The sequence below is a fragment of the Tyto alba genome, unplaced genomic scaffold (assembly GCF_018691265.1).
Source record: "Tyto alba isolate M040663 unplaced genomic scaffold, T.alba_DEE_v4.0 Super-Scaffold_6, whole genome shotgun sequence".
Classification (NCBI taxonomy): domain Eukaryota; kingdom Metazoa; phylum Chordata; class Aves; order Strigiformes; family Tytonidae; genus Tyto; species Tyto alba.
Window position 1 is genome coordinate 8,254,874 of NW_024881327.1, and position 288,358 is coordinate 8,543,231.

Consider the following 288,358-nt stretch of genomic DNA (forward strand, 5'->3'; position numbering starts at 1 on the left):
CCCCCGAGCTGGCCCCAGCACTGCAGGGGGGTCTCCTGAGAGCAGAGCAGAGGGGGAGAACCCCCTCCCTGGCCCTGCTGCCCACGCTGCTCTTGATGCAGCCCAGGACACGGGTGGGTTCTGGGCTGCGAGCGCACATTGCTGGCTCACAGTCAGTTTTCCATCCACCGACACCCCCAAGTCCCTTCTCCTTGGGGCTGCTCTCCAGCCACCCCTCTCCCAGCCTGGATTTGTGCTTGGGATTGCCCCCACCCCCGGGCAGGACCTCGCCCTTGGCCTTGTTGAACTCCATGAGGTTCGCACAGCCCCCCCTCTCCAGCCTGTCCCGGCCCCTCTGGATGCCATCCCTGCCCTCCCGCCTGTCGGCCGCACCGCACAGCTCGGGCTCGTCGGCAAACTGGCTGAGGGAGCGCTCCGTCCCGCTGTCTGTGTCACTGATGTTAAACAACGCTGCATGTTCAACTCAGATAAGCCCCTTACAAAGATGCATTTGATGTGTCAGCTTTTTAAAATCATTTTTAGTGCTTTCAGATTTCCTTAGGCTGCTGTAATTTCCCCCCGGGTGCAGAGGCTGATTAGGATGCTGGTGCAGCAGAGAGAAATTCTGCTTTCTTCCCTCGTGGGCACATCATGTCCTCTCCCATTCTCAGCCTGCCCCTTCCAGGGGGGTGGGAGGTCAAGGCCAGTACCCCAGCCACAACCCTCTTCTCCCAGCCCAGAGCTCTGTCCCTTCCTCCGGTCCTGCCCAAAGCCTGTTTGTCTCCTGTTTGTTCATGAGCAGAAAAAAGGATAATCTGTTGTTTCTCTCCTGCGTACCAGAAACCATCAGGGAGGCGTGAGTATTATAGGGAAAGAAAGAACGTGGGGTGTTTTTTTGTTCTTTTGGTGCTTAGAGTGAGAAAGGGATCACCTGCTGGAAACATTGGAGCTGTGTTTATAGGGTCATACATTCTAAAAATCACTGTGGAGTTTCTAGAAACAGGAACTTTAAAAGCACTCTGCTGACAACTTTGTTGTTTCTCCTCTCTGAAAGCATTGCAACAGTAAAAAATAATGTTTGTGATGTGTCATTTGCCAAAACGAGCATTGAGTGTGGAGTTGGTATTTTGATATGCTTTCCTCCAAGGACTTTGATGTAGCTTTTTGCCTTTGAAATGGGACTGGGCAGCATTGCTGATTCACTCCATTGGGTTTATAAATTTTGTTTGGTGAGATCAAACCAGTTCAGGGAAAAGAAACTCTACAGCTGAGTATAAAACGTACCTGGCTTTGCTCACTGCCTCCCTGCAGCAATCATTGTCCCTCGCAAACACACAGCCTGAGCAGTAACTAAGCATAGCGCCATGGGATCCTGCTCCTACAGCTGTGACTATAGGACTGCATGACTGCAGCTATCTGCAAAGCTTGTTCCTTCCAAACTGCATTATCTCTGGTTGTTGCTGGGATGGTTTTGTATCTAGGCTGCTGGTCCAGGATGCTAGTGTTGAAATATTGCTGCTGTTGAAAAATTTTTTTCCCATAGGGCTGAGTGTGGTCTAATGCTACCAGCCCTGCGGGCGGTGTTCCAGTTTGGAGGTTTCTTCAGAGGTACAGGGGTAGATCCTGCCTGTGTTGCTCCATACGTGTCCCACCTCTTGTCTTGCTTTCCTAGGGAGAAGTGGCAGCAATGCAGCTTTGGCAGTGCAGTGCGGTGTCAACTATTTGAAAATATGCTGAGCTGTTTGCTGCCTGATCACCCATTCCTTCTCCCCTCTGGGAAAGGGGGTACCCGGTCAAATGAAACACACGCCAGATCCAGTCAGGCCTCCGCTTTGGCCTGTGCTGCCAAACTTGGTTGGGGATCAGAGGTCCACCAGACACCCAGGAGTGACAGTCTGTGGCTACCAAATTCCCAGAGTGCTGCTGATGGGCACCATGTCAAACTTGAACTGCTTCTTCTGGAGCAGCGCATCTTCCGGACTCCAGGACTAAAATCCTGGAGCCTTTCAGTTCTCACAAGGCCAGTTCTGGCTCCAGTGAAACCCCAAGACACAACTGGCCGCAGCTGATGTCTGTAATAGCAGAGCTTCCACTCAAAAAGCCCAGCCCAATCTCCCTTTTCATTAAAAATGTGAGATCTTTACACCAAACGCTCCACAATTTAACCAACTACTTTGCACGATGGACATTGAGCTAGAAAAATAAAGCATGTGCACATTCCTGAGGAAATAAATTTGGAGAGGTTAAGTTTGCGGTTCCTATTTCACATTCTTTTTTTCTCATTTTAAATGAAGCATCAGGACAGCACTGCTGTGAGTTGCAGTGTGTGTGTGGCAATCCTTGCTGCTGCACCCCATAATGGGAGAGGGAGAGGAAGTGTTGCTTGTATATGTTCTGCTCTGAAGTCTTCTTTGCCTTGCCAAAATCTCTTCGCTGGCATTTTCTCCATATCTGGCTCATTGGAGCCATGCATTTGTTTTCCATTAGTTGCCTCAGTTAATATGATGAGTTTCTTATTATTCTTAAATACTGCATTTTAAATGAAAAAATAACACACTCCTTCAATGTTCGGACAAACTGTTGGAAGATGATTTGCTCGCTCTGCCTCATGCTCTTCTTTTCACTCGTTTTCCTTCTGTTTTTCTTTGTTTCATTCCCTTTCTTTGAGCCAGTCTTTCTCACCTGCACACCAAGTTTAGTGGGTTTTCACGTGTGCTGTGCTGCACACAAACCGTGAGAAAGAGTTTTGCTGTTTTCTCCCTGTTTAAGCCCGAGTCTGCCATGTACTCTCTCAGGGAGAGCCCAGCCTGACCTGTGTGCTGGGAACAGGGCACTGGAGGTACCACGGGCAAGAGGTTGATAGGTAAGAACAGCAAGGAGTTTTTAAGAAGCAGCGTTATCATCTTTTAAATACCTGTCTCGACTGGTTGGTTGCCTGACTCACTTCACATTTCCCTTTATATTTCCCACATCTGTACTGCGATTTTGCTCCTTTTGCAGAAAGAAGTAAAACAAACCAAAACAAAACAAGATCAGAATGCACAAGAGAAGGAGTATTGAGAAATAACACTGAAGTGAGATTTTTCATGCGCTTTTTGTGTCCTATAAACCCACCACAGAAGTAGGACCATAGGATCTAGCCTTCCAAATTTCATACTATAAATCTTCCTCTATCAAGCCCTTCATTCTTCCTCTTTTCCCTTTTGCAAAGATTTAAGCCAACAGATAAGTCTTGCCTCATAGCCCGAAGGTCAATAAATCCACACGACATACACCTGTGGGGAAATTAAAAAGTTACATTGTCCTCATGGCCGCATTTTCTAAAATGTCTTTTGTCTGCCAGTACTTTTGGTCATAAGCCCTTAGCAGCAAATTCTGCAGTCATATTTGTGTCTTGAAGCTGTACGAGTAATAGCAGGGGAGTTGATTTCTACCATACTGAGAGGTTTCATTTTCCAAAGTATATTCAGTTACAATCAGTTAATATTAATTGAGGTGAGGCAGACAGTGAGGGTAAGCTAGGCATGCTGGGGTGGGACATTTTCGTTCCTTTTAAAATGTTCTAACACCATTAATGTGCTGCTTCTTTCTTGCATGTCCTTCCCCAGCTCAGAAAGCGAAGAACCAAGGGATCAATATTCGTTCTGTCTAAACACCTGTTTAAAACTCTAGTTTGAACCATTTTTCGAATTTTGTGCCCTTGCCTTTCCTCTGCGTTTCTTCAAAGAGGGAAAAATCCCCAGCCTGAGATATTAGCCCAAGTGTTTTGTCTTTCTAACAGAGAGGTCAAATAACGTGAAGTGGCTTCTGAACTTAGGCACACAAAAGCTCCCCGTATCGAACGGCTGCTTTAGCTCTAGGTTCTGAAGAGGGAATTGCACCTCCCAGCGCTCTGGTGAGGCTTTTTGGTACCTGAATTAATGTGCAGGGCAAAGCCAGGCACGAGTTCACAGAGGAGTAATTTAGTAGGAAATCAAAGTCTCCCAGGAGAGAATCGTAACGCTCTTTCTCCTTCCCCAGAAGATACTTCTTTTCCCAGTGATCTCTCCCTCTTGGGGCATTTCTCACCCGTTATCTGCAGCAGTCTGATGTCCTCGGATATCCCACATGGCTGCCCGTGGCTTGGGTGCAGGGGAGAACGCGTTGCCGCCCCTGGGTCATCACCCCTGTACCTGCCCGGCCGCAGTTCCCTGGCCAGAGGCAACTGTTGGCAAGAGCCTGCCTATGTCCCAGCCCATTGCAACTCACCACCCGGTCCTTAACCTTTTCACTTTACAGTTTATTCCTTGTTTCACAATTGACTGTGTTTGAAATTGGACACAGAGACATGTACAAGTGGAAAACCAAAGGACAGGTCCCAAACTGTGCTGTTACACCCTATTAAGAGCAGGGCTAGCTGCCAGCGAGTTCACTTGGTTATGTCAAACCCCGATTAGACAGTACAGACCCTGACAATTTGGTATTATTTCTGAAGAAACTATTCCAAGCCTATTTTCTAGTGGAGAGAGAAGACAGTGTTCTGGGGGAAAGGAGTAACTTTCTTCAGCAGTTGAGCAAATACAGAGCATCTGCCTAATATGCGCTATTCATATCCAAGGAAATGTAGGCAAAAAAGGTTTATTTTGGAACTTGGTGGATGAAATCCTGTCCCGTTAGAGTAAATGGGAGATTTGCCATTGACTTTAGTCAGGCCAGCGTTTCACCCAATACTTTTTACATATGTTCTTATATGTTATGATAATTCATGAATGAACTAAAATAATCCCTGTAGAGAATATAGGAGGATTGTTCTTCTCTACCTTGGGGGGAGCAATCTTCATTTCTTGCTCTACCATACTGTGGTCCTTGGAAAGAAACAGGGATGGGAGAGTCTTTACTACGTTAACGATACATACTTTATCTTGTATCTCTCCTTTGTATAATCCATCAACGGCAGCATTACACAGAGGTTCGCTGAGAAAGGAGTATAGATGGGAAGAAAATGTCTGAAACCGGATCTGAAGGGGGCTGAGGTGATGTTGTCTGGATGGGGGTTGTAGCTCGAGGAGAAAGCAAAGAGAGTATCCTGCCCTTTGAGCCTGTCTGTCTTAGGTTGTTCCAAGTCTATGATCCAAAGGTCTGGTTGGGTTTCCAGTCTCATTCTGGCTGGATTGCTAAATGCTCAGGACAGCATTAGTAGCCAGGTCAACCTTCTCTTTATTATTTTATTTTGTTTGTTTCTGTTTGTTGCCTGGCCAGGAGAGATTTTGATGAATCCTTCTGGAGACAGACCTTGTCATTTCATCCAGCCTTTGCCTCCCAACAGCAGGTTTGTTCAACATGTTCCTTACAAAGATACATCTTCCCTCTGATTAGAAACTGATACCTGTGGAGATTATGCGCTGGTTTTATCCCCCTGAGAGTACGTAGTGCCTGTGCCGCGCAGTCTGCTTTGGCCACCTCTTGCCTTGATTTGAGCAAGTTAGTTTTGGCCTGGGAAACTCCAGCAATCTGAGGGGAGCTTGTCCTTTGCTGGCCCAGCCACCAGTTAGTGCTGGCCCTCAGCCTGGAAGGCTGCTAATGTGAGAGAGAAAAGGGGTACCTGGAGAGCCATTTTCTGTTCAAGATCTTTGACTTGGAAACTCGTTTTCTCTTCTTGGTCAGAACATCTTGAGTGGGGTGAATAAGTGGTTTGGAGCTTTAGGGAAGGAGAGAAAGAGGATGAAGCTAATGTCATGCTATTTTCTGTTGCAGGACTGTTGTTAGCAGGCAGTTGGGGGAATCCTCCATTATTGTAACTGCAATCAATTTAAATATTCAGTGAACTGAAGCGAGAGCTGGCCACCCATAAATAAAACCATAGCTAATATAAAGCCTATGTAAATCAGAGTGTGAGAAGATATTGTGAACAACTGGTAGGAGAAAAATGTTGGTGATGCTGTTGCGTGCAGAAAGTCTCAAGCCTTTGCTGACAAATGTGCATTGCTCAGTTCTGGTGTGGAAGCACTAGAGCTGTTCGGGTGGAATTGTGTGCAAATAAATAAGCTTGTTTTTTCAGAGCAACTTGGGTGTCCTCCATACCTGTGATACAACTAATTCCTAGCCATGATAATTTACTTGCATATAATTGAGAGTTGTCTATGTTTCCAAATGGGTCGTACAGTTATGACTACATGGCTGTTATTTACGCAGTTAAAAAGGTGCATTTTAAATTAATAAGAAGATTTAATTGTTCATTGCAAAAGACTTGCATCTGCTTAACAGTCCAACAGTGCGCAATTCTGAGTGGTCCAGATTTTTAATTTCCCTGGTACGCTATTGAGTCCTGACTTCTAGTTGGTAGTTCTGTTATAGCTCTGCCAGGCAATTAATCTGGGCAATAACGGCATGAAATTGTTGCAGTAAATAAATTGTTGCAGTAAATAAAGCATTTCAGATAAGTACTTTAGTGCCTAAGCAAAGAAGCCCATGGGGATATTTCAACTCATTCTGATTTCCTTTAAAGATTACCTTGGCCACAAAGTACTATTATTTGTGCTTGCAATATGAATTTTTGCTGGAAAGCTTTAACACAAGTTCTCTTATATCATATTGTCTTATAATAAGTTATCATGCTCTGGCTGATGTTCTGGTTTAAATCTACTCTAAAACAGAAGGAAGGAAAGTAGCCTAAAATAGCATTTAGAAGAGAGATTTGAGGGTCATGAATTATTTTCTATTTCTGTCACTAGTTAAGGTGTCAGTTCAGAACACCTTGAAGTGGCAGGAAATCTTTTATTGATTTCAGTAGATTTTGGATCAGGTGCATTCAGTCTGACCTTGGATAGGTCAGGTGCCTTTTGTGCTTGGAAATGAAATGTGCATGCTCTGCTCACCCCTCCGACAGGATTGTTACGAAGCGCCATTCATTTACATGTGTACAGAGGTTTAGGACTCACAAATGAATGCCACTTTTTAAAGTACAAACTGTTATTTCAGTGTAAATTAATTCATTTTACCTTCCCCCTGGTTGCCAACAATCTGTTTAGTGCAATGAGATCCTGACAGCTTGTGTCAACAATTGAAAGCAGCTCTTTCATGATAGAGAGAAAAAAGAGCAAATGCAGACCTAAACTCTTCCCCTTACAGAGAATGTATTTGTGTATGAAAATAAAAGTTGTGTCTATCATTTCAAAAGCTCCTCTCATAAAAGAAATGTATGTTAAATTAAAACCACTGTTATTTTTTTCATTCCATCGCAATACAGACCCCTCCTGGTTCTTGATGAAGAGTGAGGTGAAATATCGCACGACTGAGCTACAGAGAAAATATCAGGCTGTTCCAAGCGTGTAAGCCAAAATGAGCGTTTAGAGAGAGATCACTGTGTCATGAGCTCATGCTGGCAATATGTTTTTTTTCTATGGGTGTAAACTGAGATTTGAGCCTGAGAGAGACCCTATATTGAGCCTCGCAGGAGCACTTTCATGCGTGTTGTTTTCTTCAGCATCAGTAAGGAAGTTACGAACTGCTCCCAGACCTAGAAAAATACCTACAGCCCCTAGCGAGTCACGCTGCCCGATGCTCTCCTCCCCTTCCCTCCCTCCCCACCATGCAGCAACAAACTGAAGATGGAGTGAGAGATAAAACATCCAGATTTTACTTGGGGGGTGCAATGTCATTTTGCCCTGTGGAACTCTTTGGGTCTGTGTGGTGGTCTGAGAGTCTTGCTCGTTTTCATTTGAGGCGCGGTGGGCAGATGTGGCGATGTGGTGGGCAGGGGCAGGGCCGGGAAGCCGAGAGGCAGAGCGAGGCCCCGTGCGAGGCGGGCAGGGTGCTCAGCGCGGTGTCCCTGGCCCTGGGCGGCAGCGGGGGAGCCCGCGTGTGTCGTCCCAGCAGCAGCTCCTCCCGTGCAGAGTGGGGGCCCCGGGGTGGCTGTGGCATCCCTGAGGGAGGTCCCCTCCTAGGGACCAGCCCGGAGGCTAGCTGCAGAAACGGTCTTTCTCTGGTTCATGTGAAGGGAAAGCGATGCCCTGGGCACAGCCCAAAGCCAGCAGAATGCCCAGTTTTGCTGTACTCTGAATTTTCAGTCAAGGAAGTACTGTGCTGCACAGAAGGATGACGTACGAATTCACTAGGGTATTTTACGCCCTCCTCAGTGCCAGTTTGTTGCTGCTACATGTGGGCAACACTAGGATTGCTGGTATAACCACGTTCCTCCCCTCCCAGGTAGTCACATCTCCCTGCGCCCGAGGTCTGCTTCCAGCAGAGTGTAATCCATCGCTCATCCATTTCTACACCAAAACACTTTACAGTTCCTTTAAGAGTGTCATATCTTTCTTATTGGCAAAGTCTGAAAAGCATAGCGGCAATTCTTTTCCTTGGTGTACTAAAAAAGGCTAGTAATTCTTGTTAGGAAAAATGTATTTTAAAATGGATGCACTCTTCTAATCCCCACAGTGCTGGCACCCAGTTTTAGAGTATGACCGAGGCGTTGGGAGGGGCCATCCCCGGCTGTGCTGGCCCTCAGACACCTACTCTGACGAGTGAGTTTAGGAATCTGGTTTCATTTGCCCAACGGCATTGTTGGGCACAGTTCAGCAAAGGGATGCATTTCATGTTATTTTGAAAGAAGCAGCCGTAAAGCTCTTGATGCAGGAATTCAGGAGCAATGTGGTCAAGTCAGACATGAACACGTGGCAAGTGCAGTTGAAATAGCGAGCTAACCCTACAGACGGTTCTTGCCTAAAATTAGCTGTATGAGTTTAGCCCTTCCTATGACATTTTCTTGTTCCTGTAGCCACATTCTAGGGCATGTATGTACATGGGTGTAGAAGTACTGCTTTCCTTTTACAGATGCCTAGCAGTCTTCCTTTTTCCTCTAAATATATTACAGAATATATATCTTAAGCCTTACTTAAAGGCTTGAAAGGCTTCTCCTTCCTATCCTTTTTGACTGAGTTCATTCTGAAACACACTGATTTCTGTATGTACTGCTGAATGATACATGAAAGCGTTACAACCCACAGACAGTTAAAGGCAACACGGTCAAAGAGGTGAATACTCAGAAATATGACTAGGAGTGATTAAAAGACATTTTAAAAGAGATTTCTATTCTGACAATTCAATGTTGGGGAACAATCTGCTTTGGGTAACAGTGCAATCTCCATGTTTGAAACTTTAAAGCCACTGCTGTGATGCTGGGATCTCACGCATCTCATACTTAAGGTTCCAGCTATCAGAGCAGAAGATACATAGCCGAAATTGGTAAAAGCCTGCGTTATTTTGTTCTTGAATGCACCAGGAAAAAAAAAAAAAAAGATCAGTGGTCAAATACAGCTAGAACAGGCTGGGAAAAGAACAAGCCCGAAGGCACTGCCTTGGGATGGAGGAGGTGTAGGCTGCATTGCAGACTCCCTGTGTGACTGTGGGCACACCCAGCTTGTGTGCAGGACGGAGCTTTTCACCCCAATGCATTCATTGTGCAAAGACACTAGTTTGGTCCTAGAAACTCTGACAGTGAGAAAATTGGGGCTTATCCAGCATATAACCCACCCCTTGGGTCTGTTATTTCAGGCTGGGGCCCCTGAGGGTGCTGCTATGGCTTGTCCAACTGAAGAGCAGGGTCAGCGTTACCTAAGGCCTCTCAATCCGCTGGAAGAGGCAAATGTGCCCTATGGACACGTAATTTAACATCTGCGTGTGGTCTTCTGTGGAATGGTGATAATGAACCTTCTCAGCCCCATAAAGATTCTGTGAAGATAAACTCTGTAAAAAAAGGATGAGGACCTTGGATAATTTGGTGAGAGCATCGTAAAAATAAGATTTCCTCCTTTAGACGTGGAGTGGCTGGAGGAAGCTGGCAAAACTGATTCCAGACAGAGTTTGTATGTCCTAAATGAAAATAGGCAATCGACTTCTGTCTCTAACACTCAGTTTGGCTTATTTTCAAGCAAATAGGATCCATTAATTAGGATTTGCACAAACGTGTTTTCACACATAGTAAAAATGGGTGCCTACACAAAATCTGCTAGGTACTTCACTACCACTGACTGCAACAAAATGAGCAGAATTAACCAGCAGCAGTTTACTGCCAGCTGCCAACAAAAACAAACCTGCTACAGGAGGTAACGCAAACATCCGCTCCCTTATGGCTTCTGGGGGGTTTCACCCCATCCAGCCGCACCTCCAGCTGTCCCATCCCCAAAGAAATGAGTAGTACTGCATAATACTGTGCGTCCTGAAAATCAGCAGGTCAGGGCACTTGCATACTTGGACAAGGAGTATTGCTTTGTTCTTGTGTATTTATAGCCTTGTCTTAATAGGCTCTTTAAGAAAACAGGCGAACCTTTTAGGATCGTAATTGTGGTAGTGTCAGCTGGAGCACAGCAGCCAAGACTCAGGCATCCAAACTCATTATGAAATTATCATCTGGAAAAGGAGTGCAAAGGCTCAAAAACTGCTGGTGAATTAATTGCTTTTAGTGTTTGTGTGCCTGTGAGAGAGACAAAATGGCCAGGGGCCTTAATTCACACATGGATTACAGTATACTTTACTTTTAAAAGCAAAGGCCTTTTCTGATTTACAGCTATTTTAAATAATTACTTAGCTCAAACCAGCAAGGGAATCAGCTGGCATAGTAGCTTAGCATATTAAGATACAGCTTTATGTGTCGACCCTCTCTCCTCTCAGTGCCACAAGCTTGAGTCCTCAGCAGGGACTTCAGCTGATTAAGTGATAGCAGTAGGTTTCCAGATCTCAAGCACACTGTGTGGGCTGCTTTTCTGCATTGAGGGCAACTGCCCTGGGAAACTGGATTTTCATGAATGTGAAAGCCAGAAAGGAACAGTCTAATCATTTAGCTTGACTTCATTTCAGTCGGTAATTCCTGCCTAAAGCCCCGCCGTTTGTGGCCGAAATAGAACATGTCTGTTAGCTGCCTAACCTTGATTTAAAGACTGCGTGTGACAGAAAATGCATCCTAACCCGTGGCATGCCGTTGCAATCGTCCTTGCTATTTGTGTCTTGCTTGCAGTTTGAACTCTATTAACAGACTTTTCACTTCCAATTACTGTATTTTGGCTTGCTGGCACCAGTGGTGCTGTGCACAGTGTCACCGAACGCTAACATCAGCTACCTGGCATCCCTGAAGGGAAATCTGGGAAGAGCTAGTTCAGAGAAATCCTCTACTTGATGACTTCTTGTATCTTCAGATACGGTTGTAATGGTTTTGTTTTGCTTGCTCTCAGCCAAATCTTGCTTCTCAAAGTTTAGTGAGAGAGAGGATTTGGAAGTGTAGGAAATGCCGGGATAGTGTATCCTGTAGATCTGGAATGACTTCTCTAATGCTGCATTTGCATTCCCAAGTTAAGAGGCTGCTTCTGGATGAAGATTATCTGTGGATTTAGAGCTCGTGTGACTACTTTTGGTCATTGCGTACTTTTGCTATCACCTGCAGGTTCAGAGACACCCATCAGGTAACAGGATTTAGTTCCACTTTGTTTCTCACGCCTGTGCCTTTGTTTCTTCTGTTCTTCTACACACGTAGAATTTGACTACTGGATCTGATTACAGGTTGTGGTCTATGAATGTGTAAGAAAAGTTGATAATCCAGATAATGTCATACATTTTATGTGAAAATTTAACACAGTAGCCAAGGGAGGTATTATATCAACAGAGCATTAAATGTGACCTGGGAATATATTTTATCAAACTTTCTGGAACTCACCTCCAAGTTTTAGAGAGACCACAAAGTTCTGGATTCAGTGGTGGCAAGCAGATGGTGAAAGACAGCTTTATGTGAAATGCAACCCGTGTAGTGGGAAGTTCTTGTGTGTTTATTCCTGGCCCAAAAGGGTGAACCCTTTGCCATCTTAAAGGGATTGCCTCAAATCTGCATCAGTTTATTGGAATAACAGACAGCAAAAGAAAGAAGCCTTCTTTCTGTTTTAAAGTCAACTTTATAATACGTTAATCGTGACATAGATTGCAAACCACAGGAAGAAGTGAACAGCAATCAAAAATAGGGTCTTTTACTTTTGCATAAATCCCATTTCTAGAGTAATAAAATCTGTGTCTAAGTTTATAAACTAACTGTCGATATATATATATTTATTTTTTTATATATTAAAGATAGAGGTTTATTAATATTATTATTAATATGATGTATTATTGATACATATTTATTTTGATATATATTAAATATATATATTTATATGTAAATGGTTAGGATGTCAAGATCTGACTGAACATCTATCTAGCAGAATCTCATTTAATTCTGTTAATGTTTATTTTCATATTTTATTGCATTTCATATTTTCTAGAAACTCCATTCATAAAAAAGGATCAGTTATGCATTATGCATAATGAGAAATGTCTTCATCCTGCAGAGTACAGTGGGATTAATATAAAGTGAGTAGAAGAACACGTTCAGATTTTCCAGGCAGATCCAAGTATATTTTGGCAATCATCTTGATGAGTGATGTGACACTTGGGTTTGCAGTTGGGAAGGTGTGGAGTAGAAACAGAACGGATTGACAGCAAAGAGACTAATGAAGATCCGTAAGATGGAAACACAGCACTGGGACAGTTGATTACACCTGGATGATAGCATATGAGATAAGTGAACTAGAAATAAAATTAATGTGAAAATATTGATCTGGGTAATCCGACATAGATGGTTATATCTGAGCTGACAAATTCTGAAATAATTGCCCACAGAAGGCGGCAGCAACATCCACTCCGTAGATGGAGCTAAGGCATCACAGTACATCTGGAATGAAAGGAAAAAAAACCCGTTACTATTATTCATACCATAGCCTCATAACTCTCAAACCAGCATGAAAGTCTTTCCTACCTTTGAAGACAGACTCAGGCACATTATTTCCAATCAGATTCTGGCACCACAATGATTCTTCATCAGTGAAGGTGAAGCATCTGTTCCACAGCAAAATGAATTCTGCAAATTAGTTTGTGATCAAGAGTGAGGGGATGGCTACCAATAAAAAAAAAAAAAAAAAAAATCACTCTTAACTACATATAAGGAAACCAGTCTTATACATAGCTTTCTATTGTAATAACTGTGACCAGCCTTCATTTGGTGACCAGCAAATCTTTCCTGCAGCTGACACTCCTTCAAAGAGGTGTTGCTGAAATCAATATACGTGTGCCTGGGGAACTATAAATAATGAAACACCTGATGCTCTGCAAAGTTAACGCTTTCTCCATACATCACATGTTCCAGGCTGAATACCCATAGTGACCCCAGCCAGTAAGGCTGTAGACACACATCCTTTCTTAGATCCAGCTGCAATAGTTGAAGATATTAGTGCTTCCTCACCCCACAGTTTTGCCAGAGAGCTGATTTATATGGGATCTCTGTAAGTCAGAGTAGGAAAAAAACCATTGGGGTTAATGGAAATCATTGTTTCAGCATTGCTTAAACTAATCTTTGTCCTCAAAAGTAAACCCAACAAGGGTCAGGGAACACCACCACGTAGGCAGAAATGGAAGCGTAATGCCTGCTGACTGAAAGGCAGTAACAAGCAGCTGAGACCATACTGCCTTCAAACAGCACAGGAAATAACTTCACGGAAAGATTTATTTATTTTTTATTTTATTTGCTTCAGCTCTGTCTGCAGCAGTTCAGCCACTCTGCCCTCAGCTGGCTGCCACCGCCCATCCGATGAGTGCTGGATTGGATTCCGCAGCGCTCCCACCCTGGTTCAGTCCCCAGTCAGCTGGTTTGGCTTAAACTGCCGCTGCTGGTGCTGAAGATGCTTTGCAATAAGCCAGCCAGCTGCAGAAAGCAAAGTAGTCATGCTGCTTTGCCACCCCAGCCGTCTGTATCTTCAACGTGGGAGGGTCACATCTTAAGCTGCCACAGCTGGTGCACGGGCAAGGCAACACTTGTAGGTCGAACCAACTCTAATAACAATTGACCTTCGAGGCTGTAACAACACTATCTCTGTTCCAGTGATCTTTTGTTCTCTAGTATCGTACCACAGCTTTAGTCTGTTACAGTTTAATTCTCCTTGAAGGAAACAGAATTTCCAATTAATCAGAAGTGAATTAAGATACAGCAAATTTTGATTTACAAATATGGGCCGATTGAATTTGAGCAGCTGATAGAGTCATCACCTTCCAGTTTCCTCCCTTGCTCCTTTCCTGGAGGTTGGGTCCCCGCCACAAGGACAGCTGGACTGGCGTACGGAGCTGTGCTGGCAGCACCAGAGCTCACTGCCTTGCATGGTGGAGCAGAGTGATGCCCTCGGCAGGGCTTCCTGAGGAGGCAGGGCTGGAAACTTCCGCGGTTTGGAAGTGGATCCACATGCTGTTCACCTGCCTATGGAGTCAGAGGTGGCCACCTCCAGGAAAGGGACTGGAGGACAGCTGGAGAAGTAATGGTTACTGCTACCTGACTGAGCATGTTGGCTCACAGACGATCCCTTCTAAACAGGAATGCCCAGGCATTTAGCATGCTCTAACTGACATCTCTTGCCTTCCAACAAGGCTCTGCTCCTGTCCTCTTTTTACACTAGAAGACTTGGTACATCTGAGGAGCTGGCAAGCATCTTCCCTACGAGAGTGACCTGTTGAGGATGCAGGAGGTAGCTAGTGCGCCAACACTCAGCACCCTCGCTTCCTTTGGGATACTGTCCTTGGGGCAGCTTCCCTCCATGTCTTATGTGATGCCACTTCCTTTTTTCTTGTAGGTCAGCATGTCACTGAGAAGACGGGGCACAGCAGGGGTAGCTAAATATATCCAGGAGACGGCAAACATCTCCTCAAGATTTAGAAACTTCTGTTTGTGATTTGTGGGAGAAAAGGAATGAGGTTGTGAACACGGCAAAAGAGAGGGAGAGAAAAAGCTCAAGAAGGGAGTGGAGGAAGGAAGAAAAGGCTCAGAGAAGGCAGAAAGACAAAGAAGGTGGAGGAACATTTTACAAGGTAAGGCTCACGCTCACAGTTGACAGAAAATCTGTAGTGTCCCAAAGATGTAGTATTTCTGGAAACATGCTGTAGTTGGGCAGTGCTTTTATATGACTTTGCTTGTTGTAACGCTGTTGAAGTGCCCTGGTCTCACAAAAATACACGAACACTGCCAGAACCACAGATAACTACGTCCATCTAAATTTTTTCACCACTGTCTTCATGCATGCCGTACCCGAATACAAAACTTTGCTCTTTAGTGACTGCCTGACCTTGGCAGCAGTAGGTTTTGTTTAGTTTTTCAGTGAATGTGCCTGAATGAACATGATTCACATGTTTTCTTAGTGACTGCATGGGCTGCATGGGACATGGCTGTTTTTCCAAACTTGCTGTGATTCAATGGAATTCAGGCATTTTCATATTGAACATCTGTGACTTGGGGAGGATCCATGTGTTTTCTCAATGAATACGAATGAAACTGGCAAGGGCCTCAGCGTTTCCTTCTTGTTTCTATGCTTGTAATTATCACAGTATATAAATATACAGAGACTTTCTCAGAATGTGCCCAAGAAGATCTGACAAAATCTAGCTTTTGCTCAGCCCTGTCTCTCTACATAAGGAGGCAAGTCTGATACAGTGGATACGGTCTCGTGTGTCTCCCCTCCCGTCCACGCAGACACACACGTGCACCAAGACTTCTAAACTTTCTTTAGAACCTAATTCTCCCTCTTACCTGGATATGTGGAATTGTTAGGTCCTAACAGTGTTGGAAAAAATACTTCTCTTTCCCCGTTCCTCCGCAGTGTGGATACATCAAGGGCTGTTACAGCAGCTTTGGCAGCAGTACTCGGGTAGTTCTTCCGCGACTCGGAAAAGTGGCAAATAGCAAAACATCTGCCCTCCCAAGTGCCCTTTTGTAAGAGAGGACCAAGCTTCAGTATCTCCTTCTGCTACTTTACTGTCTTTGCCTCGATTTTACTTGTCTGTCCTAGGATGAATTTGCTTTTCTCTGACCGACTGCCAGACTCTTGCCAGAAAGGGGAAATTAAGTTTGGTAAAGGACCAGTGGGAACAGCAAGAGACTGGTAACAGCTGAAGTACTGTACTTAGCTTTCACTGAAGGATGGGTGGTTGGTGCTTAGCATTTATATGATGCAGTATGTTCTCAGTGTCACTGAAGAAACAGTAATTCATCCTTAGACCATTCCCAGTTAGATACGGGAGTCAGGAACAGTGAAAAAGGAAGGAAATTCTGGTCCTACTGAAACTGATAGAAGTTTCTACTTAGAGCTTATTTCTGGTAAACGCTTCCCTGCCGTGCTGAGCACTATTTACCGTCCTAACGCTAGGATAACGAGCAGGCCTTTTCATGGAAAAGGGGGACCAGAACATTAAGGCGAGAAAAAAATCCTTGCTGGCCGGAGCAAACCCGTTCATCCTCGCAGATTGCTGTCTCGTTTAGATTCTCCTCCTCCAGGACACATGCCCCTCCGTCCGCAGGGGCAGCCGGTGCGCTGGTCACCGCTTCCCGCCCCCCCCCCCCCCCCGCCGCCAGCGGCTGCTCCAGCTGACGCCCCGAGGATTCAATACCGGCGAAGACCCCTGCGGCTTCGGGGCGGCCCTGGAGCGGCGCCCCGCCGTCCGAGCCCTGCGCGACGCGTCCGCGCGTGTGAGGGGACGCGGGGGGGCGTGGGGGTGGGCGGGCGGGCGGCGGCTCGGCGGATCCCGGCGGGGCGGGGGCTGCGGGCGGCGGGGCGGTGGCGGTGGCGCGGAGCCGCCCTCCCCGCCCCCTCGGCCAGGCTCGTCCTTCCCGGCACTCGGCGGCGGAGCGGAGGGTTCCCTCCCGCGGCGGCGGGGCGAAGGCACCTGCCCGGCGGCGGCGGCGGCGGGGAGCGGCGGCGGGTCGCGGTGCGGGCTGCCCGCCCGCGATGCCGGTTTAGCGGCGGAGCATGGCGCGGCGGCGGCGGCGGCGGGGCGGCAGGTGCCGGGGCGGGCGAGGCGTTGGTCCCCCGACGGGGCGGGCGCTGGCGCTGGCGGTGCCGCTGTGGCTGCTGTGCGCGGCGGCGGCGGCGGCGGCGGGGGGCGGCGGGGGCGCGGCGGCGGTGTACAACCTCAGCTTGGCGGTGGGCGAGGGGCTGCCGGCCGAGACGCTGGTGGGGGACATCCGTGCGGGGCTGCCGGCGGGAGCGGGGCCGCCGGGGGGCTTCCTGCTGTCGGAGGGGAGCGGCGAGTCGGCGTTGCTGGCGGACTTCCACGTCCAGGCGGAGACGGGCATCATCCGCACGGCGCGGCGGCTGGACCGGGAGCGGCGGGCGCGCTACAGCTTCGCGGCGGCCACGCTGCGCGGCGAGGTGGTGCAGGTGGAGATCGCGGTCACCGACGTGAACGACCACCCGCCGCGCTTCCCGCGGGACTGCCTGCAGCTTAACATCTCCGAGCTCAGCCCGCCCGGCACCGCCTTCCGCCTCCCGGCCGCCCGCGACCCCGACGCCGGCCGCTTCGGCACGCAGGGCTACGCGCTGCTGGAGGCGGAGGGCGGCGCGGCGGGGGAGCCGCCGTTCTTCCAGCTGCGCTACGGGCGGCCGGAGGCGCCGGAGCTGGTGCTGCTGCGGCGGCTGGACCGGGAGCGGGCGGAGTCGCACCGGCTGGTGGTGGAGGCGTGGGACGGCGGCAGCCCGCGGCGCCGCGGCCGGCTGCGGGTGCGGGTGCGGGTGTTGGACGAGAACGACAACGCGCCCGCCTTCAGCCGCGGGGAGTACCGGGCGCGGCTGCGGGAGGACGCGCCGCCGGGCACCGCCGTCTGCCGCCTCCGGGCCACCGACCCCGACCTGGGCGCCAACGGGGAGGTGCGCTACGCCATCAACCGCCGGCAGAGCGACCCCGACGGCTACTTCGCGGTGGAGGAGCGCAGCGGCGTGCTGCGGCTCCGCCGCCCGCTGGACCGCGAGGCGCGGGCCCGGCACCGCCTGGTCGTGGAGGCGCGGGACGGCGGCGCCCAGCCGGAGGTCTCCAGCGCCCTGGTCTCCGTGGCCGTGCTGGACGTGAACGACAACCGCCCCGCCATCCGCCTGCTCTACCTCACCGAGAGCGGCGGCCCGCGGGTCTCCGAGGGGGCGCGGCCGGGCGACTACGTGGCCCGCGTCTCGGTCTCGGACGCCGACGAGGGCGGCGGGGAGGAGGAGGAGGACGGCGGCGGCGGCGGCGGCGGCGGCGGGGGGGGGGTCGCGCTGGCGCTGCTGGGCGGCGACGGCGCCTTCGCCCTGCGGCCGGCCGGCGCCGGCATCTTCTTCCTCTGCGTGGCGGGGCCGCTGGACCGCGAGAGGCGCGACCTCTACGAGCTGCGGCTGGTGGCCACGGACGGCGGCGCGCCGCCGCTCTCCGCCGAGGAGCCGCTGCTGCTCCGCGTCGCCGACCTCAACGACGAGGCGCCCGCTTTCCCGCAGGCGCACTACCGCGCCGCCGTCTCGGAGGCCGCCTCCCCCGGCACCGCCGTGCTCCGCCTCAGCGCCGCCGACGCCGACGAGCCGGGCTCGCCCAACGCCGAGGTGCGGTACGCGCTGGAGGGCGACCCGGCCGCCCTGGCCCTGCTGCGCATCGACGCGCGCAGCGGCGCCGTCAGCACCCGCGCGCCCCTGGACCGGGAGCGGCAGGCGGCGCTGGAGCTGCGCGTGGTGGCGCGCGACGGCGGGCGCCCGCCGCGAGCCGCCGCCTGCCGCCTCAGCGTCCGCGTGGAGGACGCCAACGACAACGAGCCCCGCTTCGAGCGGCAGCTCTACCGCGGCCGCCTGCCCGAGCACGCCGCGCCCGGCCGGTGCCCCCTCCAGGTGAGACCCTCGCCCCGCCGGGGCCCCGCCGCTCCCCGCCCCGCGCGTCCCGCCGCGGCTGCGGGGCGGCCGCCCGCCGGGACGGCGCTGAAGCGGCGCGGCCGGGGCGCGAGCGGCGGGCCTCGGTTGATCCCCGCCTGCGCGGGAGCGTAACCCCCAAGCGGCGAGGGCGCTTGGAGACGCGGCCCCTTTTCCCGTGGGAGCTGCGGCACGGGTGACGGGCGCGGAACCGAGCGTCGGCTCGCCTTGAGCCGCAGAGGGGGTCGAAGCGCCTGTGGTGGTTTTGAGGACTTGCGACGGTCCTCGGGGTAAAACCGGTGAGACCCGGCTCTGAGGGTAAGTGTGGCCCACACTGAGGCAGGGAGACGGCCGCGCGGAGGGAGCCGAAGTTAGCAAGCGCTTCTGGAGCTTTCTGGTATTTCCAGGGCGCCTTGCCGATGAAGGGAAGTGGTTCACTCTGCCTTCACAGAAGCTGATGGGTGCTCGTGGGGGAAATGTCCTACTTGTCCATCGTAAACCCCTTTCGGTTTTGCCAGAGAGGTTGAATGGAAGCTTTGCAGGGCCGGGAGCTGCCAGATAGCCTTTTTGCTATTAGTTTGGAAGGACATTTCAGAATTTATACCTTTGAACTGAGCAGTCTTTTCCACCAGTAGGAATTTCACGACAGTTGATCCTAGGTACAAATGTTGTAGAGTTTGTGCAGAAACTTAGATGAATTTGGTGGAAAACCGTGCTTAAAGAGGAGACTTAGAGTTTCAGTGTGTTTCCTCAGAACATTTGAAGAAACATAATTCTGTCTTTATCTCCGGGTGGCCTAGTCAATTACTTTTTTTAAGATCAAGAATCATCGATGATGTTTTGGATCTGACAGTAATTCATTTCAACAAAAAGAATGCATTTTCCTCTTTTTTTTTTTTTTTTTTTTTAATTGCCCTCTGAGAACAAAAAGTACACAATTTACACAGCTTCAATAAAAATCAACCTATAAAACGTTTGGAAGGGTTGAGCTCATGGAGCTTTTTGTTTTGTATCCCAAACCAAAAAGAAAATCTCATCACTGCCCTTTTTTGTTCCCCCACCCCGGGGGGAAAAAAGGGAATTCCTGCACCGGTGGCGTCAGGAAAGCCCAGGAGAAAGTTAATAACATAATTTTAAAAGTTCACCCACAACCTCCCGGGGAGGAGCGAGGAGCCTTACAGCAGCCCCGGCCGTGGGGCGTGGGCGCGGCCGTGGGCGCGGACGCGCCGCCGGCGTCCGTGGTGCTGAAAGGCAGCGGGAGAGAAGCTGCCGGGCAGCGCTGCCACAGCCTGCTACCGCCGCTGGCGTTGATGAATAGCGATTTTTTTGCTCCTCATTTAATCGGATAGAAGCACCCTGAGACGTTTTAAAGAAAATAACCTACGATTGTGGTTTTTATTTATTTTTTTTTTTTCTTACAGGTTTTCCTATACCAATTGTGCAGGTTTTCTGTCAGGTCAAAGGTGTCACGTACTGTGGATACCATCCATGGTGCACTGGATTTTGAAAGTGTCACCGTTCTGCCATGATCCTGTTTAGAGAGTAGAAAGAAATAGGTCCTGGTGGCTGAATGATCAAACCTGGGATATTAAAGCCAAAGCTGAACAAGAGTCAGGCATGAGAGATGTGTGTAGGAGGAATGGCAGATGAGCATCCTGTGGACTGCCAGGGAAGGAAGCTGGTGTTTCTACTTGCAGGTTAATCCTGGATCAGCATAGAGATGTCCAGGTTTCATACTGCATTGTATAGTCAGCTTAAACTTTAAACATACCCACCTTTTAGACTTCAAACATACCCATCTTTGAAGCATTAAATATACATACCTTATAAAATTGTATTCATACTTTTTTCCCCCATTTCCCTTCTACTCAACCACTGTGAGGAGGAAAAGCTACCATGAAGCAGCCGGTTTTATTTATGTTGCTCCAGGAGTTGCAGCTAGTGGTAAGAATGAAGAAAATAGTTTTTGGTTTGGCCGAGCCGTTTTTCAGGGTCTGTGGCATGAGTCCTGCCTCTCACTGGGCTCTTCAACTTCAAAGCTAGCGTGAAAAGGAGGTAACCATGGCCTGTGTTACGGCTGCTCCTGGAGAACTGGGAATGAACCAAGACACTGAAGGAGGCTACTCATGTTGCTTAGCTTCCTCTGCTCCACTGCCCAGGGGCAGCAGAAGAGGACTGTGGTTGTTTTATCACACATTTGTGATCAACATTTGTGCTTTGTTTCATGTTTAGATCACAATCATCTTAGCTGGCAGTCTTCTAAACCTTCCAGTCTTTCCCCTCTGCAAACAGGGGAGCTCTTGCAGTAATGCATCACTGAGGTCTTGTTCATTAGTAACCTTTGCTTGGGGACCGACTGGTGATGAACCATTGCTTTGTAGATCGTGTGTCTAGAGCTGTCTGCCTCAGTGCTTTGCTGCAGCTCTGCTCAGCCACTAAATACTGGGCAAGTTATTCCCTTGTGCTCTTAACTGCATGTTGATAATAAGAGGTTTCTTTCCTTCCAGGAAATCTTCTAATCCTGAGATTATTGTTTAGGTTATCTTCATTCCCTCCCTACTCTCCACAAATCTAGCACATAATGTGGGCTAGATTTATGAAGTGGATCAACTTGCACATAGGTTTGTCTTCTACCGGTTTCTTCTACTCTGTTGGAATTCACTGCTTAGAAGAATTAACTGTGCACTTAGAAGACGTAGTTTTCAGCCACTTCTGGAAACATTGCTTTATTCCAGGTGTATGTATGGGCTTTTCCATGTTGACAAAAGGCTCTCCCTCCGGGTGCAGATTGACCAGTGAGGGAGAATCCACATCCTGAAAAATAAGTGGAATTTGTTTGCATCAGCTAATAAAAGAAAGAAATGTGGCAATGTAATAATTGCCTCCCTGGGGAAACAACACAGGTGGAGATCAGAAATCTGAGCAGACAGGTGGGAGGAGGTCTAAATGAAGAAAAGGGAAAATCAATTGGAAAGTAATGGGTTATCAGACATTAGAAAGTAGAGCAAAGGCATGCAGTGGAACACAAAAGTAGATTTTTGAAGACGTTAACATTTTTATGTTTTTTTTTTTTTTTAATTTTTAGCGCATTTTTGTCCATTTTTGGATACAGAACCTCTGGTTTATTACCTTTGTTAAAATTTAAGCTTTACTGGTGGATGATTAAAAAGAAGCAAAACAAAAAAGGATACAGGCACAGGGAGGAAAAGGTGAACACAGTTGGAGGGAAGGTGTAGACCAGGGTAATTTGCAGTAACAAAAGTGGAAGCTGCAGAAACTCTCTTCGTGTGTTGTGATGTCAGCAAATGTTTTAGTAACGCTTTGATTTTTGCAGATATGTCAACATCCCCCATTCTTCATGTAGAGGTACTGTATGTTATTTTTGAGTAGTCACTGGCCTCACAGATGGCATTTCTTATTAAATGATTATGAAGAAGTTTCAGTATAATATGAATCTGTTTTCTGAAAATCTTCAGCATGATTTAGAAAGGGGATAAGATGGAGGAATGAGTGAGAGCACCTTGGGTTTTCTCCTGTTTTTCTTATTATACCTTTCATCCCATTCCCAAGGACAAATAGGATTATGAATGCCTTATGTGGACTGCTGAGTGATGGTGGTGATTATGTCCGATTTCTGCACTCCTTGGTGTCAGCTTGGCAATTTTAGGTGGATTTAGCATCTGATGATGTATACTTCTGTGACGATTGCACCTCTGTGGACTAAGAGTGAGGAGTGTGACAAAGTGTCTCTCTTCTGATCCATTCTCTTAATCCTGTGAATGAATTCAGGAATAAAGCTTTGCCATAGACCTGCCTTGCTAATGTAGGCTTAATTCTCATTACAAATTTTATTTTCAAGCTTTTTTAGGTGATTGCAGTGCTTCTCAATACTCGCTGTTAATGGTTCTCTTTAGGACAATATGTCTACAAATTATCGTACTGAGTTGCCAGGTTTGTCAGGATTTTCAGTCTTCTAGCTGAAGCAGCAATATATTCTATGTCTCTTTCTCATGGAGCAGGCTAAAACTTGATCTAAAGGGAAATCATTCAGCACATTGGGTTGGCAGCAGTTTTCCTTGTGTTGTGTACCTTTTTGCCTTGATGGAGTGGAAACACCCTGTTCTGTTTTGTATTCTCCAGGGACTCCTGCATAAAAGAGGATTTCTGCCTTATTGGGCTGTGCAGAGTTTATAGTTAGAAAGAGATTTGGTCACTGTGACAGCTCTCAGTTGAACTCGTATTTTGAACTTAATGAATGTGTTTATTACACGGTATAGTGCATTCTGTGTATGTTTGGACCTTGTAGGTTAAACTTGCTTCCACTGCTGGGGTGTGCTGTAGCTTGTAAGGCACTCTGGCATAAATGTTGTTCAGTTTATACTGCACATGCATTCTTATGAAAAGTATAATTAGTTATTTACATGTAATTGCATCTTGAAGAGAACATTAATTGCCATGAATTAATGACATTCATGTCAGTGTTTTTTTACTATTTTTTTTTCTTTTATGGTTTATTAGAAAATACATGTTTATTGGCTTTAGAGTAATCTCTGACAGAGCAGAGGAAGAGAAAAAAAATATTATCTGTCAGATGATAAAGACCCATATACATTCCACTGTTATGACAACTTGCACTTTTCTGGTCCATTAAGGAAGCTGTTTTAATTCACTGGTTAATGCTCCTCAGGTTTTTTTGTTTATTTAAAAATAACAGATTTTCTGATTCTGAGATTGGGGGAGAAGGTTGTAAATGCAATGGCAGCAAAGAAAGATTTTGTTTAAAGCTCTTAAAACTAACCTAGGTATACCAGGAATTACGGAATAATACACATGGAGGTTTTTAGAAAACAATATTTAAAGTTACAATATCTGTAAGAAGGATGCATGGGTTTTGAGGATTTTTGTTAACTACTTAGCATATTTAAGAGAAGTTGTTCATTCTTACCTGAAATACACATTTCCAAGAGGTACTTGCAGAATGAGAGAGTCCTAAAAAGACACTTTAACATGCATTTTTTTTCTAACTCTTCCCTGCCTTCTGCAAAAGAAAAAAAGAAAACTAAGAGGACAAAAAGGAATAGAGGATACATCCCTGCTGTGAGGAGTGTTCAGTCTGTCATTGAGCTGCTGATCAGGTAGCAGCATTGACTGCAGACTCATTTTTTTTTTCCATTTCTTTCCCTGAATGTTGAAGCAAGGAGCTAAAAGGGCAGTCCTTTCTCTGATGGTTTTGGTTCTGGATCATTTAATTCACACTGCAATCACTGAAATCAGAAATGAAGCCAGCAAACTAGGTTCACATAAGTTATAAAGAGCTATAAAATCCAACTCATGCTAGTTAGAGGTAAGACAGAAAGAAACTAGAAGAGATCAGGCCATGCATTGGCTTCTTGAGATTTCCAGGTCTAATTTTCACTGCATCCAATTTAAAGAAGTCAGCTGCAGAAAAGACAGATTTTGTTTGTTGACTTAGAATGCTCCTGTGTTTTAAAACTAGTACAATTGACAACAGGAAGACCAAACCCCAGACTGAACTACAGTTAAAGCAAAAAAAATTATCCTATAGTTATAATACAAAACTATTTATTTGTTCATCCAATTTGTGTTGTTATTTTACTGAGTTTGAAAGCAGTTAACTTGCCATCATTTATCTGTTAGGTATATGATTTTGTAGCAGTTATTTCTTTCTAAATTCACAACAAGTATCTCTTTGCACTCCAGAAGCCATTCGGTAGATTCTCACTAGTTTATAATAGCTTCATGGCTATAAAATCACTTTTTATGGCTATGCACAACTTGTTGTAATCTATTAATATGTAGCTTTAGAAGTACGGATGGTTTGTGCTCTGAGATTAATAAATGTCTTTTTGAATCAGTAGTCTTCTGATTGCAGTGCTGAACTGATTGCATGAAGGGAGAAAAATTTAAAAAATCGGAAAAAATACACGTTTAATAATTATTTTTTAAGTAATTTTAAATGAATAGGATTTCTACATATTCTTTTAAGAATTCTCACTATAGTGCCCTTCTCGCTTTTGAACAATAGGAAAACCATTCTGTTTAATAATTGAAATGTTTATAAGAATGAGAGTCAGTTCCTTGATGCACTCCTTTCAGTGCCAGCATCCAACACCAAATGGGTGCTTTGTAGATGTAAGAAGCTCTGATCCTGAAAATGCAAGGATGTAAGAAATGGGAGGTGGAAACCTTTGACTTTTGCTGCTCTTAGTTTGTAGTTGCTCTTAAATGTGGCAAGTGTTAAACTTTAAGTGTCCAACACCTGCAAAAACCCAGATCTCTGGAGGTAATTCATTGCCCTCTGCTTATGTACTGAATCTACAGCTGCTTGCTAACTAAATGGACATATGAGACACTGAAACATCAAAAACATTGACATGGAGACATTTGGCTTTTATTTGAGAACATAAAATTAGGTGAAAGCTTGAGAACAAAAGCATTTTTAAAATTACTGCAGAAAATGACTTATTTTTGCAGTTCTCAGGGAAGTCTTTTAATTGACGTCAGCAAGCTGGGTCTGGGAAGAGGGAAAGTTCGAAGACTTGTCCATGGGTAAGTCTGAAATTGTCTGCACATTTTGGTCTATAGACATGATGAGAAAAGAGACATGCGTGATAAAGGTATTGTTGTTAGAGAAATTAGATGTATCCCTTTTTTTGGGGTAGTGGAAGAGGATTAATGATATTAAATAGTCTTAATCATGTTCTTTATATTGCAGAGATCTCTGTATTAAAATATTAGCCAAAAGGCTACTCAGAGCACCGGTAGCAGACATAGAGTCCTTGAATACATTTGGCTGCTAAGTTTGTAGAGTTTTATGCAGCATAGTGAATAAACATTCTGATAAGTGTCCAGCAAGTGTTCACTCATAGCCACTGACCTTCTTCAGTAATGACTGTGATCTGCTTTCTTAGATGGAAGGCATTCCAATTCAGAAATGTAGTGGTTTTGCTGGTGTTCGCCTTTATACAAAGAGCTGACTTCAGCGTTTGTCTCGTAATACACTCGAGCAAATTATTAATAAGCTGTAAATGGCTGGGTATGGCCTGTCCATTTATCAAATATTAATGTCAGATTATCATCTGTATAGATTTTCATAAATTGCCAGGTCAGCAGAAGGCTTAATCTTTCCTGGAAGGTTTTAGAGCATTGGGAAATAGATGAGTTCAGAATCTCTTAAGTTCCAGCTTACTATGCAAACACATTGACACACAGCAGAATGAGCCTTTATATTTTACTTAGCTGCTCAATTCATTCTTGAAAACAAACTTTTAATTGCATGTTGAAAAAACATCAGTGTTTTACAGAGTCTGCATTTCTCTTTTAAAATGCACGAGTTTGATTTATAACCTAGTCAGAAGCTTTATGGGTTTCAGTGTGCGTGTAGATAGCTTGGAGAAACTTGTTCTGCAGTGCATTAATGACAGAGTTTGTCTGAGCAATTCCTACTCCATGTTCAGTATGAAATGATAATTAATATGAACACTTCTGCAGTGAGGAGGAGGGCTCGCTGTCCAACTGATTATCCGAATCCTGCTGCAGGTGTCAACAGTATGGAGGCATAAATATCAGCTAAGAAAACACTTCAGGGAAAATACCACACAGCTCTCTTGGCACAGGTGTTACATGTAAGAGCCTGTGTGTGTATTGTACCCGACCAATATCTCATCTAGCCCCATAGCCTTTTTCCCATAGACACTAAAAGCCTATGCCCTGGATGAGTGTAAGAACAGGGCAAACATATGTGAATCTTTCCCTCATGGATTCTTGGTGTTCAAGCATTTTCAGCTCAAGGACACCCCAAGCAAGGTAAGAGTTGCTATGTATTTGTAACCCTGAATGGATTTTTTTTCTGTGAAACATACCTAGCCCTCAGCTTTTCCCAGGTACCATTCAGTCACAATGTACTGTGGCGGGTGGTGTGCTGATCAGCTGCCTGCTCCACGAGGAATCGCCCCTTTGCTTTGAACCCGGAGACAGAGAGAATGATGGGTCCCAAATACTCATAATTTCACACATCTGTTACATCAGCTCTTCATCTCATTCTGGTTAGCTGAAAAAAAAAAAAAAAAAAAATCAGCATTTGTCCAGCAGATACTCTTGAATGCCAAATGCTGAAATGTGCCACTGGTGAAAATATAAAATTAAGCCTTGTTTACAAGGCATAGTAGAAGGAAGTTCACATTTTATAGAATTCAATAGAAAATAGTATCCTTACTCTATGAAGAAAGTTTACTAATCTGTGTAAAAAGACAGTTCTTTTAGGAGGAGTAAAAGATTTTTATAATACTACTTAAAAATCACAGTTCATTCAGTCAGGTCTGAGCTTTTAGAAACTCCTCTATAAGAAGCTGTACAAAGTCAGAGCTTTTAAATTTCATTGGCACTTAGGTGAAATCATTCTTCTCTGGTGAATGTTGAATTGCAAGGGATTTACATGATGCCTGGAGAACCTGTCCAGTGGTGATGTATTTAGCATTGCAACAGAGGTTCAGATACTTCTCACCTTTTTGTACTGAACTGATAATATATATGTATATATATAAATGTGCAGCAGATTAAACAGTTGTATCCTAACACATACATGACCAAATGTAGTAACTGTAAGCATTTACAGTAGCTGTTAATGCACTTGAATGCAGAAGGGATGTTTGTAAGGACCATGTGCTGGCCGGCTATGCTTGCATGTAAAATCTCTGCCAATTCCTCTTGATAATGACTTGGTTAGGGTTGTCAGGGTAGATGCAGGAACTACCTACCAAAGTAGGTGGATTACCGATGCAATTGTACTGCGTACAAAGTCAATTCCTATTCTTCACTCAGTCCCATTTAAATCAAGTAGTATAAAGAAGGTTTCAACTAGGCTTTCTTTTACATGGGTAAATTTGACAGTACGCCACAAAGCCTCACTCTTCATGGTAACATCTGACAGAGCTAACAGAACATGTTTTAAGGGACAATGCTTAGGTTGCAACCCTGTTTTGTGCCTGTTTCCTCACTTCCATGAGCTTCCCATTGATACACAGGTTACTGTAGATGGATCAGATCTATGGACTTTGAAATAGTGTTTTGTTTAGAATTGGGTTTTTGTTCTGTAACTGAAAGTACAGCATTAGAGATGCAGCTCTAGGTTCTGTCTCTTCCTCTCCTTTGCACTAAATGAAAACAAGCATTACATTTATGCCAGATTTTACTAGCTCCGTTTCCTGCTGGATATGACTTAAAATAAAAATCAGGATACTGTCATGCCTGTTTACTTGTGCTCACAGGCTTCACTGCTTTAAGCATAAAACTGTTGCAGTACCAACAGTATTTGCTGTAATAAAAGCAAATGTCCTAATTTCCAGCCTTGACGGATGTCTAAATCTCCTGCACTGACCTTGTGTAAAGTGTTTTTGCCTTCCCTTTCCCCTCCCCTCCCCCAGCTACTTCCCTCATGCAGAGAATTAGGTTGTCATGCTTATGTCTGCTCCACTTCCATGGGCTTGTGTCTACATCTGGTACTGGGAAAGGGGTAACAGGAAGGGCAGTTTTTTAACTAATGTCTGACTAAACATATGTGAGACAAACAACTTGTGTATGCCCTGTTTTTTAACAGTTATAAACAAACACATATGGTTAATGCAGTGTCCAAGGAACTGGATGTGTCTTGCTAGTAGAGAAACTGCTGGAGATGACTGCACTCAGCCTCTGGTACATTACCTTCTGCATGACCTTTTGTTTTCAAATATGTAAACCCCCAATAAATACAATTTTATACTACACATTCATTTTTCCCTGCTACGTTTTGTAGTTGCTTTGAATACTGAACTCATGTCCAGACATACCAGAGTAACTACCAAAGCCTTTTCTCTCCAGTATCCTTCTGTGGTGTGGCTGCATTGGTAATAGACCTATTGTTGGTGCAAAACTATGTTTTCTCATAGACTTACCAGTCACGGATATACTGATATCTTTAGCTCTCCTTCCGTACATAACTGGGTTTACATATTAAACATTTCCCACAGATATATAGGCACCTAATTATTTTTACTTAGGGATACATTATTAATCTTCTGTTAGGCTATTGCCTTGGACATTTATCCAGTTTGATTCTGTATGAAATTCCCAACATTTTTATTAATTAGCTAATTCTACAGATACATTTCAGTTTGGTACTTTTATCACTATGATGCTTAATGACATTTCTGTAGGATCGATGTGCATTTACATGGGCATGGACTCAATAAAGCATGTCCGTTGTTCTCTTCTAAATAGATTTTTGGTTGTCTTAAAAGGCTAAATGGAGGAGAATAAGCTCTGTGAGACAAGGATTATACCTTTGTTAATGCTTTAACTCTACATGCATGCTGTATAGATAGGGTTTTTTGTGTACTATTAGAAAATATGGTAGTCTCAAGAATGTATCAACACAGAATTTAAACCTTAAAATTTGCAGTTACATTTGGGGGAAGGTGAGAAGTAACCTGAGTGTACCAACTCAGCACGTGCTCAGTTTTCAGCAATTTGGTTCCTGTTTTGAGTGTTTTGTGTGCTGTACTGTTACTCTTGCTCATGAAGACATCGAATAGAATTTGATTTCACAGTGTTTTGAGAAATGAAATTACTGAAAGCACTTCAAATCTCTTGGGGCATGATGTTCTTACACTTGTATTTACTCTAGGGTGGCTCTGGGGTAGCTTTTTAGCACCATTAATACCAAGGATTGTTCAGTGTTTGGAGCCCCTTCAGGATTCAGCCTCCAGCTCATGGTGCAAAAATAGGACGGGGCAAAAATTGCTCAAATTGAAGATTGGCTGTTTAACTTGGAGCACAAGATTTATTAATGCTGGATTTTTAAAATGACTGAACCTGGTAATTCCTACCTGCCTTCTGCTTTGTGTAGATCTATAAGCCTGTGCAAAGCAAAGTGTAAAATGCTACCATATGGTAATACTATACAACAACATCATGCCAATTGATGACTGCACAAGTTGTGAGGCAGTGAGAACTGGGAGACCCTTTTCAAAAAAGCTTTTGTTGCACAAGTGTACAGGGAGCTTAACATAAACTGCAATGAAATCAGCCATGACTTGTTCTTTAGGGGCTTTTCGGGTTCTCTGGATTTTGAAAATCCCAACTAATTTAATGTGTGTCTGTGGGTTTCTGAGGGGGAGAGTGCTGTATGCATGATGCTGGAAGAGCAAGGGGATGAAACAAACTCCAATATAAATGTGACCTGCTTTCCCAGAGCATAGAACTTCTTCTTAATGTAACATATTTTAAAACAATATCTGCTGCCATCACTAGTAATAGTAGAATAATTATTTTCCCTGAAAGTTTAATTTGAAAACAAAGTCACAACTTAGAAAATTCTTTTTCCTTTAGATTTATGTTTGTATAATTTTTAAAGGATCTAAGAGAGAGCGTTTCATTCTGGTTTTAAAAAGAAGAAAAGCAAACACCCATATATTTGGCCTCCCTTATTTGTTTGTTTGCTCCCTTTTGTTACTATTAAAGTAAAACTCCATATCCTGGAATTTGTTTCTTCTTTTCTTTTTTTTTTAGCTGTCTTTGAAGTTGATGTCTTTAGCAATGATTTTGGCAGTGCTGCAGTCTTATAATGATTTTGCTCTGATACCAGGCTGCTTTTGTGTTCTCTTTCCATTGAAGAAAAACAAACCGCAAATCTCTTAGGTTTGTAATTTGCAATTAAAGAAGTAAGGTTTAAATTTTCATGGAACTAATCAATAATTACTTCTTTTTTTATTATTTTAATCTCCATTTGTGCCTGTATCTGAAGAAGGGAAAAAGACTTGACAGTTGAAGCACACTTTTTGAAAGGCTGACTGCTTTTAATTTTCAGAAATGTTTGTCTGAAGGGAGGACCCAAGCCAATATTTGAGAGTTAGAACAGAACATATGTGACATTTCCAGAACCCTGTGGTTATGGGACACAACTTATCTTGCCGTTTCTAAAACTCTGTTGTTGAAACATCATGTTGAAAAACATCTATGTTTCCTGAGAGATCTTTGATGTCTATTGTATCTTATTGGAGGCCACTTAAAGTGTACTTTTTGAGACTTTGATTTTATACTATGGCATTATTCTTACTAATTGCTCATAATGGAAACCATGTTTTAGGCCTATGAGTGTGCACTAAATTGTGGTTACTTTTCCTAGAAAGTATGCATGAAAGTTAGAAATATTTCTGGGGAGTATCAGGGGCAATTCTCAGTATCCACCATCCCCAAAGGCTCCAGTGACTACACCTCCCCTTACCCACCCCACATTTCTGGGAAGCGGAGCAGGACTGCTGCACCTTCTGAAATGCATGGGCAGGTAGGAGTTTTCATTAAGTCTCTGGCCCTAGCTAGACCACTGCATCTCTCTGCCCCATCATCTATACTCAGTATTTTCCAAATGGGAACTGACAGGTTATTGACACAGGAATGTTAATACTTAACTGGTAGCATCTCACCTAAATCAGTTTGCACTTGTCTTTTTTTGGGGCTGGATCGCTTTGACTCATAGTCATCCATGTATTTTCTTTTTCTCCTCTTCAGTTTTCAATGAATAAATTATCAGCTTACAGCAAAAAATACCAGTTTGTTGGTATGTAATTTCATATTTTGTCATTCTGTTTTTATTACTTCAGTCTTCTAGTTCTTCTGTATAAATATCCTCTTGATCTTCTATATTGACAGCTCTTTTTAGTTTCAAGAACTGGTGAATGCAATTGAAGTGCTTATGTTCTGTTTTTTTGTTTTTGTTTTTTTTTTTTTTTTCTGGTTAATGAATAGACTTAACAAGCTGGTTATCAATACAACCAACCCATTTGTTACTGCCCTATTTCAAGACATCCTGTTTTCATTTCTTCTTTATCTAATTTCTTACCATATGATTCTTTGACTAATAGCTGTGTTGTCTGTACTAAATAAGATGTAAAGAAATGTGATTTCCACTGGTTGCTTTACTAAATCCAGATCAACTTACTTGTGTGTCTAGAAAAATCCACTATCAAAAGGATACTGAGGTACTTGGCAAAACGTTTTATTTTATCTTCTTTTCTGTCTTCTCTTTATTCTTGGAAACTTGTTCTAAAATTTGTATGTGTTTAGGTCAGGGTGCTAGGATTGTAGTGCCCACATTCAGTTGTTGTCCTTTTCTAAATGTAGTTCCCCTGTTTGATATTCTCAAGAGAGATGGTTTTGTTAAGACCTAGAATGGTTATGGTTGCAAGTTCTTATAGTTCTAGGTTGGGTCCTCTCATTTTGAATGCTGTTTGAATTTTAACTTTAAGGTATGTAAATTCCATTCCTGTATTCTTATTCTAGTTACGATGGCCACAGTCATTGCTGAGGGCAGAAGTGAGGAAGGTACTCCTTCAGCTCTAGAACAATGGCCAATTTTAACAGTGTCCTATCTTCTCATCTTAACACACCTATTTCTGCTTATTCACTTCTGTTCATGAATACCTATATATTTTTATCATGATTGACCGAAGTCCCAGACTTCTCTCATATCCGAACCCCTTTTTTATTTGTCTTTGTTAACTGTTCATTTTTAACATGCATTTATCACTTAAAAACGTTGAGGTACAGACTAACTGTTGTTTATCCCTCCGTTTAATTGAAACTTGTTACACGTACATGGTGTGAAGTATTTATATCCACTGGCTTTATTATTTTAATTGATTTGTGAGTCTCTGAGAAGTTAAAGTTCTTCAGAAAGAAATGATTCCTGGTGATATTCTTTCTCCAGGAGCATTATAGTTCTCTCTGTATATCTTAAAATCTAACCTTGGGGCTGCAGAGGCCTAAAGCAGATACTCATCTTTATTCCATGTGATGCTGGGGAAAAAATCCACTGAATAACATACCCTCTGAGCATTAGCTGAACACTTAATAGCTGTTAAAATCTCATCTTCTTGATCTGAGGACTAACCATCCATATTTCTCTTGGCTCATAGACTTGCATGTGAATTCATTCCATTGTGTTTTGTTTTTGTTTTTTTTTTTTTTTTAATAACATACAGGTTAACTGGGGTTGCTAGTAGAGTTCCTCCTCTGGTGGGACATTTCACTGGCTGATGTGTTAGGGATGTATTTCGTTAGGCCATTCATTCTTTAACCCCTTGGAATTTGAACCTCCACAGGGTCTCTAAGTACCTTCTGGAGATACCATAAATCTTTCAAGTGACTGTTGGTATTCAGCCCAGCTTCTCTTGGCTTCTGCACCTTTTGGCTTTTCTTCATAACAGAGCTTCTCTCACATTTTATTCTCATGTGAATCTTACATGTCTCAAATTAAATAAGACCACATCTTCTTTGTCCTCTCTGAAGGTACTGAGGTTGCTCCCTATGTAAGCTCTTCTTTCAGGTCTTTTTAAGCTTGTGTTTTATCCACTCTTGGTGAATTTTTCTTGCTTGGGTATTCCCCATTCTCTCCACTTCCTCCTTGTGGACAAGGAGGAGAAAACTAATTTCTGACTTGAATCAGCCTCACCCAGTGAAGCAGTTGTTATTCTTAATGGCCAGTCATTCTGACTGGTGGTATGGTTGGAAATGGTGTGCATGAGAGTCACTAGTTTAAAAAACTGTATTTATAAAACAATTTCCAAATGTCAGACAAAGTTCGTGAGTTGTCTACAGGGAAGATTCCTGGACTGTCAAAATGAGTGGATATTCTCACTGTGCAGTACTAAAATCGCTTTTCTTGGGTAGAATTGTTAATGAAGCCTTCAGAGAGCCTCAAGAGTAAGACAGTCATCTGTCATATTCCTCATCCTACTTTCAAAAAATGCTCTAGAAAAATCAGGACTTCTGAAAATTTAGAATATCTGTAATTCCCTTTAGAAATAATAATTATTGAATTAAATAAGGTGCATCCCTAAAAAGGAAGAAATAAGAAATGTGACTGGAGAGATGTTTATCTCAGTCCTGTTCCTCTTGCATCTTTGAAGTTCTCAAATATGACTACGAGATTTTTTGTGGCTGTAATTCAGCCTGATTTTGTTTGTAACTTTGCTGTTGCATGTACCAAGTGGGAGAAAAGAAGAAGACCCAAGTAATAAAAGTACTGATGGAAGATAAAAACAGTTGTAAGGTATAAGAAGGAGGCAGACTAACAGAGACAGACATGAGACTGGAATATTAAGCTGCCATCAGCAGTAGCCAGGAAAAAAAGGCATTTTGTCATTATCATTACTTGGTGGTCAGAAGAGAAGGATGACCAGAGCCAAAGGGAATGTGTTGAGTTTTATCTGAAAAGAGTCCCACAATATTTAGGTTTGTGTGAGTTATGTTGCAAATGTATGCAACACTGTGCTAAAAATACTTAAAAGGAAAAAAGAGTTTTACTTTGGGGATGAATGCTGTTGTAAGAGTTTCACATGGTTGACAGGATTGAAGTAGAGTTCTTCAAACTCCCAGAAATTCAATTAACCTTTCAGTGCAAAAGGACGCATCAGTTTTCCTTTTGTATGTAACTGAACATTGTCAAAGTGAAGGACACTCACCCCGCACAGTTGTGTTATGAAGTAAGGATTTGTGCAAATGGTTTTGTAATGATGTGAGGCTACATATGATTATCTTTACATACACTGGTCTCTAGACTGATCTACAGGAACACTGGAGTTTCTGGAGCTGTGAGGCAGAAGCTGACCATCAATAGCAGCAGCATCTTTTGGAGAGAGACACAGTTAAAGGCACTTCATGCGCTCAATATGTTCTGGTCATTTAAAACACAATAATGTAAGAGTGTAGGTATATGAGGCTTCTGTTTGATACAAATTTCCATTGTGTAACAAACTCTGATCCAAAACCAAAGTTTTCAGTGAGTGGGTGGGGAAAAGGAGAGTAACACGTTTCAGGGAAGAGATTTCCTCTAAATCAGTAAATATTTTTTTTTTCAAACCACAGCAGGGAACATGCTGATAAAGTGATAGGCAAGCTGGCTTATTTTTGTTTCTTGCTGTAAAAAGGTCAATTTTCAGAACTAGATGTTAAGCTGATAGCCCCATTTAATACCATATACGACTAGAACACCTTCTCTTTAGATATCTGCATGCTTTTTACCATGTATACAGTAATCTGTCTATTCAAGATTCTTGTTGTATTAATTTACAAAAATAAAATTGCAGTGTTACTTCTCCTTTAAAAGATAATGAAAAAGTGATTCAGTCAGATACAGAAGCAAAAGTTGAGTTCTAGTTATTTGGATAATCCTTTTTAAAGTGTGAACTTTAAGAACACTTTTTTGCATGTAGCTCCCCTAGAATTGTTTAGCTTGCTGGAATAGTACATGTCCTCCTCATATGTGCAGTCGTTGCAGACCTTCTTGCAAACTGTAATGTAGTACACATATATAGATATTGGTAAGATCATAGGTATTTACAACAATTCCAGGAGGATTTTATAACTTCAGAGAGTTAGTAGGCTATAAGCCTACTAATCCCTTCTAGCTGCAGTATCAATAAAATGGATAATCTTTATGTGATAAGTTATTAAAAAAGTTTAAATGCAAATATTAATTTGGTAGAGCCATCTTTAATTTGTTCTTTGGATCTATGCATTTTGAGATAGTTTATCAGTTTTCAGTAACTCCAGCACCATCAGTCAGAAGTTCTTTTAGGTGAATTTTTTGGATCATTAATATGGTTTTGACATTTAGACCAGCACAGACTAAGTAGTAGCAGGATTAGGCTGTTATTGATATCTTGTCTGGTTCAGATCCTAGAGCCGTTGCTTCTGTTGGCTCTTTTATCACACTTATTCTGGTTCAGTGCTTCAAATCTTATCCTGCCTTGTCTGAGCTGAAAAATTAATACAGGCTTGCAGGTAGAATGAACCTGAAATTTATTTTATTACTTTTTTCTATTTCAAATTAAATATAAGATGAACAAGGTGTTGCAGGCTGAATGAAACATTGACATTCTTTGGAAATAAAGCAAATTTTTTTTGATCCTTTGAGGAAAGCAAAGAAATTAATAAAGTAAGTGTTCTCTCTTTTTTTTTTTTTTTTTTTTTTTATTTTGATAACTCTGTTGTTAATTCACTCATACAGGGACTGAGGCAGATATCAAGCTCCTATTTCCCTTTTTCTGGAAGGGGGTATGTGATGCCTATAAACGAAGACTTTTTCTGATCATTAGAAACAGACACAATTTAGACTGCATTTTCCACAATCTCAGCTATAGTCTGAATTGCTTGGAAAACATTTATAGTCTTGGAGGTGTTCTTAATCATTATGATATTATTTTGGTGAGACACTGTAGCATGCCAGGATGTTTCCCAGGGAACTGGTGGCAAGAACACCAGAACATGGCATTCATCTTGTGGAAATAAGACCTAATGAAAGGAAAGTTGAAAGAAAGAAAAGTCCTGGACAGTAAAGCAAGGTTTTCTTTCATAAAGGACAGGTTACTGTGAAATTTTATTTTTCTTTGTTTGTACTTCTACCCTGTCACTGCTGTTGGTTTATTTCTGCCAGAGGCCTCTTTAATATTGAAAGCCCGACTTAATTATCTTGAATTGATTAGTTCAGTATAAAGCAGAGGACACTGAGTATCAGTGGTTGACTTGGGAGGAACCTACAGTGAAGTTGTAGAAAGGGCGTAAAAATGTGAAAGTCTTCAGGAAAGTTTCTGCAGGAGCACTTGCTGGGAACAGTAACGAGTTACTTTGGAGACTAATTGCTTTGTGCAGGTGTTAACAATCTCAAAGGGGGCAGCCTCAGCTGCATTCACTGTAGTGGGATGTAATGCTTCAGGCAGCTAATTGCCTAATAGATTTAATTTTTGCAGGAGACATTATTAATGTATTCATTCCTATTCCCTAGAAATTTTACTTGTTCAGCATTTAATATGCCCCTTGGCTTGCTACTTAGTGGAGTACTATATCACTGACCCCTGGGTGAGATTGTAGCCTTTGTTTGGTTAGTAAGTGTTGTAAGTAGGAAGAACAGATTACTAGAAGCTTAGCCCTGTGTATTGCAATTAAAACCTCAGTAAGTTTAGGTAGTATCCTGAATGTCTGTTGATTACAAAGTTTTGTATTTTGGTAGTTGTGTGTGGGAAAAGGCTTTAGTAATTTCAGGTATTTGTAAGTCTTTCAGAATGTATTTTCCTTTGACAAGGATTGTGTTTTAGTGAACTTTGTTTATCTACAGTTCATACTGTTGTTTTCTGTGATTTAGAAATGGATGAGTTTATGAAGTTAGCAGTAGATGTCTTTGTTATCTTTTTGTTTTTATTTAACCATTTTGATAGTATCTGAAAGGTAATATTAAGATACTGAGATGTGGTAAATGCATGCCCAATTTAAAATCTCCAGGTTAGGCTATAGAGATCATTAAGACAATGTGTTACGATTAGCCTGCTACCACATGGAAGTGGTAGCAAGTCAAGTATTTGGCTGTTAACAGGCTTTATTATTTGATTGGGAAGTTCCCCTTTACATATAAATGTCAGGTTGTGGTGAGCCTGCACTCCAAAAGTTAAGGCTTTTTACACCTTAGCAGAGATGGTACCTAGGAAACTTCTAGAAGTCCAGCCACTACTTGAAACAGATTTTTTTGGTGAATTTTAGACATTGGTATTTTCCATAGGAGCTGTGCAAAAGGCCACACTGATTTTTCTCTTTGACACTGATGCCTGTAATAAAGGGAATTAAAAATACTAATTAATTACCTTTCCCACTCCTACCTATGACAGGGTCTGGCTCTGACCCACAGCTAGTTTTATGTAAAGCTTTTGTCCTCTGAACCCAGTAATACAGAACATGGAACATGCCCAAGTTTCTGAGGCCTTTCTGCAGTTGTGCTTTCAGGTAAGCCAGTGTTACTGAGCAGTGAGTGGGATAATTGATAATGCTTAAATCAGAATGAGAAAGAGGGTACTTTACTCCCAGTCTTCTATGCAAGTTATAAAAACCGATATTGTTTCTTTCATATTTTTACTATTTTATCACAGTGTATAGTATTTCTACCCTTTGACAATGTGACTAATTTTTTTTTCTTCCTTGATTTGCAACTGAAGCTGTTTCAGCTTCTTACATCTGTCTTATACATTCTGTCTGAACAGATATTTTCCTCCCAAAGTCACTCATACAAAATGTATATATTGCTGCACTGTACTTTATGAAACTCTTCATGTTGTAAGCAATAGCATAGTAAACTGACAGATATATGAACTGTGAAGACTGATGTTGATAGAATAACGTTTCCGAGTATATAAAGAGATTTTAGTTACGTGGGGTTTCTTTCTAATTGTTCATGTTAAACTTTTGCATCACATTCATCAGCTCAATAGAATTATGTTAAAATTTTTCATAGCATGAGCCAGGATGTGACTTGTTCTGTGTGCTGCTAAAAAACTTGCTCATATGAAAAACATGCTTTTAATAATACAGATGTCAGTGGATTATTGAAGAAGCTTTCATGTTTGTCAGCAACATTTGCATTTTCATGCTTTAGCAGTCAGGAACACTTAGTAACATCAACGTGACAAATGTGGAACATTTAGTCCTGTCATGATGCATTTTTGGTGTGTGGCAGGGTTTCTCCTTTTCTAATTAAGTCAACTAAAGACCCTGTTTGGTTTTGTTGTGTTTTTTTTTTTTTTTTTATTTGTCTTTCTGCAGTGTGGTTGGTAAGTCTCAAAAGGTCTTACTCAAGATAATGGCCAGTCTGTTTCATTCCTGCAGAGAGTTGCTGACACATTAGCAAACTCTTCCAAACTTTAAAGCTTAGTTTATTGACTGTCATCCTTCTCTGATTCTGACAATGTTGTTATATTTTTATATCAAAAGGTACATTTTCCTCCTGTATTCCTGGCCATGATGACTCTTTACTTCTAGTTCAGTAATTGCAGAATTTATCATATAGTCCTATTTCTGAATTCCTTGTCCACTTCAGCTGAAAACTTTGACTGGTAAAAATGGGGTAGAAATAAGCACACAGGGATGGTTTCTCAGCCTTTTGTTCCTCTTCTTGCTCTTCTTCATTTTACCTTTTAGTACTGTCTGACTTGAAGAGAGAGCAAGTGTCTTCTGTCAAAGCAGTTGATTACCCTCATTGGGCAATACTGTCCAAAGTTTCAGAGTAAAAGAAAAATCATTCTTCTACTCTAGTCCTGTCTTAAGCCCCTGAAAATGACTTTACAGAGGCATTTAAGTACCTGTAATTACATAGTCACCTAGCCTGTAAGTATAAAGAGAAAGACCAGTTTTAATTTAATCGCTATCGGTTCTCTGATGTCTGTTATAATAATATTCTTGTTTATTTAGATCTAGCTTTGTATAGCAGTTTAAGCTATCTCATTGACTACAGTGGTACCAGCCATGAACAGCAAAATTCAACATGCTTGGCTCTGCCATTTAGACTTCCATTTGTTTCTGGGACTTGACAGTATTATTTTCATTAGTATAAATTCCTTACAGCTGTCAGTAACCTTTCTCAGACTTTCTACTTTATCATTTTTGCTATTGTGAATTTTTCTCTACATTTCTGTGATATTGTGAAGAGAATTGCTCTGAACAAACATTTGATTCACGTAGCCTGTCTTTAGATAATTCTATACATGAAGAGCAGCTTGATTTCACTGTCTGAGTCCAAGGATGTTTAACATAAGGATCAAAGCTTGAATTCTTTGATAACAGTATTTCAGCAGGAATTGAAAACCTTTGTGAGATTATTTCAGTTGACAGTAACTGTCTAATTTCCAGGTGTCTTTATTGCAGAAAAATTCCACCCCAGCTGTGCAGATGGCCTACATATTTCACAGATACTGTTCATCATCAACTGTCCTAAAACAAATTTAAAGCCACACACTTTATACCTTCAGAATGATTGTGGGCAGTATTTTATTACAGAACGAAATTTGCTTTCTTCCGGAGCTGAGCAGCTGTAGTGTGTCCCAACTGCCTTCATCAGGGGAGCTCCAGAGCCAACAGGTCAGGCCCTATTGTGAAAAAGAAACCAACTGCCTGCTTTTCTTTGTAAAACAGGATACCGACTCCTCACTGTGAAATCAGGGCTCAATGGGAGAATGAGAAATTTAACAGCTGCTTTTAGTTTCCCTTGAGAAGGCTTGCATACTTCCATGAGACTTGTGTTCATAGGCCTTAGGCAGCAAGAAACCTGACTGCTTGAAAATACTCATATTCCTTCCACTTGCCTGAATATTATCTCTGTGCCTGGGTGATGGCTGTTTTCACTGCCGCTTATCCCCAGCTGTGATTGTAGAGGTTGGGTAGATGTGTAGATGAGTAGGTACAAGTAGGCTTGTTTTCACAAGCAACTTTGTTCTTGAGGCTACCATGACAAAAACAAATGTGGATTTCTTGGGGGAAAGAAAACTCCACAGGGCAGAACTTGAAATAAACCATAAAGAGTATTTTTTTCCCATACTGGCTCTTGATGTGTGGCAGACGCAGTTACAGTAAGGAAAGAGTTGTGCATGCGTTATCTTCTGTGGCAAAAGCAGCCAGTGTAGACGATCTGCTGCTGCTCGGGAGTAGAGAGGGTCGTTATGGAACATGACAGAGCTCTGCTGCCACCTCCTCATTCAGACCCTCGGACTGGAAGCTTGGCACTGCCAAATGGCATAAAGAAGTTATTAAAGTGTAAAATGAGACACTGCTGCGTAATATTAATGACTGGAGAAGGAGCACGTTAAGTCTAATTCATAAAACTTGTCAATGTACTGGGGTTTTGTTAGTGTAAGAAAAAAAAAATCTTCCTTTTTCTTAAGCATGTTGAAGAAAGATACTATAAAAATACTGTTTTCATAATATGCCCTTGTGAGATTTTAATTTACTAATTACATGAATGTTTAGCTTGTTGAAATAGCCATAGTGAAAAAATGCACTTCCGAACTTCTGGGTAGTGAAGTAATACCTTAATAAGCTTTAAGATCTCCTCGTCAACTATGTTCAGTGTGGTTTTGAAAATGAAGGGATTTATGTCTGTTCAGTAAGAATATGTGAACTTCATAGGTAGATAGAGTAGGATACACAGTGTTGAACATGAGAGAATTCTCCACCTCTTCAACAATTCTCCTTCACCTTCCTGTAATGGATGTCAGCAACATCTTTTCTTTAGGCCCCAAATAGCAGTAATTTTTTCTCTGGCTCTGTTTCTTCTTCAGTGATTCTGTTCTTTCCTTTCCCTTTCCTTGTTTACATACCTGTGTTAGCCCCAAGTGTCCCAAGGACCCTCCAGAATCTGCCAGTGCTTCTGAGAGCCTCTGCCGTGGTAATGTGGGACCTGACTGAACCACAGCTAGAGTAGATCCTTTCTGCTGAATGGCTACTTCAGTGTTCATTGCTTTGTTGAGAAGAAGGGAAGTTCTGTAATCATCTGGAAGGAATTTAATTTTGTTCAAGGGAAGGACTTACACATCTGTCTTTCAGAAACTAGTGGTGCCTTTGGCCACAGTGCTTGCTTGCCAAAGGGAATACAGATATGTTTCTTTCTCCTTTCTTTTGTTAGTGCTGACCAATACTGCTTACTTGGAGGGGGATGGAGGTTTTGTTTTAGCTGTTACTTTCAGAATAGTAGTTTAAGTAGATGGGTTTTGCCTTCTGTTTTGATAAAGCTAAGGTTTGATGTTGTCCTCATGCCTTCTGGGAATGATCTACAAACTTTTTGTGTCCATCATAGGAAAAAAAAGCGTTTGAACATGAAACTTTGATGGTTCTGTCATTTTAGAAAAGCAGTTTGTCCTGTAGGTTAACCATTTCTGATGAAGTCTAAAGATAAGAATGGGAGCCTTGAATTTAACCTGTTATTTAATGAAGAGTTAGTCAAAGGAAAACAAACTGAGAGAAAACGTGCTGAGTGACTATGGCTGCTGAGCAACTGACTTGCTGCCTTTCAACCTGACTGGAGCCTTCCTAGGATTAGAAGCCATGGTGTGTTCACTTACTTGCTCCATTGCAGTCAAAGTTATGAGGTTTAAAGGTGAATAAACTTGTGATCATTGTGATTAAGTCTAGCTGTGGCAGGAATGGGACCCTCTGAGCTGCTCTGGCCTTCTGAGTGTTTGGGAAGAATGCTAAATTTGGATGAATACTAAAACAGATAGCCTAAGGTTCTGTGGGGAGATTACATTTGATATGGGTGATACTTCAAAGATGGTAGGGTTTTTTAACAACTTTTCCACCAGTACCACCAGATGGCTAGGGTTCAGCCAGCTTTCTAGTATCCCTGTGTGAATCTTACTCACATCTTGGATACCTAGGAAATAATGCTCTTATATTTGATAGCAGAGAGGGATGCTAGCAGTACATAAGCTGTTATATTTAATTTCCCCTCAGTGGTTTTATGGAGAGGAAGAGCAGGGACGTCTTATGATTTTTCTGAAAAGAGCTCTGAAACTAGCTCAGTGTAAGGCCTGTAACCCCTGTGAGGTGTTTATGGCAGTAACATCTCCAGCCGGGAGGAATCCCCGTTCCTGGCAGATCCTGCATAGCCTTGGAGGCAGTTCTTGTCAAGTCTCTTATTTGGCTTTCTCGGGAATTGGGAGGTTATATTACAGATGGTAAGTAAATAGAGGAGTTGAATAAATGGAGAGCCAAATACGGTGTGCTTCAAAGGAGACCCTTCTAAAGAGTTTTAAAAGAGAATATAACATAACTGAAAAACAAGGAAGAATTTAAATTTGTCCTTGTCCTACAAACACAGATTGTTAGGAACAGCTTTGTAGCATGTTACTAATGAATATTTTTACTCCTTCTTAGCCTTCAGGAATGGGACTGAATGTCTTGGGCTGGTTACTGCTGCTTCATTTGTTTTTGTCACAGAAATCACTGTGAAAGAAGCTGCTCCTTTTGGCAACCAAGCAAATAAAAAGTCCCAAAGTGTACAGATAGTGAAACCTCTGTACTAAAAGTGTGTTTCTTTGTGCTTAGTGCTGATACACATCAGCAGTAACTCTTCCTATCAGAGGAGAGAGGAGTTTTCATTTTGTCATTGCTGTTAGTTTGTGGCTTTTATGGGAACCAAATGTATGTTAAGGAGATATCTGAGAGTTTCCCACAATATTAATAAAGTCTCATTACACTTGTTTACATTAAAAGGTCCAGATGCAGTTGTTCACATGACATTATCTGGTCGCACACAAAATGACTGCTGTGTGACCTTTCAAATTTGATAAAAGTAGTATGTAATTGTGGACAGGTTAACCCAATAGACAAAATAATAATAGTTACTTTATAGAGTGACTAAAGCCCCCAAAAGAGGGAAAATAAATCTATTTAAATATTACTCAGCCAAAGAAAATAAGGACTGAGACCTCAACAGTAGCTGAGATTTATGGGATTCTGATGCTCACTGAAAAAAAGGGCTTTCTATCAACTATATACTAGCTTAAAATTAATTCAACATTTGTAACTCTACATCTATATTGTAACTGTATTTATGTGTTTAAGCATGTTAATATGAGACAGCTGCTACAGCTTCATACAGAGATGAAGTCCACGTGATGAGCCATTTTTGCATGCAATAGGGAGGATCTAGTGCTATTCGTACTTTGAAGGGTTGTAGAAAAATGCTGTTTCACCACAGAACTTTGTTTTGGCACTAGGTAAGCAGTATGTTGTATCTCACTGCAGGTTTTTCTGATTTCCACTGGTTCAGAGTTCAAAACTGTAGATGCTTGTTATCTGCAAACCAGCAGAAACAGCTTACTTTTCTAACTGCTATTGGTAACACGTGTGAAGATGAGAAGCTTTTAAAGATTACCAAGGTGTTGATCAATGATCAGTTTGCCCATGGATGAAGTCAGATGATCTTTGGATTTATCATCAGTAGTGCTAATTAGTCAAAGAATGCCGAGGAGCTGCATGTAAAGTAAAGCAGACAGACATACTGCAAACACACCACAGGATTTGTTCACTAAAGACTGTGCTTTTCTACACTTGATTTTGAGTTGTGTCATTTGCTGTCATGTATTTCTTGCTTTTTCAATTATTAAGTTGGTTTTCAAGGTGAGATAACTGACAGGCACACTTACATGATGAGCAGGTATTCCTTAGGGATTTAATTCTTCTATTGAGTTCTGTGCTAATTTTAGTTAAAGTCTTTGAACCACTGTGTTTTGCAGCAAGAGACATTTTTCATTTCAGTCACAAAATTATCCCATTCAGTACTGATATACCCTCTTTGCTTTTATTGCTGGAAGTCCATAAATAAATAACCATAGAATTGAGTTTTAGAAGGGGAGTTTTTACAGTTAATGCATGAATCGTACATCTTAATTCCTGAAACGCATTTTTTTCCCCTGTTGCATTCAATTTGAGCATTGGTACCCTGACCTGTGGGCAGGGCTATTTGTCTGTAGTGTTAGCATCCATAGCAGCAGTCAGGCCTGCCTGCAGCTGCCTGGAAGCAGAGAGCTCTCATGAAGTTGTAGTCTAAAACACCTGATCATTTCAGGCTTCCCATAATTTGTCTTTATCCATTTATTTTGCAAAATATTATAAATACTTGGTAGTAATTTTTTTTCATTGTCTTGGGGAAAGTTATCTCGATGTGATTGATTTGGGCACAGTCATCAGATGAATACATGCCAGCATGACTTTGCTCACATTTTATCACTGATACTATTGCCATGGAGTGATGTTATTTTCTATACTAGATGTGAAATGAGGCTTGATAAGGGCAGAGTCTGTCTTCCTTTTCATTTAAATGCCAAGATGATGACATTCTAAAGCTAATGATAATTTTTCTGAAATTTCCGAGTCTATTGCTAGCATATTAAAATACAGTGGAATTCTTTCCAAGGGGAAAGATTATTAAAGGAGGGTAAATATACTATGGCATGGCTTGTTTTGAATTTTGTAGTAAATATTTTTTTATTCCATAATAATACATTTTGTAAGCGTGTTTATTTGCAAAAAATTGTAGTTTAAGAATTTTGAAACACTGAAGATGTAATTCTCCTGTAATTAATGGCATCATTAAGACTGGAGGGAAGATAGATCAACTACTAATGATTTTTCATCATGTTATAGATTAGATGGCAGGACAGAAAGGAGACACTTGCAGGGAGGAAAAGAATGCTGAGAAGACCTTTTCCTGCATGCTGGCCTTCGTAAAGGACATTTCTTTTGTCTGAAACCCACAGGTGGTGACAGTGGGGTCAGTTTCAAAATGTGTTGGAGTGCAGTCATGGTCAGTTCAAATCAGTCCCTCAGGATTTCATGCCACAGTAGAGAATATTGCTTATGCTGGGAAATGGATTTTGACATACATTTTGCAAATGCCTTTGCGTGCTACTGTGATAATGTTACTAAAATCCTGAATTACTCATGCTGCAGTTCAGTAGGAATTTACAGCAATGTTGTCATGTTTTTTTATCTTCAGCACAGAATCTATAATGTTTTTATCATTTTTATCTCTGTAGCATAATTTTACATGAATTTTGTAGTGCAACTTTGTAACTTATTTTCTGCCCTTTCTTAGCATTGGGTGAAAATAACTATTTCTTTCCTATCCTGTCTCATGGCTTTAGAAATTTTTTTTTCCTCAGTTTCTACAGTTTTCTTTCTGTCCTTTCTTTGGTCTCAGCCTTTTCTTCCCTTGTTTCCTTGTATGTTATGTGCTAGAAAAGGTATTGGCATGTGGCCATATATTTACAAAACAGATATTAACTTGAATTTTCTCTTGGGATTTTGAGTTTGCTGCATGTGTGGAGCTGCACTTCTCCCTGGAAAAGCTGTGGCAAGCAAGAGCAATGCATAATGTATATGTCTTTACATGAGAGCTCATTCTTCTTCCCAGCAGTTGTTTTGGTTCTTTACACACCAGCAAAATTTGAATGGAATTTGTCCTTTTGACTTGTTCAGTTTACTCTATTGTTTTGCTTTAAAGTTGTCTTTCTAGTGTAATTAGTTTAGGTTACTACACTTTCTTTTTCTCTTGAACTGGACAGGCATCTTTATTTATTTATTTATTTCTGTTAGTAGGCTGAGATGGAGGAACTGTAATGACTTCAGAAAGTATATTTTTTTTTTAGCTCTGAAATCATCTTGGAAATTTATGTACTGTACCACTTGGTACCCATGATGTGTATCTGTTGCTTTCTCTGAAGGCTGAAGACTTGGATTTTTCTGATCATCTAATTTTCGCAGAGTTTTGTACTGAGTTTCCCCTTCATTCCTTTTCTGCTTTTGTAATGAAATGGCACAGCATTGTGTTTCGTAGTGCTCAGTCCATGGGTTGATATTCTCACAGCTTGTATTCGTTATCACCAATCAGAATAATTCAAGCCTTGGTCTGTCCTGCAAAGTATGAGTAAGCAGCTCCCGATTTTGATGTATTCCGTAGCTTCTTAAGCAGTGCCTGTAGAAGATGCCTATGGAACTTAGTGGAAATGAAGTAAGTACTCTTTTACAGAAAAGAAAGTAAAATACCATAGGATTTAATAGAGAATCAATTCACTGTTCCAGCTTTTTGATCTACCCTACAGAATAGCTTTTTATAATTGTATAGGAAATTATCTAAGAGGTTAGAAAATAACTTGGAAACCCGCCCCCCCCCCCCCTTGATTTTTGTGGCATTCTGTAGTTTTATTCTCATTCTAGATTTTAATCTGAAAATGAAACATTTTTTTAGCTACTCTTCAGTCATGTCTTTCTAGTCCAAGTATAATATGATACCTGTGCTGTAATTCTGCTATGACGGGGGGTGGGAGCCATTGGTGACCAAAAGTCCTGCTGTTACTCATAGGATGAGACAACTGAGCCTTCTCACCATTATTTCTAATTAGAAGAAAGGTAAATTCAGTTTGTTACATAACGGATGAACTGGTTCTCAGTACTTGCCTGTATTGTAATCCATTGTAACTGCTATCACACATGGCGCTCCAGCAGACTTAAACTTGACAGATGGTTCATGAATGACTGTGTGTGTGCAGAGGACTGGTGGTGTCACTGAGGATTGTGCGGCTAGCGTTACAAACCTTTACGCTTCAACCAGTGCAGCTAATCTCAGAGAAGTAAGCCGAATCCTTCAGAGGAGGAATGGGTGAAAAGAAGGCTGCAGGAAATTAAACATTGATGCTGGCATTGGACAAGTGACAGAAGAACCAGGAGATGATATGAATGATCTTTTAAGTATTAGTTATGTTTAACAAATCTGTCTCCTTTGGCTTTACTGGAGACTGCTTAAATTGTTTGCAGGAGTTGATAGTCAACTTCTATTAATCGTAATTGTGTTCCTAGCACAACATCAAGGCAAAAGCTGAAGACACTTCCTTGCCTTCGTTTGTCAGCTTGGATTTTATATTACAAGGTGTAGTACTAGTAGTAGTGTATGTATGAAGCAGTGCATTTATTTGCCTGATCTTTTCTCCTGATAATGGCAGCGTTTTGTGAGTAAAGAATACTACAGTAACTATGGACAGTTTTTAGACATAGAGAAACCATTTAAAATTGTCACTAATGAGAGAAAATAAATGCAAATCTTGGTATTTAGTCTTACAGTGCCTTTGGAGACTGCCTCTCTGGCAGATGGAGAATGCATTGTAACTTCAAAGAAAGTTTTGCCCCTCAGTGAGAACAGGAAGTGGATGGAAAACTGACTGTGAGCCAGCAATGTGCGCTCGCAGCCCAGAAACCACCCGTGTCCTGGGCTGCATCAAGAGCAGTGTGGGCAGCAGGGCCAGGGAGGGGATTCTCCCCCTCTGCTCTGCTCTCAGGAGACCCCCCTGCAGTGCTGGGTCCAGCTCTGGGGCCCCCAACATCAGAAGGACATGGACCTGCTCGAGTGGGTCCAGAGGAGGGACACGAAGATGCTGGGGGGGCTGGAGCAGCTCCACGGGGAGGCCAGGCTGAGAGAGTTGGGGGGGTTCAGCCTGGAGAAGAGAAGGCTCCGGGGAGACCTTACAGCTGCCTCCCAGGGCTTAAAGGGGGGGACAGGGAAGGTGGGGAGGGACTCTTGATCAGGGAGTGTGGGGATAGAACAAGGGGTAAAGGTTTTAAACTGAAAGAGGGTAGATTTAGATTAGATCTAAGGAAGAGGGTGGTGAGGCACTGGCCCAGGGTGCCCAGAGCAGCTGTGGCTGCCCCCTCCCTGGAAGGGTTCAAGGCCAGGTTGGACGGGGCTTTGAGCAACCTGGTCTAGTGGAAGGTGTCCCTGCCTGTGGCATGAGGGTTGAAACTAGATGATCTTTAAGGTCCCTTCCAGCCCAAACCATTCTATGATTTTTGTTGTTTATTTTTTTCTATAAATGTCTTTACCTTGCTTACAAATCTTTTTGAGAATATTGCACAGCCTAGCAGGTAATTATTATAATCAAGTACTTGGCAAGCATCCCCTGCTGTGTGGCAATCCTGTTTAGCTCAGCTGCTGTCAAGGAGTACTTTCTTTTTTTCCGTGTAGGCTATTTGACTGTATGTTAATGGTGAAGTAGCTCTACCAAGAATTATTAAAGACAGTGCACTCTTCATGAGCTTTGGCTGCTGCTGACGTGGTCACTGTGTTCAGTTATTTCTAGATGTACCTCCTATCCATTCTGCATTTGCTTCAAAACACTAATTTTGTATCATCCCACCTGTGCTTCTGGTACATGCAGTGTGCATGACATTACCAGATGTATGTTCAGGCTGGGCTGCTGAAGCATTAGATTACAGATGTGAAAGCAGCTCAGATGACAGAGTGGTGAATCTTAATGGAGCACAGAGCATGGTGGCTATGTGGAGATCATGTTTCTGTTTCCTGTCACAAAAAAGCTGTCTGCAAAATGCAGCAGTTGACTGCTAAAGTGTGCAGGCTTCTCTAATTCTCTTAAGTGTGCACGTGTGGAGCCAGTGGGCCAGATAGACTACACTTAGTTTGTGCTAGAGCAGGTGCTTTCCCACCAAACCTCATTACTCTCAGCATAATTAATTCTTTCATAAATTTCTGAAGTGTCTTGTTTGACACCTTACGGGAAGAATCAAATCTTAAAATTTTATTTTCATGCCTTTTTTTTTTTTTTTTTTTCCTCCTGTTAAGGTTTCTTTCCTCTCTTTTTTTATTCTTAGTTTTCACCTCTTTCTGAGAAGTCTAGCTTTTTGGTAGCACACATGTATATTTATGGTGTGGGTTGTTTATTTTTCCCTTGGAACTGACTTTTTTAAAATGTCAATTTTTATTTTTAACTTTCACAGTTAAGACACTGGGTTTTCTCCAACTTCATGCCTTTCCACTCCACCCCTCCCCATCACTTCTCTGCTGGAGTTAATTTGAGCTTCACGGTTGCCATGCTTGCTTTAGGCTGCATGTGTTCTTCCATTATTCCCTAATGTCAATTCATATTCCTTAGCCTTTGTATCAGTTGATTTCAGTCCTGCTCCATGCACCATTATTGCATCCTACCTCTAAATCTGCACACTGAATGCTTCTAGCATTATAGTAAATAGTGTATTCCCAGATTTGAAATATATGCCAATTACATGAGTTCCATACTTCATGGCAAAGTGACTATAAATGTCAGAAGCTGTTGTGTAGTATGCCACAGGGCTGTCTGACACCAGCTCCCATGATGATAAAGATCTGAAGAAGGTAGACCAACTAGTTTAATCTTGCTATTGGCAGAAGATTTTGGCACATTGATTGGGCTGTCTGCTTTAAGAGATCACCTCATGCTTTTTCACCTTTCGTGAGTAAGTGATAGTTAGCAATGATTAGTTATTGGTCATTACCAGTGTTCCCACAGGTTTAAGACCTTACTGCAATCCCCATGGGCAGAAGCATGGATGGACATCAAGGGTTAGTAGATAATCATCAGTGGAGAAAGATCTTTACTGTCACTGCTCCACCATTTTCTAGGATACTGACAGAGGCTGAGGTTTCCCTTTTCTACAGTGCTGACTGATGCCAGCTTCATACTCATTCAAGGGGATGGGTGATTTTTAGTGATGAATGATGGGAGTCTGCAGATCCATTAGCCTAGCTTCTCAATGAAAGCTGTGGCTGATGTCAAATGTTTCCTGTTTGAGAAATGGGAAATAGAAAAGAAAGATTGATACTGTTTATCTTGGCCAGAAAATTAACAAAGGTACAAAGTAGAGGAATTTTGAAATAATTAATAGTTCAGTGTACATATTAGGAACTTTTCACTTCTTGTCTAATGACAAAAAATATTCCATTAAATTGAAAAGGCATAAATTAAAAAATGATGAGAAAATTCTTCCAGAGTAGAAAATTTGTAGCCATGCCTTGCCTCGGCAAATAGTTTAATATCTTTGGAGAAATCTTGGACATTTATGCATGTAACAAAAGTAAAGACAGTTAATTCAGAAAAATTTGTGAAAGAATACACCCCTGACCTTTGGTTATTAGCTCATTTAACTATTCTACTTATTTTGAATCCTTCATGGGGGAGATGAAGAAAGGAGAGGGTAAGAGAGTAAGTAGTTTTATTGACTGGGGTTCTTGCTCTTCAGGCTTTGGCACTGGCCATTGTCCAGGAACAAGGTCTGTACTAAAGACTCAATTGTGCTCCAGTCTGGAAGTTTTATATCTTTATAATGTTCCTTCAAAAGCTACTATTTCACTTGGGAAGGAGGGAAGGAAAAAAAAAAAAAAGAGGTTATATAGCAAGACAAACTAGGAAACAAGCTCTGATTCTGTGCAGTGGAACAAGATCTTGAGAATAAAATATTCTGGTGTATTTACAAGGAAAGTGGAAACCAGTGGTGCAAAGTGGAAAGAGCACATATTATAGCCTAGATATCCCCATCTCTCTACTGTATGGTCTCCAGTGTCTATTGTGTGGCTGAAATATAATAGCTCTGTTGTGAAATTTTAGCTGCTGTGATTCCCATTTGTGTAGTTGAACAGGAGCCATGTCTCTGTAAGAAACTGTTTGTTTAAAAAATTAAATGAAAAGACTGTTGCTATGTGTCTGCTGTATAGCTGTGGGTGAGGGGGAGCTGCCAGTCTCTGCAGAGGTACGAGAAAGGATGGGACCAGGGCTAGGGATGAATTGACATGGCAGAGGTTGGGAAAAACAGGCTATTTTTTTGGCCAGCTGCTGAAAAGCTCCAATGAAGGCAGCTGAGATGAACTAACATCATGGACATGTACCAATAGAGTGTATGAGAGATGGAAACAATCGAGAGCAGAATCTCATTATTCAGCAGTTCTTTATTCTAACGTGTCTTGGTTTCTTCAGAAAATGAAAGAACATTACACAAAAATGAAAATTCAAGAGCTACAAATTTAGTACATATATGTGACAAAACTGCAGGGATCCTTTTGGCTTAATAAGAATATCTGGTCTGTTTATAGTTTAAATACCATCCTACAAATGGTCTCATCCATTAGTTTGAGAAAAATGCAATGAGGAAATAGGGAATGGATTGTCTAAAAGTAGCACATGTGATAAAGTGATTTAGTATTAGAGACATACTGTCTGAATATTCAGGGAGGCCTCAATCCTCCCTAAACATATGGATGTACAAATTCTACATGCACCAAGTTGGACATACACTTCTTTTTGGAGTTGCTATGTTTTTAATTTTTGTTTCTGCGAAGCATATACTCATGAATGCCTCTACTTGCCAGCATCATCACGCTCTTCTGATCACTGAAGCTAAAATTCATTCCAGTTAACTGTTTTGATCACTGAAAGGGCTGCATCCAAAATGTTCAGAACCAGTCCCCAAAACAGAGTATTTCCTTTTCCTAAGAGAAAGCAAAAGACTTCAGAAAATTCTGGAGCTGAGCAAATGGACCTAGCCATGTGGTTTTCATCATCTCCCACTTCAAAACAGCTCCAGTTTCTTCTGCTGTATAGGAAGTATAGAACAGTGTAGGACTCCAACGCCTTGTTTGTGGGAGAATTCCTTATCAGAAAAAAAAAAGGATTCTTCCGTCTGTATCACTGATGTGGCCGGTTTATACCCTGTTAGCCCTTCTTATTTCCTTCCTGGAACTTAATCCATCTGTTGCTTTTACTAATTAAAATTTGCTGCTAGTACACAGTGTGCTTTTCTTAGATGTTATACTCTAAAGCTTAGCCACGTTCCGTGCTTGTAGATGTGCTTGAGCTACTCCCACATACAGTGTTCCTTTTGTTATGTGGTGTATTTTGCAAAGGCTTAAGGTTCGTCAGGTGTTAGATCGTGCTATTTAAAAGCTCTCAACTCATGCAGCAAAAGGTATTCATGAATAAAGTAAATGGAGTTTGTAATGCATCAGCTGTAATGGGCTGGGATTCACTTATGCTGCAGGCTTGTGGCTATAATACTGATTATTCTCTCCCCTTTCTCTTTGCTTTGATCCTGTGACTTGGCTTTGGACTGTTCTGGCCTGGAAACTTTTGTTATTTGGCATTTCTCAGCTTCTCAGCTGTGTAGCGGGTATGGCCCAGCAAGACAGTCTGCTCCTGGGTCCCCATCTGATGAAGGTGCATCCGTCATGTTGTCAAATGAAACGTGCATGTAATTCACCATCTGGCTGTGTATCCTGGCCTGCATGCAAGTAACACTCTGGTCTCGTGGCCATCATGTAATTGGGGTTGTGCATGGAGACTGTATGAGCAGAGACATTTGTAGGAGAAGGAAGGCTGGTGCACTTCACGGTTTCATTCGGCTATCTAGCCTGGTCTGCAAAAGGGATAGAGGTACTTCTGGCCCTATAATTCTGAGATGGTGTAGTTAATGACCTAGATGTTACTGTGTTCATTTAAAGATCTGTAGCTTGTGAAAAGGTGTATACACAATTATTTTCATTATTGATACGTATAGCTTAATTGGCACGATAATGTGTATCTGGTAGATTTTACTAGCCCTTCACTGAATAGAGTTTTCCTTGTATGCATGATAAGTACAATTATCATAATACTAATTAGGATTTGTTGTTTGGGAGCAGGAAGCAATTTATAATAAACTCTGTTTTAGATATTGAGTGTGTTTAAAAGATCTGTCTCTAGAACAGGTTGTGTTAACTTTAGAGTGGTGGTGACTTTGGTGGTTCTGCATATTGTTGCTTAAACATCATGTATCATTGGTGATGTCCTTTGGCTTTTTGTCTCTGTCACCTCCATATGTTCAAAGCTGGGCCGTCTGAATCATATTTGTAAAATATATAGCTAACTTAAATTGAAGAAGTTGCTGGTTTAGTTACACACATTTATTGTACACTTGGTGGTTTTTCTATTTCAGACCAAATAAAGTACTAAAGACTTCTTTTTTGTTAGACAATATCCCAGATCTTGCTTAGTGTCATGAGACTGAGGTTAAGATTTTTGCATATTTGGTACCTTTTGATCTTTCTCATGATTGCTTGTTGTTGCGCATTGTAGTCTTCTAGCCTCTAAAATGTGTGAGACTGAGACTTGTATAGAGCAAAAATAGCTGGAAACATAGACATGCAGTGTTGGAGAGTTAGAAAACAAAATTGGTGTGTATATGAAAAATTGATTTAGAATGAAGGAGAGGAGAAATGTCGCTATACTTTGTCAGGCTTCATTTCTGCACCAATCGTTAGAAGATATATAAATCCCTTGCTAATTTCTTTCTCTACAATGAACAAAATACGAAAGTATTTTTTTTCCAAGTGCTATGAATACAATATTCAAGCTGTGAGTTTGGCCATGTTTTAAATTTTCCATAAAAGCAGAAATGAACTAAGAGAGCCCTCATCTGCTTACTTCCAAATATAATCTGGCTATGATTTATAAGACTCAAAAGTTACACAAAATATACACTTTCCTTATGGAATTTATTCTTTTAATGCTTAGGGACAGAACTTTTACAGGGAATGAATGACAGTAGTGCAAGCCGTATTTCTGACACCCAAGCTAAGGTGCTCGTTGATGATTAGAAAATGATATTAATAGTGTCATTTTGCACATAAGCACATTAATGGATATTCATAAGGGGACAGGGCAGTAGGGGCCAGATTTCTGAAGTGATTCAGTTGCTACAACCTGCAGAGCATTCCCAGTTGGATATACGAAGTTCTGTGACTTCTGTGGACACACAAACATCTTAAGAAGAAGAAAAAAAAAGCCATCCAAAACCAAATCCCATGAACACCCTCCACCCCTACTCCTCACCTTCCCCACCTTCAAAAAAACCCCAAAACCAAAAAAACACAAAAACCAAAATAAAAACAAACAAAAAAACCCCCAAACAAACAAACAAACAAAAAAATCAACCAAAGCCAACCAAACAGAAAACCCAAACAAAACCCCAGAAACCAAAAAAGCCAGCCCCCAAACCCTCTGTGATTCTAACTGACATCAGATTCCTTCAACAAAATGGTGAGTCACCACCTTGAAGAGCAAGGAGCTGCAAAGGGGAATGTTACTGACTGACCACTGTTACCAAATTCTGGAACACCCATGGATTTTTTTTTTTTTTTTTTTTTCCCTGTCTCCTTTCACATGTTCCCTGTGGGGAAATTCAAGTTCATCTTTTCTGTCATCCATACTGCCAGAGGACATAGGAGAATGGTCAGGCTCCAGCATGTAAAGGAGCAGGGTCTGAACACTGGTAAGCATTTAATATTTGCTAATATTTGGCAGACTGTTTGAACATTCAGCTTCAGAGCGTTAGAGGTACAGAGTGATAGAAACCTTTGCCTACCTATGCTGATGTGTCCTGTAAAGCCTGTCTTGAAGTGGTGCTGTTGAACCTCGCCATGCTGATCATAGCAAAACGAGACAAACCAGGATGATGATAATGATATTGCTGTTATCAGAGCTACATTAGGACCATTAGCTGCGCTTATTATAAAGCCTGCTTATTTTAATAGATGTAATAAAAATAACTGTTTTTCAAGTGTGTATGGATGAGAGTAGGTAAATTAAACAAATCCATTGTCACTTAACTTGTTGACTCGGGTAGCAGTCAAAAGGATAAATACTTGTAAAAGAAGTATGGCTAGAAGGAAGCCTACCACTAATTGAAGAAATTAACTGAAACAGCAGGACAAAAGCTGATGCCATGAGAAATGCAAAGAGCCTGTCTAGCTTTGATCAACTTGATTGCTTAATTTTTTTTGGAGGACTCCTTCCTGACCTGTGGGAAGGTGGTAACCAGTCAACTCACTGCTTCAGCAGACACCCATGAGTAATGCATAGAATAGCCACATCTGTAATAGAGGCATTGGGCTCTGGGTGGACCCTCTCTGAGACCTTCTCTTGGCTTGAGCAAAGCTATACTTTTTCTGAGGTAGCCACCTGCTAGGGCTTTTTGGGCCAGTGATGATATCTCCAGGATTGCTTCTCCAGTGACAGCAGGTGCCCAGTTGGCTTGCCATACTCCCCTTTCCCCTATGTTAAACCACCGCATTGACCCAAGGAGTGCAGCAATTTACAACTGTATTTGTAAGTGACAATTTAGGCAGCCCATGTATGGTTTTTGTTTACTATAAAGGTGTAATAACAAGCCCTTTTACTCTGACAGCAAAATCAAGTTAAGAGCTTTCTACCCTGACTGCTCGTTGATCCTTGCTAGTGTGACTCGGAAGTGAACAAGGAAAACAATTTTTTAAATGAGCTGACTAAATGCAAATAAAGCTTCTTGGTTTGTATTCTGTTTTCTGTTTCTTTAAATGGAGGAATTAAGCTCTACTCCTAGTGATCTTGTTCACAACGTGGCGTCATAAATAATTGTATCAGTCTAGCTAGGAGTATTTGTTGGAGCGTCGTGGTTTGTGGGCAGGAGTTAGCAGCTCAGACCGGTTTTGGGACTTGGAAAATGTTTGCACAAGCACATCTAAGTGTGCAGTTTCCGCCTATCTTAAGTCCATGCCATTGCTGAAGGAGCTTTTAGGCTTGACCTGGACTGCACTTTCCTGCCACCCTCCTACCATTTGCCTTGGGGTCAGCTGCACCAGGAACTGACTTGGCTGAAATCTAATGTTGCACCAATAACGAAGCTTCTACTGGTTCATCTCCTTAATCTGACTCAAATTCCAGTTGTGCAAACCCATGTGCCAAGAGGGAAGGGGCAGCCAGGTGCAAAGTTGCTTATCTACTTCTGCAGTTCTTTCTCTCCTTTGTAGCATCCTCCTGTAATTTGTCTAATAGAGACAAATTATGTATAGTTGAAAGATCTTTTTATCATTAGTGTTCTGTTTTAAGGTCACACACCTACTCTGCATTCAGGATATGTATTTGAATCATTTAGGCTCAGTTAGATACTATATCACAGTTAGATAAATATAGCAATTATGTTGATTGATCTAAGCAAAAAATTGAGTTCTAATGAATTTTAACTAATGCAATAATACATGCTGCTAATAAAAGTCATAAAGATTTATCATTCATAGTAAGGTGTTCTAACGGGAAAAACATCCTAAGCATCAAGATAGCCAGTACCATGAGTTGTGCTTTCTAAACCATCTTATTAAATATAATTTTAAAATTAATCCTGCCACCAAAAGTTACAACATGTTCCAGTATAAGATCATTAAAATAACATGTTGTGTACAAAATATTTCTTTATTTATGTCATAGATATTCTAGATTATTAAACCCATGACTCTTTGCTTTGTGCAATTAGCAGAAAATAGGGAAATTTTTGTGCTCTGCTCTTGCTTGGCAGAGGTACTCAGAGCTCTGTAGCTTACTAAAGTTAATGGATAAAAATGGATTTGTACTTAACTCTTAACAGTGCATAGCAAGGTTTTATTGTGCTATAAAATCTAAAATTATATCAGAGTATGTGAGCGGCATTAATGAATGGATAGAGCTGCTTTTACTGAAAAGTAGGGGTCTTGACTTTGGTGATTAAATAAGGCTTTAGTCCTGCAAAAATTTGCTAGTCGCTATGAAAATTAGTTTTCCTTCCTCCAGAAATATGTTCTGTTTTCATTTCTGTTCTTCCAGTTTTCATAGAAAGTAAAAATAAATTATCTTCTATTTGGTTACATTTGCACAGTAAGAAGAAAGGCAGTGTAGACCAAATACAGACCAAATAGACTGACAGAGTAGATGGTCCTTTTGGCAGACATTTTCAGTGCTGAAACCTAAGCTTCCTGCTCCCAAAACAGATTTTATAACCACTACTCTACCATGTAATAAGTAGGCATTAGCAGCACTGCTGCTTGCTATGGATTCAGACATTAACAACTGTATTTTGTAATGGTTTGGATCCTTTTGGCATGTTAAGAGTGATAAGGGCATGCCTTCCAGATTGGATCTGCTTCCCATGCTTCTGGATCCTGGCTAGCATCAATGGGATTTAGCTGCTCATGCTGCTTTGCAGGAAGCATAGCAACAGAACTGAAGGCATGTCAGGAACTTTTGGGTTAAATGGGAGTGAATTCAGGCTGTGGCTCGCATCAGAGCAGGAATTGCAGATTACTATACAGACTGAAATTCCCAGTTCTTTCTGGATTTGGACTTGTCTTGCTGGATGATGTCTGGTTTTCAGCATGAAAGAAAGCATGATGCTCTAATCTATTTATGCGGTTTTCCCCTCCAGTGATTTTCATTTTTCTTGCTTTCCATAGACTAACTGAAAGCAGTAAATCCAAGATATGTCAATATTTTTATTGGCAGGTTTGTTCATTGTCATCAGTTAGAAGAGCAGAGAAGGCAAAAAGCTAAAATCTCATAATTGTTCATCAAGTAAAATATGTTTCCTTTCATTTACTTGTCTTGGGGAAGATACAGAATGTTACAAAAAATCGATGTGTTATTAAAAAGATAAAAATCAGTGTGATCGTCTGTGAGAGAGTCATATTTGAAATGGGGTTAGTCTTACCTCTTTTTAAAACCTCGTAGTTTATTGGGAATTTCTATACAAAAAAAAAAAAAAAAGCAGGTAAGCATAAAATGCATTTTCTGAACCATTCTGTAACTGTTCAAAAGGCCAAAACCAAAAGCCTTCTCATAATTAAGGGATGTAATGCTGACTTGAGGTTACAGTGCTCAATGACTTGAGGTTACTGTGCTCAATGACAGCATGTCCCACATCACGTGCTGTCACTGAGCACAGACGGTGTCCACACTCTTTCTCTGCTTGTGTTTAGGCTACTGTACTTTCACTTTAGAGGTAGTTGAGATTTAATTTATGAATGTTCCTGATGGGACTTCAGTGAAGTGGTTATGAGCACCTTTGGAAAACTGATGACAGTTCTGGAGTGAACTGTGGGAATTGGCATCTGCTGCCGGTGAGGTTAGCAAGGTCATGTGTCTGTAATGCTTGCTGTCATTTGTTCAGCTGTGGTAAAAGAATGAATGAAATGTAGAAAGATTGACATTAGTCAAGTTCATTGACTTGACTAGTACAGTGGAGACAGTTTGCATCATAGCATGGATGAGGACTAGGGGTTTTGCTGTTCTTTGTTTTTTGGAGTATCTGGTACCAGTGATGATTGGCAAAGTGAGCACCAGTGCCAGTTGAACGTTCATCTTAAATTCCAGATATTATTTTGGTTTGTGGCTTTCCAGATAGGGCCCATTTTGAGGATGATGAGTGAGGGTTTCTCTGTTGTCAGTGCAAGTTGTTGTGCAAGGACAATCTGTTAAGTCCTCAGGCAAACAGTTCCTGTTCTTGAAGTCAAGGCTCATGCCTTTAGGACTTCAGCAAGTAGATCTGAAGCTTCATTCCTGTTTCTGTGCATTATACCTGCCATACTGGGGGGATGGGCAATGGCCATGCATGTTGGGACAGACAGATAAAAATCCAGAGAAGTAAAGTATTTATTAAAACTCTTCAGGTTTGGTGTCTGCATTATTGTCTGCACTGCTACAGGCAGCTAGGAGGTAAAGATCACTGGCTTGGACTTTATATACTATTTTCTTGCCAACCAGGGTTATAACTGAGGGTACTGAATTGAGGACATCTGATGATGTGTGTTTCTGGCAGCTCATGTGCTAATCTCAGAAGTACATTTGCACCCATACAACTTGAAGAATATCAACTACCAGTAATTTCACTGCTGGCATTTCTACAGTTTGATTTTACTGACACCATGCCAACAACACAGGCTGCTCCTTTCCTTCCTTGAGGCCATGGACCTGGCATGCAGGTCTGGCATAGCAGGTACTTTCACAGTACTGGTGGCCACCCGTTCTGGTGGCTTTTGGGTTACCTGCATGTGGTATTGCAGCACTCGTCTGGTAAAGGTCTGCCATCAGGCATTGCTGTACCGTCACGAACAGGCCTAGTGTACTTCAGTCCCTTAATTGGAAGGGTATTGGATTTTGTGTCGGTGATGTCTTTAGGACAGGACTATGCTTACACCATTCATCATCAGCATAACCCTATTGTTGAACCATTTCCTTTCAGTTTCCTGGTAGTTTCCCTATGTCCGAATCTGTCTATTTTGTCCTCTCTTAGATTTTGATGATGAGTATTTTGGAGTAGTGGAGTATGCTTTTATTTACCCTACATTCTGATTTTCTCTAAACTGACTGCTAGTAATTAACCTGCTTTTCACAGTATCAGTACAACTGAAAGAATTAAACACAGTTTTTATGCACAAAATGTCTGGTTTATGCTCTGACATTGAGTCCTTCAATCAGATTTTATGAGCTATGAAAGCTTTGTCTTGGTTAGCTGCAATCAAATAGAGTAAACTTGACAAAATATGTTGTATGGGAGCAATTCTTAAGCCTTGAAAAATTGATTTAATATTTTTTAGTCTTATTTAATTACTATCAGAGATGACCACTGTCATGAGTTATTTGGCTTTTTCCCATTGTATTCTACTTTTATTCTATCGATCTGAAAGCCATAAAATTAATTCTGGTCACCCACATGTGAAATTCAGCATTGCAAAGCAGTCAGCTTTAAGGCTGCATACTCTAAATTTTAGAAGTGGTCTTTATATAGGTCCTGAGTTTTTGATCCGCACAGTTAATAAGATTGTATTTTCTGATGTGGTTTTGTACACACAAGTCCTTTCTCCCATTTTGCATATAATGTAAAATATTTGTTCTGCCTTTCAAAATATATTTGGTTGTTATAAAACAGGAAGTAATGCCTAGGAAAGAGAGTAATCTAAATCTATAGGCAGGAACTTTATTTTAAGCTGTTGAAAAGGTAGGGTGACACAATTAAATACATGCTTGAGGATTTTCAAGCAGTGGAAATTAAAAAAAAAATAAAAGGGGGGCACGCTTTTCTCTTAAAATGGCTCAGTGTTTAAAACAATCCGGGCTTTAGGATCTGATACAATTCTCTATAATCTTGTTTACTATTCATTTATTTGTGACACTGTTTCATGTCCGTAAAATATGGGGACATACTATGCATTGATGTGAGCTGTCATCATTCCACTGAAGTGAACGGAACCATATGAAAATCTGCCAAATATTTGCTTTCTGTAAGCTCTAAAGTCTCTCCTTCCTCAGCGTAGCACTGAAAAATATGTTTATTTTCCCTCTTATTTAAACATATTGCCAGCAATTTTTTTCCATTCAAACCTGCACATGTGTTATAGGATTAAAGTATACATTTGGGTGAGGTTAATGATCTTTAATTACAAGATGGTTCCCTTTATTTTCATTACTCTGAGATCAGGTCATTTCCATATGCAAACAAAAGGTTATTTCTGCACTTTCAAAACTACCTAATTATTTTTGTCTTCTTACACCCTTTGGTGTCCACCAGTTTCCACCGTTTATTCTCATGCACTAGTCTGAGCATCACCTAGATGGATCAGATTTTTCAATTGTTGTCCATAATGTTTCTCTAGGTCCCCCTTTTTATATTCTCCTGAGAGGATGTCTGCAATCTGACCATTTATTACTTTATACTTAGTGTCAACTGGACAGAAGGAACTTTCTTTTTCTCTGACGGATTTGCAGTCTAGACAGTGTACAAATAGACTACAGGACGTAGACTGCAGAAAGCATGACTGACGGGAGAAGTCCAGCCAGTAGCTCTCCATACCATGACTTTGGTTGGCTTTTAAAAATGTTTCTTGGGGAAATACTAGGTCCTGTAGTTACTTATTCCCAAGTTTACACTCCTTAATAACATGCGTCTTCAACTTAGTACACTGAAAACATAATTACTGAAAGAATGAGAAAGACCCTGTGAGCATAACCCTTCCTTTTACCCTCTTACTTTTCTCCTAGATCCCAATCTCCTATTCAGCCTGTCAGAATAGAGGTGTTACAGATTTGCTACTCTCTTGCCTCCCACATCTCCAAGGGATATAAATTCTTTCAGCTCTATCACCTCTGTGATATTGCCGACATACAACAACACTCTTGATCAATCCACTGTGAAAATTCCTGCTGCTGCCTTCATTTCCTCCTGTTTGGACTGCTGTAATTCATAGCTCTTAGGCACTCAACAGCTGTAATACTCTGTAGGATTGGTACTAGTGCAGTATGCTATCATAACCCGATGTGTTTTGGACAGTGAATACCGTGTGCTTCAATTTGTAAAGTCTGTGGTAACATAGTTTCGTAACTGTATCAAAAACTTGATTTTGTTAGCATGTTTCTCTGGATTCCTCCTTATAAATCAGCTTGCATTGACTCAATCTTAACCGTCTTTTCCAACCTGAATGATTCTATGGTAATAGTTAATTGCTCCCCTGACCTCAGGTGTAGTGCCATTCAACCTCAGCTCTGTTTGCTACAGTAAATTTTCCATTCATTTCTAATTCCGGATTTTTCCCTCTTCAGATCAAAGGTTCCATGGTGAGTGATTAAAAAAAGGATTATGAGGTGTGTGGAAATTTGATGGATGTGAGAGACTTGCACAGGGAGAAAGATCCTATTTTTATAAATGCAAAAATGGATGCCACTTAGTTCTGCTGCCTGACAGAAGATTAAAGTAATTGAAGTTGATCATAATTAGACCTTCAAATTTGTATTGCTTTGAACTCAAGTATTTTTATTTAAATTCATCATTTGTTATGCCTTCACATGTACTGTTCAAAGTCTGAGGACTGCATAATTTACAAGAAAGAAAAGAAGTCACTGAACGTAATGGGCTAAACTTAAAACAATAACCTTGAATTTCACACCCATAAACACTCACGCTCAATTGCAGACGTAAATGTTAGCATTTACACATGTAACTGCATGCAGACACAGGGAGACAGAACCTTTCATTATTGTCACCGACATTAGATCTTAGGCACAAGAAATAAATTGAAATACTTTTCTTATAAGGGCCAATTGAATGACTGTTCCATAGCATCAGTGTGGCAGAGTACCGAGAGCACACTAGACTTACCTTTTATTATTTTTTATGATAAGAATAACAAAATACAAGGCTGGTGAAATGTGTGCTGTAGATTTGATTTATATACAGCTGTAAAAGATTTTTAGGGTGGGATCTTTGTTCTGCTGAAGTTGTGTGAGTTTTGCCTTTAACTTAACCAGAATGAGTGGTTGGACTGGGGTCAGGAGTGGCTGTGCCTTGCACCATGTGCTGTAGCTGTGGGATGCAAACTGCAAGGGTGTGAAAGGGGCATGAAGGTCTCTGCAACCACAGGGCTCCCCTGGAGGAGCTTTTTGTTTACAGCACCAGAAACTCTGCTATAGTGGCCTTCAGAGCTGTGAGAAATCATTTTGCGGTGGGGAAAGATGCATTGGAGCATGTAGTGCAATTACAGTCACAGAGATACCTCTTCTGAAATACAGCAGATCTTGAGCATCTCATGCAGGTATGGAGAAGTTTGCAGGGTGCTTAAAAACAAGCAAACAGCAAACCGCAGCAAGCAAAAAAAAAAAAAAAACAAAACAAAACCAAAACAACAACCAAAAAACCCCAACAAAAAAACGTGTATTTTACAATTCTGATGGAAGTAACTGGTCTAGAGTAAGTTTTAGCTTTATGATTTGCCTTGGCACTTTTTACATGGTTTTCCTTTCCCCACTTCTATGTTTTTCAGCCTTCCCAAGGCATGATTTTGTTCATTTGGTTTTAATTCAGTCCCAGTTCAGTATCTTAATGCCAAAACAATTCCTCTGTGTGTAAAGAAGTGAGCATGTGATGAAGGCACTGACTGGTCTTTGAGGCTGTGTTTGTACTAGTAGGAGAACCAGCCAAAGGCTGTTCTGGGGCCCCGAGGCCAAATGACCTGGCACAGCATATGTCCATACAGCTAAATTCATTTACAACCCCAAACCAGGATGACCTCATCCAGATTTATTGCTAGGAATAGTCCCTGGCCTGTCCTGCTTGATCTTTTTTGAAACTGTGCCTAAAACTGTGCCAGACATTTATCTTTATAGGCAGTCATGTGCAGACCTGCACCTTTGCCCTGTCTGTGGTTGATGGCCCTGGGTCTCACATCACCAGCCTGGGTCAGGTGCAGGCAATGGCTGGCGCAGGTCTTCTCTGTGAATGCCTGCCAGTTTTAACTCTCAGGCTTTATGATAGTAAGGTTTCCAAAGCTCCATTAAGGTCTTCAGGTATTGTACTTGCACAGGTAGGCTGATGGAAAAAACACAGGAAATATCATCTTCAAAGAATAAGTAGAAAATAAAACCAGCTGAGGAGGAGAAATCCTTTAAGTATCTCCGATAATGACAAATTAGAGAGCTAAAAATACTGACTGTTTTAATGTATACATATTTTTACAAATTATTTTCTTCTGAGATGTTTTTAAATTTAAGTGAAAGCTTTCATGATGGAACATGCCAAAGAATAGCCAAACTCGGCACAAAACATTTTGTTACTGGAGATCTTGGGGAAGTAAATTTGAAGGTGCAATGTACAAAGCTATTCTGTTTATCAAAAATGTATTTAACCAAGCCACCCCTGGACCAAAGAGAAAGTTTCATACTTGAGCGTGCTGTTGACTTGACTTTTGGTGGCTGGTGAAAGCAGCACAGTTGTGTTGCTGTGCTAATGCAGCCATGCAATCTCTTCTAGTGCTCCATTATCTTTGCAGTGAAAACACTGCCATAGGTCTAGCCAGTACCTCTCCAGCTTCAGCTTGTGACCAGTTTCCCCAACTCTTAACCTGCCCCAGAGGACAGAGCCTGGCACTGTCTTTCCAGTAACCTTCTCTTGGGCACAAGAGGGTGGCTGTTAAATCCTCCCCAAAACCTTGTCTTCTCCAGACTAAATAAGCCCAAATCCCTCAGCTTCTGATGCAGGATACATGGATATGGTATTGCTACGATAAGCGTTTATTAAAATATTTTAAAAGGTATGTTGATTTCTGTCTTCCCACATGTGTCCAAAGAAAAAAAAGAGTGTTAGATAGGTACGTTCTGTATTAAAACTTAAAATCACCCGATGGTTTTAAATGACTGGGTTTTTAGACTTTATAGCCTTAATCACACATTCAAGGAATATTGACTGCCTACCATTTGTGGAATGCCTTGTGAGTCCTTTAAAACCATGCTGAGGGAAGGTGATGTAGCATTTTGAAAGTCACCCCAGGTTTTCACATCTTGTTTGATATTTAGAACAGAATTCGTGCTGCTTTTTAAATGTACTTAATGTAACTGAAAAGAAGAGATGTTGGGCTTGTTTGTCATTCAGCGGTTACAGCTACATGCAAGACTATACTGGCAAGGTAATTGTCTCTCACAGAGACTTGTTGCAGTCTGTGCATCTCTTGCTTTCTGCTGTGCATGCATGTGACAGTCATGTTTAGTTGAGCTGGTAGAGCTCAGGCTCCTTGGAGAGAGGAGTGGAGATTAAAACGCCCTCCAGTCCCTCAATTGTATGGATCGCTGTGCCACCAAGCCATCTTTCAAGTGAAAACTAAATTAATCTCTGGAGAGTCTTTTAGAAAATTTATTAGGTAAGAATGTCCTGCAGCACTTTTCTGATCTACGTGTTTCATAAGACCTACCTCTGCTGGTAAAAATAACATGAAGGGAAAGTAGTTTAAGGTATGGCCTACTGACATGGCTTAATGTGTATGGCTTTCCCAGTCACGGGAAGTCCTCTTGATTGAGATAAATATTGACAAATAAACAAGTAGTGTTACAGACAGGTCTAATCGATCTTACACACTTATTGCAATAATTACACTGTCAGTGGCTGAGTCATTATTTTACAACCTGCAGACAGGCAGCTTAGGTAGCAGAGTGTGTTTGCATTTATTGTGTGTATGCACACTTGCTTTTTCAATACAAATGTCTAACTTAAAGCATCTGTGAGATTTGAATGAAAGGGTAATAGTTTTACTGGCTTCATTTTTTATCTCTGTTGTTTCCCTGCAGGTCAAGGCAACAGATGCAGATGCTGACCAGTTTGGTGAAATTGAGTATTTTCTTTATGATGGATTTCATTATTATGAAAAATCCAAAGTCTTCCAGATTGACCCACATACTGGTCAGATCTGTGTGTCTCAAGACATTGACAGAGAAGGAGATCCAACAACTTATGATCTCTTAGTAAAAGCTACAGATGGGGTAAGTTTCACCTTTCCATACTGCCAGATTTGTGAATGCATTTGCAAATTTGGATGTGCTGTATACTGTTAAGTGAGAATGTAATGAGTATGTAAAAATTGCATGAATTTCAGTAAAATTTCTTACCGCTACAGAGGGCAGAAAGTGATACTTCATGAACCATAAGTCTTGTCCCAGTTTGATAAAATTGGCTGTGAAATCCCCAGTTCCTCCTAAAGAAGTTGTTGAAAACCGTTTCTAGGCTGTGTTAGTCCCTGCTGATCTTCCTCTTCCTCTTGGAACTGGTGGACTCCTGGATACCTTGGTTCTCTGCTTTCAAAATGACTGCAGCAATAATAAAACAGTAACTTGTGCTGGAGCGACGTGGCTACTGTGAATGCCAGTGCTTTTCCTGAGTAATTTTCTAGCTAGCTGATGCCATGGCTGCTGCTGCTGTGGCTGGGTACAGCCCCCCTGCAGTGGCATGTCTGAAAGTTTTCCCACATTATGATCTGGTGCTTGGAAGTGGGTGTTCAGGTAAGTACAGCAAAGGTAGGGTAGTTGTGCGTGGGTGAAACAGTCCATTTCAGGTCTCTGGCAAGGAGGGTGAGGGGACGTTTCTTGAGGTGGGAACACACAGAGATGTCTGGGTATGGATGCTTGGTCTACCCAGTGCCATGTAACAGAAAATTTTGTTAGTGTGACTCCTGAAAAAGACTGAAAGAAAATAATTCCTGGGTTCATTTTGTTATGAAAGTATCCAAAAACTGTTTGCAATGAGAGGCCTAGAAGGAAACCAGCTGGTACTTCTGTCAACTTCTTTAGCTTTAGTAGTAAACTGTGAAGAGGCTGAAGAAAAAGGTTACTGGTTGCCTTCAAATGTTATTTTAACATAAGCACACTTTAAAAACTGTTATTCCGCACAAGTTGAGCTGAAAAATGTTGAAATTAAGTGATTTCAGGATATACGGTCTTTATTTCATACTTTGAATATTAATCTTGGATTTAAGATACTGTCCTAAGCGTATCTAATATAAATTTTTAAAAATGCAGTTGTGCTGGAAATACTGTATTTTTCATTTTAAAAGTCTGTGTTTTTTGTTAAAATACACTGAAGAAACCTAGTGTAGTATGATTTTCATATTCATGAGTAGATGAACTAAAATAGCTGCAGCTGATGCTTGGTATTAATAGTTGCATTTTGAGAATATAGTAGTTAAGAGTATATTTGGTATATTTGTATGCTGTTGAATTTGGGTCTGTGTGTTAAGCAATTAATCTGTTTTTTTTCTTTAGCTATGAATATTCAGTGTTTATTTCAGAGACTACAGAAGCATTCTCTTGTAATAATAGTGCCTTTAGCAGTGTGCCTTTTCTTCCCCGTAGATTTCTTTTGAGGAGAAACAATTATATAAGAATATATTTTTTTGTTTGTTTCCTGACTCTATCTTATTTGAACGTCTAATAATTTAAGAATGTAAGTCTTTTTGTTAGGACAGTGTCTGTAATCTTTACAGCAGAAAAAAGTCTATGTGACCATTTTTGGAATTTCTCTGATTTGTAATTTCTGTCTTCAAAATTCCTTTCTAGGCAAAAATTTGTAGTATACACCTGAATGCAGATATCCAAGCCTTGAAGAGTAAAGCAGTCATTATTACAGTGTATAACAGCAGAAAATTACATATTCTACTATATTTCATCATTTCACTTTTCCTCTTATTCAGATGTTTTGAAGCTGTTTAAATGTAAAGAACACATATGCATATCTGGAATGCCAAGATTGGGCTTATTAATAAAGGCTACGTGAGCACTGGACAACAGCAGTGAAATTCTGACAAGTTTCTAAAATAATCCAGTCTGGTCCAGAAGATTATTTTGAAAATGTGAAAGAAAATAGGTTTACATGAAAAAAGTTTGATGCATTTTTTGATTTACTGCTCTAGTAATAAATCTTACATCAAAAGTTAAACAGCCAGTGCCTTGAAACTGTAGAGTATTTTATTTTCTGTTGTTCATCTTCGTTTAGGGACCTTGTGTTTTGAGAAGTTCAGTAATAGGGGGAGGGGTTACATTTTTGATTGCCTTGTCTGTGACAGGAAGGACTTGGTCTTTTTAGTGGAAGTTAGCACTTTGTAGATAGCACTGATTTCTAAAAATTTGTTCATCTGACACCTAAATACTAAAGCACCTTAATTCAATATTAGCTTTTCAAAATGTTCAGTATGCGTGGATTTATGTTGAGCCACTCTCCACCTTGATAGCAGAATTGTAGTAGGATATTTTATCTCCTGGAATTCCACTGCTGATTTTGATGGATTAATGATGTTAGGTGTGGGGTTCAAAGTAGAGGCTATGATCGGGGGAGAAATGTGTACAGAAAAGACAGAGGAATAGCGAAGGGTCGCTGTTGACAAAGGCCGGGGCAGAGATGAAAAGGAAAGAAAATAACAAAGTTAATTAGAAATGAGGAGGAAAAGAAAGTATTTTCCAGGTGGTGCTCTGTTTATCTTACAGCAAAACTATCGGTTTCCTCCACCTGTCCATGCCTACTCCATTACATGGTTTTGGATCTTGTTGGTCGTGTCTTTCATGCATTACGTAGAAAGTGTAATGGGAGAACTGAAACTGCACACACAAGCCCATGGAGAGGCAAGTGGGAAACAGATTCTGTTAAACTGGTGTTAAATGAGTATCCCATGAGAGCTTGTGGGAGCACTCTCACTGATTAAGTGGGGACAAGAGTGATTATAATATTAACATTAGATTTTCAGTTGGCAGCACCAGTTTTGGTCCCAAAGTCACTTATATCACATATGTATTTGGTGGTACTCCTTGAAATGCTTTTATAGTAAAAGAAATCATGTAGCTAGGTTCATAGAAAGGTGTTTGCACTGCATCTAGCCCTCTCCTTGGGTCTCTGAACAGTGGCAGACGGAGAGCTGTTCCAGTCGTGAGGGTGACCCTCCTGTGATTCACATGCCGGCTCTGCCTGGGACACTCCCTGTTCAAAGTGCACCCTTAATCACAACAGCTGCATTTATGCACTTGTGACAGATCAGAAACAGTTTCATCAGGAATTTGGGGAGTCTTTGAATTTACAGAGAGCTTAAATTTTCTTGTAACGATGTTAAAATTGTATTTTTTTTTCTCTCTGGAAAAAAAAAGATTGGATGAAGATATGTTTCTTGGGGAACCTCCACAAGCACTTGAGAGAGATTTAGATCAGACATACTGTGAAATCAAGATTTGCAGAAAGAAAATATGGAAAACCAGGACTTCTAATAAAAGTATATGCAAGTTTCCAAAGCAGTATAGGGACAAAATTAGTACTTTTTTTTTTTGTTGTTTTGAATATGTGCAAATAAGGGCTGATACGTTTTAATTCTTCTGTTTGGCTTTTTTTTATTTGTTTGTTTGCTTTCACAGTGTGACTGGAATGGACACTCCAGTGTGTGTTCTTCCCTATTTGCTTGGAGACCTCCAAACTACTACTCCAAACTGCTTCCTTTATGCTTGTTTTGTGTACTTCTGACTAAGAGTCTTAATATTAATTCATTTTCATACAGGAAACCTTTTTGTGTCTTTTTTTAACAACATACGTTTTTGCTGCTGTATGGTGGCAAATTTTATTTCTACGTATCAACGCGTAATTTATTAATTTTATTTATTCATTTTAATTTTCTGTGATGCCCATCACCTCTTTTTTTCTTTCAACCAAATAAATGGTAATGAATGCAGCTGTTAAAGAAAACCTGTCACAATCCAGTGAAATGTAATTGGAATAATGGTAATTTAAATTCTGTCTAGTGGCATCTGTGCTATCTGCTTACAGACAACAGTTGTCTGGCCTTCAAAGCCAAAATGTGAGTTGTACAGTCTTGAGGTTGGTGCACAATGAGGGGTGTTCAGGAGTGTCCAGCCTTGACTCTGGGAGGAGCTGGCCCACACAGTTTTCTTCAAAAGCTGAGGAAGATTGGATGACCTATGCCTGTGAGAGCTGCTGCCAGGCACAGACCAATTCCATCAACAAACGTCTCTGTAGGTACCATAGTACATACACATGCCAGTGTACCGACTTTCCTCATCAGTGTGGCAAGAAGTTTCAAAAACTGCAGAGCACAGCCAAGGCATTCTTTCACACTTTGTCCCCCACAAGTATAAGGGGTGCCACACACCACATCTGTGTACCCTGCTGAAAGCCCAGAGGTTTGGGTTTGTGTTTTTTTTTTGTCTTTTCCCTTTTCAGAGTGGACTGCCTTGGTTTTGTTTTCTCCAGGTGAGGTTCTTGAGTGCTGTGATAGGACTGCCCTTAATGATGATTTGAAGGGTGTCACTGAATGGTGGTGGGAGGCAATTGAAGGTCTTACTATCTTAATACTAATCAACTGGAGATGAAAAGAAGCATCCTTGTATCTTTTATAAGGAGTACCAGGTCTTCAGTTTTTCAGCTGCCACATAATCATTGCAGAAGGTCCAGTACTTCATTGACAGATGTATTATTGACTCTACTGCTTTTCTGCATAGAAAAACACTTTGTTCTTCATCTCTTGCTTCTTGGTAACCCACAGTGCTTGTCGATTTTTCTTTGTCTTTTACACTGAAGCAATTGAAACATAAATACTCAACACTCACAGTCAAAGCTTCTGAAGAAGTTAAAGCTTTTGAAATAGTTGGCAATGTCTCTCCGTTATGACATCATTATGACTTCAGGTGATGTATCTTTTAGGTCTAACAAAAAAAAAAAAAAAGATGTCTTCATGTTAAAGATCCTGTATATCACAGTTTAGTTTGGAACAAAAATTTGACAGCACAGTTCTCTGACAAAAATATTGGAAGCTGTAGTGGAAATCTTGACGGATTTTTAAGCATTTTACAGCATCAAGATGAAGAGTTGCAGCTATTCAGAATAGCACCATTTCTACTTATTAAGCTAAAGAGTCTCTCCTGCCAAAGGTGGGATTTTTTTTTTTTTTTTTTTTTTTGAGACATGAAGAGGTATACTTAATAGGTTTCTATTCTCACACAAATTTGGTCCTGCCGACGTAAAGAAAATACTACTTGTGGTTATTTTGACTTTATGGTAGTTTCTTATGTTCCCTTTGTTGCTCTGCAGGGCACAAAACTCTCAGGAGTCTGAAAAAGCAGCTGTTGTAATTGTGACTCTTGGTGCATAAAACGGCACAGCGGTAGTTAAAAATACTTGAACACTCGAGAAAAGGGATTTTAAAATGAACTGTGGCTTTCTGTTGCTTGTAACATGTTCTGACAAACATGATTTTCTGTCAGCAACAGACTTGTTTAAATCAGCCTTCATATTTTGAAAGATCTACTATGTCGTGCTTGCTTATGAGCAGATGAATTATATCCATGTGGTTAGAAACAGAAGCAGTTTGATCCTTCTCACTTGGGATGATACTTACAAATTTTCATAGCCAGAGCAAGAACTGGGCCATAACCAGTTAATATTGTAAGTTAATAAGTTAATATCTTACTTGATTCATATGTGAGGGGATACACTGCTTATTCGGGAAAAGTAGTATCTGTCTCCATCATAAAATTTGGTCTCTCCTGTGAGAGATTAGGTTCCCCCATATACTTAGAATTAATCAATTTCCAAAGGCTTTGCAGTCTTTACATAACTCCATAGGATAAATACAAACTGGACGGAGGGTGGGTTTTGTTGTTTTTTTTTACATCTGTTCAGCGATAATGAAACTTAGAAGAAGCAGTTTAACACAAGTTCTTATGAGTTGTTGCAATTTGGTTTTGTACTGTTCTAACTATCTTTTTATACGCTTTTTATTCTTGATCTCACTTTTTCCTTAAAAATGTTTCTGATTTCTGTCATAAATTACCTGAAAGCTGTGGAGCTGCAGACCATTTTCTGACAGTGAACAGAGCACATTTCCCCATCCTGCTCTCTTCCCTGCCTCCCCTGCCCCCTCTTTAGCTCCGATGCAGCTATTTCCATCCCATGGAAATCAAAGTGTTGGAGAAGGGGCTCACCCTGAAGTGGGATTGGGGTGTTGTCAGTGAGCCCACTAGATCTGCACATCTCCACTTCTCCATATTGGCAGAGGATTTCATGGCTGTCTCAGTAGTTTTGAGGCCCAGGACCCTTCGCAGTCCTGGTTCCCAGCGTGCATGCTGGCTGCCTCCGCAGCAGTGTGAGCCCTGGAAGCATACTATGCCTTACTTCCTTTGAAAGAAAACCCAAGCACATCAGGAGGGTGTGGGTGAGATCTCCTAGTCTGTGGGTGAAACATAAACGTGTGATGCACAAGATCATCTTAATTTTCCACATACTTGAGCCTCCATGGAAATGTCACTGCCACCACAGAGGTAATACTACTACATGTGTCTTAGTTTGGGCTGAAATAGAGTTAATATTCCTTTTCAGGGACTAGATGAGTGCTGTGTTTTGGATTTAGCTTTGGGTTTGGTATGAGAAGAATGCTGGTAGCACACTGGTGTTTTCAGCTGCTACCAAGACTTCAAGGACTGTCCGACTCCCCATGTCCTGCCTGTGTGCCAGGGCACAGGGAGCAGGGAGGGAGCACGGCCAGAGCACCTGATCCAAACTGCAAACTGACCAGTGAAATATTCCATAGCATGGAACGTCATGCTCACCACAACAACATGGAAGAACTAACCAAAACAGAACAAAGCAAAAATCCCTATGGAAATGTGGAAGAGAATGCTGATAGTATTTTTTTTCCCAAAAGTAAGTCTGAACCTGTGGACATAATAATCAAACCCTCAAAAATAATTTTAGGGGAGATTGTTATGCTGCAGGGAAAGCCTAAAGGAGTAGTATCCAGTCTGAATCATTGGATAGTTTAATGAAGGTCAGATTTAAAAATAATTGAGTATGTATTTCTGCAACCTAATTGTTCAACCTAGTTATATTTTTATAGCTACTGTGATGCAAAATTAAGTTGGGACTAGCTCATCATAGCTTGTCATTTGTACATACCAACATCTGATCTGTGTCAGTGGTTTCCATAAGTGACGAACTGGCTCAGGCACAGTGTGCTCAGCATGACTTTGAAGAGCACAGGATTCTTTCTCTGTCTGTATCTTAACGTACGGTGTACAGCACACGCAGGCTGTACATAGGTGTGCTGCTTTGTGTCTCCATTGTACATGTCAGTGCCCCAGCCTTCACCATTAGTTGTGTCACAGTGGAGCTCCTTTCTTTTAAAAACGTTAGTTGTTATGGCTGTAAAATAACCTTGGAAATATGAACCCCTCCAGACTGATGGAGCAAGTCTGAAGGGAGTACAAGGTAGTGCCTCTGAGAAGTAAATTGCTTTTTCTTTTACTCAAGGCCCTGTGGGGTCTATACTTTAGCACCCACAGAATTGTCCTTTTTTTCCAGATTGTCACAAAATTCAGTGCTTTGTCATGGCAAATCATAATTTTGCTGTAGCATAGTTTGATAAGCCAGCTTGCAGTTGCTCCTCACTTCTGCAGTTTCACTGCAGAGCAAGGCTAAACATGGTCCTGTGGCTGCCCACATGGTATTTCAGTGGGTTCTTGGTGGGCACCTGTAGCAGGAGCTTCAACTGTGTGGACAGCAGCGCAGAGGCTGGGCTGGAGTTGCAAAGAAGTGTGGTGCTGAAGCTGTGACCTAGGCCTGGCTCTTTTCCCAGCTCCTTGTGTAGGGAAAAGAAACGAGCAGAGAAGTTGAGCCCAAGTCCCCTAGAAGGTGTGGTGAGACCTTTTTCCCTGCAAAATCACAAACGTGCTTGAAATAATTTTATGTAATTAGTTACGAATTTTACATCAATATATTGTTTCAGCTGTGTGCTTCAGTTGAATTTGGTATTGTTCTGTCTCTGTGTACACGAAGTGAAGGTGTGGGTATGTAGACAAGCACATGTGCATATATAGAGATACACACACACGTATATATTGACAAATATATGTGTATATGTATAGACACACACACACACACACACTGCATAAGCAGAACTGCTTAAACCCACCAGAGTGGTAAATTGAGGATAGGTCTTGCAGGCAGCAGCCTGACAGCTCAGCTTTTGGCTGTCCTGCACTGCTCTGCTCTCAGTCAATAGTTGAAAAAGCCTCATATCTGCTGTTACAATGGTCACGCTTTTAAACATGAAAAACTCATAGAAGTTATTCCTGCTTTACTGGAGCACCACAGTCACCTGAGGGGCATGTGTTTCTGGGGCAGAAAGCCCTGACTTTTATCTGCAAAGGAAAAAGTGGTGCGTAGGTGATTACAGTAAAAACAAGTGAGGTTAGACTAGCAAGGATTGGACATGTGTAGTGCTCGTTCGTATTAACAAAAGTAACTATGTGTTCAGATGTTACCGTTGTAAGATGTTGAACTTCTTTGTGTACTCAGCCTGCTGGAATTGTTCTGAGTGTCTTGCCTAAATGCTGCATTTTTGGGGGGTATTACTGACACCGTAAGTTGTTTTTAACAGACATTTTAATTGCTCGATATTGTTGCAGCATGTTCCATTTCCTAACGATGGGCTGAAGCCAGATGTGCATGATTCTATTGTGTACACTTTTAAAATTGACTTTGTGTTTTGTTTTTATCTTTCTGATTTATCCAACAGGGTGGGCTGAGTGCCCAAGCTTTTGTTCGCATTGAGATAGAAGATATTAATGATAATCAACCTGTTTTTGAACAAGCCGTGTATGTGACGAGCATCAGCAGTCACACACAGCCGGGAACAGAGATCATCAATGTTGTTGCCACAGACAGAGATTCGGGAATATATGGTGTTGTCACATATGAACTGGTCCCAGGAGAATTTTCTTCTTTTTTCACAGTGGATACATCCACAGGTACTATTCCAAAAGGCTATAATTATACAACGTGTATCTTTTCCTTGATGATGCTTTTTTGACTTGGAGTCATGTCACACAGTTGCAACTTAAATTCTGCTGGAAAATAATTCCAGAGGAAGGTGGAGGATTTCGGTTTAACATGAAGCCCTTTGATTCCCTTGGAATAAACAGGAGAATGGGAAACGGTACATATACAGGACAAGCAATACGCCACTTACCCATTATTTTCATCCATAAATCTATTCATGATTGTAAGAAATAATCAAAACATTATTTTTTACAATAATATATGAATCCTTCTGGTTTCTGGAGAGAGGTTCAGTGGAGGAGTGATGATGAGAGCAAGAAAACAATTACAGCAAAACCAAACCTGAGTGATTTTTTTTCAATGACAGATTGAATCTCAGATTTAATTACTTTTCCCATGGCCCCAAAGCAACCCCTGTAGTCTGCTTTCTAAACTTAAAATGGGTAAGCTGACTTGACATCAACTGTGAAGAACATGAGTAGTGTATCTATAAATGTCCATGTTGTCTTTCAGGGAGTGGTTAACTAAACTGTAGCTACCATTTTACTCAAGAGCCAGCCCTTGCATGTGTATGTATCCTGCAGTGATTTTCCTTTGTGATGGTCATGGCACAGGGGATTATTTTACATGTTTTAAGAATTTTTAGGGCTGTTATACATGCATATATATTAGCATATAAAATGCTGCAAAGCTCTAGTCTTTCAAAATTATGCCTATTTTCACTTTCTTCCATGGTCCCAAAAATATTCTGATGAACAGAAGAAACTAATCTTCGTAGGAAGTCGGTCTGCTTGTCTTGGCTATTTCAGAATTTATTTAACTATGGACTTTAACTGCCTGTCAAATCAGATTCTCTGGGGCATAACCGATGCCAAAAATATACAGGTCAATCAATAATTAGGGAGCTGGATCTCAACAAGCATTTAATTGGTCATTTTAAAACTGCCTCAGCAGGCTTGTCAGGGAGAGCCCCTGTGGATCACACTAGCATCACTGACTTTGTAGCAGTCCTCTCTTTTGAAAGGCTTCTTCCTCAGATTGCAAACTTCTGGCCTTTTTTTCCAGTTTTGGCACTTTGTATAGGAAAAATGTCATGCTTAATCATGAAGACTGTGTAAGTTTATAAGTTACTATTATCTTGCGTATCTATCATGGTATTTTATCAAAGGCAGACCAAATTCAGGATGAAGTTGTTTGTGGTCATTATTGCTGACATTTCGTGATGAGAAGAGCATTTAGGTCAGAGACACTATTCCCAACATTACAGTGCTTGGAATCTGATTGCACTTAATCAGATCTCCTGGGTAATTCAGGAGGTCAGATTGTGTCTAATTTTAACTTATTAATATTAATGCTGTGTGGTTTGTTTTTTCTGAAGAATATGCTTTTTCCTTTTATATTTTTCCACGTCTACCTACAATAGTGTTTATGCTAAGTCACTGGTGAGCAGAATGATTTTTAAACTCTTAGCAAAAATATACATTATATCAAAATAAACCCTGAAATTGTCAATTTGTCATATAGAAGTTTTGCAATCTTTCTGGGTTAAATAGCTGCAAAAGCTGTTCTGTATTCAGAGGGAGATGAAACAAGTGGTTCAGTTAGAGCATGGACATTTTGAGCTCTTCCTCCTTACTTCTTTTTAGGACACTAATATTTTCCAGTTTTCATCATGCTAAAGCTGTTTCGATATGCTCTAATATGTGACCTAATTTAGACGTGTCTCTGAAGGTTATGTGAGGGACTTTAGTTATGTGGACTGCATTTTGTGAACAGAGGGTAATGGACAAGCATGATAAGAAATAGGAGTTCTTCGGGAGGTGGATCCTCAAACCCATAAGCCAAACAAGATGACGTTGTGGTTTTCTGATCTTGTGAATGTGCAGTCTGTTACTGATCTGTTCCACGTTTTTTCCAGTTTTCAGTATGGCATATTCTGTTTAATCTGCTCTTTTGATTATTAGAGGACCTAAAAGGAGGCATAGCAATGGTGTTGGAGTCTTCCATGAATTTACCTTACTGATAAGTTTTATTTTCTAGATAATTATTTTTTCTCACTGATAGAGCATTTAGAAATGAGGAATGAAAATCAGTGCATTAGTATTTTTGGCTGTTTATATTAATTATAGCCCTTAGCATTATACATAGAAGTGCACAGAGATATTTTCAGTATTATGAGATTTAAATTAACTAGTAGCTAACAGTTCATCACATTACACTACAATGCATTAAAATCATATGCAAGGTGATGCTGTTCTCCATGGCATATGTAATTTCTATTCCATGGCATCTAGATTGTGGATTTGAAAATTTATCTCACTGTAGTCTTCTTCAGGGGTGTTTCTGGAGTACTGCACTTAGAATACTCACTAAAGATTCACTTTTTTCCACCATTCCCTTTTTAATTTTTAAAAGACAAGTGGATAAAACAATAAAATAAAAACTGTAACCTGAATTCTTGACTGCTATGGCTTTCTTCTGGCTGTTGCTGTGTTAAAGCAATTGTATGGATGTATTAAGAAGGCTTTTAGCTTTGCATAGTGAGCTGTGTTGACAATACAAGATAACATACCAGCTGGCCAACCACTGACTGTATAGAATATATCAATGGTGCTTTTGATACATTGATCTTATGAAGTCGAGCCACATCCAAACTCCTTGAAGGGGCTTCATCTTTTGTTTCAAGCTCTGTGACATGTGGGTGTTGTATATGGATAATGGGAGTGGGAAGGAGGAGCCTTTCATTGAGCAGATGGATATTCCATTAAAAAGTTTTTTGAATTCTAAGCAGGCCAGTGATATCTGTTTGCTATTTTAGCTTTTAGACACTGCATTTATTATTTGTGATATGCTCTTATACTTGTAAATAACATTTATTGCATTTCCATTTGAGAAAAAATGGATTTGAAGTAATTTTAATTTGATTGATGGTAGACTGTCCACAAGAAAAACCACTTTAAGAACTATGTAACTAGAAAAATGTATGAATGGGGAACTGTAAACCAGTTCCTCTGCTGGTTCGTGACTCTTGCTATCGTTTGTTTCTAGCGTTGGTGTAAACAACATCTTGGCTTCATTACATTGCCTTTTGTAGATATCTGATCCATGCATGATATATGAACAGCACTTGTGAATTGATTAGAACAGAGCAAGTTGAAGAGCTCTTCTGGCTAAGAAACTGTTTGAGCTATGTTTGTTTATTTTCCTATCGTTACCTAACAAGCTATCTGAAGGACAGTGTATTTATAGTTATGGCTGAGCAGCTAATTAAAAATGTAAGTCACCAGACACAATCACAAGTGTGGCAGAAAACCTATACAGTGCTTAACTTTAAGACTTTGGGTTTAACAATTGAATTTATAAACTTTCATTATGTTACAACCATTAATACTTTCCTACACCCAAAGGCATATAACTCATTTTTCAATTTATCTTAGTGGTACCCTTCATGAGAGCTGGATAAAAAGATGGTTATCAGCTTACTGTAGCCCTGGTTCAAGGAAGGCGTTTCAAATCAACAAAATTAGTAATAGCCTTTGAAAATTATTTTGGGCCAGTGTGACTTAATGTGTCAGTCTTCAGGTAAATAGTCTGTTCATATTTTTAGAACAAGTCCCCAAGCTAGTCACTGCATGCAGAGAAAACTCCCATGAAGGCTAAGTAAAAGGCAGCAGCCATTGGTTTATGTTCATTTGAAGGTATTAGTGATTTAAACCTAGTATGAAAAGGACATAGAGGAAGTAGCATTCGCACAGCATACATTATAGCAGTGTAAACATTTGCTGTAACTTCTCTGTTTCTTTCAACTACGTAAGATATTTAGGCTTGTGTTTCTGTGAATACTACCTAAATTAGATGCCTAGACTAGAAGCTATTACCTTCCTCCTTCATATTTTTCTGAGAATGTTTCTCTGAGTATGGTGGGTTGACCCTGGCTGCACACCAGGTGCCCACCAAAGCTGCTCTATCACTCCCTTCCTCAGCTGGAGAGAAAATAGAATGAAAGGCTCATAGGTTGAGATAAGGGCAGGGAGAGATCACTCACCAATTATCGTCACAGTCAACACAGAATCAACTTGGGGAAATTAATTTAATTTATTGCCAATCAAACCAGAGTAGGGTAATGAGAAATAAAACCAAAACTTAAAATACCTTCCCCCCACACCTCCCTTCTTCCTGGCCTCAACTTCACTCCCAATTTCTCTACCTCCTCCCCCACAGTGGCACAGGGGGACAGGGAATGGAGGTTGTGGTCAGTTCATCACACACTGTCTTTGCTGCTCCTTCCTCCTCACACTCTTCCTCTGCTCCAGTGTGGGGTGTCTCACATGAGAGGCAGTCCTCCATGAACTTCTCCAGTGTGGGTCCTTCCCGTGGGCTGCAGCTCCTCACAGACTGCTCTAGCGTGAGTCCCTTCCACGGGCTGCAATCCTTCGGGAAGAGACTGCTCCAGTGTGTGTCCTCCACAGGGTTATAAGCCCTGGCAGCAAACCTGCTCCAGCGTGGGCTCCATTCTCCACAGCTCCTGCCAGGAGCCGGGGTCACAGCCTCCTTCGGGCACCCACCTGCTCTGGTGTGGGATCCTCCACGGGCCGCAGGTGGGGATCTGCCCCACCATTAACCTCCACGGGCCGCGGGTGGGGATCTGCCCCACCGTTAACCTCCACGGGCCGCAGGTGGGGATCTGCCCCACCGTTAACCTCCGTGGGCCGCAGGGGCACAGCCTGCCTCACCGTGGGCTTCCCCACGGGCTGCAGGGGAACCTCTGCTCTGGCGCCTGGAGCACCTCCTGCCCCTCCTCCTTCACTGGCCTTGGGGCTGCAGAGCTGTTGCTCTCACATATTCTCACTCTTCTCTCCCGGCTGCTGTTGTGGAATGTTTTGGGTTTTTTTCCCTTTCTTAAATACGTTATCCCAGAGGCGCTACCACTGTTCACTGATGGTCTTGTCCTTCGCCAGTGGTGGGTCCGTCTCGGAGCCGGCTGGTGTTGGCCTCTGGACACAGGGGAATCTTCTGGCATCTTCTCACAGAAGCTACCCCTGTAGCCCTTCTGCTACAAAAACCTTACCAAGCAAACCCAATACAATGAGGAATTTGGAGATCTTTCCATTGATTTGAAGATATTTGGATCAACCTTTTGTCATAATACCATCTGTTACTTAGTTACACCAAAAAATACATATTGAGTACAACATACAAGCTTTGTTACAAGACCTGATCAGTAGTTTAGCATTAAAAATTCTTTTTCAGCACAGAAGTACAGCTTCTGCAAAATGAGCATTCTTTTAAGGAAATTTTGACTTGCAAAAAAAATAATTCATCTCCTTTAAGGTGCATTCTGATTTCTTTTTAACTGACTTCTGATTTCTTTTTAACTAACCATAGGCTGCTGTAGAGCAGCCTAGGAGCTTAGTCCTGGAAGAATAGAAGGAGGAATACATCTGAAGGACACAGAAATTGAAAAATGTAAGAATTAACTTCATCAGCCAAAAGGCAGATTTAAGTCCAGCATCTTATCTCTTTAACAGTGCCTGGTAATGGATGCAAAGAGAGGGGTTAACTGTAGAGCTTGTGCAGAGCAGTCCCTCCACTGATACATTTTCCTAGTTTTGGCAGTGTGCAATTTAGTGCTGTACTACTTCCATTACTGTACTATGGCACCATATGTAAATACAACTTAATGTCAAACTGTCTTAAAATAAACTTTTTGATTTGGTTCAGAGCACCAGAATAGATTAATTCTAGTTAAGGATGTTGACAAGTTTTGTTTTATTGAAGAAAATGGAAATGTTGTTTAACAGTCACATTTTAGGAGATTTTCATTGCATGAAAAAATTTTGCTTTATTACAATATAGGTTGAAAACAAAAGTTGAAATACCAAATTTCTTTTTTTGGGAAAAAAAAAAATCCAAACTTTGCTTAACTCCATGTATTATACAATGTTTAATATATAGCAGATTGTAATATGCATCAAAGTAAAATGGGGATGCATCCTTTCTAAAGAAAACAAGGCCATATTTATGATGATTGATGATGTTTTCATATAGTATTGTAGGAAAAATAGTTTATTTTTAAACTACTTTTGGCATTTTCATACAGCATGTAGTACATTTGCTAAACATATGAAGAGGTTCACATAAATAACATTTAAAACTAGGAGTATTTTATTTTGGAACGTTTTGAGGCCACTTGTTTTTTTAAACTACAGTTTCTTCAATTACTGTTTTTCTGATCTTTCATACGAAATTGATAGCATATTCAGAATGCTGCATATTGGAGGAGTATGTCTGAGACATTGGTTTAGCTCACAAAGTTTTCACTTTTGAGGAATTTTGTTTGAGTTAAGTCACAGAGGAAACATCAGTGGTCTCAGCTGAGTAATTTGTAGACATTTACCTTCACTGAGATCTCATATAATGAGAAATCTAACATAATGAATACAGGAAACAGTATATTCTCCATGAAGCACAGAAAATTTGCTGTAGTATGTGTGAGAGTGCAGATTCTGGCCCTGAAAGAAAGCTGTGTAGCAGAACAGCATGAAAAAATATCCACAGTGCCAGCTTTTAATGCATGTGTCTCTTTTCTTTTAGGAATAAAATCCAATAGAATTGACCATTTACAAAGAGAAAAATTCCTACAAGCTATGTGCCAAAAACTCAGCCATGCAATAGTGGGGTAACATGTGTACTTGAGATTCATTGTGTGTGATACAATGCAAAGTATTTACAAAAATACTGTAGCCCACCCCTCTTCCTTGTATTTAAGTGAATGTCAGATCTCAGAAGCAGAAGAACCCACCAGATGAGACAAGGTGTGAACTCCCATGGCATTGCACAGATGATGTGGGCTGATAAGAAGGAAAATGGAGAAAAAGAAAAAATTATGCCCAAACCTCCCATTTTCAGGGAGAGGAATACAGTGAAATTTGTACAGTAAAGTTCAGACAATCAACACTTGTCTGTGATAGAGACTGTATGGGTCTTAAGTATAGTTGTACTTAATGTACTTCATGTTCTCAGTTAAGCCAAAGAAAAGAAGAAAACGGCAGGTCACACAGAGAGAGCAGACGGCCTTGGCAAAATGCCTTCACACCTTTGGACTGTTAAAATGAATATAGTAGAGGAGCGTACGTAGTAGAAAATCAGTTCATGAGGATTAAGATGAGCATCTGGAATGTTTCATAATGCTCTTAAGAAATATTTGCTGTTCTTATAGCGTTGGGCTTATATTAGGCTTCATTCTGTGTCTGTGCTGGAATCATGCATCTTTTGGTACAGTGCCTTCAAAAACATATAATCTCCGGTTACCATGGCAGTTGAGTTTTGTTACCAGGTTGTACACGGAGCTATTTTTGGATCTGCAGGCTGGCAGCTTGATTGAAAAGGTCCTTGATTAAAAAGATGCTTTTGGAAAACCTCAATAAGCTAAGCAAGCAAAGGTGACCTGGTGGGATGGTGTGGCAGTGCTGGAGCTGTGTAGGTTGTGTGGGGAAGGCTCTGCCTTTGTCTTTGAAAATACAGCAGTTCACCAGGGCAGAGTTCTGCCCACTTATTGGTGGTGTATGCTTTGATTTTCGGTGTGGGTTTTTTTAAAACTCATGTTTTATGTGGAAGTGTTCTCTTCGTATGCAACCAGACAACAAACATACTCTGAGTTACTGTTATGTCAGATTAAGAGAAACAAAGCAATATAGAAACAGAGGAAATCTCCCCACAAGAGCAAATTATGTCTCTTTGGTTACATGCTGCTTTACTGACAAATCAGCATTTTGAAGTTTAGTTTAGATGTCCTGTGGTGAGTCATAAAACCTTTGTTGTACTAAGCAAAAAAAAAAAAACAAAAAACAAACCCTAGTCGTGTCCTGTAAGGTTTATAGTATATTCAAACAGTGAGACAGATATGGATAACATGATAATCAGTCAGTTCAGTACCTCCAGGTTTCTTTTAGTATGTACTGTAGAAAATGAGGGGTTTTGAGGAGAGCTGAATGTTAGATTTGACAGTATTCTGAAGAATATGTAGCAAATACAAATTTATTGACAATTTTAAGGGTTTTTATGTTGAAATTTAAAATGGGAGGAAGAGGACCAACATGTTTAATGTTTAATTTGAGTTGAGTGTTAAAAATAAAGGAAATGAAGCAATAGATTCACAAAGTAAGCAAAGAACTGAAATCCCTAATAGTTTGGTGATTGCTGTGGTCACCAGAAAGACAAAGTTCAGTTCTTGCTTTGCTTCGAGCAACACTGGATCTATTTCCTTCTGCTGGGTATTGTAATAACCTGATTAAAGTTGGAGTCGTAGGACATTTTTTACCCTATTAATATTTCTTTAAGCATTTTGGGCAAAGTGGAGCAGCCTCCCTGCTCAGAATAGCCACATGTACTGGGGACTTCATAGCTAAAGCACTGCTGTTTCTTGCTAAATGGGGGCCATGAGGCCGTTCTGCTGCTTGAAGCTGGTTCAGAGTGCTGCTGCCTGGCTTGTAGCTGGCAGGGGCATGTTCAGCTTGTTCAATGAAACACTTGTTCTAGAACCAATGTAGGTGTTTTCAAAGCTCTGAAGGTGTCTGATCCATTCTGATTCTGTTTGAGATCTTTCTTTGATGGGCTCTTAGTGTTGCATACCTTTTCCTTAGGGATTCATTTGCCTTCTTTAAACTTTCAGCTTCTCAAAATTGTAGGAAAAAGACATTATGAATTTTGTTTATCTGTCTGAAATTTTTAAATGAGATTCATGAGCATTGCTCCTCCACACCTGAGGATGTTTACAAGAGGATGCTTTATAAGTAAGTTTTTCCCTATAACAACTGTCACGCTAATTTGTTTTGTAGTAAACTTTGAACCATGCATGGAAAACACTACCAAAATATTAATATTGCCTGTAATCAAAATTGTAAAAAAAACCAAAAAAACCCCAAACAAACAAAAAAAACCAACCTCAGAGTATTTAAAGCTTTGGTAGCATTCAGATAGCAAAAAGGATAAACAATCTGAATAGCTGGTAATGCAAATATAAGTACCACTCCATATTTTTAAGTCCAGTTCTCTAGCTCACTTTTCAAGTTGCAGAATTGTGTTTAACCTTTTCATGGCTAGACAGCAGATGGGAAGGCTGAAAGAGGCCAGCTTTACATGTTCCTTTACCTGCCCCTGAGCACTAGGAGGCATCTTACCTCCTAAATTAGCAGACTATACTCTCTAGAGACAAGAAAATTTGCGTCCCAAATACTACATTGCAAGACTTTGTCTGAAAAGTACTTGTGTAAAAGAAAACTGATAATACAAAAACATTCTAATACTAGACTCATTCCCTCTCTTGCCCGACATTAGAGGCTAATGCTCAGGTGGATATTCTGCTTGTGAATAATGAAACTTCATTAATTAGAAATTCATATTTTGTGTGTTGATGAATACTTCTTAGCTCACTAATGTTGTCTGTAACCTGTAGTATTTAAAATAGTAGTGTTGTGCTTCTGAGAGAGCTGTGGTGTTAAAACTGTGTATATTACCTTATAGATGCAGGTACTGGTTCCTCATGTTGCTGATTACCGACCTGGTTGGATTTGGATGAAGTGCTCTGGAATAGACTTTCACATGCTAAGCAAAGTCTTACGATTAAACACAGTATGTTTAAATAGTAGTGGTTGTAGATATTAAGCTGTTTTATTTATATTTCCTTTTTAAGTGTTTAGCACAAGAATCTGCTAGAGAGGGGCCACTGTTGAAAGCATTCAGCAGTGCAGGGGTATGAGGCTTCTGTAAAGTACAAATGTAGACAGGAGATTGATGCAAGTTGAATCAGTTATTTACTGTGAAAACATTCAAATACTGATTATTTTCAAACTTGCAATAGTCCTTTTATTCACTGAAACTTAAAGCAGTGTTTGTGCCATCAAGATAAAGCTTTTTAAAGCCTTTTCTTATAAGCTGAGGCAGTGTGTATTACAGCAAGTAGATTGTAAATAACAGTGTAAATCCTCATTAAGTCTTTCTTTTCCCCTGACAGTTACTAAACCAGCTATTTGAACAGTGAATTTTGCAGAGTGTTGTTATGGTTACCATCAAGAATGAAGCTTCACTAAAACCAGTGCATTTTAAATACAGATAGATTGAAACCTAAATGCAATAGTAAGATTAGAGGATGGGAGTGAATCAGATAAAGTTAAATAGAAATTTCAAGCAGAAACACTACTGTTCTTCCCTAGAACAATGCTGATTTTAATGTTAATGCAAAGACTACACCACCTAACTGCATTCACCTCTTGGAGGATCGCCCTGTCTGTGCTCATCCCGAACATTTTTCTGACACATAAAAAGTGTGTAAAAAGAAAAGCTGTACGCGTCTGTCTGCACTGAGAAGCTGGGGTGCTAGGGTGGGCAGAACATGCTCCAAGCAGGTCAGTGAGTCAGCAGTACCTACGAAGTATTAAACAGCAGGTCTGGTGGCCAGCTTTGAAGGTGAGTTGGGGTGATGAACTATACATACCCTATTGCCATCTGCTTGCTGTCGGAGCTGTGTGCCAGGTCATGCCAGCTGACTCAACATAGGATGTTTGCTGAAGAAATACTGCCATCATTTAAAGTTGTGAGGGTGTTCAGTTTTGCAGTCTTAGAGAACGCTATTGATAGTTGTTGATTTTATTCCTCTTGTTGTGCTCTAAAGTTGCTTTTTTATTTCATGAACAATGAGTAAATGTTGGAAGCTATTTAAGTGAATACACATTTCTAGGCAATCCAGACTTTTTTATTGAAGTTAGTATGTTGTGGTTTATATCTTTGCATCTGCAGTGCTTGACTAGTGGAAAATGTTTTGTTTACTTGTGAATGGCTATCAATGTAGGGCTGTCTTATGTTTTGATTACATGAGGACCCTGTGGAATAAGAGATGTTTTCAATCAAAGTGGTCAGCTTAGATGTATGTCTGGAAATCCTATTGGGATAACTAGCATCATTTCTGCCATACAAAATACACTTTTGGTGAGTGAACGTAGTTTGGTGATCTGTGCTGTTGTAATGTTAAGACTGAACATAGGATCATGGAGGAGATCAGAGAGTGGAGAATAAGAACTTCATGGGAGTTAGTGCTGTGGCACATGCAGTGAGTGAGGAAGGATGAAGCAGGTCAGAGTTGACAGTTGTGATTTTGCCCTTCATTAGTCCTAGCTCTCACCATACACTGAACCCCCAAAACTGTTGTAAAAAATTATGCTAGCCAGTAAGCACAGATTGTCCTGCAGCAAAATCTCTGTAACTCCCAGTGTGGCTGTGCTGCACTGGTGCAGAGCTGTTCCCAAACTCGAGCCTGTGGTGACAGTTGCTGTCATGCAACCAGCATTGCAGAGTCTATCTAAAATGCGTATGTAAATCATGATAGGCAGTCTTTGGGTCATGGTTTTGATTTATAAAAGTTGACATCTACAGTCAGTTACATCCATGCAGGTCTAGTGAAGAAAATGAGATTGCCAAGGTGTAAGTGAGGCTGAATGTCAATGCTTCATCTGGTATGTAATTATATGATTGTTCACCTGTGAAGCAGAATTGATTCCAGCTCGCTTTCCTGCATAATGAGATAAAAACAGAGGTAAAATCCTGAAGGCATTGCAGCAGTATAAGTCATAATTTTTTTTAAATGGGAATTAAATGTTATTAAAGGCAGCAGATAAGACTGTCCATGTGTATGGGGAGCCAAGCTGCAGGAAAGAAGGTGGCATTTTTCAAACAGTGACTCGTGTCTGTGTGGTCCCCTGCTGGGAGCTTTGGTCTTGGTAAAATGTTCCTCACAGAGGAGACATTTCATTATTCCCTTTCCATCATTAGTGTTTCTAGAAACTGTTTTTCATAATGGAAGAATATGTTCTGTACCACAGCAAGCTAATTGTCTTTTAAGTTCTCTGAAGCTACAAATTGCAGGCTGCAAATGACTATAGTAATAACAATAATAAGCCACTGTATTTTCTTAATTACAGAACAGGAGAGAAAGGAAAACTGTGAGTAATCTTCAGCCTGTTACTTAGAGAGGCAAACCTCTGTTGAGCTTCGCACACCGAATGTGTGACTGACACGGCTGGTTCCTGCCATGTGCTTCTTGCAGTTAGCCCCGTGTTTCTGCCTTTGTGATGTAGTACTAGGGGATCTCCTGCACTGTACTTCAGCAGATCAAATAACCAACCTGCTCCGAGGCATGATGGCAGCTGCTTTTGACCCAAGTGGTCATGAATGTCAATTTTAGTGACGGTCCAGTGTTTTTACCTAACCATGTAGAAAGTAGGATCCCTGCTTACTTCTACAGCTTCTTTCCTGTCATATGGTGCCCTAATAGAGCCTAATGTGGCACGTTTCCCAGTATATGGTAGAGCTATCCCAAATGTCTGTGTAGATTATATATCACCAGATGCAAAGCTAATGCCAGGTCCTACAAATGCTGAAAGAAACAGAATGTATATAATTAAAAGTCAAAGTGGGTTATAAAATTTCCTGCTTACTGCAGTTTTGAGGCTGGAAGGAACCGTATGGAAGACATACGCTTTTTACTTGGAATCTGCCACTGTTCTTAGGGTGTCCCTGGTCCTGCAAGAGAGGACCGAGTTGGCAGGATGTACTTGACTATTCCCTTGCCTCCCTAGCACACAGCTAAAGAATGAAGAGAGAAAGCAAAATCTTTTATCCATTTTCTTTTCTGTCTGCTTTGTGTAGCTGCAATGACATGGACTCTGCCTAGGTCAGCAGAGGAGGAATTTTGGTTCTGAAATATTTCTGTTCCACCAGGTCTTCAGAGTTCCTGGAGTGGAGCACCATTTGGTCCACCCTTTGCTAAGGGATGTTCGGAAGTCAGTAGTTATTGCTTTGAGAGTAAGACCTTCAACATGATGCTTTTCTGTAGAGGTTTTCCCACTCTTCACATACATCTTGAAGTGTCCAAAATGGGAATGAGATATTTTTGGCCATCTCAGTAGAAAAATACCCAGTTGGTTAAGTTAGTAAAATATATTTGATTTGACTGGTTTTGTTCAATTTGACAGTGACAGTGTTTAAAATTCACATTTATACATTTAACCTCTGGGAAAAAAAAGGTTAAAACCCTTTTTCCTTTGAGCTATAGTTGCTCAGATTACCTCAAGAAATGCCAAAAGTTTATGTCCTTGGAAGACTACTTTTTTGAGCTGTCTTAACTTATTGTAAAACCTAATCATCAGAAGACAAAAAAGAAGAAAAAGGCCAAAATAAGGTTGATTCTTGGAAATGCATCAGTTATTGGCATAGGAACCAGATCAGTAATTAATTCTGAATCCATCTCTATCACTGCTGGTTTTTTAATGTGGTTTGTCACACTTGAATAAGTGTCCTTTGTTAGTGGAAAGCATTCTTCCTTCCTCTTGAAGACCCTTTGAATGCATTTTAGGCATGTCAAGACACAGTTTGTTATTAAAATATCCTGGCAGTATAATTGGAAAGTATACTTCATGCGCATTTGAATATTTATAAGGATTTTATGTGTTTTCCATTATTCTGCTTAAAAATGCATTGTAGCAAATTAGTGTTGTAGTTTCACACTAAATTTTGAGAATATATATTATAGTTGAATCATGCACTGATTCTCTTAAGGCACCTTGAGTTAAATTTAATTTTTACCCTGTCTGACAAATAAGACCACTAGATGTCCAACTTGAATGACAGATACCATCCCTACTAAACCTGTCTTGAGAGCCAGGGAATTCAAAAGGTAGCTCAAAGTTCAAAGGATTGGTTTTACTGAGCTGATAGAGGTTTGTGTCTTTACCAGCTTCTACAAAAAGCATAGGTGGTTTCTAAAAAATATTTGTGTGTAGAGAGATGTCCGTATTAGTTGGATCACCTGAGTTTAGTACAACCTTACTGCTTAGCTCACTGCAATTTTAGCATTTAGTGTATGTTTAGTCAAACTCCGTCATTGCAAAGAAGAATTTTCTTGCATTTTGTCACCACTTGTCTTCATTTTCAGGTTGAAAACATTACTTTACAAATAGCTCTCCGTGTGTTGCAAAATCCATTACCATCAAAAGGTCTTAGAATATCGAGGGATTTTTGCCACCTCAGAATAAGTGAAAGTGTTCTTCCTTCTGCTCAGTGATAGAAAAGATGGTGGGAAGGTTAAGACAAAACAGTATTAATGCTCTCTAGGACACTACTACATTTCCTTATTTAATTTTTGACCTGGCAGAAAGCACCTGATATTTGACTGTGTGTCTTGGGTTATAATTTAATTATACAATTTATGAAATAGCAAACATACTGTGATCAGCTATATTGCTCTACGATTTAGTGTGCCGCCATAAATCTTTAAGTATTCATGTTTACTATATCAAGATGAGATATTTCAGAGTGCTCTAAAGGCTAATTATTTTTCTGTGGATATATATCTTAATTTATACATTCTTAATTTGCTTGCAAAGGACAATGAATGACTGTCACGGAAAAATTAACAAGTATCAGTTTTGGGTACTTGTGGACTGTTACAAACATCCCATAGAGAGCTATGGTTTGGATGTAATTCTCATTGCTGAGACTGAAGTTTTCACTCAAACAAAGCTTTCTTTGATGTTCATAAAAGCTTTTATTGCAGGAAAAGATGGGACAGGATTCCTGCCTGTTCATTCTTTCTATCCATACTACCATCTTAGGTAGTACTTGTTAGATGTGGGTTTCTGTAGTAAGATACAGAGTATTTTAAAATTGGGCGTAATTACCTGATATTACTAAGGATTTATTTTAGCAGTCAGAAGAGAATGTATTTGGAGACAGCTAATCTCATTCATAGGAGTTAAAAGACAAAAATGTATTTGTCTTGAGGAAGGCACTTCCGAAGTGCTGTATTTCTGGACAGAACATTGCATTTTCTTTTCAAAGAATTACTTATTTAATGTAGTTTATATAAAACGTAATTGTTAGCAGCTTGAAAGTTCAACGGACCTTAGAATTTACTATTAATGGGTATTTTTTTTAGAAGCTTGTGATCAGACAGCCGGTGATCGATTCCCAGGTACTTCCTACAGAGCCCATTGCTGCTAAGATTTGTACTTTTGTGCTTCAACCCTGTTTGTGTGGATGGTTTACTTGGGGACTTTTCCTGTATACTTTCAGGAATTATTTACCTGATCTCAGCTCTCAGCCACCTGGATCATTCTGCGCTCTGCCTGACTGTTTCTGCGCGGGATGGGGGTGGCCTTCCCTCTGCCACCAATGCAGCCATCACAGTGAATGTCCTTCAGACTGCTTCAGCCCCTGCCATATTTGAGAAATCCCGGTATACTTTTTCTGTTCCTGAAGATGCACCTGAAGACAGCCCAATTGGCACCATAAAGGCTAGAGAACCTCCAAGTAAGTTGCATACTCAGTTAGAGTTTATGCTGCATTTTTGTTGTGACCGTTAACTAGTAATATCTGCAGATAATTTTTTTTTTTAAGTTTCACATTATTTATTCAGTCTGAACATTAAGTGGTATTTATTGTTGGTATTTACAGCAACTGGTGTAATCACTGCTGTATCGTGATGCTCTTTAGAACAAATGGAGATTCCTGGTAATCTTCTTGGTGGTCCATGGGGATTGGCACCTGCCTCCATTTTCTTCCAGATGGATTTCTGTAACTAAATAAGAGCTGGGAAGGATGTTGTGAAAGTGTAAGGAAGGATTTTTGTGATGGTTTGGCTTGTGTTAAAGCATTAGCCATGCAAGACAAATTTCAGAGCAGTACTCGTGATCAGACAGTGTTCAGAAGTTTCAGAGAATCTATGTGAAGTGCTGCTGCAAAAAGCCACCCAAACACCCTCCCCATCCACACCCCTGTCCCCTCTCCCCTCCCCCACCCCCCCCAACAAAAAAAAAAAAAAAAAAAACCAAACTAACAAGCGAATAAAACCAAAATCCTCCCCCCCCCCCCCCCATTTTTTCCCAAATTAAGTGATGAAGTGCCGATGAATACTTATGGGACCTTTTGAAAATACATTTAATCCATTTGGTTTCCTTATAATTTTTAGAGAGAAATAGGTTAGCTCCTGCCAGGCCTTAGTCATAAAAGATGCTGTCCTGAGAGCCTTATATATTTGGTTCCTATGCAGAATAGTGGGAGCCATGAGTCTGTGTACCAGCCTGATGATGGATCTGTACATGTAAGCGGGTAGAGGCAGAGGATTTATACAAGTTTGAATAGTCAGGTCTTCCTGTTTTCTTCTTTTTGTAAGGACATTGCATTGACCACTGTCCTCAGGGTAAGGTAGCATCTGTGGAGAGGCCTTCGTAATATGCCTGAACCTTTAGGTAGTTTTTGCATTAGGTAGCATCAGATGTATCAGAGTTCTAGCAATGGTCATCCATGAACAGTAAGTTCAGTAAAATGTAGTTCTTTCAGAGAACTGCCACCTGTTTCATTTCTTGGTATAGTGAATGCCTGTATGCAGTGAAATTACTCCCATGAGACTTATTTATAGGAGTGTTTTTTCTGTACTTCAGATCAGGGAAAAACAAGAGGCTATTATACTACTTTCTGTATAGAGTTTTATCATACCAGTGAGATGAAAATGAGACAGTGTTCATGTGGACAAACTGTATACAGTCAAATCAAGCTTCTGTAGTTTTTTTTTTTTTTTTTTTTACTGAAGGGCTCCAGGGACAGGAAGAAGGAAGCCTAAAAAGCCCAAGAAAATCAAACATCTGTGTAGCTTACATTTATTCCACTGAATTTAGCAGCATGCATAATTCACAGATGTTCTTACCAACTTTCATGTTATCACTTTCATATTTTTTTATACTTTTTGTTGTTATTTCCATTTCTAGATTCTTTAGAAGTGGTTTCTTACAGAATTTCCTCTGGTGATCCACATGGAAGATTCTCTATTGACCCCCAGTTTGGTGTTATCCGCACCAAAAAACAGCTTGACCATGAAACTCAGTCCATTGTGGTGCTCACCATTCAGTCACAGTTGGGTAACTTCCCTGTTTACAGTAGCACCCAGGTCAACATATCTGTGATAGATGTTAATGACAATCCTCCAGTATTTCTTACCAAATCTGATAGGATAACTATTTCACGTACTCAGCCTCCCGGCACTGCTGTCTACATTGCTCATGCAGAAGACAAAGACAGTGGCCAAAATGGGGCAATCAAATACAGCATTGCAAGCAAGCCATCAAATGTATTTAGCATTGATCCAAGCCTTGGAGTGGTAAACCTCACCAGGACAGTGTTTTCAGATAAGCAGCAGGAATATACTCTACACATCACAGCTGAAGACTGTGGAAGTCCTCCTCTGACTTCTTTGCTGATGCTGACGGTGATTATCGAAGAGCAGAAGATAGGTCCTGCTTTGGTTTTCCAAAACTTGGTGTATCAAGTAGAAATCAGTGAAGCTACCTCTCCAGGTGCCCGGATCCTTCATGTTCAAGCCTACTCACTTGATCCACACAGCAGTACCTCCAAGCTGACATACTCCTTAGAGCCTAACACAGATTCTGTCGCATTTAGAATCAGCTCTGATACTGGCTGGATTTATCTTCGGAAACGTTTGAACTATGAATGTGCACAGATCCTAAGTTTTAGAGCCCTGGTCAGCACCTCCGAGGACAAAACCCTCAGGCAAAATGCAAGTACATCGGTGATAGTTAATGTCCTGGATGAAAATGATAATTCTCCCATGTTTGTGCGTGAGAGCTACTTCTTTGAAACAGAGGAAAATCCCATTCCCCAAGGTGTGGTTGGCACCATTACAGCTGTTGACAAAGACTCTGGAAGAAATGGACAACTTTCCTATTTCCTCTTGTCTGATGGAAAGTATTTCAAGATTAATTCCAACACAGGTAGCGTTTTATGATTTGTAATCTGCCTAATATTGCTTTTGGAAAGCAGCCTTCCCTAAGGGAATGGAAGTAAAGTGTAAAGCTTTCAGGAAGTGCTGTGAGTCTCTTGGGTTGATATGTGAATATTCTAACTCAGAGCTTCGCAATTTGGGGAATGAAATAAATCTAATACATGCTAATGAAAAATTAACTAACCCTTAGGATTTGATTTTTTCATTGCTTCATTCTGGTCACTTGGTCATCAGTTTCAGTGTTTGACTGTAACAAATCAAAAGAAGGAGTTCTAAGTTACAGCTTCAGTAGTTTGTATGAGGAGCTTAGTTGCTTGTGACCAAGTACAGTTGAAAAGTATCGATCAGTCACAAATAACCGTAAAGATAACTATGCCATTTGACAGTTATGTTGATTTAAAATATTTGTGAAAAATTCTGTCAATTACATCAAAACTGAGTTCATGTTGTACATGGCACCACAGAAATCAAATTGGCCAAGAGAAATTTTTTCACTGCACAGGGTGTACTCTGCAGTGAATCACAAACACCTTGAGTAATAGATAATGTGTCCACACAGCATAACCCTGCAGAGCACAGCATGGACAGCCCAGAGGAAGGGAATCCTGTAAGGAGCACAAGCACTGTAAATAATCTGGTTTAGCAAAATGGTACATAGTGAGCAAAGATCTGCTCTTTAAAATTCCTCTTCCTGTCCTCACGGGGAGTGAATAGGCTCTCCCAGAATTTGTCTGTATGAATCTCAAAACAAAACTGAAATTTCAAAGCAGGTTCCTGTTGAGTACATTTATGGAAGTTTAAAGGCAGAGTACTAGGAGTTAACCAAGAAGATCTTAGAATAATACATGGTTATCTGTGTGAAGGATTTTGGTCAACCGCAAATCCACAGCTACATTGAGTATGGTTGAACAGATGGAGAGAAGATTGGGTTATTCACTGGGTTTACCAGAATGTATGGGAGACATAAGGCTTCCTGATTAACGTACAGACGTTGTGTTGAGAATTACCTGACCCAGGGGCATAATAAAGGCTGTTTGTCAGCAGTTAAAACCCTGTGCTCGTGTATTATTTGTCCTGAAGTGTGGTGAAGAAAAGGCCAGATGGATTTCTCTGAAAGGTCAGTGTGTTGGTTCATACTGTTTTCTACCTTTGCTCCAGGGCATCTGCTGTAAAGGATGTAATATGGTGCTAAAGTACAAGTGCAAACTGTGATTGACAGAATGTTTCTGTGGAACGGAGCTTGGAAAACTGAGGTTTTAATGTCAGCAGTAAGATGTCTCAGAAGACCTGTATCGTTATTCCATGTTAAATTAAATGTGTAAGCGCATGTAGTAACACGCGTGCTAGCATGTAGTAAATATCTAACTCCCTTTCTCCTTCATTTTCTTCGTCCCTCAGGTGAAATCATAAACTGGGTTGCACTAGACCGTGAAAAACAAGCTCACCACCAGCTGACCGTGCTAGTGACGGACCACGGCTCGCCGCAGCTTAACGCCACAGCAGCCGTCTACATCGCGGTGAGGGACCTCAACGACAACAAGCCCCTCTTCCCTCAGGCGGCCCCTGGGCAGGAGCTGCGGCTCCAGGTGGGTGCTGGCACCCGGCGCGCTGCCTTGCTCCCAGCACCACCCTGCGGCGGGAGCCCAAACCCCCTGCCGGGATCGGTGACGCGGCGGCACTGACGTGGAAACGTAACCCGTTCCTGATTGAGACTCGGGTAGAGCAGGGAATTTCAGAATTTACCAAATGATTACACTTTCCTGCCTTCTGTGCTGTTACATGTAAAGGATAGACACGTGTAATTTTATTTATGCGTGCAGTAGAATCTCTTTTATTTTCTGATCTCTGAGTCTGCTGCACTAAGTATTTCTGAATTAGCAATATATGCAGATCGTAACAGAGGATTGCTAGAACTGTATTACTTAACCATTTCCTGAAATTCTCTTTGCACTGACTGTAAATAATACTGAAATGGAAAACAGAGCAACAACTAAACTCTTGTGTTATGGCAAGGGAATGTATTTTAAGACTTGCTGTTATCCCTGTATATTTGTAAATTATTTATAAACTGCTTGATGACAGGTTTTGGAAGGGCAGCCGTCAGGGACACTTATTACCACTGTCTTTGCAAAAGACTTCGATTCTGGAAACAACGGTGTTGTATTATATTCAATAGAATCAGGTAAGAATTTCAAGTGTTGTTCATAAGAAAGGATGCATTGAAATAACTAGAGCTTTAGAGGTGACGTGTAAACATACAGGATTTTGTCTGTTTTGTGTCTGTTAGAGGAAAGGTGCCTGTGTGAACGGGAATCAGGACCATCATAAGTATTCTGAAGTATCTGAGAAGGGGCAAGCAGCTACCTTTTCTCTCTTCCCCCGCTGCCCCACCTTCCCAGGGGTTTGGTTGCTTGTGTGGCTGGCCAGAAAGCGTTCAAACAGCACTCGGAAAAGATTAGGATTGTGATCTTGTGCTGTACAGTTTAGTGTTTCAGTCAGTTACTTAACATCTTAAGGGAAAGATGATCTCCCTTTTCCCATGGCCAATTGAAAATTTTCCTGCTAAAGGAGCAGTTCATGACAGTCTGAGACGGGGATCAGAAGGATCAGGAGATAATCTGGGCAAAGAATGAGGCTTGTGGTTTTTAGTTCATGTTTCACCCTTTGTTTAGCAGTGTGTTAGAATGACAGCATGGCCACTTAAAAACACTTCTCCACTTTAGTTTTCCCTGTAATTCCTACATGTAGTAGTTCACTTCTGGGGTAAGCTCTAGGATTCAATTTTGTTTGCAGTGAAATCAGTAGCAGAGCAGTCCTAAATTAGAATGTGAGTGGGACTGGGGCATTAATACCGATAAGAGACATAGATGTGATCTCTGTTTTTTCTGCATACTACTTGCTACACTTTTATGCAAAAGGGAACTCTCTCTGTAACCAGTGAGGAAAACATGTCTGTTCCTCCTGCTTTGCTTCACTATTGATTCAAACCAGCAAGAGGTGCCAACAAGAGCTATTTCAGCTCTATTCTACCAGCTGAATGTTACGAGTACCTTTTAAGCTTGGTATTTGTAGTCTGTTGTAATTCACATGTAGACCATACTGTTTCATCAGAGCAAGAAAACATTTCCAGTATTTCCATCCACTCAGTGTATTTCTTCGGGTGTCCTTCTATGAGTAGGCATAGCTCAAATGCCCGCTCGGTTGGTTTAAACTCATTACAATTATTTGTCAATACAGAGTAAAGAATAAAATATTGCAAAGCTATATTACTCTTCAAACTTAAAGAGCAAGGGAATCTGTAACCGCCTCTTGCCAAAACTGAAATTACCAAAAAATTCCCATGGATTATGTTATATTGTGTCTTTATGTACCCCTTTGACTTCTGTGGAGTAATGGAAGGACTTCAAGATCCAAATCCACAAGGGCCAGAGAACTAACTCTGCTGTCTTCCACCAAGGGATGTTTAAAAACCGAGACATTTAACAACTCTCTTGAAAAATTTGCAGTTGAAATATATGTAGATAGTAAAAGACTGTAAGGTCAGTTTATGGCCATACTGTGATTCCCTTAATCTGGATACAAGTGACTGCCTCTTTCGGAGGGAACTGGAGAGAATCGTAGACATCTGCATTGTGAATAATAATATTTTGCACAAAATTATTCCCCTTAAGAAAAAGGGAATGAGTAGTACCTAACCCTTTGTTTGAAGGGTGATGACCAGGCAACACAGGAATTGTTCTTCGGGGGTCTCTGCCTGTCCGTATATCTTAACTATATATCCCTTTCCTTCAAATATCACATTGGATTTTCTTACTGACTTCACTGTGGAGCCCCAGAGGGGCAGTAAGTAAGACTCTAAATTATAAAAATGACTAGCAACACAAAATATGACTGGTCTTGCAAATGCTGTCTCTAGAAAGAACAAAAGGATAAAAACAGCAGCAAAAAAAACACTAAAAGAGCCCTCCCAGCCTTGGAACTAGATATTTTCCCAATAAGCAAATCCAGAAACAGCTGAGCAGCTGAGCTTCTCTGATACTAATTTTTGTTGTTGTTGTTAGTTGGCTCACAGCCTTTAACATCTGGTCTTCTGTTTCCTGGTGAAGTTCTTGCCTGGTTTATATTTAAAATAGTATTTTCTGGTTCTGGGACATTGTTCAGTACTAAAATATGAAGAAGGAAATTTGATCTGATTTACAGCCGTATTTGTTAAACACAAAGACAGCAGGTTAATTGGAGGACTGCGTGCAGGCCAGTGCTCTTTTCAACAGTTGAGGGACTGCCACAAGATTAAGAGCTATGAATGTCAGTGTTGGCTGTTAAACTAAGAATCACTGGGTAATTTTTAATGTTCTTGAGAACTGAAAGGAATGCGAAGATAGCAACAATAGATTATGCTATGCAGGAGGGCTAATGACAAATGCCAACAAATTATGTAAGAAAAAAATCTGGAAAATAACTATGAGATTTACACAACAGATGAATTTTAGCCTTCAGCAGAGAAGCGTTTCCTTCAAAATACCCGCCCCCCCCCCCCCCCCCCCCTAAAATCAAATCATCATTAAACATTCATGTGCATAGCAATGCATGATCATATGGCCATACCTCCACTTCTGTGTTATCACTGAAAGAGTAACCTAATTCAGGGGGAGGTGAATCCCAGCTATGTGCAATATCCTTAGTGACACTGGCAATTGGAAAGTGATTTGCCTGGACTTATTTATGAATGTCAGTAGGTTATAGTATAGCATTCATAACAAAAATTAGTATGTATTTACAGAGCATCATCAGCTACTGGTTTGTGTGTCAAGACTAGCTCTGGCAAAGCAGGGGCTTTTACAGCTATACTTGGACCAGTTCTGCAGGTACATTAGCACTTGACCACCAGAGTGCTCGGAGGGGCCTAGATTACATTGCTAACACATGTGAATTGGCAAATGTTGTACCTGTGCTTGTGGACAAGTACTTGTTCTCTGGGGTGGCTTGTAAGCAACATGGAGGGAGCATTCCTAGACTTGCAGAGGCAGGCATTTCTCCAGCAGCCCCGTGATGTTCAAGCTCTTTGAGAGCCATGGCATCACCACCTTCTTTTCTGTTAAGAGAAACAACTTTTCTTTCATCCCAAAGGCGAATGAGATGGCCAAGGCACTATGTGTTTCAAAACCTAGGAAAGATAAAATTCTTCAGGAAATTAGGTAAAGATATGTAGCTATCACTGTGTATTGAGGTCACAAATATCTGAGAATATTCTGTTGTTATTTTGTCTGCTTTCTGGGCCATTTTGCCTGAATGCCAGTCCCTGGAAGGCTTGAATGTTCTGCCAGAGCTCACAGCCACACATTGCCTGGGGTTACTCCGGCCATCTTTTTTTGTCCAAAACTTCAGTTTCTGTGATTATGTTTGAGAGCACAGAGTTGAGAAAGTGCCTGGACTTTGGAGAACCTCATGTAAATGAAAGCCTGGCCAACGGGTTTGGACAATACATAGATTGAAAATTTAAGTGAAAAAGCGTATCCATTTATTGGCAGGTTAAGGTAGAGTTGCAAGCACAAGAAGAGATTGGGGCCATTAGAGTCCAGTTATCAAGAGATTTATTTATTTTCTGTTCCATGCTTCATCTGTTCTTCTCAATTTCCTTCTTTCTTATCCATTTCTCCTATATTTTCTTCTTTTTTCTCTTCATACAAAAAGAGACATCTGTAGGGTGTAGAGTGTAAGCAGCAGTTGCCTAATTCAGGGGACTTACAGAGATGAAAGCTGAGTAAATGTTTCTGGAAGTGCAGGGAACATGAGCTTTTAGAGCAATGACTGACAGACTCTGAGTGTACAACTTAAAACCACCTTTCCCCTTATTTGTCACTTTGAACTTCCCAAAGAATGATGATGAGGAGGATTTGGAGTGTATTTAGAAGGTTGAGCAAGCTACCGCTCACGTGCACTTGACCTCAGTAATCTTGGGCAGAAGTATGCAAAAGTAGTCTATCTCTTAGTTCATGCCATCTGTTAAATCAGTTGGAAAGCAAGATCTGCCTTTAGGTGGGCTTTTGAAATTCAGAAATTGAGGAAATTGCTTTAGCTACAAAATATAGTATAAAAGTTTGCTTAGTCTGTCTGTAGATGAAGGGAAGTCCATTTCATAAGGGTGTTTTCCTTGAAGTTTTTTCTGATGTGTAATCAAATGACTACACTTCGAAATTGTGCGTGAACAAATTAAAAAATAGACTGATAAAAATACCAGAAAAATATAAATAAGATGTTTCAGTTTTGACTGTCTTTATAGTGCAGTGCCAGATAAAAAGGATGAAAATGAGAAACACTTTCAAAATGGAAGTCCCAAGGGGTTCTGGTTTTATACAGTATCTCTTTCCAACATTATCAGACTTTTCTGTTACTTTTATTGCCACCAAAATACGTGCACAACTGACCATTTCATGCAATATTTGGATTTGAGTGGAATTCTAGTCTTCTAGTCTCTAGTGAATAATGCTATTGGTAATTTATTTTCTGACCAGATTTCTTCTATTTTATTCAAAAATGTAGATTCTGATCATTCCTTTCTCCTATCAAATAATCTTCAACCCTTCAGAAGCTCTGTGGGAAGCCACCTATTTCAGTTGAGTTTAGCTATCTATGTTCTGCTACTTGAAACAGAAAGACAGGTATTGGTCATTATGCTAAGAGGTACTGACTGTCCTCATGGCTCCTGAAGCAAGAGTGAATCCTCATAGCCTCATGCTCAGATTGCAGTTATGTACTTGCAGTGTTTTTGTTCTCTGATTCTTTTTTAAGCTATTTTTTACTTTTTGATTCTGGTAACTGTAGCTCCATTTTGGTAGAAAAATGAAGGGAATAGTTTTCATGCACTTCTTTTTACTGTTTTCTTGTTAATTCTCCGTATCTCTTATTTTAAATGTCAGTTTTACCATAATGTTACAAATATATGCATGCAATTCACATTATGTGTTCTGTTTTTCATATCTCCTCAGCCTTTTGCTTAGCTGGGATTTTGTGTCATGAAACCTTATGTGGAATAAAATAGCATATATGTGAATGTAGACATACTGTTGGGACCTAAACCAGGAAAGTAACCAAAAGCTATTTATGAAAACAGTAATATAGGAGCATTAATATTTTGAAACTATCATGAAAAATGCAGAATGCAGGACTTTCTCATTCAATATAATTGTCTCTACATATTGTTTCCTTTTGCTGGCAATTTCCTCATTACGTTCCAGACTGCAAGACTCAACCCAGAAGGGACTCATGGAACATTAGAAACGTATAGTCGCTCAAAAATAGCAGAACAATATTGGAAAAAACTCCTATTTGTTGATTGTGAAACCCCTGTTTTCTAACTAGCTTGCTCAGTGATTTTTCAGATTCTACAGGTGCAGATATTTTACAGTTGCAGGTGAGGTGATTAGATACAAAAATGGACATCTATACGTGCAGCTAATTTGCATGTGCAGATTTGGAGAGCATAAACAGCTTCATGCTCAGTTAGGTGCCTATGGAAATATAGTTCTTTATGGCTGCTTTGTGTACTACATCTGCACTGAATTTATTTTTACCACAGTTACTTATTAGAATAGCAGCTGTTATGCTGCATGTCTTTGTTTAACCCACTAGCACACCTTATTAAAAATTCACATAGCAAAAAGTTGTTTGCAGAGTATTTTAAGAGAGAAGTAGTTATGACAAATTAGATTTTCTTAGTTTCTGGTAAGATATACCAAGTAATAGATACTTTCCCATTTTACTAAAAATTGGAGAATAATTTTTATTGCACTCCTTGAAAATGGGGGAGGTGGGTGTCAGTCTCCTTTCCCAAGTAACAAGTGATAGGACGGGAGAAAATGTCCTCAAATTGCACCAGCTGAGGTTTAGATTGGATATTAGGAAAAATTTCTTCACTGACAGGGTTATCAAGCGCTGGAACAGGCTGCCTGGGGAAGTGGTTCAGACACCATCCCTAGAGGTATTTAAAAGATATGTAGATGTGACACTTAGCGACATGGGTTAGTGGTAGACTTGGTAGTGTTAGTTTTACAGTTGGACTTGATCTTAAGGGTCTTTTTCAACCTCAATGATTATATAATTTTAAGTCACAAAGAGATATTTACTCTTCTATGGTAGAATTTTTCTTTGCAACTCTAGAATAAATGTAATACAATGTAGCTGCAAGTAGTAATTTTAAAGTTACTTGTTATTATCATGCAGTCAGTCACTGATTAAGGATGTGAACATGATTTCTAATATTCACATGTTGCTGTGCAGCAATTTACTGTAAGATTTTAGCTACTGCCAGTTAGCTCCTAGTTCAGAGCACAGGCAAGGCAGGTGGCATCACTGCAGTTACGGTGTCTTAGGGGGAGATAGGGTCTCTGCTGACCCATAGTCTGGGAGGGACACGAGCCAGCTGTGATTTGACCCTTCATGCCAGTTCAGAGACTAAGACTTAATTCTTTCTCTGGCCCTGCCTGGCAACTTATGTTGGAAGTAGGAGTACCAATCCTGAGGTGTCTGCTGCTCTCCCGATGCACACACCATTGGTGTGAATAATGTTGGTACAAAATTGAGCAGTTGCTTTAGTACTCCATAGTGTTTCTGTCGCTTTCTAAATCCAGACTAAGTTGTTTATAATAATTATGTAGTCAACGAAGGAAGAAAGCTGAATCAAATGAGCCAGAGAGATCTAAATGAGTGCAGCAGGTTCTCTTTCGTCTGGGTCCTCCTCTTTTATACTATTAATTACAATGTTCAGTACTTCAGGCAGGCTGAAGAGGTCTGCAATAACTCATATCAATTTTTTCCCCATAAAAGAAGATGTAGGATACTTCCAGATTGATGCTGTCAGTGGGGAGTTAAGAACAACCCAGTCTCTGTCACACGCTGAGAGATCAGGCTACAAAATGATGGTCACAGCCAGTGATCAGGGGATGCCTTCACTTCAAGGACATGTTGCTGTTTATATCCAGGTACATGTTTATGTTGTATGGATAGAACAGTTATGTTAGATACTTAGTTTCTTTGAAAAAACAATTTTGGGAAAAGCTAGGGAAATGATCTGAAGAAAGGAAGAAGTTCAAAATTATAAGAACCTTGTCTTGTGGTAACTTTCTTTAGCCATTATTCTGTTGAGGGAGGGAATGAGAGAGCAAATTCATTTTGATTTGTTAAGAATACACAATAGCATTCTGTGTTGTCTTGCAAATAGATGATACTTGTGCTTCAGTAGAAGGTCATTATGAACACAAAAAGAGAAGGAAAATATCCAAGAAAGCAGAATGAAAAGCAAATATCAGGAGGGACTGAAAGTGGGGGAGAGAGTAGATGGGTTTTTTTGTCCACTATGTTACTCTCTTTTCTAAATTCTGTCTTTGTAACCCAATACAAGGATAGCTCATTCCTTTGTGCTGATCTATACAGGGCTGCTCTGCATGGGAGTGTGAAATCCAGCGTGTGCTCTTTCCACAGCCAGCCACCTGCTGTTCACTGAGCCGCAGTGGGGCTGCTTTGTCCAGACTGCCTGTGCCCTCCTTTATCAGGGGTTGAATGTCACCAAGGCTGCTATTTTCACATCACCCAAAAGATGGTTAATTTTGGATAGCTTGGAAAAAAAATTATTCAGTCATGACAAGACAAATACAGTTCTCACAGTTAAAGAGATTCTTTCATTTTAAAGCATTAACTTGGAACACTGTTGCAATCCATAATGAATGAAACCCTGTAATGACATTAAAAACCCTCGAAAAACCCCATCTGTTTGTCTTTGGCAAACTACGTAACGTACCATGCTTTCTTTGTCACATCTGTCCCTGTGATGCTGTCCTATGTAGAAAGACAGTTGAAATGCTTCAGAATAGGGGCAGAGATAGTAGTATTCAAGTTGTCTGTCTATTGGAGCCTGTGATTCAGAGGGTGAGAGACAGTCTTGTCCCTTTTTTAACATGGGAATGAAAGATAGAGTTATGGAACGACTGGCCAAGGACTATCTGAACTCTTACAGAGCATGATCGGCTTGTTTTCTGGCTTTGAGGCATACTTAGGACAAATATAGTCACAAACAATAAATGGTTAAACTCTCAATTAAGGGAAACTATTTTCATTACACTAATCATAATAACAATGGGAAAACATTGCAGTCTTTGTGCTTTTGCAGGTAATTCCACTTCCCAATGGGAGATCTGTCCTCTCTCAAGATTTCAAGCACTTTGTCGTACCTGAAAATTTTAAACCTGCACAAGTGTTGAATTCTCTGAAGTGGCCTGATAATCATCTAACAACTAACAGGAAACTGCATTTCAGTATCGCTGAAGATGATGATGATGTTCATTTTGAAATAGATAGCTTAACAGGAGACCTTTTTCTTTCCAAGGAACTTGACTATGAAACAGCTTCACACTTCCTTTTGCAAGTTATTATAAAGGATTACAATAATAATCCTCCGTGGAATAATACTGTCTTCCTAAGTATTGACGTAGAAGATCAGAATGATCATTCTCCATATTTTCAAGATGACTTTGTAGTGATTGGCATAGAGGAAAATGTACCTGTTGGCACTCTGGTTTACACATTCAATGCAAAAGATGGAGATGGCGGTTTTCTGAACAGCAAAATACAGTATTCCCTAGAAATGAGTAACACGAGTGAAAATCCATTTCTTATTCACCCTTCCTATGGCACCTTGACTACAGCTTTTCCACTAGACAGGGAGATTACTCGCTCTGTGATCCTTACAGTGTCTGCAGCAGACCAGGCAATAAATCTAACTGATCGCAGGCTTGATTCCCTAGCTGTGAAAATTGTTATTTTAGATATCAATGACAACAGGCCCAGTTTTACATCTTCACCTCTTTCCTATGTCATGGAGGATGTGGAGGTGGGCTTCCTTGTGCACCACATAATTGCAAGGGATCCCGATGAGGGAAGAAATGGACAAGTTACATACCGCATTCTTTCAGGCAATGAAAACAAAGCATTTATATTGGATAAAATCACAGGTACTGTAACTTCTGTTCTCTGGAGTTTCTTGTACTGTGCTTCTCATGGTAGTATTTGGGAGTGCATGCAATGCAACACTGAAATACCACATTTACTGTGGTACTCTACCAAGGTGACTTACCATCTTCAGGGGTGATTACCTTGGGCAGAGCACCGCATGAGCATGGCAGTACTATGTACAGTAATCAAGCTCAGTGAGACTTGGCTCAGAAATTTCTGTGTGATGTTACTGTGTTGTGTGGATGTACTGGAGCACCTTCCAATAGTGCATTAAGGAATGTGGGAAGAAGGTGTGTGCAGTGAAGTTCTTAATTCTGATTTTTGCATGGTACATACTTAAAGCATGTGCACACACATACGTTGTTATATGTACACATGAGGAAAGGTAAAGTCAGGATCAAGGAATGTGCATTAGTACTGTGGATGGAACATGTTCAGTGGAGGCTCAAAGTGCTGATGCTTTTCATTGTTCAGCACTCTGAAATTCTCTGGTTTCTGAATGAGTTCTGTAACTATTATACCATCTGCACACAAATGCAAATCTCACCCTAATAGTTGCAATATTTTCTGGTTCTTACTTTGATTTTGAATCTATTATGTGATACAGCTGACAGTGATTTGTAGAGCTCATCATTGCATAACTTACTTGCAAAAGACGACAAATACTTAAATTAAAAAGTTAAGCCCAAAGTTAAATAAAAAGAAATCTCTGAACTCCACTTGAATATTCCATGAATCCCAGTTTCCCTTGATGTCAGAATGAGTACTTCTGGGTCAATTAGCAATCTAAAGGGAATCACAGGTAACGACTGACTCCAAAGTTTGGAAGCCTTGCAGCAGTGGCACAGTGTGCATTGTGATGCTACACAGAAGCTGTGAGTACTAGAACAATTGGCGTCCTAACCTGGACCAGAATACTCTTGTAACACCTTCTTTCTTTATAATAGGACTCTTAACGACAGCCCAGCTTCTGGACCGTGAGATTCAGGAGCACTACAGTTTGACAGTCATGGCACTTGACGATGGCAGCCCAGCTCTCTCCGCCACACAGGTTCTAACCATCACTGTTCTTGATGTGAATGATGAGACCCCAGTATTTCTGAAGGAGCTTTATGAGACTGCAGTTCGTGAAAACCAAGATCCGGGGGAGTTTGTCATAAAGGTGGAAGCTGTGGACAGAGATGCAGGTAATTTCTGTCATTTTGCTATTAATTTCATTGTGGACCATAGTGGACCGATAAAATCTTGCTGCCTGCTGTGCTTGTGTGTACAGCTGTTGTGCTTTTCCCAAGGTAGTGTATGAGTTTTGAGTTTCAAAACATGTCTTTTGGTTCAGACCCTCAACCTTTATTCAGGGCTTGGAGGTATTCTAACTTGCACACGGCAGTAGCTTCAGCTCTGGCTGGTATATTAAATGTAAAATGTGGGCTTGCATGATGCAGGGTGGCTGAGCGTACTCTAGCTTTCACGTGGAGAAAGCCAGCATACTCTGGTTATAAATTGGCATACAATATTCAACTCAGTTAAAGTTGATATTTGAACGTTTTGTTGCTCTCAATCAGAGCGTTTTGAATAGTTTCAAAACAGTTCTCTAGACAAGGGTCCTGGTTTTGTAACAGAACAGGCCAATATGCACTAATCTTTTCTGACCAGAGAGGGGCACTGTCATCTAAGATTTTCTAGCTAGTTGAACTGTGAGGGGATTGTGAAAGTTGCTCTGGATTTCAAATAGGATTTTACATACATAAGAATGTTAATGCATTGCTTTCCAAACGTATGCAGAATGGATGAGTAATAAGGGGTGGTTCATATGCTCTTTGAATCACATATAAGGACTAAAAGTGAGAGAGCCTTTGCTAAGCAGCAAAAAAAATTCCCTCCAGTTCTTCAACAGCTAGCTCTTTTGAAGTATCTAAAATGCATATGATGTTGCAGGTAGCCTGTGTGCTGGAGAGAATCTTACCTTAAGTAATACCATGCATGATGCATACAGTTGCTGTAACATGAAGCAGTTACACCGAGTCTGTGGTCTGCAGTAAAGATAAAATCTGGAAAGAGAATTAAATATTAGAGTACTACTGCAATTGGCCTAAGGCTAGTCTCAGCTCTGTGAATGACTTTTTTAATGTGGATTCACTTTCTGCACATCTTTTAGAATAGTTTAAGGTTGTGCTATCCAAGAAATAGATAAAACAATAGATCTTGTTAGCAAAATAACTCTGCATTCAGTAAGATTTGTCATTTTAATGTAGAGCACATTGTTTAGAAAAGGCTGATGTGAGCTCAATAGAGGAGCTATATAGAAGAGACATTTCCCCACAAGAATGTGAAGTATTTAGAAATTAGGAATGGGTGTATAGCCCTGTCTATGAAAATCTTCATGGCTGCTGAGCGGAGTTTCAGGTACCTCTGTACCTCACTCTTCCAAGTATTTTCTTTCTTCTGTGGATCACACTATTGGGAAAAAAAAAAAAAAAAAAAAAAGGTAATGTTTGAGGTAAAAATATGAACGCTAATAGAGAAAAGAAATGGGAATTTGCTTGAATTCCTCTCCCTTCTTGCTCCATCCCTTATACTTATTTATTGCCGATCTTGTGGGAAATACAGCAGAAGGGAAATTTTGGGAGCCATCAGGAGGGAGGAGGAGGGTGGCTTGGCAGAGTGGAGAGGAAGGGCATTCCAAGTGTACTGGGTAGCACAGTGCACGCCTGCCTGTGCAGACACTTTGGGATGGAGCACTGTTGTGGCTGATGGTTCCTTCCTGCTTTTTTCTTTAAAGCACATTTTCCAGTAACCACAGTCCTACTGCTGGGTCTTTCTCACATTTGCCTGATTTGGCCCCTTGTCATGTGTGTGTAACAGTATTGTTCCAAACAAATACTGAAGTGATGCTTATAATGTAAGAAAATAGTATTTATTTAGGAGTCATAAATATAATGGTACTCACTTTTCTTAAGTTTTTGGAACAGAAATTTTGAATAAGACGACTGCTCTCATGGTGTTCCTTATTTTTTACATCACATTTTTTTTTTATTCGCTCCTTAAATTGCAGTTCACATCCCAGTAATATTTGCATAGTGTCAGTGGAGGACTTTCCTCCTGTCACAGATTTTTTAAAATTTTTTTTCACTCTATATGTTCCCTGACTGACCACAGGGAGGAATCATTTTTACTGACAATATCAGCCATCATCGACCTTTTGTGGGGATTTTTTGTTTGTTTTATTTGTCTTTCTACTTCATTCTCTGTGAAGAGGGAAAGCAAGCAGCCATTACCTTTTTTGTGTTTGACCCAGACTTTAAGCTTGCTTCCAGTTCAAGATCCCTTTTTTTTTTTTTAATTTTTTCTTGTGATGATTCTCTTTCACATGGATATCCATGAAACATCTTGTTCAGCCAGCTTCCTCCTGCACATTACAAGAGCTGTACTTACTGTGACTCTGTTACCTCACTTTCTCTAAGTCCTCTTAGAGAGGACTGTAGGAGTCTACACCTGTAGGAGCTCTCCACACACCCCAAGGCTGACATCTAACAGTGCAACACAAGTAAATACAAGTGTAAAGACACGTGTGATACAGCTGAATGGATAAAAATGCACGGGAAAGCAGATACCCACAACGTATTTAAGATAGGTCAGGGGTTTGTCTTGAGATATGTCTTTGCAGAAGCTCTGCATGGACTGAGCTAGCATTTGTCCAGGTCTGCATTTAAGCTGATGTGCACCTCTGTGGTTCAGGAGTTGTCTGGAGCCTTAGGAGAAAAACCTCAAGAGGTTAATAGGGACCACTGACTTGTTTATGAAACAGGGCTTACTGCCATTCACTAGACATTTTGTCTTGCTCATATTCATGGATTATCATGGTCTTAACAACACTAGTATTATAAAAATGAGACTTAGTATTATGAAAATGAGACTTGATCCTAGTTTTGGGACAAGGGGGGCATTTGTTCCCACTGCTTCTTCACCAGCGTTGGCACTAGACATACCTACTGAATGTTTCTGAAACGGCTATGGCTGCTGCTTCCACGAAGCTGTGGGAGCACAGGGACTGCCTGTGCTGTGGTGGGGGAATGGGAAAAGGGGCTGAAGCTTTACCCTGGCTGCAGCTCAGGCACCATTCATCCACCCTGCCATTTGGCCAGCAGGGAAAGTGGTCCTTGCCACTGGCCAGTGGCAAGGAAGGGGCTTTTTCCTCTTCCAGCTCGTAATGCACAGGAAGAATAGTTTATTTCTCATTTCAGTTTGTAATTTCAGCCCCCCAAAATGTGACTAGCACTACTGAATAATTAACCAACAGGTTGAATCAAGTGCAGACACGTCAGCTGCTGTGCCATGGTATTTGAATGCATAGAGTCATCATGCTCCTCTCTTAGGCAGGGTTTGCAGCTTTCTCCTACTGCAAGGTGTACGCTCCTAGCAGCTGGATATGAGAAAGGAGGCAGTAAATAATTGGTAAATAAATGTAGTTAAGGTGTTACATGTCTGTGCTCTTTAAGGGTTAAAAGTTTTAATTTCAACAGTGTGAGAATAGTCAACTTGGACAGCACCTGTATGTTTTTTTGGCACTGTCTGTAAATAATGTCCATTGTGAAATCTGCTAGTGAAGACACTGTGTTGAAGCAGTTGTTCAGTTGTAGGAGTGTCATGTGTCTTTTTTTCCATCTGTAGCATATTAGTGATTAAGGATAGGTAAATGCAGTCAGAGCCATGAATATCTTTTTTAAATGTGATCGAATGGTTTCTAGTATGGGTAGATCAGATAGTATGTTTTGGTAACCTTAAACTTTCAAGAAATTCTCCTTGATTGTCCTTACTACTGTGATTTTTCTCCTTTCTCCTGGAAAGCTGGAAGGATTTCTGTAATTTGCTTTCCCTTCTGCTGTATATTGTATGAATACGTCCCTCCCTTGACTTAGTTTGGGTGCAAATACATTTACAGTAATAATTCTCTTAATCGAATTTCAGTAGCACTGTCAGCTATTTAGCAAAGCTATACAAAGGCAAACGAAGGAAGTCATGGATGTTAAAAACTGTAGGCTCTGTTTCTTCTCTCACACTGCTGTTTCTCCATCAATTCCAGTGGAGATTGTCCTGTTTTTGACTGCAGCAGATGAGAACAGGCAGGCAGTGTTTGACTCTGAATAGCAGTTTTCATATTACTATGATTGCTGTAGTTTTTGAGGTGCACCAACTGTCCCTACCCTATTAAAAGACTGATTATTGGTTGGAAAACCACAGAATGATTGAATGAAACTTAGAAAAATCTGGGGGAAAAAAAAAAAAAAGCACAATAATACAGGCCCTTCAAGCATAATGTAAGATTAAACTCATTAAAGTTAATAATTTAAGTGTGATGGAGATGACATTACTCTTTCCTCAGGAGGGTGTTGAAGCTACAAGAAATATGAAAGAAATTATTTTGTAACCATAATGGATAAGAATGTGGAGTCACATTTCTTGTTCAGCTCAGGTGGGCAACTTTGAAAGAAAGGCTTTTCAAAGCCTCTGCAGTTTTAACCTATTTCCTAAAGAAAGACAAGAAGGCTAATACCCCCTATACTATATACAAATCGTAGGTCTGATTAGGAACTGAATGGAATTGGCATTCAGAAAAACTTGGAGGGAAGGAAACTTTTTAACCTTCCCTTCTGGAAATCATTCACAACTTTATAAAATCAAGCAATATCATTTCAGAGACTGTCTACAAGTGGGAGCAGTCTAAAACACCTGAGATGTGCTGTGGACACGTCCACCAATCTTGCTTTTCTGCTGAACACAATTAGGAGATGGCTACCCTGTGAGCCCTGATGGGACACAGGCACCTGGCTGCTCAGTATTATGAATATTTAGAACTGGTGGGCATGCTAAGAAGTGGATTTTTTTTTCTGAATGTTTATATTATTCAGTTTTGTACTGCATAGAGGTACTTGCATTGGCTCTGAGTGAAGTTAAGTGGAGAGCCAGAGCTGCCAGAGCAGCCTGGTACTCTGCCTGAAATCCTGTTGAGAAATAAACCAGCTACATCAGGGAGAGCAGAAGACAAACGCATGGATTCCATGATCTAAGTTAGTGCTGTCTTGCATCATGTTGATACGTCGGCTTGTTTGGAGACATGCCCTGAGTGTCTAGAAATGGTGCTGAGGTCACTTTGCGTGGCTGGAAAACTTAGGCAGAAAGCAGCATCTGGACAAGGCTTTTGTGCTAATGAAGAAGCAGTAGTTACTCACTGCATTAAAAATAATAGTTTCATCCATAACCCATTTCCTGGGGAGAGGGAGAAGAGAGAGACAAATCTGTAGACCTGCACGTGAGAAGAGTGGTTGTATTTTACTAGATTTCCATTCTGCTTTTAAGGGCTGAATTCCTTGCTTCAGTATGAAGTCTTACCAGGATCTGGTTATGAGAAATTCAAGATGAATTTGGACAGTGGAGAACTTGTAACAACTGCATCACTGGACAGGGAAGCCCAGGAGGTTTTCAGTATTAAAGGTAACAGGGTGAAATATCTATGAATGCCTGTAAAATGAGAAGTGAGCATGGGTGTGGTGTTGCTATCAGCGTTACCTTTTTTCATGCTGTTTGAATTAGATGGAAGTGGTAAGATTTTCAGATAGAGAAGAGCATGTGCTTTTTTGCATAGCTCAAATAACTCTCCTATTCCGCTATTATGAAGGAACATCTATAGTTTCACCCACAACCATTGTATAAAATTTGCTTTCTTTTTATTAATCTTAGTTTTGGTTCGAGATAGTGGAACCCCGTCACTGTCGAGCATGGTGACTATTATCTGCACGGTGCTGGACGAAAATGATCACTCTCCCATGTTTCTTTTCCCTGCCTCTGAGATCCGTATTCCAGAGAACCAACAGCCTTCTGTCGTTTACATTACCCGGGCTATAGATATGGATGCTGGCAATAACAGAGCTCTAAGATACAAAATAATTGGTAAGTTACACTGTCATTTTTGTTAGTATAAATCAGGAAGTATATAAACAGCAGTATCCAAGTTTTAGACTAGTTTTGATTTTACCAGGCCTCCCTAGCTCCCATCTTGTCTACATGCTGTTTTCATGTGGGGAAAAAAAAAAATCTTTCACCCGTTTGTCAGCATTAATAAGCACTTCCCAGGCATACTTTCAGTCTGCTTTCTGAATTTGAAATGGTACAGAAAAGAAAAACAAAAAACTACCAAATGCTGAAAGGAGGGATTAATCATGAAGACATGATAATCATGAAGGCTTGATTTTTTTTATAGCTGTGGAAGTTCTGAATGTAAATATACCCTTGCAAATAACTACAAGAATTAATCTAATTTTATTTATTTAATTTTATTTATTTAATTTTATTTCACGAGAGCTTCTTTCACCCAGCAATTAGTAATGTCATACTTGGTTTTCATACTGCCAAACTCTCCCCATGTCCACTGTGCCAATGTAAGCTCTACAGCTGTTCAAAGCCGCCTGTAATATCTTTCCACAAATACAAGTTTGCTGTGCTTACTTTGGTTTGTGGCTCTCAGCAATAGCTCAGCTGTAGGCAGATAGCTACTGTAGTAACAGCCAACACATTTTTCTTTGAAGAAACAGTTACGAATTCCTTTATGTTTTCTTGGTTTTAATTTCACAATCTTTTATGATCTTTAATTTAATTACCTTTGGTCTTTCTACATGTTATAAAGTATGTGTGCCATTCACTGTTACTAAAAATGATGACTTTCCTGTTGACTGCTTCATATTTACCTCCCCCTCCCCACAACCCCCAAATCAAGACCTTGCACAACTATTCACTTCCAAGAGACAGCTTTGTAGAAGAGAACAAGGAGCAAATAATTACAATTGTCAGCAATGCTTTATAGGTTTCTGTAATTTGTAACTAAGGTTGGGAAGAGGTCATTTTATGTAGCAGCATAGTTGCAGGAGATTTTATAAGGTGTGCTGCTTTGGGGAAAAAAGACATGCATCTGGCAAAATAGCCACTCTGTAAATTGATATGACATATTGTATTTACTGTCATTGCCACCCACCGATTTAAATGAAATGCAGATTTTAATTCATATAAGATGAATAAAATATGTAAAGGGCACATGAGCACACCAGCTGTATGAACAATTGGATCATATTATTGCAATTAACATAGTGGTATTCACAAGGGATTCTTTTTTTCAAAAGCAATTGTTTCTGATAATTTTATATTTTTTATGTGTTTGAAAGGTGGAAATGTTGGAGAATACTTCACACTAAATAACACCTCAGGAAAACTGCTGGTCACTCGTAGCTTAGACAGAGAGGATGTCAGCAATTTCACTCTTGTAATTGAGTGCCATGACCTAGGCAGACCCTCAAGAAGCTCCACTGCACAGCTCACTCTAACAGTCTTGGATGAAAATGACCACAGCCCATTGTTTGCAAAGACCCAGTATCAAATCTCTGTGAGAGAAGACCTAGAGGAAGGCTCAACCGTCCTGGACCTCTTTGCTTCTGATGAGGATGATGGCCTGAATGGCAAAGTTACGTACTCCCTCGTTGACAACACCTTTGGAGCGTTTGCTATCAACAGTGTAACGGGGTCTATAGTTACTACAAAGGCACTGGACCGGGAGACCAAACCCCAGTATACATTTAGGGCTGTGGCAAGTGACTGTAGCACTCATTTGCCAAGAAGCACCACTGTCAGTGTTACGGTGCATGTTGATGATGTCAATGACAATGATCCCGTTTTTTTTCAGAATCCTATCAGGGCTTTTGTGCCTGCTGAAACCCCAGTGAATGAGACAGTAGTCACTGTGAGAGCAGAGGACATGGATCTGGGATTAAATGGAGCTGTTGTTTTTAGTTTGATAGCAGAAGCTGTATTTCGGATCGATGCAAAGACAGGTGACATCATTCTTCAGGAGCCCTTGGCTTCCAAGGACTTCAGTACACAGCTGCTAGTGATGGCTGCAGATCAAGGTATCTCACCTCGAACAGCCACAGCTGTGGTCATTATCTTTACAGAAGAACAAGAGGAGGAAATTTCATTCAACCATAGCATGTACGAAGCAAGCGTGCCTGAGAACAGCGCAGCAGGTGGGCATCAAATCCCAATTTGTGTTTTTGCAGTTGCCAATCTCCCCTCCTTTTGGAATGGTAATTGTAATAAAAAGTATAGGGAAACCTTTTTCCTGTGCAACAGCAGGGGAAAGTTAATTTGTATGTAGCAAATACCTGCCTGCCCTTTCCCAATGTACCACATGAAAAAGAAGCACAGTCTGTTAGTTGGAGACATTTTCTGGCGCTTGAGTTTGCTGCCCCTGTGCAGCAGTGATACGTTAAACAGAAAGCTGCCTTGTCAAAGGTGATGTGTTTCCGTCCCTCAGCCTGGGGAAGCCCTGAGCATCAGTGGATTCACTCTTTTAGCAAAATGACTTTAATGATGGGTGGACAGCATTTACCTGTCATTTCACTTGTCAGCGTGCACAAGCTCAGATGAGATGAGTGGTGTGTACCAGCTGCAACATGACGTTCATTCTTTTTTGCAAAACCCTTCATGAGCTGTAGTAGCTTTCAAGAGATACTCTAAAACCTTACTGAGGTTTTGGACTTTCCAGAAGAAGGAAAATGGGGGTAGGGTGGTGATAAGGGGGAGAGAAGTTCAGAGCATGTGGTACATTGTCACTCAGACAGACTTCTACAGTGTATCTCTAGGTAGAGCCTGGGCTACTGAATGCCACCTATAGACAAACCAGCTTAAATCACAACGTGGTTACAAATTTATTTATTTTTGTTCCATATAGTGATGAGAATTACCGCTCTGCTTCTTATCATTCAGAGAGTATTAGTAATTATGCCTCCTGCCAGTTAGATATGGTAAAGTACCTTTTCCTGCTTCGGAGCATGGATTCATCCTAATAAAAGGCAGAAAGGAGTGCCTGTCACATTTTTCTGCCCAGAGATCCCACTGTACAATTGACGAGATGTATTTAGAGATCTGATCTGCACTATATTCTTGATTCAAACACTGCCTCATGAGGTTCACCTTGAACAAGTCATTTATCTTCTTTATAGTTCAAATTTTCCTCGGTAAAATGAAAACGATATTCCTTTATATCCTAAGGATATTGTAAGACTAGTGAATTCTTAGATCTTGAGTAACAGCCTATACATTTGATTAGGAATTGGTAAAAAAGAAATGTGTTAATAATTTTGGAAAACCAATCAATCTGACCCTTGCTGCAGCAGGCTAGTGTTTTCAGAAAGCGTCATGTGAACCTGTCTGTCAGGTTTCCCAGGGGAGTAAGGTCAAGGCCCTGGGGTTTCGCTCTTTTCAGGAGACATGGGATTAACCTGCATTAATCCTGCATTAAATTTTATTTCTAGTTAAGAAAAAATAATAAGAGGAAAGATCAGTTTTGCTAGGTTTAAAGAATGAAAATCAAAATCAGGGCGTTATGGCAGTGGATAAACTGATCTGATCCTAAATTTTCTGAAGTGTAGATACATTCCTGGGTCAGGCTAGACAATCTAACCTGAAATGACGGAAATGCCCCAAGGAACTGTGGTATCAGAATGCCGTAATCACATGTTCTGCCATTCAAACTATAGAAAATATAAATAAGGTTCAATTTAAGTTGTTTTGATTAAAGGAAATTTAGCAAAGCTTCAGGGTAAACAGGAGGGTTTAATCCCAAAATGTTAGTTTGTATATTCAATAAAAGTATTTGCTAAGAAGATCAAATTCTTTCAAGGGTATGAGAGATTTTACCAAATACTGTTTTGGCTGTTTGTAGTATTTTCTTATTTATATAAGCATAAGTAAATATCAAATATCTCACATTTCAGTGGGAAAAAAGCATGATTATAATTAAAACTCTCATAGAAGTTAGCTTACAGGATATATGTGATCCTGGGACCCCTACAAATATGAATGGTACCAGTGTATTCAGTCCAGGGGATATTTACATTACGTACTGATTATTTGTAGAACTGGTATTAATAAATGTGGCTTTTTCTCCTAATTTTATTTCTGCCTTAACTAATAGAGTGGGAAAACTCTGAGTTTATTTTAAAAAAAATCAAAAATCTGAACAGTATAAACAATGAAAGCCAAAGCCAAGGGTCCTTAGTTTTAATTTAGTTTAAACTCGTCAGTTGGGTGAGTGCCTCAGAAATTGGTCCTTGTGGTCAAATTTTCTTTAAATTTTTGACCTCAAAGTTTGATGACCTTCAGAAAACCCCATTCTTCTACTTTTTGTTTAATATTGAGTATTTAATGTCTTTAAATATTATAAAATGCATTACAACAGGCACTTAGAAGCCAGTCAATAAATAATCAAGTCGCTGCTGTCTCTGGAGGGTAAGAAACCTTCATTATTCAAGTTTTCACTTGTATGGTTGTTTGCATAGCACTTCCTTGGAGACAGATTCACCACTAAAACATGCTGACTCCTCTATTTTTTTCTAATAGATATAAAATATGTATCCTCTTATTCTGTAAGTCATCTCTTTTTGTGCTCAGTTAGCTTTTTATTTCATGAGCAACTAAGAGGTCTCAAGAAATAATGTCAAGGATGAACTGGGTTTAGAAGACAAAGGAGGGGAAAAGAGACTACTATAATGAGCACTGAAGAGAGAAGAAAAACAACGATATAATGATACAGTAGCTCAGTTCTGTGGTATATGTTATGTCCTAACACAGAGCACAGCAAATGTCTCTGAGCGTTTTTGTCTGGTAGGCAAATACTGTCCATGCTGCCATGCTTCAGTTTCAAGTCAGCAGGCATAATGTAAAGGTTGGTGTGTAGACTGTTCGAAGCAGTTTGACATACTTTCAAATGCAAACAGGTCATCTGTGATTGATCTGGAAAAACCCCTAAATACAAATATTTAAAATCACTCTTCCTTTAATATTCTTAACTAATTTGCAAGTCAATTGCATAGCATTGCAAGCCAATCTGACTGCTTTCTGCTGTGATCCTGATCTCCCTCCTTCCTTGAGCCAGCTTCAGTGCTGATCTCATACTTGTCATGCCATTTCAGTGTGCTTTGCAGCCAGAAAGCTACTTTTCTCTTAATTTTCTCCAGGTTAAGTGTTAGTGCTTGAAGCAGTATTTCAATCACATATACTTGAAATTGCGAGCTCCAGCAGATGGGTACTGTCTTTTGCTATTTACCTCTATAGGGCCTGTTTGTATCACAACAGACCTGAGTTTGGTCATATATTTTTGACAATGAACGGAAAAAATCCACTGTCTGAAGGAGCAATATTCTGAGAAGGCTATCAGAAACAGGAAAAATGTGTTCTCTGCCAAAAAGATGTTGTAGACAATTTTAACTACATGAAATTGTTGTAAACAATTTTAACTACATGAAAAATATGCATATTTGAGGACCCAGAGCAACAATTTATTAACCTAACCCCTGCAAAACAGGGATTCAAGCAGAAATGCTGCTGCTTGTTTTATTTCTGGTAGTTTTTCTTCACAAACACGAAAACAAACAAAGAATCAAAAAGACTGCTGACAGCATTAGAAGATACATAGTGACATTCTTCAGACCTCAATTTTTTTTTTTATCTTTAACTCTGCTCTGAGGATGCTATGAATGGTTGCCCTTGCAGGCTTTTGTAGTAAATCAAAGTTGTTCAACAATGAAAATTCAACCTACAACCTCCTATTTTACTTCCTGGAGAAACTAGTGCAGCATTCATATCAGTCTTTATCTATTGGACAGTCGGATCTTACTTCCAAAACTTGTCTAGTAAATATCTTATGAATATACTGACTAGTGCAGTAAATTACATCTGTGAAAACTGGCATATTTTTGGTTTTGACAGAGATTGTAGGATCAAATGACAAATCACTTAAACCAAAATTTCCTGGTTTTAACGATTCATAAGTAACAACACTAAAATAAAAAATGTAGCAGATAATTGTAAGAGCAACATTTCCTCTCATTTTTACACTAAAGATAAAGTCCTTTCCTCTGACATCCAGGACACTCAGTATGAACATCATGTCTTTTGTAACATAATAAAATAGCTGGTTGTCTGTAATGCTGTTTGGAAGAGTTGAGGTTGCACTGTAATCTCCCTCCATCACAGCTGCCTGGAATCAATTACCATTCAATAATCAAAATCCATTAAAATCAATTGTCATATATGCTAAACAGTTTAATAACTCACTTGAATAATTATTTGGGAATCTTGATAGTGGTTTTTAAACTCGCTACATTTTTGTTAAATGTGATTATTCTGAGCAGGATAATGCATTCAGTTCCACATTTTTCCTCTAATCCTACTTCAAACATAATTTTTGTTTTACATCTCTTGTATTCTATATTGAATTATTGCTCTTTTCATGGAATTTGGATTCTGCTTGAATTGACACATAGCTATGCACATAGTTTCATCTTTTTATTCACTCTGTCACAAGATGGGTGATTAAAATTTTTAAGAATATTTCATACAAAATACTGTTAAAAAATTGAAATAGAATTCAGATAAATGAAGGAAAAATAAACTCTTCATGGTGATTCAGGATTAACATGCATTCCTATGATGCCCTCAAAAAAGGACTATTTTCCTTAAAAAAAATCATGAAAAGATAAGATTTAAATGACCAAAGACAGTATAACCTGAATAAAAGGAATACATACGACTTCAGGTGAGAGGTAATTCCAGTGGTACATGGGAGTTTGCAATTAGGAGAAGTTAAAAATAGTAATTTTATTTAGGCAGGTGGTAGAGTTGTGATCAGATGAGTAATTTACTGGGCAAGGGAGGGATAGACAGTGCCTTGCCTATGAAGTCATAATGCAGTGAAAGTTATGGAGGAGTTGTTTTTATTGTCTACTATTTTAATTCATGAATAAGCACCTAGTGTAATACACAGTTGTTTGGCTGTGCATCTATTAATCACAGTAATATAAAATTAGAATAAAACCTTCTAAAGTGGACACGATGAAAACTTCTTATTGCTTCCATAGGTACATCAGTTCTAACTGTGGAGGCTTCTGAATGCAAATTTACAGGTGAAAACATAAAATACAGTATCTTCAGTGACAAGGAAAGCTTATTCTCCATACACCCCATTACTGGTATGTTTTTATATTTTTTTTTTTCCCCCAGTGTCTATGTGTAGCTTGAAGAGTATGGTCTCTAAAATGTAGCAAGTTCCTACCACAAGAGCAAGGGATAGATAACAGGAGAGTAATACTCTAAGATAAATGAATAAATCATTAGTAAAACCAGGGATGTGGAAAGACCTGCACTATTGTAGACTTGATGCAGAAAGAAATTGAACACCAGTATACCTGTTTGAAATGCTCATTTCGGATTAACTGTTGATCACCAGGTGTTGGGAGTTGATAAACTACTGCTTTGTGAGCCAAGTTGAGACTTCATCTTGTTTCTTATCATACAGTTGCCCAAAAACTCAAGAAACATAATCCTTCAAAACACTCCTAATGCAGGAAACATTAGACCCTTGTTGAGGTTAATGTTCTTTATTTCAAGCAAACCTTGACAAGTCGCAAAGTCAAGTTTTTGGGTTTTTTTGTGGCAATTGTATTTGCATTCTGCAGCAGGTCTGCTTTCACCTGCTTTTCAGTCAGGAACTTCAGCTGGCAGGAGAGTGGCACATTCCCTGCGTGCATTTACATGCTCTTGTCTGAGGTACATAAGACAGCATAGCTACTCTGATTGCATCTCAGCTCCTGAACACCTGCAACAAAAGAGTTTGCCTCGGAATAGCTGTAGTTTCTCTGGCATGGCATAGACAGTGTAAGCAGTTTTCCTCGGAAATAATGTAAATAGTTTGTACTCATAACAAATGGTTTTCTCCCTGACTTCCTGGAGGCTTTAATCTCTGATTATTCTGATGCCTTCAGGTATCAGCTGGTGTAGTCCTGTAAAGCTATCAGGTTTGATGCTGATGGACAGTTAAAAATATTTTGGTTTTTTGGATGAAGGGCTCTTAAAGTACATACACTTGATTTCCAAGTCTTCCTTAGTTCTCTGAAATAAAGCCGGAAAGATTAATCTTAAGGGACATCTTAGAACCAGGCAAGTTTATCTGCAAGAAAGTGAATCTTCTCCAATATTGACTCCAAAAAGAAGAAAGAATTAAAAAAAAACAATCAAATGGGTTTTTTTCCTTTTTTTTTTTTTTTTTTTTTTTTTATCAAGCCGGGCTGAAAAATGGTTTCATGATGGTTTTATGAGTCTCATAAGCACTCTTTTCACAAACAGCAGTGGTATCTCTATAGCAGTGGGTGTCACCATTCTTCTTTGGAGATATTCAAGCCATTGTGGCTTCTTCTGTTTCCTTTTTTTTCGGAAACCTTTCTTCTGTTTCTTAGAAAATGTTAATTGCAGTGCAGCCTTTCAGGACCTTTTGAGAGTTGTTCTTACCTCAGCATTACTTTTGACACTGATGACTCTCTACCCATTGTTTCTACAGCAAAGTATCTTGAGCTGTATTGATCCCCTTTCTGTCTTTGGTATTCTAAACAGCCAAGGGTCTGCTTTACTTACCTTTTCAAGAACTGATGTTGATTAACTGCACTTTGGAGAAGACCTTCTCCCATTCTAGATGGATTTATTATATTGTAGAATTATATAAAGTATAGTAGGAATACATGAACTAGTCTGTCCTCTGATGAAGAAAGGGAATCAGTTGTGCCGGAATCTGACAGAAGTCTGTCTGTGATGTTCGTAACTTCCAGTGATAGTTATTCTGCAAACTCAGTAGTCTGTACAAGTCTTGGTGGTTGGGAAGTTTTTATTCATATTTATTTGAATGTTTGTTGAAATGATTTAAACATTACTTCTTAACCTAGTAACAATAGACAAGAGAAAGGCAAAACCCCCTATTCTTTAGTATTTGAAGATGTTATCCTGTTTCTTGTGTGCACTTCTCTAGAATGAGCAACTCTGGTTCTTTCACTTGTTCCTCCTAGGTGGTATACCTCAAACTTGATCCACTCTACATGAGTCTTTCAGTTACTCTCTGTCATCTTGAAAGTGTATTCCTCTTCCACTATCTATTTTGCTTTTTCTGTATACAGAATGTTCAAGATGCTATTCCTGAACACTGGACAGATCCATAAGCAATAGCCAATCATTGCTGCTTATCTTGGAAAATGAAAACTAAAAATCACTGGCTTGTAGAGCCACAGTAGATGGGTTCTTATGCTATCACAGGTTTGGAATGTTCATGGCATAATTACTGAAAAATTCATGCAAAAACTGAATTTGAGTTCTAATGATGTTAACATACAAATTAACTATGTTTGATGTTTAGATGTAATGAAGTATTTTTAGTATATTACTATATTACCTAGAAGATAAGAACAGTGTCCATGGATTTCCAAGGACATTTCAGGTTTAATGTGGAGATGTCTAGTTGTGCTTGTAGTCCCAATAATTTTTCCTAATTATTTTTGCTAGAATAACAGGGTGGTGGCAGGGGGATGGGCAGGCCTTACTGCCTCGAAGAATCAGTGTTTTACCTGTTTGTCAGTCAGATACAGAAATCGATACAGCTGTTACCAAATTTGGATATAAATTGAGGTCTAGATGTAACTACTCCAAGAGTCTTCTCAGACACAGCTGGCTCACTGTCACGTGCCAAGGTGCATATGTCACGCAGCCACTTTCTTCCTCTCTATCCCTCTACAACTAAATTGGCTTTGTTTTAGGAAATTGCCAACGTGGCAATTGATCAGTGAAAACTTAGCTCTCCAAGATTTCTACAGTAACTAGCATGTGGGGGTGGGGTGGCATGGTGTTAGGTGGAAGAAAGACATGGTGAGGAGCCTTCTGGAATTCTGTCGTGTTCAGTGAAGGAGACCATATATATTAGGAACTTCACAACTACATTTGTGTGTGTTTTTTCCTGAATACCTAGGTCACATCTCAGGTGGTTTTTTTTTTTTTTTTATTTTTATTTTAATAAACCAGGTGCAATCACAGTAAAAGAGCCAAAGTTTCTTGATTATGAAGTTAAGAATAAAATTCATCTCTCAGTTTTGGCTGAAAATAGCTTGAATTCAGTGCTGTGTGGAGTGACAATTTTGATACAAGATGTGAATGACAATATACCTAAATTTGAGCAAAGCTATTACAGAACATCAGTATGGGAAGGCCAGAGTCCTAAAGCAGACATAATACAGGTAAGTGGAAATGTATCTTCCCAAACCCAGTGCTGTAGTTAAAGAAGTTTAGTTGATCTGTTCATGACTATGGTCCTACTAGGTCTGTTCTGGATCACTGCTGCTTAAAAACTGAGAGTGGGGTTCTTGGTGTTGCTGCTACTTTGCTTGAATATCTAAAATACTCAGTAATTTTTTTTCTAGACCACGTTTCACATCTTTCATTCAGCTTTGTTAAGTTGAAAGAGAATTTTTTATCTTCTTAATAGTTGTGCAGCTGGACTTTAAATAATTTTTTTTTTTTAAATTTTCTGTTTCTCTCTTCAAGTAGTTGAAAAATACCATTCAGAGCTGTGGTTCTGGTTACAATACAAGGCTGAGTCTTGCATTAATGCATCTACTGAAAGGCCTGTAGCAATAAAAAGAATACTTTCAACTCATCAGACTAGTAGAGTCAAACCCAAGTGTTCAATTTAAAATCTGATGCCTAAAGAGCAGCTTGTCTCAATTTAAATGTGCAAACACTTCTTCCTCTGAATGGATCCATTCTCTGAAAGTGTTTCCAGCTGTCCATGTTAGAGCAAAAGAAGACATCAGTTGAACTAGAAGAACGCATAATTTCCTCAGTACATGTTCTTGCATTGCAAGTCAGGTCACAGTGAGGGTCATGTTAGGTACTAAAGATATTCCTCCTCTAGAGAATAAATAAATGGAAAGCTACAAATGCCTCTAGGGCAAAGTGATTAGAAACTGATGGACATTTTATTTAGAGAAACATATGTCCAGGAATGGAGAAAAATCAAAAGGCAGTCAACCCAGATGTGTAGTCAAAATTTTATGACAGAATACATTCTACTATGTTTCATTTATTCAATCTGACTGGTTGCCTCTGCTATGGTTTGGATCCTGTACTCGTTATAATGCTTGTTCAGCAACCGGAAGAATACAAAGACGACTCTTCAAAGAGTCAGAGGAGTCTTTGAGAACCCTGTTCACTGCTGTTGAATGTTATTTATTCAGTTGGTTTTATAGTTTGTCTCTGCCCTTTTTACGTTTTCTGGTTTGTATTTAAAAAATAATTAATGAACTACTCCACGAAAATTCTGAAAACTTAATAATTTAATTATTTTGTCCTTTGTCTCTTTTTATAGCAGTAATACTTTAAGGGCCAGTCCCAGACCACTGAAAGAGTGCATTTTTATGCACTATACAGAGACAACATTCTAACAGCGACCTTACAGTAATATAATCAGTGAGAAATGATTGCATTCGGCCCTAGAACTTTATGAAACCTAATTCCAGATTACTCAGGGAAAGAATTCATGTGCATCCCATTGCAATTCATGAGCAGATTTTGTGACGTCACATGACACTCGTGTTGGGGACCAATATGATTATTTGCTTAAATTTGTTCAGTCGAAATTAAAGTAACCAGAAATAGATGACTGTAGTATAAGGTTTTTCCTTCTGAAATAACATTCTACCATTTTGAATTAAGTTTCAGTTTTGCTCCCAAACAGGTATTTGCAACTGACCTTGACAGTGGGCTGAATGGAGAAACTGAATACTCAATTTTATCTGGTAATGAAAATGGAACATTTCTAATTGATTCAGCACGAGGGATTTTAGCAACTAATACAGTCCTAGATCATGAAAACACTTCATCTTACAGGTTTGTATGCAAGGTTCTTATAAAAATATATTTTTCTTTTTGTTCACTTTAACTTGAGGTTGCTCATGTTGCATATTTTCTAGTTTTTTGTTGATATCCATTACCCACAGAGCCTGGATGCAAGCCAGACAGCTTTGAGAAAAAGTACTAAAGCTGCCCATTTGTACCATGGATTCTTGTGTACTTCTAAAACTTAGGGGAAGAAATATAGTCTTGCTTAATCAATGTCAACGCTTACTGATATAAGTGAGTGTGACGATTCACTATAGGAATTATGACACTTCCTGGATTTTAGTTTATTAAGAACTGTACAGCCGTTCCCTCTCTGGAACCATTTTTTATAAATATGTAAAAACACAGAGAAAGCATTCAAACCAAATCCAAGAAATAGGGACATGATCTGCTCTTTAATTAGAATATAGTTCAAATTTTTTTCTCCATAATGTAATAAAGATGCTTCTGTAAGCTGTTTCCATCTATAAGCTGTCTTGTACCAAGTATTAGTTTTTTTCCTGTTCTCCAAGAAACTGTGAGAAAATATGACCAAGTGGACATGACAATTTTTCTCTACAGGTCATGCCATAATTGGAATTAGAAAGCAAATAAATAATCATGCCTTGAAGAAAAAAATATGAGTATACAGATTCATTAATGCACCCTTTTTACGTACTGCAATCTCTCCAAAAAGTAGATTTTTGTGTAGGTGTCAGTAGAAATTACCTTTTTTTTTTTTTTTTTTTCCCATATGGTTGTAGCATCAGTTAAAGTATCTGCAAGTTTTCCTATCCTCTGGGGCCTCAAAGTTTTAAACATACAATCAGAATTCTTGTGAACCAGAGTAACTTTTAGAAAACCACATCAAAAAGATCAACAGAATAAGAATATGATTTGTTTTTTAATATCACTGTAATTTGATAATAGTGCCCTAAAGGGGATACTTTGTTTTAACTTAATGTAGAGAAGACTTCATTTGGAGTTTATTTTTCATTTTTTCACTGAATCAAAAACATCAGTTCTGATTTTTAGTCATTTAAATAGCGTAATACATTTTATTTCTAACTAGCTCTTTTAAAGAATGTGTGGAATAAATCCTTCAAAGGAGAGTTGCTTACTGTTGATGAAGCATTGAACATGTAAGCATAGTCTCATATCTGCCTTTAACTGAGAACCTGATTTATTTCAGTATTTATGTTGGAATTCTAGCCTTTTAAATTGGAAGTTTGAGGAATCTGAAGCTTCATATTCCTTCTCTTTATTTAATACATTATTCATCTGTACACTGTTAGGTGAAAAGTGAATAGCAAAAGAAGTTTACAGAACTGTTTTCCTGTTCAATTTCAAAATGTTACCATTGGTTCTTTCAAATTCACAAGGAGTTGTTTATTTTATCTAAATTGAACATTTTCATCCCCAGAAGTTCTAAGCCCCTCGTAATAGGAGTTGTAAGGAAAGTGTTGACAGAACCTTAATTTTAATGCCTTGTCTGAGAAGTTTTTATGAGAGTTTTTTCCTGAAACCTTAGAAAGTGATTATTTTTGGTAAAATATTTCCATATGTATACCTTACCAATATTCCTTCTAGAAAAAATACACTTTCTATATGGAATTATACATGGTCACCAATTGAATACTTGACTGCAATTCAAGTTATATGTTCTGTCGGCATCACAAACCACAGGGACACCCAGAGCAGAGCTGGTGTGGCTCAGGAATGGAAGTGCTGCAATCCACAGTTCGAGTTACAGACTTAGTTTTCTGTATTGTCATGTGAACATTTGGGTAATAATATCTATTTGACACTTTAAACAGAAACTGTGACTTAGAAGAAGGAGGGAGAAATAAAGCATTCAGAAGATCTGCAGGGAGATCCAGAAAATATGATGCAACATGCAAACAGTTGTTAGTACACAAAACATTTAACTGAGATGCCAGGCCCTGACTTGTATATCCTTTCACATAGCTTGATATTTTCTTTCTTTTTTTTTTTGTCTGTTCCTTTTTTTAGCGCACCTGTTGAGTTACATTTAATTTTGAATTCCCTTCTGGATGATTTTTAATACTGGCAAGTGAAGTCTTCCAAATAATCTTTGCTTGCAGTAAACATTTGCTCTTTATTGTTTAGAAGCTAATTCCCACAGAAAGTAAACATCCTTTTATACATGTTTTTCAGATCGTTACTTACCATTTTGTTTGCTACGTTGTTTATGGAAGTCAAAAGGTCATTATCAGGAATTTATGCAGGTGCAAAATGGAAGTGAATAGGCAAACTTAATCTGACTGTGAGATTCTGGTCCAATTAAAATCAGTGGGAACTTTGCCATTGTCAAATGGTGTATGTATTGAGGATTTTTACTTTATCACTTATATTGATAATAGAGAGGCTATTCTATATCTCTTCAAACATTTTGTCTGATTATTACTTTGGTTGTTTTGATATTACCTGATTTTTACACTCCTGTTGTCCATTTATAAACAATGAAGAGAGTCGAATTCCCCCAAAGGACAATATAGTACTTAAGTTTTAGTTCCTGCTCTTGAATTACCAACTGGAGAAATGTGTCTTATTTGAAAGAGTCTTGCTAGTTTGTTTAACCACCTACATTTGGTCTGAAATTGGATGGAATGAATACAGATGAATACTTTATTTTTTTTTTTTGTATGATTTTGTTATGGTTTTGCCACTTAGAGTCTCTTGGATAATTTTCCTGCAAGACACAAAAAATAAAACTCCAGACAGTCAGCCTTACAGAAAGAAAGATGGAATTTAAGAGTTGGAATGAAGAGCAGCAAGGGCTGATTTTTAGTTTGTGATTTTTCGGTTGCTTATAACACTGGTGGATAATTTAGTGATTTCTGACCAATAGTGACAATTACTGTTTCCTTTAATTGCAGGTTGGTTGTACAAGCTTCTGATAAAGGAAATCCCAGACTTTCTGCTACAAGTATTGTGAGGATACAAGTTTTAGATGTTAATGACAATGCTCCAGTTGTCCAACCACTAGGTGAAGTGGAGGTCCCAGAAAGTAAGTGTGAAAGTGCAGCTAAGTTTTGTTAAGACTGGGATCTATCAGACAACAATAGTGCTTTTGGTGATTGGTGTAACCAAGCAACTGTGGTAAAAAGGATAATGGATCATATTAATATTGAAATATCAAAGTAAATTCTGATCTACTCTTGTTCTCAGAGGTATTATTCTTAATTTTTAGACATTGTGTTTAAGAACAGTTTTGAACAAAACCATAGGCAATTCAGAAAGAGGAAAACAAACTCTGCAGAAATGCATCTGTAATCTGTTAATTTTGGACTCCAGTGTCATATTCTTCAGATGTCTTCAATTTCTGCTTTTCTCCAATAAAAATACTTGGTGTTAAAACCAGCATTGCTAGAAATGAGATATTTTGAACTTCACTGTGATGAAAGAAACAATTTCTGTAAATTTGAATGAAGTGTTAAAATGCACTGTAGCTTGATCCAGTTGATGATCATGAAGAAGAGGACCCAGGACTTCCTGAGTTCCCATCCCAGCATACATCTGGTATGTTGTGTGACATTAACTAAACATTTGCAGACCTTGATTCTTAAGCCCAGCATTTTTAAATACAGGCATTTTCAAATATAAGTCATGGATGCACAGCAGCTGTAAACTGCTAGCTACTTATTTAGGTTTTTGTATTGCGTTTAAGAATGCCTGCTTTAGGACATTGCAGAGCATTTTTGAGGCTTAATGCCCCAGGTGTGCAAATGGGAAATTATTTACTCTGTTAGCTCCAGGCTTTGTTAGATGGTCACCAATAGGTTCAGTTTGCAATCCCTGATACTGTTAATTTGGCGCATGACAAAAGTTGTCTGCATACAGTTTCTCAATCTCATAGGACTATACCTCAAGCTCTTAAGATTTTGGGCCATGTAGGTCTGCCTGGTGGTCTCATTTCTCTCTAGTGGCCTTCTGCTCCTTTGGAAAAGCTTCAGAATTGCACATGCTGATTCTACACAGACCAGGGGACTCTGATGCCTCAGTTAAATATTCTTTTGGAGGTTTGTGACCCTCTTCAGTAAATTCATGTCACCTAAATGCTTGTGGAAAACCATGGAAGTTCCTGTTGCTGGGGGAGAAACAGTTATGGCTGCACTGGATCTGGGAAAGTCAAAAGAAAAACCCAAATTAAAATTGGGATGAAGCAGATGCATTTGAAGAAATCCACTACTGTCTCCATAGCATGTCAGGATATTGCTCTTGTTCTAAAACACAAGGTCAAAATACAACAAAAGCTAATACAGAAAGATTACATATAATATGATTCAATATTACAAAATGCAAAATCTTCAGAAATTGTAACATCATATTTTAGCTATGACTTATTCTGAAAATTACTTTTTCAGATGCCCTGCCTGGTTTCATAGTGACTCAAGTGTCAGCAAGTGATGCGGACTCCAGGCCAGCACTTCAGTTTGGTTTTATTTATGATAATAGTCCTGGAATGAAATTTGCCATCGATCAGCACACCGGTGTTGTCACAGTGGTGGAACCATTAGATTTTGAGGAAACTGCTGTGTATAAGCTGACAATCATCGTTTCGGATTCTATACATCAAACAGAAGCAGAACTCACCATCCTTATTTTGGACATCAATGATAACCCACCAGTGTTTACTCAGGATTTGTATCAGGTGGGAACGTGGCAAATGGATGACAAACATGATGTCTTTCCATGAATGATGATAAATAGTAGGAGTGCTTGTTTAGATTTGTCTTAAAAATTCATCTGAGCACTGAGAAGGAAGATCTCTGCAAACTGTTACTGAGCAGAAACAGAGCAGAGTTCTTCTGGGAAACCCCATCACCTTCCTAAGAATTCTGCTAAAAGGACTGAGGGAATTTTTCAGTTTTCACGTTTGTGGTTTCGAACTTCAGAAAGAAAGTGATGTGAATGCTAGCTGTACTCCATACACTGTGCATTCATCACTGGGAGTTACTGGATATAATCCAAACCAGTTTGGAGAGCTGGGTCCAGTGTTCAGAACTTCCTTCTTCTGAGAGAATGGTAAACAAGTTGGTACATTTATTCTGGCCCAATTACTATGGCATGAATTTCTTCATTTTCAGTTGCACAGCTCCACCAGAGGTGTAGCAAATGCACCTATGGTAGGTTATGCACATACAGTTTGTAATGCTTAACCCTGCCTTATAGCAATGACATTCCTCTAGGGAGTGAGGGAGATGAGTTTTGACCTCCCTGACATACCCTACTAGACTGAGGAGGGTACAGAGCTGAGATTTTGGACTTCTGGACAAGAATTTGAACTGCTAGACTGTTGTAGAAGTCAAGTTGTCAAAAAATGTTTTGAAAGAAAGCTGTTGTAGCAATTATGGACAACTATGGCACAGGTTGCCGAGTGAGGTTGTGGAGTGTCTATCCCTGGAGATACTCAAAAGTCAACTATACAGAGCCATGGGTACCCTGTTCTAGGTGACCCTGCTCTGAGCAAGGGTTGGACAAGGTCATCTCTGGAGGTGCCTGCCAGCCTCAGCCATTTTGCAGTCCTGTGAACTGAGCTGTTTGACTTGGTGCTTTCTGTGTGTGGTGGCACATGTGAGGCACCGCAGAAGACTTGGATTTAATAATGCTTCATTTATAAATCTCAGACAGATTTAGTCAAAAAATATGTCTAAATATTTGGCTTAGTAGAGAAATTTCAACCTCTGAGCATGTGCAAGCAGAGCAGTTTAGTCACTTAGATAACTATGGGACAGACTGTATGCACCTCTGAAACTTTCAGGTGCCTGAGTTGTCAGGTTCTGTGTAAATTTCCCAGTCAAACTCCTAAGTCTAAATTCTCAAAAAAAAAAAAAAGAAATGCACTATTAATGCACAAGAGATTTTTAGACATGGCCTTAAGTTTTCCTCAACCCTCATATGTGATTTTGGAGAACAGTTTAGGAAAATACTTGCTTGAGCAAACCCTAGGAATTTTTTTTGTAGATCGGAGTAGAAATACAGGCAGGGTTATTAACTGATGCAAAACAGCGTAGCTCTGTTGACTATGATAACATAAACAGCTGAGCTTCTCTCTCCACAATCCTGATGCTTTGGTGTGTTGCATGGACAGTAAGATACACTGCTTCTTTTTGATCAATGATACGTATAATTCCGTAGTCATCATCCGGTAATTTTTACCCTTTTAATGTCCTTTCAAGTGTTTTTATACTTTTCATATATAGTTTCATATATGAAACTATCGAGCTGATCAACAGCTCGATGTCCAAATGGAGAGCAGTGATGAGCGGCATTCCTCAGGGGTCAGTGTTGGGACTGGTGCTGTTTAACACATTTGTCAGCGACACGGACAGCGGGACGGAGCGCTCCCTCAGCCAGTTTGCCGACGAGCCCGAGCTGTGCGGTGCGGCCGACAGGCGGGAGGGCAGGGATGGCATCCAGAGGGGCCGGGACAGGCTGGAGAGGGGGGGCTGTGCGAACCTCATGGAGTTCAACAAGGCCAAGGGCGAGGTCCTGCCCGGGGGTGGGGGCAATCCCAAGCACAAATCCAGGCTGGGAGAGGGGTGGCTGGAGAGCAGCCCCAAGGAGAAGGGACTTGGGGGTGTCGGTGGGTGGAAAACTGACTGTGAGCCAGCAATGGGCGCTCGCAGCCCAGAACCCACCCGTGTCCTGGGCTGCATCAAGAGCAGCGTGGGCAGCAGGGCCAGGGAGGGGATTCTCCCCCTCTGCTCTGCTCTCAGGAGACCCCCCTGCAGTGCTGGGGCCAGCTCGGGGGCCCCAACGTAAGAAAGACATGGACCTACTCGAGTGGGTCCAGAGGAGGGACACAAGGATGCTCAGGGGGCTGGAGCAGCTCCGCTGTGAGGCCAGGCTGAGAGAGTTGGGGGGGTTCAGCCTGGAGAAGAGAAGGCTCCGGGGAGACCTTACAGTGGCCTGCCAGTACCTAAAGGGGGGACAGGAAAGGTGGGGAGGGACTCTTTATCAGGGAGTGTAGGGATGGGACAAGGGGCAACAGTTCTAAACTGAAAGAGGGTAGATTTAGGTTAAATACCAGGAAGAAATTCTTCCCTGTGCAGGGGGTGAGGCGCTGGCCCAGGGTGCCCAGAGCAGCTGTGGGTGCCCCCTCCCTGGAAGGGTTCAAGGCCAGGTTGGACGGGGCTGGGAGCCCCCTGGGCTGGGGGAAGGGGGCCCTGCCCGGGGCAGGGGGGTTGAGACTAGATGGTCTTTAAGGTCCCTTCCAACCCAAACCATTCTATGATTCTACGATCTATATATACATATATGGCTATTATGTACATGTAATCTCTCTTTTAAAATTATTCACACTAACACATGAAGTTATGACAAAAGTAGCTGCTGTATCATACTGTTCATTTGAAATTGGATTTATAAGGTGAAAGGAAACTTTGGTCAGAAAAGTACTGTATCTGGCCTTCAAATAACAGAAGCTCTTAAGGGAAAGAACTTTCTCAGTTTCTTAGATTATATAGTAAAGATTATATAGTAAAGTAAAAAGAGCATTTTGAAAAACTAAATTCTGGGAATAATCTACTGATGATTAAGTGCTCTGGTGCTGCAATTTTCAGGGTACATGTGTTGGGTTTTTTTAACGGTCAGTCATATACTTCAGATGGTGACTGCACACTATTCCATGTATGAAAAATCAAGGTGTTTCTGAAAGCAGGGAGAACCAAATTTAGTTGCAGTCCATTGTAGGTATTCCTTCCATTAGTTTACTGAAAAAAGAGATTCAGTGATTCTTTGAACTCATTATCATAATGAACTAGAAGCAGATGGATTTTACTACTATTTAAAGTTTACTAAAAATTTTGGGTGTATTGTATGCATAATTTTCAATATCTCAACTCTTTATAGTTTTGTCCCAGAAGAAAATGGTTAGGTGAAACTTTTCCCAAAGCTGGGAACTGTGTGTGCTTTTTAATAATAAGATCAAATAAAGGAAAATGTATTTTTTATGTTCAAAATCTTTTATTAGGCTCTCTCAAAACTGTAATTTTGTTTTATACGTCAGGTGAGCTTGCCAGAGCTCATTTCTATGGATGCCACTGTTCTGACAGTCTCTGCTGTGGATAGGGATTCGGAGCATAATGGAATGATTTCCTACAAAATCCTCTCTTCCTCTGAGGGATTTTCAATTGATCACAAGAATGGTGAGTTTGTAAGCATGGTTTATTATTTCAGCTTTTTCAGTGTAAATTAAAAAGTCCTGTTGCACTTCCTCACCTGTTGCTGGTGATCACGTGAGTCCTGGAAATCCTTAGTGGCCAAAGTTCATCATATGTTTTGGCTAAATCTGCTATTTTTGCTGAAGAACTGATTGCATCAAAGACTGGAATTCTCAGTTTTTCCCCGAACCACGCACGGCGCAGCTAGTCACAACATCCTATAGGTGCTATTCCTCTGATGTGTGTCGTGGTTAGAGCCTGGTGGGCAGCCAACCCCCGCAGGTGGTCACCCTCCCTTCCCCTCCACCTGGGAATGGGGGAGGGGATCAGAGGGGTGAAGGGAGACTCGCAGGCTGAGATAGGAACAGTTTAATAATGGCAATAAAACGAGACCAATGATGATGATAGGGGAAAAAGAAAGAAAAAAAAAAAAGAAGTATATAAACAGGCAATGTACAGCGTAACTGCTCCCCACCCGCTGACCAACCCCCAGCCCGTTCCCGGCCGGCGACCCCAAGATACCAAGATCCCACAATCGCAATCCTGGAAGCGATAGAGCCCCTTCCCAACCACCCCTCCTCTGTACAGTGAGCATGACGTTCCATGCTATGGAATATTTCACTGGCCAGTTTGGGTCGGGTGCTGTGGCCGTGCTCCCTCCCTGCTCCCTGTGCCCTTGCGCACGGGCAGGACATGGAGAGTCGGAGAGTCCTTGAAGTCTCGGCAGCAGCTGAAAACACCAGTGTGCTACCAGCATTCTTCCCCTACCAAACCCAAAGCTAAATCCAAAACACAGCACTCATCTAGTCCCTGAAAAGGAATATTATTTCAGCCCAAACCAAGACAATGTGATTTGTTAGAAAAGTTGCTGTACGTTTTGCATTGATTCATAACATTTCAGCTCATGTATTAGATTTCATTCAATTTCAGTTCTTACTGTTTTTCAGTGTAAGTTAAACCCATCATAATGGAGCTTCTCTACAGCTTGGGCAGTATGTTTTTAAGATTGTTTCTTTAGAGAGTTTATGTTATCCTATAATTCTAAATGGAATTTAAAAATTTTCTAAATTATGAACACTGTTTCCGAGGTACATAATTTTCTTCAGTAGTTAAGAGATTTACCAATTTAAATTTTCTGATCCAGTGTTGTAACACTCTGGGAGGTGGAAAACTGTATGTGACTCTCTTTGTATGCATATGTACGTATAATTTTGGTGAATACCAGCTTCAGAGATTACTAGATACTGCAGAAACGATGTGCAGCTATTGTTCAGTGAGCAGGTTCTTATTGCTTATTTGCTGTACCAGGTGTTTATATGAGCTGAATTTTTGAATGCGATGTTTGTTGGGTGGTGGTAGCTACAAATACTGAATATACAAATGTCTTACCCAGTTATAACTATTTTCTTTTCAAGTCATTTGTTATTCTGCATTCACCAACCTGTCAGCAACCAACAGCTAGAGGCTGTTTTCAACTGTGATCAGAAAATTGTCACACAGCGTTGTCTCTGTGGTGCTTAGCTACACACTGTGAAGAATGAAGCAGAAGTAGATGGCTTATGAACGTAGAGTCATTGACTGGTTTGGATTAGAAGGGACATTTCAAGATCATCTAGTCAAACTCCCATATTTAGATAAATAATTTGAATGAAACATGTTTACACAACTTATTGGCAAACCTATCTAAATAACAAACAAGCCCATAATGTTACTGCATTGCAAGCAAAACAGAACTAACGACCATTGGTAATGAACAGTTATAAGGACACTATATTTCTTTAGCTTTGTTTTGTCTTTTATTTTATGCAGTTTGCATGTTCAGCCTGTTACTAGGAAGAGAAGTTTTTGCTGGTCTAAATGCTGTATGTGTATTTCATACTGCATCACTGTGGTTAGGGCTTGACTTTGCAGTGTTAGCTATGATTTCTTAGAACCATAGAGTAGTTTGGGTTGGAAGTGACCTTTAAAGGTCATCTAGTCCAACCCCCCTGCAATGAGCAGGGGACATCTTCAACTAGATCAGGTTGCTCAGAGCCCTGTCCAACCCGACCTTGAATGTTTCCAGGGACGGGGCATCTACCACCTCTCTGGGCAACCTGTTCCACTGTTTCACCAACCTCATCATAAAAATTTCTTCCTTATAACTAGCCTGAATCTACCCTCTTTCAGCTTAAAACCCTTACCCCTTGTCCTTTTACATCAGGCCTTACTAAAAAGTCTGTCTCCATCTTTCTTATAAGCCCCCTTTAAGCATTGAAAGGCTGCTATAAGGTCTCCCCAGAGCCTTCTCTTCTCGAGGCTGAACAACCCCAACTCTCTCAGCCTTTTGTCACAGGAGAGGTGTTCCATCCTTCTGATCATTTTGCAGCCCTCCTCTGGACCACCTGCTCCAACAGGTCCATGTCTTCGCTGTGCTGAGAACTCCAGAGCTGGATGCAGTACTCCAGGATGGGGTCTCATGAGAGCGGAGTAGAGGGGCAGAATCCCCTCCCTGGCCCTGCTGGCCACGCTTCTTTTGATGCAGCCCAGGACACGGGTGGTTTCTGGGCTGCGAGCGCACATTGCTGGCTCACAGTCAGTTTTCCATCCACCAGTACCCCCAAGTCATCTTCTGCAGGGCTGCTCTCAATCCCTTCATTGCCCAGCCTGTACTGATACCCAGGGTTGCTTTGACTCATGTGCAGGACTTTGCACTTGGCCTTGTTGAACCTCATGACGTTTGCACAGGCCCACTTCCCACGCTTGTCCAGGCCCCTCAGCAGGGCGTCCCTTCCTTCCAGCATGTCAACCTCACCACACAGCTTGGGGTCATCAGCAAACTTGCTGAGGGTGCACTCGATCCCACTGTCCATGTTGCCAACAAAGATGTTAAACAGTGCTGGTCCCAACACCGCCCCCTGAGGAGCACCACTCACCACTGCTTTCCATCCAGACATTGAGCTGTTGACCCACTACTCTCTGGATGCAAGGGAGTTACTTTGGGGTGTGCAACCATTACAGTTGAGCCGTTTTCAAATGTGACTTGATTAGCTTCAGCTTTTGGAATCACATTTATTTGCCTTAGTGAGTGTGAAGTGTGGGCTTCTGTTAATTCTGCTTTATTTTCAGGTTCAGTGTTTGCTACGGGACCGGTGACACAGCTGGAAAAGATTTCCATTATTCAGCTCCTGATAGAAGCCACAGATGGGGGCAGTCCCACTCTGAGTGCAGTTACCTCCGTAGAGGTGCACATAGAAGATATAAATAACTATGCCCCTCAGTTCACAAGGGTTCTGTACAATCTCAGTGTGAGCGAGGGTGCCTCAGTTGGAGAAAGTGTCCTTACATTTTCAGCCATTGACTATGATTGGACACGTGAAAACACATACGTTGAATACTCTATTATTGATGGCAACACTGAAAATTTATTCTCCGTGGAAACAAGTGTAGTGGAGTCAGAAGCATCCTACAAACATGTTGGTAGTCTTGTTTTGAGCAATATTCTTGACAGGGAAACGGCTGCTTCTCACCGTGTGGTCCTCTTTGCCTCTAATCGTGGAATGCCCTCCTTGAATTCAACTGCTACTGTGCTAATAACTGTGCTGGATGTTAATGATAATCCCCCAGTATTTAGCAGCATGGAGTACCATATTCATGTCAAAGAAAGCATCCCTGTAGGTAGTCACATCACTGAAGTTTCAGCAGATGACTGTGATGCAAGCACTAACGCAGAGATCAGTTATGCTATCATCTCTGGAAATGACAAGGGACATTTTCGCTTGGATGAGAAAACAGGATCAGTGGATTTGATGAAAACGCTGGATTATGAGGATACTGTGAAATTCACCTTGATCGTCCAAGCCACAGATGGAGGAGCTGATGTAAAAAATGTGGCTTTTTCTGTTGTTCTTGTTAGCATCCTAGATGACAATGATTATGCCCCTCTGTTTTTGTTTCCCAGCCTGAGCTGCACTGTCAGTGAAAACCTGCCTACCTTTTCTTTTGTGTGCGCTGTTAATGCACTGGATTTTGATAAAGGCTCCTATGGACACCTTACCTACTCCATCCAGTCTTCATGTCTGGCTCATCGTGAAGCTCCTAGAGACCATAACATGTTCTTTATTGATCCTTTGACAGGAGCTATTCATACAAAGCAAATGTTCGACTATGAAAGTCAGAATAGGTACTGTCTCATAATCCAAGCAAAAGACAAAGGTGACTCACTGGCTACCATTACAGTTCAGGTAGATATTGAGGGGAAAGATGAATTTGCCCCAGTGTTTACACAAGATCAGTATTTCTTTAATCTCCCTGAGAAGAATGAAGCAGGCCAGTTGCTTGGCAGAGTGACAGCATCTGACAGTGATGGTGGACTGGATGGAGTTGTTCAGTACTCTCTGTTAAAAGCTTCTCTATTCTTTTCTGTGAATCAAACCAGTGGTAATATTTATTTGTCTCAGACTGTTCACAGAAAGAAAAATGGCAGCAAAAGGAATGATGACACCCTGGAATTGTTGGTAAGAGCTCATAGCCCCAAAACTGAGTCAAAGTTCACAGTGTGCACTGTTTTGGTAAATGTTTCCAATTCTCCTGAGAGTTATCCCATAGTGTCAACATACAGGCTCACCATTAGCATTTCAGTCTCCTTGATAGTGTTCCTCCTACTAGCAGTCAGTCTTATCGCACTTATTCTGAGACATAAGCGGAAATATCTGATGAACTCTTGTGTGAAAAAAGAAGCAGTATCCTCCTCAGCTAGTGATGTGAATTCAGCCAGAGAAGGTAAGGACTGCCAGAAAATCCAGAGTACTGAGACCAGTATGCTTCCCATGGGTGCCATAGCAGAATGGCTGAGCCTAGCAGGAATCAGAGAGGGGAAGAATGGTGGTGTCCCCTGCAGGCATTCAGACTCCAGTGGCCACAGTTCTGCTGAAGGAGAAACAGCAGAGGATGAGGAAATCAAAAGGATCAATGAACATCCTTGCAGAAAGAGCGTCGGCTCGGTGCTGAGTGAGCATGGTTCGCGGGTGCCAGATTCAGGGATCCCAAGAGATTCTGATCAGCCCTCCTGTCAGTCTGGAGAAATGGATGTCGTGGCTACTGTGCAAAGCATGGAGAATGTGCAGGCCATTAAAGGGGAAGGCAGAGAAGAAGCCTGTGATACAGCCTATGCACGTAAAATGTTGTGTCAAACACTTAAGAAAATTGGAATAAAAGAGAAAGTCATACTGACAGAACTCACCAGAGAATATATCTTGATGTCAGATAGGCAGGACTCTGGGTATGATTCTCTTGCAACTCTTGACACCTCTGATGAGAATCTCAGAGGTGGTTATGACTGGGATTATGTGCTCAGCTGGGAACCCAGATTTCAACCTTTTGCCTCAGTGTTCAATGATATTGCAAAACTGAAAGATGAAAACTTACACATTCACAGCTTCCCTAAGGAGAAGAAATCTCTTGTTTTCCCTCCTCCTTTGATAACATCAGTAGCTCAGCCTGGCATAAGGACAGTGCCACCACGAATGCCAAATCTAATATCAGGGCAAGCATTTAAAAAATATCCTCGTTCTCCCCTTATCCATAATCTTGTATACCCTCCACCAACCATGACCCCCAGTTTTTCTCCTTCTCTCTCTTTGCTTACCATGCAGACGCCTACTGCTTCTCCAGTAATGTCTGATGGGAGAATGATAGGAACCTGCCCTATTGATCCAAGCCATGAACTTGCAACAGAGGAAGAAATTCATGTCTAGGTTATTGACAGTAGTTTACAGTAAAAAATATGGCTTAAAATGTATTTTGTTACTGTTTAACAAGTAAAATATGCCTGTCAGAGCTATATCACCAGTATTCTTTCTGTTTTCATGAGCTGAAAAAGTTAAAATGTAAAATAGCCACAAACTTGGTAACTAACCATCTTGTTCTTCTGAGAGTACACTGTGAGGCCATTGAGGCTTCTCCTCTTTCATCTCCCAACAGCTGTATAAATCACACAGCCGGGTGCCTGATAACTAACTTGACCAATATTACTGTTTTTCTCATAAAATATGTCAATAACAAATAAATGGTAATAATTCTCTACTGTGGAAAAACTTTATTGGCATGCTGGTGGGTTCTGACCACTTCTGTGGTGGTATTAGAAGAGGGTACTAGAGGGATATGTAAGTACGTCAGGATTAGGGATGGGAAAAGAATAAAGCAAGGATTCCTACTGAGTTCTTTCTCAAGTGTTTGCCTAGACTTCTCACATCTCAGCTTCTGGGTCTCAACTATCTGTTGGGCCTGGTGCAGTTTCATCATCTGCCATGGTTCCCTGACAGGCTTTATTAGCTGTCCTTGTACTGTGGAATCCCACTTAGCAGTTTCTGTGCACCTTTCATTTATCTCCTGGTGTAAAGCCAGCAAGTCATGATTATCTGAATAATAACAGATCAAGCTTGAAAAAAACGAATAACAAGTGGTAAGATAAAAGCAACTGTCTTCTCTATTACTAATAGATACTAGTTGTCTTTCTGTCCTATTACAGAAGCTGTCGTGGTCCCCAGGCAGCTGTAGGAACAGACAGTGTTACAGTTTTGAAGGGCTTGTATGCCACCACGCTGGCCTTTGGTCCTGTGCTGGCCATATGTCTGCAAGACCAAATAATCTGGCCTTGTTTGCTGTATGTGTCATACATAGGGCATTTTGTGTATGTATGTATACTGAGGTACATACACATGCCTATACTGCTGTGTATGCTTGTATATTGTATCAATAAAATATACAGAAAATACATCTGGAGTAACTCTGGTTTCTCTAAAGTGTATATTTTAAAATATTTTGAATCGCGTGTATTAAAACTGGGCTATAGGGAGGGGTCTAGTTGGTGCCCAGGAATCTGTTACATGTTGGATGTTGTACAGAGGTATATATTGTAGACATCATAACGGGTAGAGGAAAAGCAAACAGTGTGGTTAGACTGAGAGATCTTGTGGGATCTGTACTGTGTGCAGTGGCTTTTGTCGTTTCCTTGGTCATGTGTGTCAAGATTTGCAGCCTGTGAGCTCATAACCTGTCTTTGACTAAGATCGTGTTTGTAAGGCTACACCTGCACTGTACTATCCTGCGATAGGATCCATGCTGCTATGCAAGAGTGCTTCTTTTAAAGCTGGTATTTGTTCTTTGTACTGCTGTGAAGTATTAAATGAGATGTAGCTTAAGAATTCATTGGGATAGACAAATGTTACTAAGAGAAGAGACAGGATGGTAAGTTTTACACTCAGACAAAAACCCGTGCCGCGAAGAGGAGGAGTCATTCTTCAGTTCATATCTGAACATGGAGTATCAGTTTAAGGCTGTTATTTCAGATGAATATTATTCTCCACCCGTTAACATTATGCTATCTAGAGCCTGTTTGGTTTTTACATCTATGTCTTAACTTGTAAAGTAATTTCTAATAGAATGAGAGGTGTTCTTTGTAGTGTTCAGTTCTGTGCAGTTACAGCTTCAGGAGGTACACATGGCACACAAAACTACTTTTTCTATATAGTCAGCAAATTAGCTAATCTGCTTTTAGTTTCAGGTTGTAATGATCAAGTGGTAGCTATTGCTCTGAGGTGCAGTGAACACATGCGGTCCTGATAGGGGTCATCTTTCCAGTAGGTGACTGGTGGAAGAATAAATGCTTTACACAGAAAAACTGTGTTAGATCTGTTGCATTGATGGATATGAAGTGGTAGCTAGGGCCTTGTTTCATGTGTAGAGTTGAGGCTAATGGATGAGTAGCTTTTTCTTCACTAATACTGCTTTTGCAAATGGAATACTCTTAGCATTAGAAAGCATTCAGTCATCATACTTAGCACAAGATTTGGACATCACCATGCTCATGTGTGCCCACTTCCTATAGTTCTGCTTGAAAAGTGAGAAAAGCCTGTTTCTGTTTGTACCCTTTTTGCTCCTTCAAATGCAGCTTGGTTTTCATGCCTTTCTGAAAAGATTGGATATGATTTGCATTCTATTTATCAAGTGCATGATATAACCAATGCATACCTTGTGCTCCTCTTAAGTGTTACAACAATCTTTTCCTTGTCTCTTATGTATTTGCTCATTCTATATCAAATGGGAAACAACACTTAGCTGATATATTGTTGTTTTGTATATGGTCAAGCTTAGAAATGTGACCATTGAAACAAGTGTCTGCAGTAAATCATGTGTAGTTCCTTTAACCTTACTGTTTTTTTCCCTAGGTAAACAGAATAACTTCTGTAATTTACCATGAGTTTAATATTAGCTTGCCTGGAAGAGGCTGTGTTACTTTGCAATTCTACACACCAGTTTTAGCACTTTGGAGAAGGTACAGAACTTGTTAGTGGAAAATCATATTAAGCTCAAAATGCATAAGCTATAAAATAAAAGACAGTTGTCTCTTCTGGAATTTTGGCTGCCTGCCTTCTGGATTTGCTTGTTGGCAGCCTTGAAAACACTGGTGTAAATCACTACCAAATGGATATCAAAATTCCATCTACCAGTAGTAATCATTAAATTGACGTTCAAGCAGATTCCTGTGCAAAGAGGAAAAACTTTCATATTTTTAGGGAATCCATCGTTTACAGATTATGAAAATACATATACCTATTTTCTAAAATGATACTAAAACTACTAGATACCTACACAAATCTGTATTTAGTTTGTATTTTATCTTCAGCTGCAGACGGGAATTGTTTGTAAAGCAGTTTTAGATAAAAGTAGTTCTGATAAAAATGAACCCTTGTTGCTAAGTTGCATTGCCTATTCCTACTATCATTTATATTTGGCTGCCATCAATTCTCTGTGCTGTATGTCACTTGTTTTCTTTAACTGACACGTAGCTTCCTGAAAAACTATGTTTAACTCTTCTCTTTGGGAGACCTATAAAGCAAAAAATGCTGCCCTGACAAATAATGTTACTAGAACATCAGCTAGCACCAAACTGATGATTGTGCCTGTATGGCTTTATACTTGTACAGCTCAAAGGCCAGTTGACAGTCCAGTTGGCCATCACAGGCATGCGGGGGCCATTTGGATTAGTCCTCCTCCCACGGTGTGCTGAAATCACTGCTTGAAAACTGGCCCCCTGGGAGTGAATGACACAGGGAAATCCTTGCAAAGAAGGAACTGACACTGGTTGGCTGAGAAAGGAGGGTGGTGTTCCCTGAAATCCTGTAAAAACACTAATTGGAACAGAGGCAGTTGCAACTTTGTAATTGAATATACTGTGGTGGGAGGTTTATATATAGAATTTGGCATACTTTGCAATGTCTTTGCAGCTTCTTGCTCTTACTATCTGGCACAACAGACCCAGTTCACTATGGCAGTATGTGGCTTAGTTCCCTGTCGATGATCTGGTTGGAATAACTAAGGTGTTGCAGAATCAAATTGAGTATACTTTTGGGTGTTGCATAGCTGCTAGCTCTGCTAGCTGTTTGCTAGCACGTATACAAATCCTAATGTATATTCAGTCTGTATGGATTTGGATGTTCAGATCTCATTAAACAGAGCTGCAGTCTGGTATCCAAATCCTCTTGGTGGCTTTGAAAATTCCATCATAAATACATACAACATTTTAAAAACATTGGAAAAAATGTGGATGCCTAAGCAAAAGAGAAGGGACCTTATACAAAGGAAAATTGAGGATCTAAAACTTTCTGGTTTAGACTTGCACTTTACATTGCTGCTAGGGTTATTCCTCATAAAATGTCAGATGCTTTTCTTCTAAAATATATAAAGAGTAATAGAAGAGCATCTGAAAGGAATACAGAGAGGTGTCAGGGTTGGCTAGAATTGTGAAATGGTTCTGTTTCTTGACATACATGAGTTACTTGCGCAATGTAGAAAATAACAAATCCTTTATCTGATGATAGTCACAAAAATCAAAATTGCTGCCCATTACTGTATAAATGTTTGACTGACGCAAACAAGCCCTGTGCCGGAGGAAGCATTAGATGCTAGATCACATTCCTGAAAATTCAGATGTCATGGTATAAGACTCAAGTGATCCACCATGGTATTGAAAACGTCAGTTAAAAATGTCATTGCAATTAGAAACTCAAATGCATTGAATATTATGTTCAAAACAAAGGCTTGCTGCACTACAAACTACACTTCAAACTGTCAGCCATGTCCATTTCACCTTATCCACTTGAAGATAATCTTAGACTTGGCACTTTCTTTTTGAAGCTTGGGGTATTTAACACAATCCTGGTTGCCTTCTTAAAACTGCATGTTAATTGACTATGAAAAATTCTTGGAAAACTCAGAAAGTAAAAGTTGAGCTGTTGATTGTGAGAGCTGGTCAGCCAACAGTAGCTGTTACTTAAAGGTGACATTTGAGAATGGATGGGGCTAGATGATGCTAGCCCAAACTGGAGGAATACTTTGCTGTTACTTATATATGCCAAGAGCATTTTGCTGAAATCTTTCAAATGGGAAGTTCAAAAGAGTTTCTAAAATGGTCTTACTGGTGCTATAACCAAAAGAAATGAGTAGCAAGTCAAGCTTACTTGTGTTGACCTCACAAATTCCTGTCTCAAGCCCTGTCTAGCCTGGATGTAGACTCATTTCCAGCATCTCCCTTTTAACAAACCGTAGAGTTCATTTAATTTCAAAAGGTTTGAAAATACTGGGTTCTGATCCAACACACCAAGACTTCTCCCACTGATTTCAGTGGGACTTGAATAAAAAATGCACCTGGAAGAAATGGACAACATGTGCGCCTCCCTGGTACTGTAACAAGAGTCACTGGCAGCAGAGAGCTGGCTCCCTGGTGTGCAGGGCTGTAAACCAGCAGGAAGGAGCATTAAAAGGAGGGAAATCAAGAGCCTGGAAAAGAGAGTAGAACCAGCATGGGGCAGGGAGGAGGGGGGAGGATTTGGAGGGGAGGTTCCTCTATGCTTCATGGTGATTGATGCAAGCTTTGCTTTATATGCTTATGTTGGAGTGACTTTTAGAGAAGTCTGAGGTCTGTAAGAGAAAGGTCACTTACTGTTTCCTCATTCTGCTTTTATGTAAACGACAGTCTGCTGCCTGATTTGCTACTGCTTTTACTGAAAGCACAAAACAGTCATGACTTCAGACAGGGATTTCTCTACCTGTCTTGTAAGCACTTCTGAGATCAAGTGCTGGGTAGAATTAGTCTTCAAAATTATCCTAATAATTGTTAACGTTAAGGTAGCCAGGAAAGATTTGGGGTTTGCTGAGTGGGTTGTTGGATGGTTGTTGGGTTTTGGGAGTTTGGGTTTGGGGGAGTTTGGAGTTGTTGTTTTTTGTTTGTTTTTTTTGTTTGTTTGTTTTTTTTTGAGGTGCATGTGTTTTTTCAATTTTAAACTGAACTCCACAGTCTTTGCATTTTGAATTTTGACTTCAGTCACACTAATGGAGCATCCTGTGCCATTGGCTGATCATACATTCACTGGGTAGAAATTGATAAGTTTCAGCAGTCTACTCTGTTCTCTGGCAGCAGAATTGCAGAAAACTACATGTAACTTTGTTGTTGAATATCATACACTGTGCTTGATCAATAAGACATTTGAACTCACCCATGTCTCCAGATTTTTTCCATATCTAGCTAAAATGTTCCAGTGTCCACCATTTTCATCCCTCCTATGTTTCTTGCGACTTAGTTTTAATAACTGAAAATTGGGGATTCAGATCCCTAATCAGTTAAGGTGTGAAGCCAAGATGTGAATGTTTCCTATTAAAATAATGTGGTATGTCCTGTCATTATAATTAGATATAAATGAGGGTTTAGTAACACAAGCCTCCTCTTACCAACAGTTTCTGGATGGGGTTTAACGAGGTATTTTGTGACTTAAATTGAGTTAAGTAGTGATGTTTATACCATAGAAAACAAAAAGCAACAAGGAAATTTGATTACTGCAAGTAGTGTAAAGACGAAATGACAAAACAAGGAGGACATCTTGATAATTGGATTTTAAAACATGAGACTGAGTAGAGGGCATGTCCAGTTCATCTGCCTGCCTGAGACTTGAACTGCTAAGGGAGGTCCCATGGTAGTGAAGACTGCTGGGTAGTGCTTTGGGCCGTGTAGAGCTGCTAGTCCTTTGTTACAGCTCTTTTTTTTTTTTTTTTTTTTTTTTTTTTTTTTTGTACCAGTGATAATGCTCGTGTAAAAACAAAAATGCCTGGTATTGTACCCCATGGCAGAATCAGTGATGCTTTGTGGCAACAGTGGGGACTGGTAGAACACCATTGAACTCATCATGTGCCGAGCAGCTTAATTTACCAAAAAACTGCCTCAAAGAAATAACAAAAAAGGCAAATTTCGGAGTATTCTTCCTAAGAGAGAAATTGATTATGACTAGTTTGAGCAAAATTTTTTCCAGTGACTGCTGATTACATGCTTCTGAAATGTGTGTACATTTGTCTGCTGCATGTATCTCCTAAGGTGAGATGTTGTGAGTGTCAGCAGTGAACAAAGAGGGTGATATGTGAAAGTCTATGGCAGAGAAGAGAAGATGGGATAAACTGCATTTGAAAGGAAGAGCAAAGATACATACAAACATGGAGCAGATCTCTATTGATGAAGACTCCCTGTTAAGAAGAACTGAGTGCCTGCCAGCTCAGCTGGTCCAGAAGACAGTGCTGTGCTGCCTGCCAGGGACAGAATTACATGTTAAAGACCTGACACCGAGACATAACCACTGAGGGACAAAAAAACCCACTTCCTTTGGTCTCTTGCAGTCTCACAACTAAACAAACTGCTGGAGTCCATCAAGGATAGTGATGAGAGGTTGAGGCTTCAAGACCTTGCAGCCTAGATGACTTTTAGCAGAGTTCTGCCCATCTGCCAAAAAACAGGAAAAAAAGATAAGGGAAGACAGTGTGCAGGTCAGGGAGGATACACGTGATTTCTCAAGCCTGGTTCTATTATATGGAAGAGAAAAATCAGGTGAGTGAGGAGGGGATAAGGGAGAAAGGAGTCACAGAGGCAAGGGGAAAGGACAAGAGATTTGGAGGTTTGCAAAACTGAATGGGGCCCTGCTCAAATTGATACAACTTTGAAGCTCGCACTGCTTTGAGTAGGAGGTTGAATTATAGACTTCAAGAGGTCCTTTCTGACCTAAATTATTCTGTAACTCTGTTACGGTAAGAAAAAAGTGTTACCACCAAAAGTAGCGATCAGGGAGATGATGCAGTGGGTGATGAAAGGTCAAGGTAGGGTATTGAATGAGGTTAGAAAGACACAAGGGAGGTTCCTGTATGTTTCTCGGAAAGATACTTTGTAGCACAGTGAAACTGAACTGTTGATGCAAGATGTGAAATCAAATGTAATAATTACAATTGGAACACATGTATCAAAAAAATGTGTGCTGTCCAGCGAGAGCAGAGTTAAAGGTGATGTGGTAGCACTGTACATTACTAATGTGGTAGGCTGTAAAGAAATGGGAAGGGAAAGCAAAAATAAAGTTGTTTTGGATTACTGTCACTTTGAGAGAAGGTAGCCAAAGAGCTCCTTTTAGTTTTGGTTGGTTATAGAGCCTGCTGTAGTGTCTGAGGTTGGCTTAGACACAGGTATAAGCATACACATAGGATTTTCTGTATCTGTACTGCTGGGATATTTCTCTGCATATAATATATGCATAGCTGGTGAGCAGGTATTACTAATCATGTTAGGACCATATAGAACACATTCACAGTTAATGACATAAGGTGATGTATTAGTTTTTGTTTTGATAAGTAATTAACATGCTATGGAAGACTTAACTGTAGAAAACAAACAGGTTTTTTTAAATAAATAAAAAAAACAACCTGTTCAGATAAAGGGAAAAAACAGGCCTGTAACTAAGAACTATGTCTATACCAGAGTATCTGGCCAGCAAAGAGAACCAGATTAGTTCTGAATGGGCTGATTTGAATATATGAAGCTGCACTACCACGTGCTTTGCTCTGGCTAACAGATTCAAAGTATATTCGCTCAAGTGGAACATCACACTGACATAGCTACACTACCGAAAATATCTTTGATCGTATTTCCTACTGTGTCATGTAAGCTGAGTTCTAGGATTACTGACTTCAAAGAGAAAACTTCCCTAAAGATAGAGGTGAAGACATTGGGACCCAGCAATCTGAATGCTGAGGAAGTTTAGAATTGTATCAAGCCAAGGATGTGAATATTGGCTGGAACTGTCCGGATAGCAAAGATTACCCAGCGCAAAAAAAAACAGGGCATGGTCTGTCCAGTAAGGAGTGTTTGTGTTTTAAATGGGACAAAGTGTAAGGATTGCAAAAGATCTGTGAATAGACCTAAGAAAATTAGAACAAACCGCCAAAGGTTCTTTGCTCATAACAAGGAAGAAAATAAGTAGGAACCCTGAAAAATGAGGTAGAGGTTAAAAATAATCTCTCCTGGCTCAAGTGAAAGCATTTTTAACCTTAATTTGCAGTAAAGCTAGTGGTGATGTTGACAATGGGATGGATGACAGGACAGAGCTAATAGTAAGGGCAGGGAAGGAAAAGAGATCACATATAAGGTGAAAACATATCTCAAAGATCTTAATGTGCTCGTATAGAGGGGAAAGAATAGTCCTTGTCCTAAGATTGTGAGAGTATATGTGTGTGGAGTTAACATGCCCCACAGCATTGTATGGCATGGCATTAAAATAATTTCATCAAGGAAGGGATGAGAGCATGCCACTAGAGATAGATTTTTTTAGATTTTTTAATATATAGTGCCAGTGACAGAAACAAGACTAATTGGAACAGAACTTGGTCAGTTTATAGAAGAATCTATGAATTAATTTCATATATGAATTTGTCAAACTTCATCTTTCAGCTATTGGATCTTATAATGCCTTGTTCTGCTCTAGATTAAGGAGCACCTGAATTTCTGATATGATTGCTCACTGTAACCAAATCTATTTTCATCTCTTTTCTTACCTGCTAAAAATACTGACCTTTTCTACTGCCACACCATGACTCATTTTCTCTAGTCCTTGAGTAATTTTTGTGGCTCTCATCAGAACCTACTTTTTCAGCATTTTGAAACAAATCAAATTCAGTCATTATTCCAATATTCTTATAATACCAGAAATTATTACAACATAACATCTGTAGACCTGAAGCATTTGCAACCAGTTCTTAGTGGATTCTTGAATGCAAAATACCCCAGCTGTTAATTCAGCTGTATTCATCCTCATATGTGTTCTCAGACCTTAGTAACATTACCTTTCCCTTCACTTACTCATGAACTGAGTAATACTTACTGCCTCTATATAATGTTGGAGGTTCTTCATGTTTCTTCAGTAGTGCAAACCAGAAGGATATATTGAACACTTCTGAATTAAGTGCTTTGCACAGTTGTATTTGAAAAAATAATTTAGCTAGATATGCACAGAGAAAGAAAATACTATTGTTTGAAAAAGTTGGATAAAACATGAATACAAATACAAAAGAGAATGTACAGAGATGGTGGTGTCATGTGTATTGGCATGAACTTCAGTACTCTTAAAGGCACCATAACTCACAGAGCTCTGTTTAATCCATTAGGCTATCTAGAACTGCCATTTCTTGATGTGAATTTTGGATCAATGGAGTTTTTTCAAAATATGTCCAGGGATTCAAGTATTTTAAAACACTTTGCTTGAATTTTCATCAAGACATTTTGAAAGGTAAAAGAGATGATCAAATTTAATAAATAATGCATGAAAATTCAGAGGCAGGCACATTTTATTTAAGCTTCCAATTTCACAGATCTACCTTTTTTCCTTTTCTGTTTCCCTACCTGTTTCCACCACCTTATCCCACCACCACCACCCCCTCCCCACAATATCTCTTCCTGCCAAAGATTGTTTCGGGAATTGAACTCAAATTGGGGAGCTGTAGTCAGATGACTGAAAGCACATTTTACTATTAAATGTTGCATTACTGAATCATCTCACTCCATTTTAGAGATGCAAAAATAAGAAAGATTTGTTTATGGGATATATATAAAGACTGTGACATTTTTGGAATGTGGTCTGAAAAAGTTTCACAGCATGTATTTGGAAAGATGTGCTATTTCTGAGTGAAGATGCCCTGAGTGAGTTATGTAGGTCATCTCCAAGAAGCAACAACAAGGCCTTTAGAATATTTCACACCGCAGTGAGCTCTGTAGATGCCTGACATTTTACAGCAGCTTATTCGTAAAATATTGTAGTAAGTTTTAAAGTTTTATTGTTTCTATTTCTGTCTCTGCCTGTAAAGCCAAGCTCCATTAATGCTACAATTCTAACTATAAAGAATTATGGGAAAGGAAATGAACTTGTAAATAATGCATTTAGAAACCTCTAAAATTTATTTGCAGAATGTCTAACACACCTCTTAAGGGGGAATATCTCATGATCAGCCACAGACCATAGACAGGTAAGAAGAGCTTCCTGGCTTTTTAATGGAATTAAATCTCTTGGTTGCAGCCTAGGAGGGTCATTAAGCCTATCAATAGCTTTCATTCAGAGCAGGCTAATTCCAAGGGGGCGATTCATTGTTTGTTTTGGGGGAGAGGAGCTGACTTGGGTAAAGTGGCACCATGCTCACAGGGACTGGGGTCTGAGTCTTCTGTGCAAATGAAACTACCACAGCTGGATCCCAAGTTCCTGGCTGCTGAAAGTCTGCAAAGTGTCATCTCTGGCTCAAGGGCTGAATCAGTCACCGGATGTTATGGATTAGTGCCTAAAATCTGGATGGTTTTCTGTGGAAATTTTGGAGGAAACGTCCCAAATATCTCCTCCTCAGGAAATTTGCCAACAGACTTTGTTGTTGTTTTAAATGGATTGTTGGTGGTTTAATTAGATGTTTTTTCCTATGGATATTCCTCCTGGTCAGAGTGCTGCAATACGAACACAATACCACCAGTGCCTTTCCCCAAATGGCTTTCAAGGCAGGGGCCTGTTTCTGTGATGGGACACAGGAGAGAGGTGTCCCACTCCTCTCTAGCATCTTTTCCACTTCTTGCCATTATCCACAAAGTTCCCTTCTTTTCAATATCTGTAAGTATAAAACTGTAACTTAGCCATCTGGGAATAATTCAGTTGAATCCAGTTCTCACCCAGGGCTTCAGTGGGAATTCTCGCACAGGACGATTCTCCTAGATACATGAAAGAGTGCTCACAAAATGAAAATCACGTCATTTTATGCCTCCCTCTGCAATAAATCTATTGCTTTATGACTTTCACAAAACTCACTACTCAGAAACCAAATTTATGAGTCAGAAACAACTTTAATGAAGACACTGTAGAAGATGTAGAGGAACTAGAAGAAAAGAGGTAGCCGGAATTGGCAGTGGTTGAAATGGCTGTGGAAGCATGTGCTTAAATCCTGTGCAGTTTCACATTTAGATCTAGAAGATGTAGCTCAATGTAGCTTGAAGAATTTCAAGAATTCCCTGCTGGCTTTCACCAAAGGAAAAACAAATCTTTAACTTCTTTTATTTCCTTCTTTTTCTTTTATTGTAGACATTTTGAATGCTTTTCTCACTTTTTGTCTTCCGATGCCTCAGTTTTGAAGTATTTCAACACTGCAAAAGCATCCTAAGGCGTGGGGGGCCAGATTCTTTTCTCTGTTACATTCCCATAAATGTTAAACAGTTCCTGCCATTTGCACAAGGTATAGGCAAAACAGAATACAATTCAAGGAATAACGGTTTGACAGTGGCTGCTGAAGAACAAACCTGGTGATCTTGGAGAAAGCTGGAGGCTGGACAAACAGATAAAAAAGGAAGTGAGCTGAATGCTCTCCCAAATTCTGTGGTTGTCAGATGGCTTGGCACAAGTGTCAGGTTTCTTTTTTTGGTGAAGTCCCTGAATTGCAGCTCCGAGTTTTAAGCCAGGTTCTGCAATTTCTGTCTTTGGAATGTGCTTTGTTCTCTGGTCGGTTCCCGAGGTGATCCACCCACTGCTAGGATGGACTTTAAAGTTGTAATCCGGTCTTTGTGGGATCAAAGGCAACCCATCAAAATGAGAGAGACTCTTGAGGATAAATTCCTTATTCTGCATCTTGCTACTTGCAGTCCTACCCACTTACTGTAAAACCGTTTAGCACATGATCAAAGTCATTCTATGGCAAGTGACAAAAATTAAGAACTCAACTAGTGGGATTGGGAGCCCATAAAAGAAAAGGTAATTTAGGGTTTTTAACAGAAACAACTATATTATGTTGCCAGATGATTTCAAAGCTGACTCTTTTCTTGGGTCTGACTTGGTTCTTGTTTGCCTATGCTGAGATGCTTCAGAGATTTCCAGTTCTTCCTACCCTGGTAATTAGAGGTTGATTAAGCCAACATTAAAATATTTTCTGGATGTTTGGGAAAGAACACATAAGTTGCTTATTTTATACCAGATGCTTATTATGCTTCAGTCTGGAATACTGCTGAAATTAATACTGAAAGTAATTCTGCATTTTAAAGAAATAGGAACTGTCATGGATTGTTTAACCTTAGATATATATTAACAGGTTTTATTCAGTTATAGCTACATCTTTGCAAAAGGGTTGAAACCTGTAAAGCAGTCAAAACTTGGGATTTTCCAGAATGTAAGAAATTTTCTGTTCTTCATACCTAACCCTGTTCCAGGTCATCTATTACAGTGTTTTTAATATTAAAAGTGATTCTAGCTTCATGTTCTTGCATAATCTTCTACATGATATTACCTGGCCAACCTTTTTTGTGCACTTCATTTTCTCAAAGAGCTCAGAACATGTCATTGTGTGCTTCAGTGAAGGAAAAAATAGATAAATATAATTAAAGTAGAAGGACAGATGAGCTCTTGAAGAAAAAAAAGAAGTACAATAAGTGTAAATCATATAAATGACTTCTAGAGTTCTGTGTTTCAGTATTGCCTGCTGGATAACAGCATTTCCTGATGTTGCATAAATTCAAGGTAGTAATCTGTCATGCATCGTCCAAATGCTATAAAGACTTTAAAAATAGGAAAAAAGCACAACAACAATTTTCAATGAGTCAGAATTATGTTATCTTTCTTTATTCTTGCATTTATAAATTCTGTCAAAAAAAGGGTTGCTCTTGTAATTAGATGTCCAAGGAAATGATTCCCAGAAGAGGAATTTTATTTTAAGGAGCTATAAATTAACATGGCGGAAATTGCTTCCTAAGAATTTCTTTGAAGATTAATGCCAGAATTGAAACCTTTCAGACACTGTGGGAACCATTTATTCATGTAAAATAAACAAAGATGTGCAAATGAGTCGTGCCTAGGTATAAGGAGATATTTCAGGAGAGCTCTCAGAAAATGTCATTGGGTGAAGCTGGGGCTGTTTTTTGTTTGTTGCTCTGCTGAATGTTGTCTTACACGATTTCTTATATTGTTTCAAGCACAACTAAGCTTTAAAAATGGTCAGATGTGGCCACCATTAAAGGAAATATTCACTCCAGAAAACAGGGGAAAGTTCAAGTAGCCTAACTTGGTCTCTGGCCTATCAATTTTCTAAGCGTTTGGCCCTCCCAAGGTTTTTGCCTAGTCTGAATTATTTAGTCAGTGAATTCCTTACAGAGTCATCAGGCGCCTCTGGAGATACACTATTAAGGAACCAGCTGTTTAACTTTGTTGGCTCCCTAAAGAAACTGGTCATGCTCAGAAGATGATGCAACCGCTGCACGTGTCCCACGGAGTGCACAGAGAGCAGCAGGAATCTCCAGTTGCTTCTGTTCACTGGCCCTAAAGGAGTTGGAGCACTCATCCAAAAAATAAGAGTTATGAGGTAAGACCTATCTTAAGGGGTCCTAATCACCACCATTTGTATCTCAGGGGAGTCCCTTACCGCCAGGGGACCACTGGGTTTTCTGAGGGAGGACTCCCCCTTCCCCCCTAAAACTGAGCTGCTGCAAGGATTTCCTTCCCAGAAGGAAAGAGTGAGAAGTGGATTGTTTCACACATAGTAATGCTCTTGGAAAAGATAGTTGGTTTATTTATTATGTCCCTTTTACCCCTGCTACCCTATTCCTGCAGTCTGGGCATGCACAAGGCCCTCTTACACCTGATGCAGGTTGGAGAAAATTCAAAGGCTGGATTAGCTCAGATCCTGTGAAAGCAAGCCCTGGATGATATTAACATCATACCCATAAAAGAGAATTATTCTTCTACATGGTGACTTCAGTGAGTGACAGGTTCTGAAGCAACACAGGGATCTCTTTGATATCAGTATGTGCACTCATTGACCTCTGCAGTGTGTCCACCTGTGGACAACATTTTAGCCATGAATATATAGCACACTGTTTTTGAAAAGCCACAATTTTGCTAAATTAAAACCAATTCCTTTCAAAGCATCCAAGAGCACTAATTTTAATTGATTACTCAGTCATGGCCACATTTCAAATTTCATCTGTTTTTACTGTAGTTCTTCTGGAAAAAGTTTGGTTAGAATCACTCTCCCATAACCTAAAATGGTTGCAGGGATTTTGCTTTGACTTTAAGGGAATAAGAAAAAAAAACCCCTCTCGTTAGGCATGGAAAAGTTCAGCCTGAACAATGAATGATTCAGAAGACTGTGGTTGTGACAAAAATGGGCTTTAATTGTTTTCATTTTGCTTATGTAACCGTTTGGCCCCTGTCAAGCAGCTGCTTTAAGAATAATTTTGCTTATCAATGATATGTAGTCTCCTCTAAACTAATATAAACAAAAATGTGCCACATATATATACACCTATGTTTGTATGCAAGATTTTAAAAGTTCCTGCAAAAGTTTGTAGAAGAAAAGTCCACTCAGAGGTCTTAATAGAAAGACACTGCTTCTGGCTCAGGAAATCCTTCAGCCGTAACTGGCTGGAGCTTGGGAATGTATTCTGGAAAAACTAGATTTGCTGGTTTAGATGAACCTTTGATCCAATGCACTCAAGCTTGGGTGAACAAAACAACAGCAGTATGAAGAGAAACTTCCTCTGAGAAGATTGAATGTTTACTGCTTTGTCCTGAGTTTCATGGAAGAAGCACAGACTTAGCCCTCCCCCTGCGGCTGCTGTCATTGCAAATACCCTGGGTGCTTTTAGCACCCTGCTTTGGAGTTACAGACATGCTGAGTTTGTTCTCGGTGAGCTCCTGCATAGGATGGTTTGAGAAGGGTCTTGCCTTCTTGTGGCTGTGTGAAGATGAGTAGCCGGGGGTTGGTTCTTGTGTTTGCAGCTGGCTTTACTGTTGAATGACTCAAACTGTTAATCCCACTGGGTCGGCCACAGGAGATGAAGCTAAGCAGAAAGACTTAGCACCGACATTCATGTCAGGCAAATACTGGAGCTGACAGATAGAAGAGGCAAGCAAGTGATGCTTTTACACTGCCTGATGATGAAATGCCTTCCACTAGCACATTAGTCAAGTAGGTTAAGCCACAGGTCTCAATAATTAGCTCATAAGGGTTTATAAAGAGTTACCTGAGAACTGTTTTTTTTTTTATGTGAGAGCTGTTTACCTGAGAACTGTTTTTTAAATGTGGTGGTCCCACACCCTGGGGAACTCATATAAGTGTAAATATTATGTCAGTCTTTAAATGGAGACACCTACAGTCATCACTGTGGACTTGTTGGCCTGACTGAACACAGTGATGGAAAGGCTGAGGTGTGACTCAAGGGAATTAAACAGCAGTAAAACACATAATGCCAGTTCACAAAGGGTGAGACGGAGACTTGAGGTGAGGGGAAAGAGAATTTACCAATTAAATTCGATAGAGCTGTATTGAGGCTGTGAATCTGCTTGCTAATGATTGCTGGATTGATATGAGGTTCCTGGTATTTTACTTGTTTTTCCCCACTATATTTTAGTTTCAACACAAGAAGAGTGCAAAATCTGTATGACCTAGTCAATGAAATGAACAGGATCAGGTCACGGACCAATGCAGTTTCCTACCTTTTATCAGTGGCCTGAAAATGTAAGTTGCAGTTTACCTAGAGACTGATGAATGAAAATTAGTCGAGGGAAGTGTTACGGTAAAAGAGGCTCAGCCGGATACTTTTTGTTCTGGTATGGCATTCTGTCTTGGCACAGTGTTGGCCACATTTGTCACAGGAGTCGTAGCAATTCAAGGAAAGAGCTGGGAGTCATGGAGCCTAATGGATTAACTCAGGCTCCCTGTACTCTGGCTAAAAATGGTGATCTGAGCCTTCAAACCTTGATTCTATAATCAAGGAGATACTATGTGGTGTGGGGACTTTTTCATGCCTGTACTTGGCACAGTGACTTCTGTGCAAACTGTCCTTTTCTGGCACTCATTCAAGAATATATTGAATATGCGTTAAGTTCAGAGGTGAGCCATGAGAGTGATAACAGCATCGTTAAGTGGCAGTCATTTCCCTCTGCTGAGGTTGTACTGCTGAGCACCAAATAAATCCAGATTCAGTCCGATGAGAAAGGCCTTATGAGAGTGAGCCTGACCCTCTAAACTGCTGATTAGGGCCTTTACCTCAAGGTGACTGCTGACTCTAAAACACCAAAGGTCTAGGAGGAGGCAATAGCATGACCCTGTTTCACAAGTGAGAGACTGCCTCTTCTGGCATGAGAAGTAGAGCCAAGAGGGCATTAAGAAGAATAACTTCCTGTGTGAAATACTTAATGAAATAAAAGAAGCTCTAGACACACAAACAGTTTCATGTAGGTAAAAACAGACCCAACTCTAGGAATACCTAGGAAATTGTGCACCCAGGTCTGGAGCATAGTGTCCATGCAGTGATCATGAGCTCTGAGAACATTTTGAGTATTGTAACTTTGCCTATGAACTCTCCTCTTATGGATCAGCTGGATTAGGGAGTGTTAATGGTTTGCATCAGCAAGTCTAACTAGGAAGGCGTTTCTAAATTGCAGTAAGCAGGACAAATAGTTATCCCTGACTGCTTGAGTGGCTGAGATACTAAGACAATATGCTTTTGGTTTTAGTAGATGACCCCCAAAACTGGTGGGTGGGCTGAAGAAGGTTCAGTGAATTGAGTCTTTATAAAATCATCGCCACCACCAAAAATGTATTTTATTGAGAGCTGAATAAAAGCATTTTTGTTTTTTAAAAGTCCTTAGTAAAGCAGGAAGAAAAACAGTTCAAGTTAATGACAAATCAAAACATTTAAACTTCTGAAATGTTTAAAGGTTTAATTATTTTTGGCAAAAAAAAAAAAAAAAAATCTGCCAAATCACAAAGAATATTAGTTGACAAATATTTTTTAGAGGAAAAGCATTTCTTCCAAAAAAAGTCACCTTTCGCTAGTCAACAGAACATTATAAATAAACCAAGTAAAATCATTACATAGTTTTGCGTAACAGATTAAAGACCCCACCAGAGAATGATATTCCCTCTTGTGTATATACACTCCATCTGATCGAAAATGTGAGCAAGAGCTTTGATACGATAATAAACTAAAGAGTTTAAAGCTAAAGTTCCCTCCCTGCTCTACCAAAATTATGAAGTTCAGCAGTTTGATCCAAATGGTCTAGTTTTCAAAAGCTCAGAGCACATCTACTCATCTGCAAGATTTCTACATTTTCGTTCTGGTTTTGTTTGTTGCTGTGGAGCCTGATAGGATATTTAGATACGTGGCTGTTGAACAGGATGGTTAGGTTTACAGCATGTGGCTGCTTGCCTCCTCCGTGTGGCAAGCAAGGTGGGCCTGTGTTCACGTCCTTCAGCTGGCACTTAGCTCTGGATGCTGGGCTAGGGTTTAGGCCCCCGTCTTCCACCGTGTTGATCAGTCAAATCACAGCTATGTTAAAAGATTTAATTTCAGTCTGTGTGCCACCAGCACAGCTGCGACACTGCCGACCGGCACACCCAGCTGCATTGTGCCATGGCTCATTCGCAAGGGCCTGGAAGAGATCAGGCAAGTGTAGAGAGTGGTTCCCTTGAGGGAAACACAGCAAAACCTCCATCTTCCCTGCCTTTGGAATTGCCACTCCCAAAACTTGTCTCCAAACCTCCCATCAAGTACTGCTTGTCTCCTTCCAGTTGTTCCCTCCCTCCAGTTCTTCTCAACCAGGTTTTCCTCAAAAAAGAAGCAGGTCAGAGATTGTAGAAAGGCCCCTGTGGATTTTAGTAGTTTAAATAATGTGTCCACAGATTAATTTATTTTTTAATGATGAACAGCATTAGAAAAACTCTAAGTTAGTTTGGGTAGACTGTGAAAAGTTTGGGAAAATGGGGAGGAAATTAACAGTATTTTAAGAAGCAACAGGTTATTTCACAATAAAAATGTCATCTTTGGGAATACATTTCTTTTTTATTATACATAGAGAGTTAAAGGAGATGGCAGAGTCCAATATTTGGCATTTCAGGCCAAAGGTATTTAGATTAAAGAGGAAGAGCAAAAAAGAAATATTGCATCTCCGGTCCACTGTTGCTTCAGATGTGGCTTCAGTCTGAGCACAGAGGCATCTCTTAAGGAACTGCCAGATACATCAGTGTCTCTGTAAAAAAGAACAAAATGGAACTGTCAGTTATTTAGAAGTGTAGATGCAGCAACTAGTGAGCAGTTTGCTGTGTCTGGCATTCCTTGTGAAGAGGGGTGCCAGAAATTTACTGGCAAAACCCTTCAGCTAAGTGATCTCAGATGAAAAAATGACAGCTTCTGCTGATGAACAGTCAGTGCTGTGAGCATAAGCATTCATCAGTAGTCCCAGAGTGGAGGGACTGTGGTAGTATCTGGCTTTGCAAAGACTCTCCTTTTCTTTGCACCCACGTGCATGTTTAGCCCAATCTTACTCTGTGATGGTACCGGGGCTGGAACGTGTACCACCAGAAGAAAGAGCAAAGGGAATTAGCTCCCAAGGACACAGCTCACATGCCTTGGTGGTCTCTTCCCAGAGTGTCATAACTTTGCTCCAGAGGCAGCTGCAGGAAAGCTTGCTGTGTGCACAGCTCCCAAGGAAGCCACCAAAGATCATGGAAACTGTCCCTCATCCTGCCCCAGCCATGGCCAACAGCAGATGCCGGGGAGAAGAGTACCAAAACCAGCACAGTATGGCCCACAGGGGCCCTGGCATCCCCTGTGACATATGGTAAGCTGCAAGCTGTATGGGCAAAACTGTGTTCAAGAGCCACTGCGCTAGGCTGTTTTCTGTTAACTGCCCTAATCTCTTTTTTAATATCTTTAAACTTCTGGTTTCCATAAGGTGAGGATGCTGCATTTCACCATTTAATTATGCACTGTGTGGGAAAAGGCCTTCCTTTCTCTTCGTGGCATTCAGAATTAATTGTTTTGGGTGATGTGTATGTTTGGGAATATTTCTGTGCAACCGCAAATGAATTACTAACACTGATACAAGTGTCAGCTTGATTTAAAACTTAAAGCATTAGATCAGCAGTTTATGCGCTGCAGACATTAACAAACACTTTAAAGTGTTTTGCAGTCAAAAACTTTACAGAAAGAAGGCAGCTGTGGCTATGGTGCTAAAGATTTAGTGTCTTTATTTGTGGGAAGCCCGTGTTAACTGGCACAAATAACATCTCGACATTGCCAAAAGGGGCCTTTGCAATGCCCTCACCTCCAGATGACAAACACACAGATGTGTACAGCATTTGCAAATTGAATACAAGCCTGGAAGAAATTTGGTATTTGCAGAAGAATTTTCTACAGAATTTGAGGGAAAAAACTAGGAATGGTACACATCAGCTTGATGTAAGAAACCTTGCAAAAATGTCCAGTCTCGGAGAAAGTACAGGCTGTGGTGGCCAGTCATGCCGTGGGGTTGAGATGCTTTAGAAAGTCACTGAGGCTGTTAGTGAGGCTGAGACTGCACCTCCCACCTGCCCCACTCAGGGTAGGCAGCCTGATATATATCCACTCCTTGGGCATGGAGGAAAGCATATTCAGAATTGTCAGTCTGACTCAATTGAAAAGTGTGAAATGAAGGAAAGACATTTCATTCTTTCCTTAAAAGAATAGATTAAACCAATAAAGCTGATCACGCATGCTGAGGATATGTACTCAGGCAAATGAAAGAGTTAAAATCAGTGGCCAAGAAAAATCCCTGTCCCCTCAGAGGGGACAGAGGTGAATGAAGTTTCTCTCAGTTAGTTTATTGCAAAAACTGTGTTCTCATTTTAAACAGGTATTGTCAGTCCCCTGCAATAGTCCCCTAGCACAGTCCCCCTGCTAGAGGGGACTGTAGCTAAACAGAAATAGGATGCGTCTAATTTAGTAAGACATGACTCAACAACTTTTATCAGTAAATATTACCAACTTCATACTTAGCCTTTGGGGTTTTACTGGACTCGTACAATGCTTTAGAAGTCACTTTTCAGGCAGGAAGCATGATTTTAGCTGGTTTGCCACAAAGGGCAGTTTTGGATAGGAAACTGTTAATCCCTGTTGTGCTCAATCCACTGCACGGGGGAAGATGTTAGTAAATAATATAATGGCTCCCGAAGAAAACCACACAGCCATCTATCTATCTATCTATACTCATCTAATCCTTATAGATATGTCAGGATAGAAATAACAAAACCTTGCTTCTCATGTATATTTTTTTAAACAAAAACCTGAGAGCTAGAGTTCTTGTAGCTTTGGCAACTGAGGCCAGAGAAACTGGAGCAAGGCAACAGTATAAACTGCTAAAGGTTAAACCCAACAACAAGAAACCACTGTAATTTGCTATCTCAGGATACAACCTGTTCACAAGGGGTTTCTGCATTGTTTGCAGGCAAGAGGGGTACCATGGAAAGACGCCTGTAAAGACATAATGCACAAATAGCATAAGATAACCACAGCACGTAAAACACAACCAAGCAAAATTGCCAACAGCAGTAGACTCACTGGGTTTTTTGACTGTTGCTTTAGTATTTCAAGGGGAACAGCAGGTCCAAGCAACAACAACAGGCACTGCAGTGGTTGGTTGTGCCATCGGTAGTAAGTTTAATTAGGTAATAAATAGCCTTTGTAGGATCTAATGTAGTCAGTAAACATAATACTTGGGCTAACTCTCAGTCTAACTCACCAGTTGTAATTTCCCATTGACCCCAGCCTTCATACTGACCACAAAATAAACTCATTTAGCCTTACTCTCTGCCCATAGCCTAATGCAGAGCTTGTACTGCAGGGTGAGTGTCTGTCTCACTATCCCTGTGTGGAGGCACCAGGATGTATCATCCTTCCATGTGTCTCACTTATGTTGCTTCAGTAAAAATAACACATTTTTGCAGTTTCATAAATATTAGGTGAGGTAGTTGTTAGCACATCTTCTCTGTTGTAGAGATATTTGGCATACCGAGGATGAACCGTTTCCTCTGGTTTTATCCAAACCAAGAATATTTTCCAATTTCAGAGAGCTCAGGTTTTCCCCAAATGTTTTCTTTCTCCAATCAATTCAGTCCTCTAATTTGAATGTCCCATTTGTGACATCCACAGTCATCCTTCCTGAAGAACAGGGAAAACACCCTTTTTTACAGAGGCTTGGAAGAGAGTCGCCTGGTCCTAGCTGCAAATTGAATTGTCTTTGGCAGTTTCTTTCCCTGCAGCATTTGGGGGGGATTCTGAGCAAAATCACAGCCTGTGGATGTAGGCAAAAATCCACATTGAAACAACTACGAAACACCTCCCTCCAGATGCAGCAGCGCACCTGAAGAGTGAATTTTCTCCATGGGAACTGGGCTCATACACCTGCCAATTAGGTGGGCACCATAAAATGCACAGACTATGAGTTAATAAATAATATTTACCAGTCTTAAGGGCTCTTTCCTCTACTGATGTTTATATAAAAATGTTTTGTAATCCTTGCTAGGTTTCTGGTTTTATTTATTCACCACCATCTGTTCTTTGTCTTTTTTCTCTTTTTCCAGGGTTTGCTTCCCATCCTCCTCCTTGTTTATCTTTCAGAGCAGCCCTTCCCCACTGCTCCCATGCTCTTCCAAGTGGGCTTTTCTCCCCTTGCTTTACTGAGCTGTGGTATTCTTTCTCATGCACATTTTACATTTGTGGGGATACTTATGCTGCAGCCTTTTCTTTCTTATTCTGCAATGGAGTTGTTACTTTGCAAGCTTTAGTGTGGGGCACAGAGGGGCCGAGCGAGGCTCCTTGGGCTGGCACTAGGCAGCTGTTGAGCAAGGAGTGTGGTGGTGCTCCTTGCTCTCTCCTTCAGGAGAGGGGAGGGCAGGGAGACAAGGAGAAGTGGCTTGAAGTCACTCAGCTGTCAGATACGAAAGCAGGAATGGAAGTGGGGCTTCCACCTACTTCTTTTTTACCTCTGAAAATAGCACGAACTTTCACTGTCACTGTAGGGTCCTTTGGGCACCTTTAGATATGGACTGGGACTGGTACATGGGAGAAACTTGCCCGGGGAAGCCACCAAACATTGAAATCAGTCTGTTAGGTGTTAAAAATAGACAATATGCCATTAGCTTAATAAGAGGTAAGAAGGAAGTAATGATCTTGTCAATGTCTATATGTAGAAATATCCAGCATAATTTGATTGATTAATTATTGCTATGTCAAAATTATAGTGGAATGATTCCTGGGTTATAGGAACATTTTTTAAAATAAACTGTTATTTTAGGGGTAAAACTTCTTGGATCCCTATACTGAATAACTTTAGAAAGGATTCATTTTCATAAGGTTACTGCTTGGTGCTTTTTGAAAACCTGACACTGTCAGAGCCTTTTATGTCGAACACCTAAGATGTGATACACTCGCTGCTATTATTTTTTCCTTTTGCCCACTTTCATTCCTAAAAATAAAAAAAAATTCTTTACAAAAAACAGCCAATTTATCAAAGGGGAAAAAAAATCTTTTCTTCACCACCACTTTTCCCTGCTGATGGGTAAGTACTTTTGAAGCATCAAGCCATGCAGGTACACAAAAAACAGTATGATCTCTTCAAGGCTATATTTTCAGAAGCTTACGAGTCACCCCAAAAATGCTCCTGGGACCACTCTTGGCTGGTGGTGGCCATGGATGCTTTGTGTTGCTGGAAACACCTCCTGAAGGGGAACTGCAGCTGCTTCACATGGACTTTTGCTACGTGCTGTAGGAGAGCTCGCTGTCTGTTTTTATTTTCTTCACCTCCAACTGCTACAACCCATCTATCGGGGTAATTGATTTCCCTCCCTCAGTTAAAGACCTTCCTCTAGTCTCTCCTAGTCAGAGCCTGATCTTACAGGAGTCTGCGAAGCCATAGCCTGCAAACATCTGTAACAGATAATACAGTAAAAATGAAGGATGAGGCACTGCCACCTTCAAGCAGAGCCCTCCGCCTGACACACCGCTCTCTCTGATTTCTTTGTGTTTCCTTCCCAATGCTGCCGCTCTTGGAAAGGTGAAGCCCTGCCGTGTTGGAGCCTGGCCGGTGCGAAGGCAGTTGTCAAATTGTTACTGGCCAAGGACACAAGAAGCTGCAGCCTCAAGTTTGAAAATTACGCAGCAGCATCGCGACGTCAGCGTTGCTGCTCACGGTGAGAGCTGGATCTCCCGATTCCCAGCGGCTCGCCGGCAGGGCCGTCGTCGGCTGTGTCAGTGGGGTGAGTGGCACTGGGTGTTCCCCGTGACCTACAGCCGTGCGAAATCACGGCGGGCGGGCGGGCGGGCGTCCGTCCGCTGCGGGGCAGGTGAAAGGTGCGAGCTCTGTGAGTGACGCGTGGCAAGCTGCCGGGGGAGAAAGGGATGACGGCAAAACGGGGGGAGTAGCGAGTTTTCTCTTCCACGTGGCAGCACTCGGTGATAAAACAGAATTGGGATTTATGTCCCAGGGTCTGACTTGTCACTGGCCAAGAGGAAACACTTCATGGGACAAGTAACAATGTCGACAGAGCGTGCGTGTGCAACTTAGATTTCTGAATGACCCAAGAATGCTAGCGCAAAGGAACAGCTGACATCAAACCATGATCTTTAAGCCTCCTTAGGTTTATATTGGTCTCATACCCTACACAATTTAAGCCTTGGATCTCCATCTGTATATCTGTCTTTCGTAAGACAATATAACTGAGCTGAAGGCATTGGAGAATGAAGTGACCCAGCTGAGTTAAATGGACATTGAGATTGCTAAATTGCCCTGGAGGTCAGGCTGCAAGCGATATATAATTGCTCATAAGTAATACTGAATTTCGCAATATCACATTTGACACAGGGATAAAATTTCTGAAATTCTTCTGTTAAGGAAGAAAATGATGCATTTTTCACACCGTAAGTAGAAGTTGTATTTGGCAGTGGGGCCAGATTTGCAGGAGTATGTAAGTGCCCAGAGCTCGTGGCAGGCTTTTTGTGAAAACAATAAATGGAGGGAGCAGCTGGCCTGGTTTTCCATGGCACTGCCAGCTCTTCCTCAGGGGCTCCAGCTGCGGCGAGGAGGCACCAACGTGCAGGTTGTTTGGCAACACTTGGGCACAGTCCAGCACATTAGATTAAATCACTGGTGAAGGCAAGGGGAGACTTCTAAAGAGGACCTAAAGGGGAGACATCCTAAAGAGGACCTGCCCTCCATTAATTTAAAATAAAAATTACAGATTGTTCCAGTCATCAACTTATCTCCTACTGTGGTACATTGGTGAGAAGATGGACACTGGATGCTACCCTGTCAGGGATAGATATGAAATCTTGCTTCAGAGAAAGCTCAAGAGGTTTCTTGTCATTCTGATGCACTCAGTCCTACATAATATGATTGTTTGCTACTTTCTACAAAATATGTTTGCTTGCTATGTTTTTTTCACTGGCACAGAGCAGAATGTGTTTTAATGCTTCACCTCCATTCACCAGCTCTGGGCGAGGCTGTGGTTTAGGGTGGGGAGGAGAAAGGCTCCAGGCCCAGGAATGAGACAAAATGTTCTTGTGGTCATTTCTGTGGCTTGTCACCAGCTCCGGGGGAGGCAGGCACCGCTCTTGCGATGGCTCTGACAGCACTGAAACCAGATGAGCTTGCAGAAAAAACGCACAGGAGGAAGAGCCCCGGCATGAAGAACGTGTTCCTCATGTGGAGGAAGCCCATCGGAGGAGGGTGTAAAGCCATCCCAGCAGTGCTGTCACTCCGGAGGGACGCACCGGGGTCTGAGGGCACGCTAACACCGGCTCGCTGGTGCTTCTCTGACACTTGCTGCACCAGCACGGGGCAGATGGACGCAGATACCCGCTCCCACGGGGGCGGGCAGGAGAGCTCCCGTTTGCTGGGAGCAGCGCACGGGGCAGTGGGAAGGGGAGAGCTGCCGGCCGCCCCACAGCCCCCTGCCTGCCGGCCCCGAAGCCCACCCCCCGCAGCCGAGGGACGCGATGCTTTTCCTGACGCAAAAGCAAGTTATCCATGCTTCAGCTCCATGGGGGGACTTTCCCTGAAAGGAGGGCGTGCCAAAGATAAAAAAAAATGAAAATGACATCCTGCCCCTTCCAAAGAAAACAGCCCTCTTCCCAAACTCCTAATTAAAATGCGAAGGTTTAATATACAAACCAGCAGAATGCTTAATCGTTGTGACTCAGCTCACGGGGAGGATGTCCAGTGTTTCAGCTGAACAGCAGCACATCGTGGGCTTCCTGTGAGGAGAGACCACAGTTCCCTGTTCCCTGGAAAGCGCCTGATGTTTTCGTTGTAGGGGCCGTAAGCAATAGCCTGTCCTTTCCGCCTTGCAAGGGACGCAAATTCTGGTGAAAGGAAGAGGTGAGGACAGCCAGGAGAGCAAGCCCGGAGACCCAGGCTCACAGAGCTGGGGTGAAGGTTGGGCTCACGGACCACCCAGATGCTCTTCTCTGTCATCCTGCAACATCAGCTGCATCCAAACCTCTTCCAACAGGCATTTCTCAGGTCTGATCATGAGCATCTCCGTCCTCCCCAGGCAGGCCTGGACAGGGTTTAACTGGCTGCACTGGGAGAACTTTTTTCTAACCTAAGCATCCCCAGGTGCAGGTCTGTCTCATTCATCTAGTGCCATGTGGGCACCGAGAGCCTTGATTCTCCTTGCAGCCTTGCCCTTGTCCGGACTGAACCGTGCCCTCTACTTGCCTTCACTGAGGTCCCATTCGATGTCACTCAGCTTAGGCGTTACATATTTTCAAGTAAACTATGGATGTTGGTCACCTGATAGCATACGTGTATGTATATGTGTGTGTATATATGTATTTAGGTGTTTTTACATGTGTGTGTATATATATATATGAAGTTAGCACCAATCCTTTATTTTTGTATCAGTTTTCTGGTATAATAGGAAGTTAATGACGTTATGGATAAAAAACGAACTTCAAGGCAAGTAAATTTACTTGTAAATTCATATAAAACTCCGTGAACACTTCTGGTCAGAAAAAAAGAAAGAAAAACAAAAAAGAACACCCATTTTTCAACATTTGCTAAGCAAATTAGAAAAAAAATAGAGATTTTTAATAGTTTTTCACCTGAAAATTAGTTTGGTCTAAAAGTTTTGAATCACGTAGAATGTTTTAGTCAAGTGAAAGTAACACTGAGAAGGGAAGTATTCTGCTGATGAAACAAATGCAATTTGAAATTGGGATGTCTGAAACCATTTCCCTTCTGTCTCTCTCAAGTTGGCTGGTGAATTGGAGAATTAATTGCATGGCTTCCACTGCCCCTCAGCACAGGGGTGCAGGAATCCTTGTACCCTGGATTTGTGACCACAGGAGGCTGTGAATCGCGAAAGAACATTTAAGCACAGGACTCCAGCTGCAAATAAAAATATATCTTTGTGGAAATCTAATGAGAAGATAATTCACAGGCATGTTTATGAGTAGGAAGCCGTTGCATAAAATGTATGGGTAAGGCAAAACATTGATTAAAATACCACCCAGGTAAATCAGTTTCCCAGGCAATATATGGAGAGCACTGCCATTTAACTGCTTTGAGGCAGCCAGCAAAAATGCTAGAGCAGCCTGCCAAATAGCTAGATGTTGCTGATGGAAAAAATTAGCCTCAGGACATTGGCATCTGGAGTCTGTGACTACCATCCAAAAAGAAAGGGGACTGGTGCTGTGGAATTGGGTAATTGCACTCCAGAAGCTTACCACAAGTCTGCTGTGGCTTTGTCGTTAAAAATAAAAAAAAATAAAAAAAAAAATTAAGTGTTTTTAATTAAAAAATAAGGCTTTGAAAGTCCAGAAAGTAAGATGTTAGAGGAAGACATACAATTAACTAGATGAAAGGAATCACAGTTTCTCCATGTGTCTGAGTAAAACACAGACATATATGCATATGTGGGCATGTGCCGGTTTGTGTTTCTGAGTATTTGTTTCTGTGTTAACTCTGTGTCCATTTCACAAAGAATTATACACTCCATTTACTTGAGATTCCAATGTATATTACTTGGGGAAAAAAAAAAGCAATTTCTGAGTACAGCCCATGTTTTAGCAATTATATTCCTTTCTTACCCCCCCCGCCCTTTTCTGGTTTGTCTTTTAAAAACATTATTATTATTATTATTATTATTATTATTATTATTATTATTATTATTATTATTATTATTATTATTATTATTATTATTATTATTATGGGGGGAGCTGTCAGAAGCTGTCAGATGCAGCCAATCACCCCCTCTTTTGATCCCCAGGGTGGGGGTGTAACTGAAGCAACAAGAGTGGAGCAACCAGTAGAGATAAATTGCCAGTTCTTTATCTGAAAGCATGCTTATTCACAAGAGAAGGTTACAGCAATAGGGATACATTAATGTAAATCTTTTAAGTTATCTGAATGGTCACAGTTTGCTTTACTGCTGATGCCCGGGGAAATGACACCGAAAGCGCCCTGCTTATGTTTCTGCATAGCGCTTTCTTTTGAAGACTTTAGTTGCAGATCCTTAGAAGTCCTTCCCTCAAAAAGAGCAATGACACATACTTCTTATACGTGAAACTTTACGGAAAATCCACTTAGGCGTTTTCCCATTAAATTCCCCCAAATTTAAAATTTTTGTACAAGACTGACTGAAGGATGGTGTAGGTTTAAAAACTCAGGCCTAGTGAGCATCTAGTTCTCAGAAAGGAGTATGCTCAGTGCTGAGTCACCAGTTGCTAAGAATTCAAGAGTTTATTAGTGATAGAAAACTGTACAACATGTGGACATAAGATAAAATTTTACTTATTATTCCAAATATATATTTGGATCTGGTAAAATCTGGTCTCTCCCCTATCCACTGCAGAGGCAGTGAGAGGAAGCATATTATTTGTCATAGACATGGATGGGATTAATCATGTGCCTAAAGTTAGGGGAGCGCTTAAGTGCTTTGCTGGATGATGGCCTAGAGGACCATGTGTGCTGCACCAGGTACTCGTGAGAAGGAGCAGTGAGGAATGCAATGCAATCGCATTGTAACTCACTTTTCTGGATGTCTTTTTGGCCCTCAGTGCTATTCGTGTGTGCCTGTGACAGTAAATAAACCTCAATTTCTATAAACAGAGCGACAAATAGGAGGTGGTTCACATGCCATGGTGGAATACCCCCGGAACAAGACAGGTACTTCTACCTGCCACAGCATTTCCACACTACAAGCCAATGTGCAGGAAGCAACAGGGGGAGAGAATTAACTAGAGGTCACTATTGGGTGAAAATAGTATCAGATGTGTTCAGAGGTGCTGTGTGGGAAGAGACAAGCTTTTCTTGTGGGTTGATAGACAAACTGAAGTCGGCATTAATATTTATAGACAGTTCTTTTATGCTTTATTAACGGCAGACAAGAAACATTAGTGATAAATCACTGAAAATGTTTTTAGCCATTTCTGGAAAGCTGTTTTTCTTAAAAATCAAACGAAGCAGAAACAGTACATTCACTAGGAACAAGGCAAAACAAAGGTTATTACAGGAAAAAAACACATTGACTTAAGCACAACCCTGTGCAGCAAAGCACTTAAGCAGGTACATAAGGTAGGGCATATACCAAACTGCTTTCCTGAGTCAGCCATGATTATAGGACTTTTTATTTGCTCTTTGTAGTGTCCTTGGGACCAGAGATCTTTTTGCTTCCACAAATCGCTGTAATCGATCAAAAGACATTAACATTCCCACTGCTGGGATTACGAATTACATTTCTGTAATAAATGTGAATGTCATTTCCCTCATCTCCTGTTCTTTCAAGAGATCTAAAAGTTTTATTTCAACTTTCAGACTTGCACTGAGGGCTTTGGCTAGGAGTTAGTGCTTCTGGCTCGCTTAAGCTAATTTGGCAAGTAATTTTAAAACAACTTCTATTGTGCGCAGACTTGCAGGGTTTGAAATACTGCTCGGTCAGCTCTTATTTCATGAACAGTTTGTTTGATTAGGCGCCCAGGTGAAACACAGTCAGGAGAACCTGGTGAGCTGTAAACCCTCTGTGGGGAGGAGGAAATGAAGTGGATTTGCCTGCTCCTTGGCAGAGCATTACAGCCGCTGGGCTGTTGTGTAAAGGGGTATCACCACCTTTCAAGAGCGTTGCTGCTGTATTTTTCTGAAAAGTCTGTTCTGACAATACCTACTAGACATGCCCTTGGGCATCTACTGGGGCGACCCTCTGAGGGAGTCTTGTTAGTGGGCCTTGACTAGGCTTAATCATGATGAGCTGCCAAGGCTTGGGGCAGCTCGCAGTGTGGGCAGGAGAACCATGTTCAGCCCTTATTGGTGGGGCATCTAGGTCCCAATGCTCCCAAGTAGGTCAGCTGCCTGCTGAGCATCAACCGCCAGGATTAGTGTTTTGGATTTAACCTCCTAAACTTAATCTGAGCCCTGCTTTAGGTCTCACAGGACCGTTTTGGACTTTCACCTCTTGGAGCTTCCTAAAAGCCACTTTGGTTGGGGTGGACTTCACAGCATCCATACAGTGATAACTCTGAGCTGGCAGAAAGGGCCCTGGTGTGATCGGGCTGTTCAGGATCTCATCCATTTCTTGCTAGTCATGGTGGGCCCATGTTGGAGAGACAAACCCGCAGGCTTCAGGTAGGTTTTAGGACATGCAGAAGCGTGGATGCACGCAGCATCCCCCATGCCTTGCTGCTGCTGCTGCTGCAGCTGCTGTGGGGAGCCTGGCTCGCCAGATCTGCAAGGGTGAGAAGTCCCAAAACCACTGACAGAAGTCCCAACAGTAAAGAATTTACCTTCAGCAAGGAATTAATAGAAACTATAAGCATGAGCTGTAGAGAGGAAGAAAAGCAAAGCAAACCAAAAAACCTCAGAGCATTTGTTTCCAAACTCTTAGCGAAGCAAGACATGCTGTATCCTGAGGACAGAACAAGAAACCAGACTGGGTTTATGTAAAGCTGCATGTGGAAACCTCCCCGGTAACAAAACGGGCAATAAAATTCAACTATCAATGAGAATCCAAATATTCATCTTTTAAAATCACTGAGCAGTAAATTACACATCACAGACCTCTTCAGTCATCTGGCAAAAGCTGCACAAATAGAAACTCCTGAATGCAAATAAAAAGCAATGTGTTTGTTTAATTCTGCAGATAAAGCAAGTCTCTGTACAACCCGTGTTTTCTAAATAAGGCTGTTTTTTTGTCACCTGGATTGAAGAATGGCCTTTTCCAGCATGGCTTACAAAGCATTTAATCAATCCTGATGGTAAAATTAAAACGGCAAATTCCTTCCTCCCCTGCCCCAAAGTGAAGAGATGGGCATGTTTCCTTGGACAATTTGAAGGGATTTGTCAGACATTCTTCACTGAAACCCACAATCTTAAGATAAATCCAAAGGAACCAGGTGGGTTTGGTGTTCACTCTTTGTCAGGAGCTTTTATTTGTTTTCACCCGGGGCTGGATCATGTCATGGCATCATGGGAGGCTGCTCAGCAATGCGGAGAGCGAGCTCCTGCTATCATCTCCTAAAGCCTGAGCAGGGGAAAGAGGAAGCTCCTGCTTCCGTGGGAGGAGGAGGGAAGAAACACGTGTGGCATTTGGAGGATAGCTTGAGCACATCTTTTGCCTGTGAGCTGAAGTCATGCCAGTCTATGTCTGATCCTTCAGGCTGGCATTTCGCCTTAAAACCTCACTCACTCTGAGGAATGTTCTCTTTTACAGGTAAGGGACTTTTCAAACAAGCCAATACTCATTTCCCCTTTTTTTCCTGCATCGCAAGGCAACAGCAAGCCCAAGTGAATGCAGCTGTTGGAGCAGTTTCTGCTCAACGCAGAAGGCTGCATTCAGGCCCTTAAGAAGCAGGGCTCTTCTTACGCGGAGATTTATGGGATGCGGGTCTTTTGTACCACCTTTATCCCTGTCATGATGTGACGGGCCCATGGTCCTTCACTCCACAGGTGCTCTGGTTTTCTCAGTGCTTTATGTGTTCGTTGGTGGTGGCAAAGTCTCCACTGTCTGAAGTAGGGACAGACAGAAGAGCAGTGCCTTTCTGAACAACATAGAAAGGCCTTCACACAACTCATTATTAGTTTCAATTGGAAATAAAGCAGTAGGCCATCTGATATTTTATGAAGTAACGCACAGACGCTCTTAATATGGGGAGCAGCAGAATGGGGTTGCAAGCCCTTAAGAGCTGTTTTAGCAGTTCTCTTCCCCAAACTGTTTTAAGGTGACTGGCACAAAAGCCTATCCTGATGATTATTTGGATCTTCCTCCCTTCCCCCTTTGGTGAGCTGTGGTGAAACCATGTGGAATGCCCATTTTTGGTAGCATCTAATTGTGAATGTCTGCACAAGACATTTTAAAGCTTCAATGATAGATTATGAACCCTTTCTTTTAAACATGCCATTACAATTTCCCATTATATTGTTGCAGTGGACTGAACATACCAGCAAACCAAATCCTAAATCCATAAAAGCAGTAAATTAAATGTGGCTCCAGTGGTTTTGGAGCTTGACCAACAAGTTATCTTTATTAATGCATTCAGGGAAAAGGTCTCATTTTATTACATTATTTTCTTAATGATAAAGGCAGTAATGGAATCTCAGCAGAACACACCAAAGGAATCTTAGTTTGCTGGCAGTTGGGTCAAATTTTTGTCTGTGTGTGCTTGGTACAGGGTTAAGACTTGGCAGTGTCCGACTCACTGACTTCTGTCTTGAAAAGCACAGTCTTTTGCTGCTTCTCTGTACTTGCTAGTTGACATTTTCTTGGCTTTAAATGAAAATTTGACACATAAATCCCACATGTCAAATGATATTGTAAAACAAGCATCCAAGTGTCAGCACATAGCCCAATAGTCTAGGGAGTAGAGAATAGAATAAGGAACACCTTTATGCAGTCTTTCATCTGCATCCAGCCATCTGCAAGTAATTTGAAACCAGTTTCAAATGAAGCTAGGTTGTTTGGCCTGTTAAGGCACACAAAGCCAAAGCAGAAGTTTGGAGTCTTCATGGCTTTTATTGACTTGCTAATAAGTAGATAAAGCCTTTATTTTCCAAAACTGTTCTTTTCTCAGATAGTCCATTCCAAAGAAAGCCTAATTGAAATTACAGAAATCTCTTGCAGAGTGCCACAAATTCCATTTTAAATAGCTTGCTGATATTGAAAGACTTCATGATGAGCCTTTCACTTGCAAAGCAGGGCTAGTGGGTTCCCCACTGATGAGCTGTTTTGTTGGACTTGGGGAGACACTAATGGTACCAGGTTCCTACAAAACAACACCAACAAAGGAGTGTGGATTTACATGACGATGGGCTGACCCCTAGATTCACCACTAAAATACTAAATCAAGCCTCAGGTTGCTGCCAGCTGCAGTGAGTACTTTGCCATACCTCCTTTTCTGTGTAGTACCATTGGAGAAACAGAATCACAGGTAAGCCATGTCTAAAGCTGTGGCAAACTGGTATTCAGTAGAAATAAACTGCACATTCAAATGATATTTTAGATATGAAGCCAGTTACGAGTTTCAGACGACACAGAAACGTGGACCTTGAAAACAAACCAGCAGGATTTATCTGTATTTCCAAGACAAAAGGTCCTGCGAACCTCAATGTGTAGGCACTATCAGTGAGACTGGAGAAACATGAAAACAAGCACCATGGCTTGCAGAATCCCAGCTGAGGTTTGTGAATATACCCAGAACAATCAGTGTGAAGCAGGTGCAGATGTGAAGAGCCAGGAGATTGAGAGTACCACCTGAATTAAATGCAACTATTTATAGCTATGTATCTATCAAATATGAAATATATTATATGTGGATGTACATATATATAAAAATAAATAATTCATAGGAAAAAAAAAATCTGATTTTAGGAAAGAACCTATTAAGTCTGACCAAAAAGAGGACACTGAGGCTGCTTAACCTTGAATTACTTTTAAAGGTGAGTAAAAAAACAGCATTTGATTCCAATGTGATTTTGCTGGACTTCATGTGATGTGACTGGTCACTTGCAGCGTCACACTGGGGACAGCGCACTGAGGTTTGGCAGAGGTTGACCACGCAGGTGTGATGCTCAGGCTGAGTCTGACCCAAAGACAGGTCCAGGTGGCTTCTGGCTGTCCCCACCCGGGGCTCACAGGAGGTCCCTCGAGCACTGCCCACGCGGCGCTCCCACGGGCAGCCTCCCTCAAAGCTTGAGGAGATCCCTGGAACGAGGGGGTGAAAGGGGTCTGCGTGCAGCCAAGTGTGTCTGGTCTGAGGGCAGTACCTTTGTAAATCCCAGGGTTGGTGTAGGAAGAGCTGAGCTCGGCTCCCTTCACTGGATGTCTTCACTGTGGATTTAGTTGTGTAATTGGGCTCTGGGATTTTAGCGTTTTGCCTAGCACACTGACTTGCCCCTGGGCTGTAAAAAAAAAACAGTAACCCACTGGGCTTTACCGAAAACCACGTCTATCTGGCAGAGAGTGTCTAGAGCAAACGACCCGCACCCACGTCATGAAGCACATCTGGTCCATTAGTCAGGTTCTTAGCTAGATAAACTGGTAGTCTTTACAGTTGTGGTTGAAACTGAAAAGAAACCAGCAGTGGCCAGCAAGACAAATCTGTGTGGACAGGGACTGGGTAGTGGTTTTTGTTTTTCAGCCCAGTGGTGCCTTTCAGCTGCATTTGGTGTTTCTGTGCTTGGGAAGGTGCCAGGGCTGAACAGGACAACTCAGCTGGGGGTGCGGAGGTAGCTAAGCCCTCTCCATGTAATTTAAATGCTTGTTTAGACTTCAGCAAGTGCCTGAGATGCCTTCAATTCGTGCTGATTGTTTTTAAGGGCAACAAAAAGCCACCCACAGCCAACTTGTACAGTGGAACAAAACAAAAAAATGCTGATTTTGAAAAGCAAACACTGATGATACGAGACTGGAGTTGAAAGAAACTATTTTGTGAGCTACTCATATGACTAAGGCTTTTAGAGACCTCAGTCCTATTGAGTATGATTCCTGGCTCTGTTTATCATGCTGTCTTTTGACTTTTTGGAGTGACTTGTGATTCAGCACGCGTGCGAGCAAGCGGGGAATCAGATGTAGCAGTCCGAGGTAGTTTCATCCAGGCGCTGCGGTCCTTTGCCTTGCGCTGGTGGTGGCCAACTGCTCGGCAGCTACACCTCCCTCCGGTGTCACCGGCTGCCTGGCGAGGGTGGCACCAGCACAACCCCCTGCCCGGGAGCTCTGAGGGGAATGCAATCCCGGGGCATCGTACGGCTTGTCAACTCATCCCAGAAACACGGGGCAACAGCGGTAGGCACCATCCGCTCGGCACAGGAGTGGCTGCGGCATTTCCATCCGCTCTCGGCTCCTCGGGCAGGGCCACCGGGTCCTGGCGGGGCAGGTGGGGATGGCCTCAGCGAGTGGTGCTCCTGTTGCATCGAAACGTGCAGCTCACTCCTCAGCACCTGCAAAACCTGCCGAGCACAGTGGGGCGAGCGGGCAGAAGTGCTGGATGCACTGACAAAAGCTAGCTCTCTGCCCTCTGTTTCAGAGAATTTCACTTTTCCAAGTGCATCTGCGAGACAAGACTGCAGCGAACACAGGAGGAACCCCTAAGAAGATACTCTTCTCCAGATCTCAGGCTCTTTTTCATCAAATTATTTGCTGTAGAGACAGAAAGAGTCATTATGGGAGCAGTTAAAGCAAGAAGTACCTGTCTGTTGGAAGATGCAGCACTAGAGGATGTAAATATGGGCCCAGCAAAGTCAATGTGAAGTTCGCAATCTCTCCACCATGCCCAGGAACTGCTTGGGAGAACAGGTAGGGACAACTACAATGATACGTTTCCTGGAACTGCTCAATTTACTAACACAGATGTAGACTGTGGGAGTCTTGTCTGTTATCCCTGTAGAAATTTGGCCATTATTGTTGGATTAGATTCTAAGCATCACTTTTTATCAGGTGCTTGGCTTTGGATTTTTCCTGCTATCTTATTTCAGAAACATCAAAATGTATTTAGCTGACTCAAAAATAACAGCATCTTTGCTTTCCTCATGCCTAGTAGGGCCAATGTCTTGCTTTGCTAATATCTAAGACAGCACACTACATGGCATCCCCCCTTGCTCAGCTGTGCAGCATAGGAATACAATATAACAGACATTTCTGTGAGAACTTGTGTAGAAGTATTTAATGAGCTACTTTCCCTAGCATCTAGTGACTGTTAGTATCAAATAATCAGCCAGAAGCATTCTTGGTGTAACTCCTTTAAAATCCATGCAGCTCCTGTTAGGGAATATTTTTATTCACACATATTTATTTCACATTCCTGCAATGTTTTATTTTCATGAATTATTAATTCAAGACTCACAGCTTTAGCATACCTAAAGCTGAGTTCACTGATGGGCACTGCTGTTACAAAATCATGCAGAAAAATCACAGAACCAAGCGTGAGATCTGGAATTTAAGGCAAGCTCAACCCACTTTTGTAGATGACATAATCACACCAAAAATGAATGTGATCCATTTTATGTACTGATCTCATTCAACAGCTAGCAAATTTGTAAGTGTGCTTTCAGAGATAAATTCCCCACTTTTCCAGTGAGCGGATATGGATTTCTTCCAATACACTCAGTTTCTCCAGTTCACAAGGCTACACCAGAAACTGGGTTCACTTCATACCTATGTGCAGCCAGCAAAGCATACCAACACACTTATACAGTTTATTGATCTTGGCCGTTAACAATGGCATCACAAAACCAGTGATGCAAATTGCGTTTGTGGAGTTTCAAAATTCTGTTCTTCCAGGTTTTTGGAGCAATATGCCTAAGACAAAACAGCTAGCAGAAAGGTATGTTTCTGCAAAAACTGTAATTGTGTTAGGCCAAAACAATCAACAGTTCTATGGAGTTAACTAGCTTCACTCATTTTGTAATTAGAAGTTTCATCAACACAGCAGAGAGAATGTGGCATCTGTGACCTCCTAAGACTTCGGCTTGTTTTCATTGCAATGTTGATGCAGTCCAGACAAATAGAGCAACACTATCTCTAGGCATAAGCTTCTGTAACAAATTTTACACTCAGTGCTTTTCTCCACAGAAGGATCAGCTGTGTAGACTACGTATTGGCAGGATACAGATAATGGTAAGATACAGAGTGATCTATTTACAAAATTTGGTCTTCGTTCATATGTATAACGAGCAGCCTGGTATGCTTACAAGAAATTATTCGTCATCAGAGAATTTCCTTATTCAGAAGAGTATGTCCGTAAATTACGTACAGTCATAACAAAGAAGCTTTCCCATGCTGCCATGTTGGCGATCACGGAGTTAATCCACATTTTGCTTGTATACATCTACACACAAATGTACATGATAGACTTTGAAGAAACTTCCTATCCTTTCTTTTTCTTACACATATCAATATCGTTGTATAATGAATTGTCTGAACTGTATGAGCAGATCAGCTGCATGCAACATATTAATCTACCTCACCAGCTGTTAATCTACCTCTGCAGCATTCAGGGCAGTTTCAAATAGATGACATTTTGAAAAACTTGTGGTTTACAGCAATGCTTCTTTTCTCCTGAGTTTTTCACTCACCACCAGATATGCTTTAAAATGCAGATTAAAATTTAACCCTTGGCCAGAGACACATTTGAGGCATACATGGGGCTCTGCATGCAGGGTGAAATCCAGAGCTGAAGTATATGTTTTTCTTCCAGACTTAAGCCCAAACAGGTGAGAGTATAAGTTGGTGTGAGTTACATACTGGGATGTAGAAACAAGTTAGGAAGACCTGATTTAAAAGAGGCTTGATTATCTGGCTCTCTGTGTTGCTTGACTATGAGATTTTTCCTAGCTTGCTGGTCTGTGTCTTTCATAATTTTGTTGTTATCCCTCTGTCTGAGTGCAAAATGCAAAATGCTGGATTTTTGTCTTGTGAGGGAATGCTTTTACTGATCTGCCACATCTCTATAAAACATGTACACTGTTCTCAGGAGCTGCCTGACAAAATAAAGGAACTTTATTTAATATCCCCGAAGGCACTGTGCTGAAAAGATATTTTTACTGTTAACACCATGACTAAATAAACAAATAAAATATGAAAAGATAATAGCTGAATTGAAAACATTTGCATATTAGCAAAATTTCTATTAAATGCACTGATGCTAGTGACAGAGATTTGGAAACATTTGAAACTTAGTCTTGCATTCAGTCTGCTATCTTTCCTTAAAAATTTCCTTGCTTTTCCCTTCCTCCCACATCTAGCTGTTGACCATGGGAATTCTCAATTTTGTGCAGACAAAGAGTCCTTATTGTCTACTCTAACATGGTAAATTTTCTGTCTGCCTGTTGGAGTCTAAAATGGCCCTTGAGTTTTTCTAACCAGATTTAGCTTATAAGGTTGGGAATGTGTACAGGAATAATGCATAATAATACAACTGAGCCCTAAAATGTTAGGAGACAATGATCATGCTTAGACATTGGCCTGATTTTCATTAACATTATTCATGGAACTGTGGTGGGGAGAACTAAACTTCAGCTGCAAAGTGGAGAAAAAATCCTTAAGAGGCTGCAGTAGAATTTTGGCATAATTTCTGCCTAAATGTAAACCTCTCATTCTGGGCATCCACTTTCATCTGCCCCATAATTTCATCCACAGCTTCTCTCCCACTCTCCAGACACCCAAGTTGTGCCCCTGAGAGGACAGATGCGTTTCCTCCTGGGCAGGCTGCACCGGGGATCCGTGAGTTTATTTCCAGGAGACTAAGACTTACACAGCTGGAAAAGGATTTCAAGATCCACCCCTGCGCCCTGGAACAAGGTCAGTTATACCTCCCTCATTCCTGAGAAAAGCCTTACTTGGTCCTGGCCACAGAGACACCACACGCAACTTGACATAGTGCTGTGCTATCTGTCCTACTGGATGGTCTCCAAAATGTGCAGTCTGAATGTTTTTCATGGTAAGCTGAGCCCTGTGCACCTTGTCCTAGGCCCAGGGACACAAAGAACAACGTATTGCTTCTCCTTGCAGCGTGACGGGATAGTTACTTCCCCCTTTCTTGGTCTTTGCTTCTCAAGGGTGTCCTGATCAGCCTCAGTTTGTTTGGCTTTTTGTCAGAGGTCGTAGTTTTGAGATCATTCTTGCTGGTCTCTCCTCTGCACTCTCTCTAGTATTTGTGTATTTTATCCAGTGACTACTAAATACAAAACGTGGCCATGCAAAAAGTTGCTTTTGGCACCTGAGGATGCTCCAAGTTGTGGAGAACTCCACACGAGCCACAGCTGCCTGGGCCCATCTGTCCTCTGTGGAATGCCTGTGGCAAGAAATCCATACACAAACTGAGCTTGCAGCAGCTCATGTAGGGAAGAGGAACATATGCGAACATCTTCTGACAGTTAAAAAGACAGGCAGTGAAAGGATGCTTTACAGGGAGAACACTTTGGGTAGCATGCTGAGAAATAAATAAACATACTTAATCTTCCTGGCAGCCAATCAACCTTGCAAAAACGTGTTCCCCTCCGCTCAGGGGAGGCCTCCGGCAAGGTCATCGGTACCCAGAGAGCAAAAAATGTTGAGTTGGGGGAAGCGATTGCGCTGTAACAAGCGGCTGGTTTTGCGGGGGTGCTCTCCCCTCCGGCAGAGGCAAGCGCCAGCGGCGGCTGCGAGGTTCCGCCGCGCTCGGGTTTCGGGGATGCGGGAGCGTGGGGGGCCACGCAGCTCCGTGGGGTGGGGCTGCTGGCTGAGAGGTGCCTCGGGCGAGCGTCTGCACCCGGCGGCGGCCCCCGCGGGTGCACGGCCGGGGACCGTGGCCAGCGCGCCCGGACCCCTGCTCTTGCAGCCCCCCGGGCTCCTCCCGCTCTTTGGTGGAGCTGGAAAGCCCACGCTCCTTCCCCTTCCCGCGCGCCCCGCCGTGTCCCACGCCCCGCAGGGAAGTGGGGGCGAGGATCCCCCCCCCCCCCGGCCACCTCATCCCGCGGGAGCGTTGCGGTGCGGTGCCCAGGGGTGCTGGGGGAGCAGCCAAAAGGCGCCGCGCCCCGGTGCAAGCCGGCGGCAGAGGGGATGCCAGCAGGTGGTGCTCCAGCCCACGCGGCCGCGCTCTTGGGCTTGCGGAGGTTACTGCGGAAAGTCAGCAGCTTGGCTGGAGGAGCACCTTGCTCCCTCTGCTTTGGAGCACGGAGCTCTTTACACCCCCCTGATTTAGCGGGTGCAGTCAGAGTCAGCTGGTGAGGACAGGCTGGATTTGGGGTACCGGCTGTCACATGCGTGTGGTTAATGTCCGGCCTGTAGAATAGAAGCAGACCTATAAGGGCTATGACAAATGTGATGGACAAAACAGTTTGAGGAAAACACGGTGTTCTCGTGGCAATACCGAGGACAGACAAGGAATGAAATGAATTCTTAAAAAATAGACATGCTCTGATTTGTTTTCCTAACTCAACGGAGGCCTTAAGAAGCCCCGTGTGGTTTTGCTTCCACCTTTATGTTGTAACAGCGGCTAGAAGCCGAGATTAAAAATGTTCCCCACAAGCAGGGGAGTTGTACAATAATGAAACATACCATAAGTTAACAGAATAATTCTACTTCCCTTGTTTTATGACCAACATAACTTGATGCTAGCCTTGTGGCAAAAGTGCAGTAACTCTTTAGGCAAATCCACCTATGCATTGATCCACTGGTCCCCAGTGGCTGCTTTAAAGTCAAAGTACTCAATTTTTAGAGGCTGTAAGTACAAGAAACAAAAAGGAACTGCAAGCTTAACTCCATTTCTCACTAAAAAAATGAGGACTACTTTTTTTTTTTTTTTTTTTTTTTTAATCAGGATAAAATATATTTGTAATTCCCTACTCATTTGTTTTGAAAAAGTATTGAATACCGAAGGCACGTTCAGTATGTCTGTATAGTAATCCAGTATAGTCAACAAGGCTTTTTACCAGGTAAAGGTAACAGACACTGCCCAGAAACATCTCTACCTCTCTTCTTTTTCTCTGTCATTGACTGTGTTTTACTCTTCTCTATACCTTTTACTCTCTCTGGACCAGGTTAATAGTGTTTCATCAGTTAAGGCCTTAAAACCAAAGAGTGAAATGAGGAAAAACTGTTCTTATTCAGACTGTTTCAGCCCTTGGCTTTTGAGACACAGCGTCAACTCCATACTTTGCATCCCCTCTGTACCACAGACAGAGAGAGGATTTCAAGAAGATCTGGTGCTTGTCCCACAGTAGCTCAAAGGGGAAATGGAGCTCCACACCTGACCGTGCTCAGTGACCCAGTGCCCCATGTGTAGGGTGGGACTGGATCAAGCTTCCAAATCTTGTTTCCCAGACTGCTGTAGGGTCAGGGCTTTTGGAGACAGGTTTTTACCTTGGCTTGCAATGAGTTTATACACAGCAATAACTCTGGAGGCTTCCAGGGATGGAGTGAGTTGAGGTTTCCTCCCTTGCCATTACATGTGAAATGGGCACTGTGGGAGTCAGAGGGACTCCATGGGCTCCGTCTTTCAGCAAGACAGCATTCGTTTGTCATCCTCAGCCTCTCTCTTTCCTGCTGTTTAGTCCATTCTGGGACTGAAATGAAAAGAGAGTCCTATGTTATGCCTTCCTCTCTCTAGCTGTCTTTCCCACTGTTCTTGCTTATTTGTAAAGAGATCAATGGGGGTGATACCTAGAAATTGCTTACACTCCTTAGTCTCTAAAGCGTGTTTTAAATGGTGCTGCCCTGCTGCTGTAGCTCTGCAATGTTCGTTTTACATTTCCCTCCCCTTGCTTCTCACACACTTCATTTACAACTGCTGTTATTTTGATACATACCAAATAGACTCTTAAGGCAGGCAATAAAATCTTGTGGGGGTATCCCTCTAGATGGAGGGGCAATAATTTAGTGTAATACAAAGAAGCATCAGTATATTCAACTTGAACCAGTACAATTTCTGTTGGTAAACTTTGATCCTCCGCATAGGGCTGTGCAAAGAGCTGCTCAGCCAGGGAAGAGATACAGACGTCACAGTCCACAGGCATATGTTTGGGGATGCATGAAATATCACGTACTATGGCAAAGGTGGTGTATTTGCTGTCCTAATCATTTCTACATTTATTCTTTAAATCAAATAACATTTCTGAATGTAATGGTGTTTCAAAACAAAAGCATCAAAAGGTTTCACTCTGAAATTGCCGAAAGAAAATTATCTGAATGTACATAATTCCCTTCTTCCTACCCTCTCTTCTTTGGACCCAAATGACCCAGGAAATCAAGACAAATTTGCTGTTGGTTCTATCACATAACAAAATTTAGCTGTACTCAAACAATTTATCAGCTAGACCTATACAGCTTCACATTCAGCGTCAATGCATTTTCCCAAACTACTCCTGAAATTTTTATTGTTATTTATTATTTGCATCAGCACCTGTGGGTTTAGGGGTCCTTGTCTGGCTGTGTAATAAAAATAGTCTTTGTCTCTGAAACCTCATAATTTTCAACATCTCTGAGGGATTTTGATGCATGAAATAATTCAGTTCTGCTGCTCTGTTTGAATTAACTAGTTAGTTAATTCTTTGAGTGATGTGCATAAAATGTTGGATACTGTGAAAGAGACAGCAGGCATGACTCCTGACGAACCACCCCATAATATTTACCAGATTTAGATCTACTCATTTTCATTCTATCTCCAGTCTAGAGTAGTCACATGAAAGACCAAATGAATGAGCTATAAGAAATTCACACCACGCAAGATTACTGTAAGTAATAAATCTCCTGCAGTAAAGGAATTTGTATAGAAATAATAAAAGTATCGGGTGCTAAGAAGAAGTAAAACCAGCTGTGTAATATAAAAGAAAATCTTTATCCTCGTCTCACTGGTGAAAACTAATTCAAACAAAATCCATTACATAAATCATACACTTTGAAATTATTTACATAAAAACAGATGGAGAGAGTTCCTACTGCGATAATGATGTTTTAGCAAAGTACGTCTTCCACAGAATAACCATCTTTCTGCAAACAACAGGGTTTATTCTGCTGTCACCAGGGGTGTAAATCTCCGATAGCTCCCCTCACTTCCCCGGGGGCTCAGGTACACGGCAGGGCCGAGCCTGTTCCCCTTTGCCGGAGCATCCTGCAAGTTTCGTGGTTACAGCCTGCAGGAACGTTAGGGTCTAGGGGAAGGCAGTTTTGGCATGCTCCCCGCTTCCTGGGGCCGGCACGGCACGTGCTGGCGGTGCTCACAGCCCTGCCATGGCCCGAAGGAGCGTGTGCTCTGCTGAGCATCACCCAGCTTTGCTATTAATTAGCCCAATGTGCTTTTATGTGTTTGCCCGTTTATTAATTTATTTCCTCCCACGCCGATAAGATGTCAGCCCCAAAGGCTTTCTTGTGGGCAGACACGTGGGACCATGTCCCTCTTGGATGCTATTTTCTGTCCCAGAGTACATCACAGCTTTTCAGCTGGGCTTTTGCCAGTGGGTGCGGGATGCACCCCTGCCTCCCTCCCTGCCCGCTGCCGCCGAGCACTCGGCTCTGCTCCCACCAGCCCGGGGGCTGCATCCCACAGCAGCCTGGGAAACCACATCTTCCCTCTTCAAAGCTCTTCTGCTCCTCCCAATTATTCTTCTTTTTAAAAATAAAAAATGAAATCCCTGTGATTTCTACCATGGTTCATGGTGCTTCTCCCACCAAACAGAGAGTCCCCCACAGCCACTAATGCCACAGCTCCCGTGCTGCTGCTTCAGCTGCCCTCAGAAACTGCTGCATGTTAGAAACATATTATTCCTGTCAAAATAACAGCCTTCATTTCTTCCATGACGGAAATATATGCTGTCCCTTTAAAAACGTATCACAAAAATGAATGTTCATAAAATATGAGTCAAGTTTCCATATACCTTAATCAAATTCTAGAGGGTCTCTGGGGGACGGCACTTACACTGCAGCTGTGCAATGTGAAGTTTGTTCCAGTACTGATTGAAAATATTTTTGTGCTTCCTTCATTTTTGCCAGTGAAAACCCCAAGGCACTTTCTGCATGCTGAAGGCACCGTTATTCAGGGTGACAGTGATGGGTCACAGAGATGGTGCAGAGAACTAACTAGAGGATTGGAAACTAGCAGAGTCCCTGAACTGATTGTCAGTCTTGAAACCTTCAGAATAAAATGTATCTGTCTTTCTCATTCCCTATTTCTGTTTCCCAGGGGAACAGACAGGACCAGATTTGCATGAGCTATAGAGATCGTCTGTAAAAACAATAATGTGATTGGGTGTCATAGTTTTTAACATGCTTTCTTTTAAATGAACAGTGGGGTTTCTGGACTTGCTTGATGTATTTTTTCCCCTTCCTCCATTGCTTTCCTCGGCAGTAACCATCGCCTGCTCTGTCAGGGTGGTGTAGGAGAGCCGTGGCAGTACCCACGGTTTTCCCAGACTGTTTGCTTTCTTCCCAGGCCGAGCATCTCCACCCAACCCCAGATTTTCCCTTGGGAAGCACATTACCTTTGTGGTCTTTGCTCTTTGAAGGTGTTCCCGGGGATCTTGCCTCTTTGCTAGCCAGGAAACGTCCTCCCTCTGGTGACACAAGACCCTCCAAGGTTCAGGGCAGCAAGGTTCTGGGCATTTTCCATGGAGGGTTCTCCAGTCTGGAAGCTCCGGCTAGAATTAGATTTTAATTACTGACGCAGGAAAGGTGTCCTCATATGATGCATTAGGCAAACAGTTGTAGAAGTCCTTCAGCTCCAGATAGACTTAAAAAGCCTAAGCCCAAAACAAAGCCCAGCCAAAAATCCTGGAATTCAAAAAAAAAGCAAAAGCCGTCTCAATCCTTGAACAACTGTGACCATGAGTCTCCGAACTTCGTGCTGGGTTGCCTCGCACGTGGTACCCGCCCGGGTGAGGTGGAGGTAGCCAGCGGGCGTTGGGGCTGACAAATGCTGCCCGCTGGCTGTTAGCCCAGTTCCCCGGCACGGGGACTGGCCTGCACTCCGGAGCGGCTCCCGCGGTCGCAACGGGACGCGTCCACGTGCAGCGAGCGTGTCCCGGGTGCCTTCCCCCTCCCTTTCACGTGCGACCGATCTGGCGTTGTGAAGCCTTGGCACCCAAACCACAGCAATCCGTCATGCCCGAAATGACGCTGGTGGTGGCTTCCTGAAGAACGACAGGAATCAGAGATCTACCAATGGAAGGTAGTTCTTCATTCACAGTGTATTTTCCAGTGTTTTCTCCAATCCAGTTTGAAATTATTCAAGCAATTAGGCTTCCCTCTGTCATTTCCCTGGGTGGATATGCCACAGACTAGTAGACCTCAGCATTAGGACATTTTTCCTAATATTACACCTAAAATTTCCTTTATTGTTTTGCTGTATCAGGAAAACATTTTGGTTTTATGTCACTGTCAAGCAAAAGAGAAGGTCAGCATTTTTAGCACCCAGAACAGCCACCTCCCTAATACTTGAGCTGATGTTCATTTTGCTATTCAGAAGATTTGTCAAGCTGCTTCACCATTCCTCTCCAGGCATGACTTTATTTTTATGAGCTACCAAACCCATCCATTTATTATTACTGGCAACAAGTAAGTTCCATCCGTTCTTGAGGATGTAAGAAATGATCCAACTCTAGACGTTACCTGAGCAAAGGCAGTTAATAAATGAGTGGAAACCACAGTTAGAATCCCCATGTTTCTTTTCAGCCTGCCAGATATTTGCAAAATGAGGAATTTTATGAAAAATGAAGTGCAGGATGATGTCAAATTCTTGCTATTACATTTCAAGGTTGGTGATGATACCCTTTTTTCTTGGTCAGATTTCCAGCCACAGCTGCTTTAAGCTTTGACCCAGAAAATCTCTGCCTGCGAGCCCATGTTTGCTCACTCCCTTCCTTGCTGGAGCATCCTTCCTATACTTGTGCATTCAGATCTGTGAAACTCAGCTTGTTGTCTCTGTATTACAAATACAGCTCATGTCCAGATTGAATACTGAATCAAAAGAAATAACATGGGAAAATATTTCGTGCATTGTCTACTTTTCTTTTAAAGTAAAGAGCAGCAGTTGTCTTTTTAATAGCTTAATTTTATGCTCTCTGAGGATGGTGAATCTCACACTTTCAAAACATCCTTTTGGTTAAAATGAGGAAGGAAATGGGAATATCGATCTCTGATTTTTGCCAGAAAAGTGTGCAGAGCCCACTTGGGAGATTTGTATTTGTTTATAGACTATGAACGAAGCTTACAAAGATGCTGAAAGCGTGTGAACCATGTATATTCTTCCCATAAAAATAATTATATCCAGATGCAGAAGAAAAATGTCTCCTACAAAATGTTGCTGCACAGACCTTTTCCACCTCTAACTGTTGAACACTGAGCATAAAGTCCAATTTTTTCAAGTTTTGAAATGTCTGTTCTGAAAAGACTGCAGGTGTCCTTTCACCAGGTACTCTCTGGAAGAACATGAAGAAAAAGAGAGGGAAGAAATCTGCATACCTGTGTCTGAAATTTGGATCCTTCCCTTGCAGTTCTGTTGGCAACAAGGGGTGCCAAGACTGGAGATGTTTTTTAAGACTTGAAGCCAAAGATGTAAAGGGCTGCTGAAGTGGAGGGGAAGGGGCTAGGCCTTTTGTAGGCATTGCTGAAGGGTTTAACATGGGTTTTATAGCATGCTCAGTGTTCATCAGTGCATAAGGCCCCCCAAATGCTTTTTAATTTCCTATGTGCCTCCAGCACAAAGTTTCACAGCAATTTGAAAATGGCTGTGGAAGCTGTGGCCCAAATCTTGCAGTCCTCACTCAAGCAAAATTTCCACTTGCTCAGAAGGCTTCTTGCCTAATGCCCTTTACTGCTCAGGGTCAGGCCCAGAGAGGACCTGGAGCTTCCTGCGTGGCAAAGGCAGAGAAACCTGCTCTGATGCAGAGGGCAGGATCGCCTGGCTTGCCCCCTCAGTGACACAGCTGGTTTTTTTTTTGAGAACTATGTACTGTTGTCTGGAGACAGTATTTTACAATTTTCTTTGTATATCACCGTATCTTTCAGTGTTGGGGGTTTTCTTTAATGCCCTCCTCTGTCAGCCTGCTTTGGTATCAGTAGGACTAAGTTTTGATATTTTAGTTGGCTTTTTTTTTTTTTTTTTGCAATATTATTACCTTTGTGGACCTAGAATAAGAGATGCACGTTAAACAAAGTTGTAACTAAAGTGATTATTAGAGCCAGCATGTTGGGAGGGAAGGAGGGCTGTTTGTTTCTGTGTTAGCAGTGCTGGTCTCCCAGGAATTGTGTGTAGAGTTGGGACAAGGCCTGTGCATGCTCCTTCTCACCAAGGTAATGCCTCTGGGATCTTTGGGAAACAGCTGGGACTTCTGGAGGAGGAGAAGGATGGGTTTCTCTCTGCTGGGTGGACATCCCTGAGACCCACTCTTGAGGAGGCAGCTGTAGCACTCTGATAGATATTACCAGGCATCTGTAAGAAAGTTAGCCATCGCTGCTATAAGTTTGAACAGGGTAGAGATTGCTTTTAGGCTTTCTGATTGCTATTGTGAATGGCAAAAAACCCCGAAAGCCTTGCTATGCTTATATGCCGCCTGTCAGATTTACATATGTGCCTGCAGACCAAATGGGCTAAGGTGATCTCTCCCAGCAAGGCTGGAATTAATGAAAGGTCATCACTGAGTTCAGTGGCAGTAAGCCTATGTCAAACCAATGTAAACGTGTAAAATCAGGTTTCAAGTAGCTCTCTCAGACAGTAGAAATGTTTCAAAACTGCTCTGATTCTGTAAATCATGTGCAGGTAAAACTCTAGGATCGGGTTCTCTTTACTCATAACATCATTGCTGATAATTTTGTATATCTGAGACACAAGGAATAGGGTCTGGCTTTGTATGATATAGCCAAAGTAATAGATATGAAAATAATAATGGGTTATTTTTGATCCCACCCAACAGCAAGTTCATTTAACCGATAAAGACAATTGATGACTCAACTTGAGAATCTGCTGTCAACAGACATCTGAGCCTTAGAATTAAAAAAAAAAAAAAAAAAAAAAAAAGAAAAAAAGCTTTGCTGATACTTCAGATGGGTTTCATTTCACGTTGAAAAGTTGCCAAGGCCAAGGAGAGGGGGGAGTGGCTATAGGATTTAGTATTTTTACACACTTGGAGCAACGTTTGAGGAAGCAAAGAGTGAGGGGCATAAGCTGGGGACTGGGCTACAGCTGTCTGCTGGAGTTTGCAAAGCATGCGTGTGCACATCATCTGTGAGCTATTAAGCTCTCATTGCTTTTGCCATCTAATATCCTTGTTCAGGAATGTACATACTTCAAAATAAATTAGACGGGGACATGGTATCTTGTATCTGTCTTAACTCATCTGTCTCTGCAGAAAGAAATTCCCCGCTCCTGGGGTCCAGATCTTCCTGGTTGCCCAGAAGTAGTGACGATGATATTTGAATCCACTATCAACTGCATTCAGAGGGAGACAACGAGCAGTGAGCACTCACGTGCAAATCTGCGTGTGGCTCATGAAGTGGTGTATAAGGGTCATGCGATGGCTCCGGTGGACCCTGTGCAGGGTTTTCAAGCCCTAAATCCATCTGGCCTATTTGCTTAGAAGTTGCCACTGACCTTCAGGTATTTCTTTATTATTCCAGTTGTGTCAAAAAAAAAAAAAAAAACAAAACCAAACAAGCAACCACCACCACCACCACCAATAAAAGGACAAGGCAGTGAAGACTGCAGTTCCGAGAGCAGCAAGGGCTGGGGGCAGCCACCTGGCCGGGGCACCCCGAGGCTGCCCCAAAGGAGGGCTGGGAGAAGCCAGAAAAGCCCTGTACCCCCCAGCCGGGGGGACCTCGGGTGCTGCTGCAACCCTCTCCCAATTAACACTGACGAGGGATTTCTCAAATATCTATTGGGCTGGAATTATGTTGTTCAGACTAAACATATTAAATTAATTACAGCAAATTAGTCCACGTTCCCTGGTGACTTGAGCCCCGTTAAAAGGCAGCTATGGTAGTTATTAGAGCGTTGGTTTTAGCTACTGCTTTGTGGAGTCGAAGTTTCTTGCATGTAAGAAATCTGATCAGAGCTGGATTGCTCTTAAAAAACAGTTGCTTACTACCATGTCAAAGTACTGGTACCACATTGCACCACAGACCAACAAATGTGTCTCCCGTGGCCCCCGGTGACCTTTTCCAGAGGGTGACTGTAAGCACGAGCGGCTGTTGGGGGCTTTCCCCAGGGTAAAAACCCGGGGTGCTGGGGGAGGCTGAGACGCAGGGGGACCACTGGCAGCTTCATTAATACAAGCAGGAATAAGACGTCTTGGGCCCCGCCAGAGCAGTTTCTGTAAGTCAGCGCTCTTTCCCTTGGAGGCTTCCTCCACTCAGGAGAAGCAGTGGTGAAGGATGAGCTTGGGGGAAAATGCCATTTTGGGGCAGCGTGTGCCGTGGTTTTCCTATTGCATATCCTTTGAGGGCTGCAGACATCTGCAGGGGACTGGAGTGGCACTGCTGAGCACACGGAAACTTGCAGTTTCCACAGGCTACATAGAACAAGCTGTGAGCAAAATGCCACGAGTTTTGAGTCCAGCAGTCATCTGCTCTTCTGAAAGACCATTTCTTGTAAAGTCAGGCTCGCCCTGGGTTGCTGGAAAACACAAGGTGCTTTGGCTGATGGAGTCACCTTTCTCCCCTGGGAGACTGTCACCTTGAGCTCCTTGCTCTACAACAGTGAGGTCAGTCCTAAGCAACTGTTACCATTTAATCATTCAGGTGAAAAGGCAGCATGTCTCATATCACATATTAAGATTATTACCTTGAAATGGGCTGGATTTGCTATTTATTAATTTTTAAGATGATGATGCAGGTAATTGTGGCTTTTTTTCTCTTGTAATTTCAACTAAAGAAAAAGCCGTCCTAATGTGACCATCCACAGCGATTTCCTGAGAAGAGACCTAAAAAGGTAGGTTAACACAAATCTTCACTCCATCTATTAACACAAAAAATAAAAGTCATGTGTTTTCACTTATTTTATTGAAAATGCGTTATGTGAATCATTTTACAGTCAAGCAACGTAGCTGAGCACTTGCCTTCTCATGGCTTTGTGAACCTCAGGTGCTTATCATTTCAGTTTTCAATGTATATACATACGGTTGTTGTCAGTAATATAAAGAATCACTGAACAGAGACGGACAGATTAAAATATTTCTCCCGAAGAGCTGTATCATGTAGTAATTACAAGTGGAAATGGGACTCCGGTCACAGAAGGGTTCTGAAAGTCTGGAAAAGCTGCATTTGGGCCCTGCGTGGGGCTCCTGGGGTAAGCAGGACCCCGAAGGCTTTGCCCCCCAGCCGCTGGGCTTCCGCTTCATATTGTAGTTAATTAGAAAAACCATGCAGCCCTGGCATGGCTCCCTGACAGCCCTCCAGGTGGATGAACCTCAAATCCACCTTGAGCTTCATCCTCACACCTCATCCCTTCATCCTCATGTGCTCCCCAGGACCCCCATGAGTTCAGGTTTCCTCCTCCAAGCTCTTCTTCCCAGTTCTGCTGCTGAACCACTGGAGCCCCAGGTTCATCTCAAGAAAATGCCCTGCAGCACCGAGGAGAGCTTAGTGGGGAATGAATGGCTCCACTGCCACGTTTTGGATGAGGACTCTGCAGTCCTATTTCTAGGCTAATGGTTAATTTAATTTGGGTGGATGTTTATCCTCAGAACAGCTCGTTTCTCCTCAAAATAGCTCCCCGTTCTCTCCTATCCGAAGGAGCACTGCTCGGATGCCTGGGCCAGGGAGCTGACACAGGAGCATTGTTCGACAGATAATATTGGGCTGATCCCAAATTCCCAAAGGAGGCAAATGGTGAAACAGGGCTGAGACAGGGTCAGATTCCAGTTTCCTCTGGTGTTTGTATAAAGAGCAGATCGGCTTTCTTTCTGTCAGCTGAGATTCGGCTATGAGCACAGCACTGGAATAATTCATAAAATAACAATGTTTTCTCAAGTCTTCACTTGAATTGATCCTTTGGTCTGTTTTTTTTTCTTCCCATTTTGTTCCTATTAAACAAAGTCACAGTGTGACATAAGCATAATAAACATTATACCTTAAAACCTAAAATATGAGTGCTGTTCCAGCCGATAGAGTATGAGCCATGTCATGTGCAAGTGAAATTTCTTTTTACTTCATAATTTAAGAGGTCTCTTTTGTGAACAGTTTGGGAGCTTTAAGTTGGAAGACTGTCTTATAACCAAACTGTGAAATACATGCTACATGTATACACATATGCATTCACTTCATATGTATTCAGCTATATAATGGTGACAGAAAGATGGACATTTCCTTTCCTGTGCAAGAAGGGTGGCAGGCGCAGACGCAGTAGGTTTATATACAGGACCCCGAGTCTGCTGGGAGGAGGGCTGGGAAGGGCTTCTGGAGGCCCTTTCCCCATCCCAGGCGGGGTCACCTGTACCTAATGTGTTTCCTGGGTCATCTGACTTTTCTCTAAATCCCCTGGTGCTGAGTGCTGAAAAAATTTCTTGAGAAATTTATTGCATGACTCACAACCCCTTCTGGTAAAATGCTTTTCTTAAGTCACTGCTGCTGAAGTGACAGCCCATCCTTTTGTGTCTGATCTGCAGTGGACACAGAGAAGAGTTTGTCCCACTCCTTTTGGTGACAAGCTTTTACAGGTAGTCATGGCTCTCCTATGTCTTCTCTGCTTGGGCCTTCATAATTCTCTGACCTTACTGGTCCTATGGCACATTCTCCTTGCTCTTATCCCCAGTGTCTATAAATGAGCCATGAAGTGACCCACAGATTTCAACCCATGCTGGACCAAGGGGAGGAACAACATGTAAAATAGTGTTCACGAGCCACAGGTGGCTGCTCATGCATGCACAGAAGATCACACGTGCCCAGGATGGACTCAAGGGGCCAGTCATAATAGTTGGAAGGTTTGTCCCTGCCAGGTTTCACGTTTCCTACGTCATTATTAGGGCTGCAGCTCCCAAACACTCAAACCAGGAAAGCTGTGCTGCAAAAAAAAATCTGTGCTTATCAGGGATAAGCCTCTACCTTCTATCTAGGAGGAGTGGAGATGCCCACCGCAGATATGAGGCTTGACATACCCCATCTCCTAACACTAGGGACTGAGCCAAAGAGCCCTCGGAGTGCCGACACCTTAAAAAAGTTTTGCAGGGCTCTGGCTGGGTTGCAAACACCCTGTGCAACCACGGGCCAGAGATACATGTGCCCCAGGCTGCCCAGATCCCGCCACCCCAGCAGGGAGCAACAGCCACTTCTGAGCACTCGTGCCTCCGTTATCTCCCGAGCCACTTCTGCTGAGCAGAGCTTGCTCTTTCGAAAACGCAGTGTGAGGCGGGGGCAATGCCGACGTGGCCCGAGCATCGGCGCAGATGGCACCATTTCTTTTTTTCACTCTGGCTCTTAGTGGAGCGCAGGGAGTGCAGTGCCTCGGCCAAAGTTTGGGGTCTAAAGTGGGCTCTGCAGGCTTTCAGGAGCAAAGGAGTCTCCATTTCCAGAAAAGTTTTTCTTCAGCATGAATTGCAGCATGATCTTTGTGAATATTCTCCTTGGACTGGGCACCCAAACTCTGCCTCTCTCACATTGCAACTATTAAAAAAGCCTTGTTGGGCCTTACCGTCCTTCTTCTGCCAGGCTGCGCATTTATTTGTTTCACCACAAGGTATATCAAAAGAAATTTTACTCTTTCTCTGTATTTTGTAAAGAGTGGGGGCCTGGTTGTCTTCTACTCTTAGATTAGCTCAATTTTTTAATTAGTCAAGTCTTGTGGAAATCAGGCAAGAATCAGTGACAAGGTGTCGGAAGGAACAGTATCTCTAAAACCCCCTCGAAAAGCGGCGCACTAAGGGATGAAACTGGAAAATGTCGTGGGTCCGCAGTGGGATAGTTCATCCCTGGGAAGAGCCGGTTCCAGGGCAAGAGGCAGGGCAAGAGCGCTGCCCGCTCGCCGTTCTGCAGGGCTGGGAGGGCTGGGGGGGTGTGGCTGTGGGATGGAGGGGCTGCCGTGGGTGTGGGACGGACAGGCTGCCGTGGGTGCGGGACGAAGGGGCTGCCGTGGGTGTGGGATGGAGGGGCTGCCGTGGGTGTGGGATGGACAGGCTGCCGTGGGTGTGGGATGGAGGGGCTGCCGTGGGTGCGGGACGGACAGGCTGCCGTGGGTGTGGGACGGAGGGGCTGCCGTGGGTGTGGGACGGAGGGGCTGCCGTGGGTGTGGGATGGAGGGGCTGCCGTGGGTGTGGGATGGAGGGGCTGCCGTGGGTGTGGGATGGAGGGGCTGCCGTGGGTGCGGGACGGAGGGGCTGCCGTGGGTGCGGGACGGAGGGGCTGCCGTGGGTGTGGGATGGAGGGGCTGCCGTGGGTGTGGGATGGACAGGCTGCCGTGGGTGTGGGATGGAGGGGCTGCCGTGGGTGTGGGACGGACAGGCTGCCGTGGGTGTGGGACAGACAGGCTGCGGTGGGTGTGGGACGGAGGGGCTGCCGTGGGTGCGGGACGGAGGGGCTGCCGTGGGTGTGGGACGGAGGGGCTGCCGTGGGTGTGGGACGGAGGGGCTGCCGTGGGTGCGGGACGGAGGGGCTGCCGTGGGTGTGGGACGGAGGGGCTGCCGTGGGTGTGGGATGGACGGGCTGCCGTGGGTGTGGGATGGACGGGCTGCCGTGGGTGCGTGACAGACAGGCTGCCGTGGGTGTGGGACGGAGGGGCTGCCGTGGGTGCGGGACGGAGGGGCTGCCGTGGGTGCGGGACGGAGGGGCTGCCGTGGGTGTGGGATGGAGGGGCTGCCGTGGGTGCGGGACAGACAGGCTGCCGTGGGTGTGGGATGAAGGGGCTGCCGTGGGTGCGGGACGGAGGGGCTGCCGTGGGTGCGGGACGGACAGGCTGCCGTGGGTGTGGGACGGAGGGGCTGCCGTGGGTGTGGGACGGAGGGGCTGCCGTGGGTGCAGGACGGAGGGGCTGCCGTGGGTGTGGGATGGACGGGCTGCCGTGGGTGCGGGACGGAGGGGCTGCCGTGGGTGTGGGACAAAGGGGCTGCCGTGGGTGTGGGATGGACAGGCTGCCGTGGGTGTGGGATGGACAGGCTGCCGTGGGTGCGGGACGGAGGGGCTGCCGTGGGTGCGGGACAGACAGGCTGCCGTGGGTGCGGGACAGACAGGCTGCCGTGGGTGTGGGACGAAGGGGCTGCCGTGGGTGTGGGACGGAGGGGCTGCCGTGGGTGCAGGACAGAGGGGCTGCCGTGGGTGTGGGACGGAGGGGCTGCCGTGGGTGTGGGACGGAGGGGCTGCCGTGGGTGCGGGACGGAGGGGCTGCCGTGGGTGTGGGACAAAGGGGCTGCCGTGGGTGTGGGATGGACAGGCTGCCGTGGGTGTGGGATGGACAGGCTGCCGTGGGTGCGGGACGGAGGGGCTGCCGTGGGTGTGGGACAAAGGGGCTGCCGTGGGTGTGGGATGGACAGGCTGCCGTGGGTGTGGGATGGACAGGCTGCCGTGGGTGCGGGACGGAGGGGCTGCCGTGGGTGCGGGACGGACAGGCTGCCGTGGGTGCGGGACAGACAGGCTGCCGTGGGTGCGGGACGAAGGGGCTGCCGTGGGTGTGGGACGGAGGGGCTGCCGTGGGTGTGGGACGGAGGGGCTGCCGTGGGTGTGGGACGGAGGGGCTGCCGTGGGTGCGGGACGGAGGGGCTGCCGTGGGTGCGGGACGGAGGGGCTGCCGTGGGTGTGGGACGGAGGGGCTGCCGTGGGTGTGGGATGGACGGGCTGCCGTGGGTGTGGGATGGACAGGCTGCCGTGGGTGCGGGACGGACGGGCTGCCGTGGGTGTGGGATGGACGGGCTGCCGTGGGTGCGTGACAGACAGGCTGCCGTGGGTGTGGGACGGAGGGGCTGCCGTGGGTGCGGGACGGAGGGGCTGCCGTGGGTGTGGGATGGAGGGGCTGCCGTGGGTGCGGGACAGACAGGCTGCCGTGGGTGTGGGATGAAGGGGCTGCCGTGGGTGCGGGACGGAGGGGCTGCCGTGGGTGCGGGACGGACAGGCTGCCGTGGGTGTGGGACGAAGGGGCTGCCGTGGGTGTGGGACGGAGGGGCTGCCGTGGGTGCAGGACGGAGGGGCTGCCGTGGGTGTGGGATGGACGGGCTGCCGTGGGTGCGGGACGGAGGGGCTGCCGTGGGTGTGGGACAAAGGGGCTGCCGTGGGTGTGGGATGGACAGGCTGCCGTGGGTGTGGGATGGACAGGCTGCCGTGGGTGCGGGACGGAGGGGCTGCCGTGGGTGCGGGACAGACAGGCTGCCGTGGGTGCGGGACAGACAGGCTGCCGTGGGTGTGGGACGAAGGGGCTGCCGTGGGTGTGGGACGGAGGGGCTGCCGTGGGTGCAGGACAGAGGGGCTGCCGTGGGTGTGGGATGGACGGGCTGCCGTGGGTGCGGGACGGAGGGGCTGCCGTGGGTGTGGGACAAAGGGGCTGCCGTGGGTGTGGGATGGACAGGCTGCCGTGGGTGTGGGATGGACAGGCTGCCGTGGGTGCGGGACGGAGGGGCTGCCGTGGGTGCGGGACAGACAGGCTGCCGTGGGTGTGGGACGGACAGGCTGCCATGGGTGTGGGACGGACAGGCTGCCGTGGGTGCGGGACAGACAGGCTGCCGTGGGTGCGGGACAGACAGGCTGCCGTGGGTGTGGGACGGACAGGCTGCCATGGGTGTGGGACGGACAGGCTGCCGTGGGTGCGGGACAGACAGGCTGCCGTGGGTGTGGGACGGACAGGCTGCCGTGGGTGCGGGACAGACAGGCTGCCGTGGGTGCGGGACAGACAGGCTGCCGTGGGTGTGGGACGAAGGGGCTGCCGTGGGTGTGGGACGGAGGGGCTGCCGTGGGTGTGGGACGGAGGGGCTGCCGTGGGTGTGGGACGGAGGGGCTGCCGTGGGTGTGGGACGGAGGGGCTGCCGTGGGTGCAGGACGGAGGGGCTGCCGTGGGTGTGGGACGGAGGGGCTGCCGTGGGTGTGGGACGGAGGGGCTGCCGTGGGTGTGGGACGGAGGGGCTGCCGTGGGTGTGGGATGGACGGGCTGCCGTGGGTGTGGGATGGACGGGCTGCCGTGGGTGCGTGACAGACAGGCTGCCGTGGGTGTGGGACGGAGGGGCTGCCGTGGGTGCGGGACGGAGGGGCTGCCGTGGGTGTGGGATGGAGGGGCTGCCGTGGGTGCGGGACAGACAGGCTGCCGTGGGTGTGGGATGAAGGGGCTGCCGTGGGTGCGGGACGGAGGGGCTGCCGTGGGTGCGGGACGGACAGGCTGCCGTGGGTGTGGGACGGAGGGGCTGCCGTGGGTGTGGGACGGAGGGGCTGCCGTGGGTGCAGGACGGAGGGGCTGCCGTGGGTGTGGGATGGACGGGCTGCCGTGGGTGCGGGACGGAGGGGCTGCCGTGGGTGTGGGACAAAGGGGCTGCCGTGGGTGTGGGATGGACAGGCTGCCGTGGGTGTGGGATGGACAGGCTGCCGTGGGTGCGGGACGGAGGGGCTGCCGTGGGTGCGGGACAGACAGGCTGCCGTGGGTGCGGGACAGACAGGCTGCCGTGGGTGTGGGACGAAGGGGCTGCCGTGGGTGTGGGACGGAGGGGCTGCCGTGGGTGCAGGACAGAGGGGCTGCCGTGGGTGTGGGACGGAGGGGCTGCCGTGGGTGTGGGACGGAGGGGCTGCCGTGGGTGCGGGACGGAGGGGCTGCCGTGGGTGTGGGACAAAGGGGCTGCCGTGGGTGTGGGATGGACAGGCTGCCGTGGGTGTGGGATGGACAGGCTGCCGTGGGTGCGGGACGGAGGGGCTGCCGTGGGTGTGGGACAAAGGGGCTGCCGTGGGTGTGGGATGGACAGGCTGCCGTGGGTGTGGGATGGACAGGCTGCCGTGGGTGCGGGACGGAGGGGCTGCCGTGGGTGCGGGACGGACAGGCTGCCGTGGGTGCGGGACGAAGGGGCTGCCGTGGGTGTGGGACGGAGGGGCTGCCGTGGGTGTGGGACGGAGGGGCTGCCGTGGGTGTGGGACGGAGGGGCTGCCGTGGGTGTGGGACGGAGGGGCTGCCGTGGGTGCGGGACGGAGGGGCTGCCGTGGGTGTGGGACGGAGGGGCTGCCGTGGGTGTGGGATGGACGGGCTGCCGTGGGTGTGGGACGGACGGGCTGCCGTGGGTGTGGGATGGACGGGCTGCCGTGGGTGCGTGACAGACAGGCTGCCGTGGGTGTGGGACGGAGGGGCTGCCGTGGGTGCGGGACGGAGGGGCTGCCGTGGGTGTGGGATGGAGGGGCTGCCGTGGGTGCGGGACAGACAGGCTGCCGTGGGTGTGGGATGAAGGGGCTGCCGTGGGTGCGGGACGGAGGGGCTGCCGTGGGTGCGGGACGGACAGGCTGCCGTGGGTGTGGGACGAAGGGGCTGCCGTGGGTGTGGGACGGAGGGGCTGCCGTGGGTGCAGGACGGAGGGGCTGCCGTGGGTGTGGGATGGACGGGCTGCCGTGGGTGCGGGACGGAGGGGCTGCCGTGGGTGTGGGACAAAGGGGCTGCCGTGGGTGTGGGATGGACAGGCTGCCGTGGGTGTGGGATGGACAGGCTGCCGTGGGTGCGGGACGGAGGGGCTGCCGTGGGTGCGGGACAGACAGGCTGCCGTGGGTGCGGGACAGACAGGCTGCCGTGGGTGTGGGACGAAGGGGCTGCCGTGGGTGTGGGACGGAGGGGCTGCCGTGGGTGCAGGACAGAGGGGCTGCCGTGGGTGTGGGATGGACGGGCTGCCGTGGGTGCGGGACGGAGGGGCTGCCGTGGGTGTGGGACAAAGGGGCTGCCGTGGGTGTGGGATGGACAGGCTGCCGTGGGTGTGGGATGGACAGGCTGCCGTGGGTGCGGGACGGAGGGGCTGCCGTGGGTGCGGGACAGACAGGCTGCCGTGGGTGCGGGACAGACAGGCTGCCGTGGGTGTGGGACGGAGGGGCTGCCGTGGGTGTGGGACGGAGGGGCTGCCGTGGGTGTGGGACGGAGGGGCTGCCGTGGGTGCGGGACGGAGGGGCTGCCGTGGGTGCGGGACGGAGGGGCTGCCGTGGGTGTGGGATGGAGGGGCTGCCGTGGGTGCGGGACAGACAGGCTGCCGTGGGTGTGGGACGGAGGGGCTGCCGTGGGTGTGGGACGGAGGGGCTGCCGTGGGTGTGGGATGGACAGGCTGCCGTGGGTGTGGGATGGACAGGCTGCCGTGGGTGCGGGACGGAGGGGCTGCCGTGGGTGCGGGACAGACAGGCTGCCGTGGGTGCGGGACAGACAGGCTGCCGTGGGTGTGGGACGGAGGGGCTGCCGTGGGTGCGGGACGGAGGGGCTGCCGTGGGTGTGGGACGGAGGGGCTGCCGTGGGTGCGGGACGGAGGGGCTGCCGTGGGTGTGGGACGGAGGGGCTGCCGTGGGTGCGGGACGGAGGGGCTGCCGTGGGTGCGGGACGGAGGGGCTGCCGTGGGTGTGGGATGGAGGGGCTGCCGTGGGTGCGGGACAGACAGGCTGCCGTGGGTGTGGGACGGAGGGGCTGCCGTGGGTGTGGGACGGAGGGGCTGCCGTGGGTGTGGGATGGACAGGCTGCCGTGGGTGTGGGATGGACAGGCTGCCGTGGGTGCGGGACGGAGGGGCTGCCGTGGGTGCGGGACAGACAGGCTGCCGTGGGTGCGGGACAGACAGGCTGCCGTGGGTGTGGGACGGAGGGGCTGCCGTGGGTGTGGGACGGAGGGGCTGCCGTGGGTGTGGGACGGAGGGGCTGCCGTGGGTGCGGGACGGAGGGGCTGCCGTGGGTGTGGGACGGAGGGGCTGCCGTGGGTGCGGGACGGAGGGGCTGCCGTGGGTGCGGGACGGAGGGGCTGCCGTGGGTGTGGGATGGAGGGGCTGCCGTGGGTGCAGGACGGAGGGGCTGCCGTGGGTGCGGGACGGAGGGGCTGCCGTGGGTGCGGGACAGACAGGCTGCCGTGGGTGTGGGACGGAGGGGCTGCCGTGGGTGTGGGACGGAGGGGCTGCCGTGGGTGTGGGATGAAGGGGCTGCCGTGGGTGCGGGACGGAGGGGCTGCCGTGGGTGCGGGACGGACAGGCTGCCGTGGCTGCGGGACAGACAGGCTGCCGTGGGTGCGGGACGGACAGGCTGCCGTGGGTGCGGGACAGACAGGCTGCCGTGGGTGTGGGACGAAGGGGCTGCCGTGGGTGTGGGACGGAGGGGCTGCCGTGGGTGCAGGACGGAGGGGCTGCCGTGGGTGTGGGATGGACGGGCTGCCGTGGGTGCGGGACGGAGGGGCTGCCGTGGGTGCGGGACAGACAGGCTGCCGTGGGTGCGGGACGGACAGGCTGCCGTGGGTGCGGGACGGACGGGCTGCCGTGGGTGCGGGACAGACAGGCTGCCGTGGGTGTGGGACGGAGGGGCTGCCGTGGGTGTGGGATGGACGGGCTGCCGTGGGTGCAGGACGGAGGGGCTGCCGTGGGTGTGGGACAAAGGGGCTGCCGTGGGTGTGGGATGGACAGGCTGCCGTGGGTGTGGGATGGACAGGCTGCCGTGGGTGCGGGACGGAGGGGCTGCCGTGGGTGCGGGACGGACAGGCTGCCGTGGGTGCGGGACAGACAGGCTGCCGTGGGTGTGGGACGGAGGGGCTGCCGTGGGTGCGGGACGGAGGGGCTGCCGTGGGTGTGGGACGGAGGGGCTGCCGTGGGTGTGGGACGGAGGGGCTGCCGTGGGTGTGGGACGGAGGGGCTGCCGTGGGTGTGGGACGGAGGGGCTGCCGTGGGTGCGGGACGGACAGGCTGCCGTGGGTGTGGGACGGACAGGCTGCCGTGGGTGCGGGACGGAGGGGCTGCCGTGGGTGCGGGACGGAGGGGCTGCCGTGGGTGCGGGACGGAGGGGCTGCCGTGGGTGTGGGATGGACAGGCTGCCGTGGGTGCGGGACGGAGGGGCTGCCGTGGGTGCGGGACGGACAGGCTGCCGTGGGTGTGGGACGGAGGGGCTGCCGTGGGTGTGGGACGGAGGGGCTGCCGTGGGTGCGGGACGGAGGGGCTGCCGTGGGTGCGGGACGGAGGGGCTGCCGTGGGTGTGGGACGGAGGGGCTGCCGTGGGTGCGGGACGGAGGGGCTGCCGTGGGTGTGGGACGGAGGGGCTGCCGTGGGTGTGGGACGGAGGGGCTGCCGTGGGTGTGGGACGGAGGGGCTGCCGTGGGTGTGGGATGGAGGGGCTGCCGTGGGTGTGGGACAAAGGGGCTGCCGTGGGTGTGGGATGGACAGGCTGCCGTGGGTGTGGGATGGAGGGGCTGCCGTGGGTGCGGGACAGACAGGCTGCCGTGGGTGTGGGATGAAGGGGCTGCCGTGGGTGCGGGACGGACAGGCTGCCGTGGGTGCGGGACAGACAGGCTGCCGTGGGTGTGGGACGAAGGGGCTGCCGTGGGTGCGGGACGGACAGGCTGCCGTGGGTGCGGGACAGACAGGCTGCCGTGGGTGCAGGACGGATGGGCTGCCGTGGGTGCGGGACGGACAGGCTGCCGTGGGTGCGGGACAGACAGGCTGCCGTGGGTGTGGGACGGAGGGGCTGCCGTGGGTGTGGGACGGAGGGGCTGCCGTGGGTGTGGGATGAAGGGGCTGCCGTGGGTGCGGGACGGAGGGGCTGCCGTGGGTGCGGGACGGACAGGCTGCCGTGGCTGCGGGACAGACAGGCTGCCGTGGGTGCGGGACGGACAGGCTGCCGTGGGTGCGGGACAGACAGGCTGCCGTGGGTGTGGGACGAAGGGGCTGCCGTGGGTGTGGGACGGAGGGGCTGCCGTGGGTGCAGGACGGAGGGGCTGCCGTGGGTGTGGGATGGACGGGCTGCCGTGGGTGCGGGACGGAGGGGCTGCCGTGGGTGTGGGACAAAGGGGCTGCCGTGGGTGTGGGATGGACAGGCTGCCGTGGGTGTGGGATGGAGGGGCTGCCGTGGGTGCGGGACAGACAGGCTGCCGTGGGTGTGGGATGAAGGGGCTGCCGTGGGTGCGGGACGGACAGGCTGCCGTGGGTGCGGGACAGACAGGCTGCCGTGGGTGTGGGACGAAGGGGCTGCCGTGGGTGCGGGACGGACAGGCTGCCGTGGGTGCGGGACAGACAGGCTGCCGTGGGTGCAGGACGGATGGGCTGCCGTGGGTGCGGGACGGACAGGCTGCCGTGGGTGCGGGACGGACAGGCTGCCGTGGGTGCGGGACGGACGGGCTGCCGTGGGTGCGGGACGGAGGGGCTGCCGTGGGTGCAGGACGGACGGGCTGCCGTGGGTGTGGGATGGAGGGGCTGCCGTGGGTGTGGGACGAAGGGGCTGCCGTGGGTGTGGGACGGAGGGGCTGCCGTGGGTGCGGGACGAAGGGGCTGCCGTGGGTGTGGGACGAAGGGGCTGCCGTGGGTGCGTGCCCTGCGGCTGCTTCGCAGCGGTGTTTTGCTGCCCCAGCCCAAATCCCAGCGGCGGTTTGGTGCAGGCAGCTGCCTGCCAGCCTGGGGTCACGAAGGCTTGAGTCACCGCGACAAGGTCAGTGTCTGGAGGGAGGGAAAACGCAAAAAAAAAAAAAAAAAAAGATTGCAACTCTTAAATAGTTGGGGGATGAAAAAGCTGCTGCTGACGGCTGCTGAAACCCAGTCTTTTAAACACTGTGATGATCTTGAGTCCCTAGAATTTTAAACTAATTAAAATAAAACTGGATGGAATTAATATAAACAGCCTCAAACCAGGCAGAGGAAAAACAAAACCCCATGCAAACTGATCTGATGAAGATTATGGAATGTAAGTGCCATTCAACTTTCTGGAATACCACATTATTTTTTATTCTGATGTTAATAGGAAAATATTTTACAGACTCTCTCAATAGGTTATGTTGGACTTGATTCCAGTGTCTCCTTTTGCAATAATGCTAATGGCAAAAGAAATGCACATCAATGTTGTTTTAGCTGCAGTAGAAATGCCAGGGAACTCAGACCTACACTGTGCACTATCACCTCGTCAACCGGTAAATTACTAAATCGGAATTTTATGAAATTACTCAATCAATATTTGTGCAGATGGCTTCCAGGAAAAAGCACTTGTGTGTCTGTTTAACTCCGGTGTGTAACAGATGGCTAGAGACAAGGCATTTCTTTTCAGCCAGGCTCATATTGACATTTTAAGATAGCTTCCTTTAGATGCTTATTAGTTCTTGTAAGTCAGCTATTAAATCTTGCCTTATGTATTACAGTTAAAATAAAATTCAGTCATATACAAGGCCATAAAGAAATGTTATAGCATGTTACTTACAAAGAAATTAAGTGCTAACTATCCCTTCAAATTTGTATTTAGTTTTAGCTTGTATCATTTAGATGTTAGAAGCCAGTTACTTCTCTATACTTTTACTGCTATTCTTTAACAAATCGTGGATCAGAGCAGTTCAGCCCTTATTACTAATTGACGGATGCAACTTTTTCTTATTCTTCTCGTGTCTCTAAACACCGGTGAGGCTCTAGGCAGCCTAACAGGCCTCGAGATGGACCAGCAAAGAGGACGCAACACCTAATTCTGTAGACTGCAACTTTAATTGCTGTCTCGGGTCGCAGTGAGGGATGCCTCACGGGTGAGGCTGACCGAAAGCCTTGTCCCCCTGGGGTCACCATCAGCGCCGGCAGCCCCCGTGACTGCCCGGGCTGCGATGGTGTGCGAGCAGCCCTCACCTCCCTACCTACGCCTGAGCTCCTGAGCCCTCAGCTTAGCACCCTGTGCCAAAGCTCTCCAGGTTTATGCCTCCTCTTCCTCCCGTGGCGATGCAGAAGAAGGTGGGAAGCTCTTTCACAAGCCTCCAAACCACCCAGATCGCTACGTGCAGCTCAGTCATTCATAGTCCCATTGCACAGGCAGAAGTGAGGTAGGTGCTGGGATCTAAAAAGCATATTCTCTCTTTGACCCAAGCCATTTCCACCAGCCTCAGGCTCTGTTGCTTCTAATGTGCAGAAATTTATTACTCTATAAGTGTTTCTCTTCCATCCATCCTTTCCAGTCTCAAAGCCTTAGTTTTTAAGTGGTAAAACCTAATTGTCTGCTGTTTCACACTTATTTTTGAAATGTTGTGACCACAAGGGAAAAAGAGAACAACACATTTCAGAAATTAATGGCAGTCAGGGAATGTAAATACAATTTCCCAGCACATCCCCAGGCACTGCGTATCTGACTTCAGTGACTTTTAGACGAGTCCTTCATCTGAATGCATCTTTGTTGGGGTTTTTACGTTAACTGCACACTTTGCTGAGTTTTACTGTGCAAGAATAACATTACCAGATGTATATTCTACTTTCTGATATCATCCTGAAAATGATTATGTGGTGACTTAAACATTCACTTAAAAATCTTAGCTTTGTGCTAATGAGTTGCTTGTCAGAAAACGTTTGTGATAGGACTCGGTACAATTAGTTCTCTGTTGAAGAACTACTATTAAACCCCGGAACAGCTGGCATTATTCACTATCATTGCACCCACCCCAGTTGAGATGTTAATGAGCGATGAACGACTTCTCTGCAAGATACAGTCTGTCACTCCTCTGTTTTGCTTTCCATGTGAGGGAGTGGTGCATCAAAGTGCTTTTGAAGTATTATTGCAGCCTCGTAGTAGGGGTGAAGAGCAGCTTCACGGCAAGTCTCAGGACAGTTTTGCCATCCACAGCTGTGCACCACAGCCTAACAGCATTAGGATGCTCAGTCCTTTGGGGAGCTCCAAGGCTGGTTTCACACCCAAGACAGGTTCTGCCCACCAGAGATGCCCGTGCAAAAATAATTTTAAAAAAGCCGAGTCCGAAAGACTTTGTTTTGTTTGCTTTCATGAAGGGATTGAGAAAGAGAAGCTCTCTTGAGCAGCACATAGTTTCACAAGCATTTCTCATCAGCCACAGAGGAAAATGATAACAGTGGAATTCCTAACATTCAATTTTGGTGATATTTCACACCAGGAAAATTCTTGCAGAATCCTCTGATTATTTCAACATCATCATATTAAACAAACTGAATGCTCACAGAGGTTCATAAAGCCAGTTTCTCCACCAGAGTCTGCACAGCGTACCTCTGTCCCTTAAGAAAGAGGCTGACTACAAATGCCAGAAAGGAAGACCCTCCAGTGACACCCACTTCCAAACCTGCTCAGCTCTCGGTGGCTCTCTCCTCATTCTTCATTCCCCTTCATCTTCTCTCTCCCCACTCCCTCTCTGTCTGGATAAGAACTGTGGGACGCAATAAAGACTGAAATGTTAAGGTTTTACACTCACTATGCTGAAATGGAGAAGGATTTCCACGTGGGTGTTTAAAGTCATCTTACAAAATTTTCTACTCGGATACTTTATCAGTACGTGTAACACTTTTCAACTAAACCCCCTAAGGGTAAGTAGCTCTAAGGCTACGTTGGATGTGATGGCCTACCCATATGTTTGCAAGGATGCATTTCTTTAAAAACTAGTTTCCTCTCTCCTCACAATAAACTGCTGCCTCTGTGGAAATGTTATTGCTCTCTGCTGAGCAGAGTTCTCTCCATCTCCCTCTGATTCGGACAGAAGGCAAGACTCATTAAGCAGATGGGCCTGTCTTTAATTGATTTGATGAAGAGTAGCCTTCAATTATGGATATCGCAATGACGGCACAATATATACTGTAAGCACATCACCATTTCCCTTGACATAGGCAAGCTGGGTTCTGATTTTTTTTTTTCATTTATTTAATCACAAAATGTTTCTTTTAAATAACAAGTTTGTGTCACTTGTCTCTCTTTTCTTTTTAACAGCCTGTCTTAGAAGAAGTCTCTGTACACACAGAAAACCCCCAAAACATTTAACATAATGGGGGCTTGCAAACTACCACAAACTGCAGATTTATTTTCAAATACCCACTGAAAAAATACCCCTTTTGTAGTACCCCTTACACAGCTCCACATAAATTTATATATGGTCTATATTTTAAACAGCCTTATCCTTCTGCTCCAGAATCTTTCAAAACCAGCTGAAGCAAATACCTCGGGAGAGGTGACCTGTCCCAGCCAAAGCGCAGCCACGTCCCTGCTCCATCACTTAGGGCACAACAGGACTTTGTGGGCCAGTCCCCAGGAGGACCGGCCCTGCCCCGGAGGGGCTGCCTGCTACAAAGCTTCCCAGATTTCTGCATCCCACGCACAGCATAATTTGCAACTGGACCCTGTTCTGTGCAAGACACTTGTTTTTCCCTCCGAGGCTCTCTTGGCAGCGTACGCGGGGAACGCGCGGAGCCAGCGCTCGGCCAGTGTTTCGGGGCTTGTAGATGAGTGGGAAGGCAGCCGCTGAATTTCAGCCGGCTCCATCAAGGGGGTCACAGACAGGGAGGAGCGAGCCCCCGCGCTGCCTCCCCGCTGGCAACCTGTCCTGGCCCAGGGCAGGGAGAAGCTGCTCTAAGACAGGTTTAGTGAGTGTCGTTGCCAATTTATGGCCGTTCCTTCATGTCCTTCAAGTTTTCTTAATCAGTGCTTTGAAAAGGCAGCTGTGAGGTTATCGTCCCATAGAACATTATTAAAGTCTAGTGGAAGTATTCATTTAGTACCAGCAAGCTGGCTATTTCACATAACTGCTACTTTTTCATCATACAGCATGTTATTAAATGCGATTTAAAAACCAATTGTGGATCCCATTTTACCAGTTGTATAACATAGATACTTGCCTGTCCAAGCAAAGCAGCCCAATGCATCAGTCTATTGAGGAGACATTTATGTGGGCAGGGTTCCCACTGAGCTGAAATCTGCATTCAGACATCGGTTCCCTCCAAGTCCAGGGAACTTCTCAGTCAACGTTTTTAAAGAAGTTTTTATGGCACTTTGTGCTACCAGAGAAGCATTAAGGGGCTGATGGGGGCCGAGGGAGGAGAAAAGCGAAAGGAGGGAAGTGACCGTTTCCAGCTGGTCACGTCCTCGTCCCGGGAGAGCTGGAGGCATAAAGGCCGTCTGTCAGAGCAGCGCTGCGCCAGGCTGCCCGCTCTTGTGCTGAGGTGGCCCTGGAAGTTATCCCCAGAGCCCGCCGTGGCGAGCAGCGTGACCCAACCTGCCGCCTTCATCTCCAACCACAGGCCCCCGCGTTTCAGGGGCAGGCTGCCTGAACCCTTTCCCAGCGAAACCACTGGCAGTCGAACGAGGAAGCTTCAGGCATTCGCCCCAAGAGCGTCCCCGCCGTTGGGCGACCGCTGCGGCTCGCCGCCCCTCTCCCCCCCAGCGCGGAGCCCGCAGGCAGGGCCTCGCTGCGCTCGCTGAGGGGCAACTGGAGACGGTATCGCACCCGCGATTCTCAAAACCCCCTCACGCCAGCAAGAACAAGAGCATATTTTATTGCCTTGATGAGCAGAGGCAGCCCTTTGGGTTCGGACACTCGCAGGTGGCTCCACAAGAACAAGACCTCGCGTCTTAGCATCAACCTCCGTGCGCCTGGGACCCCATAAACTCCTTCCCCTGAGCAAGGATTAATAGTGATTCATGCCTGTGCGCATACTGTTAATGTGTGTGCGTAGGTTTTACTGAAGCTTAAAGGAAGCGTGTGCCAAAGTACGCGCAACAATTCACTGATGGTCACTTTGTAAAACTTACAATGAGATAAATGAGAAAAAACACGTTTCCTTTAATTAACATGCAGAAAACTTTTTAAGCTGAGAAATGGTCAGGGTACTTTGACCGTGTGAAAAATGCACACTGGTAAAGGAAAGGCTCATCTCGGCACCAGTAAGACATTTGCATGTCCTGAAACCCCAGCCCCAGGCCCTCTTTCTAGGCAGATGCATTTTTCCAATGCTAAGCAGACAGCAAAATACACTGCTGCACTACCCTCTGCTATATGGGCTGTTATTCATCCTGCTAGAAGGGCTGTGCTGTGCACTTCTCAGAAGGGCACCCAAAGCACCCGCACTGGTCTTTCAGCTTGTTAAATTCAAAATTACACGCTAAACCCAGTAAATCACTACAGATTCCCCATCCTTCTCCAACAAATCTGGGGGTGGGGAGCAGGGGGAAATACTCCAGCTTACTCTATCTTTGCAAACCAGTATTGCAATGATGAGCTAGCATCTCAGAGCCCCAGAGCCCAGCTACCATACCTCGGAAGCTGGTTCCTGTGGAAAGCTAGCCTGTTCCTTTTCAAGCACCATGTAGTGCTGCATATTGCCTAGAGCCTCTTGAACATGAGACTTTATGTCCCGTAGGAAATTCCAGTGCAACATTTGGTTTCATCTGCAACTGGAACGAGCTTTCCAAATGTCCGTTTCCCACAGAGGGGAAAAATTTAAGAGAACCATGACTTTTAAAAGTCAGAATAACCTATGACACTGCCACAGACTGGTCCACAAAAGCAAGTGGCTTTGATATATCTTAAAGTGTAGCTTTAGATGCAGGAATAACCAAAAGTCTGGTGGCGTGACACCAGGAGGACCCACCTATCCTCAGTCACAGGCAGCTTCACCACAGCAGTGTTTTAGTGTCAGCATGCACTGCCACTGCCTCTGCTGTATGTCCAGGCTGTCAGGATCCACAGTAACCAGGTGGGTTTGGCAGCTGGCGCCGTTTGCAGCAACGCGGCGTTTTGGGGCAAGTGCCGAAGGGCGCGATGTCTGAGGTTCATCTGGTATGCTCCTGCATTTTTCCCTTTTTTAGCCACAAAGTAAGTGATGACTTTAATGTTTGTCTTTATAAAGTGAGTAGGAGTTATATTGGCTATACTGTTACTTGGCAGTCTTAATGGCACTACGCTCACGATTAATAAGGAATAACTATCCTGCAATTCAGCCATAGAATGAAATGGGAAATTTCGGTAGCACTAACCAAAGAAAATGTTGGCAGTGAGCACTGTCTTTGGGCTATTTTTGCCTAACCAGACTAATGTGAATAGATTTTTTAAATGGTTCAAGCATATAAATATTCAAAGCGATGGCAATATATTTTATTAAAACCAGCGCATTGCTTGGTAGGGCAGAAGGAAATAATGGCTCAAGGGTCTGGGAATGGGAGATGGAACCGTTTACGTCTAAGTCACTCTTTCACATCCAGCCAAGGTCAGCAGTAAACAAGAATCATATCGTTACCAGCTGGTGGCCCACAGAATGAGAAATAAATTGATAGTGTGAGTCCGGTTTCCATTAACAGAGGCAAATATCACAAAAACAGAACCAGAAGTGGAACTAATTGACACCGCTGCTGGCTCTACCTGGGAAGTTAAGGACAGAGCCACGGTAGAAACCTGACCACCTTCTCCGCGCGGCGGGTGGTCCCACCAGAGCCACGGTGGAGCCGGCTGGGCAACGCGCGTTGCCCTTCTTGCTGTCACGATAGCACGGCGCTGCGCCTCCCTCCTCCGGGGCAACGCGCCCAGCATCGTGCACGAGCCCCACAGGGGTGCTAAACCCAGGTAAGGAGGGACCCCCCCACCCCACCGCACGCTCCCAGGACAAACACCTATCACCGATGGATTTTCATTGGCATTTGCAACAGTAATAGCCTCCTCCTCCACCTTCCTGTAAATATACATCCGCTTGGAATAATGAAGTTTTAAAGAATAATATGTGAGTTTGGACTCAGGTGGCAGCTGACGTTTATTATTATTTTTATTGTTTGTCTCCTCTGGATTTTCTGCTGTAATTAATTTATCTAGCCATACTATTTTAAAAACACAATCAAATATCATTTTAATCTGAAGCCAAAAAATAGACTTATAATATATGAAAGCCTAAAAAATGATGACTCTTTTTTTTTTTAAAATACCAGAAAAAGAACGTAAATTTAGCGCAAGTGCATTAAAGAGCAATCCCCTGAGAGAGGGGGGCAGAGGCAAGGGTAAAGACCTGCCAAAAATAAAAAGAGTGTGTGGGTCAGTGGTCGCTTGATTACAATGTACACATTACAATATGCATGTGTATATATAAGCACATACATGCTTGTACATAATCGTATATAAACCAGCATACTTTAACACTTAGTTCCAAATTTATACTTTGCAAAATGGTCCTTTCATAGGTAATAAGAGAGCATAAGATCCAGAACTACAAAAGGAAGTGTGCTGGTTTGTTTTTGCTTTTCTCATATGACAGGCCAAATACTGCCTTTCTTGACGTTAATATCTGGAAATTTGTTACACAAGTAAGGTAGGGGGAAAAAATTAATAAATGGGACTCATTAAAGGTATTGCCAGAAAAAACTTACTAGATTCGGCCAGGCCACTGATTTAATCAACATTTTTTCTTATTGAAAGCAAATGTTCAAGCACAGTGGAGCTGAACTGGCTCACTGGGGAGTTTCAAAAAGCAGAAAATGAGTCTGTGTAAATCTGCATATACCAAATATTAAGTGGAAGATAGCTCTGTCTGCATATTCTGAGAAAAGTAGAAATAAGGACAAAAGGCAGAGTAAAGCTCGGATGTCTGTGAAACGATGCTCTCTGAGTAAGGGAGCGGTGGCTCTCCTGTTCTGTTTCTGGGCTGCGAGGGTGGTTGCTGGAGGCTGGCTCCGCTGCCGGGACAAAGCTGCTGTGAGACACTCTTCTCTCTCCCCGACATACTTGGATTTATAGAAGGTTTCCCTCCGAGAGCTGGAGATGTACACCGAGCAGCGGTCGCCAAGGCCGGCGCTCCACGCAGGATGGCAAAGAGCTGCCCAACACGCCCTGCGTTGCGGTGCCCGGGCAAGTCCAAGGGCACCGCACCGTCTGGCTGCCAGAGGTGGCCGAATGCCAGCCGTGACGGGTGTATCGGGGGGCAACGGGGAAGCGCCCGATGGCTTTGCCCTATCAGCCTCCGACGTCAACGTGCACGTGCTGCCCTGAGAGCTGGTGCCTGGTAGGGAAATCCCAGTGGCTCCGGCCCCCTGAAATTCCACCGTGCACCTCTACGTGCCTAAACCAGGCCTTATAGCTCTGGGGAGGTGGGGCAGGCAGTCCTGTACACCGGCTGGGTGCAAATGCTGCTGTCTCCTGCGCTACCGGTTTCTGCACCGGGGCCAGGAGAAAGGACCGGTCTGCACCATCTTCTCTTTGCACATCAGCGTGGGAAAGAACAGCAGCACGTGAGCCAACACGAGCGCTTTCGTCTCATTTAATTCTTTGCCTGATATTCAGCAGAGAGACTCTTCGTGCCATGCAGCAACTGGCACAGCGATGGGTTGAAGCAGATAAAAACACTAAGCAGAAGCTATGTGAAATGCCACATCTGCAAGCAACCCCATACAGGTCAGCTGAGCAAAGCTAAACATTTTCCTTACCGTTCTGTGTGTGCGATCTGCACCTTGAGTCAACTATGCCACCTTGCTATAGACAAAAATTTTGCTTTACATACGGGAGTCTTAAAAATAGCCTTCACCTCCTGAACCCCCTTCTAAAAATGCTCCTCCACTTAGCCACAAGCTGAAGCTAATTTTCACACAACATCTGCTGTAATCAAAACCATCTGTGTGGCTATAAGTTAAGGACAGAGAATTTATGGCCCACGTTCTTCTCATCTGACACCAGGAAGCTTTTGTGTGCATTGTCTATATGTCTGCATTAGCTATGTGACTTCAGGTCCAGCCCCCCACACTGTTTCTTTTTCAAAAACACTTTTTCTTTAAAAAGTCAGCAAGGACTGCTCATTACCATGATGCTTAGGAAGGAGTAAATGATGCCAAGCTGACTCTATCAGAGGTGCAGGCTACTGTGCACCATTACTTGTTAGGCACTGAAGAGGCCTGTCGCGGTTTTTTTGATCATCCAATGTGTTTTATAAAGGTTCCTCAGCTTGGACCAGCTTTCGCTCACTATAGGTAATTAGGAAAGAAAAATAAACGAAAGCAAGACTCCTCTGGCTGCAGAGGAGTGCTATGCTCAACATAACCCCCTCAGCTGTACAGTGCCAGAGGGAGTTGCTAACAGCACTGACAGTTCAGGAAAGTGATTTATGAAGCTTTTCTTTTGTGAAAAGTTGGCATCTAGACAAACTATACCCCTGCTGCTGCCTGTGTACACCTCTGGCAAATATAAAACCTGAGAATATTCTATAAACAGACCATTATGCCCAGTGACTCCTCTTAAAAACCGTGATTGGAAACCAAAACAGCTTGATCCTCATTCATTTAATATATGTATTGAGGATTATGATACAGCAGCAGAAGAACAAGGCACACATCATACCACCTGGTACAAGAGGAGATAAGTAACCATTTGTTTACTTAGCTATAAACCTGAAACTCTCCCCTGCTGAACATGTATTGCTGAGTTAATCCACTCTGTTATACCGAACTCATTTTTCTTAAAGTATGTTACTAATGAAGTTTCTCTGCTGGTCTGGATGCAGCGGTGGCAAATCTCTGTCCATATGTTTTCCTGTGTCCCATTCTTGTCGCTTTTCCAACAGCAGCGGTATGCACAAACTTTACAGATTAGTACAGTGACAAGCACAAACTCGTATATCTTTTTCTTACACAGCTTCTAATGTCCTCATCCAATTTCTCACAGATACCAGGCATGAACAGTGTCATTAGGTTAGTGAGTATTAGTGCTTGCTTAGACACCACCCCAAGGAGTAGCACATGCCCTCAGGCATCAGACCATTAGGCTCTATTTGTGGCACTTTAAAGAGTCAGTACGCTATTTTTAAGTAATCATTTTCTGGGAAGCTTAGAATTAAAAAAAAAAAAAAAAAATCTCTGGTACTGTATTTGTGTATTTCACAGGAGGGATGCAGTCCAGCTTTGTGGTCAGAGATAGCGTAGCATTAAGGGGTTCTGCATTATGAGAAATCCATTTCCATGCAAGGACATCTGTAGAGGCAGATGAGGAGGAGTGCCACGTACACCACCCAAGTATTGCAAGGCTGCTGATAATTTGGATCAAAAAGAGTAACAGGGGTTTAAGGCAGCTTAAGAACGGGCTAATGTGTTTAACCTACAGATAACTCAAGCAAAGATTTCCAGATCCTGCTGTAAGCGTGCAAGATACTTAATCCAGTGCAAGAGATGCCATCTCTGCAAGCTCCACAGAGGTGCTTCTCTGCTCAGTTGAGCCGCTTGCATTAAGGTAAATGGACTGCACCGTGTCAGACAGCACCGAATCCTCACACGTTTCCAGGCACGAGTTAAATGCCCCGTGGTGACTGGATCCTGCTTATGTGGAGGGGATGGGGCATGACCAGAATGTGAGATGGATGGAGATGAGTTGGAGAAGATGAGAGCGAGTGTGGGCACGCTCACTCTTACTTGGCGGCCGGGCTGACACCCCGCCACGCGAGGGGCACCTCCACCGACCCGGCTGGCGTGGCATCCTCACGACAGCGGTACCGGGGCCCTGCTCAGCCCTTCGCTCACGTGCCCCGAGCCCGGCCCAGGCGGGACCCTCGGTAGCCCAGGCTAGGTGGCCTGGACGTGAGCCCCGTGGCACGACCGGGCCGGGTTATCGTCCATCTGCGTCCCTTTGCCAACGCAACCCGGCACTGGACCGCTGCGTTTGTCACGAGGGTAAAAAGGCAGGAACAGCATTACAGAACCTCTCACAAATGACGTTGCAGTGACTCCCAGAGGGCTGTTTCACATCACTTCTCGTTCATGAGTCTGGTTATTACTGGATGTTCCAGCTAGCAGGGTACTAGACAAAATCGGATGAGAACAAGGCAATACCTGATCTCCAGGACTGGTGATAACTACTCCTCCAAAAATATACTGAAAGGCATCTATAAAAGAGCAACGTTTCCTGACTTAAAAAAAAAGAGAGATAATGATCTTTAGGATGCGTTAATATCAAATCCCTTCAACCTGTATAACAAATGAAGTAACACCGTCTTTAAAATATGGAAAGAAGGTTTCCTCATGGCACAAAGGAGGACCATAAAGAAATAACTTCTCTGGGGACCTAATTTAGCAGGGCATAGTAACTTTCTTCCTAACCCATCACAACATTTGTCACCCAAATCAGATATAGAGGCATGCTTGGCTGGAGAGCTACAGGAAAAGAAAAATGAGGAATCAAGGTGGGCATTTTGGATGACATCCATAGTGGGATACTATGATTTTGGGGTGCTGTTTTTGTCAGCTTTGCACCTGTCCTGCCTGGAAAGCTGTGCAGACCAGCCTGATTAACATGAACGCGTTTAATCAGGGCTTGAGAGGTCACCTCCCTGCCAAAAATCTGGGAGGTTTCTATAACCCACCTATGCCATCACATCAGCTAAATAAACTCTCCCTGCTCTTTCTGGAGTGGTGACAACATTTATTTGATCTGTTTGGCACCATAGATTAAATACAAATCTGCACACTAAAGGGTAGATTTTTTTTTAAATTACATTTTAGGTGAGATGGAGCAAGAGTAAGAGAGAGAGAGAAAGAGCAAAGTCAAATAACCAAGGTGTTATGTTAGAAAAAAGGGCCTTTTCCTTGGCACAAAGTAACTGGAAGTAGAGCCAGGAAATTATGATTCTAATACCCACTCTGTCATCCAATTCCCTGTGTGGTCTTGGGCAAGTCCTTTAACCTGCCTGTCTAATTTCTTCAACCTGCAAAATGGGGACAACCAACCACGGAGGAGTTTGATGAGTACTAGCAGATGTTTTCACAGCACATTGAAAAAAATGTGAGAATCCATATTGCTCCCAAGGAGTACACCTGAATGAAATGTATCTGAAATGAAAAAATTGTATGTAGAATGCAAACAACACTCCTCTTTCTGCAGTGGGCTTTTTTTTTTTTTTTTTTTTTTTAAACTTTTGATTGAGTTACATAAGTATCCTTGATAAGAATTCTTGCTCTAAAGCTGGCTGGGAAGTAGCTTGTTGCAACATTTTATCATCCGAATTTTCTGCTATCTTGACTGGATCCCTAAGATTCGTGGCATGTTTCTGTTTCTTAACTACTGGAATATGACATTAAGGATCAATTTGCTGGAGAAAATACTAGAAAATTTCAAATTTGCTCAAAATTTTCTCATTCAGGATGAAATTCAATCTGTCCCCTTCAAGGTAGGCAAGACTGGAGGCTGTGTTCTGTCTCTTTGCATTGCTTTCTTGCTTCTACTAGCTTTGACGATAAAAGCCCCTCCCCAGAGGCCTCACATAAGAGAAACACAGGAAGACTGTGTACATGGACAAATGGAAGACACAAGAAATTAAAATAGGGAGTCAGTGGGAAGACGTGATGAGAATCTCCCCAGCTTTTCTACTTGAGTATTCAGTAGCTTTCACTACAACGAGATAAGCCACACCACAGAAAGCTTAAATAAAGCAGTTTGATAACTTGATGTCTAAAAGTATTGTCCTTTGCTCTTAGTCAGCACCTTAGTATGGGTCTGATTTGCAAAGACACTGACCATTTGCCAGTCTTCACAGAAATCCACGGGAGCTGAGAGACACTGAGCAGGGTCAAAAAGCAAGCCCCGTGCCTAGGTGCCTCCATCCAATGTGGAAATCCAACTCATGGTGTCTCTGAAATTTCTGCCTTCAATTTGCTTTCAAGTGTCTGCTATGCTAACTCTAGCTTTGGTACAAATCAGTGGATTTAGGGATTTCTTGTTGGCTTGAGATACACTGTAAAGTCCATTTCCAGCAGCTGAAGAAGGGGTTATGATTTCTTGCAGTGTGGAAGTCAGGGTGTGACAGTACAAATTCAGGCTAATGGAACCGATCCCGTTCAAATTTCAAACATTTGCCATTCCCTGGAACAAGTGTTGCTTTAGACAAGTTGCACAAGATGATAGAAGAAAACCGGGACTTCACTGCCATTCTCAAACAAAGAGCATATTCATTAGGAAAACCACCTCCTCCGAAGCACTTACATCGGCATATGTTTCCTACAGACAGCAAGGGCTTCAAGTCGTATCATATGTTACTCATTTACATATCACATTAACTAGTGAAGACAGCAGAAATCTAATGTTACTTCCTAACCAGCTCAGGACCTCTCTACAGCTTATTAGTCACCTCTTCCCTCAGAGGACTTGTGCTATGCTGTATGGTTGCAGTTAAGAAGTCACCAGATGGTGTAGAGTCAGCACTCCAGCTTTTTACACCCAAAGCCCACTCTTTTTTCTTTTTTTTTTTTCTTTTTTTCTTTTTTTTTTTTTTTTTTTTTTTCAGCAACAGGTTATTCTACGAAAATCCAGATAAATGAGGAAAAGAGGAGTCTCACTTTGGGAGAGGCATGCATGTGCTGGGCATGTGCGTCAGCTGGCGAGGATGGTGCCACCACTCACCTGCAATGGTGCTGCCTGGTGTCCCTGCAGATGGGCCAGAGGTGGGAAGAGCTCACAGCGAGATGACCCCAACAGCACAGAACCGTGCGTGACCCGTGCAAATGTGTCTCACCTGCAAATGCATCTCACCGCTCACCTTGCTAACTCTCCCAGGGCTGCGCAACCTCGACTAGCTGAGTGTTGAAACCGTGGCCAGTAAAGGAATTTCACTGTCATTTAATGACAGCAGAGCAGCTTGAAGCAGCCACAGAAACCAGTAACAAACTTTTAAGGAAGGAGGTCTTTCAAGGGAGCCCACTGATTTCTTTTCCAATGTAATTTCGTTGCCCTGCGAAAGAGAGTTGTCATGAGCAATACTTTAAGCTTCTATGTGGCATGGTGTTGGTTTCTTTTAAACCATTTAGCAGCCCTGCTTAAGGTATCTGCTTGTGTAACCAACCCTTCGCTGGTGCTCCCAAATCTCCAGAATTCATATGCTGCTGTGCACTGAATGGCTTCCCAGTGCCAAAAATTGTGCATTCACAATGCCCGAAAGACAAGTAATTTCTGTAGCTTGCCAAGTAAATTTAATTCAAGTTCATTGTATTCTAGTAGTGGGTTTAGGATATCTGTTGCTTTTGTTTAGTGCAGTTTAGTTGGAGCATCACATACGTGATTGATGCATTGGGAAGTAACTTTGGGAGACGGTTAAGACAGGTGATTAGTCCTGTTAGAGCCAACGGGTCTCCTTAGGCAGGTAACATTTTCCAGGATCTTTCAGGATCTTCCTTTTTCAGGATCTCACCATGGAGGTGGAGCTGGTGACTTCACCTGGAGCTTCATATCACAAAACAGGTGGTGGTGTAGCCAGCTGCATTAGCAAGGAGGGACACACAGGTGAAGAATAAAATACCCTGGCAAAGGTTTTCAGGGAAGTTTACACAAACTGTGCCTAAATTAAACTTGATTTATGGTCACTGCTATTAACCTCTCACTTTATCAAGCAAATTATTTTTTAAAAAAGGTTCTTCTTATAATAGTTAGATATCAGAACTTTTATTTTTCAGCAATAATCTGTTTTCTGTGCTGGGATTTTAAATTAAAACCTTTTGCGTTGTAGTTTTTCCACTTAGCAAGTGGATCACTGCCACTTTAAACAATGAGAGGCAAATATTATCCCTTGTGTTACAGAAGGACCTGAAAAAATACAAAAGTAAAAGAAATATGCCAACTTTTGTTTACACATGTGTGCATATCAATGGTTTTCTGGTGTAGGCACGTGAGAGGAGAGGCTGGGAAGAAAGTGCCGGCATGATTGATTGCATTTTCCTGTTCATGGTCATCTGTCCGTGTGACATATATATAACAGTACATATGGTTAGCACAGCTCTCCTGACTCAGTGTGAGTATTTCACACGTATCCCCCTCAAAATCAAAGCTATAACTCCTTGCACTTGTTTATTTTGCTGGGGTAATATATAAGGAAAGGTGACCCAAATAAAACAAAATTAATAATACCAGAGAATTCCATTTTCACTCAAAACTCAGCAAAAACCAGACAAAGTTTTCTGCGATGTAGAGAAGACGAGGGAGCACTGTGGCCACCTGACCCTTTTCCCATGGATGCTGCCATCTCCATCATAAATCCTTTAACTTCTTACCTATTTTTGGAAACTGTTCTCACACTAAATTTCCAAGAGTTGTTTCAACTGGGACAGAATGAATGAAAACTGAATTAGGTCCAACATCATGTCTTTTATACTGGTCATATATTTGCAGAAAGGACTGTTAAAACCTTTTGACTTGCACAGAATGAAGCACATTGTCCCCGCTACACAACCTGCCCATGAATAACCATAGACTTCCAAAGCTACTTTGTCCTCTCCCTCCAGCATTTTTCTCAGGTTTATATATCTTTTCTCAGGACAGAAGGAAGTATTGAAATCACTTTGAGAGATGTTTTTTTGATAATATTTCTGCTCCAATGCAAGGGAAAAAAACCAAACCAAACTTAAAAAAAAATAAAATAAAATAAAAAAACCCCCCAAAAATAAACAAAAACCACAAAAAACACATACACAAAAAAAAAAAAAAAAAACCACAACAAAACAAAGCAAAAAAGATAACGAGACAGATTGATCTGGGAATTTTGCCGCTTAGTTTTTGGCTTTAGATGTAGAGTTCTTGTAATTTTCTGAAGTGTGATCATACAAGTTCTCTCCTCTTTCAGGGCTTTTATGTTTCCTGAAACACAGTGGCCTTGTTTTGATACCGGAGCACTCAGGGACATGCTTGGTTGTTGCATTATACGGTTCCACTGTTGCTCCTATATTTGCATCAGCTCATGGACATGTCATTTAGAGAGAGACCCTCGGTCTCTCAGTGGTTAGCATTCTGACTACGGGTAGCAGGGCAATCCAGCAGTGTGAGATTACACCCCATATCAGAATCTGGTCACTGTCGTCAAAATACACCTGTCTTTGATTCCAGTTTTGTAGTTCATTTAGCAAAGAGCAGAGGACAGAAGATTTTGTACTCTCAGTCCCTGCGTCCACAGATGTCTGTTTTGTCCAAATACACATGAAAAAGGGTTTTTTCATATCTCCTTTTACATTTTATTTAATTTTAATTTAGTTTAAATTAAATTAATTTAGAATGAATTTAATAAAAAATAATTTTATTTTTATTTATTAATTTCTAAAAAGCTCACTCACAGCCTGTTATCAAAAAGTATGCTAGACCCAAAACATAGCTCTTGTTTCATATGCAGTATGAAGAATAATAACTATTTTAAGAATAAAACTGATACTTGAACAAAATTCCATTATACAATACTCCCCTGTTGGGGAAAGAAAATAAGCCATAACCACGGCCTATCCACTTACTTTTTCCATTTCTAGTCTCCTTCTGTCTGAGGAACATTGTCAACATTTTGCAGAGAGAAAAAAGTGCCAGAGAAAGGAGTAAGAGGAATTTGATGGCTATCTTTCCAGCCATGTGTTTTCTTGTCCAGTTAACCCCAGCCGTTTGGTTCAGCTCTGTCTGGGAGTTCCGTGCCTGACACCCTGTACAAATATTACTATTTTTGGTGCGTGCTCTTAGGTGCAATTCCCATTTTCCAGGATGCTCAGCACGGTAACGGGGACCCCTCCTACCTCTTCCTCAGTATGCTCAGGCCAGAACGTCACCAGACACGGTCTGTTGTGGCTTTTAGTGCATGCGTACCTTCACTGCAGATGTCTCCCATTCAAGTGAGGAGGCAACAATAGCTCTCCCAAACTTTGCAGGGTCTTGTCTCACCTTCTCTAAAAAACAGATGACATTGTTTTCACAGCCTGGCTTCCATGTCCCTTTCCTGTTCCCTTTCCCTTACAAACATCGTGGATGTGCTGGTGGCAAGAATGTTTGCTAAAGCTGCAAGCTGAAAGATAATTTTGGAGACCGCTTGAGGAGGTCACAGGGATTTTATCCCATGGTCACAGGAATATGCCACGTGGCTGATCACAACCAAGCAGGTTTGACCAGCAAGCTCTTAGCAAGCTGTTCACCAGCTCTCCACAGACCATGGGCTGCTTGCAGGCATCAAAAGGGGATGGATTATCAGTGGGTAATACAAAGTGCATGTATTTTTTGGAAATGTCGGATGAAAGCACTTGTTTTCCTTCAAAATGCATTTCTGCACGTGGTGCACCTTATACTAAGATACGCAGCTGCAAAGAGTCTTCCTCCTCTGTGAGAACTGCAGAAAGGTTAGAAACCATTATTACCCTTGTACTACAGCCTCATCTACTTCTTTGGCGAGGGCACAGCATCCTCCCAGCCGTGGGGCACGGGGGGTCCTGCGCTCCCTCCCCTACGCCAGCCCCTGGAGCAGCACCAAGCCAGGGCAAGCTCGCTCTCCCCGCGGATTTGTGGCTGGAGGATGCTCTGCCCTCACACACCGAGGGGCTCGGGGCGCGGGTCTGCCCCGAAAGCGGCACTCAGGTTGGCCAGGCAACTCATGCTGTGAGTCACCAGGTCATCTGGAAAAAGTCTCACACGCTTGCAGGCAACTCACAAAGAAAGAAGGAAAAGAAAGAAAAGTGCTGAATAAAGTTTTTCACTCGGATGGTTTTCCCAGCCCCAGTCATAACCTCCTCTCACCTAGAATTTGTTGCTGCAACCAAAATGTCACTGACCAAGCCGTGGGTGCAGTGCATGTGGGAAAAGCAAGGCTCATCCTACGAAGAGGGTCTGGGTGAGCACCCCGTGGCCCTGCAGCGGGTGCCTACATCTCTGCAGCGCAGACAGGGGCTGCTTCAAGGTCTCTGCCTTTCAATACAGTCTGATAGGAAAAAGGTCCTCGGATCCTCCCCCAGAATTCATCTTACACTAACCAAGGAAAACACATGTAATTAAATTGAGGCACTTTGTTTTTATATCAGTACAATTTATAAAGATACCACTGTGACAGTTTCTAGGCACAGATGTAGCCTTCATATTTTTCCTGGATGTAGCACATTGTTTTCTCAGCCAGAAAGCTATGCTAGGGAGACTCTTGGGCATGAAGCAACGCTCCAGGCCATCTTCCTTGGTAACGAGAAGGGGTGGTATCTGCACTTAAACTGTGTTTCTATCTAATTAAATTCAGCAAGAGTGTCTTCTTTAACCAAAGCCAGTCACATGGAAGTATTTGGAGCAGGAGCTGATATCGGATACAAAAGTTCACACCAGCTGTCATGCCTTCCAAAGATGATAAAACATTCAATCAAGCCATAAGCTGGACCGTTATGTTTTGACAGCATCTTTCCTGCATCCAGAGTCTCTGGTTGTAACAGGGGACATTTTCAGCACGGAGTCAGTTCACTTTGGATGTAGGCAACTTTAGAAGTGTAGTTATATGCTGCTGTGATGTGACACTTCAGTTGAGAGCAAGATGTGTCTCTTTTGCCACTTGTAGATGACCACAAGACTTGTGAGGCATTGCTGTGGTAGCAGAGATTTTGCTGTACCTCCTGCCTTGGTAGCATAAGGGGTTCTTCCCTTCCCACACTTTTCCCAGTAACATCGAACATTGTTCTGTTCCATCATCTGCGCTTCCCAGTGGTTTTTTTCTCTCTCTTCCCCTGGACAAAACGTGGAAATGAAGAACAAAAATCAAGCAACAACATCTTGACCAGTTTTGGAACATATTCACAGCTGCAGGAGTGGGGGTAGCAAATGGAGGAAGAAGGTGGACTGAGGCTGATGTGCTGCAAGTGTAGAACATACCCATGGGAGAAGGCATAGGCAGAAAAAGCCTGCAAAGCACTGATGGCCAAACCAGTTATCTTGAAGTTTCTTCTCCAGATCCGTGGTCCCCTAAATGGAGGGAGAGTTTAAATTTCTCTCAGGTAAACAGCTCAGGATCTCCACACAGTATTTCTCTGAGCTTCCTACACTCTGAGGGACAACTATTGTATCAAGGTAGGTTCAGAGTGGCCAAGTTTGGGGCCAAAAATGGTGAAGAACTAGAAAAGGGTGCTCCAGCTTCCCAGTGCCTTGGAGGAAGGTGGTTGCTGCTGGATGAGTTGTCTATCCTGTACCACAAGCAGATGATCCTGGGAATAGCAAAGCACCCTCTCCAGTGGCACGTGCGGAAAGGCTGCTATAGAAGCTGTGTGGAAAGAGCATCCCCGAGCCCAGTGAAGCCCCGGTGTGAAGCAGGAGGAGCGGCACTGCACTGGGGCTGGGGGGCAGCCCATGTTAGCTCAAAACCCAGAAGGAATTTCTCCTTCAGAACAGCCCTGCGTACCATGGGTCAAACTAACATGGGGCAGGTACCTTTGGAGGCTGCCCCTCTCCAGAAGAAGGCAGACCTTCCTCCCAGATATGTCAGAAATAATGTACCCCCCCTGCCTTCAGAGCAAGAAACATCCATTTCACTGGAAAACAGACACCTGGGCATCATCTGGTGCCTGCAGGCAGCTTGCAGCTGAAGTGCTGAGTTCAAGCCTGGACTGGCAGCAGAAATGGCCCTGAACGCAGAATTATTGCTGATGTCATTTATAAATTGCTATCTTTGATGTTTAACAAAAATGGACATGCTGTAAATTAAATTAATATATGTTCACGGATTCATAAAATGCAATCACTGTCAATTAGAGATTATAGCAATAACCCACAGGGGATGCAGAACAAATGGGATTTGGCTTTAGTTTTTAATTCAGGGGCAGGCTGCCATGGCCTTGTTCACAATGAAATAGTGACTAACTTTACAAAGATAATGTGCTTTTATTAGCACAAAGAGTTTTGGAGTGGAGGCCTTGCAATCAGCCAGGCCTTGATATTTGCTGAAAATAGAATAATTTCATGTAGTCCTTGAAATATCAGCAACTAGGAAATTGTGCTTGATTTCTTTTGCTACAGAGAATGAACTGAACCAGTCATGATTTGGGCTGGTTAGGGTTAACGTTACTGGTTGCACTGGGACTGAGCGTCGGCCACATGTCCTGTCTATATGACCTTAAAAAAAGAAAGGGCAGCAAGGGTTATGTTGAGACAACCAGCTTTCTCATGAAGTAAAACCAGAGGATCCCAATAAATGCATTTCACTTAGTTTACAGCCTCCTACACTTGCCCATCAGAGAATATGGTGATATCCTTTTTCTGTGGGATTGCATTGCGCAAAATCTAGTAATTTCTGCTGAGTTGAGAGACTAATAAGGGTAACTGGTACAAATTTTTATGTGTAATGTTTTCTTAATCATATGGGCTGACGTAGGCATATTGCTCATACAATTGCAGCCACTAAAAAACCTAAGGTCAGGCTGAAAAAGCTAAGGACTAGAGGCAGAAGAGAGGACCTTCACAGTATTCTTCTTAGACTACTTTGTCTTTTTGTCATTGACCTGCTGGAAAACACTGGGTTACTTTAGGAAAAAAGAACCTCCTACAAACAAAGTCCCAATGACCTCAGATTGAGTTTACACTGAGCAACAAGCAGAGCATTTGACTTTCCTCTTAGAGTTCAACATCATACACATGCCATCATCCGTTTCTTTAACTAGCTTTTAGCTAGGAAAACAAGAGCAGTGAAGTGAACTTTGTCAAAGACCACAGGGGGACTACAGAGTGTTGTGTACCAAACAGTAAATATTAACTTCAGTATTACAATATATGCTTTGGCTTAAACAGCAAAAACAGAGTATTTGAGCAGTGACCAAGGCCCATGGTCTTGATGGGAAATACAATTTTGCCTGTGAACTGGCTTCGTACTTTGGCCGTAGGCCAGAGAAGGCCAAGGAGCAATGTTAGAGGGTAGAATTTTCAACACCTCTCAGAAAACAAAACAACCTCTGGTGCTTCAAATGAATGTCTTGTACACCCATCTAACTTAGAAGGCACCCAACAATTTTAACAGCTGTAACTCTGAGCCTCCTTAGGACACCATCCCGTCTGCTTAAGCCATGAGTCCAGAGACATTAGCTTGGGAATAAACTTCATATTTTCCAGGCTGGCTGGGCTAGGCTCATACTCAGTGGACTCAGAGCAAGGAAAAGGAGGTCAGATATTTGAACCTCTGCAGACCTATTCATTGGCTTTCACTGGAAATGCTTTTGAAATATATAACCATTTTATGGCATGCTGTGGGAAAAGAATACAAATGAGATATTTTATTGTGAAAACAGATTGCATTAAGAAAGGTAGATAAAGCTCTTTATGTCTCTTGCTCTTTACATATAGGCACATAGGGTGGGCCTTTGGCTTGAGATGATTTTCTCCTCCCTACATATTCTCTCTAGTGCCTGTATTAATCCAGGGTTAGTGAAGAGTTATTGTCCATCTGAGTGGGTTGGAGCCTCTTGCATTAAGACTCATATCTCAGAGCTTTATAAAAAATCTCATATTGCAAGCCTACCTAATATTTTGATCCTAAAAGGCACCCATTTGTGGAATTTGAGATTCATTAAAAAGTCAATTCAGCCTCATTCACATCCTCAGTTGTTGAGAAAGAGATGTGTGAGGCACATTCTGAGGTTTTTTAGTTTCATTTTTTTATTTTATTCAGTTTACTGTGATCATGATGAAACACATCACTCATGTACATCTGTCACATCATCACCAAAGTATTAATTTGGTCTTCTCTAATTGAGATGAAATTTTTAATAAGGAATTTGTACCTATGTAAACATAATCTTTTAAACTCTGCATTTGAGTTTTCTCTGTGTTTCCAAAGAACTGAAAATTTGATTCATCTTTTTCTGCTTCTTGCAGATAATTTGATACAGTGTATTTTAAAACATTTCTTTTGTATTTACATTTTGGCATGAGTACATCATATTGTTACATTGTTCACAGCCTTTCTACTGGCACTGCCAACTTCTTTTGCGGAAAATCAAAGCAAAGCTGAGGCAAGATATATCAAACCACAGTCATTTGGCTGTCTAATATTTTATTGCTTCTTTCTTTCTTACTGGTTTCCAATTCTCAATCTTGTCATTTTCTTGCTTGTTTAGTAAACAATTTTACAAACAGCTGTTTGAGGACATGCATCACACTCTTCTTCATGTCACACAAGTTAAAACACTCTACAAAGCCATGCCGTGGTTGACTAATGTTTGGAAGATTTCCTTTTTATGTTGGTATATTCTAAAAAGACAAATGAGGTGACTTTCACTAAGCTTTCTTAAAAACAAAGGATCTCATAATGTAACCATTGTGGAATTCTAGGACTTTGATTGTTGAAGAGAGACTCAAAAGAGACTCGAGAGAGACTCACAAGAAATGAATGCAGTTGCCCTCACACATCTATTTTCTCCAAGTGGTCCTATGTATAACTATGTCTGTGTGTATTTACATAAAAACAATCAGATATGAGGGAAAGAAATGGCTTATTCACCCATATGTCCCACCCACGGTCTTGCAGCAGTCTTTCTGTTCTCAGAACTTTAACACGTTCAGTAGAGTCTTCAGTGAACTGCTTGTGACAACCTGACTTATTTCACAAGCATCACCCAGAAAAATAGTCATTCATAAACCTTAAAGAGAGCCTCTGCTATGGCTTGGCTTAAGTTGTTTCTCCGTAACGTCCAGCTGGTTTCCTAAGGAACAGTTCATTTCTGCCTGTGCTCCCTATGATGAATAGCCAAAGCCCACTCAAAGTTATGCTAAAGATATAAGGCCTAGTATTTTAGGGGAATAGAAAAATCCCTACAGTGAGGGGTATCTCTTCAGAAATTTAGGGTGAAGCCATATGAGATGTGGTAAGCCAACCTAGGAGCTTGTGGCAGCCCAAAGATTTTGCTCTCTCCCACCATCTCCTTTGCATCCCTTTTCTGCATCACTCTCTCGTGGAAAAAAAGAAAAAAAAAAAAATGTTAGCTCAGATATTTCTCTGCATTAAGAAGGCTTTCTGCCTCCATCTCCCCAGTGGCTCACAAAAGGTCCAGACACATGGGGTAATTCTGGGGCAGTGACCAGTGGGGAATCAAAAGGCTTTTGCCACCAGGCAAGTGCTATCGTGTATCTGCTAGTCTGCAATTCCCCAAAAGGCAGGAGGGCACTGTCAGGCATCTCCAGTGCTTCTTGTTGGCAGTTCAACAGTGAATGCAAGCTGGCTTCAGGTGTTAAATAAATAAGACTAAATTGTACACAATTCTGAAAGTGGGCAAAGCTCCCTTTTGAATCAAGCTGTTCATGCAGTCTACATAAATAGTCCTCTAAGGTCCCCATTAGACGTTATTCTATTTTTTAAGTTATTTCAATACTATCTTTTCTCAGTTATTCTACCCTAGAGACTGGATGATACTGTTTGTTTAGTGCACATAAATGCTTATTTTTAATTTTTGCGTGTTCTTCCTGCTTCTATTTCATTATATGCCTTTATTTAACTACAGATTTAGTTCTAGCCAGACTCAATTCAGGTCTTTTTTCAAAAAAATCTTTATCTTACACTATTGGCCCGTCATGATTTCATCTACTCTCTTAGGAATCATTTCTCCTGCATGCGGGGCAGTACTCCAGCGCTTCTCCATGCAGCGACCCAGTGTCCACCCCCTTCTAAAGGCCCCCAGGGTCGCTGGAGATTTTAGTATCCCTCAGGTGTGAAAATGGTCCTGAACGGGAGGGTCAGCTTGTGCTGCCCGATGAGGCATCTGAGCACGGACCCTCGTGACAGATGCTGTGATACCCACTTCCATAGTGAATCCCTGGGGATTTTGATCTCTCTCAAGGTTTACACTGCATTTCACCAAAACACTTTGTACAGGCCTAATCCCGTCTACGTTCAGGAGAGCACTTCCAGTACATGTTTAGCTTGAAGCATGTGCTCAGGGCCATTAAAGTTAATGATGCTTAGGCAGATTTCAAAGTTAACTGTGTGTTAAGGGCCTCTCTGCAGCAATGGTTTCCAATGGTTTGCCTGGAAGAAACTCCATAAAATATAGCTGGATTGAACTGGATAGTGTTTTCACTGTGGCAAATTTGTTTGCCATGAAAACATGAATGGGTAAGTGTAAACCTCTGTACTAAATACTGCTAGAAGAATGATTTATACACAGTATTAAAAAAATATTGTTGCAGTAGAATAGATTAGTATAAGCTCTCTGGGGAGACACTACGCTTTCCTTGGGTTTTGCACAGTGCCTGGCATACTACAGATGCCAGAGTTAACAAATAGTTATTAATAATAATAAAATACTTCTACTGACAGAGTAGACGCCAGTGTTTTGTATCAACCATATGTGTCAGACAGATAAATATAAACCTGCTCAAGTTAACTCTTTGTGAGTTAGTAATTTTTTTAAGATGGGACTGGCTCTACCTTGTATCTCTTTTCACCCCTTACTGTGCCTCCCTTTGGTTTAAATCCTCTTTTGTCAGCCCAGAAGAGCTGTCTGCCTGAGTCAGATCAGTCAGCATAACTAGAAGTGCATCAGGAGAGAGGGCAAGTGTTCTCAGACTAATGCAGCCAAATTCACATGAAAAAGGCAAATTTTACCGAGCTGCCAACTGCAGCAGAAGTGCTGCACTGGGTCTTGCAAGCGCGTGACAACAAGGCTGGAGGTATCAAAACTTGGCACACTGGAAATGCACCATTACGATGTTTGGGATGCAAACATGAAGTAAAAGCAAGCTGACTTGCTATGAGATGCAAACAACTCCTTTTCCCACTCTTTGTTTTTCTGTTGCCAGCAGTTCTCAACGTGCCCAATGCCTGCACCAGCCCAGCCCTTGGGAAGTGCCCGTGTGTGAGGCAGAGAGGCAGCAGCAGCGCAGCACGTGGTGAGGACACCTTGAGCGTGTTCTTGACTTGCTGCCTCGCTGTGTCACCTTGGGCAAGCAGTTGCCATGGCCTCACACCTCTGCTAAAAGGATGATAACAAGCCTGAAGCTATTGCAAGGCAGAGAAAAAAATCCAGTTTAAAAAAAGACGTGTCCTGTGCCTGCAGTCCCAGCTGGGCTCTCTTTGTTCCCTTTCTGATTTTAGCACATCCAAAGCACATTGCATGTTTTCAGGATACTTTTTCCACAGCCACAAGGGCTAGAAGCTTGCTTTAAAAAAAAAATAAATAAATACGAAAGCTAGGATTCCAACCTAATCAAAGCACTCTGGAGGCTGAGACAATAAAAATAACAAGGGAAGTTATGAGAGCCGCCAATGCAGCCAGCGTCGCAGTTGTGCCCCCGCCACCTCTAGCTGCCTGAAGACACAAGCGCTGAGTTTGTCAGGCACTCAGCCTTCTCAAGAGCCCAGAAACGCTCACATGTTTTGAGGAAAACAGGATTATTTTGACAAGAGCTGCCAGAAACTAAAAGGTTCATACACGCGAGGAAGACTGACTCTTCTATTTACAATAATCCAGCCCGGCGGCTCCCAGCCCAGCTCCTAAGGGCTGTCCAGGGCAAAGGCACAAAGAGGTTTTTTTGGAAGCCTCCACGTTCTCCGGCTGCCTCCAGGCAGCTGTCCTATATTTTCTTGACAGGATCCTCCCAGTCGAAGCAAATGTCCCTGGCCAGAAGTCAGGCACCCAGTAGTACCCCAGGGACACGCCACTAATGGTGCACACCCACCCGCGCCTCCCCCCCCCACAGCTCCTCCCCCAGCTCCCAGCCCATCGCTTTTCTCCCCAAAATGGCACGCGGCTGCCCTGCCCGCGCTGCCGACATTGCAAGAGGGAGAGGTTGCAGGAGCGCAAGCCCTGCTTGCACGTGGCAGGGGTGTAAGCTGCAAGGAAGGGGCAGGGCTCCTCCACGAGTGGACTTGGCCCATCGTGCTTTGCCTCCTGCCATCTACACCGTCTTTAAAAGACATTTCACAAATAAATACATTAGCATGTGGAAAGTTGTCCTTAATAGAGTGTGTAAAGCGTTTTGGCAAAGAAAAGGTGTGTGATAAAGTGCATTCCAAACCCCAGCCCTGAATTAAGTATTTAAGAACATCTTCCAATGGGGAAAAGAGGTGAAGAAAACAAGAAAGCAGCAAAAAGAAAAGAACTGAAGCAGTTGGCAAAGGCACAGATGAATCATGAAACTCTACATGGAGCTGCCAAAGTTTCAAAAACACTCTTAGGTACAATTTACTAAACCAACCAAGTAAGAGGCGCTCGTAAATTACGGATGTACGCAGATGTTGGTGGACTCCAGGATTAACTCTAAGCCTATTAAAACTTTAAACACTCAATGTGCTTGACTGTCAGCAAAGGTTTTAAATAGTGTTGCAGTTTGCAGATCACCAGGGATTCAAACTTTCCCAACTGAACACCTCTAGGCTGAGAGCTCAAGGGCTGCAGCCCGCTACACTTTAATGGGATGCAAACCTCAAAAACGTGGAATGTATCTACAAATAAATCACATCAGGAGAAGGTCCAGCAGAGCAGCTGAAACCTTGACATGTCACAGATTTGAGTTCGAGATCATTCTACGAACATTGCTGAGATGTTCAGTGCATCATGAGATGCCTCAGTAGGGCACAGACTGGGGACCGCCCCCCTCTCCTGCTCCATGTATGGAAAACGTTTAAACTTCCAGGAGAAAAAAAGATTGAGTTTCCCTTGATGGTGCGCTTAGAGACCCACTCTTGCGCTAAAGCCACTTCTGCTGTAACGACAGCCCCAGTTTCAGCTGAGGTATCTCCCTTTAGGGACAGTCTCTGAACAGCATGAAATTATTAGAGGACTAACTTACAAAATACAGGTTGTTTACAATGTAAAAATCATGCTTAGAGCATAAAAAAAAACCCCAACCAAACAAACAAAAAAAAACCAAACAAAAAAACAGACTATCATCTATTTCACTAAGCAAAATTCCAGTCCCAAAGTCAAGGACCATTTCAGAAAGGAAGGAGTTGCACAACAGACCAGACCTGTGGTTTTCGGTGGGCACAAGCAGAAAGGCTCAGTGCTGATTTACACCAGTTGAGCCACTGGCCTCTGGATGTCAGTGACTCTACCAAGGCTAGCTCTGTCCTAAAGACAAAAAAAAAGGAGAATTAATGCAGATACAGTATTGCCTTTTTTTAAGGAGGTCCACCCATGTGCTTGCGAAAGGGTGAAGTGAGAATCCTCCTCCCTTGCCAATCTTAGCTTTCAAACTTTTTTTCTTTTTTTTTTTTTTTTTTTTTTCCATCTGAATGTATTAAAACCCTTTATACATGTATAAATTCTTCGGTGGTACGTGATATGTTTAAAATCAAAATAATAAAAGAACGAGAGTGTTTCTGCCCAGAGATCCTTAAATATTGAATGCAAATTTCCTGATAAAAATCCCAAAGAATCACAACATAGTCTAGTGTACTATAAATTATGCTAAATCAAATAAATCAGACTATATCATCCCTAGCGGCTCCTACACAGTCTTTAAATATATTACCCACTCCTCATCAGTCCAATCCACTCAATAACCAGCTCTGTCTTCAGTCCCCAGGCCCGCTTTAATTTGAACAATATATTAGCCTTTGCAGTATAAAGGAGAAAGAAACTTCAGGAAGAAGGTAGGCCGGCTTACAAATGAATCTCCTGTGGCAGCTCACTCGGACGTGTAGGATGGATGGCTCTTCTGAGCCGTCTGTGTCCCAAATGCAGCCAGGGCAATAAATCCTTCCCCGGCCGGCCGGCCAGCGGCCGGGAACGGGAGCAGTTCCCGCCTCCCCCAGTCCTCACCCATCTCATCCCTCCCAAATACAAAGGATTGCAGCCTCTCCAGCTCTGTTCAGAGGGCATATTTAATGGCAGACCTGGGAAGAGCAAAACCAGAAGCTCAGCCGCAAGGGAGAGGGGTCTCCCTCAGTGGGTCTCCCAGCGTCGGGTGGCCATGGCCATCCTTGCATGGGAGGTGGCCCTGGCTGGGTAGAGCCAGAGCCTGCATCTGCCATCCTCCCAAATAACCCCCATGGCCAACCCAGGGCATGCAATGGAGAAGACAGACCTGAGAATCACCTCCCATAAGCTTCCCCCAGGAGGCTGGAAGAAGTCAACTGAAGGTAGCCATCCAAAAACCTGCTCATCCCTGAGGTGTCTTAAAAACGGGGAGACTAAACCTGCCAGCCCTTTCCCAGGGTACAGGCTAGTGTACAACGTGTCTTGAGATGCAGGGTCACAAGCTGATGGCTCGTGGTGCCGAGCCAAAGCTCCACTCGTCCTTCCCCCGAGGAAAGAGCAAATGGCCCTGTGTCTAGCATTGTAAAACATCTGGTAGGGCTATCAGGAGGGAGACTGTTGAGGATACAGTTTAACAGAGCTGCTGGGATTTTTTTTTTTTTTTTATTGCACTTATTTTCATGAAACATAATAATAAAAAAAAAGGAAAAGTTGGAGTCCACTCAATTGAGTTAATGCTTTCGGAATTTTATTAATCAACGTCTCAGCATTCGTAAAAAAATGACACCTTTTAAAACCAGTGGAGAGGAACATTTCCAAATACTTCCAATCAAAAGAAATTATTTTAAAACTCACATTACATGTATTTTTAAACCAACTGCTCAGGGAGATGGGTGTGAACTCTGAATTATCCCAATTAATTTTAGTGCCAGAGATCAAGGCCAAAAAATGCAGAGTCAGCTCTAAGATTTCTGAGTAGGTTGCTGAGGGTGCTACAATGCCCGTAAAGCAGCGACTGTGTGCAGCTGAGCTTTCTCATGCCCTGTGCCTGGGTCTGTCCTGGAGCACCACTAAGAGCTCCAGCACAATAACAGAGCATGGGGCATTGCGAAGAATAAAATGGCTCAGCCTGTGACAGCCCTGCTATTGACTAAATAAAATCTGCCTGGTGAGGAGAAAATGGAAACCAAAGTATTTTAATTCCCATAAAAAGACATTTACTCACCGAGCAAATGCCTCCCTTTTGTCTGGGCACATGGTTAGCATTCACTTAAGGGCAGTAATTTCAGTGCTGAATTAAGATGCTGTATTTCATGCCCAGGGCAGGGCTGAATACCAGTATCCTCACTGTGAGTAAGTGAGGGGGCAGCACGTTAAAAGTGCAAGCACTCTGGATTCCCTGTGGGTCTTGTCCTCTCTAATGCCAGATAATGCACCATGTCCTGTTATTTACCCTGGAGATGAAAAAAATAATAGAAAAAACTAAATTTGGAGCAGAAAAACTGAAGCCCAGGGTCATGAAGGAATTTATTCCAGGGCATACACACAGCCAGTGGAAGATCTGGGGAGAAACCAGAGACTTTACCTTTGCTAGTTGCATTTAAGAAGCTGGTTCCCCTCTCTTTTTCCAAAGCTTAATTTCTCCTTTCTTTTTTTTCAGCCTCTCTTTCCCTGCTATCTGACTGCTTTGCTCTTTCCCTGAGAGGTTCAGTCACCTCATCCCATGCTCCTTCCTCCTCCTGCAATCTCTGCTTGGCCCACTCCCCCAGCCAAGGGAATTCATGAGAGTTCAACCTGTCCTTCTGTGGGAAGGAGCAGCACCTCTGACTCTCCTGCTGCCTGGAAGGGCAGGGCAAACAGGAAAGTAATAATAATGGAACAGATATGAAGGAAAACATCTGGTGGACCTGCCCCAAGCTCTGAGGGTTGCACTATGCAGCTCAACCAGGCGGGTGAAAGAGCAGCTCTGATCTGCTGGGGAGGAGCGGAGCACAGGTCTGATCGTGATCAAGGGGACTTCTGGTGGACGAGACATAGTGACTCTCACTGGAACATGACCTCTCCAGAGAAACAAAATAGGACGCAGAGCCATTTTTTTGCAGCAGCCCTCAGCAAGGCCCTGCCTCCCAGTGGCACAGCTCTCCCTGCAGGAGCTGGCTCAGCGTGGCTGCGCTCCTCTGAGCCACTTCCAGCAGGTCCTACAGAAACCAGATGGCCGTTCAGCACACTGACCCGGTTTGTCTTGTGAAATCAAATGGTGAAAGAGAGGAACTGACAGAGGGGAGTGGTTGTCATCGTCCCCATGAGATACAGGAGCTTTTTTCCGGCTTTGAATGAAAGAATAACATTCAGAAACTATTAAGGCTCTTCATTCAAATGCATTCAAACGGATACTATTGAGCACTATTCATGACACAAAGGTTTATTTAACCAGAAGACAGTGAGGGCCCAGGAACCAACAAACACAGGGTTTGAAAGTTTTCAAAGGTGCTAAGTTAAATTCAGAATAATGCCGTATGAAGGCTAACTATTGTGCTGTTCATAGAAGCCCACTGTGAGTAGGAATGTTCATGTGAGCAAACATTACTGTGCAATGCTCGAGCTTTAATGCTGCACAAAGACCAGTCCAAGAGTCACTCAGCTACCTAGAGAAAAAGGCAAAGTTTTACCACAAGCCCCCATCCTTCAAACCAAGTTTTGCTGTGACAGGCGGGTGGTTGCTTGGTGGGGTACTGTCTGCAACAGCAGCCAAGTAACTCGTGATCCTTGAAGGTCCAGATTTCTGTCAACCATGCTGAGCTAGTTCTCAAACCCACTTTGCAAAGGGAACTTCCAGTTGTAGTGAGTGGAAACCTACTTGCTTGGCAGCTGGTGCTGTTCAAGTAAGTGTCTGGGAGTAAGGAATTCAATAATTCAAAAAGTTGTTGGATCTTAACCAATCCCATTGACTCATCTCTCAAATTATTCAGCAGACTGCAATATTTACAGTACATTGTTTTAAGAAAATTATGCAAACTATATATCTTTGTCAGATAAATTATTCACAGTGAGTAATACGACCCTGCTGTCGTTCATAAATATAGCTCCCGACCCAGTTATTTCTCCTGTTGTCTAACTACTGCTTCAGTTAGCTCAGGCTTTTGAGGAACTCTAGACTTCAGCAAAAATAACGCAGCAATTACAGTTGACTTAGCTCTGCAGTGCCACAACTCCTTTACCAGTGAGTCTCAGCGTGCTTTACAAAAAGGATTAGGATTGTTACTTTTATTTTATGGATAAATCAGCCAAGCCATGGTAAAGGCAGTGTCCTATCCAAAGATCACCAGAGGCCAGTGGTGGAACCAGGAGTCAAAGATGCTGAGTCCTGTACTGAAATCCACACTTTTCTTTTTAAGATGTAGCTAGCAGCTCTGCCTCTTTGGCAAATACTTGTTTGTGCTTTCAGGTGTCTGAGCTGCTATTAAGCTGTCGGGTTGGGACTGGAATCCCATAGGAGGATGCTTGGGGACCCCAGCATCCACCAAGACTGAAGTTCATGATGCTCTGGACACCCCAGAGAGCCCCAGACCCCATCTGAAGATATTCAGGTCAGAGAGGTGCACAGAGCTTGAATCCAGGAGGAGCTGTACATGGAGATACCTTTGCTGTGGCATTTAACGGAACCAAGCAGGCAGCTGGCAGTTGGAAAAAGAGGCCAGACCCATCACAAGCTTTCCTTGGAGTTTTCAAGCTCTAGACTAGACTACTGCCACAAAGAGTAATGTTAACATTACAAGGAAAACCACAGGAAACAGGGTGTTAATGGCTGAAAAGCAAGTCATACCAAATCGAGGAAGGAGAAGCAAGGAAGCAGAGAGGGAGCAGAAGAAGCTGTGAGTGCATAGTCTTTGCAGAGTTTGAGAAGTGCAGCCAAACCTTGAAAAGCTTCATTTATGTACATTATTGAAAGAATGTAACACGGAAAAGTGGAATTTTCCCCTCTGAGGGGAGAAGTCTTTGGGGAGGTGGTTGATGTCAAATGTTTTTACTGTGCTTGATACAAGGCTTTGGCAGGTACCACTACACAAATGGAGCACACATTTGTGCTCATTTAACAAAGGAGAAGACACCTTTTCTCCATGGGGATTGGAAGTCCAATGGCCGTAATGATTTGAATGAATGCATTACATTTTTGATGGTGTAAAGCATGCAAAGTTTTACATAAAAGAAGTTTTCATCTAAAGGAAAATAGCAGGGGTAGAGTCTCTGCATAAGACTGAAAAAAAAAAAAAAAAAAAAAAAAACAGAGTGCTGGCCTAAAGCTGAAAAATTAAAAATTCACTTTGTGTGTAATAGAAATAACATTCCTAGGAATAAAATGAACACAACAAAAACACCAAAAAGACCATCACACTCTTAGGTACACCAGCAGAGACCAGTACAAAAAGGACAAGCGTCCCTCAAAACACTGAATGAGAAATGGAAATTTATGCTTAATCCAGCTATTTGACCTGAGATCCTGAAAGTGTGTCTGTGTAGATAGGACTATAAGATGCTCGTCACATTAAAAGGTCTCAAGTAGTTAATCAGAGGACTGACTGTATTGAAGTTCAGCCCTGAGCTACTAAAACGGTAAGTAAAAAACTGAGAAGCTGTTGGACTCTTTCATGAGGGCTGTTGGTGAGGTCTTCCTAAGAGCATGAGTTTATGTCTCACAGATGCAAATAAAAATGTCAGCGTGTTGTAACAGAGAACAAGGTTTTGACTATGGTGTTTGGGTGTCAAAGGTTTCATGTCTTCATCTACTGGAGGCTCATAATAGCTGGAAAGGACATTACGCCACCTACTGCCACTGCTGAATGGAGCAGGACAAACTTGCCCTGGGAACAGTGGAGACGTCTTTGTTATTAAGTGAAAGCATGTGTATATCAAATAAAAACCTAGAAGAGAGATCATAGTCGGAAACACAGCTTCTAGAGCAATAGCCTGAAATGCAACAGTGCAAAGACAAGAGATGGGTGATATTGCAGTGTCCTCCAGTGAAGAGAACAGCTACCTCCTCCTGCACGGGGTACAGTACAGGCCAAAGCAAGAGAGAGAGAGATCTTCACGTTACAAGGAAAATTGCCCTTTCCTCCCCAGTAAGGCAGGGAGGGGAGATCATCCAGGCACCTACAGGATGCTCTTTCGTTACAGATTTTCACGAGGACACAGGACTTGCCCCGCTTTTACACTTCAAGCCCCAGGCCTGGGAATTGGCCCTCTCCCAGCCCTGCGCCTGCAGTCCCCCTCCCCGCACAGCTATGTGGGGGGCTGAGTGCCTCCTCATACAGCCCCACAACCCTCATTCCGGGAGAGAGGATTAGCAGGGGACAGCCCCACTAACCAAGGAGCTGCTCTGCGCTCTACCTGTATTAAACGTGGCACTCTTCATATAAGAGTACCTGACCACAGGCTGCGCCAGGAATCTAGAGTTTTAAACAGATTGCAGTGAAGTCTCAGATGCACAGCTGCAGGTCCCCTTTATGCCAGCGTAATGGGCCAGTGAGGGAAGCTACCAGTGTAATAAGGCACCTATTGGCATAGGAGGGAGAGAGGTAATCAGATCTATATTTAGTACTTTCAAATGATGAAATAACAAGAGGGACATATGGGCTGTCAGCTGCAGACATTTTTTTGAAGAGAAATGAGAAACTGAGATTGCCTATGCTGTGAGAAAGAGAGCTCAGGGGCATCAGGAACTTGCTGGTGCGTGAAGAAATATTTAAAGAGAAGCCAAATATAAAACACAGTGGGGCATACTGAAAGCTGCTGCCGTGTACTGGTGGTGATGCTGTAGGTACCCAGCCATACAGGAAACCAGAGGTGGTTCTGCAGGTTGTGAAATAACCATCCCAAGCACCTTATCCAGACCTTAGACAGGAGGAAGATGAGGAGTGTCCCTACACCATTTTTGACTAGAAAGGATACTTGCAGCAGCCTGAGCTCCCCAGAGCATTAAATGCTTTTGCTTCTGCCTGGTGCCCATGGGGCCACTCTCTGAAGACAGGAGGAGGCAGAACCTTAGAGGCAAACTGGATGATCATGGTTACTTGGATTAACAAGCAAATTATAAGATTTTCATATCCTTTCTAATCTCAGTGCTGTTTGCTAAGTGCCATTAGTACAATGAAGTTTAGCTGGGAAAGGACAAGGTAGTGAACTGTGCATGTCTCTGGCATGACCTGGCTGGACTGACCACTGTGTTACACAACAGTGGGCATTTAAAAGCCAGGCACTAAAAGAAATCAGCTCTCTCAAACTTCATGTCCTCAAGGGCTTTTTGACCAAACATAGAAATGCCAGCTGAATTATAGGAAGCTTTTGTTATTGCGCAGTCTGTGCACATACTTCTGGGGTCTACTTGCTTCTCTCTGTTCTCCCTAAAGGAAGGCTGCAATACATTCAAGAGAAAGATGCCCTTTGAGAAAAGACGATGCTCAGAGACAGCACAGCTGTTTCTTCATGCAGATATCCCATCAAATAAGCAGATCCCAAACATTAAAGGAACTTTAAATATCTCCAGGTCTGTCCTGATCCAGTCAGAGGAAGCCTCCAGCTCCTTTATGGCAGGCAATCACTGGAAGTCAAATTTGTTACTTGCTGCTACAAGAAACAGTCCCACTAACTTAAGTCTTCTTTGACCGGACAGTTGATGTTCCCACCCCTGAAACATCAGTTGATGTTTCAACACAGTTGACGCTTCTATCACTGAAAGATGTGTCTCTGAATTTGCAGTTTTCTACAGACATTTGTAGAGCCAAAAGGCTCCCTGTCTCTATCACACAAGAGTAGGGTGTATGAAAGTCTGTTTCCCACAGATGCCACCACTCTTGCAGCACACACACACACACACACAGAGAAATGAAGCAGCTCCTTCAGTTGCAACTGTCTCTTTTTCTTGGGACGGAAAAAGGAGTCCTGGAGGTTTATGCTGGTTTCGCATGGGTGATCTGAAACCATAGATGACCCTTCTTGGGCAAAATAGTAAACATGTTTATTTCCTGTTTGCAGTTGCTTTGAGGGAACTTTGTAGCATGGGAGCAACCGCACCCGAAGCCATAGCAGACAGGAGCGCTGTGCTGAGAAGGGGGTCGTCTGTTCCCATCCCTGTGGAGTGGGCACAGATGTTGAGCCTTCCTTTTCCCTTCTTCTCCATATCCCTTCTTCCCCAGTCAGCCCCTCCTTGAGAAAGCAAGAAGATAATCTGCAGAAAGAAAGATGCATTTTCCCCCCCTTTGTTTGGATATAATAGCACATCTCTCTTTTATCCTTTGAAATATGGATTTGTTCCATGGAGCCCATGGAGACTCAGAACCAGAAAATACCACCCCACGATGACGGCTGATGGTCTGTGTCTTGTGCATGCCCGTCTCCGCCGGACTGTGGCCTACAATGACACTTCATGTGCGGGCAAAGGCAGCAGAATCGCTCTCCACAAGTGGATAGCAGCTTTATTCCTGGAAGAGATGCCACTTAAAGCAATGTTAAAGACAACTTTCTGGTAGCTAGTTTGTGTGTATATAAAAAATGTAACAAACCAAATAAAATTCTTGGTGTCCAGCACGAAGTTACTGGATCTCAGACTCGCTGGCATTTGCTTTTGGACTGAAGAGGGAAATATCTCTGTAAAGTTTCCATTGATCTATAAAGCAGAAACATCTGCTGGAAGTGTTGTCCCAGCCCGTCTCTGACTGCAGTCAGCAGGAGGCGAGCCTGTGGTTAATAAGCTTTCTCTCTCCCTTCCACAGTAGATGTCATTGCAATGAGTACGAAGCACAATAAGAAAGTTTACAGGATATGGGCTAACTCAGCCAGAAAATACAAAACACAAACATGGAAAAAAAGCATCACTGAGAAGACTGTCAACAGCTTTCAGATTAGTGATGTACTCCTGCCAAAGCGAAAACAGAACCACCGGACCAGCTACCCCGAACCAGCCCTGGGACTTGCCTCTGTTAAAAATGCCATAAGGACCATTTTAAAGCTCTCTTCTGCAATCCTATATAAAAGTGCTCACAAGGCTGGGATTTAATCAGTAAAGGGCTGTCTTCTCTGGCAGGATTCTGAGAGAGTTTAATTCAATTTGCAGTGTAGTTTATGCCATATACCCACACTGAGATTTTTAATTTCCTCAGTGATGCTAATCTGTATGCACTTCCAATGTGGCCAACAGCATCCCACAGGTACCAGAGGAGTGGAAACTCCCCAGCACAGAGATGAGCCTGGGATTCACTGCTGGCAGCAATCGTAAAGAAGTCGGGCAAATTTTGTGCTCCCTTGGGCAAAGTTTGTGCTCCCACTGGCTGCTTTTCACAACAAGATTGCTGGTTGTTTCCACCTACAGAAAACTTTGGAGGGAAGCCCCCAGCGTTTTGCCTAGACACCTCCCCAGTGAGGCCAACGCTGCTTCCCCAGCGCAGCCATCAGCCCCATGGATGAGGGGCTCCAGTGGGTCCTCCACTGCCCCCGTCACGCCGCCCACCACAGCCTCATGCACCCTGTACCGGTGAGCACCTACTGCTTCACTTCCCCGCCTTTGGGAAAACGGAGGGGGCAAAGAGAGGGTCAGTCATCCACACCTGCAGCAGTCAACGAGCCCCACACCGGCTTGTGAAAAAAGGCTTTTTTTCTGCCCTGGAGGGACCTGCTGGTACAGCCCTCTGGCTGGAGCATCCTCCTGTCCGCCAAGGGTGAGGTGGGTGCTCAGTGCTCCGGGAGGGCTCGGTTTGGACAAGCACCCGAAGGCAAGCACCCCAGCAAAGTCCTCCCAGGGGCATGGGCAGTGCTGCTGCCCCCAAGGGCTGCTCGGACCTCCTGCGGCTCTGACACCCCCAGTGCCCCGATGCCTCTACGTCCTTAACAGCCTCTGGGCAAGTGTCCAGCAAATGTCACTGCTACAGACGTAGCCAATGCTTCCGCGAGGCTTAGCATCATTTCCCTTCTCCCGGGCAACCAAAAGTTAGCTGGTACGGAGAACAGCCTTTTTAATAGCAGGAACAACAAGACTCTTCTTATTATGCCGTGCTGGTTATAGCATGTCACTCTGTCATCACCCTATCATTGCTCTGCTGCACACGCCACTTACTCTAACTTTAATGGTGTTACACTTACCAAGGTTATAATTACACATTATAGTGTGGCTTTCCTACGCCGAAAAAGGACTAAACGTACAATTACACAGCTCATAAATAGAAGGATGCCGTACTACTGCATAAGCGCACATGCCCACATAAAAACCTTTAATTTCGGTTGCAAATAGATTATAGACATTTTACAAGGATGTTATTCTGACTGCGGTAATTATTAGCACCACCTCTTGGTGAAAACAACCAACTGCACGGGACTTTTCCCGGCAATGGCTCTCTTTACAGGGCTGAGAACTATGGCTTCTGCAAAGCCAGCCATCGACTAGAAAAGCATTGTGAAAAAAGGATTTGCTGGTCGTTATCGTTATTCTTGTTGTTCCAAATATTTAAAGATAAATATCTGAATCTACCTGTACCTCTTTAAATTACTTTAGGATTTAGAAACACTTACTGACCCCTTAATAGTCAAAGATAGCGTCAAGTGAAAAAGCATGTGTGCCAAATTCAGTGACCCCTCAAAACTTTAACATTAGAGCTAAAGAGAAAAACATATGGCAAACACAAATGCCTAGACAACTATTGATACTAAGATTAACTGTCACTGTGACAAAATGAGACCTAAATGCTTTCTTTCAAAAGAACCCCTCATTTGAGTCATAAATACCAATCAAAGGGGATCAGAGGGAAAACTAATCTCATCTCCGATTTCTGAGTGCAACATACTGCACGTTGATGTGAAAAGACACGATGCAGCTAGACTCTACCAAGAGGATCTCCCACGCATTCAAAGATTTTTAACACTCAGTTGTTCGGTTAAAATAAAAGCATATTGAATGGTAAGGATCTTTCCTATCCACTCCTTTGCCTAACAGCATTCAGCTGGGGCCATCCACATCTGAGGTTTCATGACCGCACAAAACATTTTCCTAAAACTGCCTTGCTAAGAAAACCACGTAGCCCCCACCACACGTGTTCAGCAGTGTCCTTGCTGTTGTGAGGCCACCAGCAGCACTGGCTGGCAAGGCCTTGGTGACCAGCTCCAGCAGGGCTGAGGGCTGTGCTGGGGTCCTGAGGATGGGCTGGTGTGAGGGGAGGGGGCAGAGGGGCTCGGAGGCACCCAGAGCCCCCGTCCTGGAGGGCAGCACCAAGATGATTTCCAGAGAAGGGAAGCCATTCCCCTTAGGTCTTTCCAATAAACGCCCAAGGGCAGGACAGGGAGACTTATCTAGGCAACCATCCCAAACGACAGCTCCAGTCATCCTATGGCTGCCTGTCTAACATCCACATGTTTTATGGGACTCAGGCAGATGGTTAAATTTCATTGTTTATCAAGTGACCATGTTGGCCAAACGTTGAGCTATCTGTCCACATACACTGATTCAGTCCATAGCATAAGAAGAGTGATATGACATCTCCAGTCTCATTTATAGAGGAAAGACCAAAGAGAGGAGAAGGGACAGAAGAATGGAAGGAAAGAGAAAAAAAGTGAGAAGGATAGAAAGAAAGCATGAGAGAGAAAGAGAAGATCATTCTTTTCATTAATTTCTGCTCATTTAATTTTCAATTTTAATTGTGCAGAACGGGCAAATAGAAATGAATGATTGATTTTTTGGGAAATGTATACAACGTGGAAAGTATGCACTTCTCTTAAAGTAGCTTTTAAGCTACTTACCATGTAAGCAACTCAGAGTTGCTTATTGTACAGAGTCCTGTCTGTGAGGGACATGAGTTTCGGAAATGGAAAGGGGACACTGCAGCCTTTTCCTTCCTTCTTTTTCTCACATTAAAAAAAAAAAAAAAAAAAAAAAAAAAGAAGAAGAATAAGAATAAAAGATCTCAGAGTCTCTTAGCTAGGATTTCATTGCTTTCCCTGTGTTTTCTGGTATCTTATTCCCATGCGTATTACTCCAAGAGGGAAGTTCCCATATCTTAAATTTTCTACTTGGCTACAGTAATTTCATCTTTCTCCCTCTTGGTTCCAGCAAAAAAAGCATCACAGTTTGTAGGCTCACACAGGCAGAAATAACAAGAATATACATGTATATACTGGGCCATGTAAATCCTGATCATGGATATGGATAGGAACATACGCACGTATAGATATGGTCAACTCCTACCTTCCTTATTCATTGAGAAGTCCAACTGGAAGTATTTAACAGAGGGATATGAAGAAAGTGTGCAGGATGTGGGTCTGGAACTTAGACGTAAAAGAAAATTTCAGTTCTGAGGGTCAAACGAGTTTGTGATGCCTTTTGTATAATAGCAGCAGCTTAAGTTAATGTTGTCAGCAGTGATTTTCAATTCTAAGTGCTTTTAAATGAGACCGAGGCCTGATCTTTTTAAAGGGGCATGATGATTTCTCAAAACCAGACCCCTTGCTCTGGTCAAGTAAAATGCAGGGCAATCAATATCAGCTCTTACTTTTTAAACCCCCACATTTTGGCTCTGACAGCTCCTGGCTTTTGGCAATGCAATTAGCCGTGAAGTCTCAGCCAAAAGCGTGCACACTCACAACTTATCCACCTTCCTGCACAGGGTAAATCAGCAGGAGGAAATGGAATAAATTTTACAGTATTTTTGTGCAACATGAGTTAATTCTTTGCCAGGGAAAACAATGGGAAAATGCACATGCATTTGAAGGCCTCATGACCTGGCTAGCTATTAGATGGCAGCAATGAAAACTTGTGAGTGAACCATTACACCTCCATTTTCTGCTACAGTGAGACAGATTTCTAGTGGAAGAAGGACACCTCTGGGGGGATACAGGACAGCTTCAGTCAACAGAGGCCTTGAGACCACACTGGTGGTGTCCACTCCAGCAGGAATGGAGAGAAGTAGGCTGGGCAATAAAAGGTGAGTAAGGTTCCCTCAGACTTTTAGAGACTGAAGCAGGATAATAAATAGGCAGAAAGCAGTCTCCTGGGTCTGAAGGCAAAGGAAAAACAAGAAGAAAGTCCCTGAGGGGAGGCACAGGACAGCATGAGAAGTGGAAAAGAACTGGTTAAATCCAAAAAACCCGAGTGACTGAATCACTTCCACTCATGGATGAACATACATGCCAGTAAGACCTGTAGTAATTTGTACAGGACACTCGCGGTGCTGTGTTGTTCCCAGGGGTTTAAAAAGTAACTGTTCAGTAAGACACATGATGGCATTGCTATATTGGCCAAAAGGAAGCAAAACAAAAGCACCAGAGGAAAGAGGACCACTAAGCTCATCTCCCAGCTACACAACGCAGTACAGCTCCTGATGGTGTCTAGAGAGTCACAACGCGTTCAGTTCAGTGCTTCCCAAGCAAAGAGCAGGAACAGGCCGTCCAAGCCCTGTCAGTGTGACAGAGGAAACAGCCAAACTCGCTGAACGGTGTTTACCAGCGGTTGTAAGGCCTTAACAAAAACGGACGAGTCAGCATATCCTTTGACCTAAATCAACGAAACAAAGTGCTTGAGAGAAGCACTGTCCTATCCACAGTGGACAACATCTTTCCAAGATGAATGCCCGATTTTTTTCCCCTTTTAGATGCCGCAAATGGTTTTTGGCAGATGTTTCTACACCCAGATGGCGCCAAGTTAACTACTTTTATTATGCCTTTTGGATGGTAATCTTTCCGCAGACTTCCTTTTGGCATCGCTACTGCACCCAATATATTCCAAAGGAAATGACAAGGCTACTGCAGCACCTGGAAAGGGATAGTTTCTTGTACAGACAAAGTCCTGGGATATTGCCATTAAGAAGAGAAATGATAAAAGCCGGTCTAGATTTCTAGAGACACTTGGTATTCAGGCCTAAAATGCAATAAACTTTGGGCTACATCAAAATGAGCTGAACTATTGAGACAACATGCGTAAAAACTAGGCATAAGGGCAGACCGAGAAAAGGTAAATTGGACTAAGAAAGTAATAGATTAATGCAAACTCCTGAATCTATGTCGAAGAGAAATGAATGTTGGGTTGTGAATGGCAATAATATATCCTTGGAATGAACTCCTGGAAAATGAAAGCACCTGATATTTGAACATAATATGAGAATACATTTTCAGCTGAGCGGAAGCCCTACCTGAAGCACACCAGTGCTCCCTTCCCGTAACCATTCACAGCTGCCTGCTATAACTGCGTTGTAGATTACTGAATTAGTGCAACCTGGTCAGACCAGTGGGGCTGCTACATACTGCTCCCGGACATAAATCAGTCTCTGCAGACTGAGGAGTGTCTCATTGTAAAAGAAGCATGTGAAAAATGTATAAAAAAGCTCTTTCAGAGAGTCATTTCAACTTTTGACTGACCACAAACCACTTGTACTCCTGATAAATAGGAAAGACTTGGATTGTGTGCCAGCGACTTGTCAAGCCCTACTTAGGGCTTAATTAGGCACAATCCGCAGACATAATACAGTATTGTGACTGGCACAGCCTTGGTAGTTGGTGGTACCCTGTCTAGATACCTTGCGAATGTGACAGATGTATGAATATTGCAAATGGCTGAGGAAATTAAAGCTTTATGAGAGAGGTCTGCAAGCCTTAAAACCAATGTCTGATTCCTAATTATAACACATCTGACTGGCTACTACCAAAAATGTGGAGCTGCAATATTAGAGTGTGGGAAAAGTGACTGCCTTAAGTACATTAGAAACATACAAATAATAACTGGACTCTCATTCCAGAAAGAAGCAGCCAACATGGTTATCCCAGCAAAAATATCCCCCCGTGGTACTTCATTAGTGAGAATTATGAATAAGCCAAGATGTCCGTTTAGTGGTCTGCCACTGGTAGAAGACATCCTGCTTATTCTAGCTATGCCTGTAAAACACAAGGGCTACCACAGCCTCCTGCTAGCAGCTGAGATACCTGCCCCACTCCCGCAAGGCAGGCACACCAGGTCCTCACGAGTGACCTCCTGACCCAGCCCTTGCCCACGGGGACTCTGCTGTGTTATGGCAGAAGTACTGGAGCATGCAGTGGAGCAACACAATTACTTCCCATTGATTTGGGATTCTCTTGGTTAGGTTATTATCTTTAACACAACGACTTCTAAACTGGAATGGCCTTACTCAAATGTTTTAATGTTTAAGCTTACCAGCAATGCATTGTACATCTCTATCTGACATTTTCTCTCCCCCTTCCCTCTCCTGGAATTCTTGCTTTCAGCAACCACATCCCTGGTTTTTGATTCCTGGAAAAAATTCTCCTTTCTCATGGTGTCTTGCTCGATCATTAATGCTGACATGCCAAAAGCTTCCCACCGAGATCTTGTTGGCTTTTTTGGCATCCCACTTCTCCACATCTGGTATTTTATATAGCTATACATAATATTATAATTCTTGTGCCAGTAGCTTGTCCTCTTCATATGCAGACCATATCTCTCTCAGACTTCACCCCAAATGGGCGCCTTCTCTGCTACATTAGCTCCTCCAGCCCCAAACAATCCAGCTGTCTGAGAGCTCTACATTTTTCAGAAAGCATAAATCACCAGGTCCCAAAATATCTGACAATCATATACATAGCAAAATTCATGACCAGAATGTAATGCACTCATAACTTACGATTGAAGGCCAATGAAAATGACACAAAAAACTTTCCTTTTCCCCATGCTGTTGCAGCTTAAGTAGCATCCAGAAACTTGCTAATGATTGATGTCTGCAGAAACAGAAATCAATGCTGTTTGTCAATGAATTATCAGAATTACTTCATCTTTATGTTGAGGTGAGCTTCTGTTTGTAGACCTTAAAGTCATACTGCACACGGTTCCCTTAAAAATCAGGAGAAAACCCCAATAATCTCTGTATTTTAGATTATGTACCATCCTTTGTTCACATCATAAAAATTTGCCTTGAAAGTCTGATGAAAACTACAAGACAGGGATAAAAGAAGGTGGATCCCAGAACAGAGGAACACGATCAAGGGACCATATCCATCTTTTACCATACTCAGCAATTATACAAAATATCTTAATCTATAGAAGGCAACTGGATATGATCATAACCATCTGCTCTTATTCGAAATAAGATAAAAATTAACGTTTATTGGATACTTAACATTTACACTCATTCTACTAAAATTTTGCTTACAGATAGTCTCATTTCATCAGTGTCTTTCATGCTGGTATTTTCTGATCCTGTAATTTCTGTTCAGCCTGCTAGGGCTAGATTGAACTAAGATGCACGTAACAGCTACTCAAGACCCTTAAACTTACTACTCTTACTCTTATCCTACCCTCTCTATAATGGCTATTGTATACTATCTCCTATATTATCTCACACTGCATGTTGTCCTACCTGAAAAAATTATTCACAGGTCTACAACTGTCAGAGCGACAGGCCTATGATTTTTGAGACTTTGATATGAAAGTGATTTTTTTTCACATTGTCAGTGTTAAGAGCAAAATCAGGTAAGTTTTCTGACCAAATGTCACAATCAAAAAAACCCACCACCCCAAACCCGAAAACAACTCAGAACCCCAATCCTCAAAGGAAGCAGCTAATAAGTCTTATGATTGAATTATTAAAACATCACGAACAGAATGAAAAACTTCACCAAATGTTTGAAAAAAAAAAACATCAGAGAGACTGCTCCCAGCCTGCGTCAGGAATTGCTCAGCACTAAAGCAGGTCAAGCTCTGGAAAGCAAAAGTCTTTGTCTCCAGGCATGGGCACAACTACCTGCATTTTTAGATGCCTAAAGAGTGAAGCATCCAACTCACACCTGGGCTTTTCTGGCAATCAGGAAATAGGTCTTTTCCTACCTGTCTCTGGGAAGAAGGAAGAGGATTCTTCTCACAAGGAACAGTTGAGCACAGGAACGGGTTGTCAGAGAGGCTGCAGCATCCTGCTCCCAGAGAGATGCAAAGCTTCACCAAACAAGGCCTTGGGCAGCCTCATTTACTTGTTAACTCTGCTTTCAGCATGGTGTTGAACCACATGACCTCCACACATCCTTTTCAATCTGTGTTTTTCTGTAGTTTGATGATCCTAATCACTCACTAAATAAAAAAAATAAATATTCTGCCAATGAAAGGGTTTGGACATGTTTCTTCTGTGATAAACTGCACCTCTGTTTTCATCACGTTGAGATAATGACATGACAGCTATTAATGGTTTGAGTTTTGCTTATAGGAAAAATTTTGTATTTAAGTAAAAATGCTGTTCCTGTCATTTTAACATCTGTGTGTTATTTGGACAGGTTTTATCACTGGAACTGTGATAAATGCCAGTGCTTGCTTCACCAAAACGTTAAATTAAGTCTTAAGTTGTAAGGATATGCTTATCCCTACATTCCCTTGCATACTGCTTCCTTGTTTCGCAGGTGGAGAACTAAGGCACAGAGGAAGCCTGTGAAGAGGTCAGCAGGTGAACGTTTCCTCCTAAATCTCAGTCTGTTGCTTTCAGCACAAATCCATCCTTTGGTCCTTGTTATATACTCTATGGACAACTTCTTTCAGTACATAAGAGTTTCTTCTCGTAGCTATAACAGCTGATCTAAAGTATTCAATGGCAAAAATATACTGTCATTCAAACTGCTCCTTATGCACAGCTTAGTCCATGGTTTATATAGCACATTTTGAAATAGGACACAACTGTACTCATTCACTTTGGTTGCTGCTTTATAAAGATACGTCTGTGAAGGAAGAATGTTGCTTTCATTACAGGTCATTGGAACAGCCAATTATCTCCAAGATTTCTTATCTGCTGGGGACAAGGATGACACCGAAAACACAGACAGCATCAGGCGTACGCTGATGCAGGGGACAGTGCCAAAGCATCCAAACTGTGCACCCGCTTCGCTTCCAGACATTCAGCACCAGCACATTCACAGGGAAGAGCTGAGCTGCTGTGCTAAGCATCTTACGCCCTTCCAGCCTTTCCCCATATGGTCTCTGATCCCCATGGCACACATCCTGCATCCCGTTCACTCCAGTGACCTCCACTTAGCTGCAGAATTTGTAGAACTTTCTGGGTTTTGTGGCCAGATGTTATTTTTTTTCGAGCCTTGCAGCAGTTGCTAATAACCTCAGCATTACCTTTCCCAGCTGTCGCGCAAGCTATATGCTCTAAAACGTTATCCATTTCAATAGGAGGATACCCCAAGGACACAGATGTTGAGCAAGTATCTAACTGCTTTGCTTTCTACTGGACTACCGAGGTCGTTTTTTTGCTAAACTGCCAAAAGCAGAACAACAAAACTGCTTGCCAGATCCTGCTCACTTTTTGTGCAAGTCCCTCTTCATCCGTCAGAGACTGTTCAGCTCCAGTCAGGACAGGGTGGAAGAAACTGGCCCTTCTCTTCAAACTTCATTACCCTGTGGGGATACATATGTGCGTCCCACCCCTGAGCATGTCACACCATGTGTCACACCACTGACCATCGATACACTCATTCAGGTGAAATGCCTGTGTGATCAAAACCAGTAAAGTCCCTAGCTACCCTTGCAGGAGTGGAAGCCAAGTTTCCAAATACTTGCAAGGCAAAGAGGGGTGTTTCCAAGGGCATGAACGGCAGCCATGCTCCCAACTGGCTCTTGTGCTTGAAAAAATCTGTCTTGCATGTGTGAGCAGCTGGGGCAGGGCATGATCTCCCTCCAGGGACATCCTTTCTTTGCATTGTTTTCCCTTTTTAAGAGTACAAGTGTTGGGCAGCCGCCTGCAACTATCGCTGTGTAGGATGAAATGAAATATAGTGTTATTAAAAAAAGAAAAAAGTAACTCACACAATAGCGAGATTTAGTTAGGTTTCTGAAAAAGGAAGAGCAAAGAAGCAGCTCTCCCCACATCTCTAAGGCATTCTGGGGTGAATATTTAGCTCATATAGCTGTAAGGAGTTTGGCAACATATGCCGAATTTCCAGTGGGACAGGCAGGAGGGCCAGTGAGAAGGGATGCTGACAGGCTAGGAATGGAGTAGCAATGTGGTGCTCTAACAAAGATGAAAAGTGTTGCTCTACATCTGAGAGCAGCTTTGTTAATGCAGTTGCGTTTCTCAGGCCACATAGCTGAACCATCAGTGGGTTTGGCTGTGTCACCTTGGTATAAGCAAAGCTTGATGAAATGTGAGTAATTTTTAAAAGAAAGCATTTCTGTGGGTTTGATTCTCTGTTTTGTGGTCATTTCTTTGGAAGGAACGTTAGTCATTTTGGGCTTTTGCACTTGTGTTTTAAAAAAAAAAAAAAAAAAAAAAAAAAAAGGGGGTGGGTTAAAAAAGGGTTGGAGATACAGAAGTTTTTAGCGATGGTTACAAGCTCTCTGGAGGCCTGCAGCCAGAGCCTTGCCGACCCACAGGGACACCTGGCCTGCCGGTGACCAGCTGCGCGGGGGCAAGGGGACTGCCTGTCCCGGGGCTCGGTGCTGGCCACCCTCCTCTTCCCCCCAGGCCCCCGCTCACCTCCCACGCCTGAAGGAGCCCGGGTGGGCTCCCACCCCGCGCCCGAGGCAGGCAGTCTCCCTCCTGTGCAAACCTGGGTGCTGGGAACTGGCAGGATGAGCGAGAGGTGGTGGAAACCAGGCAGTGCACAGCAGCGGGACGAGTGCCTAAGGTCTAACCAACATCTGCATGCTGTTGAAGGGAGGCACCCACCTCCACCTGGGCTCCATCCATCCCCCTCTTAGAGCTGCTTCATAGACTGGACCTGTACAACCCCCTTTTTTCCAGAAGAGCTGACCACCGCATCATTCCTCAGCCCAAATGAAAACATCACCCTGCCTCCCTGTAGATGCATCTGCCCCAGGGTTAAAGGCCTGGGAGCTCCTGGTTCTGGCCACACCTGGCAGGAACTCACCTTTGAGCTTGCAGAAGTCTGTCAAATCCAAGGTATTTCAAGAGACCCAGTATCTTGGACCCTGAAAGCTGTGGGGAGGTTTCCAACAAAATTTTGATTTGATGAAAAATTTCTAACCAAACCTAAGCGTCAGCTGTGTAGTTGTGAGTTGAGAAAAAAAAAAAAAAAAAAAAAAAAAAACAAACAAACAAAAAACAACAAAACTTAGCATGGTCTTATTTGGTTTGTAATTGTAGCTCAGTTACAGTTATCTGCTCTAAAAACATCTCTTTTGTAAAAAGTCCTGAACAGTAAAAAGCTGTCTCTATCCTTGTCTGTTGTCCCCCCCACCCCCTCCCTCCCCCCTTCAAATGCAGTGTAAGCTTTGCAGCTAACTAGGAACGGGATCTGTAATATTTATTATGCCATTTGCTGCATTCCAGAAATAATTTTCCAATAGCCTTGAAACAAAATGAGTACAGTGCATATAAACAAACAGAAAGATCTTTTGGTCTTTAAAGTTTTACCTCTCAATTCTTCCTGCAAAAGTTGTGTCTCTGGCTCTGGTGCTCCTGCAACGGATGTGCAAAAACTCATATAATAACACTGTAACTGCCCTAAGCCATGGTTTTGATTCTCATGCGAGCCTTGGCTCGCTGATCCCTTTATAAAGGCTGCTGGGCTATATTTTTCTGGCAGGTTGAAGGCTCACAACAGAATCATTTTAAAGGGAATGATGGCTTCATGGCACTTAAGACTCGTCTCACAATAACGCAACACCTTTCCACAAAGACAGCGGGAACGACAGCGTCTGTCCTACGTACCCTGTATGTTCTGAGCTTGGTGGCTCTGCTGAGCGAGAGTTGCCTGGAATATCTATGAAGTAGAATATCCTGAAGTAAAGACTGCACTCACCCATAGCCCAGGTGAAAATGTTGGCATTGTTAATAGCTTATTTTCTGTACTGTTGCGGCCACCTTAGCTGCCAACGGCGGATGCTGTAGGCAAAGTAAGCTCCGTGATAAGGGAGGAGCAACGACGGCTCTCTGTCCAGAGGCAGAGAACAGGCCACCCCAGACTGAAGACCTCAGTCCAAGAGTTAGGTCTCACTATACTCTAAGAGAAAGGTTTCCGTCCTGCCATGTGGGTTGTTTACGTGCTCCATCCACAGGGCTTGGGAAGCCATCCCAACCAAGCAGCAACGGAGGGAACACGGCTGTCACAAGTCATTCACAATTATTCACAAAATTTTCTCGGTCGTTAAGGTGGAAAGAGACTGAGGAAAACAGTGAAAGGTACAAATAGGCCCATTTCAGTTTCTTTTCCCAGTTTTCCTCTCTGCATATGCCTCTTGCTTACTGGCTTGCAGATACTTTAATAGCAAGCCACAGGAACAACCGTGGCAAGTACTTCACTGGGGGAAACTCTCAAGGGAGAGGAGAAGAAATAGGTACAAAATTGTTACTCTCTTTGCTCTCTGTGTTTATTTATTTTGGACCCATTGGGCTAGACCGCAACTAAAACTTTATGGACCTAATAAAATTCCCAACATTCTCAGACATGGGTCGTGATGTTTATATATTAGGCAGAATACAAAGGTGTATTTATGAGGAGATTGGAAGTACTTAGAGATGCTTGAGCTCAAGCAAGGCATAAAGCACACGTAAGAAATGTTTTCAAGCTTAGGACAGGTACAATTGAGCTAACCAGTGCTCTTCCCACCTGTGAAGATGAAGATAAACTGCATGACCCATCAAAACCAGAAGTGTTTTGGGAATGCTGTGCACATCCTCACGGGTGGCAGAGTACAGGGCAATTTCATCATTTTTCAATAGATGTTATTTATTTATTTGCCTAGTTCTGCTAAAGCTAAAATACAAGCTCTCTCATTTTGGTAGTGGTGGTAACTATACACACTAATAAATAGGGGAAGGTTACGAGAGTAAACATCTCTTTTCCCTTCTGTCCCCATAAAATACACAGTATTCCCTGATTCAATAAGCAAGTTATACTGTCTGACTCAAGTTGAGGGATAATGGGTTTTGGCAACAGATTAGGCTTTCCATCTTTATAAGTAAGAAAAAGCTAGAGGGAGTATATGCTGGGATTTATTTTTGCCAGGAGCAAATAAACAGTTCTGTCAATACACAGATAATCCCTCTTCCCTGCTTCCCCCGTTCCCCTCTTGTCTTTTGTCATATCCACCCCACCCCCACTCCAAAAAAAAAGAAAGAAAGGTTATGTATTCATTCTCCTCCTGTCACGCATGATTTTTTTACTGATTTCAGCATTAACTTCTTTGGATACTTCCTGTCACTGGAAGACCTCTCCCTCTCCCTCCCCACAAGAACACCATACGTTTTCAATTTAGATTATGTTCCCAGCAGATGTTGCAGGACGTGAAGGCCTTGCTTTCTCTTTCATTAAAAAGGCACTTGTAATACGTTTTATTGTCTTGGATGGAAAATGCATGTATTGTAATGCTCAGAAATCAGTCAATGTGATTTCATAATCTCTATCTTAAAAAAATAATAACTGGTTAACAGAAAATAATAAAAACAAAGGTCCATGTTGAATTTATATCCCTGAAGAGTGTTTGTAAGCACCCCTCCAAAGGGTGATATGGAAGGAAAGCTCTAATAGCTCAGGGAGAACTCTCCAACTCTAACGCTCAAGTCATTGCAAGAAACACTTCTTGTTATCTTCAGAATATTTTGCATGAAAATTCAGAGTACCTGTCAGTGCCATTGGTTCTCCACATGGAACTCCAGGATGTCCCGTGTGCATATGTCTTTATCTGAAGTTAGACACCTGTTAGCACAAACCCTTCTGTTCTCAAGACATGACACCGACATCCCATGTGGAGGGCTGAGTTAGAGTGTAAGGTCCAGGGACACTGCTGGGGTGCTTGTTGCTGGCCAGTGCCCTGGCCAGGGCCACGTCACCCGTGTCCTCCTTGCAACAGCACTGGCTTGAAGTGGACCAGAATACCCAAAACCTCAGTGCTTTGTTCTTACCTAAGGAAGATGGACTAGAACAAGTAAGCTCCTGCTTCATTAACAGTCACCCAAGAGTAAGGCCTGAAAGGAAAAGAATAAGACATGCTGCATTAAAAAAAAAAAAAAACAAAAAAACAAAAAAACAACCAACCAACCAAAAAAAAAAAACCAACAACAAAACCAAAACAAACAAACAAGGAAGTCAAATCAGAAACTCAATATACCAGAAGACGATATGCTACAGTCTCCAAAGATTCCCTTTAAAAATCTTTAAGTTTATGCACACTAGGAAATTGCTGTTGGTAGCCTATAGGATGCTCACAGTGTCACAGAACCATCTGTTATCATCTGGTTTCACAAATACAAATATATATATATATATATATATATGTGTGTGTGTGTGTCTGTGTATGAATCTCTGTGTATACTTTTCATACACTCATATTTACTTATTCCATCCTTTGTGTCAAAACTAGGAACAAAATGAGGTTATACCCTACGGCAAAACATACACAAACATAATGCAGAATCACCAGAGCTGCCAAAAACTCCCTGCTGCAGAGAGAAGGTTAAGTCTAACAAAATGGACAGCAAACCACAAATTTCATACAGAAAGCTTGTTTCCAATACAGTTAGATTTTATCATTCCATTGTTTCTTCCTGTATTATGGAAGCAACTGTTCTTTACTAAAGCATAGGTATGTCAAAGCCAGAAGCAATGGTCCATCTAAACCTACATTTGTGACAGTAAGTAATACAGACAAATTGATATCTCAGCATCTATTCCCAACCACATAAATCTAGCCAGAGGCTATCTCTCAGGTTTCCTCATTTTCCATAAATTTGTCTATCTTCCCTTGAGCTGATATGCACCACTTTTTACTGCTGACTTTGGAAATTGCTCCATAATTTAAAAATTCTTTGTGTAATAGAAATTCAGCTTGAATTATAACTAAGGTTCGTTGTTTCCGCCTGGTGTATATGGGTTTCCTGATTACACACACTAGCTTTCAAGCTACACCTTTCTGTAAGCACTTACAGAACGCGCTTACTGCTTTAGGTGGCTGGTGGCACCCCAGGACCAGCAAGGAGAGCTTGGAGGCAATTTTGCATTGCGCTTGCCTCCTCCCTGCTGCGGCTGGGTGCTAGCCCTGTGGTGGGTCCTGCCTTCCTGGCTGCTCGTGGCTCCCAGCAAGCAGCAGCAGCACCCTGCTCATCCCCGGAGCCCCCAGGATGGCTCCCCAGTGGTTTGTCAACCTGTACATTGATTTTTTTTCTTTTTTTTTTTTTTTTTTTTTTTTTTCCAACCCAGGAGCTTCCTAGGCAAGGGAAACCCGTCAGGGGACACACTGAGCTCCGGTCAGCCAAAGAAATGGTCTCATTTTGACTGAGCACTTGCCCCCTTGGCTGAGGGAACCTTCTGGGTCAGCATCTGTGCCCCATGGGGCACACCATGGCCCCGCTCCGCAAGCCAGAGGGGATGTAGGGTCCAGATGATTGCAACTGCAGGGCTGTCCCAGCAAAATAACTGTGCCATAATTTCCCAGTTCACTGAGAAGTAGAAATGTCCTCCAACCCTGTGGAAGTCCTGGCTCTCAGCTGGCAGCACCGCCGAGCTCCTGAGCCATGTGGGCACCAGGGGCCGGGGGCATCCCCATGGAGTTGAGAACATTTGGGATTTCGGCTGCTGGGACTGCCGGCCCAGCAGCCCTCAGCCTGGGCTTGTTTTCCTTTCTGCGAATAACCTGTTTCTTTTTGTTTTCATAATTAATCACAGCAAAACCAAGCCTGAAAATCCTGCCAGCCATGTAACAAGCTCTCTCCACACCACTGCCGGTACCTGGCCGTGATAATCCCCTAGCACGGGCTGCGTCCTGCTGGCACCCGAGCCGTTGGAGCCAGAGCTGGCATCCTTCACCCACGCTGCCTCCGGGGCCTGCCAGCCCACCCAGGGACACCGTCCTGGAGCAAGGGGGTGGGTGGGCTTCTTCCACCCTCATGGCACTGGAGGACATGGAGACCAACCTGAAACTCGGTGCAGCAGGAGCAGTCGGCAGCGGCTCACTGCAGACCCATGAGCACCTCAGGTGGAAAAGCAGCTGGAGAGCAGAGCTAGGATGTGTCAGTGCAATGGGAGATGAGATTTAAATAGTCTATGTCAGAAACACTGCTTATGCATTTCAGCTTGTAATAAATGACCAGTGTACAGACTCAAATATTCCCACTCTGGGGATTCCTTTGTTTTTTTGTTTTTTTTTTTAAGGTTGAAATTTTTCCTTCTTCTTTAAATGCCAGTAATTTTTAGCCCAGGAATTAGCATTTTCTGATATTTCTCCATGCCTTCTCAGGCAGGGTGTTGCTTGGCACAGCCATCCCTCTGTCTTTTCTTTCACGCTCCTCACACTTCTTGGCACTGACACCTCGAAATAACTGTTGCTGCTACACACAGGCTCGCCTCTGCATGATGATAAAACAGCGGAACAAAGCAACTGGCAGCGCACATTCCGCACACCTTTCACACACACACACACAAAAATAAAACCAAAAAACAAACCCAAAGCCAACCAGCCAGCCGCTGGCCCCTCTGCCACCAGCGGGCAGAGAAGCATCAGCCCCGAGGACGAGCATGGAGGACCCACGCGTGGGGGGCTGGCTGCCTCTTGCAGGAAATGTCACCAGGTCACCCCAGCCCAGAGGGGGCAGCCAGGCCCGAGGAGCAGAGGGGGACGGCGAGGAAAGCAGCCGAGAGGCTCGGGAGGGCACCGGGGAGCGGGAGCAGCCGCACGCAGGGACGAGGGGAGGCTGCGGGGACGGCCGTCCTTCCTCCTCCAGGCCTGGGGAAGGACCTGCAGCAGGGCAGCCCAGCGCGGGGATGGGGAGAGAGGGAAGGCAAAGAGCTACCCTGAGGAGCCGGCGGCTCCTCGCGGGCAGAACGTCTGAATTGAGCATATAAACATCCCATGCTTCCCAGCATGGCTTTAAATTAAAATAAACCCATTTTGCAACACCGCCAGAGAATGGCTGACTGAGGAATTTATAGTCCAAAGTGTCCAGGAATTCACTCTCTATTGCTTTGTGAACATTTATTAAAAATATAAAAATGAAATTAAAATGGCCATATTAGGAAGATTTGGTGCCCTTTGTGGACACATATCTTTTATTTTCAGGACAAAGTTGCTTTTATTCCAAGAAGTCTGATGAATTCAGAGATGGGAACTTGCTAAAATCATCCACAATGGTATTGTGTAGCACTGCTTTTGCTCCCTGTTAAGTGATATTCTGTAGTTCCTCTGTTACCTCAAGAGGCTGAGTTGACTGGCCTGCGTTAAGCCAAAAAGCCAAAAATAGAAATAGAAAACCACAAAATATTGTAACAGATATTCAAAATCATAAATCTGTAATCAGTAAAGCAGAGAACCTCTGTTAACATCTTCTTCACGTAAAACAACTATTTGTTGAGGCATGCAAATAAAAAGAGTTAATGAGACCAATTTAAAAAGTAGCTTTTGCGAGCCCGAGAGTTTTGGATTACTTGAATAAATATCCAGATTGCTGAAAGCTGGGCTGCTTTCAGGAATCCCTTAACCTTTTGACATCTCTACGCCGAGCATTTACATCCCCGTGAGCTGCGTTGGTCCTGCCTGGGAAAGGCAGCACTCCCAAGGGACCGGTGATGCATTTTCCATGAGCTGGCCCCTGGAAAAAAAAGCAGTGCTACTTCCAAAAGCGAGGACCACTGGCCACCAAGCACGGAGCCCCACTGAGAGCCTGCCATGCCAGGCTGCTGGGGACCTGCACCGGGGGTGGGTGGCACACCCGAAAAGTGTTGGGGAGCGGGGTGCTCTCCTCCAGCACAGAGAGCACAGGAGGTACAACGGCCACGGAGACTCGGACACGCACGTTTTGTCCTGTCTTTCTAGCAAGAAGCAAAGGAGCTGCAAGGGGCACTGGGATTCACTTTGGCCACAGCTTTTTAGTGCAGTTTCGCACTGCGCTTATAACTGGATCAATAAAATAAATTGGCCGCACTGGTGTCAAAATTGCCATATGCTGCTTTTTTCTGAAAAACCCAACTGCTCGCTAAAAATGGATGACAGGAGAAAAGTCTTACCACCTGCATTGCCTTGTATGAAAAAACATCAACATTTGGTCTCGGTTTAGATTGTTTCTTAATACAACCCACAAGATGTTATCACCTTGATATTATTATTATTATTATTATTATTATTATTATTATTATTATTGTTGTTGTTGTTATTATTATTATTATTATCATTATTATTATTATTATTATTATTATTATTATTATTACTACTACTAATACTTTCATATCTAAGCTGGTACATCTTCCAGCTACTCTTAGGCATGTCCTACGCTCTCTCCTGAGGTTAGAAGATGTCACCTCTTGGTCTTTTAGGGACTATTAATGAACATACAGTAACTATGAAATAATTAACCTGTAGATCAGACTCTTCTCGCAAGTGTGTGACCAAGTAAGCTGGTAAACTCAGAAATGTGCGCATGGTTCTCAAAAGATAAATATGTCTTTCTGTGTGACATATGCTTGTCAAATACCCAGCACGTCTGAAAAAACCTGACTTACTAGATGCTTCCATACAAACCCAAAAGTTTACCTTTAGACCCCAGTTTTTCAGTTTGCCGCAACACATACATTCACCCTGAGAGCTACACAGCATCTAACACCACCACAGTCTTGGCAGAAAAATCCTTGTTGATACTTATATCACTGTGAAATCCACTCATGCTGAGTGAATTAATTACTTACTAAGCTGACAGTTTTTAAGACAGCGCAAGATAAAACCAACCAAAAAAGCCAAACATAAAAATCCAAATATAACCACAATGTCTGTTGAAATGTTAAAATAAGAATGGGATAATGTTTGCAGTGTTGAACCTTGGCCCTTGGACAAGTTTCTTAGTATCAGGTTTCAAAACGCATTGGCGCCTACAGACTCATACAGGTTTCTTGCAATGATTTTCAACATGCATATCAGCCAGTCCCAATAGTCTAAAAGCTCTTAGACAATTCTGGAAACTATTTAGCACCTGAATCCCATTTATTTCCACATAAATGTCTCAGTTCCTTAATCATAATTGGGAAAACTGTACTTCTGCGCCTCTCAGGAATTATTTAATAAATTCTGCATAAGACTTCTGAAGCCCTTTAGATATGATGGCAAGGGGAGAGCCCAGAGATATCCTGGACAGTACAAAATTAAGTGAGAGAGATCAGCAGTGACAAGATGAGCTTTGCTTTGGCTCCTGGAGATAGACAGACAGACAGGCAGACAGCATGTAAACACACTACTAAAAGCATCAAGTGACAATCCATAATTTGTAAAACCCAGCTATCAGTATTTTCAGTGTGCATACTGAAACAGACTCAAAATTATTCCTAAATCATGACACTGAAATTTTCCTTCATGCCACTTCTGAGATATCAAATTATTTCCATTATTCACTGGAACAGATAAATAGCAAAACTCAGAAATTCATACCAGAAGTTATATTTATGGAAATACTGTCTGATTTTTGGAGAAAACACTTTGTACCAGGTCATCGGTTCAAGACAGATGGCCTCATAAACCTCTCAGCAATGTATAAAACCTCAGGTTATATTTGACGGGTTCCAGGAACTGCATTTCACACAGATGACTGAGTGCTGCAGCAGAGAAGCAGAGCCCATTTACTGCCTACTAATGGGATGTGAGCTGAATACACCCATCACCTGTGCACGACGCAGGGCGAGACCGAAACAGCGAGTGACCAAGAGCTGCTGTCCCCTCCGATGTGCCACACAGGGCCCAGTGCCGATGGCGAGCTGCTGACCTGTGAGCTCCTAGAGTCCTTAAATCATTTTTCCGCCATTTGGTCACCTACGAGGGCTGAGTGGTGATGCTGAAACGAAAGCCCAGGGAAGCAGCATGCTTCATAGCACGCTACACAGCAGAGCCTGAATTTATAGACCAGGCCCTGTCTGGCTCTTCAAACATTTGTAAGCATTCCTTCTCTATTATTAACGTATACAGTAAGAGCAACAGACTTCACGTGACACATACTCATTTACTGGTATTTTACAAGGGAACTCTGTTTACTTAAGTTGACATATCTACAGTTGAAATATTTACTCATATCTAAGAGATAGACGAGCTACATAATGTTAAAAGTTTATCAGTCTTTTCCAGCTTCCTACTATTTTGGGCATACCAGTACACAAGCTATCATCCCCTGTACCTCCACTAATAAAATTGTTGCAGAAGACGTGGTATAAATAAATATGGCTACCATATGGTACGTCACTTTTGCCGTTGCGAAGCAGGCACAAGTGTTCTGTCATCTGTCCGATTTGGAAACTTCTGGATTATTTAACAATACCTGGTGTGCACTGGTTATGCACATAAAAAATGATCTCACACTACAAAACATCTCTCTAAATTTTAAAAAGAAAGCACATGTATATGTGAGAGGGAGGGAAAGAGATCTATACACATGTGAACAAATTACTGCAAACAACACTACAAGGGGTATGCTGTAACTTAGAAATGGAAACTGTGTGAGGGTTTTGCCAGTATTTCACTCACGTAAGTGATTCTACTATTTTAATAGAGAAAAATTATGTAGTTGGAGCTCCCAACCTGGTTACTTATTGGTTTAGAAATTTTCTGGTGTTGCTATAGATCAGTTGCCACTGAAAAGCGTTAATGATGTTACTGTTTCCTTCTTTAAATAAACATAAAACTAGTACGTACACCTGTTCAACTGGTACAGTCCAACCACTTTTTTTTTCTTTTTCTTTCCCATTTTTTTTAAACATATCCTGCTTGAATCCAGCAATCTTTCTAATGATCTCTCTGTTCTGCTATGGAATAATTCTTTAAAGTAACTTTCTAGCTGAAAATGTTTCTCAGCATGCGGTTACAGCCTCACCAATACCAAGTTACAGTGGGACTGGTGGCACTGCCCATTACCGACTTCGCTTGACTCTTCTTGTATTCCCTGCCTTTAGACACTTACAAGTGCCTGGCCTGAAATCTCCCCTGTTACAAATCCAGCTGAGGTTTAATTACTCCCAAAAAAATGCCTGGAAAACCTCTGAAAAAGCACAGTTTGCAGATGCTGAGGGATGGCCTGGCCCAGGTTCCCCTTGCACTTGCTCAGCGGTCCTGCCCGTGCTGGGCACAACTGGTACCCAGCAAGGCCATGCAGCCGCTCTGGTCTCCGGGAGCCTGGGCTCCTCTGCCCTCCTGCTGCTTCTTTGCTTCTTGCTGGACTTGGGTGCTGAGAAGGGAGGAATTCACCAGGCTTCAAAGCAGAGGGGCACAGCTGGAAGGGGGGGAGTCCAGGAAGAAATCCTTCTGGACAAGTAGCCTGTGGGAAGGGGGTGGCGGGGAAGTAGAGACAGAAAATTATGCCCAGAAGTCCCTGTTCAAAACATGTTACTAAGGTTTCCCCAAAAACACTGCTGAGGAAATCCAGAATGAAAATCATCCATGCTATTTAATTTTAGCCCTTGCAAGTAAAACTTCCAGGGACAGATGGGCCCTGAACGCCATTATCACAGAGTACATTTTTCTCTGTCTCAACACACAGTGCAGATGGCACCACTTAATGGACAGAGATAGCCAAGCGTCTTGATCTTCACTGTCTACAGTACCCCTGGGCTTCTGCACCTGAGCAAGGAAAAGCAAGCAGAGGTCTGAGCAAAGTGCCAGAGCTCTCTGTGGACAGAGACAGGCTGATTGCCAGTAATCTCCCCAGGCATCTGCTGGCAGCGGAGAAATAGCGAACTCAGAAATCTTGCTGTTTTGCAGATCCTCAAGGCAGTTATGGGCCTTTCTCCCAGCCCTGACTCAACCTGATGTTCTTTGGCTTGTTTTCATCCAGGTCTGTCTCTTCAATCTCCTAGGCCAGGCCCCTCAGGCCACCCCAAGCTGGCAGTACCCACCTGACGGGTGCAGACCTAAGGGTCCTGGGGGGGGGGGGGGGCATGAGCATGGCTCCCAACCCAGCCCGCGCTGGACACCCAATCCACCCTCCCACGTCAAGCCTTCCTCACACCCTCCCTGCCAAGGCACTTCCAGTCTCACCCACCTCCTGTTCGGCCCTTGTTCCCCTGGGTCACCTCCTTGCACAAGAGTTTCCAGCTCCTGTTTACACCGGTGGTGGGCGGGTGGCTGTCCGCATGCTGCCACGGCTGAATACTTCTTGCAGAACACAGAAAGGAGAAGCAGCATCGGGACATGATTTATCAAAGCAATGAGTGTATGAGATATACAGAGACTATGTTTCGCTGCTGCTTTGGTGGATGTAGGATATACATGCCAAGTTTTGCTCTGCCAGGTGGTCCCTGTGTACATTTTTATTCATCTGGGAGATGTTCTCTCACTGATAGCCACATGAAAGATGGCAGGCAACTAGACAACTGGGTGGAAATTCAGTGTGGGATCCCAGGGATGGTCCAGAAGGCTTTGTGAGTTCAGAGTTGTGAATGCCATAAATGTTAATGCGAGTGGTCCACCGACACTTATTCCAAGCAGTCACAGAAACGATACGCCTGGAGTGGTTCGTGACTCATTCCATCGCGATAGCCATGCTAGGCAGAAGAGTGCTCTTGCAAAGCACTACAAGCCTCAGTAGGAATGAAATTTTTTTATTAAATTGTCAGGAGTCCCTAGCTTAGAGAAGGTACCACCACCCTTCATCTTTTTTTATGTACGATTTTCCCCATTGTCTGTTTCTTTATACACTGGACACTGTCAAACGTATACACATCTATCTGCTGATTTTTAAGCACACTTGACTTTGAGACACCTTTATTCTGTTTTAATCAGTAGATACTTTACCAGACATAATTATGACCTGAAACCCCTCTGTGCCTGCTAACATAATTTGAAAAGGAACTTGAGTATCCACAGTGTGTGGGGTTTTGGTTTTAGCTTACTCTCCTCTCAGTGATTATCAGGCTATTGCACAGTTGCCCATGATTCCACTAAAATACTTGTAAATGCCCCTCTCTGTCTCTGAATTGCTTTGCCTTGCCTAGCTTTACCTCATCAAGGATTTTAACTCTCATTTTTTTCCTGCTAGCTCTCTGTTAGAGAAATGTTCTTGTGTAGCTGCCATCTCTGTTTTCCATTTCCAGAACAGTTCATTTGTTAACCTCAGATTTTCTTGAGCAGTCCTTTGTGAAGCCACATTGGATTTTGTACTTGTTCTTTGCATATCTTTTTTTTTTTTTTTTTTTTTTTTTTTTAAGAGGAATTTTAATCTGTTGCACCCTAAATTCAGATTTCTTAGTAGAATTCTCCAGCTTGTTTGCACACTCTTGGATCTGAGGTACTTCTCATTGTATCCAACCCACTAAGACCCTGATTTAACTAAGCAGTTAAGGATGTGCTTAATTTAAAGAATGTGTATAATCCTATCCCTGTTCAACAGAACACATATATCAACAGCTGTTCCAATGGGACAAAAGCACATGCCGAAAGTTACTGTAAATTTGTAAAAACTCCTATTCTTGAAATCTAATCCTCCAGTACTACTGCAGCACCTTCTGGCTCCTAAACAGTTTTTCTCAATTAAACAAAAGGAGATTTGCAATACAGTGTTGTTTTCATCCTTTCATTTTCATAGGACTTGTTACCTTCTGGATTTTTAGGTCACTTCAGTTTTTCACATCCTCTAGAGAGAAGTAACCGCATGTTTTACTGTACTGAGATGAGAAGCCATCATGGTCTTGAAAAGCAAGAGACCCCTTATTCAGAGTAAGCCAAATAAAGCAGACTTTTTAGACCTCCAATTTCTGACTAGTAGGATTTGTATTTGTGGAGGAATCTGCAGAAATGAGCTGTGAAGGCTCAAGCTTACATCTCTCCCTCCAGGGCTCAGGCCAAGAGGCTGCACAGAGCCCATATGCTCTCAGGTCAGGCTTTACCTCATCTCTCTAGTTAGGTGACTTTTCACCTTCTTTCAGAAAGTGACACCTCCCATGCACACAGAAGTGTGTTTCCACAAGATGGAGCAGGGAGAAGCTTCCTACTTTCGTGCTCCCTAGGGTAATTTGTCCCTTTCTCATCACAAGAGTCAAAAGGACCATCCTGGAAGAGCAAAGTCACGATTCACTAGTATAGTACTGTCCTGGTGAATTTTTGTTTTCACCCCAAGCTTCTAAAAATAGTAATTTTTGCTCTGGTAGCCAAATGCAAATTGAAAAGAAATGGAAAGGAAGTGACATGACCGAGCAGCAAATCTTTTTACCAGTCAGCTTTGCATTGTAAATTAAAGCTGACAAAGTAAAGATAGTGCTTAAAAACTTTGCACCTTGAGGCAATCAAGTACGTTAGCATCCCCACAGTCAATCAGATGCAGTACTTACAGCTTCACTCACTGTCTCCTAAGAAATATGTTGTTTTGCTTCTTGGCTAAACTGTTGACTTGGGGTGGAACGTGATTTCCAGAGAAACGGCAGAACAGAGCACAGACCTGTTTGATTCCTGGCTTGGTGTCCTGTTGTTGGCTTAAACAAAGTTTCAGTTTAAATTATTCTGCATTGTCTTGTTTCTTTTTTTGTTTTGTTTTTTTTTTTTTTTTTTAGTAGCTTTGACTCATGTTTCAGTATTATCTGTTAAAAATACTGTGCAGCTTAATGCTATCACCCACACCCCAACAGCACTTTATCACTTTATCACTTACTCCCTTTCAAGTAGAAAAGGAATTTTTCTTGGTGTTAATGGAAGTGCAGTCAAGGGCTGTGCGGGACCCCTCTGAGAAGAGAAGCACATACCATGTGCTGAGGTTAGTTTAAATCAAGTTTGGGGCCTTTTTTTAAACACGAAAATAAAATGTTTTATTAACATAGGAAATGATTCAGAAGAATTTGCAGGCTACAAAGCAGGGTAATATCCCTCAGATGGTACAATTACCCAGACAACTGGAAAAACTTGCAATTACACAAATAAGGTATAACATTGCGAAGCTGATAGTAATATAGGAAGTTACAGAAAGGTATTGCTCTTCTAGGGAATAAAGGGTAAGCATGTTGCGATCAGCAGCCAAACTTGGATAACATGATATCTAACATATTAAAGAAAGATGTTTAACGTTTCTTCATAACAAAGTGGAAGAGTCATAAATCACAAAGTACTGATTCCTTTGGGTACCACAATTCTACAAGTTTGAAGACAAAGAATATATCAAGTTTCATTCTCATTATAATCTACATGTAGTAACCTTGAGGTCAGAGAGAGAGAGGTGAGAGCCTATGGAGGTACGCCTTCAATGAAGGAGAAGTGATTTTGCTTTGGATTGCCTGGATTTCTTAAAAGAAGAATCTGCTGCCTGAGTAATTGGGAGCATTTTGCCTCCTAGGGCTGAAATAACAGAAAAAACGGTAATACGTTAAGTAATTTGGAGATTTTTCTGTAACTGAGACTGCCGTTTAAATGTATCCACTTTCCCTATCAAATGCTCCCTTCCAAGAACTAATTACTGAGTCATTCTCTCCCTGTCATGTAAGTACTATTTCTTTCCATCTTCAGGGGTTTTTGTGTTTGCACGAACTATTCCTCTTTCTCCACACTAACACACTTAGGCTACTAAAAAAAAACCCCAACAGCCTAGAAGGACAATTCAAAGTGACCAGACATCTTGTGTCAGAAGAGAATTAGCAAACTCTAATAACTGTCTGGGCATTTATTTGCTATCATCTACCTGATCATTTCAAAGTGGTTTTGAGCCATAAAAGCTTTACAACATCCCACAAGGTTGGTGTTTTTAACCTTCTTTCACCGACAGTAAAAATGATGCAGAAATAGCTTAGCCCCCCGTGCTGTAGGTCATATGGGCAGTAACAGAGAGGGGCTATAAACAAGCTGACAAGGCTATTAATGTTCCAGCCATTAGACAACACCACCTCCTTCTGGAATGGAAAGTCAGTAACACAGCTGTCCGACTTCGGGGGAAAAAAAGAATAAAATCACTGCAGCTTCTTGAAAATGACTACGAGGCAGTCTTCCTTAAGAAAGAAGGTGAATTATGAAATTCCCTTTATGAACCACATGGAGTATATTTCTACCTTGAAGTAAAAACAATCAGGTGTTTAGATAGTGTTCTAAACAACAGAGAGGGACACATGAAAGGAGTGCCTGCACCTGGGCATCTGGAGCTCCCAGGAGCTGCGCGGGGGGGGTACAAAGAGCCTGCGTTTGCAGTGGGGCCAAAGGGAGCGCCACGAAACTGGGTGGGAAGGGTGGGAAGACCGCACTGTGTGGGCACGCGAGCCAGATTTTACGGGCTGCTCCACCTTGGGTCCGCCGCCGAGCCCTGGGCAGCGCTGGCTCGCTTACCGGCTTGCTCGTTGGGTTTTGCAGCCCGCGAGGCTGCCTCCGGCACCGGGGCTGGGCAGTCCAGGGGTAGGGCATAGTGCTGTACGCACGCTGTACGTATAAACCAACCCGTCCAGCTGGTCAAGTGCCACGTGGCGGGGTTTCTGAGAATACAACTCAGAGGCTGCTTCTGAAATTTCAGCCCTATGGGGAGAAGGCTACCCGAGCAGATTGCATCCAGCACCCGGGATGTATGGAGCTGAGATCATTACAGTGCCGTGACGACCACAGCAAACGCTGAACGGGGTCCAGGCCGCTATTGCATAAGTCTTGAGCGCTTTCCTGGCAGTGACTGCGAAGAATATGAAAATGTTGAAACTGAATTTATTCTCAGTTTCAACATCATCCCTCAGAAAGAGTCAATCGGCAATGGAATTTCAAGGGGGAAAAGCTCCTATAAAACTAATGGCTTTTTACTCTCTCTCTGTCAGCAGATGATTAATTCCTGGTGCTGGAGGTGCATCTGAGCAACTCAGAATGGAGTTCTGGAAGTCATGAAGAAGCAAGGGAGGTTTTGACCAAGGCTTAATCATTCTATTCTCAGCCCTTGCTCTGTCCAAAGCTCCGCTGATTAGAAGCCAGCAAGAATTTTTCCTTGAAAAAGGCAAACGTCAAGATAATCTTGGTTTGCAAGTTGGGATCTCACATTAACAAGAAACTTAAGCAATACAGATTAAAAGTAATATATTTTTTTTTTCAAAGTCAGATGCCTGACATTCAACACCTAAATCTGTTTTCTGAAACTTGTGTGTCTACTCTCAAAGTCAGTATAAACTGGCTGACTGAGGCCTCTGAAATGTATGCCGCATAGGCTGACACATTAATTTGGAATTGTGAGCTTAATTAGAGTGACCTGAGTTAAAAAACTTTCTCTAAGTGACTCACCAGTGATCACAGAAAAAACACGTCCTGTATCTCCACTTTCCCTGTTGCTATGTTCTGAGCACAAGAGCACACAAACCTATACACCCCCCCAACTCCTTGAGTCATAGAAAACTGCACCACTTCTGGAAATACCTTCCCCAGCCTAACACTAACTTGTGGTAGTTGCTGCAAAGTTGGTCTCAACAATCTAGAGCAGAACAATAGAGAAAGAAGCTGATTTGAAAACACTTCCTGAGCAACCATTTATAACAAGTACCTTCTAAAAATCTCCTCTGCTAGAGATGAGAATACAGAGGTGAAAACATAAAATACTTTATCATCATTCTCTATAGCTTTAAAATCTATTAAGTATACAATATAGATCTAGCACGTATGCACATAGATCAGATTATTGCATTTTTTTATATTTAAATATTTTTACCTTTTTTTATTAAGCTCCCCTCCAAACATCTGGAAATTTTAATTTTTAAAAAATCAGTCTTTTTAGCAGGCAGTAGACCAGCCAAATCTTTCTTGCCAATCAAAACATTCCCAAATACTGATTTAATTTTTTCCAAAATTTCATAAATATTTTTGAAAAATCCTCATGATCATTCTTTTTTTCTCCCCCAAAATGGAAAAGTTTGGTTCAAGCAGCGCTGCCATTACAGACAAAGACAGTCCTGTTGCTGAGGGAGATATTCAACAGTCTTCATATGCATTAACCATTCCCTTTCTGCATTGCTCTTCATCCAGTCCATACTTTTGACTTCTGCAGTAGAAAAAGCAGGTGTCCCCCAAAACAAATTGCCTAATGCACCTCTGGAGTAGCTCTAGCCAACATACAGTCTTTACACGAAACTTGGTTGACAAGCTATGGAAAAAAATAGCTTGGGATCACCTGGTTAAAGACAGTTTAATAATGCAAGCAATCTTTAACTAGCTGTAGGAGGCCACATTAGGATGTCTCATTGAAGAAATTTGTACAAAGTCTTAATTTCCTTCACCTTGCCCTTTATATTGTTATATTTTGGCCTATCTCCACCATGCCATCCAGAAGGTCTATCCATTTTCCCCAGGATGGTATTTCAATCCTTTCCTTGGCAGACAACAACTCCCAACTGGTTTCCTCAGCCCATGCTTTTAGCATGCTATGACTTCTGGTGACAAAGTTATCAATGGCACGATTAAACAGAACGCTTTCCAGATGGCGAAGGAGGAACAACACGGCTCTTCTGCTCTGGCTCAACCCCTTGCCCTTTCGGGCAGCAGCTCTGTGGCTTCTTCTTTAACCTCTTCCTTACCACTTGACAGTCTGCCTACAAATCCCCTTCTCCCTCAGGTTACTTCAATCTCCCACACAGCTCAGTGGCACCGAAGCCCTGATAGATTAAATCTCTACATTTCACTCCCTTTGAAGAGGAATTATTTTGTCAAACAGAAATATACCAGTTATCCTGATACAATTCACCTTTGAAAAACCCTTGTTGCTTTTATTTTTTCCATTTTATACTTGCCTTTCTATCTCTGTTCTCTATTGTTTCAAAACCTTGCATAGTACTGAGGTGACACTAATGAGCTGCCCAGATTATTCTTCCCTTCCTTCAACAAAGGGTGTTACAGGCATTATTCCACAATCATAAAGTGTTACCTTTGAGTTCATAGATTATTAAAAATCCTTTCTACCAGACCTGCAATTTCCTCTGCCAGACCTTGGACTATTATGAGATGGACATTATCCAGCCACTCTTCCACCGCAAACACATTCATTTGAACTTCTACAGTTATTCCTGACTAGTCTACCTTTCAAAATATAGCCTCATTATAAAACAAAAGGAAAGTATTCTTTAGTTTGAGGTCATGCTTGGACTACTTTTATCTACATTCCCTCCATATTTCGTTTGGGGGCGAAAAGGGAATTTTGACCCTGCTTCTAACCAAAGTGAAGAAGTATATTCATTTTGGAAATGGTCTTGTCTCCAGTGACAGATCTCAACACATGCCTTTAAAGGGTTCAGATAAGCCAATGATGGCATTGTGTTATGTGTCAGGAAGGTCCTAATACTTACAAATGCTCAAATTTGAAGCTTCTTTGCCCTGGAATTGCATTGGCTGATATAGCAGTAATCATCTAAAAACAACATTTGATCCAAAAGAGAAAGGAAAACCATTCCAACTGATTTCAGCTTCCAATATATTTGTCATTTTGAGTATCTATGTCAGCAAAGACTAACCAGAAACTGCTTCAAAGAGTGTCTTACCTTAAGTGCTGCAGTGTCTCCAGAAGAGCTCCATCCGAGTAGAACAGCCCCGTCTGGGGCTGACGTGCCTGGGCCAAAGCTGGTGTTTGTGCACAGCACTCCACGCAGCTCACCTGGAGCACACTCTACACTTCACATGACTGCTATAGCCCAAGCCCACCCATCACCCAGCAGACAAAACAAGTGTACACAGTAAATATAGGAAAAGTGGGGAGGGTTTAATGATTATTTTATGTTTCTCACAGGGAGAGCCACAGGCAACTTCATTAAATCCCCCAAACGCTCTTCCAAGTCCTTCTGGCTTGAATGTATAAAGAAGATCCTCCCTTCTCTGTCTCAAGCTCCTTCCATCTTCACCATGCCAAAACCCCAGATCAAGCCTCATTTAAGCAATGTACAAGGAGCAATTTCCATCTACTTAGTATGTGTAATCAAATAGCTCACTGCTCAGTATATTCCAGAGTTTGGGAATGCTTATGAAGCTGCCACAGAGCTTTCAGTGCACTGCAGAGCCCTGCTTGGAACTGCCAAAGAAACTGGAGGTTTGTGCCATAAAATTGAGGTCCAGTGTGTCACAGAGTGCACATTGTTTTGTCTAATTTGAACCTGGAAACTATTTCTACGCCTTTTTCAGAACTGGTGAGTAACCATTGAGTGACCGGATTCATGTATCCATGTTAATACTGAAATAGGTTTGCACAGTGGGTTTGGCCTTCTAACAACCATCCGCCCCATGATGCCATCTCCTCTCCTAACTTCCACATATTAAATTTCATTAAAGAACAGCTGAAATGCAGGATGGTTTTTTTCCGCACATCACCCCTCTGAGGAAACCTTTGCTTTTAGCTTCCATCAGAATTTTATGAAAAACAGAGCGCAAGACATCCCCATGACAACCTCTGTAACACATTGGTCAAAATGGTATATTTTTAGCCAGCGTCCATAATGTTTTACATATAAACTAAGCAGTATGGCTGTGAACTATATTCCCACGACAGCTGCCTAAACTGGCAGTGGCATGATGGTGTTCCCAGGTGCTACACGCTGAAGCAGGGCTGGCAGCAGACCTTTGTGTTGGGATGCCCTTGGCACAAGGCATTCAGGAGCACTCCTGGCCTTCTGAAGGCTTTAACAATGTACAGACATGAGAAATGCCCTCTGGGGCCAGACTGGCCACCCATCTCGTCCCATAATCTATCTGTGACAGAGGCTTGTTGTAAATAAGTGTGTACAGATATGAACACACTAGCATATCTGGCAGAGCTCACTCAATTCGTGTTGCAGTCTTTGCAACAGAGCGCTCTTTCTGGACTGGTAATATACACCTCTATATCATGATCCATACAATCCTAATGACCAAACAAAATAAACTTGATCAGTTTAATCCCTTGAGCTGTCCTCAAAGAGTCTTCCCGATTACAATGAGCATGCAGCACCCCTTCATTAGGAAAAAGAGAGAGAGAGGGAATAGATGAGCATACAAAACCCACGGGCTAGACTGGCTTATTAAATTGTATGAAGCCTGGCTAGTATATGTTACTGAGCAGAACCAAGAAAATTACTCTAAGTGGGCATGGTGGGAGTCTCCTATTCTGCTAGTCATCTTTGAAAGAGAGAGAAACCCACTGGAGCAAACTGCATGAAAAGGAAGAAGGAGGTCCCCACGCACCTCCAGAAATCTCCCAGGGCTGCATGGCACAGCTGCAGCCGTCGTGAGGCCTCCCAGAGGAATGGTGCCCTGAAGACTTCTCCTCCTGTGGTACACCCTACCTCTCCTTGACAGCAACTCTCTTGGGGGGGGCAGGCAGGACCACTGTACAGGCAGAGGTACAGCTCCAGCTGGGGACATCAGCGGGGTCATGAGGCAACCTAAGTACAACAGCCACCAGGCAACACCGGAGTATACCTAAATCAAAACCTTTTTCCTTTTTTTTTTTTTTTTTCCCCTGTTAGTCCATTTTTTTTTGGTGAAATACTGGTAATTTCCAGAGGAAGCAGCCAGTTTTCTTGAAGTTTGGCTGAAAATGAAATACTTTGTCAAAAAGCAGGTTTAGTGAAGAATACTCGAGCAGACCTTCTTCCAATTTCCTTCCCAGAAAAGCCTGTACTGGCCTGTGGTCCCTCTCTTCCTGCCCCTGGACTCACATATGCCACCAGTAATTGTGACTTGGAGGGATCCCCCTCTCACACTGCTTTCTACCTTTGATCTTGTCAGCAGAGAGGAAAAGAGAGATGGAAAAGGAGACAGTACTCAAGGAAGGCAGAATCCTTAGAAACAGCAAATAATGAACATAGACAGACAACTTAGAAGTGAAATACTATAAAACGATATTGTCAGATATTCTCAAAAATGGCCCACAGTGGAGAACTGGCTAGTCACACAGAGCTGGCTCTCCCTAGTCCCAGCTATTAAACTGTTATGAAGCTAAAATTGCATGAAATAGTTTCCTAACTTTACTTTCCATGTATGTAATAACTAGCCACACCACAAGGGTGTTTCACAACTGCAAAATGGGAAGAAGAGATATACACAAGACACTCTATTAAAATGTGATCTGTGCTCTGAAAAACAAATGAGAACTCTGGATCTGACCTAACTGTGAAGTAATTTCGAGTGATAATAAGACACCAATGATGAATTTGTTAAATCTGGAGTACATGTGGAACTCATCTGAAGCGTACAGCTGAAAAATAAATATACTAATTTCAAAAGTGATGCAACATGACATTTTGTCCATAAGCAACTAGCAAGAGTCTTGCCTGCAATTATATTTTTGTAGACATAAGCTTGGTAAATTTTTAAATGCATGTTGATATATCTTGTTCAGCAAGACAGTGTTCTCCTCCTCAATTTAGAGACACCAAAAGTCACACTGCCTGGTACAGAAAAGGCTAGTAGACCTAGAAGACACATACACACAGTGTATTAGACTTTTCGCTCAGGAAAAAAAAAAAAAAAAAGCAAAGTCTGGTTTCATATATATCACAATTTTGAACTGATCGTGCATTTCTAATATTAGAGTGTTCAGAAAATGGCTAGATCCAATCCTTACTGCAACCATGTTGTCAATATGTCTATAGCAGGACCAAAGAAGTTAATCTTCTGAAATCTTTTCCAGCATGACATTTCTATGATTTCATCCCACCAAGTATGTGCTGCCTTGTTCTGAATCAATCTCCAATGTGCCCAGACTGTCCTTCCTAGATTCTGTCTAATCTCTTCTTGAAAGACCTCAGTGACAGCGATTCGGCTACTTCCCAACAAAGTCTGTTCCAAAATCTAAGCCTTCTGGATATGTCTACAGAGTATCTCTGTTTTCCATCTACTATGTATTTTGTATTTATAGTTCTTTGTAGTTCTTTGCAATTTTCATTACTGGCATTTATGGGCAAGCTTTTGCAGTAATTTATCCCATTCTTATACACTGATTTATGCTTACACATTGGATAAGAAAAATAAGTCTCTACGATAGTTTTCTTTTTTTTGTTCCCAGTGCTAGGAGCTTACAAGTCAGGTGTAGAGATGCTGAGCACTGAAGGACTGATGGATCTGGATGTAAGTACCTCTAGTCAGTGAGACTCATCTACATATAAATTGGTTTCATAAGAAGGTATAGCTTGAAATGAAAACAGGAATAATTCTATAATAACCCTACAATTAGACAAGCCGTTAGTGGCTAAAATAGTGTATCACTTCGCATTGGTTAGCTTTCAGAGAAGGAAAGCTACACGCATCCTCCTCCTCATCAACAGTGTAATTTACTGTCAGGCTGCCTGCCGAAAGTTTTGTTTCTAACAGGTTTTGACTTTACATATCTCGAGAACATTTGCCGTCTTAACAGAGACTTAATTTTCACTGTACAGCAAACAGCTGAAATATGTGGATATGGCCATGTAATATAGACAATGTCAAAAGTCAAAGCATTTTCTATTCCTTATTTTTTGCTCCATCTGCAGAACACCAATCCTTTTCCTTCCCATAACCTAATACTAAAATCTAAAGTCCAGGTAACAGTTAAGCTGTACTTTTATACTGAACACTGATAATTTATCAGTAAGTGGGGAGGGACAGAGATTTACCAAGGAGACAGATGACTAGTGACTCCAAAGTACTGTGACAATGAAAAGGGAGCATCCTAAACTTTCAAGGACTTTTTGGAACAGCTACTTTGGATTGCTCCACAGAGAAATCAAGAAGCAGGAGGCATATGTTACACTGAAACCTTTCACAATACAACAGCCTAAAGGCAATGAGATTTTCATACTGCTGCGGGTAAATGGTCCATGAGTCCTACAGTGAAGTATTCTGTGGCAGTAAAATGACCTTGATCTTTGAACTCTGCATGATTCATACTCTTTCAAGTTAACACTGAAGACAAAACATATGAAATTAAAGATATGATGGGTGTTTGGCTGTAAACACAGGACTGTCTGGTCAAAGACACATGCAATTTTTACTCCCTTTCATTTACCTTTGTATTCCTGCATGTAATGTTACTGCTGATAATGAAATCCCCAGTAAGCTTCTGGATAGGTTTTCAAGCTAAAGTCAGTTTATTGAGTATTCAAATGGATATGTAATGAACATGTGACCCCTACCCTAAAACTCTCATGAAAAATTATCATTTTAATCTTAATTATTTAACTTACAGCAATCATTTTCTTAAGTGTGCTTTTAGGAACTGAAAACCTGACCAAAACAAATATTTCTATTGATTTTACAAACAAGGAGACACGTTAACTTCTTTTTAATATTGTCTTTAAAGACTTGCCATGCCTGTATGGTAACCATGTAGGCAAAAATTTCCCAACCAACAGATATTTGATAAGCACAGTCACTGTAAATATCTGGTTGCACATTTATAAAGAACATCATAGAAGAAAAGCACTGTGTTGATCCAGAGCCCTATGAAAATCTCTGTTTTGGAAAGATTAGCACTTCCTTCCAGAAAAATAACAGTCCAAAACAAATTATAATTCTAGTCCATAAACTGATAAAGCTTCAGAACAAGCTGATTTAGCACTGATGAGAAAAGGCTGAGGAAAGGCAAAAAATCTCACCCTCATCCACACCAAGTCTCTTTTATGCTAATTTGGCATTGTAACAAAAGCCTTTTCTGATGAGCAATTTATATTTCCACCCATACAAAGACCACTTTACCTTGCTAGAAGAGTACAAAGAAGCCCTGATAAATGAAAACAAGCCCAGCATTTGTATATGAAATGTAAGTGTCCCTTCTCTTCTGAGCCAATGGGATGAAGCTTACAAATAATACCTATTTTCATAACAGGAAGCCCACATGCACACTCATCTCTACATAATTGCTTACACTTCTATTATATCATATATAGGGGTAGGACTCAACATCCCACATGCAAACACCAACTTTGCATCTTCAGTTACAACAACTGTGTGTTAAAAAACAGGCCTGGGCTCAGTTTTACCCCCGGATCTCTATAATCCATACAGCAGAACTGCAGGCCCGGTCTTGAGTGTCATCACTCTAAAATACTTCACGGCATAACATCCCAGCAGCTGTCAAAAGCAATATGCATGCACCAAAGACCCCACCTAGAGCGTGTGAAGATGTTCACTTTTGTTTAAATTTCACCAGCATTTTCTTACTGTCCCCAGATCTGCAAGATCTGCAAACTCCCCATGTTGTTCAGAAAGTACAGAGTGCCTGGGGCCATGACACCTAGCCAGCAAAGTGCACCATCCTCCCCAAGGGGTGGGATTAGCTCCTGCAGACACAACCTCTTGCAGGAGGCCTGCTGCAGGGAGAAGACTTGAGATGCCCCATCCATGTCAGGGCTCCTTACGGTGCTGCCTTCTGCCACACAGGCACAGCCACAGTGAGGTGGACTGGCTTTGCACGTGTCTATTAAGTCAACATTATGATGGGAAAACTTCGCCCAATGCCAAGAGCTCCAGCAAGACCATATAACACTTCATTTGTGTGCTAAAAACTCAATAGGGATTTAAATGAATTAAATCCTTGTGCACAAAAGAAAGTTAACCCTTGCTGAATAAACATTTTTTATTAGTGGATCAGAATTTGATAGGATATATTTCTTACGAAGCAGTTTCATTTAAATGAGAATTAAACGACTGGCATACCGTGTCTTCAGAAGTTTCTTTTTCATAATTTGCTGCTTCTTCTTGGAGTGCAGTGTTCCACCAGGGTTTTCTTTTTCCTCAGTGTAACAAAAACAAAGATAACTTCTAAAAACAGAGGAAATAAATCAGAACACCCAAAGTCAAGGCACTCACTCTGGTTTGACTTGAAACAGAGAAAACACATTACAAAATACAGCAAAAGTTTGCCAAGTCTCTTTAATGACCCAGAAACTGATTATGATGTACTGAATTTTGCAAGTTAGTAAATCTGCCCACACACACGATAGCAAAAAAAAAATAAAAATAAAAATTGAGATTCTCTCAATAATGGTATTTTCTGTTCAGAATTACACAGCTCCAATAGCATAGTGACCCCTAGGGAAATCCCTTGGTGGTTAACTGGACAAAACCAACAGGCACGAGAAGATATTATCCACAGACACCAGCAGATGCATCTTCAGTGGAATGTTTCTGCTAGCCATGCTGCAGAGTCATCCACAGTCACCCCTGAGCCTCAAAAAGCCTCGGTGAGACTGGAGTGCTAAAGCCAAATCTCTGTGCTGGTGTTTGTGCCTGCCGCCTGTGTACTATCATCAGTGTCCTTGCATGTGAAAATAATTGAGCTGTTTCGTGCTCCCTTACAGAGCAGTGGAGGACAAAGCCATGAAAGTTGCTCTCAGATGTATCATCCCTTTTTTCATCAGCACAGGGCAAAATTAGGACCTGACCCAAAGCCATCTCCAGCTGGCTGATGTCTATCCATTCGCTCCCTTGGGCTTTTGACCAGCACAGGTCCAGATTTTGTGTAGCATAAGACACAGCATAATTCTTTTCACACACGAGTACCCTGACAAGAGGTCACCATCATTTTAAAGATGTATATGCTGTGCCTATCAAAGCCAAGGGATCTTAATCATAAGAAATGACTGAATTTGTATACACAGGGAGGAGGCTGGAAAACGAAATTACATTCGCTACAGAAAATCCACCTTTGTTTTCCAAGCTGTTCTTGCTTTCATACTCCAGTGTTTTATGTTTCCCCCATCAGTAAGCACCACCACTCAGGAATGGCTGTGTCCTTGGGTGGACACACAATTCATGGCATTATTGCTGTAGCTTCTATGTGTCTTCCTGGCAAATATTCGTCTTAATCATACTTCTTTTCTAAATAAATGTGCTTTTAAGTCAATCAGGGTTTACAAATATCTCACCAAGTCAAGTGGAGTCCAAGTGGGTAAAAGGCAGTTTTATTTCCCTGCAACAAATTTTCCAGTCACACCTATTTTTATGTTAGCAGGGGAAACCTCCGTGATTTAATAACTACAAGCCATTTAACAAACATGAACTCAAACAAGCACTTGTAAAGAAAAAAACCAAATGCTTCACTCTGAAAGGTATGTTTTCCTTTTAAACACTTCTTTGGTTAGAATAGAAACATAAATTTAAATGATTTTTACTTTTTTTTTTTTCTTTTTTTTAACAAAAAGTTATTCCCCTCCCTCCCATCCCAGGTGGCTAGATGTTGACTCAGTGCAAGGAACTTGGGAGGCTATACAAACACAAACCTAGTTTGACAATCCATTATAACTTGGCTAATGCCCCTCCGTCACCAATAATCAAGGCTCTACTAACACTTTCATTCCTTTCTTATTTTTGCTGAGTACATTGCACTCTGCTCAGCTGAATCACCAGGATTTCTTTTTTTTCAAGAAAGCCCCTTCTTTTAAAGTCTCTTATGGGAAAAATATATATTTCTCAGATGAAGCCCTTGAATGGGGTTTGCTTCTTGCAGGTGAATTTACAGAAATGTTCCTTTTCAGAGTGGTTTCGGGCATAGTTTTCTCTCTGCTCCCTCCTTGTCAAATGGCAGCACTGTGCAGGGAAAGGGTGCCCAGCTGCGGCACCTAATCCTGTGCATCTGCCCCATCCCAGCACTACTTCATCAAAAATCCAAACCTGAGATTTGATCTTAACAGAGATGCCAAAGTCCTGAGCCCGTCCCACAGAAAGTTCCTCAACCCCAGTGGAAAACCTCCAAACAAAACAATCCTCCTAATTCAGACTTTCTCATCAGCGTCTTTATGGGGGCCTGAAAAGGGATATTGGGGTATTTTTGGCTGGTGTGGGGCACAGTGTCAGCCTGTGGGCTCAGCCCCTCCAAACACCCCGGTTCAGGCTCTCCAAGAGGAAGCCTGGGGATCCCACCTGGACACACAGTGGCACAGCGAACCAACAGTCCAGTCATTCACTCACCAGCTTGCGTGGATCCTTGCAGAGAAAATGTAACTCTACCTTGGCTTGTTGGCGCAGGTGCCTCCGAAGAGGCTTCGGCAAGGCCACAGGCTCTGCTCTTGCCCTGCTCCCATGCAGGAGGGAGCTGCGGCTGTGCGAAGGATGGAAGGATGGGGCTCCCAGGGACTGGCACCCCAGCACCCGTCTCGGCAAAGGAGCCTGCCAGGGTGCTGACCCGGCACACAAATCACACGTGATGCTGGCGGGGGGGGGACACACGCTCGTCCTGCTTCTGCCAGGCAATACGTCTCCCCTGGCCGGACTCCAAAGCACGTCAGACCCCTGCATCTATCAGTGAGCTGCACCACATGCTGGGCTAAGGTAAGTAAAGCTCGGCAAGTTTGTATTTCCCTGCAGAGCATTGCTACTGCAGGAGGGAGCACCCCTCGGGCCGGGTGAAACATAACAAATGGGACCCTCTGACTTCTCCCGGTTGGGGTCTCTTTGGTGAAGCAGAGCAAGACTGAATAAATAAACTCATCTTACCCAGCCTCTGTGGGAATCCAAATATTTCTGAAGATTTTGTCATCTGAAGTTGAATACAGAAGTGAGGGTAATGAAAAGATCCTGAGGGAGTAAAGCCTTATTTAAAAGCGAAGTGACTTAGGAGCTCTGGAACTTACTCCTGCCAAAGCCCTCAGACGCAGGGTCTTAGATCACTTATGTGCTCTCAAAGATTGGGACTTTAGGAGTTTAAAAGAGGTGTGTGTCTATGGCCTTCATCCAGCCAGTAACCTTTAAAATTGTCATATTTGCAAAGGCTTTGAAATCTTGTTCCTGCTCCCCCTCAGGGGAAAGACAATCCACACAAACACAATAACATTAAGGCAAAAATGTCTCTAAAGCACAAGCATTTACGTGAAGCCTTTTTCCATCCATTTCGTCACTGCCACCAAAAGAAGGCACAGCCCCACGGAGGACCCTCTGTGGCATGAGGCTGCTCTGGGCAGGGTGTGACAAAGCTGGAGTGGAGCTGACAGGATGGGTAGTCACTCCTGGAGACCAGTGCCACCAGCAGGTACGTGCTCTGTAGGGCTGTCGGCAGGATGGGACGAGCGTGGGGACAGCAAGCTCATCTCTCACTACAAAATAACAGAGAAAAGACCTACCTGCTGAGGCAATGCTAGCGTGCTTGCCTCACTTCTGATGCCACAGAGGACAACAGTGGGATCATCCTTAAGCACTCTCAGAGCCAAGCAGTCGGGGAGCTAGGAGACGCGTGGCGAGAGCCAATGGAGAGCACAGCATCCAGTTCAGCAAATCCCTTAAGCATGTGTTTAAGTGCTTTACAGAATTGGTACCACAGGGCATCTGCACAGATGGCCCTCACTGATCGTGGGATACCTGCTAGTATCTCATGAAGGGACGAGGAGGCAGCTCAGTCCCCTGCAGAAACAGGCAATGGCAAGTAAAGACAGCACGGGGGTGCGGGCAGAGCCCACAGCTCTCTAGCAGAGATGATCAGCATCCAGAGAGATGCTCCTCAGAGCAGTTCACTTCTTTAGGCAGTCACATTGAGTTATTACACACATTATCTTTTCTCTCTTTTCTCTCTTGCCATGGCATTTTTCTTTTTTTCCCCTAATGTTGTTTTATTTCAAGTTTCTCATCTCCGCTCTTGACAGTGGGAAAGCCTTATCCTACATATGTTCCACAGATTATTGGGCCCACCTCCCCCGCCCAAGTGTTTCAACAACAATCAGTTGTTTTCTGTGCAGCAAGAGGGATTACAGTCCTGTGGTATCTTTCTGAATTCTTTAAAATCTTCTCTCCTCTCTGGGGAAGAATCTGATTCTGATGTTAATGTGGTGCTACGTGTTTGTGAAGTGTTCTGATCCTGCCTGCTGTCACCACAACATAGTGATAAATGAAGAGTTTAATTTCAGTTTAATTTGCACATGCGGATTAACAAAAGCAGGGGACAGGGCATAGAAGGACATGAGCCACTCTAATATCACTGCTTCATTCAGCTCACTCATGTGCATCTCTGGGGACTGCAACTGCTTCATCCTAGTGTTGATACACAAAAAGCAAGAAACTTGAAGATTTATTAGAGTAAAAAATATTTTGATTCATATATTATGGAAGGAGAGAATTTAAGAAAGACTCCCTGGCAACAGCATTAATACAAATAATTCTCATTTGTGTAAAGTTTTTCCTCTTCATTCTTAGTTCTGAAAGAAGGCACAGCGTCCTGCGTTTTTGAAGTACGCCCTTAACCCCACTGAGCGGAGGGGTGGTGGATAACCAACCATCCCAGCGCTTTGAGCAGATGGAAATGGAGGTGATGTTAGCAGGCTCTCACAGTGAAGGCACGAACCGCTCAAGGTGCTTTGAAGGGGACGATCCCATCGCTGCTGAAGGCAGGATGGTCTTCAGCCCCACAGCCCACGGGGGGGGCCGTGCAGGGTGCAGCCCCTCCAGCCACCGCCGTGCTCACCCTTGCCGTACAGACAGCTGGCCTTACAGACCTCTGCAAAGGCACTGAGTCACTGCGGGGACTCTGCACCTCTAAGGCACACCCCACTTCTCAGCCCCTTAGAAGAAAGAGATGAGGTCAGAAAATGTAATAAAGAAAAGGATCGGAGCTGAGACCCCTCAGATCTTGGCAAGGCAGTTTAAATTGATTGAAGTGTTAAAAACAGAGGACCCATATTTTGGCTGTAACATATAAAAATTGTGCTAGGCATCAGGAACTTTTCAAAGAGTGCTAATTTATAGATGCTTTTCTAAGGAGGACAAGTGAGTATATTACTTTTCCTTTAAAGTGCAGCTGCAACAGCAAACCACACACACTGTAGGTTTTATAACCTTGCTAATTTTCCCTAAGTCTTGGGAGCTATTGGTGGTAAGTATAAAGGTATTTCGTTTCAACCCAAAAAGAAAAAGAAAACTGAAAACAAAAGAATTTGTTTTCAGAGTATAGCTCACAGCTAAACTAAGGAAATATCAACTCTGACCTCCACAGAACAGCCAGCAATGCCAGGGAGACTGGTGTATACCACTTATTCTTGATTTAACTAAAGGAATTGGAATTTTATTTTTATTCCTATTCGTATCAATGGGAAAACATGGCACATAAAGCAAGCATGGACAAAATGACAACCTAAAGGAAATACCGGATGAATCAGTATCCATTCTGGCTGTATGCAGGAAATCTGTATCCATGAGAAGAGAGATCCTGGGAGCATTGCACTGGATGAGGTACTTGTGTGAAGAGAAATCAATTCCCAGCTCTGCAACACATTTTCGTGCTTTTACATTACCATTTGTAAAATAGGCAGCTATAAAACCAGTTCACTGGGATGTGCAAGAGGCTCAGATACTGCAGTAAGGCGGAGCATGTAAGTGCTGAGACTGGAATCCTCATCTTCCAATCCCATCACTGTCTAAAGTGCCAACCAGCCATTTTATTTTATGCCAGTTCTTAAAGCTCTGAATGTTGCTTTTGTCCCGTATGAGAAGAAAATCATGTTTTCCATGGCATCATGTCAGAACAGCTCAGCTTCAGGGTACCAGCTTACAGTGTAGAAGACCTGAGTTCATCTTCCCATTTTAACAGCTTTAGGGGAAAGCTTTTGATCTGAGTCAGGAAGAACAGAGCTTTGACCGCAGGTTTGTCTAATTGCCTGTGCAGAAGGGGTGGAAGCAGCTTTCTCTGCAACTAAAGCATTTTATGGGGACATAAAATGAAGATCTTCTGCCCAGATTCTAACCACAGTCCAAATTTTTAAACAAAACATTTTAGCCATGCCTTAATATGAGGGGGCAGGCTGCACAGAAAGGTTATTTGCCTATAACATCCCAAAAACGGTACTGAAGATTTTTCTCTCCCCCTATTCTCTGGATTGTGTCTTTGCTCAATAGTCCACGGGAAAAAATTCACTGTCAAACCCCTATGGAGGTCCAAAATGTTGCTCACGTTCCAAAATCACTGGGAGAGCTCACATAATAAAATATTTGCTGGAAAGGCACCACGGCATATTAAGTATAGAAAGACAGCCTTAACTCTCACTTTCCATACTTTCATGAGCCTGAGTCAGAACCGTAATGTTATTCAAACTATACCTATATTTTGGATTCCACTTAAAGCATTTCTTCATCTGTCCAACACCTTTTTATTTACTCCCATATGTTATCCCATATTATCTCATTAGTTACATTATTCTAGCTGCACTTAGCATGCAGGTGATATTGCCAATTCGCTACCTAGTCATAAAACTATGTATCCTTTTATTGTCACTGGAATTTTTCAAGATGTGCGCTAATGCTACCATCTCAAGATATATTTCACCAGCTGAAGAATACATTATTAAGCATTTCACTACTGTAATAAAAATTAAAATCTATGAACAGAAAATAATGGATTTTTTGTATCCTATTCTCATTATTCTAATTTTCATTGGCTTCTGATTCTATATATATCCTGATTAACAAATGTCACATGAGAGATTTAAAACTAAACAGTCTGGAAACGGGAAAAGGAGTTAAGTAAGTTCATAATGGCACCCAGAGATCTGCCAAAACAATTTTTAAACTGTTCCCAACCAAGCTATAAAAGTACGTGGCAAGCTATACTCACCAGCACAAAGGCAATGATATCATCAGCTTGCTAATATATCTTCCGTTTTAAGGCCACCGGCGGTCAAGCTGAAGATTCAGCCTGTTGAGTTTGTTCCATAAATCGTTATTAGCCATGGCACTGAGCAGAGTGAGGAAAGTATGTTAATGTCCAGAAATGGCTTTGTGTTGTAAAGAAGGAGCAGCAACAGAAATTAAGGCTACACACTGTTTTGTCCTTACACTGAGAGATCATTCTCTGGTTCACAAGGAAAACATAACTGAGTCCCAGTAAAGTTCTCGAGACTCTCCTGCTTTCCAGCCTGCCTCAGTGGACTGAGGCCAAGACTTTTCAGGTGAGTTTAGCACAAAAATTCAGCAAACCAAAAAAAAAAAAAAAAAGAAAGTTATAAACATGCATGATGAAAGTTGAGAGAGCTGTCTGGAAGTTATATAGCCATTTACTGAATCCACAGAAAAACAGTTTATCCCTTAAACCTTTACAAATGAAAACTTTACATTTTGGAGGTAGTCGGCACAGCCCATGATTCATGGTGGCTACTTCCTTTCTTAGACACCAAACATGAAAGGCTTTCTGAACTTCTATATATTCCCTCCTCCTGAAACTGCACATTGCTGTAGCATACATGAAATAGGTTACCTAATCTACAGAATTCACGTTACATTCAGAAAGGACTAGTTGATAAAAGAGGACCACATAACATTGGGTGAGATGTCAAGTAACGAATTTGCTGAATTATTTCACAGAGAACAAGATTTTCTGTGTGTCTCATTTCTGAATTTTCAATCACGATTAACTTATTTAATAGAACTCGTAAAATAATAGGCAAAAGTAAACCACAACAGCTCCTTTGATTCATTATAGGCTGTACAGAAGAATCCCACTTTGACCCAGCCCTATGAAAAGTGACAGTGAGACTAAGCTGCAGCAACTAAATTCACCAAAGATCAAAGTAAAAATAAGAAGCAAGTATCTTGAGTTTAAAGTGTGGTTTTTTTCAAAATAATTTGCAAAGATAGTCCAAATGTTACTGGTCTTAAAAAAATGTGCATTCAGTCTGCCAACTCAGTTCTGCTGAGCAGCAACAGATAGGACAGGATCTTCAAGCTCACAGCAGCTACCTTCAGGAGCTTATTTCAGATCTAATAACCTTTCGACTATGTGCTGGAGTTATGTATCAGTGAAACCATCCACAGCTGTACACAGCACTTCTACTTCCAAACAAGGAAATAAAAAGGACAACCAGCAGGGCTTATCTTCTGCTTCAACCAGAGATACATACCTTACAATTAGCATGCCTATGGTTCACGCGGGGCGGGCAGTAACAAAACACAACAGACATAATTCTACTGCCAAAAGAGTGCTGCTCCAGCAGCACCATCATCTCCAGGCTCCAGCAGGTCCATTGCCAAAAGCAGACCAAAATCTTGTCCCCCAGTCTGTCACCTAGGCACAGTTCTGTGAAACCACACATATCAAAGCCTAAGGAAGATTGTGCAGAAAGTCAAACAGCATCTTTTCTGAGGAACAGTTACTGGCACACTGTGTGTATGAATACATAGCAGTAACACAGAAATCTATGCAGGCGTCCTTTATATGCAAACAAAAATAGTACAGATCTTTGTTACCAGTCCAAACCTGCACCCTTTTATGTACATCATCTTCAGCCATGCAGAGAAAGTTCAGCAATTATCACTGAGTGAGGAAAAACATACGGTTCACACGCATTCCTTAAACCCAATGAGAAACAGTGCTCTGCAGTGCTTACTGCACTTAGGACTTTGCTGAATCAAAATCTGTATTTGACTTTCCTACGGAGAAATCGTGGGATCTTGACTACCCAGTTCCTCTCTAATTTCTGAAAACAGAGGGTATGGTTGCCAACTAGACATTGAAATGTGTAAGAGCTGAATGTTACAGCTATTTGCGTGTGGAACGCAAATCTTAAATACTATTAATTCCATAACTCTAACCACATAACTCCATGAACACTGACTTTCATTAACCAAGTGTGGAATTATATTCAGCGTCGGGGTGTGAAAGTCCCACAAGAACCCTAAATTACTGTAAGTTATAGGTCATGCCAAAAGAGAAGAATGTGTTGGTGATGCCTTCTAAATAATAATTCTTCAATTCTTCTTACTGCAACTAATATCTAGTATCACTTGCCAGTTGTTTCAGAGTACTACATTTCTCAGAATGAAACCTACACCATAAAAGTCTGGTCAGGTGAAGCTCATTGGTGTAAAGTATCCTGTACTGTCTGTCAGAGAATTACCTATTAGAACTTGCAATGTTTTGATTATGCATTTCACTCCACACTAATCTATTTAATGAATAAGCAAAAAATTAAGATATTTCATAGCATTTTCCTGCCAGCTGTCACATAAATTATGATTTCTCTGTTCCACAAACACAAACAATCCAGAGGTGAATGTTTCTTCAAGACAGTGTCAGATGAAAAAATACCTCCTTTAGGAAGAAAGTGGATAATGCTCTCTTTCATCTGCTTCTGAAACTCCAGTCACCTTCTAGCTTGCATGGCATGAGAAAATACTTCTGAGAAAGGTTGCTGTAAAATAAAAAATGAATGCTGGGAGTCTTGGAATAGTTTAAAAGTGAAATAAAAATGTAGATATCAAATTCCTCAAAGCCACAGGCTTCAGCTTAGTGCTGGTCAAAAGCCCACTAAAATTAATATGAATTTACTGATTTGCTTTAAGTTCTGCCTTTCATAACCATTGTGTATGTAATATGAGCACAACCACATTTTGGATGCAGTGGGATATACCCCATTTCTCTCACCAGTTCCAGGAAAGGATCAGAGATATTACATGATGAATATGCTGCACTTAGCTGTGATTTTATTGTCCCTCTGTTTCTGCTGCCTTGTGGAATGTGCAGAGAAGCTGGTTTCCGTGATGAGGAGAGCAATCCAAAATGAGTAGGGAATAGAAGTTAAACAACTATTATTAAATTCAATGTATATTCATAGGGCTATTGTTTCTATCTAGTCCCTTGAATATTCTGGTTCAGCAGACACCCCTAACATGTCATCAGTCTGCTTTTTCAGCAATCCAAACAAGAGAACATCACCACTGATGTAACTGGGTATATGTCACGTAATTGTTTCAGGACAGTGTACTCTGTAGTATATGACTCTGTACGTGCTACTGGGTTATTACGAAAAAGACATTAATCACTGTGACAGACAAAAAGCAGCACTATTCACACTTTCTGAAGTGAGACATCAAATAGACCCATTGCCAATTAGGATGATGACAGCCAAGAATTAAATTTAAAAGCCTTTGTTTTTTCCTCACTTCTTAAAATTATTCCTCTCTGTCCCATCGTTTTCCTTCTCACAAATCTGGTAATAAAACATTAGGCAGCCTCTTCTGCAATTCTGCTGAAGTTTCTTGTTAACGGGCACATAACGATGATAAACAAGAGAGAAGAAAGTGGTCATTAAGCTATTAGAACCTGAATGCACACCGTTCAAGTACACCCAGCATTTATCTAGCTTTAGCTTGCTTTCCTAAGCCAGGAATACAAAATGATACAGAGCAGAAAATGTAAATCATCAACGATGTAATAGTGACCTGTGTGATACCTTGGAAGGGCTTAAGCATACATTAACATTTTCTTTACAAAAACCCCTATTGTCCTACCTGACATATGAACGCCTGCTTACTTTCTTCATGGCTTTCCAGAATACATTAACCCTCTGTATTACTTTACACTACATAGGCCCTCATGTCTCTGAAAAGATGCAGCGGTATTTTCCTGCATCTGGCTGTACAGCCAGCAGGTTTTGATTCATGGAGGATGGGACTGAATACTAAGAAATACGGGGGTTTTAAATTCTAATTTTTAAACAACTTGTAAGAAACTATATTACCAGGGAATTCTTGCTGGTGTTGGTAGAGAGAAAATGTAAAAAAAAAAAAAAAAAAGGAAAAAAAATGTGCTACTGGAGTGATTTGTCACAGGAACCTGGCAAAATCTTCTGTAAGAAATGTGCCTAGCAGCATATAAAATTACTCTGGATGATTTATCTTTGGCTTACCTAAAGAGGCATGAAGATGACGAGGAACTTGACACATCTGTACCTGGAAGCTGCAGACACAGAAACCGAGCAGCACAGGAGGGCTTGCTGGGGGACCTGAATGGCCAAGAGCAGCCGTGGGCAGACCTGCCCTCGACACCAGGTGGTATCAAGAGGCAACTAATGAACAGCAGAGGTGAACCTCTTTCCAGAGATAACCCTTTGCCTGTCTCATTGAGTAGATTAATGAGCTGACAGGTGGTGAGGATTATTTTTTTAAAAAAGGGCTTTATTAAGGAAGATTAGGAATGTTGATGTCTTTCCTGTTTTCGGAAGCTTGAGGTTTGCGTGTTTGTTGAGTCATGCTTTGAAATGATCTTTTATCAAAAGTGGTTATGGTTGGGTTTTTTTAGACAAAACATTTTGATAACATGCCTTGAATATGTTTCAATAACCATTTCAGAACAAACTATCACTGTCACTTTCAGGAGGTGAAGTGTTGCAAAAGCCTAACTTTTCCCACAAGTATTGTTTTGCTCTGAAAGAAGCCCGTGCTGGAACGAAAACCTATTTCTTATCAAGCTTCAAAACACTCATTTGATAATTCTGGGGGGTTCACTATTATTTGAGATGGTGATTCATTAGGAGAAGAAAGATCTACTCAAACAAAAAGGGTACCCCACAGGAGAAAAAAAAAAAAAAAAGTTCATGCATGTCAGAGGTAATTTGCAGCAGTGACTTTCTTACCTTGCTTAAATGTTTGCAGGAGGAAGCCAGAGCAGAAAAGTGACCTCTTTAGTCTTTTTGACCAAAGACAGCACCTGTGTAGAAATAAATGGACTTGTTAGCATACATAGCACATCTTCTTAGAATAGGTAGCTTCATTTGTCTTTATATTGAAATTGGCCTTTTTGACCTGCCTACATTTTGCACCTTTGTTTTAATTTCTTTCAGCAGCTGGGTAAAAAAAGTTACAACCTAGCTGCATCTACAATTTCATTGATGTTATTTTTACAAGTCAATATTAATTAGCTGTAGGCTGACAAAAAGACATAACAGAAGAAATATAATTTCTCTGCCTGAACTTAATATACAATTACAGCAATATAGTGAGAAAGAAACAGTGATTTACAATGAAAACATTCAAATAGATAAAATAACAATGCATAAATTCCTGCATGAAGAAGCTAAAACCCTTCACAGGTAATCTTGGACCCAGACTGTGAGTACTGGGCAGATACGTGAGAATATCCGCTGCCAGGACATGAATAACAAGAGAAGTTTGGTTTTAAAGGAGCCACAAGAAATAAAACATGAATAGCTCTTAATGCTTCTCATAGCAATGAAACAGCCACTTAAATGGAAAATGAAAATTTAAAAAACAAATGGAGTGTAACTTTGATTAAGGATTTGCTTTTCAAAGGCATTCATCTACGTTATACGACTGGTAGACTTCAGTCCCTGTAGTACAACATGTTCATATTCAAGCTCAGATTTTAGGGAATACATGATGTTTTGATTGGAAACGGGATATAAGGAGACTCCTTCAAACAATAACCAAAATAAAGACATTGACATGAGGAATTCGGCTGTGGTTTTCCATGCAGCCCAGGCAGTCTGGCAGCTCACTGACCAAGGCAGGGCTGCTGCTCTCCTCCCTCTAAATTTCCCTGATGCTGCCCCAGCCCCAGCCTTGCCCTCATTCCCAGCTGCCCCGCTGCTCCTTCCCTCCACTGCTATGACTCACCAGAAGGCAGAAACCAATACAGTGTGTCTACTTTTTTTTTTTTTTTTTTTATCTTCTGCCTGTTTTTTGGCCATTTGAGTGAGTTAAATTGGCTAACAGAGAGGCCCAGCAAGTACCAGAGGCAGCACAAGGGAAGAACTGGGAGCACATGGCATGGAGGAGGTGCTGGGGAAGGTGCTCCTGCTCCCTAGGTTGACACCAAGCTCTGTCCACTGAGGTCAACAGGGAGAGTCCCACCGACTCCAGCAGGCACTCGACTGGTCCCACATTTGGGGGGAGGAGGGCAGATTCGGACGGGAAGCCCATCCTCACTCTACACAGGCTAACGCACACTTACGTAGGTAACTGCATCTGGCAGCACGTCTCCTCTTTGGTGGTACACTGTATCCCTCCGTTAGGGAGCAATGGAGCCGGTACCAAATTTTTCATAAAGAATAATCTGTGCAAAGTCACAACAAGCCTTGTAGCCTCCTCTTGCCCACAATGTTATTTACCCAGAAGACTAAACCTATGAGTGTTTTGGCCTGGTCCCCGGTTGCCCACATGGCCAGGCAAAAGGACTCTGCGATGCAGTAGGACTTTGGCCACTTTGATTTAGCCCAGAGCACCCCCGCCGAAACCAGAGCCCATCCTTCATTTCATGGAGAATTTCAAGCTGCAGAAGGTTAATTATGGACAGCGGCAAGGTGCGAATGAACAGCGGTGGGACCCGTCAAACCGTGAGCTGCGCTGGATTTATAAACAGGTTCTGTACTCAATTAATGTTCTCACCTTTGGCACGCAGAACAAGTTTGCTCAAGAGCAGAAAAAGACTGAGTAAAACAAAGCTGCACACTGCAGTGCTTTATTCATTTTTTCACATTGAACTGAGGGCCTAATTAGTTATGTTAGTGTAGAACTAATAGCATTTTTGTTATAAAGGCTGTTTCTTTCCTAAACTTTTTACATAAAGCTTACAAATTTGCTATCACAGTATGCCAAAAAAAAGTGAGAAATGCTTTCCCTGCTCTTGAGAAATCTTAGTCTAAATAGGTTGTTCGTTTTTCTGCCTGGATGCTGAACTGGAAAGACTTTCTCTTGGTTAAAATAAAAGATACTAGAAGCATCCATTCTTCTGATTTTTAAAGTGTTCAGAAACAAGTCTGTTCTAACCACTGATTTATAAATTAAAGTGACAGTGACTATGTTTCGGTTGGATGGCCCAGAGTTATTTGTAAAGCTGAGGATGCTAAACAAGATACAAATGTGCCCATTGACTTAAATAATCATGGGGCTGGCAAGAGGGAAACTACCAAAATAGTGATGTATATTAATTATATCAGTAATTACATAGCATACACCTTAATGTTCTCTTCCTTACTTTGCTATGTACGGTACTTACACCACCAAGATGGTAACCAACAAAACCAGCTTCCATTCCTGCTCACTCTTTCAAAGACATACGAATATTTTCTGCTTATAAGAAAACGCCTGCCTGCAGCAGCCCTTTCACCCCTGCCTTCACAGGCCCCTGCAGTCAGGGAGGGCAAAGCTATGACAATGAATCAATAACAGCACGGGCCTAGCTCAGAGTTTCTGCTCCATTTACTAATCACAGTAGTCAGCTCTAATAATGGATTTGTCTGAAGACTTCCAGTAACATGCTAGTGTTATTACAGCAAGAGGACACACTGCTGTAGATCATGCAACACTTGACAAATATTAGCATAAACTTCACACACCTCCCCACCAGGCCCTCTTTGCATAGGGCTATGAAAAGCCTAGAGGGGATGAAGTGCTTCAGGCACAGAAAGAGCCTGGCTGAGCCAAGAAGAGAGTCTACATGCTAGCCGCCACTTGATTGCTCGACACCCCAAGCCCTTTTTTAAAATCACATTGTTGATGTTATCTGAGTATACCTGGGGCGCAAGCAGCAGGCACAGCTCCTGCATCCGACACAAATTTACTGCTGAATAGGTCAAAACCAAACCACATGAAAATTAATGGCTGGCAACTTTTTAAAAGTCAGTTAAAGATTCTCTGAGAAAGAGAAATGAGGCACAAACACCCAGCGTAATGATTGAGGCCAGGGAAAAGAAAGGAGCCTGGAGCCAAGTCTCTGTGCTCTGCTTAGGTGTCCCAACAGTTGGCTGCCTTAATGTAAAGCGCATAAGCCCTCCTTCATGCATGCACTGCAACCCAGAACTGTTTCCCCACGTGCACCCATGTTTTCCCAGCTGAATGCCCTAGACACTTGGTACCAAGTTGCACACATTTGTGACACCACCCCCGCTTCAGTGCAATGTGATTTATTTTATGTGATGTGACACAGCTTCAGGAGAAGGGGACTGAGAGTCACCCTCCCCATACTGTGCCCCAGCACCCCCTTTAACCTGTGATTACAGCTTCGTTCGGCTACGAGGCACATTGGTTTCCTTCCTGATAGCAAAATGCTCCTGTGCACACGCAACATGATAGGCATGCTTAAAAACACCTCCTAGACTGAGTGCCCCAGGGAAAAACGCCTTGTCTGGACATTGTACGGGACAAGGCACGGAGAGGTGCTAAACTGCTCGCTCAGCGGTGCACAGCAAAAGAGCTTCATGATCTGAGCTGCAGCCCAGCTCCCGGTGCCACAGAGGTACAGAAACCTGAGCAGGCGTCTCGAGTCCCTGACTTTGGCCTCAAGCACTGACATTAGGTTCTGGGCCTCTAAAACCAGTATTTTGGAACGTAAATATACAGATACATTTTTTTTATCAAGATATAAATTTTCCTTAGAAGGGTTACTTTGTTCTTTTATTATCTGTACATGAACTATGCAGGGCATTTGTTTAGGATCTGTAAAAATCTGTTTCCCATAAGCAGCTTGGCATTCTGTCTTTATTAGCTACAACATTCATAGAGAAAACATTGTACTATCAAAAAGAATCATTATTACTTTAACTTTATCACACCGGGTGATTACAACTGAGATAATTAGAGGCTAATTTGAGAGGAACCTAAGGGGAAGTGGAAGCCAAGCTAGAAGTTAATCAGAGTGTGCCCATATTTAAATCAGGAGCGTACAGAGATTGATTTCTAGCAGATTTTTGCAACTCAAACAGCTCTCCTTAAGGGACATGAGAAGGGAGGGGGAAAAAAAAAAAAAAAAAAGAGCACAGAAAAAGATGGAGGAGAGAAGACTGGTGAACACAGCACGGGGAAAAGCATGCTTGACCTGCTGTCTGGAGTCACCTTCCACATATGCGAGGCTCCTGGCTCAGACAGTGTGCTGCCCTCACCCTCCCAAAAGCCAAGTGTGAGCCCAGCGCCGGGGCAAGCAGCCCCTGAGCAGCTCCACGCAGAGCGTGTTGAAATGGGCTTTGCCCACCAGTGTTTCCAGGTGGGAGCCAGTGGCACAGCTCACTGAAAAGGAGCTGGAGGAGAGGCCCTTCCCTCGGCTGTAAGGATGAGTTGGAGCCAAAGCAGTAGGGCAGGCAGATGATAATCCTGCTGGTAGGAAAGTTTAAAAACAAAACAAACACAAAAAAAAAAAAAAAAAAAAAAAAAAAAAAAAGAAAATACAGCTCTGGCTCTGATATTAGGGGAAGGTGACTACCTCTGGGGTACAGAAGGGGTCATCTGAATCAGAGCAATGGCTGTTGGAGGGCAGATTATGTCCTTCATAAGCTCCTTCCAGAGGTGGCAGCTCTGAGGAGAGCACAGGAGAGAGCAGGGGTAACCTTTTCCAAGCTCCCTCACCAAGTGTGTCCAGAGAGCAGGCTGCCTTACCGAGATCCTGAAGCAAGCTCTCGGCACCACCATTCTGGGGACAAATAGGGCAACATCAGCCCATATCATACGAGTCAAGCTGTGCTGCTGCTTCCAGTGTCCTTGCCAGCTCAAGCATCTCCTCATAGCTCTGTGTTACAGCACACACGTGTACCCCGTTGCTTAGCCCAGCATAACCCCCCACAAGCATCCAGCCATGGCAGCTCCTGTGCCACCACTGAAGCTTGTCTGTCCTGCCATGAGATACGATAGGAACTGAACCCTGGCATTCTTGTTTGCTGTTGAACAGACCCCTTAGAAAAGCTTGTTGCTGACCTTTGCAGAGGAGTCCCTCTGCCTCTGCAGGGCCCTTCTGAGCCTGCAGAAGAGAGGAGGGCTCTGCAGACACAGGCGGCACAGCAGCAAGCACCACAAGTTAAGCTGGGTTTCCTGGAGAAGGGGGGATGCAGGACCATTTTTTCTGCCTGATTGTGCATTAGGAAATGTTTGGTGGTATATTTCTTTTCCACCGTGGCCCTCAGAAAATCCTCCCAACGGGTTGTTTGTTTTGCCAGGATACCATATAACAGGTCAGTGTGTGAAATAAACTATTACCAATAAAAGAACTCTTACGACAGGATAAGGGAAATTTATGGCAGGGCTTTGTCTTGTGTGGCAGTGCAGCTAAGAGAAGAATTACGATGGAGAAGACAGTGTCTGCTACACCTGACAAGTGAATAAAGCAGTTCTTGGCCCTTGTTTGCTTCCTCTGATAGTGTTTCAAAGGGTTTGGGTCTGTAGGAGCATTGGTGACTCAGTTAAGGGAGAGTGAACCCTGCCCTGCTGTCCATCATCCCACACTCTGCCACCGGAGCAACACTCCCATCACAGGCATTTCAGATATTTTCCCAATTACTGACCAAAGCTCACTGAAAGACGGGATGTCCTTGTTTCCATTGCAAAGAGATTCAGCAGGTAGACTTCAACAAGGCAGGAACCAGGGACTCCCTACTTCCAGACCCAAGCCCCAGGAATCTCTCCAGAAGAAAGCTTTCCCATGCATGTCTGCTGTCTACAGGTGATGCAGGATTTTGCCCATTGCTTGACTTGCGTAAAGACAAAAAGAGCAAGGGCATGAACTGACACACGAGCGCTAGACACACTAACATCTGGCAACTGTCCCATCTCTGTTTTCTTGTTTCCTGTTTAATAGGCCCTTTAGGGAAGTTTATGGCTGATCTACGCTAGAAAATTACTCATATAATTGAAACATCAGTGTAATATTGTTTGCCCAGTATAACTTTTTCTTCGGGAATTTCTGGCTGCAATTATCCCTTGTGACTAATAAAAACAACTGCTTAATTGCAAATATATGGTTAAAAATGTCATTTTATGTTTAAACATAAAATGCCTGTTGTCTCAGCATTTCAGATCAAATGGACTGTCCTTCCTGGGAGCAGTCAAGGGAATTCAAGGAGAAGAAACAGGGCAGGAATGACAGGAGCAACGTGTCCTTTCCTCTGGAATTTTGCTGAGTAAGCATTTCAGACCTAACCTGCCACTGCAGTCCTGAGATGCTCCAAAGAGAGTTTTGGATTCATCCAAAACCCAAGACACCTTTAAACCCACCAGCAATGCAAGCAGTGAGCCTCTGCCAGATGTGGGTCTAATGCTACCTCTGGCCCGCTGCCACCCCTGTCCCCTGTCCCCACTCCCCCTGAGCAGGAGCAGGGCCACTGCACGACCACGGGAGCTGCTCAGCATTTATCCCCTGGTTTCCAGCAGCAATGGACCAACCAGCAGTTGGTTGGGCCATTTTTATTTTGCAAATTTTTGGATGAAATACATTTGATTTTATATATTTCCATGTACATACAGAGAGCTGTAAAAACCAAGAAGGAAGAGGATAGAGAATATTGGGTTTTGAAACCCTATAAAATCCCCAAATTGTTCATTTTTAAATACTTGTATTGTACTAAAAAGGAAAAAACACTGTTTTATAGTCCCACATTCTGAGAAAGAAGAGCTACTGGCAAAACATGACTGAGGCTCAGTAGTTTTTAAACCTGGTACAAACGGCACAACTTCACTCGAAACCAACCATAAGGCATTAATAATTTCTTTTCAAAATAATGTTAAACAACTAGCACTCAAACAATCCCAGGAAGTGGCCTAAAAATGTAAAGGTCGGGTACTCAGCCGCTAGCACTAAACATGACAGTCCTGAGCTCATAAAGTGAACAAATCATGTCCTTCTGTCCCCCTCTACATGAAAGAGGATGCAATATGAATAACATAACATTGTCCACATTCACTGAAATGGAAGAGAATTCCCACATTATGTCATCAAAATGTTTATGGTTTTGTTTTTGTTATTTTTTTTTTAATTTAGAGAGTTTAAATATAATTCACTAATATTAAGATAGGAAAAAATAAAATGAAAAAAAAACAACACCCCAGATCTCTAAATAAAATAGCTGTTTTGAACTCCCTGTGAGGTCACTGGAGTCTACACCCAAAGTGCAAGGATGTTCTCTCCTTACAACACGCCAAGGCAAAACTAGACTACATGGGAACCACAAGAAAACTTGGATCCCAGTTCTCATGCCCACTCACAAATGGTTCCTGTCTTTGCAAGAGACGAAAGCAGTCTCCTAGTTCCAAACACCGCAAAGCCAGAGGAAGCCCAGATACATGCTGAAACTTTGCAGCTGATGCTTTCCTTTAATTTATCATGCAGCACATTCACTTTGGGTTTTGAATGATTTACTAGCAATACAGCTTAACTGTACTAAAGTTGAAATCAACGTATTACCATGTATTGAAACAATTTTGGCCTTTCATTAGTCTTCAGACAAGATCACTGTAAGCATTGGCACAAGCTTCAGCATCAGCAGAATGCACATTTCGATATGTACTCTAAATTAAATATGTATGAGGGCCTGAGAACCACAATGACAATTACTGCACCTTGGAACGAGACTTGGAATATTTTGTCTGGCAGAGTTCAAAAGACTTTTCAGCTGGGAGCAGCTGCAGCTTGGTTAGCGCAAGAATGGAGTGATTGCAATTCATAACTTGGAATATGGATTAATGCAATATTCATGGAAAACTGCGTGTGCAGAACTCCATATGGCAGTGAAGCTCTGAAAACATTTTGCTTCAGGGAAGAATCATGTCACCAGAATGCATTTGCCTTTACTGTGTCCAAGTTGGGAAGGAAGGAAGCTATTTTCCTTGCTTAGCCGGTATGCAGGTTGTGGAGTCTAAAACTCCCTTTGTCCCTACCCAAGGAGGCTGGAATAGCCCTGCTGGTTCCCAAAGCAGGGTCTGGGGTTTGACTGCCTGCTTATTTGTGCTCTGCAGACTGCATGATGCATTAGCTCTATCTAGAACATCCTCACAAATCCTCTGAGATGGCTCTCAAGATCAGACCTCCTGTCAATATAGACAACAATCAGGACCTACCCACAGCCCAGGTGGACTCTCAATAGTAAAAAGGCAACCACACATCAAACACACCTGGCAGCTTTGTACAGTATGAATAAACACTTTGGTGACCGAATAAGCCATCAGACACACTCAGACCGGCTCAGGAAGATGAGATGCAGGCAGTCTGCAGCAGTCATGGTTTTCTATCAAAGGCTGAATAGAGCATTGCAACCTCTCTTACGCTGAGTACCAGGGGAGGACAGCCAAACTCCCACGCTCAGTTATTTGGCACCTGCTTTCTTGTTGCTCTGGCGCTATTGAAGATCTTAAAGTCAAGACTGAACAGTGTATCTGGCAGATCTCAGCTGGGGACAAAAAACGGGAGACAAAAAGGATGCGATGCCAAATCGCACGCCTAGATAGGTCCCCACTTCTTCACATGGCTTTCTTTCAAAGCACTTTAGCAAAGTATTAAAAAAGAGGACTTCTAGATCACAGAAAGTTTGAGCTTGGAAGAGACCTCTGGAGGTCATCCAGTCCAGCCCCACTGCTCAAGCTGGGTCACCTAGAGTCAGCTGCCCAGGACCATGCCCAGTCAGGTTTTGAATACCTCCAAGGATGGAGACTCCACAACCTCTCTGGGCAACCTCTGCCAGTGCTTGATCGCTCTCACAGTAAAAAAAGTTTCTTCTTTTGTTCAGACAGCACCTCCTCTGTTTCAGTCTGTGCCCCTTGCCTCTGGTCCTGTCACTCAGCACCACTGAAAAGAGCCTGGCTCCATCCTCTGTGCACCCTCCCTGCAGGTATTTGTACACACTGATGAGATCCCCCTGAGCCTTCTCTGCTCCAGGCTGAACAGTGACAGCTCTCTCAGCCCTTCCGCACGGCAGAGATGCTCCAGCCCCTTCACCATCTTCGTGGGCCTCCACTGGACTCTTTCAGGTACATCCATGTCTCTCTTGTACCAGGGAGACCAAAACTGGGCACAGCACTGCAGGTGTGGCCTCA

The 288,358-nt window shown here is 42.9% G+C and overlaps 1 protein-coding gene and 2 long non-coding RNA genes across 3 annotated transcripts; 1 reads left to right on the top strand and 2 right to left on the bottom strand.

The window, feature by feature from the left end:
* Positions 1 to 12,368: 12,368 nt before the first annotated feature.
* LOC116965183 lies at positions 12,369 to 16,359 on the bottom strand. Its single transcript, XR_004409194.2, has 3 exons — positions 15,599 to 16,359; positions 12,791 to 12,892; positions 12,369 to 12,706 (listed from the first exon to the last, which is right to left on the bottom strand). It is a non-coding gene; the product is annotated as an uncharacterized LOC116965183 (long non-coding RNA).
* A 455-nt stretch (positions 16,360 to 16,814) lies between these two features.
* Positions 16,815 to 135,738, top strand: DCHS2 (dachsous cadherin-related 2). The gene is made up of 20 exons (XM_042807850.1): positions 16,815 to 18,689; positions 64,817 to 65,008; positions 73,585 to 73,816; positions 88,971 to 89,207; positions 90,662 to 91,681; positions 93,091 to 93,278; positions 93,775 to 93,874; positions 100,516 to 100,670; positions 101,855 to 102,695; positions 103,644 to 103,883; positions 109,051 to 109,185; positions 109,432 to 109,641; positions 110,907 to 111,761; positions 116,658 to 116,768; positions 119,635 to 119,846; positions 121,346 to 121,497; positions 124,389 to 124,519; positions 125,877 to 126,163; positions 129,524 to 129,662; positions 132,786 to 135,738. The coding sequence occupies exons 1-20, from the start codon at positions 16,815 to 16,817 to the stop codon at positions 135,410 to 135,412; spliced, it is 9,939 nt and encodes a 3,312-aa protein (XP_042663784.1). The 3' UTR covers positions 135,413 to 135,738.
* Positions 135,739 to 214,356: 78,618 nt separating this feature from the next.
* On the bottom strand, positions 214,357 to 238,743 carry LOC116965184. The gene is made up of 3 exons (XR_004409195.2): positions 238,665 to 238,743; positions 215,213 to 215,302; positions 214,357 to 215,067 (listed from the first exon to the last, which is right to left on the bottom strand). It is a non-coding gene; the product is annotated as an uncharacterized LOC116965184 (long non-coding RNA).
* Between the last annotated feature and the right edge of the window lie 49,615 nt (positions 238,744 to 288,358).

What these genes read in the sequence shown, in the direction of transcription:
- DCHS2 (XM_042807850.1), top strand. Translation starts at nt 16,815, where the DNA reads ATGGCGCGGCGGCGGCGGCGGCGGGGCGGCAGGTGCCGGGGCGGGCGA. An exon ending in TATATTGGATAAAATCACAG is followed by an intron (nt 102,696 to 103,643) that starts GTACTGTAACTT and finishes TCTTTATAATAG; the next exon opens with GACTCTTAACGACAGCCCAG. An exon ending in TTACTCAGGATTTGTATCAG is followed by an intron (nt 126,164 to 129,523) that starts GTGGGAACGTGG and finishes TTTATACGTCAG; the next exon opens with GTGAGCTTGCCAGAGCTCAT.